Raw genomic sequence first — 274,831 nt, forward strand, 5'->3', positions numbered from 1 at the left:
ACATTAGCATGCTGTTAAACCGATGAGGTAACATTGCTCACCATCTTAGTTTAGTGTGTTATCATGCCGACAGTTGCTAGTTAGAGCTAAACACAGAGCATAGCTGAGGCTCATGGGAATGTCAGTTTCGCAGGTATTTGGTAATAAATCAAAGGACTGGACAAATTGAAGTTTTGGCACAATGATTGCACTAGATTGAAAGTTTAGGGATCACCCATGTCATCAGGATTCATCCTGCAGGGACCATGAAAACCTGTGCAAAAAGTTTAAGGCAATTTATACAATAAAACTACATTTAAACATGCAACCTTTCTTAAATCCAGGGCCACAAGCTGAGGTAATAATGCTGGACACATCTTGAAAAATGGCTGAATTCCATTTAGTTGCTTCAGTTCCTGGGTCCTGGCATTGTGCATGCTTGCTCACTGTCACACTGTCATGGCTTACTGAGACACCTGAATCGATCAATAATGTTATTAGTAACTCATGTGCTGTTCGCACTCTGACAGTTTATAATGTTCCAAATGAGCGATTAATGGATTTATGTGCACACAGTGAACCTGGGGCTTTAGGGGCCCCTGGAGGTGTGGCCAATCCAGAGTCGCAGGCCAGTGCTACTACACTACTACTAGTACACCAAGTTTGGGTGGTTTGATGAACAGCAATATGACATTATATGAGTGTATCATATATTTAATAGATGCAAATGCAGTTAGTGAAGTAACAAGAAACTATAGGTGTTAATGAAATGCAGGGTAGTAGAAAGGAGTTTTATTGATGAGCTACTCCACAAAAAAAAAAAAAAACAATCATGACAACAGGAAAAGCTCTTTTCAAATGCAGTGTGACAGGGTTTCAGCCCTGACTGATATGACCATCCCGTCTTGGTAATAGCAGAGTGTCTCCACCGGACCAGCCATCCATATCATAAATGGCTGGTTGTTAAACAGTAGATATTCTCTCCCCCACTTGCAGCAGGAACATCAAATTTATTCTGCTGCTTTGATCTCATTTTAGACGGAGTCCTGAAATAGCAGGAGGCTCAGAGTGGCGTCAGCAGAAAAGCGGCTAGCAGAGCCGGCCCATCCTGGGCGCTGCCTTTACTGAACAGCAACATCAACGCTAAACTGTGAACATCTGATCACACAGCCGGCATCAGAACCAACATCCGCTGGTGTTTTTTTCACACTGGACTGTTCCCAGCAACGGCCCAAGAGACTCACTGGCTATATGGAGAGGAAATGAAAAGAGCCAGGCTTGGACATGTTTGAAGAGGAGAACTTTATTTACAACACACAAGGCACTGGCTGCAAGCCAGCAGCAAAGCTTTTAGTCTATATGCGCCATTTATCAAGGGGGTAACTTGAGTTTGCTTTCTTCTTTCACTCTGCCTGTCTGCCACCGGGAAAGCAAGTGAACTTCAGCTCAGCCCATCAAAGAAAGCTTCCCTGAAGTTAATCTCTTATCTGCCAGCTGGCTATGACCAAGATGACCTTTCACCAACTTGATTGTTATTTCAGAGCAGTGGAGCCCACCTCTGATGGCTCTTTTATTAACATAGGTCCACATTTCTGCAGAATTCACTATTGTGCCGCAGTAAAGGTTAATTTAGGTTTATTAGTGGATGTTCTCATTACTGGGGCACTCCAGTGTGGATGAGGTATCAAAGCTCTCATTAGCTGCTCCACTATGCTCCATAAGCTGTGCTCACCCTGACCTGTCTTCTTTACTGTTCCACTGGCTGCTCCTCTCATTTCTGCTCATAGTGGACAACACACAGGTAAGTACTGCTCTATTTCTCTACCTCATATTTAAGTCATTTTCTAAATGTTCTGCATTGTCCCTGCTGTGTTTGAATCTCACTTCCTTCGCCTCCCTCCTGCTGACCCCTCTCCTCCATCCTACTAATCACCTCTACACACGGCCTACCTGCGTCACGCCGCCGCCTCATTTGTCTCCCTCTCTCTTGCTGCCTGCCTCTCTGCTTTCTCTCTGGGTGTCTCATTAAAGGCGCTCTATCTAATGAGATTACGCCGTAGGGATTAATAGTGTGGCTAATTGATAGACACACAGCCGGAGAGGATTAAATCCCTTTAAGTCCCCAGTGGGGTTTTTGGCGCTTCGGCTGACTAATTGAAATCACAGGAATGGACACAAATATACTTCCTGACCCCATACGCTGCTCTCCTACTCCTTCTCCCGAAATGCAATAAAAGGACAAATAGCGGGTGTTTTATTAGAAAATGAAGCCATATCCAAACAATAGGGTCAAAGATTAACTGTGTAATTGCAAAGGGAGTCTGTTCCGCTTCATTTCTCTTTCCAACACTTAAAAATACATCATTTCATTGTAAAAGATAAAGATGGCACAACCATTCAGTGTGCAAATACAAACCAGTAAGGTCATGAACAAATGAAGTGAAAAAGCAGAGGTTTTAAAGCCACCGAGTGCAGGCTTTTTATGTGATTATAGCATATTTGAAATGCATTCCCGGTGAAAACTGGTGCAGACTCGGTGTTGCTTTCAGCTCATTCATTGTCAGTATACCCTGGTTGATCCATGTGTGTGGGTGGGGGCCAGAGGCATGTTTTGCTATCTGCCACAGTATCTTCATTAATACCACCACTGGGGGGGTCGCAAACATCAGACATGTTCAAATCCAACACATAAAGTCTAGGCTAGTTGAGATGGAGCTGCAATAAATAATGATTTTAAAGATGACACAGGCCCATTATGTTTTAAAGCTTTGAGCGGCATTATACGTTAAATGGCTATTGAACCAAACCGGCCACGTCACACCTGAAGCTGCATACAGAGGATGATGATTGTAGGGAATATTCAGAAAAGATGGCACATTTTCAAAACATGTCTTGTTTATTTTCTGAAGCACACATCCAGTATCTAGATGAATGAATAAAAGAATTCCAGGACACTGAATAATAGAACAACTATCAGCAGGCATGGCTAATGAACCTTCCACTGTCCAGAGACCAGAGGCCAACAGGAGGGACACATCTGTCAGAGACAATGCAGAGTGAAAGGGGAAGGCTGTGTTTTCACATATAAAAGGAGTATAACAAAGCGTTTTTAGAAAACAACCTCAAAAGAAAATAAAAAGAGCGCAACGTGTATAAGCAGGCATCTTGAAAGAAAATGGAATTATGCTTCAACGGAGGACAAAATAACAAAAATATCCACATGTTAAAAATGAATGGGCCAAAAATCCCTTAAGCCCAGTGAAGAGCTAGAGAAAGAGCAGCAACTTTTATGTCATCAATACTTCAAAAATAGGTATCTTACAGTATTTTTATTTTCTCAGTGTCTTTATACAGAGTATATTCATATAGTTTCTGCTGACTATTTTCACATTCTCACCACATAGTAACAAGTGCTTGAAGTAAAACATTTTGAAAAAAAAAAATCATGCACCTTTTAATAGTTTTGTTGGCCTATAAAAAACGGGAATGTTCAAGGCGACAAAAAAAAGAAAAAAAAACTTCCTCAGATGCCTTTGTTCCAGGTCATTTAAAGTTCCACTTTCTTACACTGTCTGACTAATCAGATCATGCCTACATAAGCTTTACACTGTGGAGAAAGCAACACAAAACCGTACAGGGCAGGCAAGCGTCTTCAACATAAAGGCTCCTAAACTCATGAGTCCGCAGAGGAAAGGCAGGCATTCTCCAGTAAATTAGAAAACCCCCACATGTATAAAAATGGTCTCACACAACGTCAGCGTGTCGACAGGTGATTGTGAAAGTCAAACTGAGCAGGTCCTTGGAGAAGAGGGTTGTCTTCCCCGCAACAACTCTTATTGGCTTCTTTTGGGCCATAATTCATTGGGTTATGGTATCCGATAGCCTGCCCTGGTTGTGTCCTTCCCTCCTGGGATTGGCTGCTGGGGTTGTTCATCTGCACCACTGTGAAGGGGAGAGGAGAGTGACAGGCAGGGCTGGTTTGAGGAGCGCGGTGGGAGTAGGGGCGACGAGAGAAACGCGCCTCCACTGTACTGCACGAATGGCAACCGATCCTGAGATAGCAGGAGTCTGATACAAAAACACACCACAAAAGGCACTTTATAAAATGACAGTGCTTCTGTTCTAAGGAAATTCAAGTTGACAGAGTGAAAGAGAGAGTCAGAGAGTGTCTTCCCACAAACATTCTCTTCAGTGTGAGACTAAAGCAGGAGATGGTTTTTGTTTTAACAATCAATCAAAGCACAAATTCACTACTCGTGTCTCTCACGACCGCCTTGATTCATCCCCAGAGAGCTCCGGGTCCAGCACGGTGAGAGAACAACAGAAAGAAAAAAAAACATCACACTACAAACTCGCCACTAAAAAATATAAAGCCAGAATACAGTTGCGTTGCAGCAGAATTCATGTTTGCGGGCTCAGTCGCTGTGAGCAAACTAACGTGGCCCATGTAAGGTTCTGTTCCTCACACGTACACCAGAGAGCCTGCGTCATATTCTCGGCCCCTGCCCGTGGTTTCTAGGAGCGTCCGTCCGTCCGACCCCGCCTCCCCCGACCCCTGCCACAGCCCCACCCAGCCCCCTTCTCCGCTCTCAGTCATCGTCCCCTCCTCCGTAGAGGTCGGCCAGCTTCTTGAAGCGAGGGCCCCAGTCGTTGAGGTAGTCGTAGTCCTGGTCCCCTGAGCTGATGGAGTTGAGTGAGCTGACGGAGCCGGCGGTTGAACCGCTACCCTCGTAGTCGAACACCAGCAGGGAGTCGTAGGGAGGAGCTGTGGGGTCGTTGTCTGCTGCCCTCAGACCCTGGAGACACAAAGATGGACAGATAGAAAATGAGAGCTCACCTCTGCAGCCACAGTATTTGCTCTGTGTGGTTAAACAGTCTACTGCATCACATTGGTCTTTTCACAAAGCTGGATTCAAACCAATCACTGCTGTCCACCAGCAATATAATGGAGTTGATGGTTTTTCACAGACTGTAAAAGTTGCAATAAAGCGTGTCTCATCTGGCTCACCCACCCATTAGGGTTTAATGTTCCATCATGGTCTGAAAGCTGTTTCAGAGCCAGACATTGAGCTGTGTACACGGGGCAAATATTTCCAGCAGCATCCCTGCTGACTGGAATACAATTCTGGCAAAAAAAATAACAAGTGAATCATCACATTTTTTTTCTAGAAGTATTTATAATGACTTCTAAAGATCCTTTCCAAAACGGGAATCTTTCAGCCTTCAAAACTCATGCTGTGTAAACGCTTGTCTAAGCTGCCTCAACGAGGCAACATTAACAGACTGTGAACACTGACTGTCCAGCTCATAAAAACAAACAACACAAGACACTTTCCTCCATTCTTGAACTTACATCATTAATGAAGTCTCCTATGTCTCCAGGGTGGGGCAGACTGGGTCTGATGGGGTACTGCGACTCAGCAATCACAGGTCTCTCGTCCACCCTGCGCACCCCCGCCGGCTTGTTGATGATGTGGTCTAAGGACTCGGGCTGCTGCAGCTGGCTCAGGTCGTAGTCCTGGATGGACGCCATAGAGAACATGTTGAGAGACACTTCATCCTTGTCCTTTTATGTGACTTTTGTTTTCTACTCTTGGAAAATCTACATCTTTTCTCTGATTTAGTAACTCTATTGTCAAGTCAAGTGTCTTCTAAAAAAAGTTCAGCAGAGTCAATTGAAAACAAATGACTAACCCTTTAAAAATGGAGTGCTTTGGTAAGTACAATACATGCATTATGATGTGAATGGAGCTCAGTTTCCAGCTGGTACACAGACTTTGGCCTGGTCCCATCGTCCGCCCTCGCAGGCTTTGATGTGCCTTCCTGTTAAGTCCGCGAGGGCTCAGGACTGACCTGCAGAGAAATCTGTGCTACAGATCTGTGCTTTCTAACGGACGTTTGGGCCCCTTTGTACAGCTGCAGTGCTGTGATCTTTGCTTGGGGGAATTACCCACAATTCATAGTGTTCAACTGTTAGAAAGGTGGTTGTTGGGGGAAGTCTGAAATGATCAAATCTAGTGACAACGCTCGCAAGAACACGTTCACATTCGGAGAGCAGCTGTGGTTTGATCAAACATTACTGAGGATATGTATACTGTCAGTTATTGTTAAATTCCTAATATGAACAACAGACACTCAGATATGAGCCTCACTCTTTGCTTGTTCACCGCTCATGCAGGTCTCCTTCTGTCTCTCTTAGCCGGCTCATATTCATGTGCTAATTATTCTACGTGTGTTTGCTGTCCAATTCCTATTCATTTCAGATTTCTGTGAGGGTAAACTAAATGGCTCATAACCAATGAATGGTATGTGGTCCAGAATGTTCTATATTGTTGTTGTATGCTGTAAATGGAGCAGGGTGTTGAGTTCAACTGCTCTCCTGAAGCTGATGAATAGCTGTACCATACTCATCCTCACACAGGTGCTTCAGAGTGCAGATATGTCTGCATACACTGCAGCCGGCTAACGCTTGTGTTTGTTTATGCACTAGATGGTTGGTGTGTGTGGGTGTTGGAAAATAGCAAGTATCAAAAAAGGCATAATTAATCATACATTTCTGAATTAATCAAAGCTGTTGGAGCTTAACATTGTTGAAGGTTTTCATTTATTTAGAAAATAGTATTAGATAAGAGGAGGTGGTGTGCAGTGGGTGTATAACTTATATAACGAGTTCTGGGCAGAGAAAGGGCTCGTCATACAGACAGAGTTGCACAGTCGACTGTACGTGGAATTCAAGCCAAGCAGCTTTTTCAGCCCCGGCACTTGTTTGTGAGGCAGAGGGCAGACTGCACCCTGAAAACATTTCTCAAAGTCTCGCTCACTTTTAGAAAAGTACATTTCGTTCTCTGAAGACTCTATCTGCAGTCCAGCTGAACAAGCCGTTCTCACCGCTGTTCATAGTCATTTATGGTTAATTTTACCATTGTGGATTAATACATTCAAGGTAAAAGCTGGCCCTTCAACTGGCTTGTGGTCGGCTTTCGTCTGGAATTGTGGAGTCAGTTGATAGATACACATGATAATCGATTCAATCTTTTACTTGTCTTTCAAGCCAAACGCCGAACATTCACCGGTTCCAGCTTCTCAATGTGAAGACTTGATGCTTTTCCTTCTCATATATCGCTAAATATTTTGGGCTTTGGACTGATAGTTGAAGAAAACAAGCAATTTGCACACATCACCTTGATGTGTGGATGACTATAATGAGTTGTAATGAGTGAGTTTCATAGACAAATCTATTAATCAATTAATTGAGAAATTATTGCCAGATTAATAACTAATTAAAATGATCATTAGTTGCAGACTTAATTAACTGATTGATATTGAATATATTCTTTTTTAATTTCGTGGTCCCTAAATGACGCTAATCCCGTAGGAATATGTGTTAGTTTGACGTGCCTCTGTTGTTGCTACCTGTCTACTTGTCACTGTGCATGAGAAACTAGCTTTCTTTATGGGGATTGATAAAATTATCTAATCTAATCCATCAATAAACTCCTGACCTTCTGCAAAAGACAACAAATAAAAAAAAGGGAGGTCGAGTTAAGGCAAGTAAAATGCGTCAGAGCTGCCACTGCCGGCTCACAGCTTTTGTTAATCACGCATATATTCGTGATCTTGAAACGGTACCTGGTCCTCCTCTCCTCCTCCCTCCTCGTCGTACTTGAGGATGTTGTCTCTGACGTCGTCCTCGGGGTCGATCAGCAGGGGCTTCGCCTGCCGCTCCTTCTCTCTGCGCTTCATCCACACCACAAACAGCAGAACCATGCCTGTGAAAAGCACACAGCCAAGAGTGGATACTAGCACGGTTGCTGAACATCTGTCATAGAGAAAAGGTGTCTGCAACAGTTTGCTGAGCAGTCTTACAACTACATTTTGTCATTTTCGTGATGTATGATATATAACAAGGCAATGATTCAATGGGTTTGATCTATAGTGTACACTCATTCATATCATACCTCCAGCTGTTTATTCTACACGTAATGTCTTACTATTAGCATTACTGTACCTACACACACACTATATATATTTTTATACTATATTTCATACCTGCCCTGCCTCCTGTAATTGTTGTACAAAGTTGAGTATCCATTCCACACAGTTCATACTGTTAATACTGTTCACCCTGTATATATCTCTCATATTCAGATCTTACCGTTGCTGTTGATTTATATTTACCCTCATATTCATTACTCTGCACTTTACTGCTAATCCACTTCTGGTTAGTTGCTAAACTGCATTTCATTGTCTCAGTACTTGTTCTCTGTGCAATGACACTAAAGTTGAATCTAATCAAATCTACTTGTCCCACCGTGATGTACTCACTGAGCAGTATGATGATGCAGATGAGTATAGCAATGATGGCCCCGGTACCAAGGCCGGCGGCTGCCACGGCCCCTGTGGCGCTGCAGTCCCCGTTATCGTCACAGGGACAAACTTTGACTCGAATCACAGAGCGGTTGGACAGAGGAGGGTTCCCCGAATCGGACACGATGATGGGGATCTCGTACACGCCCGCCTCCAGGTAAGGAATCCTTAGCCTGAGCTGAGCATAGTCACCTGGACAGCGGGAGTGAGATGGCATTAATGAAGGGGAGAAACCCGTGGAAAAGGGGGGGGGGGGGGGGGGGGGGGGGGGCATTAAGAGATGGAGGAGAGTGAGTAGGAGGAAAAAAAGACATGAAGGAGAGGAAGAAAATAAGATTAGACAGTGTACTGCAGAGAAATTACATTTTGTTTACTGCAGGACATCATGTCATCATGTGCGTAGGTACGAGTGAATGGAAAGCTGCAACCAAACAAAAACTGCACAGCAATCTGTCTGACATGTATGTATGCGAGGGGGCATTAAAGATATATATATATATATATATATATGTATATATATATATACTGTATTTATAAACAAAACAACGGAACGTATAACCTTCAGCATCTATCACTCAGTCAAGCTTAGACAAGAGCCTCAGTGGGAGAAGAATCCAGGTATGTGATCAGATTTGTCCTCAAGACAACTGCTGTGATACATCCATCTGGGTGGATTAGGTGACAGATCGGTTGCTCGGGGGACAGAGAGATGAATGGATCTCATTTGTCACAAACGATGGATCGTACGTCAACACTGGATGGCACCCGCGTCTCTCACTGTGAGCTTTGTGAGACATTTTGTTAAACTTGGACTTCTCTCACAGCTTACAGAAAATCCCTGGTCCCCTGATTGATGGCGCCAGTTATGCTGCAGAGGGGTTTTGCATCCCATCTGTTAAGTTTATGGTTTAATTCAGCTGGGGATGCAGAATGGTTATACATCCTTTCCACATAACTCCTAAATGTTACATCAGGGTAGGTAAAATGCTTGCAACGTGAAAGCAAAGTGCAGAGCGTTTAGTTACCGCTGAGTCTGGAAATAGTCCAGTTGCGGCGAACGCTGGCAGGAAAAGAAGGCAGCTCGAAGACAAAGGGCCCTACGTTGGGGTCGGCGTCGGCGTCAGAGGCTGTGATGTTGATCCTGGAGTTGGGGCGCGCACGCTCGCACACCTGGGCCTCCCGGGGTATCAGCAACGGCGCGTTGTCGTTAACATCGATCAGGTAGATCTGGAGGGTTCCCGTCCCGCTGGCTTGAGGCGAGCCTGAGGGGAGGCGAGAGGAAAGAGAGGAGGCAAAGAGATCAAAGGATGAGATGGTGAGATAATAACGGCGCGACTGAGAGAGGAGGGAACAGCGGTGAGGCAGAGGAGTAAAGATTAAATGAGTGGAGATGGAGCGAAAAGCCGTAGAGCAGCGTTGAGAGACAGCGTGATGAGAAAGCTGCAGAAGAAGGCAAAACAACTCTTCCATTTCAATTACAATTTTTTTCCCCGAGCTGATTCATGTGTGGAAGTGAGAAAATGAGGCGTACAGGCAGACCAACAATTGGGAAGAAGGAGGTTTTGTTTACTAAAGGGCTGAAAGTGGAGGGGCAATACAGTGTGCATTCGCACTGGAGCACCCAAACAAAACAGCCAGAACAAATAAAAGGACACATGCATTTTTTAGTCCTCGTGTATGGAACTGGCTGCTTTCTGAAAAGGCTGAGGCGAGACTCACATTGGAGGGGACAACACTCACATAAAGATTGCTGCTATCTGCACTCTGCAAAGCCCACTGGGGAATGACTCAAAGGCTAACTCCACACTACATCCACCAACACAACCTCAGGCTAACTTATTCAGGCTTCCTCACGACTGTCAGACCAGAACAGAACCATCAGGTCGGGAGACACACTTTTTGATGTTTTATGCATTAACAGCAGAGCCTCTAATGTGCTTTGATTACAGCGCGCGCAGCCGCTGAACTGCAGTCAAACTGACGGAGAAATGTTGTTTATCTGCAACACTGTTTCTGCTGCTCGTAATGCTGTACAACACGGTGCAGGGAATAAGCACCTCATTGTTTTTTTAAGTGCGCTGCTTGCTCTCAAAAAAAGCGAAGCGAACCTGAAGTTGTTTTGCCCGTATGTCTCAAGTTGGCGCGACGTGAAACCGGTGAGAACATTTGCAATGTTGCTGAACTCTGTTGTTTGTCAGGTTAAATACTCAACTCTCAGACTGAAATTCAGAAAGAAGAACGTCTCTGAGTGATGGCGCCCTAAACGAACACGAGGACTATCTGCCAAAGTTTGAACAGCTCCAGTTATTTCACACATGGGACGGAAAATGGGACTAGAAAATGATCAAAAGACTCCAGTGTGCTTTAAAGAAACAGCACACTTTTTGAATTTTTTCTGCTTGTGTGCTGATGTGTTAGATTGAAGTAGGCTACACAGAAACATAATAGCTTTACCTCAACAACTTTAAGCATCAGTTCAATCATGTGGCTGAAATCAATACGATATAGTTTTTCCAATAACAATAACCTCTGTTGAGATTGTCATTCATCTAGACAACAACAATAACAATAACAATAATATATTAACAATATATGCCGCAGTATAGCAAATATATGCAAAAATGGCATATGAAACAATAAAATGTATGTCCAATGTCATGCATTACAGCTTACAGACCTCTTTACACATGTAAATCAAGAAGCCCAGCTACTCATTTTGGTGGTGCATGATCAAATTTTGTGTCTTGTAGAACAATAACAAAATATTTTTACTTGTACTCAAGTATTACTATATTGTACTAGTAATTTTAGTGGTATTACCACTTTTACTGGAGTACATGACCTGAATATTTCTTCCGCTGCAGTCTTCAGTGATACCACTTCGGATCATAACATTACAATCCCAAACTCCACATGAAGAAAGTATGTGCACTGCTCTGGTGAACAAACAGACTGCACTGATATATTGCGGCCTTGATATCCAGTTGACAACCCCCTGCACACAGACTGTCAGCACGCAACAAAATTCCTGATGCAGTGCAGCATAGATAGAGTTTACCCCAGTAGCTCATCAGTGTTGTATTTCAACTTTTTTTCCCCTATCAGCATCAACTATGTAAAGGTCTGTTGCCCCAGGCCCCAAGGCCCATCGACCGTCTTGTCGGTTATGATTGGCTGGGTGCTTTGTTGCTTCTTACGCTTCGCTTGAGTAGAATAAGTAAAGAGAATTTCAATCAAAGTGGAATATATCCCCTTGTTGACACTGGGCTCCAGAATCAATAGGCAGTCAACACTTTGAGCTTAAGTTGGTGTGCTTCGGGGCAACCAACCCCTCATTTCTCACTGGAGTAAAAACACCTGGGTCCCTCCTACTTACACAGAGAGCAAGCACCTCTATTTGTACTGCTTTAGTACTTTAGCTTTGTGCATTGTTATAGCACCTGAGGCTGATACTCAAGACCTTCTTTTTTCTATCAGAGACAAGGTCAGTGCATATACAGTATACTGTGTACAATCTGTTCCTATACTCTACTGTATACAGTACACTCTACACAGTACAGAGTATACGAACAGGTGGCCACGGTAAGGGTATGTTAAATACATTACATTAAATATATACAAATTTCATTCATGGAAATCCCTGTCAAAAACTATTTACTGTGCTTTTGTGTAGCTTTGGTCCATGAAATAGCTCTTAGACTATGTGAAACAGGACGTCTTCCTCAGTTTTAATGAGCTGCTTTGTTAGTGAGGTGATAGAGGGGAATAAAACAGCTTTCAAAGCTGTTTTCCAGCATATCCAAGCGACTGATAAGTCAAATGTTCTCTGCATTAACCCTTTCCTGAAAGTAGAGACCCAGTGAATAATATAATTTGATGATCAGCACCTGAGTAATGAGAAATATGCCAGAAAAATGCGCTACTTGATTATGCTGTTGTCCTTTACTTCAACTGCTACATTCATCCCATGCCTGTGCTACAGTACTTTCACTCTGATGATGATGAAATATAGGAAGAGCTTCCTTTTCAGTCAGATGATGATTGATTTATTGCCCTCAATATTAAAATATAGCTGATGCAGTTTTTCATCTGTGCTTGCAGCTATGTCGGCGGTCCTTTGAGCAAAAATGCTAACATCAGCATGCTGAAATGCTCACCATTACAGTGCTAACAGGCTGATGTTTAGCAGATCATCAAAGTCGTCTTTGTTTAGTGTGCTAGCATGCTTAAATTTGCCAAAGCAAAGTACCACTGAGGCTGATGGGACTGTTAGTTTTACAGGTATTTGTTTAAAAGACAAAGTACTGGACATAGTAGAATTGTGACCTGATGGTTTCACTCAACCACACCAATCTCAACCTCATGGTGGTGCTAGAGGAAAAGTCAGGTGATTATTAGGAATCATCCTCTGGGGACCACAAATGTCTGTACCAAATTTCTTGGCAGTCCATCCAACAACTGTTAAGATATTCCAGTCTGGACCAAAGTGGCAACACACCTAGAGCCACACTGCTGCCGTGGGTAAGAAGCACCTCTGTTATCCCTTATGTGCTTATTGGATGATCACGACACACACAGTCATCCTGACTTACCAGACTTACCATTGTCGAATGCTAGGAATGTGGCCTCGTACACATTGTTTTTGACGTACATGGACTCTCGGTCCAGCAGGGCCATGGTGGTGATCTGACCATTGGTCCTGTTGATCTTCAGCCAGTTAGCTGGGTCTGACAGCTTGGAGTACCTGTGCGCGCGCGCACACACACACACACAGAGAGAGAGAGAGATACTTCATTACATCCAAACATAAATATACAGCAACATATTCCACACATTACCAGCCAACTGCTACTTGAATTCCAGCAGCCCTGAATCTTTTATTTGTTGTTTCAAAGTGCCCATTATCAAGTTGAATGTTCATTAGCATAATAAGCAATACCAGCCAAGCACCTTTGAAATATTACAGTGACATGGAGAGCGGAACATATGTTCACCGAGCTTATCATAGCAGCAGCTCATTAGCATGAAGACCGATGAAAACCTGAACCCATATGCAGAGCAGCCAAGCAGCACTCTTAACAACCGCAGTGCTCTTTGTACCCACACAGCCGCCGCGGCAGCGCTCATCACCGGTCGTGACATCAACGGAGTGTAAAGTGACAGCTGCAATTAAAGTCTATAAATCCCATTAACAGCTATGACGAGTCTGAACAGCTGACCGAGCGGAGGAAGTGCTTCTCTCTCACAGGTCTAATGAGAAGGGGTTGATATTGGTGGGTGGTCAGCGTGACACCACGAGGTTCGTGACACAAGCGCACAGAGGGGACAGAGGGAGAGAGATCAGAGGCGAGTTTCTGAATGTAAGCATGGTCGGTAGAAAGCGTGATGAGGGGGAAAGGCGGCTCAATTAAAGCAGTGCGCTGGAGGCTGACACTGGTTAGCAAGAGAAAACTAGTTCCACATGCAGCCAAAGACACACACTGCTGGACCAGTGCACACTTTGCAAACAGACGGAGGGATATATAAACAGATAGGGACCCCCACCATCACATTTTTTACTCTTATATTCTTAAAAATAAATAGCAGAAAACAGATCTGATTTCTGGGGAAACAGCTTGTCGTGCGGTGTTCGTTAGGATCTGACGTTGCCCTGCAGGTTAGATTCTGGTGTTTGCATGTCGTGCCTGGCGCTCTCATCTCCTTCTCGTGCCAACAAGATGTCACTTCCTGCTGTCTTCATCTGCGGCTGGCAGAGCAAAGTGTCTTAATATACATGTGACATCTGCAGTAACCTTTAATCCTGATGCTGCGTTTGGGGCCCTCTTTAACAGCTCAAAAAACATACCCTACATTATTGTTTCATCAGCTTTAAAACAACCCCTTCCTAGTTTTATGTTTTCATGTGTCAGAAGTCCACTACAGAAAATTAACCACTGATTCTGTTTGATGTCTCAGAGAGTCCAGCTGTGAAACACAGTCGAATACAATATATTTTAGCTTTTCTTTGCAGGTGATTGGTGTTGGCAGTACAAGCAAATCACACCATAAATAAAAAAAACAGAATGCAGTCATTTACCAACCGCAGTTTTACAGTGTTCCTGAGTCCGTGTAGTGATCTCCTTTATACCATCATCCCTGCTTGTGACTGACCAAGCCTTTCCAGGATGCTCCTTTCATACCCCATCATGATACTATCACCTGTTACCAATCAACCTGTTTACCTGTGGAATGATCCAAACAGGAGTTTTTTGGAGCATTTGGAGCTTTTGTTGAATGCATGCTTGTTTTTTGTCCAGTAAAGTATATCTTCTTAGCAGGCAGTTTCTCACTTGTCTCAAGCTTTGTTGTCCTTAATTATCTCAATAAGATATTATTATTCTATATATATTATTTTATTTTTATTAATTACACCTTCTGAGCAACTTAGTGCTTAAAACTAGAATTTCCAGAGTGAATTTGCAAACTGCGTTGTCAAACTCAGAATTTCTTCATCTCTAGATGAATGTACTAGTTTTTCTGGCTGCACTTCTTTAAAGGTCAATGTGGGTTCTTTGAGAACAGATATTTTCAGTTGTTTTAAATATCTCGGCAAGTTAATCTTGGTAAATTTTCCTTTTCTGCTGGCAGATAATTTTGCATATTTTAAGCAACATTTTTTTTAAAGAGTTTTTGCAACACATCATTCATCCATCTCTTATAACATTTTTGCATTAGAAACTGGATGTATGAGGTTTGTAATAAGTGGTCATTTAGGTGTTGGGGAGGATCTCATGAAAGACCCTACTGAGCTGCATTGTGGGAATTGTAGTGCTTCTGCTATGTGGGCCGCGTAGACATTGTGTAAATGTCAGGATAGCTCAGCCTATGCTGCTTTGAGTTTGACCGCTCTTTATTCAGTCTGGCTCTTGAGTCTCACAGCTAAATGGAAGTGCAATACTAAATTGCTGGAGTACAACTTTAATCCCAAACTGAAGCCCTATCAGCAAGGCTGATATACTGATGCTAACAAGAAACACAACACAAATGCAGACAAATTAGCTCTTACTGCCACTTAGATCACATCTAACAGTTAAGTCAGATGCCAGAAAACTGACTCACATCATATTCTCTGAGAAAAAAAAGAAGAAGCAAGAAATCCAGAAACATAAAAAAACCAAAAGCTGGCTCCTCTCCCATCCACCGCTAACACACAGGCCTCACACGTTGTGCACGTTCGCGTGCGTTTGTGATTCTGCGGTTGTGCATTTCTGTGTCTTTTGTGTGTGCTTTAGCGAGGGTTCAAGCAAGGTCACCTAAAGGGAATACAGCAGCAGCACAGCAGCACAGCAGCAGCAGAGATGAGGCTGTCTGAGGATGAGCTGAGCGTCTGCTGGCAAGCTGCTTTGGAGAAGACGGCAGCTCTGAGGTCCCATCAATAACAGACCCACAGGCTGACAGAGAAGAAAGTGACAGGGTCAGTGGGAGCGAGAGAGAGGAAGGGATGAGAGAAAACAGAGTAAAAGAGGAGTTACTTCTCTCAAAGGGCAGAAGAGCTCAGTCCACTTAGTTTGCATGACATGTCTTTTCAGGAGAAGAAACCTGAGATGTGGATATTGCCCACTCTTCTGTACAGTACATATACGAGCGTATCTCCCACTGCCTCCCCCGCTATCAATTCAGTAACATTTCCACTGGGTCCCTCAGTGAGAAGAGGCCGTCTCACTGACATTAAGAAAAATCAATCTCTCTCGTTGGGGCTGGCTATGGAGTGGAACGGTGCCGCTGGACCTCAGTGGGCATGTGGGAGTTTCTATCACGCAGGGTCGATGCCTGGATGGCACGATGCCCGCTGTGTGTCATCCCAGTTAGGAAGGATGGAGGGAGAGATCAATGAGGAGGAAGAGAAGAAGGAGATAGGCATCTAAGGAGGGCAGACAGACAGTGTCCAACTCATTATAGGATGACCTCTTCACACCGGTCGCCCGGCAACGGGCAGGTAACTGGAGCCTGAGATGTGGGCGAGGGGGTTGCTTGAGAATGTCACAGAAGAGGGACAAACTGTGGAGAAAGCGCTCGCCACAGATTAAACACTGGTGACACTCGGATTCAGCGGGAGACAAAATATATCTGACCATCAGGTAGTCTTCAGCCATCGGAGGAGCTTCAGTCCCACCTCTGACTGCTGTAATATGAAACATGTCCATGAATCTGCATTTTCATGTAAAGAAATGACACAACAGATGGCGGTTTGGGACAGAAGGCAGTGGGAGCAGTGATTGCATAAACTAAAACTTGACAAAGCAAATAAAATAAAAAAAATTCCTACATTTTATTAAAGTTACACACATTTTCTAACAACTGACACTTCTTCTCAGTTCCCTATTAAGTTTCCTTGTTTTTGATTAGTTTCTAAGATCGTTCTGTTTGTTTGATGATGTTTAATGTAATTAGTTTCCTTGAATGCTGTTTGCAGCTGTAACAGAAGAAGTTATTATCGGCAGATGGAATAAAACTGACGTGGTAAAATGTACGTAAGATATAGATAAACAGAAAAGAGAAAGAAAAGATTGTAACCACCTTAAAGCTGCTAAAATCAATATTTTTAAATGAACAGTGATTACAAATGATTAGATGTGATGTTAGTGATGAACCCACAGAGAATTATCACAAGACTGCAGCTCCCCTCAGCTCTACAGGCCGTTTTACCTCCTGCGACCTAACTGTTCCGGTTCAGACACAAGACGCCCATCAATTACGTTTCCAGGCAGCTGTTTTCAGGCAAAAAGCTTTGACAGACTCACTGTAAGCTGCCAAATGGCAGACGGAAAAAGTTTGTGACTAACTGGTGAACATAGTCGAGCGAAACAGCCAGATATTTCCTTCAGGAGTTGGTGGAGACCAAAACAGAGCTAAAAGGAGAGTGAATGATGAGGCCTAAATTTATCAGACGGACACAAACAGGACTCCAAATCAATGCTAATGTTGCACCGTGTCTGCTACAAATAAGCAGCTGTTCCTACTGCAACACTTTTGCCGTATCACTGCCTGATTGCTCCACGCAAGTGTGCGCAACCCTTAATATCGTGGTGTCCTTTAAAGTACCTGACAATCTGGTGGATGAAGTGGTCAGGGTCCTGGGCAGCGAACACGGTGAGAGTGGTCCCTGCCGGCACACCCTCCTCAAAGCGGATGGTCTTGGGGTTGACGGGGAAGACCGGCGGCTCGTTCACGTCCTGAACTGAAATGGTGACTCCCGCTGTGGACTGGAGCGAGGACTGGATGCCGCTGGCCAGGTGGGCCTGGTTGGACACCACCACGGTCAGCATGAAGGCACGATTCATCTCAAAATCGACCGGCTGGAGAGGAACCGATGAGTCGGGGGAGAGGAGAGAGACAGAGAGATACAGAATAATGAGAGACAGGAGGAAAACGAGTGCAGCTGATTGCAAGATTGGTTCTAACTGCACTCTAATTTGAGAAATGACATATAATTCAGTCAAAACAATGTGAGACCAAAGTGCTCAGTCATCCACATCTGGCACTTCAGAGCAGGTGGAAGCACACAAGATGCAGCATTGAATAATGACGGAGAACAACTGCACGCTCTCATTTTGAAAGTGGGACATCGGGAGAACTGCACAGCTTCATTTTTACCTTGACCACTGTCAGCATGCCCTCATTGGTGATGGGGTTAGTGCGCACGGTGAAGTGTCCAGAGGGGTCTCCGCTGACGATGCGGTAGACGGCGTTCCAGTTGGGACTGTGGGGCTGATCCCTGTCCACCACTGTCAGGTTGGTCACCACCACATTCACCTTGTTCTCTGGCACCTCCCCTGAAAACTACAGAGCAGGAGGGATGGAGGAGGGAGAGCAGGGAGAGATGACAATTACGCCGATGTTGTTCCAGCTAATGCATGTTAATGAGTTGATTTATTGATTCTAAACATTTGCTTGCGCCGTCATCAATCTTGAAGCGTTTTCCATAACTGCTATTATGAAAACAAACTGCTTTTTAGGGTCATGCCAATAATGCTCATTACGCTGAAACATGAACTGAAAGCAGTAGAAAAAAAAAATGGGGGAGAAATTAGAAAGATAGGAGATGAAGAAAAAAGACAGGAGGAGACATATTTGTTTAAATGAGGATAATAGAGAGTCACATCTTCCATTATGTTAATGCCGTCCCTTATTCCACTCCATGCCTGCTCATATGAAACTCATTATTTGAACTAATGGATTTGTTCAATTAAGTGTTTACTCATTTAATTTAGATTCTGTGCATTCACCAAATCTAGGTCTTAATTAGACCTATTAGATAAGTACTGTAATTAAGGCAGCGGTAGGAATAATCTTTGGCTAATGATCTTCATTATATTGCAATCTGAAACAACTCCCCTCTGAACTAACTCTGGAGGAAACTTGGTGACAGCTGCAGAGCCTGAAGAAGAATTTACAGTGCAATGGGATACGTGCCTTTCTCTATAGAGATTTAGCTGGCTACAGAGGGATGGGCACTCAAAGGTAGGTACACACACACACACACACACACACACACACACACACACACACACACACACACACACACACACACACTTCCATGCTAAAAGCTCTCATTGTCAGACAATAATCCATGTTTCCTCTTGTGAAGCGTTAACTTGTTTATGGTGTGTGTCTGCCAGCTGCTGTTCACTTTAATGGCTTCATCATCATGGGATTGAAGCGGCGTCCGAACCGCTCGATTCCTCTTTTCCTATTCTTTCCCTCCCTCGCTTACTCCCTCCTTGCCCCCTCCTCTCCTAACCCCCGCAGTATGACCGGGCTGATAAGCACAGAACAAATTAAATATGCACTCGCGGCCTCTGGTGTGTGGGCTCCTCCATTTCATTTCCACCCCGAGCTGTAGCACAAACACCACCACAAACCTTCCAAGGTTGTTTGGTCCACGCTGTCAGACGGCCAAATGGAATATGCTCTCTCAGAGGCGTTCACAATGGTGCCGACTGTAGGGGAGGGTGCTTCTGAAATGGCCACTCTCTCGAAAATGCAATGTGGACCCAATGATAAGCCGCTAGAGACACAGACTCTGAGTTTCTGAAGGATTTGTATTCACACAGAAGGCGGGAAAAAGGAGCACACCAAATGTGTGTAGGTAATGATCAGATGGGACCTCACTTTGCCAGAGAATTTAAAATTCAGATGAGACAAATATAAAAAGAATCATTAAACTTTAATTTCAGTTGTTATGTCACAAGAAGTTTTGCCAGAATTACTGACTCTGGCTTTGTAGAGCTTTATAGGCAGACTTTATGTGCTTTGCCTTTTTAAACATTTAACAAGAACTTTGTTAGAGGAACATCTCAGGACCAGTGTGAGCTTGTTCAGCAACATCAGCTGAAGACACATTTTCTGAAGGCCTGCAAAGAGGAAGAACAGGCTCAAAACACAACACCCAGGAACATTTCTCTGTTGTACTGTGGTGACAAATGACTGTTAGGGGATAACGGTGGACGGCGTAACATACAGAGACAGAAATCACGAATTACTTTGCTGATTCAAATTGTTGAAGACTTGTAGTTTGTTTTCTGAGCTACGAAACCGCATCAGTGTTTGAATGTACTTTAGAAAATACAGCAGTACGTGAACGCATCACTGTTCATGCTGATTCTGACTGACTTCAGATCAGTACAATGCTCGCTCTGTCTTTAGTTCAAGCTAGTATGTTCAGTTCAATACAAAGCCAGTTCTATGCAAGCATTGTTTATAAGGTTGATGGCTCAGCAGCCTATTATTTGTGCTAATAATCACATTATGTGATTATTGTATTGTACGTTTTGTACATCACAGCAGAGCTAACAACCGTGCTGTCGGTCAGCTGCTGATTCAGTCTGTTCACGTTCAAGATTTGGTGCTTAAGATTTGGCCGCACACCAACTGAACACCTGTAGAAACAAAGCGTAACAGTAGCACAGGTAGAGGGGAGCGGCTCAGTAGGCGGAGCGGTCGTCCACTTATCAGAAGGTTCGTGGTTCCACGTCTACATGTCGAGGTATCCTTGGGCAAGATACTGGATGCCAAATTGCTCCTGAGTGTGTAAACGGTTAAAGCTCGTAAGGAGCTTCGTATGAAGGTGGGTGGTGGATGAATGCAGACTTGTGTAAAAAGCGCTTTGATTCGTCCATTCATGAAGTTAGCGACCTGACTCAATAATGTCAGTTACACAGCAATGTTTGCTAACACTAGCTGCTATATGTTACTGGTCTTACAAAACCAAGTGTGGCTGCAAAACTCCAAATGTGTTATTTCCTCTTTCAAAAGTTACACAGTCTAGTTTAAAACACATGGGAAGAGGTAGGGTCACAGTAGGTCAACAGCTCTTGACCCTGAGAAGAAAATTACTTTTATAGCTCCGCCATTCAAAGCACGAGCATCATCATTGACACGTTATTTCAGGGTCCTGTTTCATGAACCTCCGACATGCCGATAGATCACACATGCATGAAGGTCAGCAGTAAACAAAACCCAGCTGACAGAGGGTCACTTATGCCCGACTGCGTCTGATTATTGCTTTTCATGTTTTAAACTGTCCACAGAGTATAGCCTTGAAACTTGACTGAGCTGCAGTGCAAACAGGAGAGATTAGTAGAGCTACAGCGCTGAACAGACCTTAAATCATTTTAGTAAATAAATCTGCACCAAGGTGCACTGCCCAGCAAGGGATATCTGCTGCCTTCTTACTGAAAACTGACTTGGCATATGAAAATTTTCCTTTCTAGACGGCAGAACTACAACTCAACACGACTAAATGAGCTCTTCCTTTCCTTCATGGGGTGTTGAAAACAACACCAAATGGTAATGGCAGCATTTCATAGGAATAAATGACTCCTGCTAACATCAGACAGACATCAGTCCACTTAAGACGGCTGTTATGTACTCACTATGCTGTAATAACCACCATCGTGGGTAAGAGGCATCTACCCTCACTCATTTTTCATGTTATGCAGACATATCAAGCTTTTTCAGCGGCTCTGTTTCAACACCAAAGACAAGGAGCGGGAAGCGGAGGAGACTGGTGAATGGCACTCCAACTCTTTCAGGTATTTAGAAGCTAGAAACTGCAGCTCTACAGGTGAATCACAAATAGCACTCAGCACCCATTCAGATCTCTGAGCCTGTGTGTCTGAGAGTTCAGGCTTTCAGCCCCACGAGCCTCCCGAGCAACACTCCTGCTCCTCATCATAGTTCGGTGAATGATAAACCACTGAACTGCACTTTCGCAGGGGTGTGATGCACTTAATTAGATAGTTTGATTAGGTAGATTGTGGCAAGCACCATTGTCTCTTTGTTATCACTTAATGATGAACATAGCACTAATGTAGTGCGATGAGGCCCATGTGTTGATATGAATAAAACATTTGGCTTTATTTAAAAAAAAAAAGATGCTATATATCAGCTCGGTTTACACCCCCGCAAGCAATTTCACTTAATTAGCGTCCTTATGTTTTCTCTATGCCTCCCATAGAGAGCCATGAATTCTTCTTGCGTCTGTCATGCACAAATAATTACTGAACTGCTCCCAGTCTCGTTGCTTGTGTGGGAAGCAAAACAAAAAGTAGAGATTGACAAAGCAGTGGAAACGGCATCTGGTAGGCCTCAAGAACAATTCCTCTGCCGTGGCGTGGCTGTTTGTGAAGGACGCAGAAGAAAAACACATTTTTTATTCATTTTTACTCATTACCATCTTTGAGTCACACACCAAAATATGGGCAAGTGCTGCTTTACAAGCTCAGGCAAACGCATACCGTCACTTACACAGGGGGAGTAATGAGGGCCTGAAGAGATGACAAACATTTATCACTGTGTGTGTGAGCATGCAGATACTGCATGTGCACATCTCATTACTGTGCAGTGGTGGAATGTGACTACTTACATCTACTCAAGTACTGTACCAATGTATGCAACTTTAGACTTCTGCTCCACCACATCTCAGAGACACATGTTGCACTTTTATCTCCACTACATTTGTCTGACACCTTTAGTTACTAGTTACTTTTCAGATTACAGTTTTTCATTCCCATCCTGTGCAGTGAATACCATGGATCTCCAAACATGTTGATTTTGAATGTGAAGTGAAGGATGAAGTGTTCCTTTATGGGCTGAGATAATCCTGCGACTCCTTAAACTAAAGAAACAATCTAAAAACCCTCTTGGATTCGCTGGAAGCTGCATCGTCACAAATATAAAAACAGGCTGTTTTTCTGAGCTCATGAAACGTTTAGAGATACGTGGTTCAGTCAGGACGCTGACGCTACAAACATATGATGATCTCATAGAATATGATGCATCGCTGTAGATGAAACTGGCCGACAGTATATAAAGCAGTTAAACTAAGATCAACCTTAAACATCTGCAGCAGTAAAATGCAACACACACATTAATGCAGCAGGAATATTAATCCAGAAACATCAGATATAATAATAAAACACTGACAGGAACCACTTCACTGCACACTGAGCACTTTCACTTTCATATGATCATATATTTGCAATAATACTTAGATACTTCACTTTCGCAGTGGAGTACTATCAAAGTGTGGTATTAGTACTTTTACTGAAGTAAAGGATGTGAATACTTCTCCCACCACTGTCACTGTGTACTGTATTATGTCAAGGACAATGTACATGTGTTTTTGTGTGTCTGCTGAAGCGCAGCATGTCCGTTTTTCTGGCTAGCAGGAAGACTCTGGTCCAGAGATTTTCCCCAGCGAAGAGCGCTGACGGCTCCAGCGCCACAGACGGGGGACAGAGCAGTTCTGAGCGGAGCGGCAGCCTTGTTCGGCGAGCTCTAACCCTGACAGCTGGGGAGCTCTTATCAGAGCATGCGGCTGGAACTGTACTGGCATGCACGCTACTGACGGCCCCACCGAGGAAGACAGGGATCACAGTGTGTGACGCTGACACACTGCTTGCTCTGCCTCTGAGCTCGGCTGCAGACAGCATCTGTCTCTCTCTGGAATCTCAGAAATCCAAGCGCTCACATAAAGAGCAGCTACAATCCTGTAGGTCTGTCAAGCTGTGGTCGGCGTTTGCTTTTATTCAGCCATCAGGGTGAGAACAGAGCGTACAAGCTACATATGGGGAAAGACGCAGAAACCTAAAGGCATGCATGCATACATGCGCAACTCAGCATAAAAGTGTTTCTGCTTTCAGATGCTGTTTCCTCATCAATAACCTTTCATACAGTAACCCTCGCTCTCGAAAACAAACAGCCCAGCCACACACAGTGCCATAGTTAAGTGGGCCAGCTGTAGCGCGGTTTCCTGTCAGACCAATGTGGAGGCATCAGGGACCAGGTCCAGATGCCTGCAGACAAAACCTGGCCACCAGAGGCCCTGCTGGCAGTGAACACACAGAGAGGAAGGGAGGGAGGAGAACACCTCCCATCACCAAAACTGATCTTGATCTCATATTCAGTCAGTGTCTTTTTCTGTCTCTCCACATGCACAGTGGTCCTTCATCTGTCACCGTGCTGATTATATCTGGCCTTATCCTACAACAGTCCGCAGCTGTATATGCATTCCCTTCATTTGTCGTATGACAACATATCTCAGTTGTCTATATGACTGTGGTCTTTGACAAGGACTGGATAATGCATTTTCTAATAATAATAATCTGAGAGCCATCTTTGTGTGGAGATGGAACCTGTTCTACCTAAGAATAAAACACTGCACTCGTGTGCTATAAGTAGCATAATGGCTCTATGGGACGGTGGGGTATCATAGAAATTAAATGAGCAATCGTTAAAAGACCACTGTTTGGTGGCAAAATCTTTTCTATCACATTCTAACTCCTTCTCATAGAAATAAAAATCAATATCCTCCCCCAAATAAATAATATAGCAAATAATAACAGATTTCTAGCAAACGTAAATAATACATTCATAGCAAACAACAAAATGGAAATGGTGAAAATACAGCCACTTGGATTTATAATGACGAGCTATTTAATAAATGGTTGAGACAGCCACTAAATGACAGGAACAGACTGCTGAGTTGGATGGAAAAGTAAAGCCCTAGCACAGAGACAGGCCTGTTGTACTCTGCAAACATCCAAGCACAAGCACTTTTATTACCGGTGAACAAAAGCCGTCTTGTTGGTCTACATCATACATCCCCCTCCTCCCTTTTCTCCCTCCTTTTAGGAATTTTCATACAGTCCCTCACACCGATCAATACAACATCTACAGGAACGTAGCACTCACCGTTCTGACTGTCAGTTCCGGGGGATTGTCGTTGATGTCGGTAATGCTGATAAGGGCTGTGGCTGTGTTGGACAAGCCAAAGTTCAAGTTGCCCTCCATGTCAGTGGCCTGGACAATGATGGTATACTGAGACACTTTCTGAAAAAAGAAGCAGAAAAAGAGAAAACATGAGTACGGTGGTATAAAAATAAGTATAAACATCAGGTAAGGCTGCAATGAACCTGAACACAGGAATCAATCAACAATTCATGTTTCTGCCATGTGGCAATGACATAATGAGTCACATGAATGAAGAAACAAGAGAATGAATGAACCCCCCCACCCCCAACTACCAGCCAAGCATACATACATCTCCCCTTCTTCCACAGGAGACAGGACAACAGGAGTCTGTTAGAACACTTTATTTGCTCAATAACAGATTGTAAACCATGCACACACACACACACACACACACACACACACACACACACAGCCGTACACAAAGTTGCGGGGAGGGAGCAATGTGTTGGTAAAAGGCCCATCCATTATTGCCTAAAAGTCTTGGCTTTCTGCTGCGGGAACAGACCTGGATCATCACTCATTTTAATGGAGGTGCCGCCACTTTAAGATGCGCCACGGTGCTGCAGATAATACCAGAAGGTGGACGGGCCTTACTTAGTCTAGTTACAGTGAGGGGGAGTCACCCCAGAGTGCACTGCAGCACATGCTGCAAAATTACAGCGCCACGACGACAAACGGCACCAAAACATTCGGCTTTGTTCAGACACGACCGAGAAACAAAGAGGCAGAGAGACAGCGCAGCACTGTGACGCTGTCCACGGTGCTGAAAGTTCAGCCGTCCCCAGACTCACCGCTCTCTCCGTGCAGAAGCCTCTCTGCCGTCTGGTCTCTGTCTCTTCCTTTTAATCCATTTGGCTCAAACCTCCATTGTGAAAGAGCACAGCGAGAGAGCGAGACAGAAAGAACGTCAAGGACGGGGCCACTGTTCAGCGCACAGGGCTCGCCGATTTGTTCAGCGTGCACAGTGTGTATTGTCGATGGTCTAGTGTTCGTTTGTTGCTAGGCTAATTTTGCCGTATTCACCCCCGGGCCGCGCTTTCTAACAGCTTGACGGCCAGTGGCACTGATGTCAGGGACTGCCTGAAGGAACGAGAACAAACCGAGGCAGAGGTCTTGTAGGCGTAGATGGGGGAGGTATTGCTTGCTTCTTAGGTGGCTGCTTCTTTGCTTTTTCATTTCTCTGAGTTGTGGCTTCTTTTCCCTTTTTTTTTCTTCTGCTTTATTCTGTTCTCTTTGTTAACTCACATTCTGTGCTTCTTTTGATCTCTTGCTATCTTTCTCATCACATCTTGGTCGCTCAGTGTTCTCCGCCTGTCTGTTCTCTATCTTTCCATCTCTCCATCTGCCTTCCTGCCAGTCTCCGTGCATCTCTATATCTCCTCTCTCCCTCCCACTCTTTTTTTCATTTGTGAAGGATGCAGCTGATTGTTTGATCAGTCAAACCATTCAGGCCAGTTAAAACACCCAGCTGGAGTCATTTAGCATCTCTCCAAGTCATTATGAAGTGCGCAGACATGTTAATCTGCACCAAACCAAACCTATTAATGAAAACTCAATACTGGCTGCCCTTTATTAGACTCATAATGAAATATCAATACCATCTCCCCTCATAGAGCGCTTCAGTAAATAGAGCCTCCGCGGAATGTGTCTCTCAGCAGACTCATTTAGATCCGGTCACATACATCAATCTAGAAATAGCACCAGATGGCTGTAGGAAGCTAATGGGCTCGAGCTTTGATGGACACCTTTTTCTTTGGTCAGGTGAAGAGAAATGACTGGAGCTGAGCCAGCAGGTGGAGCTGTCACACAGTAGGAGGTGGGGCTGATGCGTCCCATCCTGCAGGGTTATATCACTCATCTGAGGGTAGTTGTGAGTTTATGGTCCTTCCAGTGCACACACATATACCAGCTAATGCCCTTACACCAGGGATACGCTTGCACATGTATACACACAGAGAGAGAGAGAGAGAGAGAGAGCCAAACACACTCTGCTGTCAAAAAGTGGCTGCCTGAACAAGCCAGTAAAGGGCTCTCTAATGAGTCCTATAGAAGTGCTGAACAGAAAATCTCTGTGTTAGATTAGAGTCCAGCACTGGCAGGAAATACAGCTTCTTGTCTCATGACCAACAGCAACAGCCCAGAGTCCCCCACAGGCCTTGAGCCTCACGGACTTAATCTGCAGAAGCTGAAAGCCATCAGAGGCCACAGAAACACCTGTACACAGAGCCTCGCCAACAATAAAACCCAATCCCTTTTTTCAGCGAGACCAAATTAGGTAGTTTACCATCCAGCAGAATGAAGAAAGAAATCGGGAAAAGGCTTCAGGCTATCAATGTTAGCTACTCGCCAAGTCGAGCCAAACAGCCGGCAGGACAGGTGGAAAAAAAACCTGGCTGCTCATGGTTTGTAAGCAAATGGACTTGTGCTCCAGTGAGACTTTGTTAGCAAGAACAAAGTAGGGGAAATAATGGTCTGAACGTGTAAGGCGATGTCGAACAAGAAAATGGAGAGGAGTGGTTTTCTGGCAAAACACGTACAGTGGTGAATTAATTATGTCGGAGCTGAGTGTGCATTTTCACTTGCTTCGCTGTACAGGACCACTCAAGGAGGGTAAAGAGGGAGAGGGCATGTGGGAGGCTTGCTCTTACTCGTGTAGTTTGTGCGTCGAGTTCCGGCCTGCCAGGCTCAGTCATTAGTTTGTCACTTACAATCTGTCTCAAACGGCCCAGTTCTCACGGCTGGAACTGTAGAGAGCAACCTCCTTCCTTCCTGTGACGCTCTCTACCTCACTGACCCTCGGTATCAGTGACCCTCGCCACAGTTTCAGGGCAATTCAGCCGAAATCCCTTTAATTAAATTTACTCAATTTGATTCGACGCTATTCCATTCCACTTCATTACATTTTCCTTCGGTTCAAATCAGTCCAATTTATTTCAGTTCAGTTACACATCCATGTTGCCAATGAAAAACTGGCAAATCTAGAGACAAATGAAGAACTTGCAGTTGGGAGGGATTCTGACAGTCAAATACAGTACACGTCGACGAGTTATTTTCTATTTTCACACATTTTCCCAGGAAGTACCAAAAATAAGCAGAGAAGCCTGTTTTGTCTCCACCTTCATCATCATCATTCCGCTCTGCATCCCTCGCAGGGATGCCTTTCAAGTTGGTCTGAGGACACAAACTGCTCAACGCTGATTTGATGAGAACACGAGCCGGGGATGGTTTATTGCGAGAGGCACACTGTTCTCTGAAAGCTTTTCTCTGAATCCCATTGTAGAGACAGTCACTGAGATACGTAGGTAAATCTGAGATATACACTCAGAGTCCACTTTATTTGATACGCCTCCACATTTACGCAAACGGCTCAGAGTCACATACTGGATAAATAAAGGCTGTGAGTCACATATGAATAAAGCTGCTAGAATACAGCATGAAACACGACTGGGCATGAAGTTTGGTCCATTGTCCAAGTGAGCATTACAATACCATAGACAGCACATGATCAGGCAAATGTGAGCAAGACGAACATGCTGTTGTCAGACTGGCTGGCTCTAGCATGTCACAAACAGATGAAGACTCTAATGCCAGATAGAAGCAAATGCTTCTTGTTCTGCAGCAGCAGATCGTGTCAGGGTTATCACCTTTCACCGAAGAGCAAAAAGAGGGCATGTGGTCACCAAAATCTGAATACAGAAGGGATGGTGGTGCGAGATGAAAAAATGTGTGCACCTGATTTCATGGAGATCCAGCCAATAGCAGTTGAGACATTTCACTAAAAACTCAAAATGTCAGCCTCATTGTCTGCCATCCAGCTATACTGCCAGCGTGAAGAGAGCTATACACCTTGTAAGACTTACAGGATGTGCCTTTCAGTGTGAGCTTAACATTTTCCAATATTTCCATGAGGAAATATGAACCTTAAATTAACCAGTATCGAACATCTTGCTAACACGTTGACATCATATTACATGCTGAAGCTGTGGACGGGTTTGGTGCAACCGCTTCTCTGGGGATAGTAGTTACTGTAGGATGGAAAGGCGGAGATTGATCATGCAAGGAAAACATTGTTATATTTTAGACACTGGTATCAGTGTAATAAGCACACTGCATGATTTTGCCTTGTATAAATGCACGTCCTGTGAAGACACAATGCAAAATCTCTGACAAAAGGTCATTTCCTCTCCCAAATCAACCTCCCACAGGATCCTGACGGGGTCTCACATCTGTGGACGTATTAGGTGAATTCCATCGTAAACAAATGAGATTAAGCCCTTCTAAGAATAGGTTGGTGTCAAAAAGTCATCGAGGGTTTGTCAATGCAGGAAACTGACAACAGATAAAAGAATGAACTTGCAAATATGTGCAAAATTTTTGCTTTGGAAGAAAAGAGAGAGCTGTTGAAAGTGAATACCTGACCAAAACAGAAAAGCATTATCTACAGAAGAGGAGGCGGAAAAACACGATTTGAAACTGGAGGGGCATAAATTCAAAAATTCCATCTCTTCTGGAGACAAAACAAGGTCCAATTCAATACTAGCTAGGTGCACATAATAAGGTGGATATTGAGTGGATATTTTCTGGATTGAATGTTGGCTACAAGTCGTCAACATCCACATACATGCATCAATATTCTTCATTTAGCAACCCACACACGATCCTCTGATGGCTTTGTTGTCTGGCTCCTGGATTTTGGTGCTCGGCAGCAAGTTAACATAACTCAGTGTTTCTCTTAGACAATGAAGCCCCAGACACATTTAGGATGCTTGCTCTCAGCCTGTATCCCCAGTCTCTGCAGATCCTAATGGAGCTTAAGGCTGTGGGCACTCGAGTCCTTCAGGCAGTCCAGACGATGTCCTAATCGGCGGCGAGACAGTCCAGCGTAGAGCTGGCATCGGCCTGGTGGACGGCCTGGCATTGGGCCACGCCACACCACGCCATGCCAAACCGTCCCAATCCAGGGCTCATGGGAGATTGAGACAGCCTGGGGTAATGAAAGACAACAGCTCTGTCTGCCAGCGGAACCGGAGCCATGGAGAGAGGGCACAAAGGGAGAACATCCATGCCAGCTGTGGCACACTGACATCTCCCACTCTGCTTCCTACCTGCTGCAGCAGAGTTGTGCTTCTTTAGAAACCAATTTCTTCCATAGCAGACTGACTGACTCTATTTCTAGTACAACATTTATAGAAATAAACGTACACAAAATGATGTAAACCCCAATTTAAATCATCACCTACTGCAATCTTAGTTCTGTTCCCGACCCCTTAAATACAGTGCATCACAAATCTAAAGCACCCACACCCCACATACAGGTAGCCCTGTTACATTCAAAATGTAGGACGCATGGAGTTGAACACACATGTATACAGCTCAGCCCAGCTTGTTAGCCTGTGGGCAGGACCACATGGATGCATGTGAGGTCACGGCACGAGAGGGGTCGCCAGCGGTGAGTGAGGGAGAATAATTGGTATTCAGCAGTGTCAGAGGTAAGTGATACGAGGCTAACCTCAATGTACCCCCTGGTCTCCTCAACACGGGAGAACCTGCCTCACCCCTTAATTAGCACATGAATATTCTAATTAGACACCAGCATGGTGGATGAGGATTAGCTAAAGTGTGAGAGAAAGAGATGGGAGAGGAGACAGCGAATATAAAGTATCTGCCTCAAAGGTGTTTATAGGGTATTCAGTGTCATACAGGGTGTATGCATATTCAAGCTTCTGTGTAGCAGTGTGTGTACACACTGTATGGATCCAGTTTGACATTTTGGATCTAATTCATCATATCTGCTGCTGCTCCTCAGTCTGTGTCAGCTTTACGGCGTCTAAACAACAAACACAACCGCACTGGGAGTGTGCACGCGAACACGTGCCCATGTGTCTGAGACTGTTTGTGTGTTCGTGTTGATGACCTTGACAGCAGGTGGGTGAACTCCCAGGTGTGTCCCAGTTTTAGTGGGAGGATCAGAGGCAGGTGGGACTGAGCCTGGCTTGATGTGTCCAGATTAATGAGCTTTGCCTCACACACATCAGCTGCTACCGCAGCCGCCTGGGCCAAGCTGGAAACAGGGACACAGAGCTGGCTCACATTCACTAGGCTCATTTATATTGTCCCGCGAATGTATCACGCCATCATGCCATGCCAGCTCCGTGCAGAATTTGGACAAGAATCGATCATTGATGTATCGTATTCTTCTGTTATCAAAACCTGATTTTGCTCTGGAGATTTTGACCATAATTATTCTCCATACACACTTGTCGTACCATTGGTGAATCCTGTTTTAATTTGCAGAGTGTTGCCTGGCCGGGCTCAGCGCTGAGAGGGACCAGCGGGACTTCTCAGAATATAAACATTATGAGACACACTCAACGCTGCTTTAATGTCGGCAGTAAAATCAGCCAACTAAGTTACGAGGATAAGATTACCCTCATAATGGTGGCATATGAATTTGAACGTTTTCTCTGATTTGTATTTTTTTTTTATCTTGCACCACAGAGACGGAAAGGACAGTTTATGTGGTGTTTGTTTGTGTGTGTGTGTGTGTGTGTGAGAGAGAGAGAGAGAGTAAGGCTGCAGGATGAACAGTCTGCCACGAAGCCACCAGTGCCCACAGTCACCTGATGCAGCTTGGGATAAGCAAAAATGGACCCCGCATGACCTCCCTCATTAATAGAATAAGATGGAGGATGGAGCAGGGATAATGTGTTTTGTGGTGGTGGTGGTGTGTGGGTTGGAAAGCAACCACAGCAAGCAGCAGATGCACGAGACAAAAGACGACAATGAAGCGAGGGCTTCCGCGACCTCGTCAGCACGGAGCCCTGCACTATGCACACAAACATTAGTTGTTTGGCCATCATTTATATTTATACACAATAAGAAAACAGGTAAATGACTCGAATGAATGAATGAATTTTGTGTCTGTTTTATTTGCCATTTTTCGAAAGGGCGAACGTGACTGAAAGTGATCCTGATTTTAGCTACATCCAGGGATCAAATTGTGATTTGGGATGCGGGAAGTCCTGGATTTTGCAGGTTGAGATGTTTATGTATTTGTTGTAACAAGATGATGGTAAATGGATGCAGAAAAATGGGACATTCATTTAAAGCTGCAGTCAGCAACAATTGAGCACAATGCATAACCTTCTGCTGCTCTCTCCGCTGCCTACTATCACTCCCCTAAGCCCCTCCCTCTAAACCGCCAAGTTTGAACAGCAGCAGAAGGAGCGGGTTGCCCTGTGAGACCTCATGCCTCGTAGGGTCTGCTTTCCACAGCGTGAGCCTCACCAAGTCCCAGGTCCCTCTAGCCGTGACCTGTTTTCTCAAAGACGCCACTCCAGTGCTTTGCGGCCCCAGGGTAGAGCGGCAAAGGCTTCAGAGGCAGCTGTGACGCTGTCTAACAGCGGGGTGAGAGGCTAGTGCACCAGACACACACATACACACACACGCACGCACGCACGCACGCACACACACACACACAGACCACTGTCCTTCCTTAAGAGTTAGACCCTACTGTTTGTCATCATGCCTCTTTGCCACTCGTCACTACGAGCGTCACAGCATTAAACATAATGAGCCTGAAGTTCGCTGTCGAGCTGAGACGTGTTCATGTTTTCTACTATAATCTGTTGTAGGGAAAGGAGGTATTTGAAATTTATCACAAGTTGCAGGATTTTCTGCAGGATTTTCCGCCACAGAATCAGGCGTTCACAATCACTTCCTCCAGTGCTGGCACAGTGCTGGCACAGTGCTAAAATGAAGTGTGGAGATACGTCTGGCTATGCGAGGCGATGCTTCGACCATCTGAAGGGACGTGCATCTGCATTTGTAGAACAGCCAACGGGAAGACCCTCTCTCTGAAATGACGTGTGATCTGCCAGAGTCTCTTGTCACAAGCTAGATTTTTAAAAGCCTGAAAAACAGAGCCAAGAGGAGGTGCAGAAGTCTTGTTTTCACTCAGATTGCTTGAATTACAATATGCTGAAATGCTATTATGGAATTTTTGCCTGATGACGCTAAAAATAAACTGGATACCATAGCTTTAAGGACCAGTGAAATACTATTGAAAGTTTTAATCGTTTTTGTTGCAAGCAATAGGATTTTCAGTTAATTATTTGACAAATAGAGAATTTGAGGATTTATTTCGGGAATTGCAATCACTTTATATTTAGATCTTTATGGGTAAAATGATGGACAGGCTAAATAAAACCAACGCTTGGTGCAGACTTGGAGAGCATCCATTGTATAGCTGCTAACTCGCATTTAATTCGTTTGACGTTTCTCTCACACTCGCTGCTGTGAAGCACTACACAGCTTTAGTTGTGTGTGTGTGTGTGTGCATGATATCGGGTTTTGTCCCTGCAGAAAGGCTGTGTGAAATAATGACTGACTGAATGGAATGGCTGTTTTGTTTTCAAGTTCCTTCCTGAGTGGGTGGGACATGGGGGAGCCAGTCAGTAACAGGCGACCAGAGTAATAGCTGGGTGGTTAAAGAAATAGTTTGACATTTTGGTAAATACGATTATTCGCTCTCTTGCTGAGAGTTAGATGAGAGAGTTTTCCCACCCTTTGTCTGGTCTGTCTGTTTCAGAATGAAGCATAAAAGTTAGCTTAGCTCAGCCGAGCTCTGCTCTGGCCTTCTTTCACCCCGGAGGTATCAGCAAAACCACTGATGGCTAAGATAATAAGAACATAAAATCCTCCAGCGACAGAGCTGTAGCTAAAGTTTTATCTTCTGGCTGGGTAGACATGATGACAAGATGCAGAGCGGTGAAATGATGAGAGTCGCAGGGATACAATGCACGCAGCTGACACTGACCTCTCTGTCCAGGCCGGCCGCCACTGTAACTATGTCTCCGGTCTCGCTGTTGATGGTGAACATGTTGGGGATGGGGCTGTGCGGCGTCTGCGAGAGGATGCGGTAGCGCACCATGCCGTTCGCTGTGGTGGAGTCGTCCGAGTCGGTGGCGGTCACCTGCATCACAGACGAGCCTGTGGAGAGAAAGTTTGTTAGGCAGGAAGACTCAGAGTGAGGCTGGCGTACATCGGCGCACACAGCACAAGAGGAGGTCAAGTTGGGAAAAAAGCAAGACCGAGAAACAAGCAGGCGACATTCATTAAAATATGAAGATGTGTTTTTCAAGGTCCTTCGCACACATACATTCTGAAAATACATAATGAAGGTTTCTTGTAAGCCCATTACTGTTAATGAATTTGTAGAAAATATCAAAGAGAAGGAAGAGGGCTCAGAAGACAACAAACCCATCTCTAAACAAGAAATAAGTCAATCAGACTTTGCAAATTGCTGTGACATTCTCTGTTCTTCGGCAACTTTTAGAGTGAGAGCTATTACAGAGCACAGTACAAAAACACAAACAAATCTGTTAAATAAGCCCATTTTTTTAAGCTGTGCTGTTTTGTCCTTTGTATATAGCAAGCTAGTGGGACGAAGTTTCCATCTCTGCTGAGTCCATTTAGTAATGAGCAGCACTGGGTCTTCTGCCATTTCCACCAGCCATTATTTCAGCCTTCAGCGGCACCGTGGCTGCCCTTAATGCTCCGATGCTCTCTCCCTATTTGTCTTAGAATCACGGATAAACACTGCCATTTAAGGCAGACAGCACAGAGGTGGTGAGGTGGAGGGAGCGTGTGCGTGTGTGTGTGTGTGAGTGAGTGAGTGTGTGGTTAAAGAGTGTATGCATGTCCGAGTCTACTTACAGGTGCATGCGTGCATCTGTATGCGTGTGCATGTGCGTGTCCTCACGGCACGTGTGAGGCTGAGGGGCCCTGTGTTCCTGCATCTTCCCCGAGCAGAATTATTGATTTGCACGAGTTTGTCAGCTGATGCTCACAAATGCGACCAGGCAATTAGGAGCACTTTGTGCTGGAAAGAGGAGAGATCACCTTGCCTCTCTTACAGGGTTCTGTGAAAATGTCACTTTCCATCAGGCGGCCATTTACAGGCTGTTGCTGCAGCAGAGAGGCAAAGACTGCGAGCTCGCGGGAGGGGGAAGAGATGGCTTAAGTAACATGTTTGGATGAGAAGAGAGTGTAAGCAGAGGAAATTCTAAAAGGAGGGAGACAAGGACACAGGAGCTCAAGTAGAAAAAGGAGGCGCAGAAAAGGCGAAAGTGGTAATTATAACGCCCACATTTCTTGTCAAAATTAATTGGAACCTTATAATTTTAATAAAATTTCTGATGGTTTTAAAAATATACAACTATTTTCATGTTAGTGGGCACAAAAGCATGATTCAACAACTAACCCTCTGGTTACCTCAGTGGGGGCGATGGTGGGTGGTGGGTGCCATGCTGGACAGGCACCAAACCACCAATGTTTAATTATCACCACAGAAGCAATCAAAATTAGTGCAGTAGATGTAAGAAAGTCAAGTTCTGCTTCACCAGCTTCCAAATCATCAATGTAAACCCCCCCGCCAAAGCAGGAGAGCTGCTGGACCCACCGGTCCCTTGTGGGTCTGAGCACTTACAGGTGTCTCCACTCCCATAATTGGCTCTAGATGGCATCATCACTCCTGTGACAACCTGTATGGACAGGATAATTGTAGCCTCGAATTCCATTTCAAACGACATTAACTTCCAAAGCAGGATTTGTCACTTTGTCCGGCGAGGAAAAGAAAACAGCGCCAGGAAAGACAGGAAGAAGAAAAACAATTACTGCCGTTTCACCGAGGACGGCGTCAATATATAATTAGCCACTCCAGTCCCGCAGGGAGGGAGAGGCCGGGATGTTGGATCACATGTCAGCGCTGCTCCGTTTCATTTCAATGAGGAGAATTCAGTGATATGATGATGGTGCGCTTTTCGATCCAAGGAGGGGTGGCCATGCCTGAAAGGGTTAATCTCTGAGCCTGTTTAATTCCTCTTTAATTTGAACACTAATTCCAAATCCTAATTGCTTTTCCGCCAAAATCGCTGGAGCTGAAAATTTAACTGGTGGCAGGCGCGCATGTTGTTGGCTACTCTGCCCACGTGATTCGAGATCACCGGCGAGGCCTATCTGCTGCCTAAACATTAGTAAGCCAGAGTCAACAGCTGCCTCCCAATTAGAAGGTAGATGGAGAAAAAACAGGAAGATGGACGGAGACAGATACAGCAACAACAGGGAAATAGGCACACACAAAAGCAAAGACGGGAAGCAGAGGAGGAAATTGCAAAAGCTAAAAAAGAAAGCGAAGGTAAAACTAGAGGAAAAAGTACAAGGGGAAGTCAGGAAGTGAGAGGGGATGGACAGTGTAAGAGGATAATAACTCTCATCAGTGGAGGGAAGATAGAGGTTGTAAGAGTGGCCGCGTTACAGCATAGAGCGAGAAGAAGCATAGGTTGAGAGTTAAGGGAGGTAAGAGAAAAGGTTGGGGGACGTGGAGGGGACATGTCGTGTTCATAATAGAGCCTCTAATGGAGACCGCTGCTCTCCGAGGACACAATCAAACCATTCAAAAACAGCTATAAGGTCAGAAAAAGGCAGCATTCATAACAGGATGCAAAGGCCAGATCGAGCTTGATCACTGTTCCTGCATGATATCCGTGCCTGTGGGTCTCCCCCCGTTACTCTTATTTGGTGGGGGGGTGGGTACTTGACACTACTTAATATAAAACATGTTTGTATAAAGGCTTTAGTAGAGCTTTGTCCTCAGGGTTTGCATGGCTTGGAGTGCTTGATATATGGGAACTGTAGGATCCGGGGTTTCTGTCACTCCATCCATTCTAGGTAATAAAGGTCAAGATATCTTTGCCTCTGCAGCACCGAATATGACTGTTCTTTATTGAGTCCCCTGCAAGTCTCCAAACTTAATAGAAGTACAATAAGGATTCATTGGATTACCTTTCAGGAAAAGTCAAAAGAAAACAATCTGAAACTGAGAGGGAGAGAAGTATTACTCTTGTGTCTGGGTGAAGCTGGAATTATCGCTCTCTGCAGATACACGCAAACATTGGTGTGACTCTCTGCAGAGAAGGGTGTTATGTGTAACCGCTGATTGCAGAGCCTTGCTGTCAGACCTGAGCATAAAGCAAGCTGATTAGTTGATCCAACTCCTGGGGCGGACACAAACATTACACTTTGTTTAGGCATAAATGAAGCAGCCATGCTAACATCTCCAAACAAACTCCATGCACGTCTGCCTATATTTAATCTCATGGGCAACATCGTATTCACGGCCTTCAGCCATCCCACCTGACAGGAAAAACATGACCGAAGACTAAAGCTGCACTATTTTGAAATTATACAGGAGAGTAAATGTTCCTGTCTTTCACGGAGTATTATCAAAAAAAAAAAACTTTCATAAGAAAATGTACAAAGATTAACATTACGTGTGGAAAAAAGCAGCTCACCCAGCTGTGTGTTCTTTCATAGAGGCTTTTGTGTCCATATCCTTTATCATTTCAACTGAGATTGAACGCTTCTGTTAGCCCTTAACAAAGGTCCGGCGATGTATGACGGCATACCGAGGGTGAAACTCACTGTATGAGAAAACTCACTGAATTACAGTCGCTCATGGAAGTATCAGGTTAAGGTGGCAAGACTTCACACCTACAGGCACAACGGATTCTCTGCTCCGCATTGCTCGTCTGCAGGAACAAAAAAAATTGCAAACCGACAGAGAAACAGTCCTTTATATTGAGGTGGCAGCGCTGACCCTCTGTGTCAATAAAAACTGCTCGTGTAGCCCTGATGTGTTTGAGTAACAGCACGGAGCACAGTGAGAGACACACGCTCCGCCAGCGGTGATTGAAACAGCGTTCTGCTCTTCCACCTCTGCTCGCCTCCATCGCTGCATCTCTCCCTTCCTGCGCCGATGCCTAATTACCCCCCCAAGGCAAGGGAGAAAGTCTCTCAAGTTTCTCTGCAACTGCTAGCAAACTCGTCAGGAAAGGAGAAAGAAAGGAGAGAGAGAGAGAGAGAGAGAGACCCCTGTCCCCCCCTTGGGAGGGCAAATTGACTGTGAGAGAAGGCACTCAGCTGCTGGTTTTGATCTTGCTCTCTCATTTCCGATGGCCTTTTTGAGGAAGACGGTCCATAAAAGGGAACAACTTGCTGTCAGAGTCGGCGAGAAGGGGGAGGGAAGGAGGACGACGGCACATCACAGGGCAGATGTTCTGAGTTCACTGCAGCCTCAGAACACAAGAGCTTTCTGAGGAAGTCACGCCATGTTGACTTTATCTGAGGCCACTTGTCTCCTGTCACAGTCGTGAAGACTTCATAGAAAATTGGATCGTTTTTGGTGATCTTGAAAAGGCAGCGGTGTTTCATGTATTTTACTTTTTTCCTTTTTTCATTATGTGTGTGCTGTATGTTAGCCTGAGCTCATAGCTGAAGAGCCAGAAGCCACAAGCGATTTTTTCTGATACTACATGAGGGGAACAACCAAAAGAACCTGTTTGCACACAGGTTTAGCAGGTTTCCCAGGATAATCCTCCCAGTTTCAGATTGAATTCCATTTATTCCTCATTAACAAGAGCCGAATGTGATCAGATCGCTCATTTTCGTCATGTACTGTTACGTTTGATTACCTGCACAAATTAAATTCTATTAGTCACAGGTTCAGTGGGTGCTGAGTGGGGGGCCCATTGGCAGAAAATGACAAATGAAGCCGTTTCAGACTGATCCTGGCTGACGGTTTGATCGGATCTCTCCCTACATAACATCTGGTGGCCATGATAAGGGTGGTTCCCTGTGGGTCTCCCTCTTTGATGGCTTTCATGCAGCGCTAGATGTAAAGATGTGTTGTAATGCCTCAGAGACCCTCTGATATCTGGTGATATGTGGGGCTGTAGACACAGAATGTGATACTACTGCAGCTTTACACATGCAACCCCACCCCGGGGTTGTACATATTAACGAATATTAAGTGAAATGTTTCTACATACTTGGATTTATTCATTGTTCACACTTGCGATGAACAGCATACATTCCTTCGGGCTCAGGTTCATTCAATTCATCGGTGAGGTAGAGAACTATGCAGTGAACTTTTCTACTTGTCATGCATCGCTGTTCATCTTTCTGCTGAGACAGTGCTGATAAATATTCCAAATATTCCTTCAATTAAGTTTCTATTGGGATGATGGAGCACGAGCACTGAATTGGTTGCAAAGCCATCAGTACATGAATATATTAGAAACATTTTACACACGCTGGATTAATTTGGACCGTTTCACACTTTTTCCTGACATAATGGTAGAATTTAATCGCGTAACCTTTTCTTCATGCTTAAAGAAATTCCATTTAGCACTCGCGGTATCGAACACGCTCCTTTTCTTGCCAAGGTTTTGGAGATCTCTGCAGCTCAGACGTCTCTCGCCAACAAGTGAAGAGAATGTCAGCATCAGGAGGTCAGTGAGAGAATATCTTTTTAATTGCTTGTTGGTTTTTGATTTTATGGCAGAAATTTTATGATAGCCACAGCTGCTGCACTGCTTATTACCCTGAAAGTTTGGACAAAATGTGATATAACTCAAAGCTTGTGAAAAATTGATTTTGAGGTTTTGTTTTGCTGTTTTTTGTTTTTTTTTTCACAATTGAGTCCTCTGGGTCCTGATGGGCTCATGCAGTGAGTGGCTATCATAAATGGAAAAGCCCAGCACAGTGTGAGCGTAACTATATTGTGTCCTGAATCATTATGTGATAATAGATCAGAATATTCTTTGATCTTTCATCACTGTTTAAGCCCGCTGTGGGCAGCGGGGAGAGAACGGAGGTATTCCAGCAGCATCGCAGGACACTGTGCCCTGAGCAGCGCCTGTCAGCTGCAGTGATAGGTTTCAACACACCACCTGCTGCCAGGATGGCAAAAGCATGTCACCTGGAGTGACCCCTCAGGGATTTCCACGGTCATCTTTCGATTCCACAGAATGATCCGCGCCGCATGCAAATTCTGTGAAGCTCAGCGCAAAGCACGAGCTTTCTGCACCTTATTGATCTGCTGGCTCTCTTGATAACCACTTAAAATTTCAGACTTATGTCTGATATGAAAGTTTAGTTTAAAGGATTTAGAGGAATACATTTCTATTATAAGAAGAAGCCAGGTGCAGTGCTGGGGTAGAATAATGAACAATAATATGTTGCTTGAGGTTCTGTGATTCAACAGAGCAAAGCTCCTGGTGTGTAAAGAAAGGTGCACACAAAGAGTTTTGTCAAAGTTGATATTAATAAATGAACATGACCTCAGATGCATATCTTGCAGTTGGCTGTGTATCCTGTTCTCTATCTGGGTATATATGTCTCCTGGGTATAAAAAACGACCGCAGCCAACCTGCGTTTGGCACTTAACTTGAGGTCTAAACCGGGTCCATTATTAGTGAGTAAAGATTTAACTGGCGGAGGATATATTAAAGGCTTAAATGGGCCAGAAAAGTATAAAACGTCTCCTTGAACCTACACTGAAGATGAATCACACTCATTCTTGTTTTCTTCGACTAAACAGGCAATTAGGCTAGCGAGGCTTTGCAGCCTATTTTCCTAATTAAAATTAATCAATTCAGAGACCAATGACTGAGCAGAGGAAGACAAAAAGCGTTGTGCTCCACACAAAATATGTTTTTTCGACATTAAACTCTCAACACCTGACATTTTGTGCTCCGCAAACAACTGTTACTTGTGATTGCTTAATGAAGAGCAGAGCAATTATACTGTACATAGTGTAGTATATTTCTTGTTAATTGGTATCAGAGATTTCATTCTGTTCAAAACAAAATTTAACTCAAAGACTTATGTCGTCGCATGCTCTCATTTTAAACTAAGCCGAGAGTATCAGCGTGAAAAAATGAAGAAAGTAGCTTTTGGAATGTCTGGCTGCCCTCGCTAATTAGGAGCTCTGTATATAGACCCATGCTCCACTGAGGAGTAACCAGTACTCTCTCTCACACACACACACATGCACACACACACACACACAAAGTCAATCCCATACTTGCTCATCCATACACACACATCCAGACACACAACATGCTTTCCTATATTGTTTACAAATCCCCCTGAGATTAAACTTTGCAGCAGAACAATATCTGAATGCTGTGAAGACAAACACGGGTCCTCAGGGTCTGATTGTTAGAACAAGAGTTCTTCCAGTCGAGACATGAAAGCTACTTGCACATTCTGCTCTCGTCTCTGGCTTCGCATTGACCACAACTCTGTTCCCTGATTCTGAGGGAAGGTCTACATTTCTCCATGCTCTGCAGAATCTGATAATGATGCATCCAGCCAAGATACTGTAACACAAATATCTCATGAACTCGCCCTCGACTGAACCCACCGATAACTGCAAGAGTCCCGGCAAATTCACACCTCAAACTACTGATTGGCCACACAAGTCCAAGTTTATTCAAGGACACCGTGAGTAAGACTCAAACATTAAGGTTTTCTGAAGGGCCCTCTGAAGACGGAAAAGCAAAGACTCAAATGGTTTAAAAAGTCAAAGAAATAAAAAGCTTTGCATTACAGTAACTAAAAATAATTGTTAATGCAACAGTCAATATTTTAAAGTAATCCAATAAATCTTCAGATGGATTACTGCATTAATCATCTTCTGCAGAGGACAGTGCAGTTGCTGCAAAATACGTGATGATTTTCCTTGCATTGTTTTATACTGTTACATTATACAATTTCACTTTTGCAATTAAATGATTAGGCTTGTATTTTATGACTTTCATAATGACCATCAGAACTGAACAAAAAGTGCAGTTTAACTCAAATCGTCCTTGATGTTACATAGCCCTGAATTTAACAGGTGCTAGGGTGAAACTCGTGAGAGAGGAAAGAAGAAAAAATGCATATTTCTGCAACATGTTTTTCTGTAATCTGCATTTTATCTGATGAATTAGCTGTGGACAAAAAATAAGTCTGGTTGAAGGAAACAATCTGATATTGATTCAACAATACTAACACTTATTTAGGAAGCTGCCACGGCCACAACATGGCTTTCTCTGCAAAGGCAGTTTGTTCAGATCAATACAGTCAATACAAATGATTTGTTCAGTCTGAATAAAGATGTTGACTTTGCAACTAAACTGCCAACCAATTAACTAGACTGCTGAAACAGAAAATAAATGATCTAGTGTTGTACTTGAAAGTGGTTTGCTGTTTAGGTGTAATTTATTGTAATGACAGTCATGAATTTAAAAGAACTGTTTGCTGTGACTGTGGCTGATTATGCACATGGAAAGGAGAGGACGCCTTTAGCATTAAAGGACCAAGCACACAAATCACTCAATGCAATGCTGGAGCTCCTTGCTGCAGTGCAATCCTCTAAAAATGAGTTTGAACAACATCCAGACTTTTCTGCACTCACACCTGTGTTACCACGCAGCTGTATCTACGATGAGCAGAAGCGACTCTTACCTGGTTTGGAGCCTTCAGCCACAGAGCCGTTGTACACCTGGTTCTGAAACTCCGGTCTGTTGTCATTCATGTCGATCACGTAGATGTACAGATCGATTGGATTCTCCACCTGGTTGCCATTCATGTCTACCGCGTGGGCTCGCAGCTGCGAACATACATAAATGCACAGAAAGAAAGGCGGGATCATTAGCAGTCAACGCTGAATGTGAGCTTCAATGAATATTCCAAATGTCGCTCAGCTGACGTTAGGCGGCTGGCGTGATTGATCTGAAACTCTGCAGAGTGTGTTTGGACTGGAACAAACTCAGCACACAGCACAACTTTGACTTTGTTAATTGGTAACTTCATTGAACTGGCAAATGCTCTGTTTTTGTCTGCCAACAGGGCATGAGTATCCTGTTGGTATCCTGGCATGGACCACAACAACACAGAAAGGGGGCAAAGTAGTGAAATGTTCCAGACACACAAACAACACCTATTTTGTTGTTAGCACAGCCAGAGGCCTAAAAAATATCAGAGAGGTGTTGCTGCTCAAGCTGCGGCTTCTCTTTGTTCGGGAGGGAGTGTTTGTCTTGCTTCGGTTTGACAAAGCCAGCCATTTGGATGGATGTCTGTGACTGATGAGCTGTTCCTTGGCAATTCGCGGCATGAGAAAAAAGGGCGCAAAGAGGAAGAGAATGGAGAAAAAAAGCGAGGCAGGGAAAAGAGGGATGAGATGGGAAGGAGAGGGGGAGACTGACTGAGCCTTGTGCAAGTAAATGAGAGATGAAAACACAAAGAGGCAGTGTGGGGGTGTGGGGGCTTGAACAGGGAGGACTGACAAAAGCAATCATCATCTACAGTGGGATGTCTTAATCTCTACCGCTGCTGTTACTCCCCACCAATCCCCTCTAATGATATCTAACATAACGCAAAGCTTTGTAATAGCCCTGGAACCAAACCGGCACTGCTCACTGTGACTTACATTACTCTCATTCAATTGCCTAGAAACTCATATCCTCTGCAGAAATGTTATTCAATCACAACTTGGCTTGGAAAGAGGAGAAGGGCTCTCATCCTGGCTAAAACTGACACGCTGGCAGCAAAATATTTTGTCTGCCACAACACAGTTGAGGAGGATCTGCCTGGCAGCCTATTTACAGGAAGTCATGATGCATTGTGGGGCATTGTGGGGGTGACATGAAAGATTGAATGGCGGCACCTGCCTTCACCGAAACACAACTAATCATGTCGGCTTTTGTGCCTGCCTGTCAAGGCTGTATCAAAACATATCAAAACACGCGCGCGCTTGAGCATTCACGCGAGCATCCGAACAGCAGTTCAGACACGTTTCCGCACATTAACATGGACACTGACACAAGTGCACAGATACACGCTGGGGAGATGCACACAGCCAATCAAAGGAGCCCTCTTTAGCCACTTAATGATCCTCAAGATGCTAGTTTTCCATTGGCTGAAGCACAGCAAACAAACACGGAGAGGAAACCCAACAAACAAACAAACCCAATCTGTTTTCTCAGCTGTGAACACTGTGCGCTGAGGGATGTGTGAGTGTGATATGTGTGACTGCTTCAGCGCATGGCTGTGAATGCGTGTGAGTGCGCGCGTGTGTGTGTATGACTGATAATGTTTGTGCTTTTCTGTTTGTGTGCGTAGGTTTCTGCATGTTGCAATATGTGTGTCTTTGTATTCACTTGCGTGTGTGTCTTTTTAGGTGTGTGTGTGTTCACGTGCTCGATGGAGGGATTGGAAATGTGATCTGAGGGCCTGGAGGAGTGTGTGCGCAGCACAGATGGCAATTGTATGTGTGTGAACACATCGGTGTTCTGCAGGGTGAGCTTTAGCATGACTGGACCGGCCACAGAGGAGGAATACAGTGTGCATGTGGCCCATTGCTCCCCTTATCCAATATACAACCATACTTGCGTGGCACTTCCAGTAGTACTTGACAATTTTGTACTGTATACGCCACTTTCTTCTTTCTCTCCTAAAATATTGTGGCTTATGCCAACTACCTACCTCTGTATAACTATATGTATGGACATTTACACTTTTTAAAAAAGTTGCTGTTGGAAATTTGGGGCTTAAAATTAAAACATGGTACTATAAATATCATATTTTTTTAGTCATGTGAGCAGCGTTGGCCCATGCTGAAATATCATGGATTTCCATGAAATTTGGTAAAAAATATTCAAGGTCACTAGGTGTCATAGTTACGTCGTATTTTCCCTTGTGTTTCTGTGTGTTTTTCTTTTCCCAGCTTCCCTTATCAGTCTCTCTGCATCTGTGGCCGTGGTGTTTGTATGGCGCTTCCTGTCTCACTCTCCTGCCCGATGGGTTGCGATCAAATATGCCTTTTTTTGCTTCGGGAGGTTCCTCACTGAGTGAAATGACCTGGAAGTATCTGAGCTGCAGCCATCGTAAGAGCTGGTCAAATTCTCTAAATGCTAAGCAAAGGTGCTTCAGTGCTTCCTTTCTTATCTCCTTTAGTGTATGATACACTGGATCCTTTAGGAAAGGAAAGGAGATAATGCTCTCCCACAATTCCTTGCGGAAGAAACATTTCAAGCGACCACGGCAGACCCACAGCAATGACATTCGTCGTTGCAAAATTATATACAACCCCAATTCCAAAAAAGCTGGGATGCTGTGAAAACGATCACTTTCTAATACAATTGACATATACTGAATTGAAAACTGTACAAAGACAATATATTTAATGTTTCTTCTCATCAACTTCATTGATTTTTATAAATATCTGCGTATTCTGAATTTGATGCAGCAACACGTTTTAAACAAGTTGGGACAGGAGCAACAAAAGACTGGGGAAGTTTTGGAAAAAACACCTGTTTGAAACATTCCACAGGTAAACAGGTTGATTGGAAACAGGTGACAGTGAAAGTTGTAAAACATGTTTAGGAAAAGACAGGATGTAAGGATCGCTGCTCACCCTGCACACCTGCCTCCATCAGCTCATCACCTGTCCAGTATATCCACCCCGGTTCCGGCTCCTCTCTCACTTGTTGTCAGATTGTTGTCACAGTTTCAGTGGCAGTCACACGTTTCATGCCTCTCCAGTTGAATGATCTGTTCCCTTCTGTGTCTCAGTCAGTAACTGTGTTGTCCCTTGTGCCTTGGTATCATTCCTCATGTGCCTGCTAAACTGCCTGTCTGTTTGCCCACTAACCCTCATGCAGCTCCAGCCTGCCCACGCCATCCACCCTCGCTCTTCTACGTTATTCACCCGCTTTGATCCATCTCATCCCTGCAAGTCGTACAATAATCCCTCTTAACCTCGCTCTATCCCTGTGTCCTGTTACACTAGAAGTTACATTCAAATGTCTTTCATGATTTTCTCACTTTCCCTCTAGCGCCACCAGGAGGTCACAGTTGCCGTTTATTAAGTGAAATATCTCAACATCTACTGGATGGACTGACCGAGCATTTTGAAGGATGCATCATCTCCACACAATCTATCCTCTGATTCACCTAGAGCCATCACCAGGCCACATTTGTCCAGCACTTTGCTTTGTCATCAAATACCTGCAAAACTAATGACATTCCCATCAGCCTCGGCTGTACTTTGTTTTTCTTGCTAATTAACAAATGTGAGCATGCTAACATGCTAAACTAAGGAGATGTATACGGCATACATATGTACTAAACATCAGCATGTTATCATTGTCACTTTGAGCATGTTAGCATACTGACGTTAGCATTTAGCTCAAAGCACCACTGTGCCTAAGTAAAATAATTGGCTAGACTCTTAGTCTTGTTCAATAGTCAATAAAAAATGCTTCCTATATTTTCAAATTTAGCAAATACTACATTTAATGGTGTTCATTAAGTCAAGTCAGTTTTATCTATACAGCTTTATCATTATGCAAACTCATTAATGTGAAAACAATGGAAACCTCAGGAAGAGCCACAGAGGAAGGATCCCTCTCTCAGGATTAAGTGTACAGAAAAGACAAACATAGCAAAATTATTATATGGAAAATCAGGATGACAAAATCCTAAATAGGTCATAAACATATATGATGCATATGGATGCTGGTGGATGCTGAGCAACTTGCAAGCACACCTGATCCACATGATTTCGTCTCCAAATGAACATAAATGTCTCGACAGCAGCTGCATAGAGCACACATTCGAGCGCTCACAGTCCACTAAAGTACGTGCATTCACAAACAAACAAATATGAAAACAAAACAAAAAAAAAAAATCACAGACGTTCAGCTATTTGCTCATTTCCTCCTTGTGCCCCGCTGACTCACTGCAGATCTGTCTGACAAAACCAAAGCTCAGGCTAACACCCACTCTCCTTACCTCACAGATCACTTCCCCCTGGTGCTAGTCTGTCAAAAACAGCAGCCTCGTCTCTCTTTTCACTCGAACCTAAAACTAACAAGCAAAGTTTGGCCTGCGAGAGCACAGCAGTGCTGGGAACTTCGTGTCAAGTTGAAAGAAAGTAAGCAATGGACTAAATTTCCCCTGGGTCAAACACTGGCTACATTCTCCTACAATAAATCATACAACACATCACAAGCAGCATGGGTCCTTGGGAGTGTAAATAGGAACCACAGTCAACTTGAAGTGCCCTCAACCTAACATGCTGTTTTCACTATAGGCATTGTCAAATAAGAACTGTTTACTGAGCGGCTGTCCTTTCCCAGGGACCAATAACCTGGCTGCTTTATTGATCCCAATTTGCTGGTTGAGTGTTAGAGCAGGTGTGGAGAGACATGAAACACGCCAGCAGCAGGGTCCAGAGCCTCAACGTAGCGCAGTAAGGCAACAAGAGGCTCATCTAAAACTAAATGGAACACACACACAGAAGTACGAGACAAACCAATCACGAAGACAAGCATCTAGAGCTTTGTCTTTGTTTATAGTCACCGCACGCACTCGCACTGCGAGCGCGCGCATTGGCATTTAGAATGTGTGCATACTGCTGAGAGTGTGCGCCGATAGAGACGCTGAAGGGATCCACTCTCCTTTATTCTTCCTCGGAGACAGCAGCACGCTTTTGAATTAGCTCTATCGGCGGCGTAGCCATCTATCATGCTGACAGGCACGTGGGCGTTGCGAGCCTGACACCAGCGCTCACCTCGAGCGGAGGTGTTAGTCCTCGCTGATATAAATTGAAACCTGTAATGTGCGTATATGAACCAATGGCCTAGCGTTAACACAAGTCCCTTGTGGTCTGCATATTGAATTCACGCATTCACGGAGCTGTTTAACCTGAGGTTCCAGAGGGGCCAATCATGAACTCAAACCTCCCCTGTGTGTGTGTGTGTGTGTGTGCGTGTGTGGAATCCTGTGGGCCGCATTCAGGCTAGCTGTACAGCTGTCAGCTTGCACCTTTGAACAACACAGCTGGAGAGTGCAACAATGTGTGAGGGAGGTGGGAAAGAAAGTGCAGGAGTTGAGTAGAGATTGGAAAGAGAAAGACCTGACTCGTGAACACACATCATATGTCAATCCGCATTCAATGCATGCACACACACACGCGCGAGTGCACGCACACACACCTTTGCAGGCACACAGACGCATACACACACACACTTGAAGCTGCACCTGCTCATTAGCTCTGATGGAAAGAACAAAGACAACAGTTTTCCTGCACTCCACCTCGCCTCTGTCTCCTTCCCTCTGTTCTATCTATCCGGCGCTACACTGTGCAGCTAAACCTCAATCTAGATGACAGCTGAAGTGGCTGTGTGTTTTGCAAAGGCATTCATCATTTCATTGCTGGCTTCGGCATCAATGGAGTGACTGGTGCGAAGGCTCTGTGCTGCAGCTAACAGCACGGGGATTTCTCTGAATGCAGCCCGGCTCATGACTGGTCGGCAGGCAACATTAGTGTTAGAACTAAAGGTGGGTGGGGGAGGGAAAAGGATAGGCACATTTCCACAGGGATAATTGGGAGATAATGAGACGGACGTAAATGGAGCTGGAGGGGAAACAGAAACAGACAAGAAAGACTCATTTCTGCCTTACGTGGAAGGAGGCTCGCTCCTCTCTGTCCAGGGGCTGGGTGACAAACATGTTGCCGCTAATGGGGTCTATGTTGTAGATCCCACTCGGGGGCTGATCGGCGCCTGCTCCTGTGATGCTGTAGCGGATGCCAACGTCCTTGTCCTGATCTGAGCGGATCTGTGGACAGAATCAGAGAAACAAGTTCAACAGAGAGGAAAATCTGGGTTTCAGTCCTGGCTTTGCAGGCTTGTCCTGCACTTGCTGCAGAATGCACAAAATGTTCTGAGCAGAGTGACATAAATTGTCATTTTGTCATAAAACCAAAAGTTTTTGAGAAGACAGAGCACGCCGTATGTCTGAAAGATAGATTACATTTCCACTGAGAGCTTGCTTTTGTGCACACTTTGAACCTACAGCCTGAGTGGGAAACAGATCCACTGTCAGAATATTTTGTCTGACCTGTGGAGTTCTTAGCTTTCTTTACCTTTATGGCAGCTTCTCAGCAGACCTTGAACAAGTCTAAAAAAGACTTTGTGACTTTCTTTATTTCTGACGGTTTAACGCCTGAATGGGGTGAAAATGATTCATGCCATTATTCTCAGCTGCTGACTTAATATCTCCATGTGCCTGTTCCACCTTTAACACTTTGGCTGTTATTTCACACACAATTCGAAATGTGACATTTAAGGGGTGATATATTTTACTTTGAGCAAGTTCCAGTATGAGTGCTTCTGCCGCCACAGCAATAAAAACATCAATACTTTTGCTCAGCACCTTGCTGACTTCAAAGACGAAAGAAGACGACGGGATTGTAACATTTCTTCCTGTGGCATTGATTATCAATGGGCAAGAATTCTACTGTCTCACCACAAAATGCATCAATGTTAATGTGACATTACATAAATTGATGGGTCTGAAGGTGTTACCATGACTAAGCTGGAAAACAAAGGCCGTCACCTCTGAAGCTTCAGAATAGTTATTATTCTTTCATTTATTAATCCCTGTAGCATTTCTATTTGTATTCCTAGTATTTAAAGGAACTGTTTTGGACAAGACGTTTCCCAAAATGTTAAATATTAAAGTTAAACGAGAGGATCGATACCACTCTCATGTCTGTATGTTAAAAACATGACGCTGCAGCCAGCAGCCAGTTAGCTTAGCTTGGCACAAAGACAGGAAACAGGGGAAAGCAGCTAGGACGGCTGTGTCTAAAGGTAACAAAATCCACCTACCAGCAGCTCAAAAGCTCAGCCAAGAAACAGTTCGGTACACAAGCCTGCATAAAACCACATTTTTACCCTTCTGTTTTGTTACAGATGAGATAAAACATGTTGCTTTGTGAGCTTTAGAGGTTTGTTACCTTTGGAAAGAGCCAGCTTAGCCACTCCCCCCTGTTTCCAGTCTTTGTGCTGTGCTATCCTGCTGCTGGTGGGAGCTTCACATTTACTGGTGCTCAGAGAGAGCGAATAATCTTATTTACCACAAAACTATTCCTCGAACTTTTGTTTTGTGTTTATGGGCAGTTTGGACCAAACCGGTACGGACAGGCTCAGTGACCTCGGGGCAAACTGAGGTCACAGAAGTTAAGTGATTATTCTAGTCGAAATCATATGAATGCTGTTAGAGTATTCTCATCACGCAGAGAAATGCAGGAGACTCAATCTTAAAAAACACACACATCTAGACACATTAATAGTGAAGTACAATTTGTGTCATGTAATTACTGCACACCAGCCTTAATGCATTCAGTCAGTAACAGCTAAGACGCCTGCTTACCCTACACCGAATAAAGATCTGAGGACGTAATCCAGACTGGGTCGATTTTGGGTCAAAGTCTTTCCTACATAAAGTCTGAACATGCACAAGACTGTAAAGTCTAAACATGAAATGAAGACTTTTCTGTCTCTTCTCTTGTGTATTCCCAACTTGTTTTACTTGTGACTCCTTAATAGTCGATGAATGCTCTTCACAGGCTGTTGTTGAACTGTGAGCAGTTCAGTTCACAAGTGGTTTTTCAGACTCAAACTGTTACATTTGTAGAGGTTTGTAGAGGTGTAATCAGATTACAATGGATGATGACGCCTTACACCCGATTGTATGGATTGAATTTATGGATTTTCATGGATCTCGGTCCAGTTTGATATATCTTTAAATGCCAAATATCTTCATACCATTTTTTCCTCTGACCTCACCCTCTGGCTCTGAACACTGCGTTGACTCTTTTTTATTGGGACCGAACTATCACTATGGTTACAAGTCGGAGGGAATAATCAGAGTCAAATGGAGAAAAAGGAAGGCTTGGCCCTTTTTTTCTCTCTATCTTCCTCTTCCCCTCCTATGCAATTTTCCTGGTCTGTGGGGTTGCACATCATGCATGAAAATGAAATTACTTCATCCGTTCAGTGGTGACGGCAGCGTCTGCATAAAACATCTCTCTGTTTGAACATGATACCCTCTCTCTTAATTTCCAACATAGTCCTCCCACACCCACAGCGTAGCACTCGGCTGCGAGCTTTCACAGACACAATTTTCATTTCCTGAGCTCACTTCACACAAGATCTATACGTGGACGCTGCAGGTTCAGTGTAACGTACAGCATTGTTTAACCCCTGTCAATCAGTGCACACAGGCTGCTCTCCTTATACGTGTAATCACTCTTGCGTGACAATGATACTGTAAGACAAATTACATTTATTATTCATGACGCCCACCATCTGCCAATCAAAGCAGGATGAAATCATGGCATAAATAATAACATAATTTGATCATTCACCCTCATCATCAGTGTCATCTGTTTGGATAACAGATAGATAATGTGGAGCAGGAAAGACACATTATGCATTTCGGTAAGGAGAACGTGCCTGAGAGATCCTCCGTCTTATCTGTGAAGGAGACAAACGCGTTGAGGCCTCACTGTTCAAAACAACAAGAGATGAACTGAGGCGCACCGCAGAGAGTCCCATCTGCTCGAGTTGCAGGAGCACGCAAAAAAAAGAAGAAGAAGCTTGTATCCATGTATGTGTGTGTAGTGGAGTGTTTGACAGGTAAGAGATTCTCTGTGTGCACACCAAAGCGTGGATCAAGAGGACCAGCTCAGTTCAATAATTCACAGGGCCGTCGTGTGGGAAACGCACATATGAAATTTTCACCTGCCACGGGCCTGTGCTTCTTCATCCAGACGTGTGCACGCTTGTCTGAGTGTGCGTGTCTCCCTTCCAACTTCAAAGCGGACCGTGTGTAGCTGCCACATTTGTGTAATAGCCCCTAGAGGAGACAAAGGAGCTCTTACACGTCACACGGCCTCTGTTTCCACGCCTGCTTAAAATTCCACTTTGGGGCCACCTGAGACCAGATGTCACATTTGCCGGTGTCTCTTAATGAAGAGTCTTTATATCAATAAATTGAATAAATGAAGAAGCATGGCTTCTCGGAGTCCTGGGAATCCCTTGAGTGACAACTGCTCAATTGAGCCATTTGAATGGAATGCTAATGATGAAAGCTGGGATTTCTATCCTCCTCTCCCTCTCCGTCTCTCTCTATCTATTGCTATCTTTCATTGTCTCTCTTACTTCAGCACCTCCTGGTAGATAGAACGGCTACTAATCACACTAGAAATAGCAGAGGGAGGCAGATGCGAGGGACTTAACTGGCTGTCTGTCTCCGTCAGATCAGACCAGACATCAGATAAGTGACCTATTTGTAGCTCTTTGAGAGTGATTTCCTTGATTAGTGACAACTGCTGGGATCCTGTGGGACAAGCTATCAGCGTGAGAAGAAAGATGGAGAGGGATGGAGGCAGAGAGACGCGGGGAGCGAAAGCAGCGGGGAGTTGGGGAAAATTAGATGAAGAATTAGCGTTCTGTTAAACTCCTCGGGGTGGCGCACGGCACACAAACAGATACAGTAGAAGGAAAGGAATACCAAGCAGTACTTTTCCATCTACTGAGCATAGCGGCTGGCTGCCTAATTAGCGCACTATGCAGCTCCAGTCTGTCCAAATCTCCTTGATCCAACTCTGTATGATCACCCTATCTGCATAAATAGTTTGATTCCTACATAAACAGCCACTAAATTGGTGTTTATTTGATGGTAGTCTGTGTTTCATCCATTCACTGCATGTCTGACTTACTGTAGTTCTAGCATTACTGCAAAAAGGAACAAAGCAGCATTCTGCTATGCAAAAGGACAAGCATATGTGGAGCTGTAGCGCTTTGCCTGGTGCTATTTTGCTTCCAGGAAACAACAATCATTCAACCAGGAAGTCATTAAAGGACAGTGTGCTGCAGGCACCCACGGGATCACGAAGGGTTACTGTGTGCTATGGGCTAATGTCACACAATAATGGGAATCTGTGGTTTACACACTTTGATAGCCTCTTTTATGTCTTGTCCACGCTTAATGGTTCAGGACTGTGTTGTAGTCCTTTGGCTTCACACACACACACACACACACACGCACACACACGCTCTCTCTCTCTTTATTTTATAGCCCTTTATGGGCTTAGTCACCTCACTTTGCCTTTAGGGCACATCAAACACCCCCCACAGGTTTCACAGGCTCAAGAGTCACACTAGGAAACTAGGGGATCATATAACACCACAGATCTATCCAACACAATAAGAACACTCTGTGAATTTACACTCACCTACTCTATTATCACGAGGACAGCACTGCATCTTGTTGCCACTGAAGTTGTGTAATTGTCACACAGGCGTTCAAAATGAGGGGTAGAGAAGTTGGTCTGCATTTACTAGAAGTTTCATTACTGCAAATAAGCAAAAGTCGGGTCAGCCAGCTCCTGTCCATCTACTTACATGCCAGATAACTAAAGGGTAAAACACAGGATAATTCTGCTATTTTTCAGCCTGGGTCTCACGTTTCCAGCTGTTTCCACTCCGACCATTAGTCATAATAACTCTACTCCTGCCATCTTCATTGTGGAGATTTGAGAAGTGCAGACTCTGCAATGCAACAAATATTGTGACAAGCAGCATGATCCCCCTAAGGCTTTCCAAATACAATTCAATTTCACATACATTGTTTCAAATTCACATTAATTCACTGAAGGTTTCTGAAAGTAAACTCAAAACTGTGCACTTCAGTACCTCCTGGTAAAATGCTATTTTAAAGCTTGCCATAGTCTGTCGTTTTGTGTTGTCCATGTTTCTTGAATATTTATAATGGAGGTGACGAGTGCAATGTTAGCATGTCCCATAGTCAAAATAGACACAAAAACATTTTCCTTTCATTTATATAGTGTATGTACAGAATATAGAAACCTGGATGATGCTTTAAATGTGCTGTACTAAACGTGTAGGGCTGATTTTTTTCTTCTTCTCCTCATATCTTAACTCTTTGCTCATGATGGTTTCCTTTCATCTATCCTAGATTACATTTTATTGTGATCTTTAATTGTTATTTAATTAAAATCTAATAATTGTGTTCTTCTGAATACAGAGGACAATGACGACAATAAGGAAATGTTTATATACTTTGTACTGTATATAAAATGCTGTTACATATAGAGAGAGTAAACAGCAGAGACATAATGTCAGCTATTTATATTACTGGGTGACACAGTAAATGTCACTGATAGCACCAGAGCTAAGTATGGAAAGCACCGACGACACCGCAGTTCTTATAGTTTGCTATGAGAGATGTAAGTACGTGAGTTTGAGGGATGGTTAACACGTAGAAAAAAAAAGGCAGCTCAGCCAAATTCAAGTTAAGCCATTTCCATGCTGAGGTGCATTGTGGGAGGAAGTGATGCCAAACACTCAGGTCACAGACAGACTATCACAGACACCTTCTGGCGTCACGCTTAAGCTGTCATAGCTGTCAACCAAAATTAAGACAGCGTCCCTGCCAAATATTTGCCTGCCTTTAATAGAAACTACTTACCGACTGGCTGCCTCATGTACCCACAAGCCTGCTCTGTTTTTAGACGCCGTCTCCCAGTCCTAACCGCCTGTTTACATAATCACACAAGCACATGTGTCATAACAACATGGCTATTACGCGAGGATGAAAGCATGATTCTGAATTTTTATTGTCCAAAATTGAAATAATGAGGCAAAGAGCTCGGAGTCAGGATTAGCTGAGGTCTAAGCACCTGATGGTCGATCAACATGTGGATTCAGAGCAAGCAGAAAACAATCAGAGGGTTTTGTGGTTTTAAACAGGGTTTTAGAGATAACCAAATCTAATTTGCTCACTGGTGCTCTTGCCCCCCCGAAATGACTCAAATTTCCCTCAAAGTAGTGTAAATTTCCAGCAATTTCAGCTGCAAGCTCATATGTCTAATTTCTATTTGCTTTACTGCTCCTTTTTACGCTGCTGCCTTTCACTTGGGGAATTGCTGGCAAGCTATTTAATGGTTTTAAAATATGCTTTCAGTTTTTTTTTTGTATGTTTCAGTAACAGATTCGAAGCAGGTCTGGCACCTTAGTGCGCGGTTTTAAGGAAAGAAAATGACACTGTCATGCTGGAATACACTATTGATTTTCCTATCTTGAACAGTCTGACTCCAGTGTCACCACTGGGGTGAAAATATTCAGATCTGACAATAAACCTTTGCACTCGTGGGGATGCTGGAATGGCTGCAAACACGAGTCACTGCAAATGGGTGAATTGCTATGTTAAGTAGCATTATCAAAAGCATCTGTGCATCTGCAGACTACACAGGCATCCTTGAAAATGGCTGTGTTAGATAATGTCTCATCTTCCCTGCTGTTATACAGTATCTGCTTTCTCTTTGTTGAACATGAGGGAAATGGCAAAACTACATGCTTTTTAACTTCCTCTTAAATTTCAGTTTTGCATTGCTTTGATCCCTCCTGCTGTGTGCTTGTCACTCTTCAAAGCTGATGTGCCCTGCTTTTGATGGGGAAGAGGAATTCAAATAGCCTGATATGCCATCCACACAAACATCCAACAAAATGACAGGGGAGGAAATAGGGAAGCAGAGGATGAAAGAACGAGAGAGATGGGCTGACAAAATGGAAACAAAATTTCCAATTATGGAAAATGTGGGACCTCAAGTTTTTGCCAGCCTTCAAACTTTCTTTCCTGCAGAATACAATAACAACCTTACGCGCAGAAGTGTGGCGATAAAGAGGGGTAACACCTGTCAATTTAGCGGCATCATGAGAAGGGAATGGTGCGGATGGTTTTAAAAATAGTCACATAGGAGGTCTGGGAGGGAGAAGCTGCAGAGAGCTCAGGTTTAATATTTCTCAAGTGAGAGCCACTGACAGCCACCGTCGCACACAGTTATCCCCGGTACTCATAAAGAACAGGCGCATCTGGGCCTCGGCACACAGGCATGCTAGTCCATTATGGATCCCAAACTGAATGGGAAATGAACCAAGCTCCATGCAGCTCTGAAATATGCATTTTTTATTTTATTTTTGCCTCATACACCCTCCTTTTCATTTGGCGCGCTCTCCCATTCTGTCTATATTTGTGCTGCCATTTCAGTTTGTCTATCTCCGTCTCCCCCTGTCTCTCATCCGCCCGCACTCCCTCCTCCCATTCCTCCCAGTGGGACAGAAGCAGTGAGAGTCCCATCAATACAAACGAGCAAGAGTTGCCACCTGAGGAAGGTTTTTCTGCTCTGGTACTGACACTGTTATTCAGCCGTTCTTCTGCACTTCCTCACACGGTCAATTGAATTGAATCCTTGAAGTTCCTGAGGTTATGTATCTGTGAAGTGGATTTGTATTTAAAGATAAAAGATTGGAGACTTTTTTCTTCACAATTAGGGAAACAAGGCTGAAACCTTGTGTTCCCCTTCCAGAGGACCTGTTTTAATGCGATGTATAAGAGGAAAAGACAATCTAGTTATAGGTGAGTGTGAAAAGATGGATAAAGCCTAGAAGAAAACATCTGAGAAAGCAGAGGCATTGCCAAGTAATATGTATTTTAATGAACAGTGGAAAGCACTCTGAATGCCGGCAGCATATCCAATACATAACCTTCAAATGAAAGAGTTTAGCTCTCTTTTAAGAACTGATATTAAATTTTTGGAGGAGATATTTTTTTTATTCTCAGCTCATACGGATCACAGACATCTGGAGGATGTTCCTCAAATTCTGACCGTCTCTCTCTTAAATTCGAATACCCTCCAACTCCGTCCTGCATGTCATTCATCGCTTCCTGGAAGAGAGAAAGAAGTCCCGGCACTTTAACATTTTGTATCTGCTCAAAAATAGATTAGATGCTTTCTCAAGCGTACACGCGTGCGCGCACACGCACGTCACTGCCTCCACCTCAGACCATTAGGCAGACGGAGGAATAATGTAGGATTGGGAAAAGGGGCAATTAGAGGGAGAACAAATATTAATGGAAGTTAAGAAGTGACTCACAAACCCAATTACAGCATTAGCCAGGCAATTTAGATGAGCTCTGCGAGAGGCGAGAATCCTGTTGAAATGTACCAGTGGTCTCTCTGCATTAACAATGGCATTAATTCCCCTGATTCACAGTGAGGGGAGAAGAATAGAGCCAATACAGCCATTCTGTCTCCCTTATAAAGAGAGCCACATTCTCTAATTCCGCGATGGGAACGGAGGAGACAGAGGCTGACGATCTTGTCTTACCTGCTCCAAACAGGCCGCGGACCCCTGGAGAGTCTTAACTTGTTTAATCGCACCGTTCTGCTGCAAGGCTGCAGTGATGCAACTGAACACAGCCGATCCCTGATCTGCACTGATCACCCTCGTGGATTAATTCAAAATTTAATCATCATAGCGTGAAATGCAGTTACACTGCCGCTGTTACTTTTTAAAGTGATAATTCCCTAAATCTCGATGGAGAGTAGCAGTGAAAAGATAGATAAATTTATGCTGTGTTTGGTCCGAAGTGCAATGATTGGGTTGAGGAAGAGTGACTTTAATGACCATTCCCCAACAATTAGCCTCCTGCATATAGTTTTCTGATGGTATGTCTTGCCGTTCTCCACATAAGGCTGCTTAGTATCTAGATAAATATCTATATTGATATTTAGGCAATCTGTGTCTATATTTAGGGTATCTATACTTGCACTGAATTCCTTGCGCTGGCTGTAAATTACCCACTGAAGCAGCAAATCCTCGTTTTCAGAGTTTCATTCACCAGAAGAAGCGCCAGTCATCTTTACACGAAAGAAGAGACGGAGGCACTTCCTGCCCATGCAGTCTCTCGCTGACGATGTTGGCTGAAGACATGACATGGACGATCCTAATTGGTGTCAGAGTGCAGCAGCCATTTTGAAACAAACACATCGCCTACGCAGCTCATGATTACTAGAGTTATAGCAGAACATTCTGCATCCTGCAGGCTAGGACTTTGAGCATTTTCACTGTGTTTCACTTGTGTAAATGAGAAACTGGGCATAGAAACAGATGACTCAAAACCGTGAAACAATCCGAACCGTGAGTTTTGTGATCCAGTGTATCCCTACAGGGATGACAAGTCAACCATACTACAGGTTCTTCCATGACATGAGAAATGTCCCACAAGCTAATTTACAGTGAAGACATGGTTGGCTGCTGTAAGGCTGACCAAAGGGAAAGACAGCAGCAATAAAGAGATAGATATAGATACAGTTATAGATGGGGGGGTGGACGTTTGGGAATGAGGAGCTTTCTGCTGCTCTTGCACTTTTTCCTCTCCACCTGTCGCCATTGTCAAATTGCATCCCTCAACCAAAGCTGCTGCCACATGCTCCCGTAGGGGACATGCGGTCCTGACAGCCTGGCCAATCAGCAGCAGCCTGGGGCCAGTTGAAAGCCCTTCTGGCATGCCTAGGGCTAGAGGGGTCCAACCAATCAGTTAGAGACCAGGCTTGAAAGGAGGGCCATGCTTGGCTCGGGGAGCCGCTAAGGCTGCCAATGAGAGTCCAGAGGGGAGTTCGAGTGGCTCAGAGGGAGGCTGCCAGAGGGGTCAGAGTGGACGAGGGCAGACTGACAGTTATTTAGTGAGAGGCAGAGCTCTGTGTCACTCACAACAGCATTCAGCCTTTGTACTACTGGGCCGGCTCTAATGGGACTGTCACCTTCTAATTGTCCGACCGGGGATGCTGAGAATGACAAACAGACACACACACGCACTCAAATGCACAGGCCATACACAGAGACACACACAAATACACAGAGACACCCACAAATACACAGAGACACACAGGTACCCTCACAGACACGAGCACAAACCAGCAAACAAAAGGCACCGTGCACGAATGTTTAGACATAAACACTCTTTTTACGCTAAGAGATTTGTGTTTCTGGGAAAATTCTAACAAGGTGCAGCATATAAGACTGCTCTCGCCTACACATCCATTAACAGCAAATGCCTGGGGCTAATTTCTATATTACACCTGGTACCTTAAATTATGAGCGTATAATATCTGAATATATTTTCTGAGCCAACCAAATTAAGATAAATCCAGCTTTGCAGCATTTGTGACTTTTATTGATTTTAAAAGCCTTTTGCAAATCTTTCCCATAATTGTAGGCACAAAAACAAATTGGATAATAAATAGATTTTAAATGTTGGAGAGTTTTGAGAATTAGCCAGGCAACCTCATAAATGCCTACATGCATTATAAAGGCACCTCTACCACTGAGATCCACTGAGATTATAATGCTACTGTCACTTAAATCTTTCATTAATATATTAATTTTTAAATCAGATTGATATTTTTTGGCCACTTGCAGGCAGTGCAACAAGAAAATGACCATTTATTTGGAGGTGAGTTTCTCGCCACCTGGTGAATACACACAACAAAGTTTGGATTCGCCTGCCACAAAAAACATGATTGGGCACAGTCAGCTGGCTGAGAGGACTACTCTATATTTTTTTTAATTGTCTTTCATGTTTTTAGGTTGTAGGAAGTCCTCTTTGCAAATAGATGTTATTTTGTGTAAATGGTTTGCAAAAACAAGTCATTTTTTGTACATGAAGAACTAAATATTGTACTGTGGCTCAACCAGACTGACAACTGAAAGGAAGAGAAAAAGATGCTTCTGAGCAACACAAAATAAGAAATCACCAGGTACTGGTCAAATAAATTGGAAGTTTAGCATCAGAATATGTGCAGATTTGAACTGGAACAGGTTCAAGATTCAGTGTGAAGTGCAGAATAATGCCTATAACAAGCAGGAATTAACATGTGTGTTGCTTTAGCAAAGCTATTCTTAAAATTTCAAAATAGAAGGTTAGCTGACATCGCTGACATCGACTAAATGGACGTTTTAATCATCACAGTGATTCTCCTGTGGGGGCCAAGACTACTTCAAATGTAAATAATACATATGGAGTCTGAATTATACTGTTTCTCATCTCTGGTTGTTAAAATACCTTTACTGAAGGAAAAAGGAAAAACATCAATATATCAGGTGTTTTGGATGGAAGTGTAGGGCCAATATTCACTCTCCTTTTAGCTCTGTTTGGTCTCGACCAACTCCTGAGAGATTTATCTGGCTTTTCAGCTGTTAAATGCTCCACTATGTTCACCAGCTAGTCAATAAACTGTCTGTCAGCTTTTCGGTGCTGGGGCAGGTACTGCACGCTGGGTTTTTAGAGCTTTTTTTACTGAAAAGAGCTGCTGGAAACAAAGTTGATAAAAAACCTTGCCCAAACTGGGCCGTAAAACTAAAATGATGAGCTAAAAATGCTAAAACGCTCTGGAGATCTGAGTTATGATCCTCTGTGGGTTTCTCAAACTGGCAATTTTTTTTTTCTAATTTTTTTCCTCTGTTAATGTAAATATTTTAGCAGCTCTGTTTGAAATTAAGGAAACAAAGCTATACATTTTAAATGTGTGATTAGACTGTGCACATTTGATTGTACTGTTCATATAAACTACAGTACAGTACAGTATGGGAGCAGTACAGTGACATGATGGACTTGCTGTGCAATACTGTGATTTTCATGTTCAAACACTGAGAAGAAAGCTCATCTGTAAAATTCATAAACACTACATTATATGTCATGACAGAGATTTCTAGACTTGCATCAAGTTGGAGTCAAAATCACAGCAGTGATGAACAAAAGGCATCATCTGCTAGAGCTGAAAGCTGCATCGAAGGAGATGGAGTCACGTTTAGTATCTGACAGTACTCCCCTGTAGGAGACAGTGCTCCACCACCACAACAGAGTAAAACATGTGGAAGAAGATTAAAGGGAACTTTACTCCTGGAGACCTTGCTGTTACTGCGGATGATTCAGCGACGCAAAACTTCTGGATTCTGAGGCGCACTCTGAGGATCGTGTCGGGAGAAAAGGGAGCGAGAGGTGTCCTGATTTAAACCAGGACAAGACATGTCAACAAACTCTGCCTGCTCCTTGAAGCTGAAAGCCAAACTCACTGCGAATTTCTATCAGAGACAGTCGCTGCACAGAGACATGGAAAATGAAGCAGAGCAACTGACGAACCATCAACCATTCAATCTATCGATTGAACTATTGCTGCTATGTTATAAGCAATTAGACACTGAACTATTATTATAGTCATTTTGATGGTTCTGGTTAATTAAGTGATGCTGTCAACAGCAAGTGAAAATGACTTTGTTCATACGGTCATGAAGACACAGAGCAGCCTGTGGCCTCGCCTTTACATATTAAATACTGTGTTTGTGGTTTGATGCTCATCTGGACAGATAATGTGATGCTGATGCAACTGAAGAAGCAGCTCTCTGAAACTGCAGTGAAGACTACTGAAACTGCAGCACCACAAGATCGAAGCACTGCACTGCTGAAAGAGCTTAAACCCAATTAAACCTCACACTTTGGAGTCACCCGCTTCATGTTTTGAGATTTTCACACTGTTAACATTTGACAGAACACTCAGACATCTTGTAATTTCTGATATCAATGCCAAAACATCCACATTTGAGATTTTCCCTCAGTGAGGTTAAAGTCCTGTGATAAGCCAGCAACCCATGTTAGCACTTTCCTTATAACAAGTGCTAACAGTCACATCATGCTGTCATGTTCAATGCGCTGCTTAAAGTTAGAGATGATGGCAGAGAAAATGGATTTAAAAGGCTGGGTTACCCAGCACCTGAAACTCAGAGTAGGCAGTGAATGACTTTCTACTCCCTGCCAATCAACTGACCGTTCATTAAGGCCCGCCCTCCTTAGTTACTGGCAGCGTTTCCATCCAAATTTATCGCAAATTTTAACCAGATTTCTAGAAAATCGGCAAAATGCAATGCCACACCTGTCGAGCTTCCCATTCTCACACTGCACATGTGGAGTCTACAGTGATGAACAAAAGCACGCTTCTCATTTCTAGCAGACGATCATGGATTTTGCCTAAAATGACGAGTCTTGCAGTCTAGCAGATGTAGCTAATGTAAGCTAATGCTAATGCTTAAACTCCATGAGTCAACTGAGAAGTCCATCTCCATGTGACACATTTTTAAACAAGAACCCTGTAAAAGGGTCTGAAATGAGACTTGATGGCTGCGTGATATAATGCAGATGCAGACTGATGCTAAGCTCTGATCCATGTAATATATACAATGGAGAAGCAGTGTTTGTGTATTTCAGTGTAGAGCCAGTTGGCTCCATAGTATGGTATTACAAATAAAAATCCAGGTGATTGATTTTGACAAGAGTGAGAAACATAATGTTATCTAATGCAAGTTTAGCTGGAGTTGCTGGAGTGTGAACAAAGAGCGGGACTGGTTTCATTATTGTAAATTCTGATATAGCTGCATCCTGGCTCACAGATCACAAACAGTGAATGTGTCGGCCCTGAGCAGGTATGTATCTAAACGTGCCCATTGCCTTTGGATGTAAAACTCGGTTACTACTGCAGGTTGTAAGCCGGACATGCTAACATTTGCAGCTTATGTTAAATGAAGACAAAGTTTAATCCATTCCTCACACATTTGCACTGTGTTCTAGGTCCAGATTCTTGAGATGCCATTTCTCTTACATCCTCATCCATACCACATGAACATGTAGAGACGTGTCCAGCTTGACCGGCCTGCCGGTGCCTTGTTACACTTATCAAGCTATGATTGGACGGTTGGTGTTCGGAGCAAAGGGTCAATTAGGTGGTACAAGACATGAGACAATTTTGAGGAAGTAGTTCATTATGCAGTTTTATATAAAAAAAAAAAAAGCAACGTGCTTGGGGTGCTGGATTGAGTGGAAGCTTATTTTGCTGTTGTTTGTCCTGCAGCATCTCTCGCTGCCTCTTTGAGAAGTGATGGAGTGAGAGTACAAGTGCTTTCCATCTAGAAACTGGGCTGTGGAATAAGTAATTGATGTGAAAACAATTTCTTTGCGTGAAGAATCCTGTTAAGTGTTAAATTTAGATAAATTTGTTCTTGAATAATGTTTTTTTTTCACCGACTACCTCATGCACCCATGTTGGTGGAAACACGCATCGCATACATGTACACACGCACATCCACACACACAAACGAGACACAATAGACACAATGTATTTCAATGCACATGAGCTGCAATAAAAGTGCAAACAAAGCAAGCGGATCCAAAAAGCATATTACGAGCTCATTACGAGTTGTAATGAAATACACTGTGCAATATGAGGTTGTAAATAAAGCACAGTGTTTTCATTTTGGGGACTGAGCAAACAGCAGTACAGACATTACAATGCCATTGAGCTAACTTGCTCCCACACAAACACACACACACAAACACACACATCACATTTATTTTAGCTGCTTGGCACAGTAAACCAAATTAGAAAACCAACAAAAAGCAACATATTCCTTCTGTTTCTAAAGTAAGTGCCAAGTTTTCTTGTGCCAAAGGGTGGAAAGTTAACTTGAGTGGTGGGCGAACTTAACCATTTGTTTTTGTTTGTGTGCTTCTGTTTGCTTTTGATAAAAATCCCTCTAAATGAGGAGCCTGCAGTCATTCTGAGTATGACACATTCAGCACTACACCATACAGTATTATATTACCCATGAGCACTTCCATAATGGGCTATTTCAAATATTGAGGTAAACCAAATCATACTGAGAAGCACTCTGATATGCTGCTTCACCTATTCACCTTAATACCTCCATTCTTCTACAAGAATGTAAATGTATGATAAAGACGATATCATAGATATCATTACAGATTCATTTAGAAAGGGGATGCATGCAGAGAGCAAAAGGAAAACACAGACATTTCTCTTTAGATTCGCCTGTGGACTCACATAATATCAAAACAACCGTCCACAACATGCTCAGTTATTTCCAGCTCCTATTGTACGTTTCCTTGTCCTAACCGTAGGTCAGAGAGGCAGCCAGCGTTTGAGGCCTGGTTAAATGAAGGAGGGTCTCTTCTCTCCCATGTTCAGACTGCTTTCCATCAGTTTTGCCTCATTGGCCTGAATGTAGGTGCTGCAGGAGACGGTTGAGATGAGAATGCCACAAATGGCCTGAAACTAATGTTGGCCTCCCTCACCGCACAGATTTACAGCACTCTCCAAAGACTTTCTATTTTTTCTTTTCTTTTTTTCCCCCAATCTCTACCCGTCCCCCCTTCTCCCATATCCATCTCCCACCCGCACTGCTTTTCAGTTTCTGAAAAGGAGTATTTCTTCCCATCTACCTCAGTAACCATTTAACTCAAGCTGTTTTTCAACTTCTCCATTTCCACTGCACTTATATCCGTCATGTCAAATAATTTGACAGCGAGGGCTCGGAAGCATATTCCATTTGAGCACAATGGTAAATCAATGGCATCAAAGCTGCACCATTTGCGGCTCTTCAAGACTGAATTGCACATGTCAAGGTGAAAATGGCCAGCGGAATGGTGCTCTTGTGCACTGCTGGTGTGTGTTGCCTGTGTGTGTGTGTGCATGTGTGTGTGTGAGAGAGCATTTCTCTTTGTTTCGAGAAAGCGAAAGTCGCTTTCAGAAGCTGAACCAGAACACTGCCTTCTGAGCTAGAGGGCTGTAATGATGGTGGTGGCAGCGTCAGAACTCACTGAGCTGTAATAGCACCATGAATAGAATCTAATGACAATGAAGGAAGAAGCTTTATGATCATATGAATATTCATCCACAATTTAATCTGCAGGACTTTGATTTATATAACCCTGATTCCAAAAAAGTTGGTACCAAGTAAAACATAAATAAAACAGAATGTGTCATTTGCTAATCATTTTAACTTATATTCAATTGAAAACAGTACAAAGACAATATATTTGAAGTTTTATCTTATCAGCTTTACTGATTTTTATAAATATCTTCTTATTCTGAATTTGATGCAGCAACACATTTCAAAGAAGTTGGGACAGGAGCAACTAAAGACTGGGAGAGTTGTGGAATGCTCCAATCACACCTGTTTGGATCATTCCACAGGTGAACAGGTTGATTGGTAACAGGTGATAGTATCATGATTGATAGGAGCATCCTGGAAAGTCTCAGTGGTTCACAAGCGAGGATGGAGCGAGGTTCACCACTTTGTGAACACATGATTGCATAAAGAAAATTACTACACGAGCTCAGGAGCACTTCATAAAACAATAGTTTGCAAATGACTGCATTCTGTTTTCTTTACGTTTTACACAGCGTCCAGATTCATTGTGGCCTGTCATAAGTTTTTCTCTACTCTCACTGAACGAAAAGAGGATACCACACACCTCTATGGGCATGTCATTTGCATCATTTGATGCTTGCTGTAATTACATTCCAAAGGTTAATTGGTCTTTGTGAACATCGTGAAGGCCAGAGTGTAGAAACACAGGTGACAAAAGCTCAAAGAGTTCCCAGAGCCCAGGAGAGCTGGGCTGTCCTGAAATCAAGTGCATATACTTTAAAGGTTGTTCCTGGCCACTTCTGAGACTGGCAAGATAAAGCACAAATTCCCCACAGTTCCTCTCCCCGGCTGCCTGTCAGAATGGAGAGTTGTGTTGCAGAGAGAGACCAAGGGACAAGTGAGCTCAGAGAGCAATGGACAGCATGAGTCACATCCCCCACGGTGCTCTGCTTTCAGCTGTGGCAGAGGGCTGAGACTCACCTATACGGTGTTCACATACAGTATATGCAAGCTGGAAGATGTTCCCTCTCACTCACTCACACACACACACTGCACATGCAATCACACTCAGGCTAACCCAGCCTCAACACTCGCATGGCTACGCGTACAAAGATAGCCCTTGAGGTTTAATCCAACCATCTAACACCAGACATGTGAAAAGGGGATAAAAGAGGGTCCAAGTCTCCAGCAGGGCAGCACAATTTGGTGCCTCCCCTGACACTCCACGGCCCTGCTGTGTGTGTTTTTGTGTGAGGGCGAGTGCTCCCATGCTTTGGTGGAAAATCTGCCCTCTTGCCGACACATTGGTGAAAGGCGATTTCCGTAATCCGGGAGTGTAAGCTTCGCTGTACAAATGGGCGTAAGGGACTTTGTGTGTGTGTGTGAGAAATGCCAGCAGAAAGCTGCATGTCTGTCTGGGTGTCTGATAAGAGGCATCGAGTGAGGAGAGTTTAGAGTAGCAGCACAGAGCTGAGAGCGTGATGCCTCCATGGGAAATTGCTTTTGATTTCCTTTATTTTTAATATTAACTGTTTTGCACTGGTTGTATTTAAGAACTGGTGACATGTTCACTTCAACTTTATACTGGTGGTGGGGACTGTAGACTTTCACATTCTGCAGTTGAGGTGCGGGACAAAGCTGAATGCTTTTGCATTCTGCTGTCAGGTGTATAAATGAAGCATTGGCACAAAAACCATGGTTACCGTTATCAACTGTTCTTGATAAAAGGAGAATGTGCACCCTTAATGCATACCTCAGACCAGTCGTTTTGCCAGAGGCAGTCCTGTATAACATGGTGTAAAAATGGAAATGAAAAAATGAGAAGAAATTCAATATACAATGGTATTCTTTTAGGTTGTACATCAATTTCAGTAAGAATTAATTATCTTTTTTTTTTTTTTGCAGTATATTCTATAGCCATCAAATGCGAAATATGAATGAGTATTGTGGGGTCAGTTGCATTATTCTTTTTGTTCAGTCTGCTTTGACAATTTCCCTTGCTTGATATTTTCTGCATGCCTGTAATTTTATAATTTATTGCAAAATTCAGAGGGAAAAATCTGTTTGAACGCTAGAAGCTAAATCACTGTTTAATGACGATGACTGTGTGCTGGAAACTGTGCTTCCGTGCATCAGCATGGCAGCTCTGGTGCTGTTTGGTTTAACAGCATGTCTGACGGAGCAGTCAAAGTCGAGGGCGTGTCAATCTATGTCTACTGAGTTGTACTTTACTGAAATTCCACAAAAAGCAAACAAATTAATTAAAGAGAATCATGTAAATTCACTGCTTTACACATCTGACGGAAAAGGTGATATATGCATAGTTAATATTTGTTTTAGTCACGAATCAACAGAATTATTTTATCTGTCCTCTGCTGGGTGAGCAGTAAAGACACACATCATGTAACTCTGTAGTCTCTTTATATTGCAATACTAAAAACCCAGACCGAGTCATTTAAGCGAGCAGGGGATTGGCAGTATTTTCATCCTTTGCCTGCTCAGTATTTAATCTGCAACTTTACATATGCACTTTTGTATGCAGCTTTATTACTGCAAGGCATTACATAATGAAAACCTGAAATTAAGCATCCGTCGTAACTAATTCATGAAAGTGATGTTAACCTGCTTCGTTTGTTGCAAAAATCCAACTTGATCAAATTGCCTGCTTTCCAAAGCATTCCTTGAACAAACATCAATGTCATTTCGGGGGTTTTTTGAACTCCACAAACACACACACAACGCTTTGAGTGTCGTGATCACCCATCAGTTTAGATGTGCTGTAATCTACAAACAGATGTAGTGTGATGTGAAAACTAGTCCACCAGCTATATTAACAGGATTGAGAAACGCCACTGAGAGAGAATACTCCTGAGCAATCCTCAGATCTATTCTTCTGGGACCAAGAAAGAAGTGCGTATCTGTGTGCTTTCCAAGCAAGATTTTTTTTTTGGTTGTTTTTTGTCTACCTGTCTGTGGTGCCCAGAGGCGCAGCAGACAAATCATCTGGCATCATGACTTAAATCGCAGACAAAAGCAGTGCTTTAAGCCTGCTGGGTGTGCTTGATAGAAAATACCAGAACGTTGAGTCTGTTGGCCTCATGGTGATTGTAAGAGATATTACTGTATATTCCCCACTCTTATCTATTGCCTGGCCTGAGTAAGTACTTAGGAAAAAATAGGGGTTGGCCACCTAGTTTTCCTTGGAATCTTAGCTTTTCTCTGCAAAACAAGTTATATAAAGGTTCTGCTGCGCACCAAAGACATTCTGCATCAGGAAAAGATGTGCGGTACTTGCTGAAATTATATAAACTGTCACTCACTCTGACAAGCATGTGAGGAAAGGGTCCTCTGGAGTTTTCAGGCACATTGATAGGCGGGATGACCCAGTCTCTCTTTTGTCGCCTCAGCCCATTGGCAGAGGAGCTCCTCTGATGTTTTCGAGAAAACTTGATAACTCTGGGCTGGGAGTCCCAGACTCTTGACAGCATTTCTTCAATGCCAACCTGAAAAGAAAAACACATCATACTGTATCATGCCACATCTCAGATTGAATAACTTGCGCACGTTATCATTTGAAGAATGCTATTCTGCCACGACAGGTTGGAAGATGAATCTATAAAGTGCCGTAAAATGACAAGTTTTCCCCTCTGCTAAAATTGAAACTAAAATACTGGGTGTCATGAGAACAATAAACCCATTTTGGGAGAGTGACAGAGAGGCAAACACAAGAAAATATAAATAAACATTTTTTTCTGAATGCTGCTACATCACATTTCATGAGGCCCTTGGCAAGACACACTTAGCCTGCCTGAGCCCTCGGCTTCTCAGAAAGCCAGACATCCCCCAGGCTACATGGCTAGGTTTTGTCCACTGAGATGCGGTGCTTTCTCTGCATCCCTACACAGATTTTTCAGGTAGACAACATTATTCCCACCCGTCCCTGTCCTCTCTGTCCCTGCTGAAGACAGAAGACAGTGTGACACTTTGCCCAGACGGAAGCCTATCATCAGATAAAACGGGCATTGATGAAATACCAGCGTAATAACAAGGGGAGCAGAGGGGACAAACGGGAGACCGCCCCGCAGTTTCGTCCACGCAGCAATCACTTAGAAGACGAGCCACTCAAAATGTCACACACAGTTGGTGCGATATTCTTTTCTAACAAATGTTAAAAACACAGTGTGTAGACCCTCTGGATTACTCAAGTATTCCTCAGCCCAGAATCTGGATGTCTGTGCTGCTTTTTATTTCTGAAAGTGACTTTGAGCTCCATACAGGACCACAGTATTATGGTCAGCTCATATGTAGGAATGTATGGGTGTGTGTACAAGCCCTCCAGCTATAGCTGCAGCAGGGAGATTGCATTCTTACTCATGTTGCCTGGTGAAATAAGGGTTAGAAGGATGTGTAAAAGACTGAGTGTTTTTTTCCCGATCCTCTATGGTGTCCTCCTGTGTAAGATGGTTGTATTGCTGTAATCCACCTAATCCTATTGTTGTCTCTGCGCCCCGCGTACACACACACACACACACTGCCTGGCAGCATGCCGCTGTCACCTGAAGCACAGTGGAAATCCTCCAGCTCATCCCACCTGGAACACACACAACGCAGCCATACAGGCCACGACGTACATGTGCACACGAGCAGCCACGGACACATTGCCACGGCAAACAAAGGCCGGCCGTCCGTCCTATCAATATACACCTGCTCTGCAGACTGTAAACCACACCTGTGCAAACACTGTGTATATTTTTCACCTTTTGTTTTGACTTCACACGTTCACAGCTCAGAGGATTGGACTGCAATTTCGGAGCAGACCTCTGGACAGCCAAGTGTGGAGCCGGGCGGGAGGCTGACATAGAGGGGCCGGGGCGACCGGATGGATGGTTAGAGGACAGCGAGAGGAACGAGGGGACCAGATGTGTTTCCCAGATAAGATGACTTTCGTTCCAGCGCCACTCATGCAAAACACTCACAGGTACCAACTGGCACGGGGAGGCAGGGTGCTGCCAGCTCGCTCCACGGGCGGCAGGTGGAATTAGTCTGCGAATGTGTGTGCGTGTGTTTCTGTGGCTGTGTGTATATTTGCAGATGCTCATTTGAATCAAACAAAAACAAGAGAAAGCAAACAAGTATGTAAAATAAACAAACACGGCACAGAGGATAAACAGCACTCGCTCCCTGGCAGAAGACAAATCATCAGGACTGTCTATACGTACAGTTACAACATATATGATACCACGGCACTGCTCCTCTTCATCTATGCTCAGTCAGTGTGCTGCTACCATGATAAAGTCCTTATCTCCCTTCCCGGCTATCGGCAGAAAAACACAATGAACGAATAGCTGCACGATACGGCAATCAGTCTGCTGACGAAGGCAGCCCATCAGGCCTGATGATAACGAGGTTGAAGCATCCAATTGGTCAGGCTCCAACGTTCCTTTGGAAATGTTGCCAAATGAGAAAAAAAAAAAAATGAAGACAAGAGACGGTCAGTCAGAGAGACAGACATGGACAGAGACAATGAAAGGGAGAGGTCCTTTATTGTAAGGCTGCTTGTGGATGATATCAGCGCTGTGGCTGCATGTGGCTGTCATTTTCAAACAGCATGGCAGATGACAGGCTGTTGGCATTGTGACAATACCAGAGTTACAAAGGAAAGAAAGAAAAACTGGAACAAGCTCTCAATAGGCCGCCAGAAAACTAGGTGCTTATTAGGGTTTGGCGACTATTTTCTTTCTGTCTTAGTGTGTGTGTATGAATACAGTATGTGCATGTATGGTGTGTTCAGTCATGCACATGTGGGGAATCATGTGTGCTGGCCTTGATGCAAGCATGTGTGCACACGTACAAATGTGTAAAAATGATGCATGAACATATGTGTGGGTGCGTTTGTCCCAGAGCGTGTGTGTGTGTGTGTCTGTGTATGTATGCACGAACACATGACAGGGAGTCAGTTTGTGTGTCCCTGAAACCCAGAGGCAGCCAGGGCCAGCTGGCAGCTCTCTGCTCCCAGGCAGCCTGCACATTGCCTGGGCATTCTTTAGGCCTGCAGCGCCCGAGCCCTGGAGCTGACATCTGGAGGTTATCAGTCTGACAAACAGGCAGAACAATACAATAAGAGTGTGCGCTCATTGCCCATTCTGTGTTCAGTGTGGCTCTGAGAACATTTGATTCAGGTCTTTTGATGTTATTTTTTATGTCTTTAGTGCTGCTGTTCCCTTTGCTGGCTCACTATGATAAAAAAAAAAAAAAAAAGAGAGATCAGAGTGCTAGTCTTCAGTAAGGAGACTGCTGTCCCTTGAGATCTTCTCTCAAAAACTAAAGAGAACAAAAATAACATTTAAATCTAGCTTTGTATAAAAAAAGCATTAAAATTCTCATAGCTGCTATTTGCCTGTTGAGGCTTGCAGCTTTCCAGGGTGGATTGTCAACATAATCAGGCTATAATCACAAAGTTAAAGGACACAGCAAATGCACAGCCATCCAACCCTGCTGGTGTTGCTTTTCAATGACCGGCAGACCCCCAGGGTCCTACGTTCCACCCAGCTGCCGGCCTTCACTGTAATCTACCTTGAACAGGTGAGGCTGTCTGGGGAGAGTACGGTAAAAATGCAAATCAAGTGAGCACTAAAACCCGCTCCGGCAACCAGTCGACTCCAGATCCAGTGGTGCATAACTGATGGGCTCTAAGCTGGTGGAGAAGGCAAACCAACGTGCCATGAAATCAGTACAACTTGGAGAGCACTCAGCGAGAGGCCCTACCTGTGTGAGGTGCGATAGCCTGAGTACATAAACACAGCGGAAAGGGCCCTCAGGCCAAAGATGCTCTACACTTCAATTGCTGTGGCAATGTGCACCGGAAAATTAAATACCAAAATGAGCTGGTCGATCGTGGAGCATATTCCAAGCATGTTAATTTATGCTACTAAAGCAGCACAGTGAGAAACTAAACCAGTTATCAAAAGCAAATCAATGCACTCTCACTGGTGCTATACAACAAAGCAAGCATAGCAAGAGAAGAAAAACCCAGTACGTTCTGTGTTGAAACCAAGTCATCTGAGAAGAGGCGAAGCAAGCATGCAATTAACTGCAGCATCTCTCTCTGCGCATTATCTGTGTCTACACAAAGCCAGTGAACAAAATGAGGTGGTATTTGAGCTGTCTGTCTTTTAATCACCATTGGGAAAAAGAGGATATCCTGAGCTGTTTGTATCCCCCTCTGCCGTTACCGTGTTGATTATGGAGTGAGAGGTTGCGGTTAGGTGATGGGATTATGATTTCCTCTTTTCTAAAATAACTATTGACTTACAGAAAAAAGAGATTACAACTACTCACCTCCGTGTGTGTTTACCAAACTGGAAAAGGGAAATGGCCCACAGAGTTCAAAAATACTGCACTGCACTGATAACACTGATATCTTTTAACTTCAATTCCCAGAAATCCTGTGGAGTCATTGCACTAAACTGCACACAGCACACTGCTGTTAAATGACTTACTGACTTCTCTCGTTTACAACGTTATACATCAAAGGAGAGCAAATACGGGACAGTTCAGCAATCTATCTCACTGCTGCTGCTGCTGCTGTTACATTTAGTGGGTACCTCTAACTGCAAAAGCGTCCAAACTCAAAGCTCATTTAGGGGAACTTTACAGCATCTCGATTAGAGAGGATGGGGCACTCCACAGCTGTTTGTCATTATGCACCTGAGAAACACCTGACACACATGTTCACATGTGCTCGTAAGGTGTTTATATCATGATGACCTGACTTTTATGAAATTTGGTACAGACAATCAGGTTGGCGACTTTTCATCTGACACCATCATCTGGTCTATTATTCAGTTCGTCCAATAATTACTGTGTGACAAACTAAATGCAAAACTAATGACGTTCGCATGCTATCATGTTAAATTAAGATGGCTAACATTACACCTGCTGAACTTAGCGTAGCCATTGTGGACTAGTTAGCATGCTAATGTTAGCATTAAACTTTAAGCATCTTGTTTGTCGGTTTCGGGTGTAATAATGTTCTAATTATTGACTGTCAGTGTTTTCCTCTTTTTTAAACATAAAAAGTAATAATAATAATAATAAAAAAAAGATGGGGAAGGCAGCAGGGAACAGGAAGCCCAGGGAGATTGAACAATGTGACCTCGCCCACAGAGTCTGAGCCTTGTCTTCAGGGCTGTTTGACACTACAGCAGGTCACAGATTCAGACCAGACTCTGCTGCTCTACATGGACTGATTTTCACCCTGCTCCATGCCAAATATAGGGATAGTGGCAGTTTAATGGATTCAATTTTGGAGTGTACAAAATGTGACCAAAAGATGAGCCGGACAGAATAAGTCTACAGTAAAACTATGATCGCTCATAAATGTCACCCCTCCCACTCAAGTCATAAATAGTAGATGTCAGTGAGGACAAACTGTTTAAAAGGGTGATTTTTCAGCCCTGTGGAGGTTGTCACTCAGTGTTTCACTCAAATCCTTATATCCTATGCTGTTTGTGTGGGTCCATGGGGAACGGCAGTATTGGATGGTGCAGAATGTGGTCTGACTCACAGGAAGTAGGCTGTCGGTGTGAGTCTGTCACCATTTGACTATTTCAAAGGCATTCTCCTCCCCTTCCGCTATCTGTGTTACAGTTTTCAAGGTCCCCCTCGCTTTGTGAGACAACAACCCCCGAGCTAGCATCCACACGCTGATTGAAATAAATAAATAAATTGTCTATGTTTATCTATGCATGACTATACAGTATGTAACAAGCAACAAGTCAAATAAATTAATAAAATGAGCCCTCAACCAAAGTGTTTCTGATATTTTTGGTTCCTTAAATAGGTATTCCTTCACCCATGTTCCTCCCTCACATTAACCTGGAGCACATTCTGTATTTTAATGACTACACTCCTCAGGGTTTTCCAGGAGATTGGAACTGAATTCTACCTGTAGCACCAGCACCTATTTATTTCATCTGAAGTGACAAAAACACATGTAAACACTGTGCTGGCAAAAAAAAAAAAGTGCATACTTGACTATACGTATTAAAGCTGGTTTTCAAATTTCCATGCGATTAGAGGAAACACATTTATTTCTTGTACAATTATTGAATCTTTCTCTAGCTCCACGATGTGGGGAACATAATTATACGCTGAAACTACATCACCTGGTCCTTGCAGACTCCGCTAGAGTGGAACATTAGCTCAATCAATGTCAATTATTTCCCAGTCTCCATTATTGCAGTGCCAGGAGTGGGCAGAATTTTAATCCCCACTCTGCAATTGCTTTAGCTACATGAGTCTTGGGCTTTTTGTCATGATTAGAAACATGACTGAACATTAAGCCCAGTGGCGTTCAACAAGTAGTGCAGGAAAAATGATAATGGGTTTGCCGTTCAACAAAGTGCAGCCTGGTAGTGGAAGTCAGTAACACTGGCTATACATTTGGCCCTGTGTAGTTTTCCGGTCTCTGCTAGTTAATAGAGCCTTGGTAGCAAATCGGGCCATGTCTCTACTTGTCACACACACAGAAGCACTGCATCTTAACTGCCGTGCATGCACCATTATAAACTCTTAGTGACAGCTGGAAACATAAAAAGCGTGGACATGGTGTGCAAGAGCGTGTACATGCAGGAACAGAGAGACACGGGGAAACGTGTTCTTACTGTAAATGTTAAAGGACGGTTCAGATCATTAGAAGTATGCTTCACTGCGTTTCATCCTGTTCATATTTTAGTTGTTTATGAAAGCGATCATCTGTCTTAACTGATTCATTCCTTTACCAGGACGGTGCTTTGCACTTCCTGCAACAAAAAAACAATTTAGGATTAGGGTTTAATAGCATTTTATGGAATCCAAATCCAGTTTCAAATCCTCTTATCAAACATACAAATTTAGCTGTCAACACTTGCACGTAACTACACTTGAAAATGACATAAATAAAGATCTGGAATCGCTGCTTGCTCGCTGATTAGGCAAGACGTCTTTTCGAGTGCAGACAAATTAATTTTCACAACCTGTTGCTACAATGTGAAAATGAGATGGAGAGAAACTGGAAGATAATAGAAGACACTGTTTGAAATGTGAATTTAATGCATGTGACACATTGAAATATCCACTCACTTCTACGCCTTATATTTCACTTCATCCGGATCCTTGGGATCCCATTGCATAATTATTTAGTTCATAAGATTTTAATACTGATATGATAAGCATAAACGTCTCCTCAAATTGATGTGACGTGATCAAGAGAGTGACACTCTCAGTGGTGCTGAGTGGTGTTACACAGTGATGTGTTCCATCCCTGAGCAGAGAGCACATGAACCAGACACCAACTGTTTTATTAAATCCCTGATGGAATTAATATCAGTTAGCTACAGCTTAATTTGCGATGTTTACGGGCTAAAAGTTAAAAATGGAGTTTAAATTGAGAAGCCTGCTACCTGAATGTTTCCTACATTGATCTTTGCTAATGAATTAAAAAGGAAGTGGCTGTCAGAGCCCAACAGTAAAACAACCAAACAACAGATGTAGCAGTACAAAAAGGTTAACCTCAACAGCTTCCACCTGTGCAGAGTGTCTTTGGACAGAGGACAAGTTAGGGTCAGACAGGAAAACAGCCTGCAAGTTTACAGCAACGGTCAAGCAGACAGAAGGAAGCATAGTGATAAACACCAGTTTATCAAATGTATAATTTGATAGTTGATTAAATTGGCTGTTTAATTATGAGCAGAGCTGCCAAAAACTTTTTCCCTTGGGTGGCCAAATCTGAAACTTAACGGTTGCACTGTTGTATTTAACGTTTTGTACTGGTAAGATGCAACATGGAACTAGGAGTTCCTCAAGTTTCCTTAATTGAGTGTTGCTCAGATTAGCAAAAATAGTTCAGCATTAGGGATCCTACATATTTAAAGAGCATTTTTACCTCATATGAAGTTAAAACAGCATAAGCAGTGCTTCATACTGGGCCCCACTTTAGGCAGCCCTGATCATGAGGAAACAAATCCAGCAGTCCCATCATATGTTTTTGTTCTCCTGAATTCGTCCACCCTCGTTACCTTTGTCAGAGCTGAAGGATGAGGATGTCCAGCCAGGGCTAGTTTAACGGTGGTCTCCCAGATGTGTAGGTCACGGAGCCCCCGGGCCGTCACCATGAACTGGACGGGCTCTGACAGGTTGGCCACCTCCTGCTCGGCATACACCGTCCCATCAGGCCTCACGCTGAAGTTGGGGTCATTGCTGACAAAGCCCACCTCTCTGCTGCGCTGGCAATCCTCAAACTTCACTGCGGAGACGGACAGAAAGGGGAAGAGGGGGTACAGAATGAGAGAGCAGCACAGTGGGATTTACTCCATGAGGTGTTCGCAAATCCTTGACACATCTGGCAGGCTTAAGATTAACCTGCATCCATCAAGACATATCTTGAAATATCTCATCCCTTCTGCTGTCACTTTTGATTCCCCGCTTTGACGTCTTTGGCAAAACAAACTGCTTATCTGTTCCCGAACCGGAATACACGGGAGGGAACCTAATTCTTTTCCATATCATTCTTTTCCCAAACTAGACAGATAGCAATGTCAAAACAGCATTTCCCCCGGCTTCTCCGGGGAAAGCTTGAAGAGAAGGTCTAAAGCACATTAGGCTGACTGGGCCAATTGCACTCCATGCTCTGCTGCCAAGCACATGGAGCACAGTCTTGAATGACATTTGGAGGGTTCTGCTCGACTGAGACAAAAGAAAGGGAGCTGTGAGGAATCTCATGTTTGCACACACACAAACTATATTTCTATTTCTGCTCCCAGAGCAGTACACTGCATGTGTGCGTGTGAGCAGCATGGGAGCATGGTCTGGTTAGGGGGTGTTTGCAGGCCTCCCCACTCCACACGTGAGTAAAGGCTTGAGACAGATCGCGGGGGACACAAGCAGTGGGGTGGTGTTGGGATGTTGAGTGCATCAGTGCAGTTTCTCCGGTGACAGCTGACATGAATATGCCATTAAAGCACACAAAACACAGGAGAAACCTACAGAGTCTCACACACGACTGTTTGGAAAATCCTTTCACTCCATTTCCAAATTTAATCAACACTTGATGCGTCAGTGTCCCAATGATTCACTCTGTGATGCAATGGCATGAATGCTGAGAATAACTGATTGTTGTTTTCAACATGTCTATTAGGTGAACACACACACACACACACACACACACGTGCGCACATGCATGCACACCATCACTTGTCTCCCTTTACTCTACAAGTTGAAAGTCTGATCTTATCTGACAAACCCAGGCTGCTGATAACAAGACAAATTGATTTCATAAATCACCCAGGGAACAGATCGCCTGTTATGAGCTATGGCAGCGTGATTTTTCAAAAAATCCAGCGTGAAGAATTCTGCACAGCAAGCTTTTTATCAAGCCATCTATTTAATTTATCGCCCGGCTTCCTGTCAAAAGCAGCTCCCAAACAACAGGCCAATAAAGCATGCGATCTCGTCGGCCACTGCAGCTTAACATCACACAAATGAGGCTGCTTGTTTTCAACCTCTGAGTAATTGCATGCGTAATGGGACGGATGGTAAACACAGCTCTGACAATGCGCGCCTCTGTCCGGGTTGGCAAACGCAATCCATATTTTCATTAAAAAAAATACGGCCCAGTGGAGAACGTCCTTATGTGAGTGATAAGTGATTGCCTTACTTTGGGGATCATTTATCAAGGCGGGGGGCCATTTAACATCAGGTTGTGACAATATGACACAGACCTGCTTGAATTGTCCACAGATGAATTGGGATGGCAGCCGTGTATTATGTAAATGACTTCAATTAGCTTGAACTGAGCTGGCTAATTGTTGTCACTTAGACAGGTCTCTCGTGGTGCAGCTGGAGAAGGGAGGTTTAAGGACACGTGCACTGCAAAGCGCTGCTCATGAATGTGTGTGAGTGAGTGTGTGTGTGTGTGTGTGTGTGTGTGTGTGTGTGTGCATACGCGTAGGAGCAAGTTCAGCTAGTGTGAGTATGTCTGTTTTTAGCTGGTGCATATATTCATTTCAATCTTAATTCTACAATAAAGCCAGTAAGGTCTCTGAGGGTCTGTCTCTTGCCTTGCTGTGGTGGTGCCAGTTGGCATGGGAACACACGTGCGGCCTGTGAGGCATTGCCATTGTGCAGCATTGTTAGACGAGTGTCTTTGATTCTTTGTATGGGCACCTCTCAGTTTACCATTCACCACCTACTGGTATGTACCCAGGAGGGCCAAGATCATGACCCTGATTCCTAACACATCTACTTAGTGTGAATATATTCAGAAATGCTTTGCTATTCATTAAAAATCCGGATCACAAAGCACATTTAAATCAGGTGGAGGGATCTGTTCTGTCACGCTGTTAAATGGAGATGAAAGCGGCAGAGAGAGACGATGCTGAAACTAGATGCTGATATGAAACTATGCGTGTCTGAGAGAGAGGGGGAGATGGTGGGATAAAAGGAGAAGGCGGGAGATGCAGATACTGTGGCAAGCAGAAAAAAATAGGTAGAGATACATTACAAAATACATGCAATAAAGCCTGATTGGAGCAATTTTCTCAGTGTTACAAACAAAATCCTGAGCTCATGTGCCAACGTAGCACTGCAGATTGCTCATTGCTGTCACATCGTAATGGAAACAGTGAATGAAGACTAACACTGTTGGTAACTAATTTGTGCGTATTTGTTGTTGTTGTTGTTCTCTAGTGCATGTAAGGTTCTGCCATCTTACACACGGCCAGTGAAGTCATCCCTTCGTATAAAAAGTTGAACTTGAAGCGAGTAATCAAAGACGAGGCTTCGGCGTGTTTACTGGCCTCGAAGGTCAGTAAACACAACATCCTTCTTCAATTAAACATTACAGACATCTCCAGCACCTGGTCAGCTTATCTGGACTGAATGTAGGAGACAGAGGAATGTGCTGAATGCAGGTCTGGCGTTGGCTTCGTGGGCGAGCTCCAGACATTCGCTGTATAGTCTATCTACATGCACGACACAATCTTTCAAAGTTTCAAATTTCACACACCATCACAAGGACATCAGACACTGCTGCCAGATATCTGCCTGTGGCTCCGTTCACCATCCATTCTTCCATCAATGCTGAAGGGTTGGTGTGTCAGTGAATGGCTGTCACAGGCCTTAAAACACATATTATTAATTTCAACAGCTCTAAGCTAACATCATAGCCACATCTGGGGTACAGATAGTAGCTTGCTATCTTCGATTTAGAAGATCAACAAAATGTCTCATAGGAGACGCAATGCCACAACTTATCAAGCCACTGGGTGGCCTGGTTTACCCAGCATGCATCTCTCTGTTATAGTGAAAACTGCCAGGAAAACTCACTGTTCAATTTTTGAAGACCTCTTGGCAGCCTGAATCTTGGATGAGTTTCTGAACATGTTCCACGCAAACAACACGGACTAAAAATGGACTTAATGCAATGGACTTGCTATATAATCTATATAACCTTTGTATAGTATTATATGACATGCACATGTACATAAATATATAACACATGTGGGTGGTTTGTGTGGGCGTGGCTCCGTGGGAAGGCGGCCAGAATCAGCAAACAGTGTAAACTGTGTAAAAGTAGAGACAATTTTGTGCGTTTCTGGAAAGAGCAACAGCCTTCTGACTTAAAGTTCAATTGTGTCAATTGCCACCTTCATCTATGGGTGTATAAATGTGTGTGTGTGTGTGTGTGTGTGTGTGTGTGTGCATGTGTGATGCAGGGTTTTGGGTTGCCTCTGTGAGTCCCCGTGTAAGCTTCTCTGAGTGTATGTGTGTTGTGTGTGTGTGTCAGAGTGTGTTGCGTGTATTTTAGCTGCCATCCACAGCGGTGTTTGGCAGGCTGCTGAGGCTGGTGTCATTCTGCTCGGCTGCTCTTCTCTGAACTCGGATGGCAGAGAACATGCTGTCCAACAGAGCGGCTAGCACGGCACGGACGTGGCTAAAACAGAGCGGGCAAGCAGCCGTGACCATCAACCGCAGAGTCCTCTGCTCATGCTTCTGCTCTGTGTCTCTTCCTGCTTGTAGATCCGCAACAATACCCTAGAGGAGGCCAAAACAGCTCTTGTATGGAAACATTACGCGTGCATCATGTAGATGGCAGGTAGTAACCGGCTCTGTGCATCCACATGGAGCATGCCTCCCTCATCCCTCTACACCCGCCTCCACCATGTTCACCTGTCGACCATCCACGTCTCTCCTCTCCTCCCTGGTGTTCTCTCCTTTTCCTGTCACCATCTTCTCCCTGTCTCCTCCACTTCCCCGCTCGCCAGTGTCACAGCTCCCCGCCCTCCTTACCTCTCACCGTCCTTATTTCCTCCCTGCTTAACCCTCCCCACCTGTCCTCCCCTATCCTCCTCTCCTCCTCCTCTCGTATTCCCTGCAGACTGAGCCGCTGTCTCCCCTATGCAAACCAGGACAGCCTGTCTGAGCCAACGGCCCAGCCAGACATAAAAATGGGCACCCTGGTGGGTCAGTTACTACCATTGTTAAAGAGATGAGAGAACGGCACAAAAGAGCTAAAAGAGGCAAAAAAAAGGAGAGGTCACAATCACGTTAGTCTGATATTATCATTTAAGCACTGGTTTTAGAAGTGATTATATGATTTTACAGATCATTTTTAAGACTTGGATGGATCTTTTTATAGACCTACTTTCACGCAACAACCTTTATTACTGATCTTAGCCTCCCTTTTATGATTTTTTGCTTTTACTCTCAGTGCTTCACCCTGTATTTATTGCTTCTACTGCTCATTTGATCTGTTTTTTTTAAAGAGTGGCAAAGTGCTTTGTTTTTGTGATTTGAAAGGTCTATAAATAAAGATTATCATATCAGCTACAACTGCTAAAAATAGATGTCTGACAGCAAACACCACTGATAAATGGCTTGGTGTGTGACATAAAACATCTCCCTTTATGCAGTTCACACAGGCAGAAAGGAAAGTTGAGTCTCAGTGTGGGGACTTGGTTAGACAGCCAGGTATATCACAAAAGGAGTTGGTAAATAGATCAGACTGAGCACACGGAGCTCCTTTTGTTAGGGTGCTGTTCATCCCAGTCGTGGCACAGCGCTAAGTAAACATTGCCTCTGGTACCCTGCTGCTTTCCTCAAGCCAACGGGAAAATCAACGCCACCCACATAACAGTATTTTTGCCAGACTGAGGCTGTGATAGACAGCAGCACGGAGCCCACTGATGAGTCCAATAGTGCCGCTAAAACATAAAACATGCTGTATGAAAGAGGCCGTAAAGAGTGCTGGAATATCCCTCCCCAAACAAGGGACTGTGACTTTGGTGTATTTTATGTGCATGTTGCAAGTAATTTGATAGGGCATCATTATTTGCCCATTTTAATCATAGTTTTAATTTTGGTAAGCTGAAGAATGACTAATTCATTAAAAACGACAAATCTGTTCCCCTCACCAGCGTTAAGAATTAAAACCGAAAAATGCACGTAATGCTGGGATGCTGAAGCATTTGTTTTTAAGCACTCTGATAAGAAGTGTCACTCACAATAAGTGGAATCAGTTTTTTAAATGATATACTGAATCAAATGCGTCTCTTTGAAACAAAATGCAGAAGCTTAATATGCTAACTAAGAGATTAGAGCCTTTAATTCCACATGAAAATCCACTGCTGATAGCAATGAACTTAAAAAAAAGTGAAAAAAATGCACCTTATCCCCAAAATGCAAGCTTTGAGAAAGTCTTGTTTTCAGCTTGAGTGCCAAACATTTTTAAAAATTCTCGTTGGGGAGCTACAAGGAGTTGACGAATTAAAACAAACCCTGAAGGTGCGTGTAATCCTGAAGTGTGAGTTTCAGCTTGAAAACAGACCGAACGTACAAGGTTTTCACCCGACAGTGACATTATAGCAGCCAAAAATCTACTCCAGAGACATTTTAGCTGTAATATTCTCTCTAACTGGAGATATGAGAAAAGTTGAAATCTTTCAGTGGGCGGTGAAATAACTGCAGTGGTAACAGGCGTGATTGGCAAGTAAAGAAGTAAAATCTATTTTCTGATGTCGTGATTTATCGCATCTAAAGTGCAGCATCTTATGTATCTGTAGTCAAACCTGAGGCGCCCCATGCAGCACATCCACAACCCTTGAAACTCTTTTTGAAATCCAGCCCACTGTGCCCCCACAGGAATGCTTATAACTAATTCAATTTACATGCTGCTGTTTTTAAAACACTGCAGGTACAATGTGACTTTCCTGAAAAGACTTTGCTTTTTTTTTTTTTTTTGCCGCAGTTGGAAATGAATTTCTCTGCCTCTGCAGTTCTCTGTTTTAACAAAAGCCCACACAGTTCCCTCTGACAGCTCGCGCTCACAAAAGGAAACCACTGCGACTCAAGTGTATGTGTGTGTGTGTGTGCGTGTGTGCTTGTGCGTGCGAGGGAGCCAGAGTGAGAGAGAAGAGGGACATTGGAGTGGGAGTGTGTGACACCAGCTCTTTGCATATGCGATTATTACAGCTGATGCATAAATGAACACGGGTGTCATAGACTCACTGCGTTCTCATAGGTGTGTGCGTGCGCGTGTGTGTGCGTGGGAGAGAAGGTGCTGTCAACCTGCATTTGTGTGCGTCAGTGCTCATGCTTCACTTTTTAAACACCATATGCTTGTTATCTGGTGCCGGCGCACTTACGGGGCTGAACAAAACCTTGTCACATTGTTAGCGCACTGTCACATCGACGGGGCCAACATCCGCCCACAGCCCTGTCGCCCCCACCCCGTCACCCCTTTGTTTTCCTTCTGTCACCTCCCTCTTTCTGCAGGTATGGATGTAGCAGCTGTAAAAGAAGGCCCTCCTGCGTCGGAGCCCGCGAGCCTGTCAGGATACAGAGAGAGTCTTTATGCTGCAGCTCTGTCTGTAATGTAACCACACGCATACAGGATGTTGTGTGGGCCACATGCTCTATGGAGCTTTTTCAAAGGTTGTCACAGTATTTCAATGGATTATGAAGATTTCCTCAAAGATATTTGTTTTTCTTTACACACCACCTTTGCACATCATCGCATTACACAGCAAGCTTTGCTCACCATTATAGCTCGGATCTCAGAGAGTTTAAGCGCTGCTGCAAACACCGTCCCGTGAGTTTTGTTCGGGGCATTTTTGGGTACAGCAATTGGGCTTTGCACATCCCTGGCCCTCGCTCTTATCTCTGCATTAGCCTCCTCTCTTGGGCACGGGCATGAGGAGGCTTGAGGAATGAGAAAGGGGAAAGAGGCGAGATAAAGAGGGAGAGCGGGAGCAAAGCAGAGCGGATGCAATTAAAAGACTGGGTCACAGATCGCAGTGCCAAGCGTCAGTGTGATTAATACACCACCGTTCAGCCCAGGAGCTTTTCTCCTCTCTGTGTCGATGTGTGTGTAGTGTGTGAGCGGGGTTTTGTTTGTGAATCGGTTATCTTCGAAGCTCACCACAGCTAGGTGGCACCAGTGTGTGTCAGTGCTTGCTATCCTCAGGTGCGCCGGGTTTTTAAGGTTGTGTCGGGAATTCTGGTGACCTGAACAAACAGGATTAAAGAAATGATCTGCCGTTGTCTGAGCTCTTTCAGTCAGACAAAACAAGCTACTGTCTAAGTTAAAGCACCAGCGTGTATTTAGGAGGATCTATTAGCAAATTTGGCAGCGTTGGAATATAATATTCATAATTATTTTTACATTAGCATATAATCACCTTAAAATAAGAATAGTTTTCGTTAGCTTGTAGAATGAGCTCTCCTACAGAGGGAGCGGGTCCTCCTCCATGAAGTTTGATGTGTTGCACTGCCATGTTGCTACAGTAGCCCAGAATGGACAAACCAAACAGTGACTCTAGAGTGCACCCTTTGCATTGTTGCAAGTTTTGCAGCTACTGCAGGTTCTCCTACATGCTTGAAAATGGAGGTGTGAGGCAAGGGGTTTTCAATTGGTTGTAATCTGCAACCTCACCACTAGAAGTCACTAAATCCTACACACTGTCCTTTAAAAGCCTTTCTTTTCATTCTCCCTATAATAAGAAGGAAACACGTGGCAGTAAGGCAGCACACTGCTAACTTTTAAAAGAAGAGTAGTTTATAACCAGACAATCTAAAAAAAAACTGCATACAAATTCTTGCTAAACTAAAAGACAAGTTCACTCTGTTGTGAGCTTCAATAAACACCCACTAATCTTGACGTTTTTGCATGCCTTTTGGCTCACTATCTCATGAGAAGCTACCCACTAATTTCAGACCATGCCAAAACAGTCAAATGTGGCTACCAATCAACGCATCCTTAAAAAAAAAACACTTGTATCAAGGCAGCAAACATCGCTTCGAAAAATTCCCCCGATTGAGCTGGTGGCCCTTCCCAGAGTCTTATGGTAATGAGAAATGTTCTTTCTTGAAACACAGCAAGCAGCACAAACATATCAACTGATTCTCTCTTTTATTTCTTTCATCTGGCTCCCACTCACCAGACCTTGCCTTCAAGGCCTCCCCTTCGATTTAGCGCGAGCAGAGAAGGAGCCACGCTTTATCACAGCAATATCTTTTTTAAGGAGGTGAAGCGAAGAAAGTGCCTCAAGGCTACACGCTGTCTCTTAACTCCCAGTACAATATAATAATTTCACATAGCCCAAAGCAAGGTGGTGGGACCTCAGCTGGGCCGAGTGACAAAAAGGGGAATGTGAGCAAACTAGGGGCAGAGATCAGGGGACAAAAGGGGCTTCTGGGAAATATCCATGACCCTCACTCAACCGTATAATGACTATAATGAAAACCCATTATTCTCAAACTTCAGGTTTTAGATAATGGCTCCACTTTTATCATGATAACTGAGGCATCATGAGGCAGCACTCAGTCTGCGTCCCGTGTTTATGACTGCAGCACATCTTAGCTGGTTATTTTTAGCTGCTCTTGATTACCCTGAAGACTGGCCTTAATAAATACTATAAGACTAAAAACAGGCTTCCTCCCCCTGGCTCTCCTCCCCATCCTCAGAAAAACCCGAGCCTCACTCACGAGGTAATCAGCTTTTAATTTTCTCCCCCCCTCTCTCTTTTTACATTCTCTCAGTTGATCTCTCTCCCTCGCAGCTCCCACTCACCTGTCCACCAGCAGCCCTGTCTGCCCTCTCTTTTTCTCTCCATCTTTTCCCTCCTTCTTGTGTTATTAGCATAAAAGTGTTTGCATCCTTCCCTGGTGATTGTTTAGCTGCTGTGTTCAGCATCTTGATTTGATTCCCTACAATTGCCCTAATTAGCATTACAAATATACACTTAGAGAGGAACAGAAATATCTGTTATGTCTGACAGAGTAATTTAAGGGAATGGAGGCCAGAGGACAAGGCAACACTAAATTTGTGTGATAAAAGGTGTATCACTGCCTCTCAATAATGAGGTGTCTTATCCCAGTTGGCTGAAACAACACTTTCACTACATTTATGTAAATCAATGGATGGCGTGTTTGCTTTAGCCGAGCAGAGCAGCACAGAGAGCAGCTGACAATGGGAACACATTGGATGCCCAATCGTGATAAAAGGTGTAATCACAACAAGAAACGTAGCTCTTATCTTCTCTCGCTCTCGCCCTCTCCAGCCCGGATCACGTCCTCTAAAGCCAATGATTAGACTTAAGACAGATCTCTCTCATTATCTGTTGCTCTCATCCATTTCTCCCTAATCCTGTCTCTACTCCAAAGCCCCCTGGGGCAAGCGATAGGCCAGGGCCAGCCATTAGTCTCCAGACCCCGAGACCAGGGACCAAACTCACCCGAGATCAAGGTCATCTCAGAGGTCAGCTGCACCGACTGCTATCACATACCAAAAACTGCCGCACTGCATCTTTTCTGACTCTTCGTTTGTGTATGTTCTTGCTGTTTGAGAGTGATCTCTGCCTTTCCACCAGCTGGTCACCGGCTACTCTCCTCAGACCCTGAGGTGGGAACATGTAGCCAAGGTGAGGTAGTAATTGAAGTGATTGCTCAGCCAGATTCCTGCCATCTGAGGCTGTCGAGGCCATTCTGCTGATCAATCAGCCAAGTACCCAGTGAAAGTAGTCGGTATCATCAAAAGTGGGAATAGGTTGAGAAGGCCAAGCACACAAAGACGCACCTGAAGAGCACAGCTATGGACTACAGGGACAAATTGTTGTGAGCCGGTATATATATATATATATATTTTGGTCACTGAGGGGTGGAGGAATTAGCTTACATAAAGTAGATTTGGTGACTGTGTTTGCAAACAGTTGCCAATTTACACATCCAACAGACTGGGAGCATCAGCGTTCTTCTGGAGTCATGTGGCACTTTAGCTGCTAAATGCTCCACTATGTTCACAAGCTAGTCACTAACTGCCTGGTGTTTGGTGCCGTGCAGGTGGTGTACAGTGGGTTTATGAGATTTCCATTTGCTGAAAACAGCTGCCTGCTGCTGCTGGAAACGCTGACGGGGGCAGTGAGAGAAAGCGAAAGAAAAGAAGACAGCTGCGGGCTCACAAATCCAAAACAATGAGCTGAAAGGTGATAGAGCGCTGTGTGAAGCTGAGGGGAGCTGCAGAGTTTTGTGCTAATTCTGCCAGGGTTTATCACTACGAGAGACCGCTTTTACATCATGCATAGTCATTTAACACATTGTTGATATAAAAATATGTTAAGTCAAAGTCACACACCGTCTATATTGCATTGCAAACTGCAAATTCTTATTTGTAAGCTAGCATTTCCCATTATCTCTGTGACACCATAGCGTAGCTATAATATTTCAGCTGTGTAACCACCCTTTCACAATCCCAGTTTGAGTTTGGATATTCGTGGGTACTTGAATTAAAAAAAAAAATAACTCCCTGAGCCTTTCAGAGTGCAGCCCTCCCTTAAAAGCAACAAATCTGAGTTTCTTTCAACAGCTATTTTTCTTTGAAGTCACCCTGGCCTGTTCCAGAAAATCAATTAAAAACATGACTAATACATTTGCACCTAACATTTTCCACTTCTCCTCTTTAGAGCGTTTGATGTCCCTCACTGCCTAACACTGTGTAAATGCTGAGATCACAGAGATAGTGACGGGGGGGATTTCAATGAGGACCCTTTCACACTTATTCGCAGCTTCGAGTGAAGCTCCAACCTGAAGTGAAATGAAATAATGAAGGCTATCAGTGAACTCCTGTTTTTGCACACCACTCGACGCAGAAATGCAGCGCGCCTCAAACCCCCATCAGCTCAATATTCTGCCCTGTGAATGTCTAGTTTTTTTTCTTTCAGGCCTGCAAAGACGTCTTCCTGGTGGATGATTTGTAAATAATCTAATGCAAGAGTCTTTTTCCCTCCAACTCTCTGGCCCGCTTTACATTTCCTTCACAAGACCCTGAGTGACAGTTATCAGAGAGATCTGCACCGGTCCTTAATACGAGCATACCGCTGTCCCTTAAGTGGGCGGTGCTAAGCCTCATTGTCCGCCATAGATGTAGGAAACACAATAGGAGAGGCTGAACCTCTCTGCTCAACTATCTACCGGGAGGGAATGGGAGGTCGGTCTCCGCGGGCCACGGCACCAAAACCATTATTCTTATCACTGCAGGACACTCACCGCAGGCCAGAAAAAACTCTTCTGAAAGGTGAAATGAGTGTGTCTCTCAGTGTGTGTGTGTGTTAACCTCCTCCCTGACTCTCTCACACCACACATTTCTGTATTTCTCATTAACTGATAATGCATCACTCATGACCTTGTGATAAAAATACATTAGCTGGAGACAAGTCATTAATCTCTGAAGAATCAGGCTGTTTAGGTTATCAGGTGAGAACGGGTATACGTGTTATCGCACAAGTAATGGGAATGGGCTTAATTGCCCTTCTTAAGCGAGCCATTATACATAGTGGAAGTGGTTTATGTGTTGTCTTTGGGGTAAAGTTGAGTCCATCGCGTTCGGCAAACAGGCAGTGTGGTTTAGGAGGGGCCAGTATGCAACAGGGCTGACTGCAGGAGGAGCAGCTCCATACTGGTGCTGGTTTTGAGAGATAAAGGTCACACTGTATGTATGTTACAGCGCTGTGGTGTAGAGATTTGCCGCAGTCTTATGAGGAGTAGGACTTGACAGTAAAGCTGGATTTATGTGACCCAAGTATAAATCCACACCCACGGTGTGTTTAGATTTATAGCTCAGTGTCAGATTTCACCCAGTGATGCAAACCCTAAACAAATGTATTGTACGTCATCATGCTGTGGTGTGCTTTAATTACAGTCTTGTATCTCCATATTTCATCTTTTTTTTTTTTCATATATCAACGCTATTGGCCATCCTTTACGTCGGCCTGTGGGTTTAACAAATATTAAAAAAAAAGCTTGTGACTAAGTCAGGTAACTCCATTGGATCCTCAAGCTGTCAGCGACACCTCACAGCTCCACCGCGCCTCCATTTGAATGAAGCTGAACGTTCATGCGGCGACATGGTTGTGTACGCCCTCCAGTCGTACCAGTCTACTGTAGTCATTGCCAACATCCTCTTCAACAGCCTGTTCAAAGCACTTAACCCTTTATAACACAAGATTCTGGCCAAACGTTTTCAAGGACAGGACAACTGAGGGTACACGAAGCTACAATAACCTTTGTAGCCTGCGAATTGATAACAACATAATGTGGCTTTTTTAATTAACAATGTTGATTTTGGATACATTACTAACTTTGAAGACACAGTGCTCAATTATTTTAAAAACACAGTGACTGTGACTGTTGGGGACACAGCTGTGGCGGTTGGTATTGTCTGTGCTGTTATTTTGAAGGTCCATTTCCTGTGTTCTGTTTTGTGGGCTGTAACTTTACGTTTTGTTTTCCTGAGGCTCCCTTCCCCCCGATGCGTCGAGGAGTGATTGGGCACACCTGAGTTCACTTCCTGAAATTAGGACGCCTATTTAACCTCTGCGGAGACGCTCCTCGACGCCAGAGTATACTTCCACGTACCGTGGTATCAGTTGGTCTCAGTCTCCTGTGGTATAGTACGTTTTGATAGCTGGCTGAACTTTTTTGATTAATTGTTTGTCTCTTCTCTTTTTGTTCCAGTGCCTCCCTTGCCCACACAGCCCAGCACTCTCTGGACCTCTCTGAGTTCGTGTTTTGTTTGGACCTCACGCTGCCAGCGATAGTTTCAGTTATTGCCTGTTGTTGCAAAATAAACTTTTGTTAACCTTCTCCGTTTCCGCTCCTGGGTCTCTCTCTGCACCCGCCGTCACAGAATACTCTGGCCAATCATGGACCCAGCGGATTCGGACCCCTTTCGAGCGGCGCTCGCCCATCAAGGACTACGTCTCGGCCAGCACGAGGACATGCTGCGGGGAGTAATGGAGGCAGTACAAGGTCTCAGCGTCCAAGTCCGTGACCTCACCGCTTACCTCAGCCGCACGGACACCCGTGGCTCTCCTTCCTCCCCAAGTCCCACACCAGCGCCACCCCCACCGGCAACCGCTGCAGCCCAATCTACCTCTCTGTCTGTCTCTCAGCGTGAGCCGTATGTGCCGGCCCCCGAACCCTTTTCAGGTGAAGTTGGTAATGCTGGGGGGTTTATCTTGCGCTGTTCACTAGTATTTGATCAACAACCCCTTAGTTATCCTTCTGATAGAGCTAAGATAGCTTATACAGTTAATTTGTTACGGGGCAGGGCAGCGCAGTGGGCTACAGCGTTATGGGAACAGCACTCCCCCATTCTCTCGTCTTTCGACAGTTTCTCGAGGGAACTTAGTCGTATTTTTGATCATTCACGACAGGGGCAGGAAACTGCTAAACGCCTATTCTCCTTGGCGCAGGGAGCGAGATCAGTGGCAGATTACTCTATTGACTTCCGTATCGCAGCTTCAGAGAGCGGGTGGGGGGAGTTAGAGCTACGAGGTGTTTTCTTACGGAGTCTTTCTAGTGAGTTAAAGGACGAATTAGCTTCCAGAGATGAACCCGATTCCTTAGAGTCATTAATCTCCCTCGCCATACGCATAGATAACCGCTTGAGAGAAAGACAGAGAGAGAAAGCCCAGACTCGCCTCTCTCATGTTCACGAGCCAGCTTCCCTCGCTCCCCCTTCAGCCAGTGGCGGATCCTCCGGCCACTCCGCTGCTCCCTCCACGTCCTCCTCTCACCCTTCGGAGCCCATGCAGTTGGGTCGGACCCGTCTCCACCCCAGCGAGCGGCAGCGACGTTTCAGCCAGCGGCTCTGTATCTACTGTGGCCAGGGAGGTCATTTTCTCGCTAACTGCCCTCAGACGCCAAAAGGGCAGGCTCACCCGTGACGGAGAGCGCACTGGTGAGTCAGACATCCCCTAATCCCAGCTCTCCCTCCCGTATTACCGTGCCCTCCTGTCTGCTTTGGGGTCGTGAGTCGCTTCCCATGAGGGTTCTGATTGACTCAGGGGCAGACGAGAGCTTCATCCACACCGAACTAGCCACCCAGCTTAAGCTCCCCCTTGAATCCCTCCCGGTGCCCAGAAATGTAACCGCCTTAGACGGCCGACGTATAGCTCAGGTCACTCAACGTACGGTCCCGGTCACGCTCATAATCTCTGGGAATCATAGAGAAGACATCCAATTCTTCGTCATTCCTTCCCCTCAGATTCCCCTGGTGTTGGGCCTCCCCTGGTTGCTTAAACATAACCCCCAGATAGACTGGACTACAGCTAGTATCTCCACCTGGAGCCCATTCTGTCATGCCCACTGTCTTCGTTCGGCCAACCCCTTTTCTTCCCGTGTTTCTCCACCACCTCCCACGCCCCCTGTCCTTACCTCCGTGCCTCCCGAGTACCATGACCTAGCCCCTGTGTTCAGTAAAGAGTTAGCCCTGTCCCTGCCTCCTCATCGCCCCTACGATTGCTCCATAGACCTCCTCCCTGGTGCTCCTCTCCCTTCTAGTCGGCTGTATAACCTGTCACGCCCCGAGAGGGAAGCCATGGAGACATACATCCAGGATTCTCTAGCCTCTGGACTCATCCGCCCCTCATCCTCTCCGTTAGGGGCTGGCTTCTTTTTTGTTAAGAAGAAGGACGCCTCCCTTCGCCCCTGCATCGACTTCCGTGGACTTAACGACATCACCGTTAAGAACAGGTACGCTCTCCCTCTCATCGACCCCTCCTTCGAACCACTCTGCTCCGCCACCATCTTCTCCAAGCTTGATCTGCGTAACGCTTATCACCTCGTCCGGATAAAGGAGGGTGATGAGTGGAAGACAGCTTTCAACACACCGTTAGGTCATTTCGAATATTTAGTCATGCCTTTTGGTCTCACCAACGCCCCCGCTGTCTTCCAGGCTCTCATTAACGATGTCCTCAGAGACATGTTAAACCGGTTTGTTTTCGTTTATTTAGATGACATATTGATTTTCTCTCGAGATCTAGAGGAACATAGACAGCATGTAAGACTAGTGCTTCAGAGACTTCTTGAGAATAAATTGTTTGTTAAAGCGGAGAAGTGCGAGTTTCACTCTGACTCAGTGGGTTTCCTCGGCTATATCATCGCCAAGGGTCAGCTAAGACCCGATCCTGCCAAGATCCAAGCTGTCACGGATTGGCCCGTTCCCACCACCCGGAAGGAGTTGCAGAGGTTTCTCGGCTTCGCTAACTTCTACCGCAGATTTATCCGTGACTACAGTAAGGTAGCTCTTCCCCTCACTAGACTTACTTCTGTGAAAATCCCCTTCCAGTGGTCTCCCGATTCCCAACAGGCTTTCGCCCAGCTTAAAGCACTGTTTACCTCTGCCCCGGTGCTCAAACACCCCGATCCCACTCGTCAGTTCGTGGTCGAGGTAGACGCTTCCGACTCCGGTGCTGGTGCCATCCTCTCCCAGAGAGACCCTCAGACTCACAAACTGCATCCCTGTGCTTTCTTTTCCCGCCGCTTATCCCAGGCCGAGCGGAATTACGACGTCGGGAATAGAGAGTTGCTGGCTGTGGTTTGGGCGCTTCAAGAATGGAGGCACTGGCTGGAGGGCGCTACGGTTCCCTTTTTGATCTGGACTGATCATAAAAACCTCGCCTACTTACGCACCGCGAAGAGGCTTAATCCCCGCCAAGCCAGATGGGCTCTGTTTTTGAGCCGGTTCAATTTCACCCTCTCCTATCGCCCCGGCTCCCGTAACACTAAGCCCGACGCCCTGTCCCGTCTCTATGCCCCTCCCCTGGACTCGGAACATCAGGATGTCATCCTCCCGCCGGCTTGCATCGTGGGTATGGCTACATGGGAGATCGAATCCCTCGTGCTCCAGGCGCAGAAGCAACAACCGGACCCTGGTTCCGGTCCCCCCGATCGCAAGTTTGTCCCGGATTCGGTCCGGTCGCAAGTTCTCCAGTGGGCTCACTCCTCTAGACTTACCTGTCACCCTGGTTTCCACCGCACCCTCCAGTTCCTCCGTCAGAGCTTCTGGTGGCCGAGGATGTACCGCGACACCCGTGCATTTATTGCCGCTTGCTCTGTCTGTGCCAGGGGAAAAGCTTCTCATCATCCCCCTGCGGGGTTACTGCACCCCTTGCCCGTCCCAAGCCGCCCATGGTCTCACATCGCCGTGGACTTTGTTACTGGTCTTCCTCCATCTGAAGGTAACACTGTCATCTTAACTATTATTGATCGCTTTTCCAAGTCTGTGCATTATGTTCCTCTGCCTAAACTGCCTTCCGCCCTCGAGACTGCTAGTCTACTCGTGACTCATGTGTTCAAGCTTCACGGAATTCCCCTCGACGTGGTCTCGGACCGGGGTCCACAGTTCGCTTCCCAGGTGTGGCAGGAGTTCTGTAAGGCGGTGGGGGCCACGGCAAGTCTGTCCTCTGGTTACCATCCCCAGAGTAACGGCCAGACAGAGCGAGCTAACCAACATCTGGAGTCCGCTCTTCGCTGCGTGGCTGCTCATCATCCCGTCTCTTGGAGTACACACCTGCCTTGGATAGAATATGCCCACAACTCCCTCTCCTGTTCGGCCACAGGTATGTCACCGTTTCAGTGCTGTTTGGGTTATCAACCTCCCTTGTTTCCCGAGCAGGAGACTGCGGTATCCGTCCCTTCTGTGAAGGAGCACCTCCGGAGGATTAAGGAGGTATGGCAGTCTGCCAGAGCTGCTCTCACCCGCTCCACGGAGAGGAACCGACGGCTGGCCGACGCTCGCCGCGTCTCCGCCCCCGAGTACCGACCGGGTCAGCAGGTGTGGTTGTCGTCACGGGATCTTCCGTTGGATGTCGAGTCACGTAAGCTCTCTCCCCGTTTTGTCGGTCCTTTCGAGGTGTTGAAGATCATTAATCCGTCTGCCGTCAGGCTCAAGCTACCAGACTCTATGAAGGTCCACCCCACCTTCCATGTTTCCCTGTTGAAGCCGGTGCATTCCAGCGAGCTCAGCCCGCCGGCCGCCGCCCCACCTCCCCCCCGCCTCATTGATGGTCATCCCGCCTACACGGTGTCACGGATCTTGGATGTCCGTCCACGCGGCCGTGGTTTCCAGTTCTTGGTGGATTGGGAGGGTTACGGTCCAGAGGAGCGTTCCTGGGTCTCCAGGGGACTCATTCTGGATGACTCTCTCCTTCGGGACTTTTATGCCGCTCACCCGGACAAGCCGGGTAGAACGCCTGGAGGCGTTCGTTGAGGGGGGGGTACTGTGGCGGTTGGTATTGTCTGTGCTGTTATTTTGAAGGTCCATTTCCTGTGTTCTGTTTTGTGGGCTGTAACTTTACGTTTTGTTTTCCTGAGGCTCCCTTCCCCCCGATGCGTCGAGGAGTGATTGGGCACACCTGAGTTCACTTCCTGAAATTAGGACGCCTATTTAACCTCTGCGGAGACGCTCCTCGACGCCAGAGTATACTTCCACGTACCGTGGTATCAGTTGGTCTCAGTCTCCTGTGGTATAGTACGTTTTGATAGCTGGCTGAACTTTTTTGATTAATTGTTTGTCTCTTCTCTTTTTGTTCCAGTGCCTCCCTTGCCCACACAGCCCAGCACTCTCTGGACCTCTCTGAGTTCGTGTTTTGTTTGGACCTCACGCTGCCAGCGATAGTTTCAGTTATTGCCTGTTGTTGCAAAATAAACTTTTGTTAACCTTCTCCGTTTCCGCTCCTGGGTCTCTCTCTGCACCCGCCGTCACAACAGCAACGATATTCCCCACAGCTAGTGACGTGATATTAGTTAACTGACTGTTGACACGGTAATGAGCTAGGAACTACTTAGCTAAGAGTGTCTTAACTGAACAGCAGAGTTCCTACCCCTGTGCAGTCGCCATGTTAAAATTCTTTCAGTCACTGTGATGGAGCGGTGAGCATGGTGAGGGTCCCTTAAATAGCATTAATGCTGTAGTCACTTTACCCACCATGTGCAATTTGTGTTAAGTCTGTGAAATTCTACAGAATTGTTGTCAGTATATTTTTTATGTCAATTTTCTTGTAGTTCTTTGCGGCAGTATATATTTTTTTAGACATATTTTTTCTCTTACATAGTCCTTTGTATAAAATGTACTTATATATAGTATTTTGTGTTTTCTCTATTTCTGTTGCTATTTTTCCAACTGCTATTATCTGCTGCCTGTAATACCCAAATTTCCCTGGCTGGGGATTAATAACATCTATCTTATCTTATCTTATCTTATCTTTATGATGTCTTCACTCTCAGCAGTCGCTGCCGGCATCAGAAACTTGTAGGAGAAAAGACCAGCCACTGTTGTTGGGGTCTCTACATGGCATTGCCATGGCTACTGCACCCCCACCATGTAGTTCCTGTACATTTTGAGAAGTACAGAACCCCTTAACGCAACCAGAACATTCAGCTATACAGTTTTCCCAGTTGCACACATCTGCACCTCTAAACATTTTATTGGTTTCTGGTCAGCCCGATTGACAACCACATTTCCTGTGTTAAAAGAATCCCTTGACATACCCCCACCTGAGTGTGTCGGCGTAATCTTCTGCATAAGCAATCGAGAGCTCGGCTCTACATGGATTACCACTCTTACGCTTACCTGTCAGCACTGCAGGAAAACCCGCAAGACAGCACCCATCTTCAGACTGCTCAATTTGAACAAAAGACACACTCAAGCTCCATCCAAAGCAGAACTGACTGACAGGAGAGGGCAGATTAAACAAAGAGAGAGGGCACTGCAATAGGTGAAACACCGCTGACAGCTAACTAACACTGTTTACTATGTCCTCAAAAACTCAGAGTCTTTTTTCTGTCGACTGACAAACTTCAGATCTCATCAACTTTGCTGCAGGTAATTAACCCACCTTTTTAATTTTTCCCTGCTAGATATATCACTTTGAAAATTCACAGTCTGAAATCAGTATGTTAATGATCTGTTTTGCCTTGGAGTAGCTGAAAGCACTTGTTCTAAAGTACATTGTGGTGTGAGCGCCTGTCTGCAACACACAAAAGACGAGAGAAGCAAATTGTTGTTTGTATTAAGTAAAATATGTTTAAACATCCTTGGTATCATTTTTAATGAATTAAATATGAGCTATAATTACACAGAACCACCATCACTCCCATTACAAACAATTAAAATGCACCATCCATTCTGTTGATTTGGCAACCAGAACCTGATGGCCGGTTGCCAGGTTGGCAAACCGCTTCTAGAATTGACTGTGGGGCCCTGGAGAGGTTGGCTAAATTTTGTTTTCACTCGAGCAAAAGCTTCAGAATCTAAGTCTGCACTGAGCACACAACACAAAAGCGCACCAACGACCTGGCTCCCAAGGAACGGTTATTAAATTACTAGTTTAACAGCATTGAAAACAAGGTGGAATCGCTCTTTTCTACGTCAGTTCACGGCCAGGTTTGAGGGTTCTGGCTTTCACTTCATTCAGCTAACATGATTATCCTGCTTCCTGAGACGGGCCCCAACTGAATGGAGAAAGCAGAAACACACTTCCTGTGTGTGCACAACGAAACGCAGCCTTCCGACGCAGATTCAATGCAACACTGTTGACTAAACAGATGTATGCGAGAGCCGCTGGATGTGTGCGCAACACACAAGTTGATCCGTAGCAAATGCGCCGAAGCTGGTACATGCACCAAAACGTCAGTGTTAAAACATACAGAGCGTTTCCCTCTGAGTTGTCAGTACTTAGCAGGAAGTGATGTATCCACTTTCTAATCGTCACCTGGCGCTCCGGCTTTTCCCTGTCACAAAGTGTTTCTGACAGTGTTTTCAAACATTCCACATGCTCACAAACATTCAGGCTGAAAACACATATTGTGCTAATACAAAAATACCAGTCAATAAATATGAGTGTGAAAAGTACATATAAACCTTCAAATCACCATGTAAACAAAGTCTGTCGTGGAGGAATGTGTTCAACAGAGTCAGCCGCACTGCAATCGCAGCTTCGGGCTTCTAAATATCAAATTAATTGTGAAGCTGTATTTCCATGCCAGATCCATGGCTGAGTTCAGCTTTCTTGCCAGCATCAGTTTGTCAGTGTAGGTGTTAAACTTTCCGAACGGTGAGCCTATCTAAACTAGCCAACAGCACGGCTCGTGTCGCGCGGCTGTAGCTCGCTAACCTGCAACGTATGCTTGGGCTTGAGCTGTCTGCTATGCATAAATCTCCATCCTGCCGCAGGCTCAGAGGTGACAGAGAGGCAGATGAGGACATCCAGTGCAGTATGAAGGATGGTGGCAGCCGTTCCCTCAGGCCACGGTGATGGCACTACATCGATCCAGCCACTCCGGTGCCTGAAGTGCAAAGCCTTTTGGCTTTGTCAGCACTGTTCAGCTCAGCATCGCTCCAACTCCCCTGATCACTGTCAGAAACCCAGGAGTAAAAGCCCAGAGAATAGGGGAGGGGGACGCTGATGTATCTGGAGGCAGACAGGTGGCGCAGGATAGGCTAAATTACTGCTAACTATTCACCGAAGTGCTTCTTTAGAATTTTCTAGCTGTTTACTGTCAGACAAATTAATGTTTACTGTCAGGCAGGAGGAAAGCAGAGAGACTTCTACCGCTAAACACAAGCACCTGTTTGTCCTCTTCAGCCTGCCAACTGGTCCTCCAGGAAACTTAATTCTACTAATCCACTCATATATTTGCACAGGTGGAGGTGTTCTGGCACCACAGACGGTATGCACTGTTGTCTTCAGGCGGCCAGTGTTTGTCTTCTAAGGTGATTCACTATGTACACTAGTTTATATCTCGTGTCATTAATCTCTCAAGTCACTTTGGATGCACCCAGAGACTTTCAGCGTTCTCTCGTGTCTTTGCTTACTGAATAGAATCAATACAAGCCAGACTCTGGACTTTTGAAATTCCTCTTTTATTTGTTACCCCTTAAAACGCTCTTTCCTCCAGATCTGAGTCATAATACAGGCAAGCATAAAATGTGCAGAATCTAAAAGCACAAACCTTGGCATTGAAGAGGTTTTGAAGTGTGCCGACAAAAAGAGTACATTCGATTAAAACCTCACATCCTGTGGTTAGTCTGCGGCATTTTGAATACGGCAGCCAAGGTTATGTGGCCCTGACCATGGCATTTCAGTGTAAAGGCATGCTCAACAATACTGGAAGAAATTTCAGAATCTTCAGAAACAGTTAAAGCAATAATTTCACATTTCTGGAAAAAAGGCTCATCCGCTTTCTTGCCGAGAGTTCCAAGAATGACACTGCTCGCCTGTCTGTGCAGTAAATATGTTGCTGCATTCAGCACCTGGTCAGATTATCTTAACACAAAGACTAGAAACAGGGGACACAGCTGGACTGGCTCTGTTCACAGGAAAAAGAGAAACTTTGCCTACCAGCACGTCTAAAGCTCAATAATTAACATGTTGGTCGAAGTCAAAACAACATTTGGCCATTTTCCAGGTTACATTATCTTCTAGTTATTAGTAACTGTAATTTATTGCATGGATTAAACGAACAAGATATAACTTAAGTTAATCAGTGAGTTTTAGAGTTAGGAGCATTTTGTTATCTTTAGACAGAGCCAGGCTACCGAGGTTACATGTTTTGGTCACATGTGTATGATGTAGTCCACATGGACAAAATGAGAAGATTTAGGGGCAGCACATGGAGTGGCCCAACATCTTTAACGGACCCCTGCTCACTTCCAATCAGTCATAACCCTCCATAAAACTTTTATCTGTAGAAATAATAAGAATAATAATTCAAATTATGCTAACGGGACTTGTACGTAAATCTGAAAGTATTTCTGCTGTGCACAGGAAAAAAAAAACATTCGCCCCATAACTATTTGTATATTCAGCAATAATGGTGCAGTGAAATCCATTAGGCACAATTGCTACGTTGGCATGGTTACTGTTTAGGTGGGATAAGCAAATTCCTGCACACACAGGGGAATTTGCAGGGTTGTCAGATGTGGAGAGGCGACAAATATCCATCTCTCCGGTTATGCATCAACACATCAAAGCTACCTCGTTTTCGGATGGTAGCCTACAACGGTACTGCTGAATGTAATCTGAAGACCATGTACCTACACCTGTTTCCTCCACAAACTACTCATTCGGTCCAGCTCAGGAGCTTTGAATTGCATATAATACTTCACCATGGCTTTCATTATCACATGTATTTTCAAATATTTTGCAATGAGACAAAAAAGAAGCCTTCTCATAATATTTGATATCTTACGAACTAGATTTGCACTAGTCGAGAAAGTGTTCATAAAAGTTAGTTCAAAGACATCCCACGATGAAATAATGGCACAACGTGGCATTTCCCTCCATTATACTGGAAGAAAAAATAAAAATTATGAATAAGTATTGGCAATGAAAAGCTTGCTGGGAAATGTCAAGCCAACTGTCATTAAAGACACAGTGACATTTTTACTCCATCTTTTAAAGCTGTGATTCCATCTCTGCAAACAGAGGGTCTAATCTCTGCTGCTCCCCAGCAGACAGAGGCCAGACAGATTAACTCAATTACTCTTCGACTTGAGTGAATGAGGGAAACAATACATTTCTCATTTAAGCTTAATCCTGTGTGGGAGCAGCGGAGGAGTAACGCTGCAGATGGAGGGGAGGCAGAGATGAGGAGAAAGCAGGAGCGTGTGGGGCTTGAAAATAAATTCCGAGGCAGCCGGCGTGTTAGCTCATCTTTTTTCATCCTTTCTCTTAACTACAGTGGTAGAGCGGCTGAGCGAGAGAGACAGCAGGCGGGGAGATGGAGAGGAGGAGAGAGGGCGGTAGACGGAGCGATAGACGTGATGGAGTGACAGACAGGCAGAGAGTCAGGCGGAGGGGAAGAGAAATGAGAGAGACAGAATGGGGTTCACAGCTCCGATATGTCAGAGTTAGTTTGCAAGATGAAGCAGCAAAAAAATCAACCAATTTCCACAGTGCTGACACACCCAAACTAATACCCTGCATGGGGCATTAAAGTCAGCCTTGTGTATGAAACACGGTGTGACACATGTGGCCTCCGTATTGTCTGCAGCATCTGTTGCAGGGGCACAGATGGCGAAGGCCGGCCTCGCCACTGCTCCGTCTCGTGGGACATGTGCTCTGCGATGACGTTTTACTGACAGTGTGGGCCTTCTGTCAATGCATGACAGCCTGTTTTCAAGTTCCTTTTTCTCTCCCATGAACGTGGATCCGGACGCGTGGGGGTTGGTTGGAGAAAAGCAGTCGCTGTGTGAAGGATGGGTATTTGTACTGCGTGCATGAAAAGGTCAGGGCGAGGAGCTTACTGCGGCAGCAACATCGGTGAAACCCAGGAGCGGCAGCAGCGGTGAAACCCCGGATCCTCAGCAAAGCTCCGTCAGACTGCAGGAGAAAGCTGTCAGTGCAGGCGCCTAAACCTTTCCCGCCCTTCCCTCTCCCTCGCACTCGCTCTCGCCTCGCTCTGACTCATTGTGTCAGCTCTTCAAACACTCTCCATTCTCTCCCGCCTTAAGCTAGACGCAGAGAGCAAAAGGAAGAATGAGTCCAGCTTCGGCTGCTGTAAACAAAAAGGAGCCCTCCCTGTGGTTTTTTCTCTCCCCTGTCTCTGCGCCACATCAAACTCCTCTCTCTTCTATGTACATGCATGAAGGAACTCTTCCTCTTCCCCCTCTTTTGCCTCATTTACTGGCCATAATTTGTAGATAAAAATAAACCGAAGGAGGGGGAGATAATGAAGATATGATGGGGACAAGGCAGAGACAGTGATCCAGGAATACGGAAATTGACTTGACCGGCTCCAGCGCTTTCTCCGCTCCCTCGGCCTGAACGGTGATACAGGCTAATTAAAAATTCATCGTCCCACTATGAAAAGAGCAGACCTCTGCATTTTGGCCGGACTGACAGACAGCCAGCGATGTCTGGACTGTCTGTGGCTTTGGTGTGTACCGTCACGTCTGGCTGTCTACAAAAACCGCTATTTCAGAGTCAAAGCACAATGTCCACACAACAAAACGAAGGATGGTACTATTCAAAGTAAAATGAAATACGGTGTACACAACACTAAGAGACTACAGCTCTGCATGGTTGAACTGAGACACAGGAATGCTAAAAGCTAATGCCAACATGCTCACAGCTACAGTGCTAAAATGCTGATGGGAATGTCACTCGTTTTGCAGGTATCTGATCTTCAACATATTGAAATTTTGATTTCATGATGGCGCTAGATGACATGAGATCATCAAAGTTGTTACAGAGGAAGACCAAATTTCATGGCAATCCATCTGACAGTTGCCTGTTGAGGCACTTCACTCAAAACTACAACCTTAATGGTGGCACTGCATAAAAAGGCAGAGGCTCACCAAAGTCATTAGGTTTCATCATGCAGAAACAATGAATATCTGTCCAAAATGTTGTGCTAATCCATGCGGTAGATGGTGAGATGCTTCCCTGGATAAGTGCAAACACTGACCTGCCGGTGGTGCTAGTTGAAAAGTCAGGGTCTCACCAAGGGCATTATGTTTCTGTACATAATTCCATGCCAATCCATCCAATAGTTGTAGAGATAGTAGTAATAGTCTAGACCAGCTGCATGAGCATGGCTAAAAACGGCAGTGGCAAGAGATTTACAGCATACAAAGAAAGAGACAGACAGACATTCTTCCCCTCTCTGTCAGCATGTGCAGAAGAATTTCACTTCCTGGCAGTACGATGTTCCTGCATACACAGTTAACACATAGAATTATAAACAGAATTAATGGCCACAAGGGAACAAGGCCAAAATGTATTCAGAATAAAGAAGATATTGTTATTCACTTTATTTTATCGCTGTTCACCATTTGTATAGTATACAAACCCCTGGGATCAAGGTTGCCTGCTAAGCAAGTTCTCAGGAGCCGGAACGGTTCAAAACAACGTGGCAAATTTAACTGGTCATTCAGTGGCATCACAAATCCAAATACCGTTTAAAGCTTTCTATACTATAGTCAGGACATGTCACTGATCACATGTCCTTAACGTGAGTCTTATTGAGTCTCACAACAAAAGCCGCTAACAGCTGTTGAAGCTCCGCATGAATGTTTTTCTGTGCTGTACCACACGCTGCTTCAGTGGGTTCATGAGAAAAATGCAATCATACAATACAATATTGGTAGAGAACGCAGGACTTCGCCTGCATGCAGAGCACCCTGTTGAGCATGTTATTTAGCAGGTAGAAACATAGTTGAAAAACATAAATTAAGTGAGCTATGCAGTTCTCTCAATGCACCTTTGAATGTCCTCAGCAATTTCTAGCTTTACAAACACTGAAACTGAATAACGAGGCTGATGCTCTTTACCTATGCCTCATCAAATGATGAAAAGGAAAAAAAAAGTCTCATTATGACTACACAAGGACATCTCTCTAAACCCACAGAAGAACGTGGTCAAATTTGTCAGCCCTTATCATTCACCGTCTCTGTGGTTAGACAGTCAGCTCTCTTTATGTTGTTCAGGAGACAGAGCGCGACAGGAATGAGCGGCTCCTAATGCGACTGGTGAGCACTTAAATAAAAGTTCCATTCAAACAAACCTTTCACGTACCCGATTTTAAGTCATACTGAGTCAGTATTCAACCTACAGTACAGTGTTTTGACTACCTGCCGTCCATCCATCCATCCATCCATCCATCCATCCATCCTTCCTTTTTTCCATGTTGTGCAGCATATCTAAGTCTGGGTTGTTGTGCATGAGCCTTGGTAAAACAAAGCAGACGTCCTTCTACCCCGTCACGACCTCGAGCTCCTCCCGGGGGATCCGGGAGGAGTTCCCAGACCAGATGAGATATATAATCCCTCCAGCAGTTCTGGGTGTACCCCAGGGCCTCCTCCCAGTTGGATGTGCCCAGAATACCTCTACAGAGAGGCATACGGAAGGTGTCCTCATTAGATGCCCAAAATGACCTCAACCGACTTCATTTAGTGCGCTGATGCTGGAAATCTGAGCTCCTCAACCGTCCCTAATGGTGAGCCCAGAGCCCCTGTGAGGGAGCTCATTTTGGTCACTGTTACCCATGGAAGGTAGAGGGAGGGTTGGAAGGTAATCTGACTCGTAATTGTGAGCTTTGTGAACAGGTGTAGTTCTGTAAAGTATAAAACAAAAAGGAAAGTCTGGGCCCATGTTGATTCAGCATCTCAGTATCACTCCAAGGAGAATTAAATGGACGGATTTGAGAGCTATTTAAAGTTCTTATTTGAGAGAAAATAATTTGTATACAACTAAAACCACAAGATAAACTTAATCATGACTTTTGGCTTTTCCAACAGCGACTCTGGATTTAGCACATTCAAATGAATGACAGGCTGATCTTTAATGCAGGGGGAATCAAAATACCAGAGAATATCACCATCTGTGGGTGTATGACAAGCTACTCATGCATATGAGCTGAAGGCTAAAAATTGATTTGGATCAAAACTAGTAAAATTACCTATACATAAACTGCATTTCATCGGCTTTTTTGAAAAAATGGCCTCTAGCGGTAGAGCTCAGTCGAGCCCCACGTCTCACATAAGCCTGCATAAAATAAACGTGAACATTCTCTCGCTACAGAAATATGAGAGGCAACGTCACTACTGCTGCTGCTGCTGCTCTGCTAAATTCAGTCTGCACACAGACACGCCCACACAAACTGCAGCATCAAAGATCATGCCTCCATGCTGATGATGTATATTCAAACGGAGTTATCGATTTACTTGGAAAATGTAAAAATATGTGCAGGAAGCTATGATATTGTGTGAGCTATAATGACCTTCACAAATGCAAAGATGCAAGCAATTTACATGAAATCATTCAAAATTGAGTTCATTGGCTGATAATTTATTAAGCATGAATGGAATCGGAGCAGTGAGGTGCCTTAAACTATGAGGATCTATATCCATGTCCGATATATCACTGCTCACCAAATAAAGCGCGTGAGTTGAGATTCAGTGTATAATAACGATAGGAAAGGCCTCCGCTGATCTGAATAACCCGGCCTTCTTATCATGAAGGTGGCAGTTTAATTGCAGCCCTGCAGCAGCCGGACATCTGCTGACCCTCCCAGGTTAAAGGTGCTCTGGGGAATTTTCTTCTAAACAAACAGAAGTTAGGTTTTCATTCATTGTTTCCCACCATAACGCACTGTGTGGATCCTTGAGGCCAGAGAAACATGCTGATTTCCTTCCCCGTGAGACATCTGCGAAGCAGGAATGCGTGTTCCGTGCGGACACAAACAGAATGCTCAACAGTGCAAAATCAGAACAACAACAACAAAAAAACTTCCATTATTCAGTCTAACATTGTGGTCTTGTTAGCCATCTCTGGTGAGAACCAGGATTTTTCTCTAACCAATCACTAGTAACTGGCCAACATGCCATTTTCAGTCAATGCTGACACAAGCTTCTAGTTAAGCAAGTTTGCAGAGAATGTCAGTAAAGACTAAAATAAATTCTTAAAAACTACAATACCTGACTATGTTTTGTGTCTGACTGTGGCAGGAGACTCAACAATGGCAGCACTGCTCACTTACAGGTTGTGTTCAAAAAAGTACTGCAGGCCTTTTCTGACTTAATGTCAAGCATCGAAGATTTGAATACTCTGTGTTTTAGGATTCAAATGAATGTGATCATTACAAATTACCTGAAATTCAAAAACTATAAGTCAGGAATTGGTGTAAATGAATGAGTGAATGAATGGACATCCACAGTTTGACCTCTCCAGCGCTCCTGTTGTAAAGCAGTTATCATGAGGTGGTACGTTTCAATATATTCATCCATCTATCCACCCTGTATCTGCGAGGGAAATGATATCAGGATGAAAAAAAAAAAGCTTCTTCTTCTTCAGATCACAAGAAACACTCAAATACAATTATCTAATATGGACAAATGTCTTTGTTCATCCCTTTCCTTCCCAACATCGTTTTATCTTTGGTATAACCTTTTGAAAACGCGATATCGTTGACCTCATACATGAGGATTAGTGAGAGAAATAAAGAAAAATACACCAGGAGAGAGAGACATAGAGAGAGAGAGAGTTGTATAGCGAGAAAGAGCGAGGCGGACAAATTGAGAGAGCGATCATGTATAATTTAAGGACAAGTAGTTCTCCCCTGAGACATCTATGCCAGTTAATAGGTCACAGTTATTAACGCAAGGAGCCGCTGCAGCGTGCGCGCTACGTCACAGCATTTTGGAGGCAACAATAAAGGGGAAAACGAAACAATAAAAGACGAGCAGGATTAAGTAAAAGAGATGTGAAGAGAAGATAAAAAGGACGAGGGGCGAAAGGAAATAAAAGGGGAAAGCGTGAAAATTAGCGAGGTCGCTGGGGAGCTTGTGATCAGATAAAAATAGACAGAAAGATAGAGGGACGAAGAGGCGAGCCATGCTCAGGGTGAAATGTGCACTTCAAGGCCTAAATAGTTCCTCGGAGTGGCTACTAATGCACCGAACTGCCACGGAATAAAATGGGTTGCATTATGTAAGCAGTAATACAAAATGAGTGTTCAACAATTCCTTAAATAATCTTAATTAGCACTCATATAATTTTATTTCCTAGAATCAGTTTTCGAGTGTGTTGCTACACAAAGTGGGTAAAACTTACAACCTGATGATTAGGATGATCGTTAGGATGATGGGTAAGCTCTGAGACACTATTCTTCATTCCTGTATATTACTTCAAATATGCTACCAGACCCATTGTGTGCACTTCAAGTGCAAAGGTTTGAAATTCTGCAGCACTTTAAGGTCATCACTGTGGAATACAGTCAGTGGAGTGCTTGGTGGGAAAAAAAAAGAAAAAGAAAACGAAAATCAGAAGTTGTCAACATTCCAAACCGGGCATCCTTGTGCTAACACACACTGTAATTCTTTGCTGCTTTCCACAGAAAGAGCAACAGCGTAAGAGGCTTTGCATGCTGGCTGCAGAAGCATCACTTGAGCAATGGACTTCATACAGTCAGATACACACACGTTTAAAATAGACAAGAGGGGCATGAAGAGTGCAATCATGCACAGGAACATACGTAAACGTTCACATGAAGTATCAGGAATGCTCACTGTTTACTGGGATGTGCATAGCATCTAAAGAGGCTCAAGGCTGTTTGCTGTCTTAGGCCAAACGTTCATTCTAGACTGAATAAATAAATATTACTGGTATTGCTGCAGTTGTTGCGCTAGCAGTTATTTGTGTGACAGTCTGCTAAGTTCCCTTTAAAGGAACAATGATGTCATCATGGTCAAGTTTGGCATTTGTTTCTCTCAGTTGATCCAAATTATGTGTCTGACAATTTTATACTTAACTGCTCTTATTAATTAGTTCACTAGCATAAAGACACCACACCCTGTCATGTGTTTTTGTTTTTGTGGTCAGTATGTTTTGACTGCTAGACCTGAACCCTTGTAACAGGTAATGTGATGAGACACTGCACTAAATGGAGTACGTGTGGTTAGCAAAAAACTTTAGCATTAAAGAAACAGCTGCATAAAAGCAGGAAGTGTTTTGAATTGGCAGCAACAACTTATAAGCAACATAAGTCCTATTATTCTTGAAAAGTGTATTAACTTCAGTGCTTATCCATGAGTGTTCATGCCCACACTAAATAAACTAAATGTGCTATGATTTCATCCCATTGCATGATATTGCTTGGAACTTAAAGTTGCTCATATGCTAATTGTGTTCAGCTCAGGTTAAGTGCTGTAGCTTTATAATGAATCTTCTTGTGGGTGACTCACAGTGTTTATAGTGAGAGGCAGCGAAAAAAGGAACATTTTTGCCAGGCTTGCTTGTAATCAACAATTCTTGAATGACAAAGTCTTGAATTTTGTCTTTGCATCTATTGTTTAAGACAGTTGTGAGCATGTTTTCATCAATGGAGGGTTTTATAAATGAACTTCTTTTGAAGAGTAACATATGTGCGTCCTTACACCCTTGTGTTTGTGTGTGCACGTGTATATCAGGAGAAGCTAAGGGGACAGTGTGGGTGCGCGCTTTTGGATTAAGCCAAAGCCCCTTAAAATGTCTGTGCATGTCCTTGACCCAAGAAACGTTCATGCGCATATGCACAATCATGCAATTTTTGTTGACGTGTTATCAGTCAGCCAAATATTTCGCTGCCTTCTGGGTCCCTACAGGCTGTCAGACCTCACGGCACACACTGGGCGTCCCGAAAACACCCCGTTATAACTTCTCAGTGATGGGATCATCAGCTGCCGCGGTCTCTGGCTAATCTCCTGCTCATCAAAGCAGGACAGGATGTTATAGGCTGCGTGAGAATACTTCAATAAACGTGGCAGCGGTGTGCAGTGTTGAGCTAATCACTTAACAGGTCCGCTGAGGGAGCGCGCTTGCTGGGAGCCTGCACTCCACATTGGTGAGTGAGAGGCAAGTGAGTGTGTCTATCTGTGTGCATGCAGGTGTGTGTGTGTGTGTGTGTGTGTGTGTGTGTGTGTGTGTGTGTGTGTGAGAGAGAGAGAGAGAGAGAGTGCACTGAGGATGACTGAAGGGTTTTGGCAGAACGAGGTCACTCTGTTCTACCAGGTGAATTTGTGTGGGGGTGGACAGGATAAGGAGATGTATTTGTGTATGTGTGTGTGTGAGTGCGTGCATAACTGTGTGTGCAAGTGCATGCATTTGTATACATGGCCTCATTGTAATGTCAGAAAATGCACTACCAAAACGTGTTTTCAGAATTGTAATTTTGCATTTTTTATAACAGAAAACATGGCTATGGGATGAACGTAAAGTAAAAATATCACGGATTGTTACTTTTTTGCAGTAATCTTCGCAATGCTGCACTAATTGCATATGCAAAAAGTATGTAGACAACATGGCATCAACATCAGCACAGAGAGCACACTTTCCAGCAAGAGATCCAATTTGATTACTCATTATTATCGTCTCCACTGTGAGCAGTGACAGTGTGTCTGCTGGATCCTGCTTGTTTTCTTCTTCCAGGAGAGGTGGAACTGGGAGAGCCTTTGGATTGTAGCTGACTCCAGATAAAATTCTGATTATTACTGAATGCTACACCAGCTCAGAACCACCAGTCCCCTCCATGGTACGACAGCGCTCATGTTTATCTCTTTGACCAGACTATTTAGGCATCTGCTTTTGAGCCCTGCAAGGCAAACACTTGCATGTGCATGCAATGAAATATAAATACACAGCTAATGCAGGCCTCTGTGGACCCAGGCAGTGATGTGATGTGAAGTGAGCACTGCGCTGCTTAATGAGTGTCTCAGGAGAAGGCAGGTACATGTCTTCTGTCCCTCCAGCCAACCCGGAGCAGTGCCCCTCTCTCTCAGCATCATTAACTCCTCCAGTAATGATGACAAAAACACACTTGTGTAATGAGGTTATGTTACATTTTTATGAGTTGATACTACTGCAATAAATGTGAAGCTACATTATGTGTCAACACCAGAAGTCATCATAATGAAGTTTATTACTTGAGAAAATTCCTGACGGGACTTCATCATTAAAACGAAGAATTTTGACAAACTATCAGCAGGATTTGTGCAAAGTGCTAATAACTACACGCTGGAGCAAAGCCAAACAGCAAACTGCACACAACGCGGAGGGTGATGATATGGTAGGCCTATTTAATCATATTGTTAATGAGGGACTAATAGAGGCCTCTTTCATAAATGGCCATACAGGCTGGATCTCAGGAGAGCACCTTTACTGTTTGATGAATACAGCTCAAGATGTCGAGAAGCCTTGTTTTTATTTGTTATCCTGTAGGGTGCGTTTTGTTTTCTGCTTCAGACAAACAGCCTTTCATTTATCACATCCCGGCTGAAAAGACACCTGTCGCATGGCTGGCACCAGCGAGAGACAGAAAAGGAGAGCCTGGGGGAAAACTAATGTTCAATGTGCTTCGTCCTAAATATTAACCAGGCGCCTTCTGCTCTAAACCTGCTGATGGTAGCCACTTGTCGACGGACGGAGGGAGGATGCGCCCCAATCCTCCATGGACAACACTGCCCTACTTGTGCCGAGGTGACCCCCATGTGTTCTACACGGCCCTAACATTCAACATTGTTATTTATGAGCTTGCAGAGGTGTCCTTTTGCAGGGAGACCGAGCGCCACCTGTTTTAGCAGTAGGTTAAAGAACGGCGCAGTGTGTTCTGCAAAGGTGAAACTGGAGGTGCCTGAGTGGAGCTAACCTACTCGGCAAAATGGGATACAAGTTTAAAACTAGGCTGCCAGCTTTTAAGTTAGCTGCTGGATGTTAGACTCCAACAGCAGATTTATTTGAATCATTTTGAGGTGCTATGGGGGGCACTTGAATACACCAAAGTATTGCTCAGTTAATTGTGATGGTGATAATTGACATAATAAAGCAAGATTATACATGATATGCACATCAAAATGCAACATTTCTGTTGCCACCATGCTTTGTCTATCTTCCAGTTAGCTGTGTGGCGCTGCGTGTGTTTGCTTTGAAGGGATACTTCTACATTTTGGGAAATGCACAGAGAGTTTGATGAGAAAATCAATATCACTCTCTCTTCACTCTGGTACCTTAGTGTAGCGTCAAGTCTGGAAATAGTGGGCCAGTGTGGCTCACACAAAGGGTGACAGAATCCACCAGCACCTCTAAAGCTCACTAATGAACATATGACATCTTGTGTGTCTAATTCGTACAAAAGATGAAGTAGAAAAATGACATTTCGCCCTTTATGAGGATTATGCTGGATTATTTCTTGGCCAGGCCATGTTGTCACCTTTGGACAGCGCCAGCATTTATGCTTAGATACGATAACGAGCTGCAGGCTCCGGCTTTATGTTTAATGCACAGATGTGAGAATGGTATCAATTTTCCCATTCAACTCTCGCCAAGAAAACATGGTATTTCCCCAAATGTAGAAAAATGCCTTGAAAGAGCAAGAAAATGGAGATGAAGCCCATAACAGAAAGTTAAACAATCCAGAAGGTTGATTACAAAACTGGACCCAGTGTCTGGAAATGTGCTGACAACACCAGAGGCTTCCAAGCGTGGTCTTGTTTGTTTGTAACTCGAATTATCTTCGCATTTAATGTGGTATGCAACAGAAGTTTCAGACATTAGTGTAAGGGTGTAAAAGAGTCCAGACAAATTTTTCAACATGCATTTCTTTTCCCCACGACTTTCTACGACTATTCTTCTCTCTTAAAGTGCTCACATATAAAACACTGTGCTTTAAAGTTCCTCTGCTGATTAAAACCCTAAAAACTCCTCTCTGTTCATCAATGTTACATCTCAAGTTTTTTTTTCCATGAAAAAACCCCTCATGCCTTGTATTAGCTTAGATGCAACTCTACACCTCTTCCTTCATGTGGTATCCAAGCAGTCCCCGTCTCTACCTCCACCCACCCTCCGCCGCTCGCCTGCAGCTTCGACTCCACTCATCAAACACACAAACCTCATCAGCAGCTCAGCGATCTGACAGTTCAGAGTTACGTTTGTCAACTTTCTTCGTCAACACCCCCAAGCCATAAAGAATGTCCTGTCAGCATTTGACATGAATCATCATATAAAATTATCAAGCCCACTGCAGATTTGCTGGACGCAGTCAACAGATAAAACATGCAGGAAAGTAAACTTACTGTCGGCCCGCACCTGCTGTGTCCACAGGATAAATGCATGGAATAGTGTTGGGCTTCAGCCCAAGTTTTGTGTCAAAGTTCATCTGCTTTTGTGTAAAGTTTACATAACAGTGCTCTGGAAAAAGGCTGCTGCTGGTACAGTTTGGCTCCCAGCTTTTCAGATCCTGTGGTAATAGATGAAGCCTCACCACAGTGAAACTTAGCTTGCAAAACACTTATATGTTGCACCTGGTTTCTCCTCTTATACCCCTCGATTTACCGTAAGCCCACTCCGCAACATGGGTTCCTTTGGTATGTCTCATATGAAACCCTGGCTGTCTGAATCCATGCCCCAGAAATGCTGGGGCATGGCGCTGACTGCTTCTATTGCTCATGTTATGTCTTGTAGCATATAAAAAAAACACTATGTGGACATGGTAACTAGGTTGAAAACTTGACTTTCATTGTAGGGGGTCTTATTTTATGCACCTCAGGCTTTATAAAACCAGGTGGGCCTCAGTGTGAAAGAACCTTTTTAGGGACACCTTGAGCTGTTCCTGCTGATTCTTTTCTTTCACTGAAGGAAGGTTTCCATTTAGGCTCGGAGTCAAGCAGAGAATTGAGAATGTAATCATAAATGAAGATAGCCATCTGGACTGCATTTGTGATTAAATGTAGGGGATGTAGGCTAGCAATTTTCTTATTAACTGCTGTTGTGCTGAATAAGGGCCCTTGGGGTTTATTATCTGTTCTTTAAAATTCATGACATTGAAAAGAACTATAACAAAGGCCTACATCAGTCAGCAGTCGCAGCAGCTCTCAGTAAGGCCAAGGATGCATCGGGGTGGAGATTATTACTGAGTTTATTTTCATGAAGGTTGAATAAGCTTTCAGGAAATATCCCACTTTCTTTCTCCCAATTTAATGGCACTGAAGTGCATTTTATTTAAAGGACAAGTGTGTCAGATTTCAGGGGATCTGTTGGCAGAGTGTGGCAGCAGTGGAATATAATATTCATAAGTATGTTTTCACAAGTGTATAATCACCAGAAAATAAGAACTGTGTGCTTTTGTTACCTTAAAAAACAAAAAGTGCAGCTCTTTATATTTTTTCTGTATTTTTGTCACCTCAAAGGCGTATTGAGACGTATTCAGTTGTTTGCAAATTGCAACCTCATTGCTAGATGCCCCTAAATCACACACACACACACACACACACACACACACACACACACACACACACACACACACACACACACACACACACACACACACACACACACGCACACGCATCCTTGCACAGGGACACACATGCAAACACAATTAAAGCAGACATGGTCAATGGACTCTGAATGAACCTTTGCACCACTTCAAAGCATCAAGGTTGAGCAGAGGACTCTCTTTCCTATAATGAAGAGGAGATAGTTAATCTGGCATTAACGCGTGTCTTCCCATGAGGAAACACCATGATTCAGGGAGGTGTGAAGGAGTCTTCACTGTGCATACATGCACACACACGCTCTCTCACTCTCTGCCCCTCTTTTCTCTCCAGGGCGATACAAACACACCACAAACAGCCCCTGAATGAAAGGGGCGTCAAACAGACATCGATTTCTAATAGGGAACTTTCTGGATCAGCATGGGGTTTGGCCTTAGTCACGTCTGTGCTTCGGTCAAGGACACCATGTGTGGGAGCATCAACTGGACCTGTCTCTCTCCACCAGGCACCAAATGAACCGGCGCAGCAGGACACAGGGATCAGAGAGCAGTGGGAGACTTCTTTCATCTCTTGGGGATTAGCACTCCCATAGGAGAGAAGTATACATGTGTGTATGTGTGCTGTGTAACACTCCAGGAGAAGTATCTACCTTTTAGCCACAGGCTACATACTTCCTGTTTATGCTGCATGCTACGAATCCCCCCCAAGGCCACAAATATATGAGGCACCACAGGCAAGAGCGAGATGAAGGAGAAGACATCCTCCTTGGGCGAGTTTTCTTAAAATAAACATGAAACTCTGTTTGTGCGCTCTTTCCTCATGTGCAACAGTGACGGTTATGGGCTGAGTTACTCCACTGTCGGTTGATTATATTTAAAATATTCAGCGTGCAAAAACACCGTTCAAAGCTCCCTGTTACGTTGGAAAGGTACCAATTTGTATGAAGGAGGGAACACAGGAGCGGCGACACAAAAATAGCGCTGACATGTGCTGGAGAGTGCCATCCGTGGTAATTCTAGTATGGGCATTAAACATGCATGGAGACAGTGAAGGCTTCACTGGACTGTATCCTCTCAGTTCTATTGACGAAGTGGCCCCACGGGGGAAAAGGTGAGGCAAAGAGCAAAGGCATCTGGGAAACCGGATCGCGTGACAGTGTGTGGGATCCTGGCTCGTCAGCCTCTTCACACTGAGAAACACCTTTAGTGTCGCTGCAGCACAGAGGAAAATGTGCTGCATAAAAACGTCCTATCTCCACCTTCCTCCCTTTTATTCTGTTCCTCACGTTTTATCTGGACTCTCTTTACACACATGCAGCAGGTCCAGTCATGTGTGTACACAGCCCATACTTCCTTCCTTCATTAATTTCTGCCACGCAGACCGACACTGATGGAAACTCTTCACACACTGTCAGGAGAGGCTGTGTGTCTCACCTTGTGCAGACTTGCTCCTTTATTGATGTTGCTACTAAGAATAAGAATGACTCCTGCTGCGCTCTGTGTCCTGGATACCAAGAACAATCATTCAGCTCTAACTCTTCAAAGCTGCCTGTCTGCACATATCGAGGTACTTAGTCTCGCCATGGAGGCAATTTAGCAAGATTTATATCCAATTACAACAGTCCAAATGTGAATATATCATATCATATTGCCCATTTACTGAGCAAGCATTGGACAGCTTGCATTTGGTCTTGTGTGAATGAGTGATCCTCTCAGTTTTGATGACAGTGTTCCTTTCTAATTGTGTTTTTTTTACTCTATATCACCTACTGACAACCAAACTCAGACTGCCTGCCTCTCCAATAACCCAGAGTCCTATTTCAGACAGTTAAACAACGCGGCCCACCCAACCATGTTCTTTTCAAAAAACAGACCTGGACCTGCCACAGCTGAATGCCCTGGCACTGCCGTCCACCTGCAGTGTGCCCGCCATGCCAGCCCAGGCCCGGACACCAGGCTCTGGGCAGCGAGCAGCGGGCAGCTCATAAATGAGTAATGGCAGTCACATTAACATTCGGTGGTAGGGCAGGCTAAGGGCAAGAAGGAGGGGGACCCGGGGAGTGCAGGCGCTCCCTCTGTCTTATAAAACAGCAGCTGATTAATGTTTGATTCTAGCTGGCCTCATTCTTCCGCTCGCACAGCGCAGAGCTAATCTGCAGAGTGGGTGAGAGCGAGAGTGATGGAGCTGTACGATTGGGGTGAAGACAAACAGTTTGTACAGGTGCTGTTCGCAAAGGTTGAGCCAGCAATATGCTGTCTTTCCTCTGGCCCTAAAATGAAAAATACCAGTGGTGCGGAACAGTTCAATCAATTCAAAATGAATTGGGGCATTGATACGATAGGGCATGAAAACGATGATGAAGGATGGGGAGAGGACGTCATTTCGGGTGAGTCACAAATATGGGCCGCTTACAAGAAAAATCCAGCTTCCAGAACTTTTTATGTCCTTTATTTTTCTTTGTTTAGTTTTAGCACATATATGGCTTAAAGTAAGAAAGTTTAATTAAAAAAAAAAAACAAACAAACAAAAACAAAATTACCAAAAGAACAACAAAATCTGCACCAACTTGCTGGTCTCTAGTTTGAGGGTGTAAAATCAACTGAGGGCAAGTTGTCAAGCAAGAGAGGAAATTATTACATCATATTATTTCTACTACCTTTTTTCTTGATTAGAATAAGTCAATTAAGAAAAGTTCTATTTGATAGCTTAAATACTGAGGAAACAAGACGAAGAGTCCAGCACTGTGCTAGGGAACTGCACTACTTTGAGCTAAATGCTAAGATCAACATGCTACCATGACCACAATGATAATGGTTCTGCATTGATGTTTAGCAGGTATAATGTTCACTACAGTGTGTCAGCATTCAAACCTTTGCTAATTAGCACTAAAAACTAAGAACAGCCAAGGCTGATGGGAACGTCATGTTAGTTTGTCATAGCAGGTATTTTGTCACAAAGCACTGAGAAATTTTGACGTGATAATAAGTCACTCGGATTCATGGTCTGGGGACCATCAGTGTCTGTCCGAAATTTCATCCGTCTAATATTTGTAGAGATATTTCTGTCTGGAACAAAGTGGACGGACAGCCATCCATGGAGGCCATCCACGCCTTTGCCGTGTTTGTATAGCATCGGAATGACGACATTAAATATTAAACATGACGCTGAACTCACTCTGCCCGCATACAAACCACAGCTGAACTGAAAAAGCACCAGAGATTGTCAAAAACATTGTGGAAAATGCTGTAAACGGCTCACAGACGTTGAAGCAGATGAGGCCGATTAGCTAAGTGGCTACATTAAATGGACAACTTGGAAGTGTTCGTCATAAAGAATTACACACTGTATGAAGGGCATACTGTACATACATCCCAACAGATGGTCACATCCGGTGTAATTCAAAAAATGGACAACAGGATCCCAAGTGACAGATCTTTATTCTTCTGCTCGTAAACTGTCAGTGCCATATGCTGGCCTGCGTGACTGCCTGAGTCACAGGTGGGTGGTGGATGTGCTGTTTTAGATGATGAGGGAGGAAATTGTAACGCGAAAGTGATTCTGACAGTTGCGTGACGAGGGAGCAGAGGAAATTAGAGTTTGTCATAGGTGAGAAAAATATACCTCTTCAGACTTCACAGAAAACAGTCTTCTTTTCCAGGGAGAATACCTTACAAAGTGTTTCACAGTTCAGTTCCTCTCTCTCCATGAAAATGAGTGGTAATACTTTGCATTGCATTATTGTAGTCCTGCAGCTATTTCAGTGTCTAACCCCCCAAGATAAAAAAAGGAACATCCTTTGTGTGGTGGCTCTACTATTATAACAGTAATGTGATAAATTGTACATTAACCAAACATTTAGTACTGACTCTCATAGGCAGACATTCAGAAACTAAACGTCCCCGTTTACTGGAGTGTAGGTACCTTTTTGATTTCTGTGTTAAAAAACCCCACAAAGTTCATAATTTTACCACCATTAAGTTGAAGTTTGCTCTTCGTTTTTTAAAACCACACAAAATAATCGTTCACATTAACACGTACATGTTAACAAAATAACCGGACTGAGCTGTAATGATATCATTAGTGAGTTCTTCAGCTTTTAGTGGTGTTTCTGCTTTCAAGTGCAGATGAGCAATAATTACACAACAGTGTTATGTCATTAATGGAAAAAAGGCCCACTGAGACTGGAGGTGCTCTACATCCCAAATTTGCCCCTAAACGGGAAAAATTGCAGCGATGAAGAAGCGAGTCGGAGAGAGTTTAAATGATATTAATGTGTCAAGTTGGTGTCGATTACAGTAAACGTGGTTACATAGAGGGACGTGCAGTTAGAATAAACGTCAAGGAAACAGGAACTCAGCAGGTTTTGTCAGCTAGGATGTTGACACGCACCGCATGAAGTCAGCTCCGGCAGTAATCTTATAGAAGTGACAGATTAGTGCTTACGACATGAAACGTCTGGAATGCACACACACACACACACACACACACACACACACACACACACACACACACACACACACACACACACACACACACAGAGTCATGTTTCCATCACTTTTGGGGACATTACATCGACTTCTATTCATTTCCTGGAGACTTACCTTAACCATAACCATAGCCACTACCTGCCCAACTCCAACCCTTACCCTACCCTTCACCTACATCTAACCTTTCCCTAACCTTCACCCAAGTCTTCACTCTGAAATGTGGTGATTTATATTATGGGGACCTGCGTTTTGCACCCATGAGGAAGACAAGTCCCCACAATGTGACTGTGTAAACAGATTTATATCTTCACAATATGAGTAACACACACACACACGCCCGTAAACACAAATGCTGCATGCACACTCATTTGTGCGCAGACAGAATTCAGTAAAACCTCACAGTAGCAAAGCAATCTGTGCATGTAAAGAACACTGAGCGGTACTAGTGATTGACAGGCAAATCGTTCCTGCTGAAATACCCGCCTGACAGAGAAAAGTACCAAATGCAAGAGTTAAAAGTCAGCCACAGAAATCGCCTCAGTATACTTGACATGAAAGCAAACTTGAGAAGCAGAGCATCTGAGGTAAAATGTGTGAAAAAACATCAGGCTTTTTTTTTTTTTTTCCAAAACGAAGAAACTTAATGCTCTTTGTGCAAACCCGGGTGCCAATCATGAGCACGTCTCTTTGAGGGCCCAGGCCTCATACGAAAGTCAGCTCCGTAGTGCATTATAATTCCACCCCAGATCTTGAAGAATGACACAGTTCCAAAGCTGCACTCGCTCCAGCGAGCAGCTCTGCCAAGGAGGGAAAACGGGGGTAATAAAAATTGCTCGCCTCTCTGTTCAAGAGACATTGTAATTTAACTGTTGGTTGTAGGCAGCGGCAATTGGCTTTAATAAAGGTCTCTACACTCTAATTTGTGTAGGGATTTGCCCAGACCAGCGTTGTCTCACAGTCCCTTAATGCTTCTGTGCAATCCAGCCTTGCCGAGAGAAGTGCAGGATGTGCCTGAAAGTACCAAGCAGAGGAGAGAGGAGAGACATATAAAGGGATGGAGGCAGAGCTGGAGAGAGAAAAGTCTCCCACAGTGGGAGGTCATGATGGAGGGAAGACATACTAAAGCACCCTTTGCCATTTCCTGTTCCTCATAATATCATATAATGTTGGTGTAATTAACCCCAGGAAATGTGGCTTCATTAGTCCCGGCCCGGGTGTTAAAATGAAGTGTGAACTAATTGGTCAAGCATACACCATGGCTGAAATTATAAAGGGCCGGTATGGAGACCTAAGCAGGGGCAAATGCAGAAATTGAAATGACTCCAAAAGCTTGATAACAGAGATGATTTTTTGATCATTTAATGCTTTATATAATGACCAAAGTTGGCAGCATGGGCTCTTCAACAGAAACAGGCATGATTAAAGGAGAGGTGACCACAGGTGATGTAAAGACATACTGCACAACAAAGTGACCTGACTGTGAAGAAAGGCCTGTTCTGTGTACAAGCGCCAACCTATGGGGCTGCAAAGTGAAGCCAACACTGCAGTGCCAAAAGCTGCAGTTCCTCAAATGGCCACTTGAGGCTGGCTCCAAAAGCGAGTCAATCCCCATAGATCCCCCCATATATAAAAAAACAAAAAACAAAAAAAAGAGCTCAACTTCACAGAAGAAATAAACATGTTTACAGCCTGGTACATAAAACGGTTTCAGCCTCTATAGCTAATTTCACAGTTCCACTGTACAGGGGTGATTTTTTACATAACGCACTCATTTAAATTTCATTGGGGCTTAATGTTGTGATTAATTAAAGGAATGGCTGCATTAAGTGACAGCTAGCCACCTGTTTTCAGCAACCAGGCTTCACTCAGCCCACCTCAGCTCCACCTGTTTAGCCATTTTTGGACTAGCCAGGAGTTCGGTGGAGTCGGGCACTGCCAACAGCCGCTGGAGTCACTGTCACTGAGCTTCACAATGTCCTATGGGTGACGTCACAGAAGCCACGTCCATGTTTTATACAGTCTATGACTGTGTATGATCTCTGTTTCCCTGCTTGTGTGCTCTGAACCTCAGCACAAAGCCTTGGACTCCATTGGTCCCAGCAAGTTTCCTGTCTGCTCTCATCTGCATCACAAAGAGGCTTTTTTTCTCTAGAAAAATACTGATCAGGCCTTATCTTTTTGAAACATGTAATCCACTGGGGAAAGCCAGACTTGTAGCCATTAGGCACTGTCCTCTGTGCCTTGCACTCTCTGCCGTCTCAGCCTTTGTAGCAAAAGGCCGGAGCAAAGCTCGTCTCCATTCAGCTGGGAGAGCTGGTCAAAGCCACGAGATCAAGCAGCTCACAGCACTTTTTCTTCCTTTCTTTTTTTTTTTTTTAGCTGAGACTTGAGTTGTCTCAATAGTTTTTGGAAGATGGTGTGCAAAAATTCTCCACAGAACAAGATCTTTCGCTTTCCCTGGTCTCCTGCAGGTTTGACAGCATTTTTGAGGAAAGTTTGAAAATTTGGAAATGGTAAGTCTTAAATTGGGTAGGAAATAGGAGCTCCTCACTGGAGACAGGCTGCCATTTTTATGCTTATTTGTTTCCTTCTTTGCTGCTTTCTCTCTTTGCTCATGTACTCTCGCACAAACCATCTGCCATACAGGTCCTGTGTGACTTTACTTCAAGAGCTCTTAGTGGCTGTCTTCATCAGCTCAAGATCTGCTGCAGAAAAACAGCTTTAATTGGTAGGAGGGGGAAGAGAAGCAGAAGGGGTCGCACGCTTCACCACATTTTAGATAGAAATGCTTGCGAATGATCAAAAATTGCATTCCACACCGCTTCTCCTTGGCAAAGGCATTTAAGGCTAAAATCTCCACATAGTTCTTTTTTAAACATTATCCCTTTTGTGATAAAAACACATAAAATGCATCAAGTAGACCCCTCTTCAAATGAACATGTCTTGAAATTATCGCCAACAAGGCACGTTGTGAAACTACATCCTTCACTTCACTTGAAGCAATAACTCTCAGGTTTCATCAAGGTGAATCAACTTGTCTGGTTAAAATTGCCAGTTGTAACATTTCACCCTGTCAATATCCCTGAGCCTTGAATTTGCCCTACTAAGCACTGTGCTCTGCAGCTCGAAAGATTGAAATAACACATGTCAGAACACTGCTGAGCTGCGTTCAGGATCTTGCGTTACATGGGAAAAGGAAACCCTACAGAGTGCGGCCAACGGTGCATTCCAATCCATTCCAGCAGGCAATTACGTTATTTCACCAAGGCCACAAGGAAAGCTTCACTACAATTAGGCTGACAGAAATGGCCTCTCTGACACATGAGAGGAAACCAGGGATGTTTCCCCTCCCCTTTTCTTCTCCCTGCGCTGTCAGGGTTCTTAGCCGCTTGTGTTGTTTCAGAAGGGCTTTGAGACATTAGCTTCTGTTGGTGCTCTAGCTTTCGAGACATTTCACAGCCCATTAGCTGCCCTTTCAGCCCCAACCACTACTCAAAACCGGTGAAAGAGGGGAAGGGGTGGGGCAGAAACATACAGAGTGAGAGAGACTGTACATATAGAACAATACAATGGGTGCTTCTGGTGCAAAGGCATCGACTTTACGGGGGAAATATCATCTATAGTTAGAGCAACGGCTCAACATTTTGCAAAACATGCTTATTCACTTGCTTGCAGAGATTTAGATGTAAAGACTGATACCACTTTCATGTCTATGATAGTATGAAGCTACAGTGGGAGGTGAGCTTAGCTTAGCATAAAGACTGGAAGCACGGGAAAACAAGTGTAAAAACGAGAGATAGCGTTTTACTGGAGGTTAGTGGACTATTTCTTAAGAGCAGTACCGATCTTCTCATCTAACCCTCGGCTCTCTCTCCCAAAATGTCAAACTATCGCATCTAGAGTAATACTGCTTTCTGAAACTGCATTAGATCAAAATAACCGTGGTGAGATGTGTTACACCCTTGTTAATTTGACCATAAAAAGACATTCATATGCCAGACCAGATGTTAAACTGTACTGTCCCTAATATAATCACTGCTGCCTTTAGATGAAGCACTTTTTGAGCGCACACAACCAGCAGAGCTGAAAGCCAGCGGTCAGAATATTGTCGCCTAATCAGCAGTACAGGCACCGTCTGGTTTATAGTTTGCAGATGTGCACAGCGGTTCGGCCAAGACAGAGTTAAGGTGGTTTCCAGTGCAGGTGATGGGGTTTAACAATTTGCACGGCTGGCAGAAAAACCATAATCAATCCGGAGACTATAGATAAGGGGCTAAAACCAGCCAAGCACAGCGTTTTCTCTTATCGCAATTACACCTTGCCCTCCTGCCTCAGGTACAGCCAATTAAGCTAGGAGAGGATGCGCCAGCAGCCACTTCACATTGAGGAGGCCTATCAGATGACTCCAAACACACCCAATCACTGCAGAGGGGGCAGAGAGGAGCTTGTTAAGAACAGGAAGACACAGGCAAGGAGCTCAAGTGTGTTTTGCACTGCAGGTAGATCCTGTATGTTTATGGCCTCCCAAAAACACACATGCACGTGTACAAAACCAGGAGCTGAATCGCTCTGGTGAGTGATAAGCAGTCCACTGGACGGACGGCCGCTTGCATAAAGGGAGCAAGGGCACGCAGACCTTGCCTTAACAGTGCCTCCTCTCACTCTGTCACCTGCTTTTTAATCCATTCCTTACTTCACTCTTCTTTTTCTGCTTCCCATTGTGGAACATCATTCACATTATGTGACTACTCAGCAGTACAGAAAAGGAAAGGAGGTGTGTAAGAGGAGAGAACTCATGCGTGTGTTTTAATGTGAGAGCGGGAGGGCGGGCAGAGATGAGGTCAGAATCAAGGATAACACTCACGGTGAATACAAATCTCAGCCTATTGTGACTTCGTATTCCCTTCTCTTTGTTCAAGCCTGTACTGTATTGAAAAAAAAAGAAGTGTTACACTGGTGCAAGCGCGCAATGAAAAATTGATCGCACAGGCTTCTCTGTGCTGCATATCGCCACCTCCTCCGCCAGCGAATGAGGGTTAACCAGGCACACAAAAATAAACCTCGAGTGCTTGATCTGTACCACAACTTTACTCTCCTCTTCCCTCTTGCCACTTTGAGGTTTCAAAGACCAGACACGCAGCATGTGGTGTTTTGTCTACACCGTGTGATGCCACCACACCAATTTAGCTCGACAATTTCGCCCCAAAGCATCATCCTTCATGGGGCGGAGAGCAAGTTCAGCAAGAGCCCTTTTTGTCTCAGCGCCGCAGCGAAACCCTGATGATGACATGTGCTGTGGGAACATCTGGAAGCAGAGGAGAGTGGAATAAAATAAGCCGATATAAACAAAACCAGCCCTGCCGATGGACTCTCGCTTTCAACCTGTTTGACGAAATGATTAAAGTGCTCCTCCAAACACAGGAAGCTATGAATAACCGCACAACAAGAGGGGAATCAAATTCAAAATAAAATGAAAAGAGAGGCTGCGTCAGTGGGGGAATCCATCTACTCCCAATTTAGACAACATGGTGATGCGTTCCACTGAAGCTGGAATAGGATACTCCGTATTGGCTCCTTACTGAACAGTATTGGAGTCAAAAGGGGGTAAATTGACTAAGTAGGTCGAGGCAAAATGCGTGCAGGGAAAATATGCTAAATTCAGATTCTGATTGGCCACATGGGTCTGCGAATGCTGCTTTCATAATTGCCTTTGCTTGATGTTTTTCTCCTCGTTCCAACATTTGCCATGACACGCAATGTGATGCAGAGGAAAATAGCTTCCTGGTGATGCAAATGATGTTTGTGGCGCGGTGCTCCCCCACTGAGACTAACGTCCGAGAATGGTTCCTTCCACATCAACACAAACAGCCAATCCGCCGGTGCTGGCAGAGTCCACACACAGATGGCTCTAAACCAAGGGAGCGTGCGGCTGCGGTACTTACCACGTTCGCTGGACAGGGTGGTATCTGTGACAGAGAGAGAGAGGGGGAGAAAAAAAGGGCAAGGGGAGAGGAGGGAGAAGATGATTAGAACATAATAGGCTTCAGCAAAAGTGGCATTGCAATACTAAAGTCACCGTTAAGCAAGAGAACAAAACAGATCAATTTCTGAGGATTAATGGAAAGTCACAGGCAATAGCCGGACAGTGACACATACACAACGTAGGGCTGGTATTGGAGAAAATTTGCTGTCATAACTGCGCACTCATTCACATTTGTCTCTGTCTATTATCCAGGCAGCACCATTTAACCAGAATACAGTTTGTTTTCTCTCTTATACGTCTTGTCATTGCCTCAAGCGGTGGGATTCATCATTATCTTCAAACGCTTGTTGTGATGTCTATATTGCTCTTGTGCTCATTCAATGAAACACAGGAGAATTGCAGGATATTGCATATGCACATCGCGCACACTTATGTATATCGTCGTGGGCGGTATGCATTCAGACCTTGGCACGACAGCCGGGTGACAAAAAGAGGAGAGGCAGCCGTAGAGGCTCTTGACGTCTCTCTCCTGCTTGCCTGTCCTTCTCGTGTCCTCCAGCAGAGTCTCTTAGTGAGATTTGATCAGAAGCAATCTCCATGGCTCGTTTTTGCATTTATTTCCTACATTTTTAATCTGGAAAGTCTCAGAGCTGACTTAAAAAATTCCACCTTTGATCAGATACACTTGGTTTCTAACCTCTCCGTTTCAGGACATCTTACTTTTAGCATGAATTCCAGCAAAATAATAAATAATGCTGTACATTAGTCACTCGAACTTTGCTTTCTCACAAAAGTTTGAAAGCCCTTAGCCACATCAGAGGTCAGGTGGATGGTAATGTCAGTCAGTCCAACACCTTTGCTAAGTCTAAAACAACTCAACAACTCTTGAACGAAAGTTTGCATGGACATTAAAGGTCCACAGAGGATGAACCCTTCGGACTCTCCTGACTGTCCCTCTAGCACCACAGACAGGTTGATATTTGTTGATCCCTTAACTTTCCATCTAACGCTGAGTCCAACACTTTTGGTTTATGATCAAACACCTGCAAAAATAGACCCATCAGCCGCAGATGTAATTTGTTTTTAGCAAATGTTTGCTAAACATTTGACAAACCTACTAAATATCAGTATGTTAGCACTGTCATGGCAAGGATTAGCATACTGATGCTAGCGTTCGGCGAAAAGCACTGCTTTGCCTACAGCAGCCTCACAGAGCTGCTATCATGGCTGTAGACTCTTGGTCCTGCTTTCCTTTAATTCAAAGCACAATGATGGTTGGATCAGACTACGGGTCAGCCAGAGCCTGGAGTAATATCTTCATGGTGTAAGAGCTTGTAAGCTTATTTGGATAGGAGTGTCTGCTAAATTATTGCTGTTTAAATATGAAACGCACACCCTTTTGAATATATGTCTCCACTGAATTGATTTTCAGTATGTATATTTATTTCCTCGATTTTATGCGTGGTTGTGGTGCGAAGTTGTACGCTCGATGACAGCTTCTGGCCTCTTTGGTTGATTCAAATACATAAATGAGTTGATGCTTTTATTCCCCACTGATGTCTTGCCATAAATGCATTCGAGTTCATCTTAAAATCTCTGCAACTTTTTGACTTGTTTACAAAAAGCAAACACTATCACGACCTAAATGAGAGTTTTGCTTATAGACAGCCCGACAGTCTCCATTCCTTCTCTCCATGTATAAAGGCACCCCACTCTATCCCAACAGAACTTCGCTACGCACATGTTCAATTATTCATCTCCCTCTGTCAAGAATTCAGCTTTGCTAGCACTTGCCAGTATCCCCCACAAATTGGCAGGCAGGCTCATATTTGGCATATGGTGCAGAGCAGTGCTGCTTTTCCGTCTCTCTTCAGTTGGCCTGCTAGCACTCCGGAGGAGCACTGCAACACACACTGGCATGCACACACACACACACACACACAAGCACGGTCACAAATGCACATACACACACACGAGTGATGCAACATGTCTGTCAGTTTTGTATGTGAGATCTCCCCACCCATTGGGTTGCTGGGCATTCGTCCACAAACTCTTTGCAACAGGTTTCAAGGTTTTCAACAATAGCACTGTACATGCTGCAACAGCAGAGTCAGCCACAGCCTGCTACTCACAATACTGGAATACTCAGAAGTACCTGGTGTGGTGTTAAGGAAACATTTGTTGCAAAGTGAACATCCAGTCTTTTGGAGTGAGTTCAGCATGTACTCCGTCAATGGCCCTGCACACCTGCACGGGTGTTTGCATGCACTCTGGCTCATCAGGCTGCTTCTCTGGTTGAAGCTGGGTGGAGCTGTGCTGGCACTTTGTTAGGGTTACCAAACTGTGAGAACAAAACAAATAAGGTGCAAAGCCTGGTCCACATGCACATGCTTATTATTGAAAATGGCTTTTTAAAAAAATGCATTCACACAACATCTCCGTCCACATGTAAACACAAAACCACAATCAAAGCGCTGTAAAGAGCTCGGCCAACCAACAGGCGGCGATATGACCCTAACCCGAAAGCCGTGTTGGCCAATCAAAAGCCTGAAAAAAATCTACAGGTGTATTACCGCTAGGCTACCTGCAACTTAAGGTCAGACCTGGTCTTGTGGTCTGTGGTTAGCACCAGCACTATTTCAGCCATGATCACCACTGCACAAGCTGGCCTCATGTGAACAAAGGAGATAATGACAGTGTGGAGGAAACAACCTTTTTTCCCATGACAACGTGGTGACTATTACAACATCCAAACTAGTTTTTAAAAAGGCATTACTATAACGTAGTTTAGAAAATAAAACCTTCATTAATATCTCTCTATGTTTGTTGACAAAAGAAGAGAAGTAATATTATAGGGTTCGGGTTAGGGTGTGGGCTAGAGCTTAAGTTTGACCAACCTTGTGCAGCAAAACTAAAAGGACGGTCAAGGACATGTCCCTCTAGCACAGAGTTCACACCCACACCATTCTGAGGAGAGTGGGTGAATCACCTCAGTGGCACTCACACAGGCAATTTTCTAACGGTGACATTATAACATCTCAGAGTAGGAAAAGCAGAATTAGAAGATTAATGGTGCCTTTTTTACTTTGAGATGTCTGCTGTGAAAAACATCATCTGACAGAGGTGCACCTGTATTCACTGTGTTAAGAAACTCAGTGGTGTACTCTAAGATGCATATTACGCCTGGTTGACTAGCTTCTGCTAGCTGCTACAGCATCTTCAGCAGTCATAATCACAGAGTCAGGGCACGTGGTTATTACTGTACACTGTAGAAACACAGCAAAAGGAAAGGAAAAGCAGCATTCAGCTGAAAATCAGGAGATCCACTGGTATTTAAAACATTCAAACTCCATAAAGGCCAGCTGTAATAGTTTGCAGCTCTCAGCTTTGCTTTCAAACCATCATCAGGAGCAGGAGGTAACAGTAAACAACAGATAATTAAGATATAGTGTGCTCGCAATTAGGATGATGGGGTCACAGGTCTAAACTGTTTGTGAGGCTGGGTGCGAAGATTAGAGTAGTCAGCTGTTCCTGCTCTTGTTCCTGACTGTAATTTACAAGTTGAAACACTTACTGAGTGGTGGACTACAAGTATGCAAGTGTTCCGCTGCGGCGGACCAACAGAATGTGAAGTCATCTTTCCTGTCGACTGCAAAGACTTGGAGTCACTTTCAAAAACTTGAAATGTGGTTTTTATCATCTTTGATTGTGAGCTAGTGCACTCCCTGGAGGCGTGAGGAAGAAAACCTGCCAACCCTCGCATGTAGTGGTTCCACCATCCGTTGATGTGAGAATACATCAGTTGGACAAACTGATTTGCTGCAGCTGGCTGATACACATAACACTTATGACTACCGTGTTGTACAATGCAGAATACTTGAGACATGCTATCACAGTTTCAATTTTCAAGTCCTTTTACAAATTAATAAAATAGGAAATGGAAAATAAGACCTGAAGATTAATGAATAAATACCATATAAGCCCACAAAACACTCTCATTCCATGTGCTTTTGATATTTAATGAATAAGACATCAGCGCTGAAACAGGTACTTGGCCCGTCACAGTGACGATCTTGTGCTCTCAAATGAAAACACTGAAACTACACACAAAGAAGCCGCAATCTCGTCTGGACTGCACTATTCGTTTTCTTTTAAATCTATCCGACACATTCGACCCGGTGCTTTATAAAGCTGACTGCTGCTGTGAAAAGCGTCAGTCAAAGGAAGTGATGATGCAGACTCCCACATAGGTCACAGTTAATCATTTTCTTCATCAATGACATACAGAAAACATTTTTGAGCGCTCACAAAACATTGAATTACATCCACCATTGTCTGTTTGAAAACCTTCCTCTGTGCACTTAGCCAGGGAAGCTTATGGCCATCCACAGTCTTTCCAATTAATGTGAAATGTTAATTAAAATACTGTAGAAGCTGCGGGTCAAAAAGGGCATGCACTAACACCTGCTTAAAGGCGGCTGAAGTGTTCACAGAAAATAATTCTCCAGTCTGAAAAAGGTGTGGGCTGAAGCTCCAGCTCATCGTGTCTGCCATTGACTGGAAATAAAGATGGACGACGCGTCTCCACTTCCTCCCACTGTACAAAAATGAAGGCAGAATATCCCGGATCCTCGCCCTGCCATCTTGCGCTGGACATGTCATTTGGAGACAGAGTGTGCGCAGTAGTGATCGGGCTGTGGAGCCACAGCGTCAAGGTCCCGCCCAAACACCCGCCCGACTCAATGACACGCAGAGCCCAGCTGCCAATCACGACAGCACACCCTCTTTATAGATTTTTGTTTGGCCCATGTCCCGTCTGCTAGCATTAAGGAGGCGGGGACATGTACTGCAGCCAGCCACCAGGGGGCGAGATAATTATTCTTAATCGCACAAATTCCTCTCAAGTCATATCATCGACTTTCTCTTTTTAAGCAACTTTTGAATGCAAAGAAATGTAACTTCAGACACTTTTTTGACTTCATCATTTATCATGAGCTTACATGTTGTGCTAGTTAGACGATTAATTAAAATTCAAAATTCAGTCTTACTTCACTTCTGTGTGACTTAAGCCTTTCCAGTTCTTTTTCGACTGTACGCAAAAGTTGTTTTAAATCCTAACACTCTAACATTCAAACACATTCACGCACACACACACACGCACACACACACACACACACACACACACACACAAACCTGCGATATGAGTGTGGATTGATGAGAGCGAGCATGCGTTCTTATGCCAAATCTTCTAGTTGCCCTTGTGATGACTAATAAGCAGAAAGCATTTTCAGCAAATAAATAATACATTTAAGAGTCTAATCAAATTGAACAAATGAGTATGTCTAGAAACTATTAATCAGAGAGCAAACGTGTATTTACAAATATAACACTGGCACAAACAATCAATTATTCATAAAGTGAACGCTGGGTAAGTGGGCTTCTTCCCGGGTGAGATGCTGCCATAATTGGAGTGGGACTACAGGAGTGCCGGCTGGTGTGTGTGTGTAAGTGTGTATTTGTGGATGCATGTGAGCCTATGTGTGCTCACACACACACACACACACACACACACACACACACACACACAAACACATGCACAAACACTTCTCCCCATGCGCCAAACTTCCCCCAAACACGACAAGAGCAGGCAGAGTCGGCTCATTACTGCCTAATGAGTTGTCTGATTAGTGCAGAATATAAAAGCCTTATTGTCAAGCGTTGTATGTTTATTTTGATTCATTATTGTACTAAAGTGACTGAATGGAAGCACAGTGACATGGAGCATTAACGTTTTGTGGTAATAGGTCCCTCATGGAGTGAGCAAATGTATATTCAACCCTCGACGCGACACCTGAACCACGGCAGCTGCCTGAGGGGGTTTCATATCAGACTTCACAGTACGCATGTTTAAATTGCGTTCTCGGCTTCCAACATGCAGTTCAACCTTCAGCTCCACACAGTGAAATGAGCACTGCCTAATCCACAGGACTGCAGATGCTAATGCAGAGCAATGATTGTTCCTCTGCTGCCAAGAGGCCACAAATATGAATCACTTCATGTGAGAAAAAGATTTACATTTGTGTATTCTATCACAAGGAAAAATACACCTTATGCAGAATTGGCCCTTACAGAGTGCTGTGTGATTATATACTCTACTATTACACTAGTGGATACTACTATTGATGACTGAACATGTATGAGTATTTCAGCTGATTGAGGTGGAGCTCTTGCTAGCTTCCTTCTGTCCTGCAGATAATATATCATTAATATATGTATTTGCTGTTCATGTGATCTGTTTGAGATATCTGTAATGTAACTAGTCGCAGTGAGTGTCAAATGACATTTAGCTGAAGCCCAAAGTTCTAAAAGCCGGGAGCAGTTTTTTCCACCGGTGCAAATGAAATTAATGGCACAACTCTGAATCTAAAATAGAAGTGTTGATTGTGAGAACAGAAAAAAAAATAATACTTTGAGAGGTGTGATCAAGTGTAGCGCACACTTGTTGAGAGTTCAGCCTGGCACAGACTAACAGGGTGTTTGTGGGGCGCCACCGTCTGTGTTTCAAACAGGGAAGTGCTTTTGGAGATGCTGCTAGAGTGATCATGTGTCCAGCCCAATATGTGACAGGCCAGCAAAATCTGAGGGTGTTCTGCTGCAGAACATGGGACGATTAATGACAGCAGTCTGCACACTGGGGGATGTGTGACTTTCTCCCCGACTATCCTGGTTGACTGGGAAAGTGCCTTTGCCAGGTTTGCCTGCACTCTCCTGCGCCTTTTTAGCACAATTACTCACGTTGATCAGTCAGTTAAACATGTTTCCAGTTCAAAAGAAATGCCTAATTAGTTAAGTTCAGTATGGTTGACGTGTTTTGAAGCAAACTTTGCTGTTAAAATGTGGTCTGTATCTACTTAGACTAATGTTGCATGAATAAACGTGAACTTATGCCACAGTGGAAAGCTTTTCCGTGTATCTTCTTTAATGCACGTCTCCAGACATGAAGACCATTACTGAGCCGAAGACCAAATGCACGGAAAAAAAAAGACAAATGCCAAAATGTTATGAATGGTAGAAAACTTGATTCCATGCATGTGAATAAGACTCATTATCTTTCTCATAACTCGGCTGTTCCTCTCTCTCTGCAGCCCTCCTGTCCGTGAGCAGGATGCTGTTGGTATTGTCAGAGGAGGTACTGTATTGCCTGGCCTGTTGTTCTTTGCACACTTTAAATCAGAGGTAATGGGGCACTTCAGGAGACTGTTGTTACACACACCCAACTGCCAATACGCTGTAATCACTAAAGGCCCCTTCCCTTTGGAGATAAGCATTGCTTACGTGCACTGCACTCAAAACTACAAGGCTGCACTGGATGTATTGAGGGTATCTCAGTGAACAGAACTTTGTGATTCAATGTGCTTTGACATCGCCGCCTTACTCACAGACAGGCAGCGGTTCTGCGTGATACTTCATCCCGTTCACGCTGGAAAAACATGGAGCACATGTTCACACAATTTACGTTTCAATGAGGAAAAACTCCAAACACATTGAGAGGGTAATTACGGTTTCCTCAATAGATGCTAACTTCTGTCTCGCTAATTTCCCCAGCTGGATACTAGGTTAAGACAAGAAGCTAAAGAGTCTCAAGCGAGGGTATCAATCCTGTCAATAGCCTTGTCAACAAGCAAAGACAATCTATCCAAATATGCAGCGGCTACTTAGCCGACTCCTGAGTCCAGGTTTCCAAAAACACTTAAAAAGCATTATTTCTTTTTCAGTTTCACTTTCAAGAGTGTCAATTGCATCAGCTCTGTTTGGAGAAACAAAAGACAGCAACTCAATAACTCAGTAAAATCAGCTGTGGGAATACCAACAGGATGAGCAAACGACCGCCTTTGTTCATCGGAAAGGCCAATTACCCCACACAAAACAGAGGATGGGGCAGAATCCAGTCTTTTGGCTATACTCTAACACTTAGAGGCAAGCGGTGAGGAAATGAAAGGTAGACCATTTTGGATCGGTGGCACCAATCCAAACACACACACACGCACACGCACACGCACACGCACACGCACACACACACTCATTTGTTATGACAATAATATAGCTGAGTGAAACTAAACACTGAACGTGACTCATTCTGATGAAAATGACCCGATCCCCCTTTCACAGAATGGTAAAATTCCCCAACAGTGCCACTTTAATGAACAGACAGCTCTGAAGACTTGACTTCTGCCCTATCATTTCTCTTCATGTCAGATCGCTATACAATAGCTGTCTCAGCCTGAACAGCCTCAAAGGCCGAATCAGTCCTGTTGCGCGGGCAGCTAACACTAATGTATTCTGTACGCTGTTAGAAAATGGATCCGGCTTGTTCCGAGCTATTTGTACTTTCTCTCGGCTAACATTAAAGCACTTTCCCTGGAGGCTAAACGCATTTAATGGGGTGACTCAACCTTACTGTTAATGCACTGTAGGTAGCAGCCGATTAATTTTTGTAGCCCAGTAGGTGGTTTCATTTCAGCATGTAAACATCTTATGTGTAAGGACGTTTGGCATTTGCGCACTGGCGTGTATTTATATGCTCGACACCCATCCACACTTGTCCAGTCAAAGCCAGCAATTTCAACCTCTGCCTGATGATTAAATCCACATGAATATGCATGCGCGACGCTCAGTCGTTAACACTGAGCGGTCATGAATCACAATGTGTAATGCTGTTTTCTCTGAATGCAGCCTTCCAACATGCAGAGGCAGACACAGAGGCAGAAAGGGGAGGTGCGGGGGGGGGGGGGGGGCCTGCTGTGATGAACTGGTGCTGACACAGCCAGATGTTTAGTTAAAATGCAGAGCCCCGGTGTGGGATGGAGGGAGGAGTTGACATGTGCTTCGGGGTCTTTAGGCAGCCAAGTGCTCCTCTGTAGCTGCCTCGAGTCTCTGTAGGCAGAGCGCGTGTGTGCTTTATCTCATACAGTTTGCATTCGGCTGAGTGTGCGTGTTTGTGTGTGTGTGTTTGTGTGTGTGTAATCGCCTGACAATTCACAGTAAGTGCAAGAACAATCAATTGCATGTGTGCGCATGCATGCCTCCGTGTCTGCGTGTGTGTGACGAGCAGTACATTGAGCATATGTCTGAACCAAGGTCTCCTGTCGCAGTTTCCTCTCTGTGGACTGTGTCAGAGCTGGAGGGCTATAGACTGCATAAGATCGCACACAGTCAAGCAGAGCTCTCTCTCTCTCACACACACACACACACACACACACACACACACACACACACGCACTGCTGACTCAATGCTTCCACTTGCATGCGGAGTCTGACGCTGCTGTTTGGTGGAGAGCATTATCCCGATGGCAGAGCTCCTGCAAACATAATGAAGTGAGAGGCGGCACTGAAGGAGAAATCGTCCGCGTCTTGCGGCTGCGATCACATTGCCAACCGACGGCATCAACAGCCTGTCATCGTCGTCATCACCACTGCTATCATCGTCTTCATTAACATCGCTGCTGTCATCATCTTCCTGCTGGCTCATTTGGGCACGCTGCAGTGAGCCATGATGGAGTCAGTGACAAAATGACAAGCGATGGACTGTAATGCACTAAAAGTGCTGTTATAAAATAACTTGTATTTGAAGCTGCAGAGCAGGCAGGTGGCAGGTTGATGGGCGACAGCACACACATTCTCACTTTCTCTCTCCCTCTCATTCTCTCTGGCTCCACTCTCTGTCCCCCTTGTCCTCCCCTATTGAAACTAATCTCATTTCCCACTAGCTTGAATTAAATAAATGTCTGTCATTAAGTCCAGTGAAGGATGGCGGAGGGCCTGGGGATATCAAGAATTGGGGTGGGCAGGGGAGGACAGAAGGTGCTTAGTTAGACCCAGTGGATCCACAGAGGCTGGGGGGTGGGGGGGTGGGGGGGGGGGGTGGGGGGGGATGGCAGAAGTGGACACTGATCAAAGGGCTTCACTCTGCTTTTTTTCACTTGTCTCTCCTCCACTTTTACCACACATTGGAGAAAATATGAGAAAACAGGCAGCTAAACTGTTAAGATGAGACAAGAGGAGAGACTGCACGTCTGCAGGGTCTTACCATTTGTTCTGTGTCAGCTTATCGCCCTCTCCTCCACCCCCACCCCAGCAACCCTGTTTAACCATTAAGGCAACAAAGAGCGCAAACCCACCTCAGCTCCCCCACATCCCCCGGCTTCTATTGACAACCAGCACTAACAGGTGCTGTGAAGTACTTCACATCCACCTGGGACTCATCCCCACAGTCATATCAGTCCAACGTGTGACTATACGAGGTGGCTAAAGGCTGCCATCAATCCCTTCGGCGTCTATTTGATGATCCCCACATGGGAATGCTTCCCTGCTAGTCTTCCTAACCTGCCGTGCTATTTTAACAATCTCCCTTGGGTTTGTTACAGTCTATTATGTGTCTGCTGGAGGAGCTGCGGCACATTAGGAGAAGCATGTTGACACGTAGTCACTGCTTCGTCAGAGACGCTGCAGTGTGTTCTGAAGCAGGTTGTTTGGCTCTGATTCCCAAAAAAAAGTGGGCCAAAAAAGGCCACAGAATCCTCCAATTGACCCTGCACTCTGATTTGCTGCCTGGAGACACAGGGATGACAGACTGGGAGACTTACTACAACTGGTAATCAAACTGCTCCATTCAGATGTCCACTGAAAGGACCGGTGAGAGCACACAAAGGTGGAGGCACACAAAAAAACTGTCATCAGGCCTTTTTCCTGAAGAGAAACTGGCAAAATGAAGTGAGGCTTTGAAATCCAGCATCGCACCAACCACACTCTTTCACAGTGACCTCCCTAAGCCTCTAAAATGTCAATGGTCTATAAATGTCACAGTTCTACAAATGCAGCATGGATGTCATTGATGTTGTATTTATGGAACTAAATATTTTGTTTTATGGTAATGAAAATACAACCCTGTTTCCAAAAAAAGCTGGGACGCTGTGTAAAGTGTAAATACAAACCCCATATTTAATTACAAATAGCACAAAGGCAACACAACAAATGTTGAGACTGAGACATTTCATTGTCTTTAAAAATTAACATCCTCATTTCGAATTTGATGCAGCAACATGTTGGGTGAGGGTCATGTTTACCGCTCTGCTGCATCACCTCATCTTTCAACAACACTCTGTAAGCGTTTAGGAACTGAGAAAACCAACTGAACATCTCACAATTAATTTGGTTCACAGGCAACAATTAACCCGAAGTGAAACGTGTTGCTGGCATCAAATTCCAAATGAGGATATCATTTTCAAAACAATGAAATTTCAACATTTGATATGTCTTTGTGCTATTATCGATTAGATATGGGGTTTCATTAGTCTGCAAATCATCACATTCTGTTTCCCCCAATGGTGTTTTATGATGCTAGGTCTGAAATTGTGAATTTGTGTATGTCTACAACAAACATGGATTACGAGACACCTTTACGTTCACAATTGATGGAGTCTGAATGAGTGCCAAAGTAAAAATAATGCCTCTGTGTCCCATCGCTGATTATTTTCAGAGTGAACCAACAGAAACGCAGCTTTATTAGGCTTTTGTACCTGTTTTTTCCAGTGGCTCAATAGTGAGGTTTGTGTCCACTCCACCGTCTTTGGTGGTAGTTGAAAGAAAATGGCAGCGAGCAAGCCGGAGAGAGTGGGTGACACTCTGAAAGAGGTGATGAGCTCCGTTCTGGGCACTGACACAGTGAGAAGGTCAAACGGAGCACTCAGATATGTACAGGCACTTAGTGGACAGAAAACACACTTTAAACCCCTCTTGTGAAGGACTAAAGAAGCACTTAGGGGCATTTGCTTTTCGGCACTTTCTGTGGACTGTCCAAATGTTTCAGACCTGTGTGTGTGCGTGAGTGTGTGTGTGTCTGTGTGTGTGTGAGTGTGAGTGAGTGTGTGCCAGATGCATTTGTACTCTGTATCAATAACTTGCTCTTAAAGCATTAACTGTATCTTAATGTGTGAGACAGTAGTCATGAGTCCCTGGGGAGCATCGGGGTGGGGGTGCAGCACCTACTGGAGCTACAGTAACTATCCTAGACACTAATCCTCTGAACAGTGACAGCATGAGGAGGGAAGTCATCAGAAATTCATTTTCTTCCGCTCAATGATATTCATATTGAAGACCAGATTTTTGTGCTGTTGGATGAGCTCAGCAAGTTCCCAGTCATGTATTTGTTTTGCTTCTTTTCCCAAGAAGATCTTCGGATCTGGTTACTTTCTACCCTTGGACTTCTCATCAGATTAGGTGACATTTTACATTTCATATGGGGAGTTACTATATTCTTTAATTATACTTGTAAGCAAACAGGATTATGTTCATTTTGAGTGCTTCTTTCTAAAATGCATTGTGTGTATCTTTGAGGGCCAACACATGTGTTGAATGGATTTCCCTGACCACGAAAACCTCTGCTAAGATCATTTTGAAGTTTAAAACCTGCATTGGTTCCATCCTTCTTAGCACTGTTTTCTGTTTTTCCCCTCTGTTTGCAAATGCACCGCTAAATTTATGCTACACATTCGCCGTCAGCGGTCAGCTGCAATTTGAATCACATCACCTGTGCGCTCGCATCTATGCATCCTTGTGCTGGTTAAGAAAATGTGACAAATAAAATGGGGACCCACTCATCAAAGTGTGCCTCCATAGCGCCTCAAGTGTTCAAAAACTCCACACTGCATCTTTAAGTGCTTGCTTCGTAACGTGACATGCTAATTCAGTGCTGATGTTTCTTCTCTCACAGTTTGATTACTCCAGGTCTAATGGAGGACATCACATCTGTAGCAACATTTTGCTCGTTCCTCCACACAGAAGCAGAGCATTTTGCCTGCACAATGTTGGTGATGTGGTCATTTTTCCTTGATTTTTGTGCATCTACCACAGGTAATTAGGTGAGAGTCTGCAAAGGGTGTTTTATTTTGAAAACTGCCCGGATGCTCTACGCTACTCCTGTGTCTGACTCTTTCACCGGCTTGATCTGTTCTGGGCGGTGAAAAATGCTGAGCCTGACAGACCTAAAATCACCACAAGTAACATGGAAGTATCTTCAAAGGTGGAGGCGCAGCAAGTGATGCCCCACTGACATCTGACTTCCTTTCTCATCTCATCTTTCTTTCTCAAACTCCTGTAATTTCCTGCCATTGTTTAATCCTCCTCCTTTTGCTCTCAGTGTCTCAGTTATGTTCCATATGCGGTGTGCTTGCATTTTTATGAGGTGACAATCGACTTAAAAAAACAAACACAATAAAACTACAACGCAATCACGCCATCTCCTAAAGCCCACATAGGGAGCAGATGCTCGCATTCGTGTGTCATGCACACAGTGATTTTCAATAAAACCCCCCTCTGTGGAGCAAATACAACTGTGCTGAATTATGTGTGGCAGGAAAGCAGTAAAATGCATCATCTTCACAGTTCAGTTTTATACAGTACCTATAAACTACAATCTGATCTTTTCCAATACAACTGCAGAAACTGGCCCAATATTTTGCCATTAGGAGAAATACAGTTATCGTCTGGAGTGACGCTTGCACACACTTTTGCACTACTTTTCATTTGATACACATCTTTATTTGATGCACACCATGCAGCACGGGTGCGCCATTGTTCTGCCCCTCAGAGGATTTGTTGGAAAAATCTAACTTTTGCTTTCTTTTCTGTGTTCAGGAGAGACAGCAGAGATAGAAAGCACCCAAGTGAATAAGAACAGGAGTTTGTCTGCTCTGTCTGTCTATTTGCCTCTGCTGTTCTACATTTCAGAAAACGCACGGTAGACTGCAGAATACTGCCGGGCTTCCTCAGCAGCTACAAGTGTCCGATCTTTTATTTATTCTTGAAAGTTTGAGCCAAGCAAACTTTAATAATCTGACTTTGTATGCCTGGGAATGAATTAGCGGTTGTGCAGGGTCGTGTATTTTCCTCAGATTGCTGGCTAGCCGTACACAGGCATTTATGCGTCAACACAGGACAAACTAAGGCAGACAAACAACAGCTCCAGCCCATCTAATAACAGTGGGGCTTATCAGCCGCCTCTGCCTCCTCTAATTTTCATCAGTTTTGACAAGCCCATTAAATGAATCTGGGACCAAAAATAAACATGTTTTTGTTGAGCTGAAGTGACAGGCAGTGATCACACCTCCCAATGTTGGAGAGAGAGATACGACGACTTTTAATTAAAAATGCGGCCCCCGTGCACAACAGCCCGGACGTGATAAACACGACTTTTGCCTCCAGCGCACCAACGCGTGCAAGGATACTAGGACAAAGTGTGATCCCAAACGCAGCACATTACTAGTGTTGATGATCATTAACACAGATGCTGGAATATTCTGGAAGATTCATGGTGCGAGTGTTGGTAGAAGGATTACAGAGCAATCCTTCCTCTAATCCTGATCTAATAGTAATGAGTTTTATTATCCTTCTCCTTGAGTATATTAGTTGTGCGGTTACAAGGACTGAATTCATGATAAGAGGACAGTCGACTTTTCTATTTTTTGCTTCCGCGCCGCTCAGTCGTTCTCATCCCACACTCATCATCACATATGAGAAGCAGAACTGTATCTTTTCGCCACAGTTCGTAACGTATCACATCTCCGGTCTCGCAGTGTGTTATCTTAAACAGGCCCTTTGGGGAGCACTCTTCAAATTCAATTAAAATAGAGACACACGAGAGCAGCCTCGGAAATCCTCAGAGGACCGCTCAGGACAATACGGCGTCAGCGAAGGCAGTGTCGGCACTCAGGGCCGTTGACGGCCAACACCTATTTTTCTCAGGACGGCATCTTTATCAGCGGGCGTTATCAGCCACTGGAAAAAAAAACACAAAGAGTCCACCTGCCTGTCGGCAGCACAAAAATCTGTTCCCATGACAACGCTAGTCTCCAAACTTCCAAGTCATTTCTGTCACAGAAGCTGACATAAGGTGAGCTATCATTACTTTTTTTCCCATCTCCATCTTGATTGTGCTGCTTTTAGTTCGACTTTTTTTTTGCCTCCCGTCGAGTTGTCTTGTACTATTACTGCCCCTTTCATTCTCCTCCAGCTTTGTGTCCTCCTCTCTCACATTTTCCTGCCTTTGATAGCTATTTATTTCCCAAAGCTGCACCCCTGGGTTAAGATGGGAAACATAAGTGAAGAAATGACTACAAGTTAAGTGTCTATTTTCCCAAAGACATGAAGCAGGTTCGTGATTTTTATGTCTGCATTATTGGGTGGGTAATGAAGACAATGGTTGTTATGCAAACATTTGTTCTGCACTACACTGGACTTGCTCTGGACTCTGCTTCCCTGAGATGTTTTAGAGAGGTTTATAAGATCATTTCTTTTCATCTGTTTGCCAGGGGGGCCTCCTACTCGTGGAAGATGCGTCGAAGAAACACAATACCTGGGTAAAAAGTGTGTGTGAAAAGATATGAGGAAGAGGAGTGGGGTGGGCATGAAGGGAGCTGAAGGTCCTTGGGCAAATATTCCTTTATTTTTTCTCTATCCTTATTTGCCCTGCTCTGAGTAAATGTCAGACTGTGCTGGGAGCTGGCAGGAACAGCTTATTATAAAAATCTGAATCTGATGCATCTTGCCCCCTCCGTGCCAAAATGCATCAAAGGCAAAAGGGAGAATAAGCTCCAGTCGGATATGTATGCAGTGCCGTGAGCGCCTGTTCCTGCAGTTGAGTCTTTGCCATGACAGGCTGTATGACCACGAGCAGGGCAGCAGCTATTGCCCACTACCAAATCTGCAATTACAGTCACTTGTGTCTTGTATGATGAAATGAATCATTACCACTGCAGCATGAAAGAACATAATCTGGCCCACTCCCAGCTATTCCCCCAAGGGGACTGAATTGTGATCGCTTCTGAAGATAGACTGTGCATTCAATAAACAATGCAGCTTTCGACTTTCAGGCCACCCTGCTGAAAAGCTTGAGGGATACAAGAGATCAATAGAGATAAATTAATTACTACGCTGGCAAATGGGAGTTCTGTGTAGCCAGAGTTACTATAGAAACACAAGACTGCATGGCAGCTCACATAAATGATATTGAAGCTGATATCTGCACTGCTACAAACAGGGTCCAAGGGAGGTCTTGGAATCGCCCGTGACATGCCATGATCATTTGCTGCACCACTGACATTAAGAAATACCCAGTGGTTTGATGCAGAGGAGCAGCTGGTTGTAGGAGCGAAACGAGTGAAGTGTTTCAGCCGCAATGTTCGAATATTGAAGGCAGTCGAGCAAGAAATAATGCCGACTTGCCAGGGAAGTTTGTGTTTCATTAATGTGAGAGCAACTCATTCAAATTCATGATATGAAAGCAATTAGGACAAGAAGTGAGCGAGATGAAAACAAGGGAAGAAAGGGTAGATATGATCTGAGATACGATACGAGCAGCTGTGGCACTTATCGCCACGTCCACTGCCCGTCAGCTTGTTCCACAGTGAGTCCACAGTGGGGCCAGGCTGCCAACGCACTTCCTCCTGATAGGCTCATCTATAAAGAGCAGCAGTGTGCCGGCTGCCCCTCCTGCCTGGGGGCTACATTTGCTACAACACTAATATCATAGAGGCAGCCAACGAATTCCTAAAGAATACAATCAAGGGAGAAACAACCCCTACCGCTCACAGTGCCCCGGCACTTGCCTCCACACTTACGCAAGCAATATTCCAAGTTGTTGTTTTGCTTCCATCAAATTTTCCATTAAAAGTGGCATTTCATCTAAATCAAGCCCTGGGGGTGCGAATCCAGACAGAAACCAAGGGAGCTGAAGGATGGGGGGAATTCTCGCGTACAGTTACGTGCACGAGCACCGGGCGTGCGCACGCAGGCCCGTGTGTACGCCTCCAGCACCTAACTGACTCCATAATCGCGGAGAGTGCCATTATTTGTAACCATCAGAGCAACATCAAAGCAATTACATGTGTCTCTGCATTCAGTGTGGTTATTAAAGCAAACAGCACGGCCATTTATCTGAGATGTGTAAACATCACAGCCTTCTCTCCCTCTTTGTCTCCTCTTGTGCTGCCAGCTTCACACCACCGAAATAAAAATTCATAACTATCCCAAAGCAAGGTGTGTGTGTGTGTGTGTGTGTGTGGGTGGGGGCTGTGGGATGTGATGTGTGGCGGCGCTGGGTAACTTCGGCGGGGCTCACAAGACATGCGAAATAGGCTCCATTCTGCACTCGCTGCATATGAATCATTGTTCACTTGTCACATTGCCACTGGAGCGAGAGACTGAGAGGGACACCAAAGAGGAGAGGAAATGAGTGTAGGCAAGGAGGTAGGGGAATAGAATGAGTAACAGCTCTTGACCAAACACTCCTCTTTTAGGAGGATTGAGTCTGGGAAAAATTCGTCCCCTCAGGCATCCAGTCGCAGAGTTTGCTGGGACTTATCGAGGTCCGGACTCCTTTAACAGTCGAGAACACACTGAACTCCCCCTGAGACCCCACCACATTTTCCAGCAGAAATGAAAAACTAAGACATAATATCAATACTGCACGGATAGCCGCACACTTCAAAAAAAAAAAAAAAAAAAGAAACGGCGGCTTGCCTTGAAGCACAGCGGCTACACTTAAGTGCCGGCTCCTGCTATTTCCTCACGTTTGCCGTCCCTGCAATATCTGAAATGCTGATGAAACAGTTAAGAGGAGTGCTAGATGCACTCTCGTCAGAAATAAAATATTACATCTTGACAAACGTGGCTTTGTGGCAATCGGCTTGACTCGCTCGTGTCTATCCGTTTTCTATGCCCGCTTATTCCTTCTCAGGGTCACGAGAATCTATCCCAGCATGCATTGGACAAGAGGCAGGAAAACAGTGTGTACAGGTCGCGAGACACATTTACACTCATATTCACACATACATCAAATGTGCGGTCTCAAATTCACCACATAGCACATGTTTGGACTGTGAAAGGAAACAAAGGCACCTGAACTCCACACAGACCAGACATATACTTATATATAAGTGAATCACTGTGTTATTTCATTCTCAGTCAATACTCGCGAAGCTTGGTTCACGTCACTGCACGGTCTGCAGTGCATAAGTCACCCATGTATCCTTGAAACTATATAGAGACTGTGTTAAGAACCACTGGGGCGTTCATTTACACGTCTGCCATGACCTTTACCTTCTACCTTAATGAGATTTCCATCGATTCACTTTCCCAGAGAAAATAAATCAATCGGAAACTCTATCAAAAATTGACACAACACCTCTGAATGCTTCGACGGTCATGTCTCTGACAAGTCAATTGCAGGTATAATGAAACATCTTATAAAACAGTCAGGTTATTATGCTTGCCGAGGAAAGTGTGCGTGCGTGCGCATGTGTGTGAGCCTCTGGATCGTGTCTCCGTGTGTGTTCTGCCCGAAGGGGACGGGCGCTCGAGAGGAGAGAGGAAGGCTGAACTCCTCACCTGCCGTGGACCAATTAGCCTAATCTTCACACGGTTCATTACAGTTTGGTGGGTTACAGGTGCAGGATGAGGAGGATCAATAGGAGTTCAAGTTCAAGTCAATTATGTTTATTTAAACATTCATCACAAGTAAGTCCTGCGATAACCTTGTGGAGAAAAAAGAAATGGGAGCAAAACAAACTGGATCTCACACATTTACACCAAGGTAAGGGAAAATCTAATGAGTCTAATCCTGTCAGGGACACAGAGCACCACCAGCACCGCAGAAAAAGTCTGAGGAAATGAGGGTTTAGAGCGAAAAGGCTCTCTAATGCCCCTTTATTAATTAAAGGATGTGTCAGCATATTCACAGATGACAGCAGCTATAAAACAAAACGCTCCCCGTCAGTTACTCCACCTCCCACCAGAGCAGATGTACACCAGCAGGATGCAGTGCTTGTATGCGCAGTATATGGAAGTGCATCCACAAGGAAGTCACGGTGCATCACAGTATCCAACTGTGTGTGTGTGTGTGTGTGTGTGTGTGTGTGTGTGTGTGTGTGTGTCTGATTAGACAAACAAAGGAATATTTTGGAAGGCAAATGAGCAGGAGCTCTGCAATTAGGTGTTTCAATTCCACTGATTGGGGATGACAGGGGCTACACACGGCGTCAAGCCTCACACAGCAAGCCTCACACACACGCGTGCGCACACACACACACACACACAGCAGAGAACACTTTGCTTCATTTACTGCAGTCCCAAATTGGATCTGATAAGCAATTAATGGTGTAATTGGCCATTGGAGAGGTTGTCTTCTCCCTGGAGTCTCGCTGGTTCCACTGGGCGGTGGAGTGGAGAGGGAAGGATGTGTTACTGATACTGCTCGGTCAATAGAAAAAGAAAAAAAAACTCTGCAACTTGTTAGCAAGAAGAAGAATGAAAGTCCAGCACTGGGCAACTGAACTGACGAAGAATTTAACTTGCAAATCAGATCTCTATCGTAGGTCTACTGGGCCCTTCACCCGTCCAGAGCAGTTTGCAGGTCTGGGGCAACAAGAATTGGCGTAGAAACAGTCAGTAACTCTCTCGGATACAAAAGTGTGAAAATCTATTCAAAAACAGGAAACAAGAGTAATATTTCCACATTGCCTATTTGAAAATGCATTATTTCTGTTGTCTGAGAAATCATTCTTGGGTTTCTTGGGAAATGAAATGAAAATGAAATAAAGGAAAAATATCTGTTTTGGGTTTTTTTTCCTGTTTGTGAGAAGTTATTCTATTTTATTGTTATTTTTTATTGTACTGCTTCTACAAGTTGTCCTATAGGTTCAGCTAGGAGGTACAGAAAATACATTAAAACCAGCGGCAGGTGAAGTGAATGACACCGATCATCATGTTACAGTGTTCCTGCTGAGAAACCTTGGGTCCACCCCGACACAGACCACCCACAAAAGCAATGTCGCACCCATGGCAACGGCACTACCCGATGTCTTCCCCCAGCAGGACAATGCTCCCTGCCACTCCAAAAACCATGACGGTACGCATTGTGTGTGCGTGCGTGTGTTTGTGTGTTTTCCTGTCTGTGCTTCAATACACCAAGCAGACACCAGGCACAGTGTTTGATGAGCCAGAGCGGATCTCTGCTGTTGCACGTTGTGGTCACTTCTGGTCACTTGCTAGATGATTTGAGCAGGCCGTGCACTGCACGTGAGCAAATTTATTATTTTAAATGTGTTGGATCGCTTATATTGGCTGTTTGGCGTTTAACCGAGTCTCGCAGATCTGCTTCAGCAAATATGCACATTTTTTATTTTCAAATATTTTTCTGTGTGCAGGTGAATAATACATTAGTGTTAAACAGATGTTCATCGGGACCACAAAGGATGATGAAAACGAAGAGAAGCTGCTTGGTGCTACTGTGTGCACTTACATTATTTATCTGTTTTCATTTATTTATTCATTAAACATACAAACTTTGGCTCTCTCTCAGAAGCAAGGAGCTGCTGTCTATTGATAAATGCTGTTGTTAGGTGCGCTAAAACTTTATTTTTCTTTCAGTTTTACCTGTGAACATTTATTTAGTAGCTAATTCTTTTTATTTAAATAAGTGTATTGCAGACAGAGTGTAGATCTACTTAGGCAAACAGAGGCAATACAGATAAGAACATTAAATAAATGTTATTTTAAGTTGAGCAATTTGGAGCAAGTTGTTATTAAACTGTTATGTTTTAGTAAAAAAAAAAAAAGGAACAACAACATGAAATGGGGATTATACTGTATGTCAGCTATCAGCCACCCGATCTCCAAATACCAGCATTGGCCAGTGAAAGACCAACATCGGTCCAACGTGGATGAAACCCTGATACCCTTTAACCACGTTCACACACCTGGAGTGCGCTCATGCTCAGCTTTGCTCCCCGCCATCTCGTTGCCAGAGATGTGTGAGCGCTTCCTCCACCACGCTTCTCATATCTCTCTGTCAAGCTTCGCGGTCCTGAACCTCACGTGATGTAACCACTGATACGATCGCATCCGCCATGTTGCCTTCTGTCTCTCACACTATCACACACACACACTCACACATGTACACAACACACACGTGTGCAACACGCCTGCATGCTTTACGTTTGTTGGTATAGGTGCTTGTGTTATGGCTGTTTGTGTTGTAGTTGAACAACAGATGTTTATTGATTGAAGGATTATTGATATCTGATCAGCATTGCTGAAGTAAAATAAACACTATTGTACATTTAAGAAGCAGTTGCCTGTGATTATTTGTGCATATGTGTTGTGGTAACAGCTGGTTGTGAGGGACAGTCTTCACTGTTCAACTGTTAAATAGTATTTTAGAAACTGGCTTTTTAAGTGAACATGGTTTGGTTATTGGTCCCTGATCTCAGACTGGATCCCCATTATTATTCTTATTCATCATTTGACTGATATTAACACAGGTGTTGATACCATTAACTATCCTAAATATCTGCTAATGACCAAACCTGCTCCTACCAGTTACCAGCCCATCGGAAGTAAAAACAAACCAGCAAACTGAGTGTATAATGTGATCCTACTTTGTGTCAGCACTACAAAAGGTATTTCCTAATTTTCTAATTTCCTAAGGCAGCGGGCCACAGGACCGTGTGGAGTAAATAGTGCATTTGGTGGGGACTATTTTCACCTGTAGATTAATACAGTGCACTTGTGAGCAGCTTGATGCGAGTCTAAAGAAACTACGTTTGCCATGTTTTTAGCAATGGAGGAACATAACAACCAGGTCAACTGTGAGGCGATGCAGCTCTGCAGGACTAAGGGACAAGCTTTGGCTTCACAGACTGCACTTGTCAAGACACTTATTATTGGTTTGGTTGTTTTCATGGGATTTGTTGCCAATAGGTTAAATATGAGCAGCCTCAAAATCCACAAAAAAAAGGCGAATGTAGAATTTGTTTCTCCAAAGTATTCTCAGCAGTATTAATAATAAAAAAAATTCAATCATTTCTGTGGAGCTCTGCTCTCCAAAGCTGTCAGATACATAAGTCTTTCAGAAATATGTCAACAATCAAATCAGCTCCCCTCTGCTTCCTGTGTCATGGCCGAAACATAAGAGCAGGTGATTGATGAGAGGCGAGCCCCAGCGTGCCCAGCAGCACTGGGCCATACATTCATCCTGAGGCATTCTTAATGGAATTGACCTTGTGATCAGCCCACGCACGCTTTGATTTTTTTTTTCTTATATTACTTCTGTCCGCACCGCCTCTTATCCCCCACAAAAACAAAACACACACACACAAAAAAAAATAGCGAAAAGCACAGATGCTGCCCCCTGCTGCAGCCGTGCTGTTTCTGCTGAGTCAGCAGAATTGTAAATGCACAGTTCATTATTTATCTATCCAGAGTCCCAGGCGCTGTTCCAACTGGGAGAAATGTTTCTTCTATACGGATAGTGGAGCCATCGGGTTCTCACCCGCTCTCTCTCTCAATGTAGCTATGTGTTCGGCCTCTCATCAGATCTCCTGATACATAACATCGTAAACTGCTCGGCCATGTGGACATGCACATGTAGCTGGTCTTGTCAAATTCAATCCGTGCTGAGTAAATAGTACAGTGATAGCATATGGGTTGTTATCGGTTGTGCTTTGCTCTGTGGGGGTGTTGTTCTGGATGTCAGGGTGTGTTGACTACATGAGCCTGAGTCTTATTGTTCTGTTAGTGTCGACAAGCATTTGTCCAACCAAACCAGCGGCTCAACAAATTGATCAGAGAGCTACTCATCCTGCTCAATCCAATAACCAGATACGTGGAGCGCTCTCGCTACCGAGCTGGATCCCGGTGGTGTTTTCTGACTGCACCGGCTGTAACGGGGGAGAATGTCTTTCACGTTTTCTGGAGGCGCTGTCCACAGAAACAGCAACATGATGCATACTTGAAGTGCAGAACAAATTCCCTTTAGCCCGCGGCACGTCAACCGTATCTCCCCGGAGAAAAGAGGAGAGGGAACGCCACTGTCTGGACTGGCAAAGAGAGAGAAAAACACGGGAAGAAGAAAACGAGAGAGAGAGACAGAGGGAGGCAGAGAGAGAGAGAGAGAGTTGCAGGGTAAAGGCAGAGCTCTGCTTTCCAGCACAGACATTTGACCGCTTTGCTTTGATGTCCTCTGTACAGGCTCTTTCTTTCTATAGAATTCCCTGCTGCATGTTTTCTGTAAGCTGAACCACCCACAGGTGTGCTGCCTGCATGTAAACCATACACAATAGGACATGTTCAAAGCTCAGCTGAATATGCCTTTCACATTTACAAAAATGTAACAAAATATGTCTCCCCGGGAAAGAGTCTGTGAGCTTGTCTTACACTGTGAGCAACAGCGGGGAGGATGCTGAGGTAAGGAGGGGCAGAATACATTTTATAATGCAATTCTTTTTTTTTTTTTAACGGATGAATACTCAGCTCTCTTGTGTCTTCCTATCCTTCGTATGTTTGGCTGTGGAGTGACCAGGCCCGGAAATGGGTCAGAAAGCACCCCGACAGCTTTCCGAAGTAAAATATGAGGGAATGTAGGTTTGTTTAGAGATATTCTCGACCTGTCAGGCAGCCCCCAGCTCTACCAATCTAACTTTCAGGTTCTGGTATTAGTCTCAGTGGTTGAGTTTAACTCCCTCTGAGGCGTAGCCCAACAAGTGCCCTTGCACGTTGAGTTCTGCCTGCCTTTAATACTGTTAGCAAAAAAGCTGGTCGACCCCGGTCTCGCTGGTTTCCTCCTGGTTCCCTTTTCCTCTTTGCAGTATGCAAAGTCAAACACAGAGCACATATATTACGGCTAACATCTCAAAGCTGTGGACTATGATAAAAGCTCATTTTTGGGAAAATGTTACATTCAACAATCAGAGTCACTTGACAAACACAGCTTTATTTTTCTCTTTGTAAACTTTCAAATAGCCTACAATCACTATCTTGTGAATATGTGTAAAACAGCAAGAAACGTAGCATGAAAAGAGCTTTATTGCCTATTATACTAATATGTATAACAACAACAACAGTGTTTGGGGTGGACAGTAACAAATGACTAATTTATTTTATTTTATCTTCTAAAATGCGATAGACCAAACACTGCTCCTCCTACGCCTGTCAGTCCGCACACAAACTTCATCAGTGCCTACAAAAATTCACCCTCCAACCTGAAGAAGCAAATGTCAGCGTCAACATTTGTTTGATTCCAGATAAACATTTTAAATGAAGTCGTCTGTGCTTGTTGTAGCTGCAATTTTTATTCTACGGTTGGTCAACTCAAATGACTTTTTATGGAAATTTATAATGAGAGTTAACGAGCGAAAACGCAGAGTTTCTGAAGTCCTTTCAGAAATCTATGTGTCAATCCTGTCAGATAAACACAGTGCTATTAGTATGCTTACTGGAACCCAGTATTAAACAGCCTCTGGGCTAAATTATTAACGACCATAGCATCGATAAGCTCCACGTTACTGGTTCTTTTATGAGTACTTCTTTTGGTATAATTTATCATCACGCTTCAGCGTCTGCCCTGCTCTCTGGGTCAGGGCTGAGCTCTTACACACACACACACACACACACTCACACACATACACACACACACACACACACACACACACACAGTCATGCACATACATAAGAGATTCTATAAGCTTTTTATTCTACAGGTTCTCAGTGGCTGTTTGAGTCTTACGGTTGTGCGTGGCAACAATACAACAATGTGTTAATATTAAAAAGAAAATGTACTTTTGAATAGTAATAACTCAAGTCAGAATGTGACTGAACAACTTTCACTATAGGAAAGTCTATTGGAGTAATATTCGAGCAGGAGCGTCTCTACTTTGAGGCAGTGGAGTTGTGTACTTTGTCCACCACTGGTCCTGTTTTATATTTGACATAAAGCAGCTGAACTGAGTACATCAGATTGTCTCCTTTGAGATTCTCTGTGCTCTAAATACGTTTGGCTGCAGACAATTAACGATTAAGAAGATAATATGAAGAAACACTATGAGCATTATAGGAGTCATTCAATTAAGCATTCAATCGACTAATACGAAGCCAGTTATTAATGAGATTGACTCTAAGTACTATATATCTAAAGAATGATACAGTGCGCAAAGTCTGTTTGCTCACTCTCATTTCTGATTTTCAGTATAGCATTCAGGGAAAACGGACAGGAAGGGTTTGATGAAGGTTGCCAGATTCAAAGCTGTCATGAGTACACAGCAAGCCCTTAATCCCTCTGAGCAACCAGGTCCCTTCCTTCCTCCGCTCTCTGATAATAGTTACATTTGAGGTAGGAATGCTGATGAGGTATCCCAGTGAGGAGGATCTGAGGATGAGCCACACAGACACCACCTGCTTCCACGGCACTGATGCCCAGCTTCTCTTCTTTTATCGTACATTTTCCCGTCTTTCTCTGTTCCCTTTTAAGTCCCATCATAGATTTGCGAAAGCCTTGCACTTTTCCTGCATTCCTTTCTGTTTGCTTCAGCCCATCTTTCTCAATATCTCTGTCTGCCTGTCTGCTTCCCTGTCCATCTGCCTCCTCCTTTATTTCTCTCCCTGCATCCCCTTCTCTCTCTCTCATTTTCCCTGTTTCCCAGCCCCTCCCTCCTACCAGACATCTGAGCCAACAATCAATGCCATTTCATTCTGGTGAGGGAACAAATGAAATTCCAGCTGAGAGCACGGCAGCAGGCGGCGAACAAAGGTTTTTCTGTGACACCGACTCCCCCTGCCTTCTCCTCGGCCTGCAGCAGAGACCCCAGCCTGCACCATCACCTCCTCACACATATATACACAGGCCCGCTGTGCATGGAGGCACACCGTGACCCTTTTGCCATTTACAGAATGTGGAGCTGTACATGCTAGTTAGCTGGAGAAGAACTGATGGGGTAGAGGGAGGAAAACAAGCCTTTTTTGTTTGCCGTAATCACTTCTTCTCTGCAACTGGTCGTATATTTGCATCACCATTTCTCCCAGCTGCCGTCTCGTCAATTTAACTGCTGGTGGTGAAGACATTTCCTTTATTAATTCCCTCCATTTCCTGTGATGTCCATTTGGCTACAATCAGCTATTAATATAAATATCTGTGATTCACTCTAAGGCTGTAAATGACTGTTGTCCTGTTTTGTAGATGTTTGGTGATAACCATTCACAGTCAGTGCTAACCAATAAATACAATGATGTGCCTGTGGCTGCTTTACAATAAAAGTCACACCGAGTTTCACCCGTTTTTAATGTGAAGCAGCAGCAGCAGGAAATGATGGGTTTGTATTTGCAGTAACTTCATGCAGCTGTGATGCAGTGAGGCTGTTATCAAAGAGATACAACTTTGCAGGATTACACGAATGCAACATTTTCCTGCGAATTCCTCATTCCTTGGTGGGCAATCTGAATGCAGCTCACCAAAGATGGACTCCGCCACTATCAATAAAACAAATGTATAGAGAGATAAATAGAAAGGTCATTCTTTGCCACCATCAGCAAACTCTGCAAACTCCATGAAGATCATGTGATTTGACTGAAAAGCTCCAGAAGTTGGTATCAGATGTTACTAGCAAATAGATTGTTTTCTTCTCTGCTGTTTATGAGGTCAAGTCTAAACTTTGAACCTCCACTTTACACTTAAATGAATGAAACTTCAGCAAAATAAATCCCAAGCTAAAACATGTGATGGTACTATCTTCCGGCACAGCCATACGGTCCATCAAGCCAAGGGGAAATTAAAAAAAAAGTAGGATGATGAGGCCACTGATGACCTTTTGAGTCCTGCAGCTTTTGATTGGCTGTTAGCTTGAATAGGCCTCCTCTAGCAATTCACGCAGCACCAGATCTTTTTATTACCTCTGTGACTTTAATGGTCTGCACCTGTGTGAAGCAATATCAAAATGCTTTGTGTATGAACTGTCCGCTGTGAATAAACATGCACTGCCTTGTGTTGGTTATCCTAAATCAAGCCAACTATTGGTTTGTAGAGAGGATTACTGTATTTTTTTAAACATTCGGAAGTCTGTCTTTGAAGAGAAGGAGGACTGAGACAAAACGACACCATGGGCCATGAAATTCAACAGCAATGAGCACCTAACTGTAGAGAGCAAAATATGTAATTTGCAAATTATAACTTTTACTGACACACTGGCAGCATTTAGGTTTAATGAAGTTTCTGATTTGCCAAAATCACAACCACCACTGCTCACAGAGACTGAAACTACTGTAACCCAAATGTGCATGTGTTGAATCCCTGGGAGAAAATGTGTGGTCACTCGAACTATATTTATAGAGAAATTAACATTTTAACAACATAGCAAAAATGTAATTTGTGCAGTGCAGGGATTTGGTATCGACTGCTCCTTGCTGCTTATGTCCACCTCTAGCTGTAGCTGTCAATGTTGTTTCTGCCAGTCGGTGTGATGGACTGGCCTGTTTCTCAGCCTCACAATGGAGGATCAGAATGGATAAAATAACATATTAATAGCTGCCTCCCTGACTCACAGCACAAAGATGTGTTTCATTAAAACCCAACTGAGATGTTCCAACCAGAAATAGCACTAAATCGAAGCAGGAGAGGAGAGAACATGCCTGGCAGAAATAGCAGTGTGCTTACAAAAATTATATGAGAAAATAGAGTCAATCTTCTGCAACAGGCTCAGATTTACTGTCAAATAATATGTTCTTTATTCAAACTTCCACAGCAGCTTGATTATTCCTGTTTATTTAAATCATACAACTTTACAGCAAGACTTCATACTTAATATACATGGAGACAGGTCCTTCGAGAACATGAGTGTTTTTAGATTTGGTGTCTGTACACAGGTGAGAAAACAGTGAATATGAAGGCATTGTTTGTCAGGGCCAAATGAGTTCAACAAACATTATTACAGCCATAACATTCATTGGCCATGGTTATGGAAATCTTGTTGTCATGGTTAGAAGAAGCCACCAGTGAAAGGCGGGGTGCAATCCATGGCCTCTGATGTCAAAGTCAAACACTACTTTGTACCCCTCAGAATCCACCACAACCTCCTCCCCGTAAGGTGTGAGAGATGACAGTTGTTACTAACGTGACCACAAGAGGTCACTTGTCAGGTAAATGTAAATGTGTTGTTTTAAGCAATTTTTCAAGGCCCAAACAGAACTGTTCAGTTTTTTAAATGCCAATTTGCATCATCAACCAATCACAAGCTATTTTGGCGAAGCCCTTAGGAACAAAGTTGGTCTGTAAAGCCATTTTGACACAGTAGCTGCACGGGATTTTGCTAATCAAGTGATGTACGCCAGCCAAAAATCAATTTCCCCATATCCAATCATTGGAAAAGAAACGGTTATAAAACAGTTAACAGTTTTTGGAGCATCACAAGCAAAATGAATAACATTTGAAAAGCCTAGGAATGCCGAATGATTAAATCATTTTATCCCATTCATGTGTGCGGGAAGCCAATAGGAAGTCAGCCGGCGCTGCCAGCGGAAGTGTCGGTCACATGCTCCCAGCAGGCTCCACTGACGAAGGACGCCAAAATGAAGAAAGCTATCATAGGTGTTAGGTGTTTCTCTGGCCACTGTCATTTAACCGCGGATCCACGGTACTCCATGAGCCTCCATGAGACCCATGCGCTGTCCCCACCCCCCTCGCCTCATCCCAGCTTCCACTACTGCACCTCGCTATCTGCCTGCTGCATGGGGCTCCCTCAGGCATAGCCCTGCCTGGATGTCTGGCCAGCTGTGGCCATCCCCCTAAGCAAAAGGGAAATAGCAGTAGTGGGGGGGGGGGGTGCGGGCGGTAAGAGAGAGTGACTGACCAGCTGTGAATAGCTATTTGCCTCTCTTGTAACACTGCACAATCTATCAAGAGTGCACCCATAAAATAAGAGGAAAGAAGTAAGAGGTGGAACACACCCGAACACACACACTCACTCACATAAAACCTACAAAACGCAGGAGAGTGCAGTGTAACACGACAAGTGGACAATTCCAAGATGCCCGATATGACTGAGTAAGCACAGTGAGCACAACGGTACTCCATGACTCCATGGAATTATTAATGAATGCACTGACATTTCTTTTAATCACCATGCCCTGTTAGATGCTGTCCAGCACTGTGGGAGGTGTGAGTGAGTGAGAGAGAGAGAGAGAGAGGCTGGAAAAAAAAACAAAAAAGTGGTAACAGATAATGAAAAACATAATGCATCAGCATACGGCGCGATGTGCAAAGGATGGCAGAAATAAGTCGGTGATCCCCGAGGGAAAATCCAGCCCCACGCTAGAGCAGCCCAGGAGGTCCAGCTAACATTAACACACATTACACGCTAGGCCAGACTTACAGCAGGACACCTATCACATGCTGTTAGCATTGCCGCTCATTTCACTCTGTTGATTTGAATTTATTATCAGCTGGACTGCAAGACTTAGGCCAAGCTTGATGTAAACATACAGCTGGTTATTTTTTCTGCGCGTGCTCTGCTCATCCATATGTGGGGAAAAGGAACATTTATTCACTGAAGTTACTAATAAACCCTGGTGTGATTCATGCATGCGGGTGTGCAACTGCTGCATATGAATTAAGCTCACATAAAAGACAAGAAAATGTTAATCGCCATAGGCAGTGCTTCTCCAGGTTAGGCACATTTTCATTTTCTTACTGGCTCCTTTTTACCTTCATATGACAGCAGCTTCCTGGAGATCTCATTAATAAAAGCTTTTAATGGAATATGCTTCAAATATTTGCATAACATATTACAATGGCTGTGGATTAATCTGCTCCTTCATTTAAATTAGTTGCATTCAGAGATTCAATTAAATCACAGTCACTTTGCAAGTTGCACTAAGTGCAATCAACAAGGGAAAATGGAAAATTACATTTCCTTTAACAAATTTGCATATTACATTGGCACTAGTAAGATGTTCAGCTCCTTGGCAAAGAATGTGCTTCCTTGGTTCCAACTGCTAAAGACAGCTGAGAAAACTGCTCCTCACTCCTTTGTGTTTCTAGTCGTTGTGTTTTTCTTGTGAACACATTACAAACACACACACTCTGTAGTGATTTCTTGGCGGACAGAATAAAGATGGAGTGATTCTGTTTGTAAATCACAATATGCTTCCTAATTATGACATGTATTAACAAATGTTGCCCGCCATGTCTCACGCATTCACGGTGTGATTGTGAGATAAAGCTGAGCCCTTTAGCACAGCCACACACACACACACACACACACACACACACACACACACACACACACGCATGCGCAAGGCGGGCACACAAGTAAACAAGCGTGCACTTAGAAGCGCATTTGTGACTCACATGTAAGTGATAGGGCAACGTGTCATGCCTTCAAACATCCTGGCACGTTTTCCATAAGCTTTTTAATACGCAGTAATGGCGACAGGCGGGCAAAGAGGTTGTTGTGTCTCTCTGTCACAACCAATTAACACCCTCGTACCTTGAGTGCACAGAATTAAGGCCCCGCGTCCCCAATCACCACGGCCACACCTGTGCCTCTGATTTGCCTTTAAGCCACACAGTCAGTGCAAATACTCAACTTTCCTTCACCCCTCCTCTCCTCTCACCTCACGCTGTCAGCTGGAGTCCACTCTCCACTAACATCACCATCCACAAAGCCTGCTACTCACTATAATTCATAGACAGCCGAGCTGACATTAAGGCAGATGGATTTACTCTCAATCCGCTTAAGACATCAGACGCTGAGTGACTTTGTTCCATTTTTTAAAGAAGCATTTTAATACTGCTGCTTTCATGTCTGAGTGCCTCCCCACTGTTACAGATATTGAGTTGGTAGACTGCTGCATGACAGGCAGGCAGACACTGTCGAATGAGAGCGATGAAGTGCTTCCACACTCTGCCTACCTACTTTAGTCTGATAGTCCTAATATTAGGGTGACATGCAGTGATGGATCTCTATAGGTGTCCGAGGTTCTATGTATTTTATATGAGTAGGAGAAGAAGTCCAAGTTCAGATGTCTCAAAGAGTGTTCAAGGCCCAGAGAGGTCAGAGTATCCCAAAAAAAGGAGCGGGTGAAAGTGCAAGAAATGAATGTAAATTTATCAGAGCTCTGTTCTTCTTTCCAACTCCATTAATCATCTCGGAGGGGACTCGACATCTAGGTTGGGAACCACAGTTCGACCAACTGCTGCATCCAGGTACAGTCACCTAATCAATGGCGGATGATTTTCAAAATTCACTATCTGAATGGGGTTTGTATTCACCCGAAGGAAGCATACTGTATGTTAACTATGCTCGGAAGTTAATGGAAAAAAAACTCACCTCGCACGGTTTCACAAAAGCTTCCTCTTCACCCCTCAAACCTTATCTGTCCAGACAAAGGGACTTTCTCTTCTCTTCCAGAACCTGAATTCCTTCCAAACTCATTCCAACGCAGAGGCTAGCAAATCCAAACTTGTCTCTTTCTGACAGGTTTCAAAGCAAGTAGGGGGAGAGGAGGAGAGGAGATAGTGGGAGGCCAGGGATGAGGCGGTTTGTCTGATGTGAACGTGTTTTCTGTGTTATCACTCTGAGTGGCTGAGTTCCTATGTCGGCCCGATAACACACTGCCTCTCTCTCCTGCTTTTCTCACTGTCTGCCAGAATAGCTACTGTAAGTTATTTTGTGTCAACACAGCTCAGCTCCGGGGTGAACAAAAGTCAGACGCTGTCCATGGTGTACGGTGAAAGGTCGTGACTCCTGCTCTCCTCTGTGTCATCTTCTCCACAGCGGCCGTCGGGTGCAGATCTATGTCGGCAACACCTCAAGGTCATGACCGCTGTGGGAAGCCTGTATACTGCAAGCGTACAGTTTCTATGCGAAAAAGAAATAACCTATTTCATTTCAGTTTTAGTTGTGTAGTAGCTAGATTCATTGATAGAAACGAACTCCCTCCACCCCCACGAGGGAAAGAGCAGGGTGTTTCACACAAGGACAGCTCTATTACTTACAATACATGTAACATGGGCTTGAATCGCATAAAAAGTGATGCATTACCCTGGCCTGCCACATTCATTACTCTGCCTGACAGCTGCAAATCACATGCATGACTTACCCAAACCTGACCTTTACAGGTAATCATAATTTCATAAAATATACAACGCGAAAAAAGGAAAGAAAAACGTAAAAAATACAGGAAATGGTTAACTGCGTCTTTAGCCTTGTAGCTCCTCCTTGCAGCGAAAGCACAAGACAGAATGCAGGGAATAATGCGAGGATTAGGCTCATAATCAATCAAATAGATTAGAACTGGTGACAACAGTGCAGGCAGCTGTACCACATACGGTCCGCAGTCAGTCCGCAGGAAGTGTTGAGTGTTTTGGCCGTGATTGGCTGCAGAAGGGGGTCTGCAGGAGAGGAACAGCACTGCAGTCACTCCTACATCGTAAATCATACCCCCCGTTCCTTTAGATTGGTTTAAATCGAGCTTCTCTTTTGGGCCTTGACTGGGTCCCTGGGCTTATTAGAGCCTCACGCTGAGAGAATAACCAAGCTTGCTATTCATCAGGAAGGCCTTAAAAAAGAAAGCCTGGCCAGACCCATTCATTTGGATCACCCATCTAGGTGCATCCCCTTACACAATAGAAGAGCATCTTAAAAACGGTTCACATTTGCAGACCTGCACACTGGCCGGATACTGGAAAATCACTTTTTCATTTCTCGCAAGAAACTTGGGCAGAAGTGAAAGTCTCATACTGTCACGTGAAAAATCAAAGGTGTCATCTTGTTTGCACCTTCAGGTCCGTGTTTCACACACTGTGAAGCAGTGCATGACAGCTTCATCTCCGCTCCATATGTTAAGACTTGGTTGGGTATTTTTGCTCTACAAATAAAACAAGTGTAATCAATGAAGACACCAGCACAAACTGAAAACTGCAGCAAACAATTGCCAAACTAATAACATTTTCTTAAGTGCGAACAGCAAACAGACCCCAGCAAGAAAATGGTGTCGAGCAATTACTGCAAAACTACACTTTTATAATTTTAATATTTTCCGTCTAAGTGCGTGAAACAACAAAAGACTGAGACAGAACACAGACGCTGGGAGGAAAACAACTGTAACTATCTGCGCTGTCAATAGCATGGAGACTAAACCTCCGCAAGGCCAACAAAAGCTTAAAAGAAAAAGATTGTATTCAAACCCAATCCTGTTTGAATAGCCACTCTTTCATCTGATCAATACGGTGCTTCGAACAAATCCAATGGCTGCATGAAGGCCCAGTCCCAGTGGGAGGGCTCTTCAACTCTGGGCATTTCTCTGGAAATGTTATCGGTGAGGCACCACCCTGTCCTCTCTTCTCCAAGTGTCGCTAACAGCTCAAAGATTACTCTCTAAAATCACCAGGAACGCGTCCATCACGTCACAGCCATTTCACATCCGATTACCCCACCAAATCGCTGCTTATTTCGCAATTTAGCATAATTTCTGCCGCGATATTAGCCGATACGTTAAGCCATATAGTTTGACAGGGTGTGATGGTAACATGGAAAATTGTTGGCTTTTTATCAGCGGTGAAATCCAGTAGCATTAAATATCTGATCACTCATCATGTTGATTATTTAGATGAGGCAGCCTTGTGAGCCATGCATAAACACTGGCAGCTTTACATCACTGACAGTGGCTTCAGCCTGACTCTGCCCAGTCAGCAAAGCCCAGAGGACTACGGCACGGTGCTCTGCACAAAGTCGCAGCAACACTCAGAGAGGACAGGAGAACAAAGGAGGTGATGTCGGTTAGAAGGGTTTTTACGCCTTTTTGCAGATGCTGACTTGGTTATAAGAAGATGTATCAACTACTTTCCTCCTTGGTGAACTGTATTTTGCAAACATAAGGCTCAGTATCTATTGTCCTATTCAGATTATAACTACAGAGGAGTGTTTGTCACACAGCACAGCACATCGTACAGAACTGCCCACATTAAAGCCTTCTAATTAAATCCAATAATGACTGATCTTGACATGATTTTAACAACTACACACAAGCTTGTTAAGAAGCTAAATAAACATGTTGCTTAAAGCGCGAGCGCTCATTGATGCTGCTCACATTGATTTTTCCTGTCTATTTATTTCTCCCCCATGCAAAGTCTCCTCAAGCCTAACCTGCGCCGGCTGATAAACACAGGCCGTCGATGCGGGCTGAGGTGTTGGGATTAGGCAGGGACATCCTTCAAAAGGTCTCACAGGGGAAGGGTCAACGGGAGCACCGGGGACACGCGAGCTCGTCCTGAATCTGAGAGGAGGTGACGGGTGAGGACTGGCAGGTGATAAGCCAACCCGTGGAGCGGTGCCCACGCCGCTGCGTTGTCAGAGATAATGAGTTCAAAGGTAGGCCAAAGGTCAAACAAAAGACATGCATGTGCGTGGATGTAGCATTAATCACAGTCATGCACACAACATGGTACGCAGGCTGACTGCAGAACAGCAATATATACTGTACTGAACACACGAGCGAAACAGAAGCTATTTAAGTGCATAAAAACACACACAAAACGAGCGAAATCAACCAGAGAGCAGGACCGTGCACACTTTTCCCGACATCATCTTCCAGCAGGCGAATGCTACTTAAAATGAGTTCAGCCGATCAGCTGGTCAGTTTTCAGCACTAACCTGAAGCACGTCCAAACAAAATGGAAATGTGCTGCAACTGCTACAGAATTAGCCTGAAATTTTTAAATGAGCAATTTCATGAGACATTTCCTAACCAGTACACTGAAAATGCAATGTGTTAATGTAGCTAACATGCAGCTCATAAGTAGCTTCACACAGCAACACTGGTACATGCATTTCAACACGCATGACCGAGTAACTGAACGCAACCTTTTTAAACCACTTAGGAAAATTACAGGCAGGTAATATCAGCGATGTATTAAACTGTGATTGATCGTGCAGCAATTACAGGAGCTGATGTAATCGGCCGCTGTTATTCAAGGCCACTCGATAGGGTGGCCTTGAATAACACTGGTGATGCTATACTTGTACTCATCATGTATTAATCCTCCTCCAGCTCTTCTTTACATTGTTCCTCACAGCTGCAGTGTTGTTTCTGCCGTCACCAAGATCGCAAAAATAAGCTGGTCACGCCCGTGTGTGTGACTTTACACCAATGACTGTACTTGCACCTAGTTTCTGTTTCCACTTTGTAGGGACGTAACTGTGAATTAATTTAATTTACCAATCAACCCTGTGACTGTTGGTGTGGCCTGTTTCTGAAAGAGGGGCAAGCAGAGCATTGTATTTCCAAAAGAGCTTTACAGACATCAGTGCAGGGGGTTTAATGCAGCATGCCAATCTGCTGGTGTTTTCCAATTAAAGTGTGTGGACGTGCTATAAGCAGTGGAGCTGCCTGGTTGACAGGCCAGTAATTATAGGCGCTCCATTTGAGCTATCAAATGGTAATGGCAGACCAGTCACACTCACAGCTCCGATGATACATACATACATTCATCACCACTGGACTGTCTGGACGCTCCAACTGCACAGCACTCACACACACACACACAACTCTGCAACCACCACAACGCAGCTGAACTACAGCATGATGTGCAGATGGGAATGGTCAGTGGCAAAAAGCTGTTTCAAGATGTCTGAGACTCTCGCTGAGCTGCTGTGACTGAACAGCACGATGATGCCGTAACACGTGATTTTCAGCTAATTACAGATGTCTGCTTCTCTGTGATCCTCTAAACTTGTTTTAGACAGATATGTTGGACTTCATCTAGAATGTTTGAAATTAACCACGAGGACAGTTAACAGGCAAGAAAAAGAAATGCAGGAAACCAGATGTTTCCACATCTATCACCGCGCAGTGAAATGAACAGGGAGTATGATCAGCATCTTATAGAGCGCTGGGTGCATTGAATTCAAAATCACATGCAGCACTTTGCTGAATGAATCATAAATTCATTCAGGTTATAATTGTACAGCACGGATGCTGAAATGAATTTCTGCTGGAGCGCAAAACCCTTCAAAGGGTGAAAAAGCAATTTCCAATGTTTAAGTGATAGCTTTTATTATTATTTTAGTATTTAGTGTTTTAGCTTTTATGGGGTTATTCAGACAATAGTTTGTATGTTGGACTGGGTGAGTAACTGGAACAGAACAGAAACATGCATCTCCCACTAACCGCTCAAGCTACGAGGTGTGAATGGCCCAAATGTGATGAACATGCAGTTTGATGGAAAAAGGCGGAAGAGGTCCTTGTAATATTTTGTCAGCAAAATGACTTCGGCGCAGGGTGATGAATTCAGCCTGAGACGGACGTCGCCTCAGAACTTGAGCTGCACAGGCAATATTCCCGCACCACAATGCACTGCCTAACCCTAAAAATCAAAAGTGGGGGAGGTTGGGGCGGAGGGTGGGGAGGCTTGGGTTTGAAAAATGAAAAATCTGCGCGAGTCGGAGATGCTTGTCCCAGCGGAATCAGAGGCACTTTGAAGCATCAAGCATAAGAGGTGATTCTCCCAGCCGGGCAATTTGAGAACAATCAGTGTGAATTGTTGTGGTGCTCCTTCTCACAAGACAGAGGCAATGGTACTATTGTTCATGTCAGCAGCACTAAACATGGCACTACAGAGCTTTCCTAGGAGGGAGGAGAGGAAGTGAACGCATAAAGGCCTGATATGGATAAAAGCTGATGGAGAAAAGGCGGAGCAGTGTCGGGAGCAAGCTTGGATAACTCAAAAAAGAAAACCCTTTTGCCTCCATATCAAGCTTCTCGCATTTAAACTGACCACGGTGCTTTCGGTCGATTGCCTCAATGATCTGCTCTGTTGCTCGTGTTCTCAGCCCCTCTCAGCACTTACATTTCCACAGGCCACCCCTCAAGTAATCCATCACGATCAATCAAGTCACAAATAGCTATCTGACTTCACACCAAAGCCAATAAGCTGTTGGACGCATCCAGCCACTGTACTGTATGTGTGATATACAGAGGCTCCACTTTTAGCGGCAGCTCTTCAGACTGAGAGATTTATGTTCTCATCGTCAAAAAATTCTATAATACCAAATGTACTGTTTTATTACAGCCAACGGGCTCATTTCCCGCATCAAGCAGACCCTGAACTCATCACATAATGGGAAAGGGAGGCCAGGGCCATGGGGAGCAGAAAGAGAGGAAGCTTCCACTATCTCCCAGTACCTCATTTAGTACACTGACCAGGGCATTAGAAGCTGTCAGACTGAGTTTAACTCGGGCAGGTATCCATCCACGCAGCACAGGATACTTCATTTCATCCATGAGTGCATAGGCAACAGCAGAAAAAACCCGACTGGCAGAGAGGGGAGAGAGGTTCTGAGCTGGCCGGATGGAGCTCTGGGTGTTTGTGTGTGTGTGTGTGTGTGTGTGTGTGTGTGTGTGTGTGTAGGTGTACTAAGAGAGCCAAAAGAGAGCCTTCAGGTTAAGGTTGGAGGTTGGCATCGGGTCTTTGATTTGAATTCAGCTGTGGACCAGAAAACTAAATGACCATGTAAAGCCTCAGGCAGGCCTGCAGACATGATTGCATGCATGCATACCGTATGTAGAAAATCACAGTCTAACTCCTCCTGGCTCTGATCCCTGATTAGGTCTCAGAATCCCTCTCCTTCTGAATACTCTGAACAGCACACAGGCCTCCGTAGGATCATATGAGAAGTCATTCAGCTACTCGAAGAAAAACATTTTAAAACCTGCCTCCTGTAAGGCCTCAATTATAAATGTCAGGCGACTGCTTGGACACTCCAGATGAAAGACGACATAAAAAGATGCATCACTTGCATTAAATGTTGAAAATTATGCAGTACCTAAAGTCCAATCTGGACTCTGAAATGTCCCGTTGAAACAATCAGGATACAATAAATATTTTATTTTTTTAAATAAGACATACAGAATCCGATGTAAAACCTGACTATAAGTTCAGCCGGTGAGCGTGAATAAACATTTCTCTAAAATCTATATGATGAATGACCTCCTTCAACTATCAGAAATTGGAACAGTGTGATTATTCTAGTCACGAATTAGAACAGAAAATCACAGATAGGCGTCTGGCTGTGATTGTAAGGCAATTAAATGTGCTAACAACATTACACGGGGCACTTCACTGGTTTACCTTGACAGTGCCTGAAATAACTTTGCTGGAATAGCAGCCACTCATTCGAAGTGTTACCTGTATCATTCACTCGTGCTTTTGTGCCAACATGTCCCAGACCTATATTTCACTTCCTGAGAACATACAGGGTTTTACACATTAGAGTCTACAAAACCTTCAGATGGTGGCTGTCACTCCACACACTGAACTTCTCTCCAGCAAACCTTAAATTATAACAGTCATACCCGTCATCAAAGTACATGCACACATAAGCTAAGCCGCTGCAGGACGAGATTCCTAGCAGCTACTCCCACTTCCACTTTACAGTTTCACATCTTATATGAGCAGCCAGGAAAGAACAGACACGTACGTTGGCTGGTTGTCAGTTCCCCCGGTGCTGCAAGCGCCATGAAAGCCTTCTGCCATTTGGATCTACTGATCACTCTGGCTGCACAGTGTACACGGTGAGTTGGTAGCCTTAATTTCTGTCAGCTAAGCTCTGGAAAACTGCTCCTTTTTTGAGTCTGCTTCTGATATGAAGCTGCAGGTCCAACTGCGAACTGCTGCAGTTACTGTAAGAACATAGTGAGGAACCTGCAGCATGCTGCTTGTGGGATCTTCCAGGACAGTCTACAGGTAAATACTGGATGTCATTATTTGCTCTGTAGCATGTGGTGGCAGGTAAATTACTGATTTGCTGTTTCATTCTCTTGTCGACTTCAGCACAAGTGAAGTGTTTTGCCTGCATGAAAATAAAGATTTTTGCTACATACAATAGTTTTCCTGTCTGTCATTTAAATAGCACTGTGCTACTGCTATAAGTGTTGGGCAGAGATTTAAAGATGAGCTTTTTATTTTCCCTGTTTTGCAGACCTACTTGAAGTGGTTTGAGTCTGTAGAGTGTGTGCACGTGTGTGTGTGTGTGTGTGTGTGTGTGCGTGTGTGTGTGTGTGTTAGGGCTGGGCAGTATGGTAATACAGTATGCCGTGGTGTGCTAAAAAAATAGTCTAATGTTGCAAAGTGTATGACACACTTTTATGCTCATTTACTGCCGTTTTTGTTAATTATTGTTGTTTTGCTTTTATCAGATAAACTTACTGGATGCTACAGGCTGTGCTTTTCATTGAATTTATTTGTACTGAATAGCAAACATTGACATTTGACATGTTGTTAATTCTGTCTGGTTGGCAGACGACTGAGAATTAATGTCACGTCCTTGGATTATTCTTTATTTACCTTGTGCTAGCTGCCGCACTCAAGTTTTAGATTTGTTGTTAATAGATGTTGTTAACGCTGATTACATTTGTCATTCCGTTTCTGATGTTGTTCAGAGAATGAAACTGCAACACGTGTCACATTTTTGTCGTTGTGTGAAAATAGACCGCTCCCCGTAGTTACTGTTGCTATGTTTGTCAAGCGCTTCATTCTTGCACATCATACATGCAATTTACAGTCACAACAGTGGCAGATTTACCACTCATGTTTCTTTTTCACTAGCTAATTAAGCAAATGTTAGCTCCATAAGTTGGTTGAAAATGTCGTCTCCAGCAAGAGACAGGGATTTAAGGACAGGGACTCGGGACTCGACAGGCCTGCTGTACATTGTCGCAGTTGCTAACCTGTGATTGGACAACTGCTGTTTGAGGGAGGGGTTTGAGAAATGATCCAAGTAGCAGAGCTCTTAAATGTGTTTAATGGATACAGAATTTGCTTTTTGAGTGACAGTTATTGTTACTATTTATTTTGAGTTGTGGCTGCTTAACAGTTGCATCATATTTGCTTCTCTTTGTAACACTTGTAAGATGGCAAAACCAAGCAATTAAAAAAAAATCCATCTCTGGTCTCACCTCATTGTGGGAAGCATTATGAGCCATTTATATCAAATGGTCATAAAATACTTTATATTATACATGCTATTGTGGTGCCTTGGTTGATGTTTCTCTTGATATGTCGTGTCTCGTCCCTGTGAGTGTAAAATACAGCGGGGTGGTTGCTGAATCTTTGTGTGGTGATGGTGCTCCTTATAAAGGTTACCAGTCTGTGTAAGCCACTGAGAGACCTCTGTGCACATTGTGACTGGAAGGTGTGAAACACTTTAATGGCTCTCTAAAAAGGTCTTGAGAAATTGGCCTCTGCTTAAACACGTCGCAGCTGACTTTTACCGAGTTTCAATCTAAACGGCTTCATCCAACCCCTTTCTCCAATCTAGGTTTGTTACGTAACGACAGCTCCTGTGCGTCCTATGCATTTGATGAATATTCACTGACACGCAGGTAGGTGTCGGTAAAACCAAAGCTGCCCACCACAGCATTCCACCTGAACATTGCCACTTCTGATGCAGCCTATAGTCCTGCCAACACTGTGTGGCATCTCATTAATCATCAATAGCTTCAGGTCAATGTCTCCTAGCGACTGATCTCTCTCATGGATCTCCCTGTTTGCCCACCTCTTTCCCCTGAACTTAATTTTGAGGGCTCACCCATTGATGCCACAGCATCGTTTGGGATTTAGGTCAGGACACTAAATGTCTTCTTCCTGAGCCTTTTTAGTAGCTTTGCTGGAACACTTAGGATCATTGTCTTGTTGGAATACATTCAGTCCTGCTTAACGTCTGAGAGCAATGGGCAATCATTTTGTTCAAGAGTCCTCGTACATCTCTGCATCCGTTCAGGTCCACTGAGAGAAAAAGAGACGCTAAGACAGCGTCTCTCCCACAACTGCTCTTGATTGTTGCTATAGGGACGTTTTGCAGATGGGCAGTGTGGGATTTCAGTCAAATATGTCATTTTTTTTAGCATAACCACACAGTTTAATTGAGGACTCAGCTCCCCCAAGAGCAGGTCTCAACAAATTGTCAAGTTTGTCCTGCCGCTGCAGCACTGTGATGCTACCATTGTTGTTGTTTCTTTTTAGGGTGCAAGTCCCACATGGACAGAACTGGTTCACCTGTTAGCTTGAATGAACTAGAAACATGAAACATGGACACACAAGCCCAGCTCAGCATGCCCTACAATAAAGCCTCATGAACCATAAAAGTCTGCCATGATGGACTTTCTGCCAGTTTGATTTTTTTTTGCAATAACAGTAATATGAGTAGAACTTGGTGGATTTTGACTGTATCAACAAGGCAAAACGGGGATACAGCATTACAGCTGAGATACACATTTCTCGTACGAATTAGCAAGATCGGTTGAAAATCATGGCTGTGGAGCTTAGCACAAAAATGGCCATAACTCCTTATCGATTTGTGCAGTCATCAAAAATCTGGTAACATATCTTTAGGCCGTGATTGGGAACATGCCTGCCCAACCATTTTGAGCCCAACCCACAGGGGGCGCCACAAATACCAAACATTCCACCAATTAAGGTCTGCATTCTCTGAGGGCAAGTATCAACCAAAATCTGATGTGCCACACTGATATGTGCAAGTCACAAATTTTCTCATAACTCAAAATGCCCTTTAGCAATCCTGATTAAACTCACTGGAGACATCCGGCTCATTCAAATACGATGAAGGGCGGACAAATAACTGAACTTCAAGTATGCAGTTATTGAAATGTGTGGGCCTAGTGACGATGAAACTAAATTAAACTAACACCATTAAACTCTGCTCACCAGTGACGCTTGAAACTGGCTCATTGCTGCTTGTGGCTTTAATTTTGGCCCATAGAGCCACTTCCTTCTGTTTTTCTGATCAGGAGTCAGCAGAGGGAGTTTTATTTTGAAAACTGACTGGATGCTCAATGCCTTCAGTCAGTTTTCAGTGTTCTTGTGTCTGACTCGATCTGCTCTGTGCAGCTTGACACGGCTTCCGTCAAAAACAGACCGGGCACATATTCTAAGCAGAGAAGAGCGGAGAGCCAGTGTTGAGACACTTGTGAAATATGCAGCGTGTCTGGTGGAATCACTTGCGTTGTCTAGAATGGCGGCGATCAGCTCCAGCAGCTGAACGTGACACAGCTGTGGTCGTTGAAATGAAGCAGTAACGCAGGTTTTTTTGGCCTGTTCTGTTCTTCTACCGTAAAAGTTCTCCCCGGCTGCTCTTGCACGAATGCCATTTCTATTCAGTGTTCTGTTTATTATTGATGGATGCACAATGACATCAGATGCTGCAGTGTGGGCCGAAGGGTCTCTCAGTCTTATTCTTTTTTTATTCTTTTGCTACTTTTAATGTTTTGCTTTTGGCTCTTTGTGATAGTCTATTTCCATTTATACATTATTTGTGTGAGTGGACTGTTAGAGCCCAAAACTTTTCAATATGACTTTATAACCTTTTCCGAAGATATGCATTCTAATTTGAGGTCATATTAAGGCACATTAGATCATGTTTTTCTTTGAACTGAATAAGAAACACCAAACTCGACAGGTTTGGCATCATAACATGATCTGAGAGCTTCTCTGCCATTCTGGCTTTCCTGATTACACTTAGTCTTTCTTTTCTGGATTCTACATTCATCATCTGATTAGACGTCACAAACTTTGCACCTGCTTGTATTGACACATTACCATTGACACAATATTGGCAAAGCTGACACCTGAACAATGCACAACTGGTTGGTGTCATCTGGTCTCTATATTTAGTTGAATAAACTCATATGTGAGAATAAATGATTTGCAAGCCATTTCAGTTACATCATAAAATACCATAAATAACAACATAAAGGAAATAACACTAAAATAAAACTTCTAAAGATGAAGAAAAAGACAGAATTACATTGGCTTTCTTGAATCAAGTTGATTTGAAAAGTAAAAAGATCTCAGCACAGTCGCAGAACTTTCCACTTTTTTAAAGGAACATTAGATGACCTAGACAGCCTTCAGTTTGCTTACAGAGGGAATCGGTCCACAGAGGATGCTGTCTCCATCACCCTGCACACAGCCCTGACCCACCTGCAGCAGCCCAACACCTACGTCAGGATGCTATTTGTAGACTTTAGCTCAGCTTTTAACACCGTCATCCCAGACAAGCTGGCGCTGAAGCTACACACGGTGGGTCTGCCTGCGTCTCTGTGCCACTGGATCAGAGACTTTCTCACCAACAGGCCTCAGGTGGTGAGAATAGGGAACATCACATCATCCCCTCTGGTCCTCAGCACGGGCACGCCACAGGGTTGTGTGCTCAGCCCAGCCCTCTTCACCCTGTTTACTCACGACTGTGCTGCCATCCACCCCACCAACACAGTCGTGAAGTTTGCGGACGACACTACAGTAGTGGGTCTCATCTCAGATAACAACGAGACCCACTACAGAGAGGAGATACACCAGCTCACCCAGTGGTGTTCAGCCAACAACCTGGTGCTGAACACAGGAAAAACCAAGGAGGTCATTGTGGACTTCAGGAGGTCCAGGAAGACGGATCACGCCCCCCTCCTCATGGACGGAGAAGTGGTGGAGCGTGTGGACAACATCAGGTTCCTGGGCCTCCACATCGCATCTGACCTCTCCTGGTCCATGAACACCTCCCGCCTGGTGAAGAAGGCACAACAAAGGCTCTTCTTCCTCAGGAAGCTGAAACGGGCTGGACTCTCCTCTCGGTTGCTCGTTAACTTCTACAGGGCCACAATTGAAAGCATCCTCTGCCTCAGTGTGACAGTGTGGTATGGCAGCTGCACGGCACAGGAGAGGAAACAACTGGCACGGGTGGTTAAAACTGCACAGGGCATCGTGGGCTGCCCCCTCCCTGACCTAGACTCTATATATGAAGGTCGGGTCAGAAAGAGGGCGAGATCCATCGCCACGGACCCCAGCCACCCGGGCCACAGACTGTTTGTACCGCTTCCATCAGGAAAGCGGTACAGGAACATCCGCACCACCACTAACAGACTGAGGGACAGCTTCTTCCCCAGAGCTGTTAGAGCTGTCACCCCCAGCAGCCCCTCACTGCAGTGAGAGACTGTGTGAACTGTGAACACTGCACACCGCACTTTACACCTACACCTACACCTCTACCTCCACCTGCACCTTCTGTGTACTTGACTTTTATGTACACACATATACTATAATTATATACATTTTAGTATATCAGCACATTTCAGTTTCATTGGCATATTTTATTCTGTCGGAACATTTCACTGTGTATATTTTATATTTTATTCTGCTTGTATATTTTATTCTGTTTGCACATTTCACTTCCATATTTTATTGTTTATTGTTTAGTATATTTTATTGCCTAAGTATATTTTCATTCTGTTATATTTTTAATTGCTTCACGAATATTTTTTTTATTGCATGTTGGTTTATTTTATTTTATTGTAGTTATCTTAATTTTATTCACTCTTTCTAGCCTTATCTTTCTTACCATCTAACATGGGGGTTGCAATGAAAATTTCATTGACATGTGCAATGACAATAAAGACTCTTGAATCTTGAATCTTGAATCTTGAATCTAGATTTCAAGATCCACTGTTTGATACAATGGCATTATCTACAACCGTATAATTGCTCGTTTGAAATGTCAAATTTTCTGCAGGTATATAACCAGTGGCGCTAATCCGCCAAGCACAGAGAGGGAAAAAATGTCACTCACAACAGCGGCGCATGACATTTTGATCTGCTGATGTCTCTGACCAGCGTGGTGTGTCCTCCTCCACCCCATCCTGGTCCGCCACAGACATCAGCATGACAGCCACTTAAACTATAACCTATTCTACCTCTGCCAGGGAGGCTACAGGCAGGTCACACCCAGGTGATAGGTCTTCGTTGTTCATCTGATTCTCTCCTCATTTTTCTGCCTGTGTACACTTCACATTTACTGACCTTCCCGGTCCGTCCCTTCTGGCCTCACAGTCTGCCTTACAAATGCAGTGAGGGGGAACCACCGTGTCTCAATAAGGTCAGCAAATGCCGCAACACAAAACCTCCAACCAAAGCTGGAGAAACACTTGTTTGCGTGCGCATAATGGCTGCCTCACGTATCCTGCCTACGCTTGGAGCTTCGCTTCGCATCCTCAAAAATTAATGCTATGCATGTTGTGATGCACATGAACGGTAGAGGCAGAGTAGGGCAGTATGGCAATGTGACAGGGTCAGGGGTCAGTAGGTTTGTCAGTAGTGGCAACAATGGCGAGTGTTTATTTTTAACATTGTGCCAATCTGGAAGTTTTATACGGTCTAAGTTTTCTGCTATTTTGGTATGAGTACAAGTCCAGGCTGAAATACTTCAAAAACTATGGCACTATGTTAGCACCGTAAGGATGTTAGAACGCTGACGTTAACATTTAGCTCAAAGCACCTCGCTGTCACGAAGTGCAACATCTCCTGCCCTCAAGAATCAGTGTTCTTGTTCCTTCTAATTTTTAAAGAAGCTATTACAGATACTTGGGTGATGGCTCTATTTTTTTTTAAATAGAAATATTCATTATAGTCAGCCTCTTCCATTTCTATCCCAACACAAGAGTAGAAACTAGTTTCACTCTCTCTTTCGCATGCGCTCCTGCACAACTGGTCTGAGAGGAACATGCGACCATTAATGACAAAGACAAATAAATAAATGACTGAATGTAGGTGGAGAGCACGGAGCAGAACAGGAAGTAGGCACAATCAGGGGAACTGAGGGGGAAACAACCAGGTCAGACGTGTGAGTGCTAGTCCGCTTCTCAGCAGCCAGCCAGCCAACGGGCAGGCCAACGTGATCTGCATCTCAATCGGGAGCAACACAGCACTCGTCCTCTGGCACATTGGCAGCTCACAACCTCCTTCAGACCGAGCTGCCAGGAGAAACAATGAGCCTCTAAAGCTTCAAGGTCAGATATAAGATCTAAACGGGGAATAATAAACATGTTTCAATTGACAGCCTTGCGCCTGACGTGGACAGCCATTCAATTACAGATTGACAGGGCGCTGATTCAATGCTAGATCTGAGTGGCTGATTGAGTTTGAATTGTTGCTGCTTGTGGGATTATGAAACATGACAGGCTTTTTATAAGGTGTAATTAACGCTCAGATTTTAATGGGGACATGACAGATATTAAATTGGTTTCAGATCTCGGTGTCGAACTGACGGTTAGGGATGCTGTTTGGTGTGTGTTGGTGTGTGTGTCTGCATGCCATTAATGTTAAGGCTGCATTATGTTATGACACAAAGTATTTAGAAATGCATCAACTTTCATAATATTGAAGTTATTTACAAAAGAGCTGAAATGTTTATGAAAGGTCTTTGGATTTTATCTATTTTCCTCAATTTTTACATAGGAACTTGTTCAGTCAATCACTCAGGGTTTCTCCCCAGTGTAGCTCTACACGTACAGCACACACACAGGTGGCTGATTTGTGAGATGACCACTTCAGAACGTTCGAGAGCAATCAACAAGTGTGTTCTGTGCAAAACCTGCAAACGTCCCTCCTCAGCCTTCATGACGTCTGTGAGTATCTACCTTTTATACTCATGTTCATCTGAACAGCTTGTAACAGGACCCAAACCTCTGGCTCAAAACAACCGGACTGAGAAAAAAACATTCTGATGAGCAATGACTGCAAAACATAATACTGTACACGTCAAGATTAAAATAAATCAAAATCAAAACAATACCCACGTCTTGTAGCTATAATCCAGAGCAATAAACATGACTATGGCAGTGAGTGGAAATGCCATATTGGACCACTGCATCACTCGATCTGTCCATCATTTGTTTTCTCTCTCACTTCCAACATGAACCCCTGCTGTTCCTCTCCACTGTAATTCCAAGGCAACACCTGAAACAGCACTTATGTGCAATCTTCCGAGACACATACCCTTCTTGTCCCATCTCTGTGAGCACCAGCTGTAGCTATCTCTCTGTCTTTCTGGGCCATAAATACTGGCAAATGGAGTGTACAATAGCCAGTAAAAACCAGCAATTAGTAAACCCATCTCCCTGAGGGACCGGCTGTCAGAGGTACTCATGCCCATCAACCACATCTTTCTTAGCACTTTGATTTTGCAGATAGAAGCGAGTGGGAATACTGATGCGAAATATGTGTTACTGTGCCTGCGGCTGTCACATGTATCTCATAAGGCCAGGTTTAAGAAGACCCTGTCAAACTCTCGGAAGTAGTGCCATTTGGGACCACAACATTTTTCTGCTGTCCGTCTTCTAACAAGACATGAGGTGACACTATTTCTTGGCAGTTTGACAGATGGCATTGTCTCAGTTCATTTTGGGTTAAACTGGACTTGAGACACCTCTGGGACCAAATAACACCAGCAGACACATAGCACATGGACAGATAGTAACTTTCTAAACTAGCACTACTAAGGCTAAAACAGCCCACAATCAAAAACATGCTGTATTTTACTGTTTAATGCAGTGCAAACACTGCAAAAATAATGTTTGAAAAATGTCTAAAACCTCAAAGATGAATAGAAATGGATATCCAAAAGGGTCGCCTGTTAAACACATACTGTTTTACACAGCTACCCTCAGTTTGGTGCGATAGTTAGACAGAAGACAGAACAGAAGCCTTTAAACCCTGTCTCTCAGATGGAAGTGTATTCACAGGAATGGTCTTGACAATTTATTTGCTCCAATGCATCTGTGTATTACATAATCATGTCAGGGAAATTATAGGTAATTTTCCATTTTGTTCCTCATGAATTGTTAAGGCAGTCCACATTGCAAAAAAATAGCTTTGCATTTAAAGTCACTTCAGTCAAGTAGCATGCAGATCAAGCTGATAACTGGCTGAATCTGTTGGGTCTGTTGACTCGGGAAGGAAACCACATTCAAAGGGCCATCACATCTTTCTGTTTTTTATATGATTGTATGTTTATACAATGATATGTTTTTTTTCTATCCCTGGCCTCGGCAGTCTACATGTCTACATCCTGCCCCTGATGCTGCACCATCAGGGTGTGTGTGTGTGTGTGTGTGTGTGTGCGCGTGTGCGTGAATGGTTAAAAACTTATTCAGAAGTAAGTTGAACAACTATACAGACTTTCTGAAATCTAAAATGTCAGCTCTGATCTGATGCCATATTAGATCACACTGTCAGGAAAAGAGACACATCTGCATCCTCGTGATGGACACTCAGATGAGAGAGATCAACCTTAAAACCAACCCGCTGGAATGTGAGGAGGAGGAGGTCTCACTGGCCCCTAACCCTCTGCCTCCACCACTGTAAAGAGTTGCATCCATTTTCTCTCTGGAGGGTTCATGGCTGTGGGGCTGTGGCTTGTCAAAAACAATTACATCCCTTGGTCTCTGGGAGGGCCTCCTCTTAATTTGAACTGATAAGCATCTACTTGCATATTAGCAGTGAGGCCCAGCGGTCATCCTGCTCCCCACAGATAATGGACTGGGCTGGCAAACAGCATTTGTCAGGGACAGCCACTTACCTGGGTCGTGCACGACATGCTGAGCAATGCTAATAATAGCCACTCAGCCAGACTAGCAGTTAGCAGGCCACGAACCCCAACCCTGCGGCTGGCCAATCAATAGTCATTTACTCTCACTCTCCTTTCAAGTCAACAGAGAAAAAAGATGTATTACTGAACCCCCTTTCTGTTGCTTTAAGGCTGGATGGTGAAAAAATACTTTTTGGTCCCCTCTGCTTGATCAAGTTGCACAACTGTTGTGGCCCAGCAGCTTCTCTCAAGCATGAATGTTGATCTGAAACTTGCATGATTGCTAATCACTCCATGGCATGCAGTGGAAATCCAATATACGTTTACAGGAGCATTATGAGAGTAAAATTGTATTCAAGAGCTTGAGGGAAATGAGATAATAAAACATTGCGTTTCTCTTCATCTGGCGGTGGTTTATTTATACGCCATGGGCGGCCAAAGGCTTGCAATATCCTGGCAAAGTAACTAACGTCCATCTCTAATACAGCCGATGTGTTTTCACCTCCCCGCCCCGTGCCAGACTATGAGGCACTACATTATTACATGGAAAAAGTGAGTAATTTTGATGGATGGACAGATAGATAGACAGATGTGTGAGGACAGAGGGAGGCTGCGAGCGAGCACAGAAGAAATTATGGCGGAAGCACACTGTCTAACTAATGGTGGGATGGAGATCCAGCCGAGGGACGATTATGAGTGCAGTGAACGTCAAGGCAAGGAGGGCGTGTGAGACAGGCAGAGATAGAGGGAGAAACTGGAGAAACAAACACAGAAATCTGCAGGAAAAGACAGCGTGATTAATTCCTGTTCATCATCTCCATTCATGCAGCACACGAGCAATAATGGCGTTCATTTGGCTGGCAAGTCTGCCTGAGTGGGACGTTGTTTCCTTATGGCCGCAGGTTGGCATTAGCCCAGCACACTTATATCATTAAGTCACTCATTAGTGGCGGAATAAACGACATAATTCGATTTACACAGCCAGTATCGCGCCCCCAGCGAACAGGTGAGTTGCACAAATACAATTACATGGCAACAATGACTTCAGGGTGGCAGAAATTATCAGGGGAACCCATCAGCTCTCTTCGTGCATAAATGCACATCGACATTTACAGGAAGATCCAGAGCAGTCCGACTCAATACATGCTTGTGTTTAAATTCTCTCTCTTATTTGTATGATTTTTTGGGACGTAGACGCAGCTGTTGACACTCATCTGTATTATTCTCTGCAGGCCAAAGACTGTTACATTCACATCTACTGTCGGGCTGACCAAAGTTAAATTGCCGCAATATGTATAATGTAAATGACAAATCAAAGCATCTGCAGAGGTGACAATAGCCAACTGGTTGTTGTGCTGACAGAATAAAAAAGCTGAGAGCAGCACAGGCTGGCTGAATGTGTCTGTGCATCTGTGTGGCTCCCTGACAGCCCTGTTTCCATATTAAATATGCTAAATTTCACTGCTGGGGCTCAGAAAAAGCCATTTGCAAGAGACTGTTAGATCAAAGCAAACAGTGTTGATGTCATACGCAGTTAGAGCCATGAAGACAGACAGAGACAGCAAAAAAACAAAAACAGAGAGACAAAGACCTGACGGAGAGAGGGACACTGTGGCTGGATTTTGTGTTTGCATACTGCTTAAATAGAATCTGTTTTGTCATTCTGTTTGTCTTCAAATAAATGCATGCGTATCTAAATATGTCATGAGAATGAATAATGTGCACACACTGCCGCCTTTGTGCAGCAGAATATTGCTCTAGCAAAGTATAATACTTGGGTTCGAATACATATTCAAGCTAAGTGATTCAGGAATCCAGTGTAATACGAGGGGGGATTTGGATACATTCCAAACAGCCTTTACTCATTTGCATCTCAATGGTCACTTCCATTACTATGGTAAATATGCTGTAACACATGATAAGCACATTTAAGAGGGAACACGCACCAAATTAGGATCGAGAATAGTTCTGCAAAGTGCAACACAAAGAAAGTTGCTCTCTCTCGCACAAGCAAGCAGCTACACGGACCAAGTAAAGCTTGCAGAAGCCTTTTGTATCTGTATTTCATCCTGGTCCTGAGGGGCGTTCGCCTCCCCTCTGTGTAAGCAAAACTGACATCCTTTATAAAAGATTTATGAGCCAAAGATGCAAACGATAGAGCGTGAACTCCCTTGGGTGCAGCCTCTTCCATCTGTGAAGGATCACCTGTTCTTAGGTGGGCTAAAGCGCTTGTTCCCTGCCAGTGTACTAACAGGCGTCCGGGCCGTAGGGAGCAGACAGGGGGCCGCAATAGGACATTGTGCAAGAGTACAGCCTCCTGGCAGTGGCTGCGGCCTGGCTGAGTGATGCAGCTACAGCAGCAGATGTTATGGAGTTCGCAGGCAGCTGACAGAACTTTCTACTGACTGTGGCGTTGCTTCGGCACATGGACAGAGGCGACTGGGAAAGAGCTGATACAAATCTGCTTTTGATGTGAGCGAACTAGAAGAGAATCATTCGTCTTCATCCGGATTTTTAACAACACATTGACCTGAGGATCAGTACTGCTATAAGGGAATTGCCAAAACATGAGCTAAAATGAGATCCTCCACTAAAGGCAAGGCCACATCACATGTCGCGTGAATGCAGCGTGTCTTAAACGTCTCTAATTTTAGCAAGTAGGAGCATGTTAAAAGTCGAAACACACCGCAGCAAAACACGGCGTAAAGGAGCACAGACGGCTGGAAGAGGAACAGCCCCTCCTGTGCTGCTGCCAGCTCAATGTAAGACGCGAGAAGGCCGGGGAGATGCGAGCCGAGCCGAGAGGCTGAAACAATTTGCAACTTCAACAGGATCTACAGTGGCGGTTGAGTGTGCTGAGGAAAGCTCTTACATCAAATCCCAAGGATCCTCACGGCTCTCATCTTTTTATAAGCCCACAACTGGCCTGGGTGAGCTCAACACTACAGGTTAGACCAACGGCCCGGCAGGGGCACATGTTCCATGTTCACCGTCATCTGTTCCATTTTGCCCGTCAGCGTATTAATCTGAGTCTGTGTACAGACATTGTTTCCCCACCTGCACCGATTCTGCTTCGTCCTCTGCCTCACTCCACTTGTTATTCAGATAAATGAATGGCTAAGCACTGTTGCCTTGACTGAGTCGTGCTCCTGGAGAGGCGCATTCAGCCAAGTCTCCCACAGGAGAGGGGGGCCACTAAAATAATGCCGGGCTTTGTGCGGGGGAATCCCGCTTCAACCCCCTCCCTGCCTATTGGCCACGTCTCTCTCGTGGCCTCCCGGGGGACCTCTCCTCACCTTCTTCCATCAGTTTGAAAGATAAACGCGCCCTGGTATAAAGTGGGGTCGCACTTGTTGCTTTTATCAAATTTTCTATTCATCCCCTGTATAAACTTGCTCGTCCTCACCCTGACCACCCCCACGAGGTCTGCTGCAAGCTTAAACAATGAGAGCGGCTGTCTCCCGGAGCAACTCGCTAATACGGAGGACATGTATTTAGTTTCTTCAGACACATTTAATTGCCGACCTCGTTTGCACACCACGCCCCCGGTGCTGTTCTGGCCCTGGCTTATCTCCTCTGCTCTCACCAAGGCAAACAAGAAATACTAAAAGCACAAAACACTGATCTGGAATACAAGATGCCTCATCAGGGTTAGGGTTAGAGTTTTAGGCCGTGTCCACAGTGTCACAGGTGAATCGGAAAACACGGAATACATGTGAGAACTGCTTGCATCCAAATGTCTCTCAGTGACTCTGCAGAGTCTCAGCAGGCCACACCTCCCGTCACCTCCTGCTCTCTGTGCTCTCGCATTGTGTTTCAGTCTGTGTTGTGCGACTCTGGCATTCAAAATGAGTAGTGGTGCTGCTACACAGCGTCCGACCGCAGCTGTGAAGGCATGACATCATGTTGGAAAAGTCTTATTTTCTTGTTCCACACTACAATGGCACATTTTCACATTCATCCACTCTGTAAAGTGTTAAGATGGTGTTCTGGGGTGTGAAAAACACCATCTTTATATGGACGACAGAGGAAAAGATGTGTTTTAAAAAAGTAGCCACCTTACTGTGACCCTGGCCTTCAATCACACCCCAGGAGGAGACATTTTTACCTTGAGGAGACATTTGGAGTCTCAGACAAAAAGGCAGCTTAGGCCTGATAAAAGAGAAAATTGGCCAAACGGTCATTATCATGCCAGACAGCTGAAAGAAATTCCCACTGTGGCCTGAATGAAACTAGTGTCATTACCAGGCTTTGCTTTGCAAAGCCATCAGATCAGGAGGAAGGTGGGAGGCGGGAGCCGTTATCCATTTGCTAATTGTCCCGGCTAGTCATTACTCATCCACCTTTGACCTTATAGGTTTCTAGAAGAATTTACTGTCAGACCGTGACAGAGAAAAATTGGTCTGAACTGAAAAGTAATGGAGTCTATACACCTATTCAAATCCTGTGTTTCGCCATGTTCCTCCCATCCACCTTTATTCCCATCCTTCTCTCCTCTGGCCTGCCCTCTTTTTGCCACTGACCCTCATTTCCACCACTGCTACACACCAAGTTCACTTTACTCGTCACAAAGAACCACCACTCTGAACCTGTGGGGCAGGAGGGAGCGCTCCTAACTGAACATCTAACCCAAAAGATTAATGATGTCGCCAGAGACTACAGATCTTTAACAGAAACAGCGTTACCAGCTGGAGGTGTGGGGTTGGAAAGACATGGGTGATTCCCCGGCACAGAGGGGCTAATAATAGATGCTATCAAACTGCATTATGGGAAATGTAGGATCAGTTGACTAAACGTCAGGACATCTCGGCCTCGGCTGTCTGTTTCTTTTGAGTCTAATTTTATTAAAGTATAACACTAACTTGTGCTGATTCACTGGCCTCACCTTCATCTGCTCCTTCTGCCTTGAAGGCTCCCTTTTCTCTCTTCCCCTAACCTTCCTCTGCCTCACATTATACAGCAGTTGGCAGCGTCTGACTAAAGCAGGGAAAGACACAAGGCTGGTAGCTGAGAGAAATAGCAGCCCTGGTGAGTAATGCATAAGCTAATGAAACATCATCTTGCAGCTCATCCTCATTCCCTCAACTCCACTAGTCTCACTCTCTCTTCTCGCTTTCCTTTCCCCGGGGGGGGGGCTCCTGACTCAACAGACCAGTCCACCGAAGCCCCAGGCTGAATCTTTGGGGCTGTCCCCTCCCGCCGGTGCTGCACTTCTTCAAAAATACCAAATGAAGGCGTCACTACCCATCACAGGGGCCCTTGAGTGAAAAGCTTTCTCACGCCCTCACACATATTTGTATAAATGCCACACACACATGCACACACTGCTGCTGCACACCTCATCAGAGGTGCAGAGCCCTTTAAAGGGCAGCTGACAGCCCTGTCACATCTTTTCCTCAAAGAATGGAACTTGCACGTGTCTGTGTGTGTGCAGGTATAAGAACACATTCATGTAGGTGAAATGCTTTATCACACTGCTGGTTAAACTATGTCTCCATTAAGCTTCCTGCTTTATCGTGCAACAACGGGATAAATATTACATTAGCCACTTTTAAATATTTGTGTCCTTTGCTATTTGCATTTCCATTGCTTTTGGGTTGCCCCAGCGTTCCCATTTATTCCTGTTCTGATCCCATTTAATGACTCTTCTGATTTAATGAGTCAAATCTCAACTTTATGAATCTCATCTAACTTTAAAGAATAAATTGTGCCCCTGAGCCGTCACATCACCTATGAGAGAATGTGATAGTGAGTGTTACATTGTGGGCAGAGGAGACGTGCAGTGGGGGAACAGGTGCTACAGGGTAATTACAAACACAGCAAGCTTTTAATTATGCTCTCTAGTACTGTTAATGAATGTGAACCTCATGCAAATAGCGATGTGTTCCTACTGTGTCATCACACATGTGCAATCACGCGTGCTCACACACACACAGACACACACACACACACTATGTGTTAAGAAGGGGGTTTGGCAGCAGATATTGGAGCTCCAGTGCAGTGCCTCCTCATGACTTGGACTAAAGCTGGTTCTCCTCTCAATCCTCAATCCCCGCTCTTGTTGCTCCACGAGCTCCACTCAAAACACCAAACAGTGTCAGCTGGAAACTTGCTGGGCTCAGCCTGAGCTCTTCCACCTGGTGTTATCAAAGGAGGCGCTGCGGTGCAACATAACAGGACGTCAACAGGTTTTAAGGTGTTGCAGTTCGCTGGAACAGCCTCTACAAAATCAGCCTGCGTGTAGTTTGCAGCCACCAGCTTTCTCTCCTCAAAGCCGGCCGAACAGCTCTCACTTTCAGGGCTTGGTCATCCTCCTTCTTTTGCGGCCGTCCAGTTCCTCCCGCTCCTCAAAGCGGGCTCGAATCCGCGTACCCTCCCATCCTTTCAGCTCACCTCGTAGCATGATCCCGCCTGACACGGATGAAGCTCTGCTAATTGATTCACTGTGAAATCCCCTCATGTGATTTGTCTGTAGTCTTTCCCATCTCTGTCTTTCTGTGCGTGTGTACGCTTGTTTACCATGTGTGCTACTGTCTTTTGGCATATGCTCCATTTTTCATTTGAACGGTAGATAAATTATTGCTTAAGCTTAAGCTCCTCAGTCTGGGAGAAAAACAGCGGCAGTGGAGAGACTGTGTAGACTTTGCAGTGGCTGTGCGTCCTCCTGTCTGCACGCTGGTTTGTCTCTCTCGCTCGGCGAAGCTGCCTCGCTGTGTTACATTCTGTCCCTCCGTATCTTCATCCCTGTTCTTCTATCTCTCTGCTCCACTTTCTCTCCCTGTCCTCATGTCATCTCTGTCGCCCAGATCTGTGATGTTAAAAAAAAGGCTAGCCAAGCCAAGCGGCAGACTTTAAGGCTTTTATAAGGCATACAAATAGGCTGCAAATCGGATTAGGGCGGAGGGGAGGGAGTTTTTTTCTATTGAAAATCCATTTTGTGATAGGGTGGACATTGTATGTACAATGACAGGCAGGACATACACTTGTCTCAAACAGTGTGAGGGTGACGAGCAAAAAGAATGCCACCAATATGCATAAAACAGAAAGCTTTCATACTGAATGCCACAGTAGATGATGCTGCATTTGATGTTTGCACAGAGGAATCTCCCAAATTCTTTGTGGTCTGCTGTCACTATCTACAAGAAAGAGCCACAGAGAGAGAGAGAGAGTCTATGAATGTGCTACTGACTATGAGATCATTCATGCCCCACAACACACCCCAATATTTACTGAAGTGATGTAATTAAGTTCTATATAGTATCTATGCTTCATGCATCATGCTTCTTTCTATTTCAACTGAACTTCATCTCCGAGTGAACTGATGTGCTCTTTACACCACTACATTTATTTGACAGCTGGAGTTACTCTGTGGCTGCACCGCAGCAAAGCAAACCTTACTGACTGACTGTCGAAGTTATACCATTGGTTGGTCGAGTGTTGGGGTTATCCCATTGGTCGCTGCTCTTTTAAAATTCCCGGTTGCTGAAACCTAGCAGCTGTCTTAATTATATCTCAGTTATGCACAGTGTTAAGCCTTAATATAATTCAAATGAGTGAGAAATGTAAAATAACAGAATTTACATGGAGAAATTAGCTACAGAGAGCAAAACGGTTTTTGTACCAGGCTGTAAACGTGTTCATTCCTGCCGTTAAGTCGGGCATTTTAATATGGCGGTCTATGGGGATTGACTCGCTTTTTGAAGCCAGCCTCGAGAAACTGAAGTTCTTGGCACTTTCACGCTGGCCCATGTAGGTCACCACTTGGTCCGAAAGAGACTGCGATCAGTCTGATTACAGGATGAGGATGGCGTTAGTCTACCTCTTGATACGTTCCGACTTCTCTAACTGTTGCATTAAGCCCATTCAGTCTTAATAAAGACGTAAATCTTTATAAATGAGTCACGAAAATATAGTTTCATTCTCAAAAAAGGCTAAATGATTTCCTCAAACAGGTGGGCTTTGTAGATTAAAGCAAATATAACAGGTAAATGGTGCATTTGTTGGGGACGATGTGGTGCATTAGTGAGCATTTACAGCAGCGGGTGTAAATGACGATGCGATGGACAGGAAATTAAATATGCCCCACATTTTTGGTAACGATGGAACACGTCATCCAGTGCTACAGTGTGGCTTATTGATGTTTTTATAGATTTTGAACAACAATGGGGCTGTACGTCACCATGAAATAAGATATATCGATATATAGGCTCTGGGTATGCAGACAATATTTACTCCTGAGGAGGAAGGTTTGGTCTGTTGATATACAACACCGGTTGTCTTTAGGACCTGATCCTATGTAGAAAATCTGATCCTATGTAGAAAATCTTTCAGAAGACATATTCAGTAATCAGAGGCTAAATTTATTTGCACAGCTAGTGCCGTGTTAGTGTGCACATCTTTTGGTTGTACACTGCATGTGACACAGTGGCCTGCTGAGACACACGCTGTCCATAAAGACAGACACTGGAGGGTATCAACAGACCCCTGTGGTCTATATTTCTAGTGTCGCCTATTGTTTCTGGCCATCCTTTGGCCATGAATGTCTGTCTGTGCTAACCGAGCAAAGAAAAGGCAGAGAGTCTGTCTTCAAAGCATGCACTGTTACTAGACGCAATGCAGCAATTATCACTATGGTATTTCTGCAAACAAAGGAGAATACAGACGGCTGCATTCAAAGCGTCACAAAAAATATAATTATTCATGGTATTTCAGAATGTCTTGTACAGCATTAAATGTCAATAGATCATGTGCACAGAGAACAAGCACATTACAGAGAAAAGTGCAAAACAGGAAGCCTGCGACTTGTCAAAAGTTTCCAAATTCAGACAGTTGATATTTTGCTGGGTGAGATGCTCCAGTGCTCCACTGAAGCTGAGCAGGCTCCAGTTGATAATCATCTGTTTTGTGGCGGGAAGCAAGGGGAGATGGAGCAGATGGCACTAGTTTTATTTTGCCGCGGATGCTTTCTCTGAATAAGGAACGCTCTGCTGAATGCCAAGCTCTGTGGGAGAGGAGAAGCAAATTGAAGCCCTCCCGCACCGCGCTCCTCATAAGGGGAAGGTCTATTGTTGTGTGTGCTCCAATTCCAGAGTGACGGGCAAGTCCTGCTCATTCATTAATGCGCCGCACTCGGGGACGGACAAGCCACGCAGGAATTTCATGACCTCACTCGCTCACCCTTTCTCCCCCCACCCCGCTACCTCCCGAACTCGCTCTGTCACCGACATGCCCGCCTTGATGAGAAGTGATTCTGTTGTTCGGGCAAATAACCAGGAAAAACAGCATAACTCCGATTCAATTAAGGAGTAATGATTAGTGTTTCAGTTACTGATGGCTTTCACCCTGAAAGGGATTGGCAGTTCACTCCCAGCGCCGCCATGATTGGATGCGTCCTGAGCAGCCAGAGGATGTTAACGGACCTCATGCGGACAATGATGACTACAGTTTAATCATGTAAAATCCAAACCCTTTCTCACAGAAAGGAAGCTGCTTCGGACGGTCTAAATGTCACATTTGGTGGCATTTCAGTGAGCAACGATAATGAGAAACCAGAGGGAATTCATAACATAAAGCAATACGAGCACCCATTGAATGTAATTATGAAATATTTTGGCAGAAGTATAATTCAAGTTCAACACAGTCGACCTTAACGGGCCGCCTGCGAGTCATCTGAATGAAGCAACTTACTGTTAATGGAATGAGCTTACGCAGGAAGGAGGCCAGTGGGGTGAAAAGGTCAAAGTGCGTCGGTAAACAATAGAAAACAGAGCAGAGCGAGTGCGAGGAGGGAAGAACGAGAGATGAAGAGAGAGAGAGGATAAACCCGGAGAGAGGAGCGAACACTCAGGAGCTTCTGATCATCCGCACTGTTTGCGAACACTAATGATGCTCCCTCTCCCACCGTTCCTTCACGTTGCTCTCAGCATATGACACAAGACTTCTGTATACAGCCTTGTGCAAGTACAACAAGTGTGAGGTTGATCATTTTCACTACTTTTTCTACTGCTGGCCAATTTAATCTGCAGCAATGCATCATATTCTATAAGATCATCATATGGTAGCAACGCTGTGTGACAACCACGTATCTCTAAGCTTCTCTGCCCTGCTTTCAGCTTTGTGACGACAGATTTTCCAGCTACTCCAACAGAGTTTTTAAATCATCTGTTTAGTTTAAGGAACACCAAGCAATCCACATGAAGGAACACATCATCCTTCACGGTTTTCACTAGACAGGAAGAGTATGACAAATTGTAATCTAAAAAAGTAACTAGCAACTGAAGCTGATAGAGAAATGCAGCGGAGTGAAAGGTACAGTATGTGTCTCTGAGATGTAGTAAAGTAAAAGAATAAGGCTGCGTAAAATACTTAAGTAACATACAAGTGCCTCAAATTTGTAATTAAGTACAGTGCTTGAGTAAATGCACAGTACTAGCAGTACTAACAAGCAGATAGACTTGTATGAGCCTACACTGTAGATCTGCAGTGTCTGCAGCTCATTAAAAAAACCTGAATAAATGAAGGTGAACTAGTTCATTTTTGGGACTTCGAACTTGGTTCAAAACTGTGAACGTGAAGCAGTTCTTGTTAATCTGTGTGAAGTGAACTTTGAGCTAGCTCTTGTGGAGTGTGAACTGGAACAACACTGTCTGTGTGTACCCGCTCCTCAGTGCTGCGCTCGCTCCGAATGCTCCGTCGGCCCAACGCGTCACAGCAATCTGTTGAATGAGCCGACCATTTTACTCAGACACCCCTCGGAGATCTCGCCGTTATCATTTGTTATCGGCGGAGCCCTCTGTGTAAATGAAAGCAGACTGTGGTGCCGTTTGGATCCCATTTCACACATGTAGCAATCAAACAGAGGTAGCTCTGCAGTTCCATCTTGTCCTTGCACGGAAAGAGCTTTATGACTCAATATCATCCGATTTAGGAAGCTGCAACAACAGTATAGAGAATGTTATTAGGTTAACGCTGTCCTACATCACACAATATGTGATTTATATAGAACTGTGCTGATTTTCATAAATGTAGTGAGGCCATCTGAGGAGCAGGCTGCCGCTCCCTGCCCATGTGCCATCTTTCTGTGCTGGACATGGACACTGGCACCAGCCGGCATAAATGATTGAGTTGGATGTCAGAAGTAGAGCTCTTGCCAAGGGGCCACAGCATCCATGCTAATGGGCTGATGGAGCCTAATCTAAATAAGTGTGAATAAAAGGGCTTTTACTGTGAGTGCTCACATCTAAAGCAGAGAAACGTGCTGGAAATTGCTTCATCTTAATCAAACAGTAGGCGAGACAGAAATTCAATTCATTCAACTTTCACCATTTAGCTTTTACCTTATGTCAGTTATCGCTGGCAAAAGTATGCTGGTGTGTGCGAGACGTTTCATGTGCATCTTGTGTGCGCGCCGTTTGTTTGTTTTGCAAGTCCTTAGTCTCCCGAAGCCCATCTGAGATCAATCACTAGGCCGAGCATGATGGAGAGGCCTGTCAGAGCTTACTGTTATGGCCTTGATTCAGTAAAACAAATAAAACAAGCAGAGGCATTACAGAAAGGTTCAACACGAGCCAGACAAGAGACCACACCAATGAGCATGCAGAGAGAGGGGTGAATAAGGAGGAGGGGGACAAATGTCAAACAGCAAAAGGCAGGAAGAATAATGATGACGCAGAAGAGATAGAGGGAGGCAAATGTACACAGAAAAAAGACGAGAACAGAGGCGGACATACAGAACGCAGCGGGCGGTGCTATTGTCTGGCTACGTTAGCCCAGCTCAGCTCTTCACCCCGTTCCCACGCGACAGCATGTCATCGCTGCAGCCCTCCTCGGTGTGGACCCTGCTGTGGACGGCGCAGTGCGTGGTCATGTGATGAAAGGGAGGACATATTTAATGCAACTTCCCTGACACATCCTTTACATTATATTATGCCAGAGCATATCAGCATAGCACCGGCCTGATACCTCTTCTCTGATGATTACGTTGCTCATGTAACCTGAGCACTGCAGCAGTCAGCTCGGCTTGGTTGGACTTGATTCAGCAGCATTTGCTGTACAAGACTACATATGACAATGCAGCACAGCGCCCCCCCCCCCCCCCCCCCGCCCCAAACACAACACAACCCGAGGAAGCCATTACACACCCGTCAGTACTTAACTTTCGCTCAGCACTTCAAAGAGACGTTCGGAAGCAGACAGCTCGGAGGTGAGACCCCTGCCAGACCCGCGCTCAGCACCGTCAGACACTGCACCAAGCTCATGCATCAAACTACTTCCTGCGGTTCTGCTCCGCTTCATGCTGCACATGTGGAGGAGATGATGGCATGCACCCTGTTGGCCTGACTGGTCAGAGAGAGGTAGAGGTCAGAGGTCTGCTTTTGCACCAGAAGAGTGGAGCCCGGCAATCAGAGGAAACTTCCTCCTTTTCTTCAACACAGTGCACAGCCAGAGGGAAGTTCAAGAAGCTTTGGTCAAACTGCTTCAGCGGTGTACAAAAAAAAAAAAAATGATCTGCCCGCTTTCTCATAATGATGACACAGGGTTCTAGTTGTTACAGCATTTATTTCATTATAACAAGAAACTTTTCTCATTATAAAGTCATACAATCATGTTGCAACGAGTAACTTTTGTAAAAGGATAAATTGGCACGTCATAGTAACAAGTATTTTTCTTATTGTTCTTCAGCAAGAACAAGCTCCAGTCAAAGCCTAATGAAAGAACTTTGTAGCCTGTGGGCATCAGAGGAACTGACAATGACTGATTTAAATAATTCAGATAAGTTAGTTGGTATGAAGCACAGACAGATTCTGCCAGTGTAGAGCACAGTAGATGAATGGACAAAGATCAGCTTTGGACTGAGAATACATTTATCAGTGGTAGCAGTGATATAGAATAATGATTTTTTTTAATCTGACACCTTTTAAAAGCTTTCAGCTGTTTATGTAAAAAGCCTTGAATTTGTGGCTTAAACAGTTTTTTCCTCTGCTAAAACAGTAACCACAGTGCCTTGATAAACATAATGAAATCACTGAATTCCAGTTACTACAATGTCTTCATGTTTGGAACATTAGGCAAATTAGACTGGATCATGTGACTGTTTCTTATAACACCACAGCAACTTATGATTTTTAATTAAAGCGTCTTGTGAGAACGAGATGTTGGCATGTAATTTTAATGAGAGGCGCTTCTCTATATTGAAATAAATATGCCAGGTTGTCATAATAAAACATAATAACGTGAAAGTATCTTGTTGCTGTATAGTGACAGAAAGATCTCATTATAATAGAAGGAGGAGCAGATCTTTCTGTCACGGTGGCTGCCGTACAGCTGCAGCTATGCAAGTTGTGCTTCTGTGTGGGAGGGCATCTTCAACTGCCTGATCCCTCTGAAACTTGGTTTCTGGGTTCACATCCAAAAGAAAGCAAGTGGCGCTTGACTTTTGTCTTTCTCCTCGTAGCATTTTGCATATCTTTTTAAAGGCAAAATTGACTCCTGATCTTGCATTTAAATTCAGACTTTTGGATGAAGATCTTGACAGGTGAAAGTCTATTTGAAAAGCCCTTGCTTCAATTATAGCTAGCGAGCGGGTATTTGCACCTCCATTAACTTCATGTGCTATACAGTGCAGTGTGTGAATAAATACATACTTAAATCAAATGCAGTTAACTATAAAGACTCGCTGAGCCACGGGAATCTTTTTTTTCTCCCAGTTTTTAAAATGCATGCATGTGCCATCTATGTAAGCGCTTAAGCAGATCTATGGCACTCTTACAGTAGAACTGACAAGAGCTAATCTGCTGTCTGTGCCTGACTGGCAGGATTTACAGAGAAAGGCTGGATAACACAACACAATTCATGTGCATTTATTAGCCCCGAGGGGTCCATTCATTAACTGATTCAGTCCTCATACGGCTGTTATCAGGTACATGCGGCACCCCTGCCAGTAACATTAGCAGGACTGCGCTGTAATCTAACTGCCCTCCTGCTGGATCACTGCAGTGTTCGTCTTGCTGATGTCTCTGACCGCACACCAACGCCTCGCCATATAAGGCGTACAGGTCAGTTAAGAAGGCAGGAGTGCAGTTGTCAGCTCATTTACCGTGATTTACATTTCATCTGTGTACTATCTGCATCGGTCACACTGCGCTCCAGTTATACGTGCGCCGTTAGCTATTTATTTAGGTGCCATGTTTGATGTGTGCCGCTCTGCTAATGATCCAAGGCAGCGTTATATAAATGCATAATGATGTTTACCATGAGATTGGTAAGATTTTCTCATTTAAACTTCATAATAAAACCAAGGTTGTTCGCTCAAGAGGTTTAGATATTTATTCATGCTGCTAGGGTGGAACAGTATCTGTTAATGGAAACTGCTACAGAACTACAGAATACATCAACATACAGCAGCACACACAAGTCTGACAGACACACCGGCGGTGGGCGCATGTCGTTGCCCCGCCATTAATAGCTCCATGTGAATGAATGGAGGTTTGGCTCATCTGCAGTGCGTCGGAGTCTCACGGGCTGGCAGGGCTCCAGTCCTCTGCTCGCTTATTCATCTCTTTCTGCCACGGCCAACGTAGTCTGACACACACACACACACAAACGCCCACACATGCACTGGCACGTCCTCAGCCACCAGAACAATACCACTTGATTCACACAATGTCATTAATCTAAAACAAACCGAAATCCAGAGGCACCATATGATGGCCACAAAACAAATTATGCTAATTGACACTTCTTATCCATCTCTTCAGGAAGATAAGCACAGTGCAATGTACAATCAAAGTCCATTAGGATTACAATACTACAAAATTCCACTGGGCTGGTTCCCAAAGGTGGACAGAGAATAGACTAAACTCAGCATCCTAAAGAAAATATTCATCCATGAGATTAAATTATACATAGAAATGTGCCACAGGTTCGAAAAAATGCTATGTAGATTTGCCAGTTAGGTGGTTCAGGGTGCAGAGGAAGTAAATAAATAATCCTGTTTAATAATTCATTGAAATTCATGTTGCTTTGCCTCCAGCCTTGAGAGTATTTAGAATGCAACCTGCGAGGGCCCTGCTTCTGACTCGTGGTGGTGTGTGGTAAGATTATTGAAAATGGGGGGAAGCTCAAGCATTCATGCGCGCACACACACACACACACACACACACACACACACAGAGAAACACATATATATGTATATCATGTATCGTATCGTATATGGACATACGAATGCTGTCAACATCTTATGCCGTTTGCTCCATTTCTCCCTGGAATGTCAGATACAATCTCCAGAGTGTGAAGAGAAGTTCACACAGAGCTTCAGGCTGGTGAACAAACTGAAGTTGAGAAAGATGGCAAGGCAGGCACAAAGAGGACTGCAAATTGGATCTAAAACTCTTCCAAGGGAGAGAAAGGGAGTAAATAAAAACAGTGGAGAGGAGAGGAGAGGAGAGGAGAGGAGAGGAGAGGAGAGGAGAGGAGAAGGGAAGAGGGGAGGAGAGGAGAGGAGAGGAGAGGAGAGGAGAGGAGAGGAGAGGAGAGGAGAGGAGACGAGAGACTCAAGGCTAGTGATCCATGTGTGACCCATTCCTGATGATGTCTTTGCCTGATAGAATTACACCAGCAAATAAAATGATCTTGTCTCCCTCTCTGTCAGTCTGTGTGTGTGTGTGTCTGTGTGTGTGCGCATGTGTGTGTGTGCGTGCAGATTGTCAATGGTCACTGTTCAATTCACTAACATCTTTTCAGTCTCTAATGCAAGAACTGGTCTGCATATCTGTGCTGATCCTGATTCTTTTTGGATGTCGTTCATACAATTAAAACGCTGTGACAAGTGGATGTGGCTTCTGCATATTAAATATGCAAATGACTGCAGGGGGGTTGATGATTAAGAGAATATTGTGAAAACGGCATCTTCAAGTACTTGCAGGGTGTAGCTTACATTCTGGCACTGCTACCAGTCTCTGTTAATGCCAATTAACAAGACAAAGTTGGTGATTCTGCTGCATTTTCCCCTCTGTTGGCAGCTGAGCAATGAACGCTAAGCTTTGATTAAATTAGAATGAAAAATACATGCTGTGAATTAGGACTGAAGTGCAAGTATAGAGATATTCATTAGGATTTCACAGGTAAAATAAGTGTGGTGTGTTTCTGGCATGCGTGCGCCTGCGTGGCCGTGTGTTCACATGTGCTGAAGACTACAACATGTGCTGGAACCAAGCTGCTGCCTTCTCCAAACTGCGTTCTCGACACCACCACCGATATAAATACTGCAGCCTGGCATTAAAGCGCAGTTATTACAATAACGAAATTGGCTCGACTTTTCAGCTTGCAGCAGTAAAAATGTCAGGATAAGTGTGAATGACACGCGCCACACAACCTGTTAACTACACATGACCCGCGTTCAGCCAGCGTTTCAACACAAGCGGCTTCATCCGACACGCAAAACTGAACGGGACGAGCACTGAGAGCAGAAAACGGTTTTCATCGCATTGCAACAAAATGTCCATGAAGCAATGCTCACATAGCAAAAACCACCAGAACAAGTGGACAGAATCAACACTGAAATGGCTGCATCTACATTTTAATGACCTAAATAACAGGAGGCCAAATGCCATTAGCAATTATCTTATTTTGACAAAGTAGTCATACAATATAATGAAAATTTAAAAATGGCAACCAAAAAACTTTATTCTATTTGAAATGAATACAACATATAAATATCCTATTGAAGCTATGGCAAGAAATGAAAGGTAGCATATCTGAAATGGTTTGAACTAAGCAAGGCATTCGACTTAAGGGTGGATGCTGGGACAAGCAAGCATCCCTCAGCTGTGATTTGTCCATTCAGTCCCCCTGTGGGGACTTTTTTACACTGTCTAATGACGCACAGGGAGATTTCACTTGTATCACATGAACTTTTATTCCGATGATGCCAATAATACATTGTTGCCCTGTCTTCAACATCTCAGCAATGACTCAACACCACAGATAGTACTAGATTGCCTTGGAAATGAACTCTGTTCACAGCAAACAACCCAATGTCAAGTACATGTTTAATGCATTTCTAACTGTACTACAGTTTCAGTCAGTTCTTTACTGTTTAGTATAATGTGTGATACAGCTTGCTATGTTGATCACACATATGACTGCGCTGATGTTCAGGCCTTCTTCCAACTCCTCCTCACATTTCATCTAATATGCTGCAGGGCATGAAGGTGGAAGAGGGTCTTGTATTGTTGCCAACATCCACCCTAGCTCTACAATAATGAGCTCTACAGGCCCTGAACCTGACCCAAGCATGCAAAGCTATCAGTTAAAAATAACAGGCAGGACATTCGCTGTGGTCAAAGCATCGTTCGGTATTTCAATAGTTTAATATAATCTTGGAAAAGCATAACAAAAATGCAAATCAAGCTGTGAATCACCACATGAAATCAGGAAATCCACTTCATATCTACGGCTAGTGGATGTTTATTCATGACAGGTGAGTTATGCGCCTATATCCCTGCAGCAGAGCTTACACAACCAGGACGTTTAACTCTCGGCTTCATAATGATACTTTCAGAGGGCTGTTCAAAGCTTTCCATGTCCTCTGGTTAGAATGAACTGTTAGAATAGAAAAGACTACCGCATGTTCAGCCAGTAACCGGTGGGCTGCAAATCAAAAGGCTACATGTTTAAGCACAGACATGAGCTATTGTATGCAAATTCTTCTGTGCGTTTAACAAAGACAGGCACAGGCAACAAATGAGCACCAAACTACAGAACTGGTTATGAAGATCCTTCATTTATCTGCAGCGTCTCTGACGTGTCATCATTTGGATTAGCCTAGATGCTAAATTGGTCCGCGCAGCTATAAATTTGACGCTGCATTTAAGTAGGTGCCTGGCTGTAACAGCCATCATTCACTTTGCCACAGCCCTGTGGTGGCTGTAATCATGATGACACAGTAATAGGGCTGCATCCGTTTTTCTTTTACCCGGGCTAAAGTGCTGTTTATGGCAATAAGAAGGCTTCTATTCCCAGAGGCCACAGTTAGTCAGACTGCCTCTTATTGTCTTACTGCTGGGTTGTGGTGCAGAGCACAAACACTGTCACCAACACACACACCCCCCCTCATGCCTCCGTTCTCTGTTGCTTCTCAGAGCTATTATTTTTATCTGAAAACCTATACGAGGCTACAGAGAGAAAAGAGACAAGAGAAAGAGATGGAGAGGGGAGGAGAGGCACACGGTGAGACAGAGTGGAGCAGGAGGGGAAAACTGTGATTCTTCTGAAGCTGTGATCGATGCTACCAGCGTGTGTCTGCATTGCACGTTGCCAGCAAAAAGGAGGGCTTTATTGATTTGCTCCTACATTTCAATCAAAAAAAGCGGGTTCTCAACCCCAGATTTTCCTCTGTACTTCTATGAATTACCAGCCTGTCACTAAATAAAGACAAGAATGCCAAACGTCAAGCTTAAGCATATTTGAAAAAACTCCATCTTGTTATGCAGAGACAACAAAAGACACGTTTGTGTGTGCAACTGGGACATCTTTGGCATGGTAATGATGTTTCATGTGGATTTCTGACTGTTGCTAGCCGATGGCTATAATCTTCTCATGGGTATTTGCAGTGCGCCTCTATCCACATCGCACAGAAATATGTCAAGAAGTGAGCAAGCAGTAGGAAAGGCACAATCAGATTTAGAAATTAATCTCTTTTTTTTTTCCTGGCTGTTGCACCACATGCACGTTCTCCAGTCAGAGATCACAAACGTACACACGTCTGCAGGTGGATTATAATGCAGAAGAAACCCATCTGGAGGTCAAAGCTAACAGTATAATGGCACATTTAACATTTGAGCAGATACCTACAGGGGCCTCTGCTACAATGAATTAACCTCTGCAGTAAGTGTTGCAGTAAGTGTTAAAGTGTGTTGCAGTGTGTGTGCGTATGTGACCTGCTCTTGTGACAGCAGCTCTAAATATAAATCAGACAAGTAAGTCGTGCTTTGTTTGGCGTCTTGGTTTTTGAGGAAATGCATTCATAAGGTAGTCAGTGAGAGTATGATGAGCTCCCTCGGGTTTTGAGAGAGAGAAACAGACAGACAGGCAGACAGACAGGCAGAAAGACAGACAGACACACAGCTGAGATAATGTGTCCATGGAAAGAAAGCTAAGTAAGCAACAAAAACATAAAAAGATGCAATTCCTCACTGACATCAGAGCTGGCGATGAGAGGGAACAGGAAACAGATTAAGTTGTATTACAATTCTACGGCAGAATATCTTCTGTTTATTCTGGTCAGCAAAGCATATTTGCTGATTTGTCGGCCTCCCACAGACAAATCTGCATCACAACAGGACGGAGCATGGGTTCGTATTGTGGTTCGCAAATCAGCCATCTGAATCCAAGCAAGAATGAGCTCTTTCAAACACACAGTCTATAGAAAGTGTGACTGCCGCAGCAACAATGGTGTTTGTTTGACAAAGCAAGCCAGTCATCTCTCAAGAGGTAACAGCTACCACAAATTTAACAGAAATACACCTGGAAGCTTGTCTATAAACATGACAAGATTAAAAGCAACGGTTTTCTCTAAATCCTAATTGGAAAGTTTCATGGGAGAAAATGGATCCAAACTCAAACAGAGACACCTAAATGGGCAGAGTACAATCTATGAAAAATGTAAAAACAAAAAAAAAAAGCAGAGAATGGTGAGTTTCAAATTAAATGAGATGAGATGAGCTGAATATGAATTAGCTCCCAGCAGTGGGCATCCACAAGTCACTGTGCATGAGAAAATAAGGCTGCAGACAGCCTGCTTTTTAGATCAAAATAGACAGCAAATTGATACAATCAAATCCAAAAAGCGTCACCACCATAGGAGATGCAATTTCGCCCCTTTTTTCCATGATGGAGTCAGGATTTGTGTTTCCATTTTCTTTTATGGTGCCATCGTTTCCCAAACTGTTTCTTTTATGCGCCTCAGAGCCTGGTGAAAAATGGCAGAGACACCGTATATCGTTCAACACCAAGGCTAATCTGCGGCACACACACACGGTTTATGTGTTGCTGACTACGTCATTCTAGCTGCACTCATTCGTTTGCTATTTAAAACGGTGAATAGCAGCAGCACTGAAACAAGGCCCACATGAACTCTGGTAGCACTTGGCATATACAGTTTTACGAAGAGGTACAATAACAATGTGAATCCTTAAGATAGATTCTAATGTAAGGCGTCATGCTCCTGTGCATATCCTAATGCCGTTTAATGTGCTAAACCCAAGCAGCTGAGTAGCGTGACGTTTCTTTTTCACACAGCCAGCTTGTGAGCACGGAGCTGAGTTGCAATTAAGAGTGCAAATAATCTCATTTTATACAGAAATTGTGCGAAATGTCAAAGCCTTCTGTTGCTTCCATTCAGTATATTAAGACCAAAATGTGCAATTTAATAAACGTCACATTTTTCATATCTGAACTGTGGAAAATGTAATTTTCCAGTTAAATACAGCTGATATTTGTTTAACTGCGAGGCATTTCATCTCAGCTGCTAAGGTGAAATCAATGCAGACAACCTTGCTTTCTGTTTGACTGACAAGTTCACATCTTTACCACTATGAGCAGGTCTCTCTCTCTCTCTCTCTCTCTCTCTCTCTCTCTCTCTCTCTCTCTCTCTCTGTAGCGTATGTCTCTCTCTCTCTCTCTCTCTCTCTCTCTCTCTCTGTAGCGTATGTCTCTCTCTCTCTCTCTCTCTCTCTCTCTGTAGCGTATGTCTCTCTCTCTCTCTCTGTAGCGTATGTCTCTCTCTCTCTCTCTCTCTCTCTCTGTAGCGTATGTCTCTCTCTCTCTCTCTCTCTCTGTGTGTAGCGTATGTCTCTCTCTCTCTCTGTGTGTAGCGTATGTCTCTCTCTCTCTCTTTCTCTCTCTCTCCTTCTCATCCTTCTCCTTTGCTTACTAATGAGCCATGAGATTGACAGCTGGATTACTGGGCTGGTTTGTAATCCTTTAATTTCTCCATTTAAGATAATCACCCTCTGGATTGCCTAGGCTGCCTACAAACACATGCACACACAACACACACACAAATACACACAATGCACAAAATATACAGCGTTTATATATAAATAAATAACTGTGTGTTTATGCATATACAAAAATGAACAAGAGAACAGGGTAAAAAACAAGAGCACGCAGCCATCCTGATCAAATATAGATTCCAGGCTGAGTAAATCCAAAGGACAAAGTAGAGCACAAGCCGCTCTCTGGCGAGGGACCTTTTTGATATTAGAGTTTGCAGAACAAAGGCATCTTGACAGTGTAGTCTTTTAATTAAAACGATAGAATAGCAAAAGCCCTGTGGCTTCAGAAATGGCTGTATAGTACAATACAGAGTGGGCCTCTGGAGATGCATTTAGGAGCAGCTTAGAAGGATCTATGTGTTGAGTCAAGCTCAACGTAAATCATTTTGATTGGGCGGTGGTTTTCATCTCCTCCACCTCCTCCTCTGCAGACTGAGGATATGAGTGGAGAACATGTGAGGTCAAGTGGCAACACACAAGGTCAAACTGCCTGGCCGTAATTCATCAATAAAGTGGGGAACTATGTGTCACTTTGGGGCCCTGAGTCAGGAATGAGGAGCAGGTCCGGGAGCAAAACAAGGAAGCACAGCTGATCGAGAGAGCAGACCCTCACGGATAGCTCGTCAGTCAGTTAACGCAGAAAGTAAAATGTGCACATGATGGATGCAAAAACTGTGCTGAGTATCACTTGGTTTCAAGTCCTGTTCAAGTGATCCCGCTAAAACACACACGTCATGTGACTGCTTTGAAAGGATGATGTTGAAGAAGGCCCTCAATGTTTAATCTTCAGTGTGGGGCAGTTTACAACACGTTACAGTAATGTGATTACTTTGTTCAGTAATGAGTAGTGTAAAGGATTACAGCTTGAAATTCTCTAATCACAGTAACTAATCCCAAGAAGGATGCAATTCTTTGAAGTTTGGGAGTCAGCTTGTTTGCTGTCTTAGCTGGAGACTGACGGAGGGTCGAGATCAGCTTGGCCTCTGTGTGTTTAGTGGGCAAACCGCCCTGGTGCATGTTAGCCTGGCTCAGGAGATGAAGGTTTGGGGAGGCAGTTAGAGAAATATGACTCCCACTTACAAGAAGCAGCTTCAGGTGATTCCAAAGTTGTTTTATTTCCATGTTGTCTGAGACCACACTGAGGAATCACCTCGTTTGGAACCCGCAGCTTTAATGTGAGGGCAGGATTTCTGAAAGCGGTGTGCATTTGCCCAGGCTAAGCTAGCTGCTGGATGGTCATTTTATCCCTCCGATCTGTAGGCTGCCTGCTTGTTAAACCACAAAATCTCTTGTATCTGTTTCTACTCCCGTACTCCATGTGCGGGTGCGGAGGACTTGCTGTTTAGAGGAACCTTTGACGGAGCTGAGCTGATGTGACACATTACTTCTGCTGCTAAGTAGTTGGTAAAGTAATGTAGCTACTTTTGTAATCAGAAATTTGTAATGAGTGATTGATTCAAGTAACTTTCCAAAAACTGTTCTTAATCCTGTCCTCAGTCTCCAACTCACCCCCTCCTCCTACCTTCTTGGTTTGCAGGAGGATGATTGGCTGATCTGAGGACGTGAATGAGCAGATAGGGATCGACGGGAGAAACTAGCTGGTAAAAGTCACATAGGTAGTCTGTGGTCTACACAGTATGTGATTTTTTGCTTTTTATTTCTCAGTGTTTTTTATTTCTTAGAGACTTAAAGCCAATCACAGCTTTGAAAAGCCACAACTTCAGACTCATGATAACAGAAATAAAAAATTGGTTCGAACCACGTTATTTTCTGACAGGTGAGTTTTTCATTGAGCTCTTACTCTCTTCTTTTTAGTCTCTTTCACAGGGCTGCTGTAGTCCTATTTTTATCTGAATTAACTGTAATAATTATTATCTATCCAATAATCCACCTAAATGACACTGACATGTGCAGCGTCATGACAATACAAAACAGGCAGGATAACATGCAAGTGAATAAATTGAGCTGAAGAAACACTACTTCAATACTGAGGACCTGATTTGTATTCAGATGCATGTAAATCCTGCAAGCTCAGAGGAGGTGGGAAAACCTTTGTAATGACCTGGCAGATTCTGGGTTACACTTCCAGCTAAAAGGTGAAACAGAGGTCTCCTAGTGGGAAAATTGTTCACTTCTGAACTGCAACAAAAAAAAAAAGCCAATAAAGTCTTAATCAAGGGCACGATCATTACAGTGCACTGAGATGCAAAGTGCTAATACACATTGATCATGGAGGAGGGTGGTCAATTAAATAAAGGTTTTCGATAACAAATGCAAATACCAGTCAGAGAATACAGGGTCATCAATGGTAGACACAGTGTTCGTCACTTCAAAAGGCTGCTTTTTGCTACTTTCTTTGACAGCTGATGAAAAGAGAGGCACCCATCAGGAGGCTCAGAATGTAATTTGGAGACAATTTCTAAGGAATAAGAAAAAAAAACATCACTTTAAACTTTGTCCATGAATATTTTTTCAACATTTGCCCTTGTCTCAGCTCCAGAAATACAGTAGTAAGTCTCTAGTTCCTCATCCAACACAGTCTCTTTCTTATCCGTTAATCCCTTGCCAAGGACTCTCTTTTTTGGCTAACACCATCAAAAGTGCCTAGTTTCTTCTTTCTTCCTTATAATAACTCCATGATTTAACCCACAGCCGCCAGCTCTTGCAGATGCAATCTGAGGTCTGATAATATCGCGGTTGGCTCTGTTTGAAGGTCAGAATTCAGGGCACAATTAGCTCACCTCTTTTTTTTCAGTCGGAAGTGTAGATCTACTGCATAATCTCACCCAGCAGAGTGCAAACAGAGACCGTGCACGGCGATTTTGAAAATGCAGCAGAGAGTCTCAGCGCATCCTCTGACAGCTTCTCACCGTCTAATGCAAGGAGGTTGACATGAATCATGCTCGTCTCTCACTGGGCACCAGATGGGAAAGCAATGAAGCTATCTGTGTTGTAATGAAGCTCCATGAGAGCACATGCCATGACCCAAAGACCAAGCATCAGACTAACACTAATACCATAGCATAGTGAGAGGGGCTCAGCGGAGATCATGCACTAGAACTAATAAAATTCACATGGAAGGCCTGACAAGAGGCAATAATATTTCTGCTGACAGCCGTTTTCCCATCTATCAAAACCCCTTTTTCTACTTAGTTCCTCCACTGAGGAAATGACTACAAAACAGGATGAAAAGCATTGTGCTGTGGCATGTACTATATCTTGGGTGGCTTGCTTGATGGAATTGGCTCAGCACGTATGTCATGTTGTAGGGAGTATGAGGGATACAGGAGCGTAGCTTGGTTTGGTAAGAAGGCGGGCGAGATAAAGAGAAATGATGTGGCTCATCTTCTGCACCTGTATTCTATCAGCTCGCCACAGACTGCAGGTCCTGGCTGCAGAGATGAAAGACTCTCTGGAGGACAAGAGAGACGTTCGTGAGTCAGATGGAAAATGGCATCCCGCTTATCGAATGCCTGGAAACGTAATCCCCCCCTCCTCAGTTCTTGGGTCTGGACGTACTTATGAAAGCCCTGTCACTTTGGATAGTAGGTTAGGAGTCAGAAGTTCTCCACAGCACGGCGAACACCGAGCTGGCTGTTTCAAAGCAGATATGGCTCCTTGCCAGATTTCCCTGCCGTAGTCTAATTGGGGTCACGTTACAAGTCATTTTGGATGTGTAACTTTTAGAGATGGAATTAAACAATAGGAAATCCATGCCGAAAGCACATAGCTGATGGAGGCGTGATCCTCCCTAAATTAATCTTTTAGATTAAAGTACGGTGTGTGCAGTTTTTTTCCCTGCATGGACTGCAGCAGTTATAAAATAACTGCAATGGAAAGACCCCATTTTAAATTAAAAGCCCCGAGATGAAAGAAGCAGGGAAAAGACTCCCAATTGTAGATTAGTTTTTCATAGAGCAAGTTCATCTCCCATAATTCAGGAGACATCACAGGCAACTGAAAAGGAAAACAAGTCCATTCTCTTTGAAAGGGCAGCGTGGCAAAGTGGCAAAGCAGGGGCTTTATGAGAGGACACCGTGGGCTTGCTCCAAGAATACACACCTTTTGTGATGCTCTCTGCCACAAAACATTACGGTGTCGTCATTATTTTTTATCTCATTTGCCTACAACAAAGTGGCCCTCTGCTGCATTTCTTAAACCTGTCTCCAAAACAAGGTTTCTGCAATCCGGTAAATCCATCAAAGTAATTTTCTTTGTCATAAAATCTTGGCGGCACAAAGCAAAATATGCAGCCGACAGGCGGTAAGTCACACAGAGCAGTGTTGTTCGCTGTCTCTCAGGGCTGGCGAGGGGCAAAAGGTGAAACTCATCACTGCTGCCTTTTCAAATATGCATTGACAGTGACTTAAAGAGACACTATCCTGACTGAACTGCATTTCAAATCAATTTCTTTTGTGCTGAGGCCACATCCCCTTGTCCGTGTTCCTAGGTGTCTGTTCCGGCTCTTGCAGCGAGGTGATGGTTTACACAGCGATGTGCAATCACTGGAATATTTCTTTTCATGGCTTATCTGCCCGCAGCGGGAATCTGCACGGACCACGACTCAAGGCCAGGCTGTCTGCCTGCCTGTGTGCCACAGCCTCCCTCCTCCAATCCCGACCCAGCTCTCAGACAAACATCTCCATGGGAGCATGGGATGATTTATTCAGCTCAACTTAGCGGCAGCACAGAGATTTGCGAGTTAGTTAAACAAAGGTCTTCTACGGTCAACCACAAAGCCATAACAGCCTTTTTAACCTATAAAGGCAGTGAAGAATGGCCAAAGGGGGCACTGAATGATGCATTACGATTTAAAAATGACCTTTCAAATCTTGACTGGACGCTTTACATTACCTGCAGAGAACACCATAGAGAAGAAGCAAAGTTAGCAACATTTCAGCAACATGTTGTGTTTTTCTGGCTCTCATTTCAGTCACTGCTGTTGTGTTTTTGATTTTTATAATGCATTCTTAAATCAAGGGAGTGTCATTGGTTTCCATTTATCTCCATTTTTTCCAATAAAAAAGCATGCATCTCCAAGTTTATGTCTGCCGCGCTCCTGTCAGTCTCTCTCCTTCCTCTCTGCATGTGTGTCTGCGTGATTGTCTGAATGGAGACAGGTGCGCTGAAGTCAGACCAGAGTGCCACCAGCTGCATCCCATCCTCTAATAAAGCCTCCTACGAAGACTCAGCTCTGTCACATCCACCTGTCCAGATCGTGGCCTCTGCACCAGTCGGTCTATGCTTCAAGCCACTTTTACCTCATTAACATGTTGTAGCCTGTCATTAGCCTCATACTATTCCTCCTGTCTCTGCAGTTCCGTCAGCCCTGCACACCTGCCTCGGACCCTAGGTCAGCCCAGCAACTCATAAATATCATCCTGGTCTCTGTGTGTCTGCGCTTGGGTTCACCAGTTAGCCCCTTAACAAAAGCGGAGGTTGGGACCTTTACTGGGTCATAATATAAATGTGCAAGGTTACAAAAGATTGGAGTTTTACTTCTTAAGGACTCTAAAAGCCTTAAAATGAAACACATTATGGAACATAAAGTCCTGGTTGGACCGCTGATGTGCGTTTTTGACCGAAAGGGTCACAGGCCAAAAAGGTAGTGAGCCCGTGAGGAAGCATTACATGATCCTTTGAGGGTGGAGAAAATTCCTCTCCCTCGTTAGGCTCTAAGATAAATTATAAATGCTGTAAATGCTGTATCTTATTCTGTTATCAGTGCTTTCATGCAGTAATGCAGATGAAATTGCAGGTCGGGATGCCCCAATAGCCCAGGGGGTGAAGGCATCTACCATGAACTGCAACATCGCTGCTCCACGTCCAGCTGGAGACATATGTCCCATGTCATTCCCCATCTATCTCAACCCTCGTTGTCTGTCCTCCCTCTGTTGTCGACTCTACAATTACCCCATAAAATTAAGTTAAATAAAGTTTACACTTTATTTCCAGGTAAAGAGGACTCCACCCAGACAAAAATAATAAAGGCAGAAAGAGGTAGCCAAGCTTAACCAAGTGTAAAGTCTATACAATGTTGAGTCAACACTGAAATGAATACAAAACAAGTGAGAAAAATGGCTTTCCAGCACAATCAGCTGCTGTAGATTGCCTTCATTTTGAGACATGTGTCTATAATGTGATGTTTGCTGCTGCTGTTTGTGCATGAAAAAGATCTGATTGATCGAAACGCTGCACGGAAACAGTAAACAAAGAAACATTGTGGCAGAAGAGACACAGGGTGCAAGTTCTACTTTCTGACATGACGCTTCAATGAAGGGAACACTTTCAAACATTGAAAGCACTATTGTGTGCACTGGAAAACGGCAGCCGCACAATGTGACAACCAGGTGCTCGCAGCTATAGCGGCAAGGAAAATAGTTCTAACACATTCAATTAGCCGAGATTGGTGTTAATGAATTTGACATCAGAATTATCAGCTATTCACTTCAAAACTACCCACACTCCATTAAAACAATAAAGTGGAGGAAAAACAACTCCCCCTTTTTACCTCAGCATGAAAAGAGCTGCAGTTCACACATTGTTCAGTGACTGGAAACAGAGGCCTGGTTCACACTGCACCTGCTGGACCACAGCTCTTTAGTCCTTCCCCCATCGCTCACTGTCCATCTCTCCAGGGAGACAACAGCCACGGCCCACAGCGGTCCAGCAACCCCCTAGCCAGCTCCGTAGCATCCCAGTCCCTCCCTCATCTCATCCCGGCACATTCATTTTCTTGGAAAGTGACAGTTTCAGGTTATACAGTACATATTGTGGCGTTTGTATTAAAGGCTTCCTCCCACTTTCTATCCCGCTGTACAGAAAACAGACCTTCAGTAAGGCTAGCCGCTGCACATTCATCATTGCATGAGGGTGCACGTTGCTGAAGCCCATATCCGTTTGAGTGGCCAGTTGGGAGGACAGCATGGCTCTCAGATTGATTTTCCCAAAGAACAAACACAGAGACAGACCAAATGAAAGCGAGAGACTTGAAGCACAGGTAATATGGGATCAAAGCAGGAGCTGATGCAGAACATAAACTATATCAAATTGATGCAGTTGAGCTTTGCCGTAGCTTCTTTTCGAGTTAACGTGTTAGCAGATAATATGTACGCCGCGATGCCCCCCCAGGACACATGCGCGTATAACACAAGCAAGACACAGAGGAGGAACCAGCACACGTTATCTGTCACACATCATATCACCCTCTGTTAGCACTGTTTGGGTCAGTGAGGATGCCTCAGCCCATTTCCAAACAGGCAGAAACCTTGAGCCCCTTCAGGCAAACTCGCTCCCCACTGACCAGCTGCACTGTCCTTGTCAGCCTCCTAAATAACAAAATAACCTCCAGAATAATTCAATTGTTTTGCTCACAGGCAGAAAATGCTCAAACAGCTGTTACAATGAGAATGCCATTTCCTCCTGGCAAACAGTATTTCACGTTACAATAGACAAATATTTGGCTATAAAAGCAATACTATAAAAGTGTCAGGGGAGAGCTAAGCTTATTGTGCACTGTTGTTGAGATGTGTGAGTATCAGTGTGGAGTAGGAAAACAGAAACAGGAGGAAGCGTGTAACAGCCTAAATCTTGGGCCCATTTTACCAAGTCCCTCGACTTATATAGCAGAAATCCACAGTGTAGATATGAAAATCTGCAAAACGCCGAAGCACTCATGTTGGGGGTAATTTCATCATGTTGCAGTTGTAGTTTAGAGGTTTAGATATATTATATATATTATAGACGTATTTGGGGACCCGTGGATGTGAATGAGAGGGATTTTTTTTCCATTATGGCAAAGATTCACCAGCAAATGGAAAAGACACGCTGAAGAAACTACAGCATAATTTCAAATGGGAGGAGATGAACCTCACAGCAGATTCAGTACACTGCCTGCTCCAAAAAGAAATGGAGCGAATAAAAACAGAATTGAATTCCTCTGGAAAAACAGAAAGAGTGAAAGGGCTGGAAAATGTATTACAATGAACAGTGGGAATAAATAAAAGTTCGGGGCTTCCAGCTGCAAACATGCAGAGTAGGCAACAGGCCATTTAAATGAGTCCGCCTGCTGCTTAGTCAGTCAAAAAAGAAGAAATGTATTGGGTTTTTTACTGAAATCAGTGTCATTTAGGTGCTTCATTCATCAATGAAACTCCATATCAAATGACAAGTCTTGAGCAGAAAGCATTACACGCCTTGTGTCACGACAGGTGTAGTCACATCGCAAGACTTTTTCAGCCAAAGCTGCATCACAAGTGTATCTGTCTGCTTGAATATATGCACGTCTGTGCTTATGCTGCACAGCCACAACCAGAGTGAGTTCTGACCTTCTTTAGGAGAGTCACACACAATAATTTATGTCCACACATTGACACACACTCAATCACACTATGAGATTGGGGACAAATCTGGGCAGAGAAGAGAAAATATCATCAGTCAATAAATGGGATCCAGCAGCGGCAGACTTACCTTTGAGAATGCTCTGACCGTGCAGCAGATCTCTTGAGACAATCACCGTGTAGAAGTTCTGGGAGAAGCCTGGTCTGCATGGGGGTTTGAGAGGCTGGCTTGCCTTGCTCCCCTGAGGAATAAAACAAGACGAACTATTAAGCATTGGCAAATTGACTCGCGGCCACGGGGTCACGAGCTGATCCCACCGCCTTTTCACACTGATATTGAGCCTCACAGCCTCTCTGACTACACCACGCTGCACATGCAGCCGTCACAGTGTGGAAGTCCACATCTGGGGCTTAAGACAGCAGCCTTTATTCACTGCAGTGAAACATCAGGTCTCATGAGAGACACGGAAATACCGAAGACTGAATAAATTCTGTTAATGAAGGCAATGATGATGATCATCATCGTTATCACCATTACAGATGTTACCATCATGATCATTATATGTTGAATCACGTAAAAATTATGAGAGGTTAATGGCATGACCATTATACCGATGATGACTACAGCTAGCAGGAAATGTGTAACCCAAACATACATGCTGCTCGCTGACTGGAGTGTGAGAGCAGGAGTGCACAGAGAGTGAGAGTGTGTGTGAAAGGGACCACAGATAGAAGCCAAGTGCATTAAATTATAGTGATATATACAAGCACAGTTGCAGGCACACAGTACACACACGCAGCGTTTCATTCTGCACAGAAAGCACTTGCAGCGATACACCTCATTCATCACATCATTTTATGTTTAAGAAAATATACTGCAGTTTGTTCCATTATATTGGCAATGTTTCCCAGACTGGGTGTCAACAAAGCCTAACAAACGACATCTGCAATGATTTGGGAAATAAAGCTGCTTTTAAGAGAATTATTGCACAAGTTTGACAATAAAGTAAGATAAGCTTATCATAAATGCTGATTTGCTCCTTAACTCATCCTTCTTAAATAAGCGCTAAACCAAATAACCAAGTCGCCAACTGAGCCATAAAACCCAGCAACGTAGAAAAGGAGAAACGACAGTGCGTAAATGTGCGTAAACGAAGTTGATCGCAGGCAACAGAACGAGAAGCCCCTCCAGAAAGCTCTGTCCCCTGCAATAATGCACTGCAGTTGATTCAGGGGAGAGGGTGGAGGGGCTAACGAACAGAGTTGTCTGTGACTTTTCACACCACACCTACACAAAAATATTCTTGACCTTAAACGTCGCCCTATTAAGCTCGATTACACGCATCATGTTGCCTTTAGCGCAACGCTGCGGGGGGAAAGTGAGCCTCTCGCAGCCACTTTCGAGGGCGCATGCAGCGCGCTGCGAAGCCCAAGTAAGCACTACAGCAGTGCAGCACTTCCACTGTACAGTCAGCCGACAAGACATGAAGAAATTAACTCATCTTACCGAGGATGCGCCCACAAGTAAGGTGCACGCCAGGATGACGCAGCCAACGTTCATCTTTGCAAAACCGCGTGTAAGAAAAACAACGGGGGGGAAAAGCGATGAGTCTTCTTCGCCAAATACACCTCAGTAATTCCCGGAGCCCTGTTTCTTCTTCTCGGGTGCTGAGTGAGAGACCGTCTCTACTTGTCTGGCGCAAAAGTGCCGCTGAGACCGAGATGCTGCGCTCCGTCCAGAGGAAGCCGGTGCCCATTGGATAACGGCGTCACTACAACCCCTCCTACCGCACGGCGGACGAGGCACAGCAGCGTGCATCTGCGCTCCAAATGTCTCCCCGCGATGATGCCCGGACACTTCTGGGATCTATTGGCAGAAAAATGCATTTTCCAGGCTATTTAGATTCATATTTGAACTTCAGATGGAGCAAAGGCGGGTCTGGCGGTGTGAGTGACAACCAACCATCCGAGTCTTTTCATGTGTCCATCAGCTAACTGGAGTCTATTTCACACCCCAGTTACCCCCTCTGCCCCTGATCCACGGTATAAGTAAACGGCAAGAGCCGCCGAGTTATTAGCTTTTTATTAAGGCTGCTATGATAGACCACTGCGGGATAAGACTATGATGGTGAATCTAAGGTTCAAATAAAAGAAACTCCAGTGAATCAGCAGCTGGTGTGAAGATCTAGAGGAAATATGTCCATTTGGCCAAATCATTTGATCATAATATTTTCTTCATAAAATCAAAATTCTCCATGGAAAAAAAATGTTTCATGAGAGATTTTTTCTTTTCTTTTCTTTTTTTGCCACTATCTTTAATGTCTATCACTGTGCTAGAAAGGAGAATATATGACCAGGATTAAATATAAAACATTTTGATAGATTTTTTCACTTATTTTTACAATTTAAAATAGCCTTAAAGAAAAACTCCGGAAGGCTAATAACTTACTACTCTGAAATGAAGCCTGGTTAAAGTGTGAACTGTGTCTTTAACTGGTCTCACAATTTAAAAACAGTTGACATTTCCGAAGCCTCAGATCAGTGCCTCAATTTCCATATCTGAGAGGTCATGACAATTTAATCCCATCAAAAGGAATAGGACAGCACTGCAGTGTCAATCAACACAGCTCACTGTCTGCGCCTGTCACTGCCATTCACTTTGCTGCTTTATTTTCACTCACGCTCTCAACGCTGAAAATGGTTTACAGTTTCTTTCCTTTAAACGGTATCTTCAAAATAAACTGCTGGAGGCTGATAATTAAGGAGTACTCCTAGTCTGGTTGACTGCGGCTCAGTGGGTGTTTCTGTCCAGAGGGCAGGATTTTGTAAGGTCAGAGATATCAGAAATACACTCCACTCATCTGTCTTCAGAGCATTGTGCTTCTGTTTTTATTATACCCTGGAAAACTTGGCAGAGGAACCGAATGACAAGGATTTAAAACAGACGCCTTGTACAATAAACAATGACTCTAATAACTAATGTCACATCCCGGTATCAGTCATTTTCACCAGCCCTCGACGGGAAGGAGGGTTAAGAAGGGAAAGAACTCTGAGTTCCAGTGAGAAAATGTCTGAGTGTGCTGAATAAGGCGCATTCCTCAAGAGAAAGAAAGATTCTTGCCAGCAGTGTTAGCATACTTCCCAGCATTCAGCAGGCCATGCACATGCTGTTTTAACTTTAAACCTAATTAGCAACAACAGAGTACAGTGCAGAAAGTGACCATCGCCGGATGTCCCTGACCACCACCACCACCACCACCACTCTGTCTGCCTGTGCAGCACAAACACAATGATATTCATGAAATTACTGTTTTGCTGAATTAGTACCCTGAAGAACGCCCCGCTGATTCTCTGCTCAGTAAATTCCACGTGGCTTGGAGGTACCCTGCCAGTTTCGGAACGCAAGTGAATTATTCCTCTCAAGTATCGAGCATTTGCCTAATAAAAATACCATCTGGGCACTTGAAGTGAATTGGTTTAAGGCTGTGCTGAATTATTAAACAAATCTCACAAAATGGGTCCCAGTTCTCTTTTTATAGGGGCAAAGTCGTTACTGTAGGAACACCTTACCATACACTATACAGGCTGACAAATTCTACTTTCCATTTGTTATTTCATGAAATGTTTTTTTTTTCTATTCCAGTGCAGTAATTTGTGAAGAGTTATGTGTTTCTCTCAAGCGTTTCCTAATTTCTTGGTTTCCCTCTCTCCCTGCCTGTCTTCTTTCGGGCTCGGTTGGGCACCGTAAGACAAATTTATTAAGTGATAATACTTTCATTCATACATTTGCTTTGAGAACTGCATATTTACAACAGAACCAATTTTTTTTTCAGCTGCATTTATCACGGAGTTACAAAATTTGTAAAGGCTCATTGGGAATTTAATGATCCTGCTTGAATAAATTAGAGCCAACCAGTACACGATCACTTAGGTCTGATATCAGTATCATAATTAGGGAAGAAATTTAACTTACTAAATATTTATTTTCAATTTACACTTGTTGTTTAGCTTTAACCTTTTCATTCCCAGCGGACAAGGCGGCACTCCACCCACTGAGGCTTGCTCATCTCACTATCTGTCAACATCTGGCACGATCCTTCATGGTCCCATGAAATGAGTTATCACACTTGGTTCCATGTAACACCTGCACATCAATCATGGTTGTGACTCACTGTATTCAGTGGTGGAAGAGGAAAACGTCACTTTGTAGGTGAAAAATAAAGCTGTTTTATGATGTGATAATAGTTTAGCTTTGATTATTTGTTGTCATGGATACAGTAATGACCTTATGGTTTGGGACTGATTATGACTATGACTAAAGAAGCTGACTGTTGGTCTCCTGTGTTTGTGTTGTTGACCCGTCCATCCACACCGACCTCCTACCTCTGCTGACTTTACCGCTCTCTAATAACTTGACTTCCACCTTTGTCTTGGTCATAATCACGCATTAGAGTGCTTTGTCACTTGAACATTTACATATGCTGTTTCGGGACACTTCTCTTGGGAGGTTCGATTTTCACCAATTTGATTTATTGGTTATGAGGCAGTTCTGAGTCCATAATTTCTGTCAGTTTCAGCAAAAACCTGGCCCAGCTCACTGGTTGGTTGGGTGACAGTTTGAGCTCTCATATTTCACAACTAGTCCTAGATTCATGTATCATTGAAATTCTATATGTTCATAATCCATCAAACATCCTGAAGGCAGTTATCCACATGAAATGATTCTTCATTTCCAAGCAGCGCTGGTTATGAAAATGAGAGAGAGAGAAATGAGAGATATTGAAAGGCAGATTAATGGAAGCACTCCAACAGTTTTTTTTTGGCTGAGGACTGGAACTTAAAATTGTTTTTCTGTTAATTCTGATTCCTATTTGTAATTCCTCACTGCACCATTGTCATGCAGCAGATCTCAGTTTTCTAAGCTTCTTTGTGTTGAGCACTTTTATGTCACTGCCCTGTGCCTCTGGGTTAACAGAGTCACACTCACTGAGAAGGAAGGAAGAGTGTGCTGTTTAGCACTTTGTACCAGTTTTTTATGAATCTCTGCACGTGTCACACTTGTCATTCTTTGTCTTTATCAGTTAACCACTGCCAGTGTGAAACCCTGTAGTCTAATAATAAAGGCGACATTTTTTAAAGCTCATTGGATAGGTTTACTGTGTTTGTAGATAATTTGTCATAAGCCTGCCGACTCATTCTTAATTACTGTTATAGGCCTGTCATGCAGATGAATGTGGCTGATCAAATGAGAACCTAAAGAATTTATATCACACTTGAACAGTTAATTATACTTCACACACTGTGTCATACCCATGACCGTACAGTGAGACCCAACTTGTACGTGTGAATGTTGCTTTGAACAGATATATTCAGGCCATCAGCAGGGTGCAGCGATGCCACTGATGATGCAAACACGGCGACGCTGTCAGCTTTGCAGTGAAGCTTTCCTCGCCGCTGTCCAAGGAGAAAACCCAGACGTTTCCAGAGTTATGCGAAAGCACAGCAACATCGTCAAAACTCTCCACATTCATTTAGTCTCTCAGAGAGAGAATGCCATTTCAAAAATGAGGTGCGTTACAAAGAATTTTCGAGATATTTGAGGGCTTTTTTTCATACAGGTGATTCAAAGGAAAATATGGCAGCCGCTGGCAGTCCATCTAATGATGCGTTTCAAATGATTTTAGTGATGCATAAAGCAGAATTTCATTGAGCAGCTTTTCTTTGTCTACACTTCCAATATCAGTGGAAAATACTATATTAGTGCAACAGCTACAGTGCATTAAGTACTGCAAGGCCAACTTCAGTACTACTTACCGCATATTGTTTGGTCTTTTGCAAAAAACATATGGCGAGTAGCATGCTGTAGCAATAATTCATGAGTGTTTTTGTCCCTCGGTTGATGTGGTTTTCAGTATATGAATGTCAAATTGATGCACGCCGAGAAACTGAAGGAGGCGAAGGAAGGCAATCTCCATTAAACTACAACAGAAACTGCACAAAATCCACAATGCCGACCCGCTCAGACTTTCAGGAACCTCTGTTTTGTTTTCACCTCCTTCTCCCGAATGAATGAAATATTGATATGTGCACAACATAAATGCCTGAAGACCACAGGAAGCAAATGATCTATCAGTAAAAGACCAAAGTAAACATTTACTCAACACCTTGAGAGGGCCAAAGGACGTAAAATGAACTTTTTCAATTTCGCCCATGATCTGATTTTTTAATTTAATTAACATTATATGATATTTCTGAGCTCTGTCCCAGTGAGCTTCACACATATTTCAGATCCCTCTGCCACCACAGGGACTGGACAGTAGAAACAAGAAGAAATGGGTCTGTTTTTATCAGAGACTATACAACAGTAATGACACAAGGCTTCGGACTGCTCTCCATATTTAACACAGAGGGATGAGCCCCTGCAGATGCCTGTATCCCTAACCTTTTGACTGCCATTTCAATATACCATGATTGCCTGATAGGTGCACAGAGAGTGGCTTGACGGTGATGGATGACGGTGGATGTCATTTGATTTTCATTTGAACCGGAACATCAGAATCTACTCCGCCTAATTAACCTCTCTGTCTGTTTCCACTTGGCAGACTTCCACAGCCCGTGTGGAGAGGAAAAAGCTCTGAAGCAACTTGCCCACAAGATATTTCACACATAATTTATATTCTACCCAGGCATTTGTCACGTTAATAGATTTGTTAAGAAATTTTCTTAGAGACAAAGTGTAGCGCATGGTACCAACTCTGTCTTCTAGAAATACATTCATATACTAGCAATTTGTTTTTTCGATTGCAATTTTGTCAAGAAACACAATTGCTGCTTGTATTATTTTGCCTGTTATTTGTTTTTTTGTTTTCTAGTATAGAAAACATTTGGTTGAAGCCCCAAAGGGATGTGGTAGGGAGGCGATCAGGATGGACGTTGGATGCACAGAGAGCAGGACATCAGAGCATCAGTTTAATAAAGCAGATATGTGATGTTTCATCGGTCAGGTTACTGCTGACTTTCTACTTTTTAACCAAGAGCCTAATACTTTCTTATCAATAGCAAAGTACAGTCAGTGCCAAAATTAGCTAGGTAAAAGTTGAATCATGCTTAAGTTGTTAGGGATGAATATCTTATTTCAAGAGTGCGTCCTCGTCTTCTTGTCTTCCTGCTACAGCTTCCGGAAACGTATGCAGATGGCAGTTACAGCATCAGGTTTCAAATGACACCTCACATGACCAATCACGATCTTGCACATGAAGCCTCGCAAACAGAGAAGCCAATAGCAGTCTGAGTTGAACAGACGGTCCTCCTTCTCTTCTTCCGTGCAGAGATCGAGCCAATAGCAACAGATGACTGATGCTTCAAATAGCGAATGAAATTCTGGACATGCCGATATGCCAGTTAAGTGGGTTATTCACAGCTCCAGACACCTCAAATCAAGGTTTTCAGTGCTAATGTGGATTTTACACACAACTTGAACCATGCCTGTACTCCAAATTGATAAGAAGAACTATTAATTTACTTGGGTATGCCTGGATAGGCGTTTTAGGCTATTTTGTGCTGGTTTGGGGTTAAAATGATTACTGTAGCATCTGAGAGTCTAAGCAGCTGCTTATGGTCTGCTTATGGTCATTAAAGAACACACATTTCACGGCCCAAGTTAGAACAGTTTTAGTTATTTGGAGATTTCTGTGTTTGTGTTTTTCTCGGGGCTCTTCTCGCTGGTTTGAAGTGGGCGGGTCTTAGTTGCAAAAACATGACGTGACATCGTTCCATAGGCCTACCAGGGTTTCGCAGCATTTGAAACGAAACGTGATGAGAGCTGGTGAATTGTGTCGTTACTGGCAGTGAAACCTGATCAAAGCACGCCCACACAGGCCTGATGAAGACAATTAGCAGAGCTTTTACCTTTTCTCCAAACACAAAATTCAACTGCCGCTTGTTTAGTCATCAATGTTTAATGTTTATAAGATTCAAAGCCACATTTTCAGGGGTTTTGATTAACGCTGACAACATTAATTAACAATGTTTCCTCAGTATATATAAAAAGTAAGCACTACAGGCAGCACTACATTTCTTTCAAAACGTATTTGCTGTTGCTAATTAATAGTACATCTGGAAGACAGTGTTGATGGGGTTGGAAGTCTTTGAAGCAGGCTGAGATTTGAAGGCATTTTTAGTTTTCAGTAGATGAGTCCTCTTGGTGAAACTGCATTTACATTTTAAAAGAGCACTCTTCTGATTTCGTATTGCACTCCACTAACATTGTTTGACTCATGATGTACAGTTTTAAAGCAAAGCTGCAGAACCAAAGATATCGTCTCTTTTATTTCACACATTTCTCTTCCTTGTCAGAACCTGGTGTCTACAGTACCCCCAATACAACTCGACCGGCAGAGATTTTGGATGCGTTCTGCGAGTAGCGGCTAATGTAGCCGCTAGCCTCAGGTAGAGATGAGGAGCGGGTTACAGAGGTTTGGTAAGCTCACTTCTTTTTAACTCCACACCCCCAGATTTTTCTCGTTTTCAAACTTGCAGTCTTCAGCTCCAGCCGACGCTGGTTCACGGAGCGTCACAACACAGATGCAGTAGTGCTCCCTAACACCTGTAAACAGACTTTGATGTGCAAAATCTGTATCATTCCCTTTTCAGTGAGAAGCTGTAGGTGAGAATATATATATGGATGCAAATGTATGTTGTTTTGTGTGTATGTGTGTGGGCGTGCGTGTGTGTGTGTGTGCACTGATATTTAAATGTTTACAAAATATTCTTAGAAAGCCGACATACTCTCTAGAGGCACTATAATTACTTTTATTGCACACTGTGTAGTTGCATTAGGCACATTCATACTTGCTTAAGCAAAGAAATGCAAGCACAGCTCATACATGACTGCATTGTGTAGCATTGCATGGTGGTGGTGGTGGGGAGGCTTAATTAATAAAAGAAGCAATCTTGGGGGAAGTTCTATTCAATAACCGCAGCCCCACAAGTTCTAAATATCTCAACAACAAAAAAATGCAATAACACATAAAACTGTTGTGTGAATAATTCAGAAGCAGAATGCATAAATAGTGGATTAGGCTTGATTTAATTATGTCTGTGTGAAAGCAGAGCCTGGCATTAAACAAACAAACACAGGCAACCGGAATGAAGCAGTTCAGCACCCAAGTGGCAAGGCCTTGCACAGGAGCCAAAAGCAGGCTTCTGTAGAGATCAAACACAACTAGCAGCATTTAACTGGGGCCAGACAGAGAGACAGGTACAATAGACTCAGCCCCTCTTTTCATTGTTGCGTAGAGAATTGGATGTGATTCTCTCACAGGAGTGTATCCAACACCATTTTCATGGGAAGATCAATGTATTGTTTACTTCATAACACCATCCTCTGTATTCTCATTTGCACGCATCAGGTGATATTTATTTCACTTTGATAGAAAACCAGTTTACTATGCAATGGCACTCTTATGATGGAGCACTGTTTCCCTGAAAACTTCTATAATGTCAAATATATGCCTGTTACGGAGTTGGACGTATGGAATGCTTTCTGCATACATTTCCAACATTCGTTATCTGGTGCATAGTGCAGTCAGCACATTGCCTTTTATTGATTTGCTGTAAACAAATATTAGAAATGGCATACGAATGGCTGCATTTCCATAGAAATAAGTCTGCATGGGGGAATATGGTCACAACATTAACATCTTCATGGACACTCGTGATTCTCAAGCAAAAATTGATCACATCATTCACAGCTACTATTTCCCTGATAAAGACTGCAGTTCATTTGCGAGTGGCAGAGGCCTGAATGAGAGCAGATGTAGCCAACCTGAGAGGGATGTGGGGAGAAGTGTGAACTGATTGCAGAGTTATTCTCTGGGCAATGGAAACCAATATGAGGAGCCAACAGTAAGCTCCGTCTACATGGGCTGAATGGCTGATTGAGGTCAGGTGGAAGAATGGGACTTGGCAACAAGGAAGGGAACACCCCTTTCATCCACAGCCATCCACTTTCATTACAACATACCTTTTGAATCCAGCAGCACATAATCACACCTGAAACCTGATCAGAGGGGGGAAATTTGCTGCTATTCACAAGCGGCATTATTCAAAACTCCCAGCCATGTCCACATTATGTGCACAATGCATTCAAAGATGTAAAAGTTTGACAATTTGATTTATGCTAATGTAACTGCATTGAATTTTCCAGTTTCCATAGTGCAACTGTTGCCATCTTTTCAGAAACCATGTTCTATTTGCAAATGTTGAAATTAATGGATTCCTTCTGTCAGGAGCCGTCAGCCACACAGTCTCCTGCAGCATCTCCCATTGGCAACACCGTTAAAGCTGTGTATGGGTGTCATACATCTTACCCTATTTGAATTTGCACTGCCCTCTGTGTCTCCTTCCAGGTAGAGATATGAAATATTGACTGTTCTCATCTAGGCCTGCAGCCCCCACCCACCATTAAACCACCACCCCCAGCTACTCCGCTATCAAAGTGCTGGCACAGCAAAGTCGAGAGAGGAAGGAGTGAAGGAGCAAGAGGCAGATATATGGGGCGAGTTTAGCAGACAGGGAGCCACGCATGAGAAAAAATATGTAAATCAGTAAGCAGTCGCAAATTATGCATAAACAAAAAGTCATGCGGGGTGCTATTAAATCAATAAGACCTATAATAAGGGAGAGTATAGGAAAATGTGGATTGAAATAGAAAGCAGATGCCAAAAAAGGAAGAAAAATTATAAATCTGTGAAAGGGGAAAAAAACTCTCTTCAGCAATTTGAATGTGAATCTGAAGAGTTCTGGCACTGAGGGTGTGAAAAGACAGCTGATTGTGCAGTAAATGGTAATTATACACCCCAGTCTGCGGTCGACTGCTGAGTGACAAATAGTCTTCTTGCTGTACACTTGCCTATCTTACCATCTTTCAAGCACAGGGGGGAAGCACCAGTGGTGGGGCTGTGGCTGTATGACGAATCAAAAAAAAAAAAAAAAAAAAAAAAAAATACACATTCGGTCTGTCATTAAGACGTTCTCAGTGCAGTAAATTCAGCAGCAGACACAAAGGCAGTTGTTAGCAGCAGAGCCAATTATCTGTGCCCAGGCTTTGTTTCCCATTCAAAATTAAAGGGGACAAAGGTAGTGCTCCTGTGGCATGCCCGATTATGATGACAGGATATTATGCATAAAAAGCTGCTTGGTGCACAAATAGATGAACTTGAAGAGAGTGGGAAAAGAAAAGTTGGCATAGATCAGACACTTCCTCCTGGGAAAGACACATTAGAAGTAAGAAAAGGACAGAGTTAGCAAGACTTGTCTGAATGGCGGCTTCAACTCTGTGGCAGACTTTTTGTGTTGAATACAGTCTTTACTTATTTTCCCATCATGATGAAATCATGGTAAAACTATGAATTGTCTGTCAAATGTATCGTATCTTAGATGAAATCCCAAACATAACCAATCTTATGAGCAGAACTCAGACAAACACTGCATTTTTCAAGAAACTGTCCATTGTTCCGACGACCCAAAACCCCAATGGTCGGAAAATTGTCTGAAAATTGTGCTTTATGACTCTTAGACGTGGGCAAAATGAGTCTATTGATTTGCATCAGAGAATATGCAGACAAAGAAACATTTTACCATGAAAAACAACTATTTGCATGACGATAGCGTTTGTAAATCTTCAGCACTAGCATGTGGTGAGCACTGTTTGCCTCTGTATTATTACAGATGTATTATTCATTCAGCAGATTGAACACATCATCACTAATGGAATCTGAATTACATTTATTCAAACACAGTTATTATTTTTACTCTTATATGATTTCAAGCTGTATCTTAAATATTTTTAATTACCATAATGAGCCAATGACCTGTCAGCAGTTCATCTGCTGAGAAAAGAGAGAAAAATGACTGGAGAGTGTAGGATAATTACAATCGCATTTGTATGTGTGTGTATGCCTGTGCTTATACTCAAATGAGCTATTATCGCATGACCCCCTCGGCCTGTTTGCAACACCTGTTTACAGAAAAAGATCTGTTGAAGAGAAGCTTGAATGACACGATGTAGCCTAATGTTAGGGATATATAAAAAATGGAGGTTATTTGACCAAGTGAAAACACCTATGTGGGTGTACCATTAGTGTGCAGGACCTTGTCTACAACAAAAAGGCAGTAAATCCATACAAGTGAAATAAGCCACCAAAAATATGAATGTCAAAAGAATAGAAAACTGCTTGTTTGGTGTTTACCAAAGCTTTTGAGGAGGTTTAACAAAGATACACTTGACAAACTCATTGGTAAGTACTCATCCTTGAAGCTGTTTCTCTTTTAAGTTGAATGAGATACTTCAAATAAATAATTAATCTCACCTGTGTGGCCTGTTCAAGTATAGTTTTTCAGTTGGGCAACAGCATTCCTGCCTTTATTCTGGTTCTTCAGTCACGAACTGTCTTGCTTTGTCAGATGCTGGACAACGGTCCGTTTTAGCAGTCACAGATAGTCTTTTTCAGAGTGCATTTTTGGGCTTAACATGGCATTCTGTCACACTGCATGTCATCTTAGCCTCTTACAGCACAGATGACTCTGCACCGGCCATTTCTGCGGTAAAGAAGGAAGAGAATTTATTTGCTCCTTGGCATCAAATCGTCTAACAATGCCAACAGGAAACTCATGTGGATGAACAGGCCTTAGTGGACAGTTCGTGGGCTGACGAACTCCAGCAAAGACACAGCCAGACTCAAACTAGCTAACCTAGCATTATCAAGGCTAAAAATAGCCCATAGTGCAGCACTCTGTTAAAAACCCTTACTGTTCCTGTAAACGCCTATAAAATTAGACTAAAATGCCTATCCCATCCATATCCAAAGTGCATGCATGGTTTTGGTCTATTTTGAAACATAACACTCAAAAGTTTTATTTATTATTATTACTATTTTACCATATAATTTGCACTGAATTCCTTGATTTGGTTGTAAATAACCCAGTGAAGCATCATATCCTTGTTTTTGGAATTTGCCTTTATTTCGTGCCAGTCATCTACACAACTGGTTGCAACTGGCTCAGTCTTTACTCGAAAAAAGAGAATGAGGCACATCTGCTCAACACGGACTCTTGTTGGCTATTGTCAGCTGTCGACATGACATGGAAGATCCTAAATGGTCAAGTGAAGTGTCAATCGAAAGGCCAATGTCAACGTAACCAGACCTTTTTGTCGGTTATCTTGGTGGATTACTATGAGACTCAGTTGTTTGTTGTGTCCAAAATCACTTTCCATTTACTGTATAGTCTATAGTCGTTAATGTGTGTGAAATACATGCACTATATATTTCTGCATCAAAAATGAAAACATTGTGTCCATGGCATGTGTGCATGTGCATTACTTTGCTAACAATGCTACATTGCACTGCCCTGCATTTGATGGATGTGAAAATTACAGCAGACACTACACCTGTCAGTGATCACACAAACCGATGAGGATTCACAAGTGTTCAAAATCACGATTTACTGCTCAGTATCGAGAAGATTCTTGTCTGTTATACACGGAGCGCTGATTTTGGACACAGACCCAGACTGATTCTGTAACACGAAGGCTGGTAATGGGCCTTTTTCGCAGCAGACGTGTTGACTTGTCAGACCAGGATAGGCACAGGTGTGAGTGCTAACACTAATGATGGCCGTAAGTGTATTCAAATGAACCAGCAATCACAATACCTGAAACCAGCTCACTACACTGCATTCACGGCTGCATTCACACAATGTCGACAGGAGAGCAAAAAAAAACATATTGGGTATATATATATATATATATTGGGTTGACACATTATTCCAAAGTGGTGAGCCCTCATGCTACCGTGTAGTCACCCCAGATAAATATCTTATACTATCCTTTGTTTTGGTACGTATTGTTAGCGGTTTGTTGCCAAATGAAACCACATACAAACAACGTAAAGTTCCTTTTCTGTGAGTGGAATGCATTGTTCTGGTGTTAAAATTGGATTTTAATTAGATGTAACTGATGGTGCATTTGTATGCATTCTGCCGACAGTTTGCCGACGTGCTTGTGGTTCCGGAGATATCGGCGGTGTCAGAAATTCCTAATATCTTCAACTTGTAATGACAAGTCAGAGGCTGTCGTGAACAGCTTTTCCCACTCAACTGCTCACGGTTACGGATCAAATGATATGACATGAACACAGCATGAGTGGAATGCAGCCTTTAGTAATGCTATTAAATACGTCTGTGACTTACTGCTACATGTCCAAATGTCTGCCATGAAAAAAGCTCTATACGAGAACATCTGCCTTTGGTAATATGCCGTTTCTAATCTTAGTATGTGTGATGACTAACGCTTTTTTTGAACAGAATTTCTGCCCAATATGATTTGTTTGTTTTGTTTTTGTTTTTGCTTTGTGTGATATATTCATCCTGAGCTTCCGTGTTAACCATATCTTTGCTCATTTGTTAAATGTGTCTGCTTGTTAGTGCGAGGTTGCAGGTGCAGCAGTAAGCAGGGCTGTCCTGATTCCGGTGGACTGGTTCATGTGCTGGCACAACAGCGTGGAGACAATGAGGAACTGGGAGTGCTTGCCTGCTCTGTGCAGCCAGAACTGGCCATCTTCATATCCAGGCTGGTTTGACCCACTGTCAGGTGTTTATAGAGACATCACTTCATTAGCTGTGGATGAGGCCGGACACACATAAGGGCCCACCATCTGCTCCCTGAGCCTCGCCAAGGTTAAATATTCTCTTGGCGAGATGGAGAGGAAGGCGGCAGCGAAATGTGTAAGCAACAATGGACGGAGAAGGTTTAGTTAGAGAGGAGTAATGGAGGGAAAAAAAGATAATATTTCATATGCCCTTTAATGGACTGAGGGTTACTGAATAATAAAGACAGCTCTGCTAAAGAAGGAAAAGCATTACTGTTGCAACCGCTCGCTGGAAGAGAAGTTAGGAAACACTTACGTGAAGAGTGATTTTTCATACAAAAGTGACACATCGCATAAGAGGAAGTCACTGTGTGTTTTGTATACATGAATTTGTATGTGTGCAGCCTAGCTGTTGCTAAGACAACTGTTACTGCTGTACTTTGTTTTATATTTCATTATTTTCAAAGGTTATTACTCAGCCAAGTATCTGGAATGCATTAAAAAGATGGCATTCATTTATCTGTAAAAGCATTCGTGTTGTTTAATGCAGCAGGATGTCATGACATCTAGCTGGATCTGAAAAGCCGTTCGGCCTCATTTCACACCGACATTATGGAATAAACAAAGCATTTAGGGCCAACAGGTACGACCCCGCTGGAAGTCAGCGATTGCTGTGGAGACTCTCTGCACGTTAAATGCTCACCCTGACACCGGGGTCACCTCAGAGATGAGGGGATTGGCTAATTCGGCTAATTACCCGGCAGATACTGATGAGCTCTTCCATTAGCAGGGTCACCCTCCCTTCCCTGGAGCCCCGAAGTAAAAATGCAATTAGAAATAGCTCTGAAATCAAATTCTGTATGTCGTCGCTCTGACATTTGTGCACTGATGCACTGAAACAATGGCACTGAAATGGTGCGGGAGGGGGTTGAGCTGTTATTTTTTATTTCTGGAATATGGACACCTTGTGAAATGGGACTTTCAAAACAGATATGTTTGAAAAGTGCTCTGGGGGAGAAAGAGATGTCTCTCCTCCTCTGAGGAGCCAACTGCGGCACCTCATCCATCTTGTTCATTGCCATGTGAATGTCCCTGCTAACAGCGCACCTTTGTGCAGACTGAGCCGTCACGATACTTTCATCCTGCTCTAAATGGACAGGATCACATATTCAAGGCCATTACGCTTTAGGGGTGAGGAAGATCAAACATCAAATTACTGTGAGGCTCGGATTTTTCTCTCTTGAGATAGAACAATTTTCTGAGTCTTCTACTGTGATGCGTTATAATGTCTGGATTTCATCTGTCATCTCAGCCCTCATTAGGAAGACTTCAGTGGCAACAGTCTAATTGTGCTCTGGTAAACGTGTGTATGCACGGTATGTATGTGTGTGTGCGTGTGTGTGTGAAGGAGACAGACTGTCTCTCTGTTTGCATGTATGTGTGTATATTTGTATTCATACGTACTCGTGTGTTTGCGAGTATGAGGCACAGCATCCAGAGGTAATCTGCCGATCTCCTGACCCACCTCAATTTACATGAAAACCAATTACAGCTGAGGCTGCGGGAAGTTTCTCGTTCCAGAGCGAAAAACAAAAGAGATGCAGAGGAACGTATCACAATGAAACGGCAGAATTGAACCGATGAGTGCTGAGATGCGGCACAGTGGATTATCTGAGGGGCCTGTGTGCTTTGATAAGTCTAACAGTTTCCTCTGAGACAAGTCACTGGCTTCTGCATATGAAGACCCTATCCTGCTGGGAGAGACCACGGTCTGAAACTGGAACTCCTGAAACTCAGTCTGTAACTATCTTTATTTCATTCATAAGAGTTTTGCTGCAAATGAGCAGCGGTTACACAAGTTTGACGGGTGAGAAGAGTTCAAAGCAGACAGTAAAGAAGCAAACAATGTTCTAAAAAGAGGACTGCCTTCTACCTCAGGATGCAAGAAATGGCATTCAGTCTGGCTCAGTCCATAACTGATATATTCTTCATAAAAGCTTCTCAACAAGAGGAACTAGGGAGACATTTCCACACAGCTCTCAAACATGTAAAAGCATCTTTTATCCTTACGCCTTGAGAGATTTCCTTTCACAGCCTGTTATTCCATAACTCAATCCTCACATTCAGCATAAACATACGTACGTACATTAAAACAGAGCCGGGCAGTCAGGAGAAAAGACTTTGTTTAAATAGCTTGTCGTAAAAAGGAAACCTCGCTGCATGGCACGATGTTCCCCTCCCTCTGAGTGGGCTGAGGTTTAAAGCGGTGAGGTTCAGGTAAGAGGGCACGGAGGAGGAAATGAGTGGAGACAGGCAGTGCTCTCTGCGGTGAGCCTGTGACACTGCCTGGCCGCCTGTCAGGCCCAGTTTGCCGCCTGTCGGGCAGCAGCCTGGGATGGGACGGACAGGCGGTGGGCTAAAACATGGAGACAAGGGCTGGTGAGGGAGAGGAGGATGTATGAGAGGCAGATGAACTGGTGTACACAGATCTGTGTCAGGTCTGGAAGAAGCTGTTGCCGGGACTTCAAAGGACACGCGACATGTACACAAAACATAGCAGCTGGTGTTGGGACTGTTTGCGACAGGTGAGTGGAGGAATATTCATAATGAGGCTTCCAATGCTTTATTGGATTTATCTCAAAGTGTTTTGTTATGAACGGCCAATAAAAACTCTGACCTCCAGCAGGTGATTATTACACTACATCACAACCAGCAATACAATCAATTACATGTATATTCTTAACAAATGTTCATCCTTTAAAAAACACGATCCTCCGAAAGCTAAGTTTGGTCGAATTTCCAATGACTTGTACTGTAATTCATAGTTAAAGCAGATGTAAAAGATGCTCAAGCCTGTTCTGCAAATATTTATGTTTATATTTATTATCCTTTATGTTCATCACTTATTGATCTGAGTCCAAGGATCTTCAATTTACTTGTGCTGTCTGATCTGCAGGATATTCAATTTCATTCAAAGAAAAATGTGAAATTCTTACATTTGAATTACTGGAACACACATTCGTGTCATTTTTTTTCTTGTAAATGACAAATATTAGTCAAATGATTATAACAACTGGGTGGTTGTCAAAGTTGTTGTTCAGCTGATAAAACTGTTGCTGTCATGAGACACAGTTTGATTGCAAAGGTTTTGTATTTTGTTTTTATCGATGTTTTTCACCTTTTTTTGGAATCAGGGTTGTGTACGGTGATGAAAATAATTTGTAGAGGGACAAACAACATCCTCATCTACGCATGCTCAACAAGCGTAGTCAGATACCGCAGACAAAAGAAAGGTTTTCTTCTTGAATCTGGGCGATGTGAGTTTGGTTTACCTATTACTGTAAGTGCAAAATGAATTTCTTCACGTGCGTTCACCTGTTTCTCAAGGGTCAAAAATGAGTTTCACAGCAGAGAAAACCTTCTAAATAATATTATTTTCAGCATGAAATTTAATGGCTTTTCCTGTACTGACTGGCACATTAGAAAAAGTGTCCCGCTGCTCTTTTTCACATTTTTCTAAACGCTCCACACCATCAGCAGTGTTGTGCATGAACATGCTAAAAGAGCGCGTTCATTGATCGTGCTCATGGTTTTGGTGAACTGGACATCAGTTTGCAGCTAATGAACATGAACATGAAGGTTGCCAACTCCCACCAGAGTTAACGAAGCTCATGCTCTGTGTTCTACAGCGCCCACCATGCCAGCACGCTAGTGCAACTGGTAATTGAGACGCAGCTATTAATATCGAAAGGAGATTTATGAACCAACCAGGACAGATTCCAGCAGAAACAGTCTCACGTTTTTATGCAAATCGTGTCCGTCATCTGAAAAAACAAGTCCTAACAATTCTGAAACGACACGTGGAGTCGAAGCGTCCAACCAGTGAATGATGATAGTTCATTTTAATCTGTGTGAACTGAACTTTGAGCTTGCTCTTGTGAAGTGTCAACTTGCAAAACACTGCCCGTCAGGGTACAAAAAAAAAAAAAAACGTGTGCAACAGATGTGGGCAGGGCATGGAGAAGGACAACTCAAGTGACTGTTTTCCAGCATTTATCTTCTGCTGCAGGAGACAATACAACCATTAATTGCCTTCTGGTCTTTTTCCCTGCACATCTGCTCCCTCAGCAATGTAAAATGACACTGCGAAGAGTTCATTCTTTTTCTTAAAATACATACAGATACACGAGTTTGACATTATAGTATGTACTGGCTATTCAAATTGTCAGGAAAACATCTAAACTACATTATCACAACAAATGTCAACAACATGAGGAATGATTTCCACAAAGGGAGTAACACCTTGTGGACAAAGCAAAACAGGTGCGTGGGGTTGAGTGACTGAACAGAAACAGTGAAAATTCCAACATTTAACCAAGGAAAACACACACCTGGAGAAAAAAAAACACATCCATTAACTGCTTTCTGGTCTTTCACAGCACATCTGCTCCTAAACATGCAAATGTTTCAATCTCTGCATTGCCATGTTGGTCACATGACATAGAGCAGCCTGCTTTAACACAAATCGCACCTAAAGGTTAAATGAGAACATTGACAAAACTTACATTATCAGTCAGGCGGAACAGTATCAGCAATGCACGAGGTGCAGCAAAGGTTGCAACTTCCAAAGAAAACAAGAAAATAGCAGCATTTTTCCACACAAGTTGCCCTCGGCTGCATTGCATTTTGCATTTTTAAAGCGCTATCATTTCTCCTGCTCCTCCTCCTTATCATATGCATGATGTGCAGAAAAGGAAATGTGTTTAGGTAGACCCAACCAAAGCTGTGTGTTAGAGTAAACTGCAGCAGTCCGGTCCTGCTTTTGGTTCAGGGTCGATAGATTCACTCGCCGTCATGAAAACCATCCCATCCGCTCACCGGGGGGAAGAGATGGTGTGAAAATCAGACATGTTGCATTCTGTTTGAGGATAGCATTAATCCTCAAGTCGTCCTCAAGTCGGTCTTCTCGGCATACAGAAGATAAATATTGAACAGCCGAGCAGCACGGAGCGTGGAAGAGGGCGCACGTACACGCGTGCAGTACACACACGCAGAAACACGTCGAGAAAAGGACAAACTTGCTACACTTCAGCGGGCACACGCACACACACACTCCTAACACACTTGTGCTGTGGATGAAAGCTGATATGAGGCCCTGTTTGCAGCAAGGTGAGGTAGGGGACATCCTGTCGGAGTTCTTTAACACCACAGACCTGACAACACCACGGGCCGAGAAGATAGACAGCTTCTCCCCATACACACTTCAGCTCCTTACACACACACACACGCAGTTACATTTCCATCACTTCGGGGGATGTTACAAAGATGCTAACCATAACCATATCCACTACTAACTGGTCTTTAACCTAAAATTTAATTATTTACATTACGAAGACTTGCTTTTTGTCCCCATAAGGAGGCAATGTGACTGTGATTTATATCCCCGCGATGTGAGTAATACACACACACACACGCACAATACACACAGAATCCCTGACCTCTGTGGTGTGAAATGGAGGGCCGGGGAGAGAGGTGGGGGTGCAAAGCAAAGCGAGAGAGCTGTCAGAAGGATGCATCCAACACACACTTGACAGGATGGAAGTTCAGATGCTCGCCCTCATCACGCAGGCAGAGCACAAGGGGTGTACGTCTCAATTCAAGCGATTCAGCAAGCGCAGCGCAAATCAAGGCACATTCTCCATATGTCTGCTGTCTGAACTCCTGAACTCACACTGCTGCTAAACCTGCAAACGCCAACATCACATTTGCTTTTATCAGGTTTGAATGTGGGGGACATAAACACAGTTTTGAAAGCACACATGAAGTCAGCTCCTAATAAATACTTGGCTGTGGGGTTCGTTTGTGCATAAATGGTGAAGACATGCTCTACCGCAGCGATACACTGTTTAGCTGTGATTAATGGTGTCCAATCAGGTTGTAGCGCGGTAGCACCTCACCACCCAAGGGTGTCTATGGAAATCATTTTCATATCGTGAAATTGATACCCACTCTCTTCTCTGCCTGCCTTTCTCTGTACATCTGCCCTAATCAAGTATACAAGATGAATATGGGCTAGTCATGTGATTAGGTCCTGATCGTGTTTACGCTGTCTCCTTCTGCATTGCAAAACATTGCTAATCGGCAATGAGTTATGGCAATAATAACCAAGCTTCCTTATAATAAGGTAATCAATTCAATCTCGTGTCAATTGGCCCGGATAAATGCTCCGTCTTTGTTCCCTGTAGGAGGGCCATAATTGAAGGTTTCTGCAACGATTGACTTATGTTGAGTAAACATCTGTTCTTCAATATTCTTTGTGGAGTGCGTCCATTAATTATAATTGTACTCAATTAACAAAGTACACATTCAGAGGAATATATCGGGATTCAGTTTGTTCTCTGATGAATGCGGTGCCACTTTCCCCTCAACATCAATCGCAATTACTTTGTATTTCCGAATGCACTGCTTCCCACCAGCACTTCTTAATATTCTTCTTATTTTAAGTCAAGCACAAACTCTCTGAAGCAAGTGAACTCTGATCCTCCAGCAACGGATGAAAGTTTATTACCAAAACAATCACACAACCACCTTTGCACAACACATGCCCTTTGTTAAGCCCAAAGGAAACTTCGGCTGTTGGATTTCCATTGAACACCCACACGCTTGGCCTTTTCTCTCCATGGTAATGCTGCAACACTGACCCTTCAGAGACCCTCTGCGGTTCTCCGGGTAAGGGTTGCAGAGAACGTGTAAAAGATAGAGAAGAGAGAGAGATCAGAGCTTCTCTCTTTCCTTCACAGTAATGCATCTCTTTCTGAGGGGAAGGAATCAGAGGATGGGGTCAAGCAAGGATATTGAACTAGGCTTCAGACAAGTCTGAATTTCAGGATATCTATGCTGACATGAAACCACCAAATTAAATTCAGTGCAATTGAATCTCCCTTTCCCCTGCTCTAAAACTCCCTCTCCTTCAAAGCAGGCAGGAGGAAAAATCAATAGTGTATGTATTGATATTAATGTTCAGCATTATGCGTCTAAATGAAATCATAGCAGCAGAGAGGAGCATAAGGCCTTTATTAACAACATGTGCTGAAATCAAATTACCATCTCATTCTGTCTCTCAGGTGGCCTTCCGTCAGGTAAACCGAACTGCTGCCGCCTTGTGTTGTTTACCACTCTCACAACCAGCTTTTTCTGGAAGGAAGAGCCTGCTGCATTTAACTTGTTGGAGTGGGAGCTAGCAGATGGAAAAGCAAAATCCTCCTCATTATTTCAATCATCCACGTCCTTCTGGCTCCCTGTTTAAAATAACAATCCCACAATGCAACGCTGCAGGCACTGCGCATGAGGTCAGCTGAATGGAGCAAACGGCTAAGCACTTGGTGTTTTTATGCTTTCTTCATAACCCATCCTGGTTGTGCTTAGGTAGTTACATGCAAAGTGGTACTGACAGTGTGGCCACAATACAGAAACGATAGATTAACTCACACAATGCTCATTGTGTCCCTATTTCACATTGTCCTCATGCATTTTCAAGCATAATGTGCACATCACAGTCAGTTGCTTATTGAATTGCTGTACCCCAGCAAGATGCACATTCCTGTTTGTATGTTTTAGTTCAACAAATACAACAAAATGAACCTTTTTACAGCACTTAGGCAGCAAATGGCTTGCAGATTAGTGCTGCAGCTCCAAGGGAAACGCCACTGGTGCACAGGCTGCCAGTTATGCAAAACAGGAGCTCAGAAGGTGTGTGTAGTTAAAGGGGAATGAAAGGGAGGGAAATTTAATTCAATGGTAATTTAGACAAAACAAAAAAAAGTGATGGGAAACTTGGAAGCAAGAACATGTCACTTAACATGTGCTGGAACAGCGCAGGTCAGAGTCACGCACGCTTGCTTAATTAAAAAATATATAACCTAGACAACCTCCGACTTCCCTGTATACGTTTAAAGTCGGGCTGTCAAGCCATCATGTTTACAAAGCTCCTGTGGATAACTATATTTTCAGTAATTATGGGGTCAAGAGGGATCACAGAGCATTATTAATCTGCATTCATTATTAGATGTATTATTATTTCTAGAATCAATAAATAAAAACAATGCATTATTCTGACAACCCATATCTCTAATTTAATTGAATTATCTTGCATCTACTTTCTCTTCTTGGTGTGTATTCTGAAAATGATTTTTTCCTCAAGCCAAATCAAAGCTCGGTTCCTTCAGAGATCTATGGATCAGGTTCCAGGTGTTTCTCAGTGTAACTCACATGTCTGCTTGAACGCAAAGAGAAATCTTAATGGGACACTAAGAAACAGTCGCACAACAACCTGACAGCTTCTCTCAATAGTTTCAGCATTTAGAAAAGAATAGAAAAGCAAAAGCTTTGTCAAACACCTTGATAGACAATTCAAAATAACTGAAAATTAATCGACAGTAATTTAGATTAAGCATTTAAATAATTTAACAAGGAAAAATGTCAAACAATCTCAAGTTCCTGCTTGCAATGTGATGATCTGCTGCTTCTCTCTATGTACAGCATTATCCCTGAAAAGAGAATGTCTTGGGATTTTTTTTCACTGGACATCTGAAAATGTGAACATGGACAGATGACAAACTGTGACTATTCACTGTTTTCTGACATTTTATAGAAATCATCAATTACTTAACTGAAAAAAGAGTCTTTAAACTAAAATGGTTCTTCATTACAATTAACAAACCCTTGAAGTACTTTGATTAAAAATGTTAAGATGGATCCATGTGATTGATGTGGTGGTGGATGTAGAGGCCTCTTCATCCGCCCTCAGATGGCTGACAGATTACAATGCGGGCATGTTCCATTAAGCCTTCTTCAGACCAGCATTTAGTGCTTATGAAGCAGGGTTTTCAATATTCATATCAAATCTGAATGAAAGCTTGAACTTATCAGGCCCGGATGCATTTAAATATTGAGCAGCCTTCCATCATTTCTTTCCTGTGGCCAGCTCTTGAGATGAAAGGTAAGGGAGTGGAAAGGCCAGGCCTGGTCAAGCGATTCAAAAGTGCTGATATCTGCATCCCTTTGAAAATCAAATGCATTGCTTTTGTCATCGGGGGGTCCGTCTTTGATATTTCTTCCTTTTTGTCACCATGATGCCCAGCCTTCTGCGGTGTTATGGGTAAAATGGCTCCAATATTAATGTTAACTGACTATATTTTAACATCCATTTGATCCTGCATCCAATTGCAAGACAGATAAAGACTCCTGCTGTGTTAAAAGAAAAAATAGAATGAAGATAGCAAATCTACATGATAGAAAAAATAAGACTAAACAAAGTGAGACTGACAGTCAGTGTAGTGGTCACGGCTGTGGTGATTTACACTGCACCTCAATGCTTTCCAGAACAAGCATGTCAACAACAACGAAAAATAAACAGTGAGAGAACATTTTACCAAAGCTTCTATTAAAGATCCATTACAAATGGCAGCCACAGTGAAACCAGTTATACAACAAGTAACAACGCTGACAAAATGAGGCTAATGCTTCCAGTAATATAAGTGCTATAGACAAACCATGCTCACTCACTCGCTGTGTGAAGCATCTGTATCCATTATGTTTCTCCCCTCTGCCTGTTCATCTAGTGGCTACAGTGTGAAACAGAAGTATATCTGGGTGCCGGCCAATCATACACTTGCTCTAGAGTACTGCTAAGAGATCGTAGCCAAGATCAGTCCTGAATTATCAAACCACTTTTTTTCAAACTGATTGTGTGTATAAAATGAAACAAGCATGATGGCGTTTATGTGGCCATGGCACCTGTTTAGATGCACATTTGCAAAGGCAGGTAAGGGACGAGGTAAAGGGGGCAGTATGATGTGGGTGGGCTCGTTTCTCTTCCAAATTGCTGTACTCTGAATCCAAATGCCACTATCTCCGTTAACAAAAGCCATTTCATAGCCTGTGATTGTAAAATGGGAAGTTGTTCGTTTATTTAGATTTCCAAGAGCATGTGGCTGAGGATATCCACACATTCCTCCAAAACCTGTCCCATACAGGGGAGCAGCACAGACAATCATTAACACTGACAGCAATAAGGGTTTCTTTTTAACTTTATTTACGATTTCAAAAAGGCGTTAATGTCTATGTCTCTATCAGAGCGAGGCCTTAACATGCTGGACTTTTCCTCATTCAACCATGTTATCAAAATTAACTGGGTCAAAAGATGTCTCGAGTATCAAGCATGTGAGAGATTATCCCAAACTTTCTGATTGAAAAAGTGGGTGCTCTCTATTAATATGCCCTCATGCTGTCAGTAAACTGCTTATCAAACTCTCCAGCTCTTATGTGTTGGTCCCTTAAGCACATGTGCTCTCCTCAAAAGTGTTTTTTATGGAATGCTGTCAATATCTCTTACAGAAACAGATCAATATTTTCTGAATCGGCGTGGACGCAAGACAAAGAAAAGAATAGGCAGGAAAAAAAAGTAAGCCGTAATTTTTTTTTTTACCTATTCACCTACAATACTGTTGCAGACAAGGATCCAGCTCGTCAGAAGGACTCAGGCCTTCCAAGGAGGCTGCTCCATAATCAGAGGGCATGCCAGCAATCCTAACACGCCATCTGGGATCTGGGTGCAATGATTTCCTTAATGACGACCTCAGCATGAGGATGAAGAGGCTAACAGGGACAAGAAGCAACGGGCCTCCCTGCCAGGACACTGGTCCAGATGAGGTCTCACCAAGTACCAGTCCAGACCCATCAACTCCCATGAATAATGCTGGAGAGCTGCCTGTGGCCATTCTCATGGCAGGAGTGAGCAGTGAATTGTGTGAAGAAAAGCGCCTTTGTGTGTGTGTGTGTGTGTGTGTGTGTGTGTGTGTGTGTGTGTGTGTGTGCATGCATGCAAGTGCGTGCACTGTAATAGCAGGTGTGAGTGTGGTCTGCATATGTGTATGTGGAATGAGGAGTGGTTAATTGGTGCCTCAGGTGACACTGGACACTGAGGCATATTGTCAAAGCTGCGAATCCTCACTGGAACTGACAAGGCAGCAGTTATTCTGAGCCATCAGACTGGACATGTCATGACTGACCATGCCACTGGGACTGCTCAGACACTGAGAAAACACGTCTGCGTGCATCTCGGGGGCCCAGCGTGGGCCGGCTCTCACTGGGCCCGTTTCCTCCCTGGTGGTGTATAACGATGCCCGCCATCAAAACAGCTTTTCCTTCCGAGCTGAAGAGTTGGCAGATCACTCCCCTTGGCGCTCCATGATCTACACAAGCTTTGTCAAACCTCCTGCACTTCACACACACTGTCACAACTTAAGAGCTTTGCACCTGTCAGACACTTTAGTGAAGTTAATAATCAGATTTAGAGTGAGTTCAAGTGGAGTGTCTTTGAATGGTTTCCCAAATCATCCATTAAAACTTAAGAGGAAAAGGCGGACTGAGTTTTTTATTCAATGGAAGATGAACGCATTTGCATCGGTGGGACTTCAAGACCTTCAAACTGATAAGGCTGCTTCTAAGAATCATTAAGAATTGTGAGCATGTCTGGGCAGTGAAAATATTAAAGAAAATTTCTGTTATTCTCATAGCTAATACATTAGAAGGTCAAGACATGTCCTTGAAGTGCATGTATATGTCATATTATCAAGCTGTAATAGTTGTGCACATGTCTATGTAATATATATTATGCAATGTCATGATATTGTCACAAGTCTGTTGGCAAGAAGCAAAAATTAACTCATAAGTGCAGCCACTTTTGACATTAGGTCTAGACTGGATATTTACAGGATGAGGTTTTTATGTTATGTAGCAGGAGCTTCAATCACTCATGACAGAGGAAAAAAGATGCAGCACAACCACAAAGAGACAATAAATCCAAAACCAAAAGAGGCAAATGACCATAGAGACACACAGGACTGCAGGACACGCAGATGCAAGAGGACACGCAGAACTACACTTGGTGTCTTAAAGTCAAAGTGTTCATGTTGTTTAGGTTGTTTGCCAGTTTCACTGATTGTGTTATCATTTTAGTAAAATTCCAATCAAACATGCATTTATATTTACAGTGTGCCTGGTTGTTTAACCAGGTGAGATGGATTGTTATGTGACAAAACTGTGGTATTATAAGTACCACTGAAAGTGTCTTCGATATGTTTCACTGTAAATGAGTTTCTGGCTTTCTTTCTTTCTTTGTCTTTATAAACTTAAAATGTCAAATAATCATTTATGGCTGATGAATTGTATAATTCATTTTGTTTATAGTTTTGAACCAGTTTCCATCTTTTTTCTTGTTCTTTCATTTTATTCTGGAAGCACTTATGCACTTAAGCACTGATGAGGGTTGACAGGCAGTCAGGTACATGTGATTGTTAGTAATTCATGGTACAGGCACCAGAAATAGCCACAGCCGTGCATAATGACAGATGCTGCGGTGCTGTTGGAGAACTTCGTCGATGCGACACAGTCACACTCAGTGAAATTGCACTCCATCTTTGCCGTAAGTAGGAGCGGAAATGAGGCTTGTGCACGTGCTACTTCCACCATGACTGAGATTTACAAAGCAGAAGCAGACAAACACACGGCTTTACTGCTGACTAAAAGAAAGCATGTGCTTATTACTGTCTTTGTGCGTGTACTGTACACAGCTTTACGTGTGCATCTTTCATGCATATGGGCCCCGGTCTTTAAATTAGAGTCTTAACACAAACCTGCCTCTGGTTCTTGAATCTGTGCGCCAGTCTGCCCTCCCATTCAAAATTTTGTAAAACTGTCCCTGAGAGTAGCTTGTCACGTTACAGCAATCTTTAATTCAACAAAATCCTCAAGTAAAGAGAACATAATAATCTGTATTCCTACCAGAAGAAAATAAAAAGGTTTCCAGGGACTGCTGTGCGTGCTGCCAACATTACCACCACTCTGACTCCATTTCCAGAAGTATAAAGTAACTCTACATTCTCTCCCAAAGGTATTGAAACCCTGCATAAAAATGTTCTGTTACAATGCTGGCTGCGGATCTGAGCTTTCTCTTTCCCCGGTGCAGCATGCAGTTGCCACAATAACTGTGGTCTAAGAGCAAAAGCTGGAACAGCTGCGAGCCCTGGTGTACGCCGTGCTTATTCGCCGCTTGTTTTTCCTGGCAGGGATACACTCAGTGCACACCGCACTCTCGCCAAATGAGGAAAGAATCGATACGCCGTTGGCTCTGCGAACAGGATTTAGCTGCAATTAGATTCACTTTACAGGTGTCATACTTGAGATTATTTTGTTTTGACAGAGTTGGGAAGGGAGAAGGTAATAAGCAGACGTGTTAAATGAACGCCGGACAACACCGAGCGCGGCGTCAGGACTGTCACCCACAGTCACTGGATTGGGGATTTTGGGGGAAATTTGAGAGATTGATCTCCTCCTCTGGAGAAAAGTTCAAAGAGGTGACAAGTTTTCTTTACTTTCAAGCTTAACTACAGTGTTTGAGGGAAATGGTGGTATCTGAGTGCCTCTCCTATAAAGCAAACTATTTGCACTGACAGCTGATAATTTTACTGTATGCCTACTCGTACCCCCTCATACTCGTACTCACATCTGACTCACTCTCCATCGCACCACCACACAGTTTCTATTACCTTTCCTCTCTCCAGGCACTCGGGCCTTCACTTGCTATCACCTGTGCAGGAACGACTGAATACAATCTTTTTTTCTTTTTTTTTTTTTTTGCCTTGGGTGAACACTCCAATTCCCTGTATGGATGGAGACCATTACAGATCAGACAGCGCACAGGGGAATGTGTCACGCTGGATCGTCAGCCCGGAGAGTCACAGGTGGACACGTGACAAGTCATTAAGTCTCAGCTTTGTCCCCGTGTAGGAGGGAGTGCCCTGGGTCAAATGGAGACAGTGACTGCAGAAGTGTAGCGGAGACAGACAGCGATCATAACAGGCCTAATGGGCAGGACTAATGGTGCAATGGGCTCCAATTACAGGCCTTTCTGACAGCTGCTCACCACCACTCCGGCTTCACCTGCACTGGGAGCGCCAAGCAACCGATGGCTGGCCAGTTGAGGACATTGTTAGCTCGCATAGAGTTATCTCCCCGGACTCCCTGCAGGAAACAATGGTCCACTGCACACAATTTAAGGGCCTCACTGTGCATGGAGGAATTTGGCTTTATGAGCGAGGGGGCTGTATTTTTTATCTGCAGCTGGCAATCTGAGAGAGAATTTAAGGTAATATTGGGTCACAAGACTTTTTCTCTTCAACTGTTTTCAAATTTAGTTCGTTGTGAGGGAGGATTGTATCGTTTCCTGTCCTTTCTGATAGTGAATTTGGAGGCACGTCATCATTTACTTTATCACTAATGTCAAAATGTCTGGGGAAAGCTGAGTTTGGAGGCATCAGTTGACAGCGGAGATATATCACGGGATATTATTTTCCCACAGTTCTAATCAAAATATTAATTGTGCTGCTGTGCTGGGCTTCACAGCTTCAATCCATCAGCGAGGAGTACATTAAATAAAGAGTAGGTCCTTCCACGGAAACCCCGCCCGCTAATGTTCCACAGCATTATGAACACACATTTGTCTTCGGGGAGGGCAGCTTGTGCTGCTAGTGAATTACTCTCCAGCGCTCAAGGAATATTCATTCACTTACTGCCGGAGCAACCTGTCTGCTTCCTGCCCTTCTAAATGGCTGTGGATCATTATCAGTGAATAGAGAGAGTTTTTTTCCCTCTCTGTGTGTTGGCAAGAGCTTTGTTTACAGTATGTGTTTGACTAAACACCCTAGCTCAGCATTTGTGTTGATGGACTTAAGCTTGTTACGATGGCAGAAGCATTCTGGGCCATCAGTGAGGCACGTCGCTCTTCAGCACATTAATCATTTATTTTGGTGAGAGGCAGAATTATTAACAGGAAAATTCTTGTTTATGACAACTTGGGGGTTATTTTTATGGTGTTGGCCATCATTTCTGTTGGTTCTGATAATATTGTACTCACCAAAACATCTGCTGCGGTCTGGGTACGCATCGTCATGGCTACAGCCAAGTGAGACGAGGCAAAAAACATGAGACTAAGCCAGATGAGGTTAGCCAGAATATCTAAACCACTTCATGTGCTGAGTGCATCGGAAATGTTGCTGATGATCCTTGCACCTGCTGACTATGTTTTTGCAATGTTCCAGATCTCAGCAAAGAAATGTGTGAGAACATTGGGCCGCAGGCAGAAAGCACTTATCCACTTGTCGTATAAGTGACTTTAAAAAAACACATTCTCTCGGATGTAGAATTTTCTCTTTGTACGAACAAAATTAATTCTCAATCTTGTGCCTTTCTACATGTGATGTCCCGGGACATTGTTTTTCTCTGTCTTGTCTTTTCTGTTGGCTTGCAGGTGAACCAGGGGGACAGCCATGGCCTTCCAGCCATGGTTTAAAAGTCCCTCCTGGAGCCCCTCTTGGAGTTGCGTTACCAGAATCAACTAAAATGACAAACAAAACAAACTTAATGTAAAATTTTTTGTTCACAATATAAGTGTAATCTGTATCATTACATGCATTGTTTACACCCAGCTCTTTACCTGTTGCAGTCTTCTTGCCTTCCTTTGTTGGTGCACTGCTGTGTGTCTTTGCTGTGACCACCACCTGTAGCTCAGTGGAGTAGTGTGAAACCATTGGCAGGCATGTGTATTGTGCCACCGGATACGTGTACACGAGAACTAACAAAACGGGGACCCATTCATAAATCACCCATAAAAACACATCACCAAATAACACTACAAGTAGTCACAAACTCCACAGGGTACCTGAAAAAGACAATTTTGTTGCATCAAACTTCATGTCAAACCATTCTATCTTCATTTCTGTCAAAGTAGCACTTGATGAAACCCGATGAAACGGTGTTGACAGCCTCAGTAAAACCACTGCTGACATTACTACCATTTATACACCTGTATGTATAAACAGGACTCCTAGGTCCAAAGTGAGAAGTTCTTTTTACTCTTGGGTAACATTTTTGTGAATGAAACTTGCCTGCAAATGAGCCTTACATGGCTATCTGTTGTGTACGCTAATGATTAAATGTCTTGAATGCAAAACTGCACATGAAAAGGTGGCATTCATCAGGTTGAACCCAGCAAGTGACAAGTTCATGGGGTTGAGAGGGTTTGGTGAATCCAACAAGCCTCATAAAGAAAGAGACATTTAGAAGTGTCATGAGGCCCACTGCAACTATCCCTGATAGGAGTGAGGGCCAAAACTATGAAAATGAGGCCCAAGTTGTAATGAAGCAAAATCATCCTTTAAAGTTAACACAAAAATTTGACCACTTTAAGTACTTAACTAGTGGGTACCTGATATTAATATACCATGGTATATCTACCCCAAGGTCTGCAGTGTCTCACATTTAGTACTTTTTAAAATCCAGCCCTCGCAATGTTAAATGTGTGTTAACCCAACACCTCCAGCTCAGCATTCCTCACCACAAACTGGACCTCTGCATGCCAATTATTCAACAGATAATATCTGTGGTGACTATCTGACAGGAAGGTTCATTACCACACTGAACCTAAACCAGCATTAGCCTCTCCCCAGTAAGGTTATATACATACTCAATATTGCATTTCAATAGGCTGACCTCAGCAGTTGCGGTTTAACATGCCAACTCTCAGAGCTGCACAGTAGACTTCACAGCTCTATTATAAAAGTCAGTGGGTCACACTCCGAACAGACATTATCCTCATATTAAACAGTGGTCTGCTCTGACATACCATCGCACTCAGTCCATTTGTTATTCAATAGGCAATCTCACAACCACACAGGGAGTCTGGAGAAACAGGCCACACTTTCTTCAATTGCCTTTTTTTTTTCCTCTTTAAATTGCATTAATAATCCTGTGCAGCCAGGCTGGTGTGGAATTCAAGTGGACGGGGCGGCATGCAGCGCACAAATAAAGCTGGAGAAACCAGCAAGATCTTGTTTAAAGGAGTATACAACCGAAAAATCCCACCCCTCCCTTAAGGCCTCCCTCCAAAGCCGCTCCCCCAATAACACATGAATAAGAATACCTGACTTCTGCTGGAGGACGAGTCCGCGGGGAGAGGAGTAGTGATGAGAGGACCGGTTCTTTAAATGAAAACATAAATGCCACAACCACATAAACACAAGCAAAGCAGCCGTCATGAACGTACCCGCTGTGTAACGAGCACAGCGCAACGTTGTCATCGCTCACTGTCTCCTTCACATGTGAGCAAATCACAAATCATAATGACTGCAAACAACTAACTGTCCAGCTAGCACGTTAGCACGGGGAGCTGTTGGCTGCACTTTCTCTGCCGTTGCTGTGCGACAAGCTCGCCACAGCGTTAGCAATAGACCTGCCGAGCCTTGAGGAAGACTCAGAGTGCACAGAGGTAGGCAGGTATGTTGAAAGACAGGCTGGTAGGCCATCCGATCATTTCACTCGAGCCAAATGACACGATTGGATGGGCCTTTTACACGCCTACATCACAGATACCTGCTTTTTATTTTTTATTTTTTTGTCAGCGCATTCGGTCTAATGACTGCTGTCGGGATGTATTGACTCAATAGAATTTCAACAAATAAAACAAAAAAGGCTTTGCCTACTCTAGCTTTAAGTCCACATTTTGCTATGGCAGCACAGATACAGACTTTTGTGTAGTGCAAGTGTTACAGCGTAGTTGAGAGTGATATGAAAGTTAGAAGCTGTGTTGTTCAGTCACTGAAAACAGACATGATATCTCATTGTGTGTTATTTTTGCCTCCGAAAAAATGTTGTTTGAGCCTCTTTGCTGGCTATGTTTTTGTTTTGGCTCTTTTTCTGTCCATGATGTCAGTCATCAGGTCCAAAACAACACTGGACTAATTCCCTGAAGAGGCCTCGGAAAAGAAGCTGAGAAAGAACTGAGAAAGAAACCTATGCAACCCCCCATGTTGCATAGGTTTTGTCTGAATGAGAGGGAAATAGAGTAGTAAGTTTCTTCCTCCCTCCTCCAAGCAGTATCTGTTTTATAAGGAGTCTCCAGAACTCAATTTCCATGTCATTTAAGGCATGGCTCAGAGAAGTGTGGTAGTCAGAGGTGTACAATTTGCCCTTATCTACTCTCCACACACACACACACACACACACGTTTATCCGCTCACATCTTTACAACACACTGTGCTATCATTTACTGCCAAATCAGCTCATAATGTTGACACACTGTATTTCACATTAAGAGCAGCAAAAGATTTTTTAAGGTCGGTTGTTTAACCATAGAATTTGATTGAATGCGCGCATCTGTGGAAACCAACAATCAGACAGTAGAAAATGGAATTTCAGAGCAGGTAATGACAGCAAAGTGTACATGGAGGTACTGTCCACCGAACAGAGCATTTACTGCGTATGTTGTTTCCTTCACTCTCCACACACTGATACAAGTATAGAAGCTATGAGACGGAGTGAGCTTTATCTCCTGTCTGCGCAGCTAAAGTGCTTTTTACGTATGGAGCATATTTGTTTTTGTCATTCAACTCGTCTTTGCGCTGTTTCCACTAAATATTTGACAACTTGCTTACAACACCAGAGCCAATCCTCAGCAGCTTACACTGTGCGTCTGCCCTCATTGCATACACTGATGAATCACTGCACCACATGCAGAATGTTGTCTTCCCTACCTCGCATTTATAAGAAGCTTATAAACACGTAGTCTGTGCTGGTTATAGCACAATACAACACACGACAATGTGGCTGGAAGCAGACATGAGGGCATTTTAAAGGAATAGTTCGACATTTTGTGAAATTCTCTTGGATTGGATGAGATAACCTACCATTCTCATGTTTGTAGTAAATAATGTAGCTGTTGCCAACAGCCTGTAATCTTAGCATGAAGACTGCAAACTAGAATTATTACATCCATCCAAAATAATTAAACCTCATCTCCCCCCATATTTTTTCTCGATTGACACCAAACTTGCTACACTGCATCTTCAGACCGACTGTTGAGCATGAGTCTGTCACTGACGGTGCAATCAATTTGGTTTTAAATCTGCCTGTACATGCAGCGCTGGTGATTGCCGAGGTCATAGTGTGAAGCCACCTCTGGGTTGTCAGATAGTTCAACAAGATCATGATCCACCTTTGCTGTCTCAGGTTATGAGTTCAAATCCTGGATGATGTAGAAAAGACATATTTATACCCACTCATCTATTGTGCTGTTTGACTGAATGATTCCTAAGGATTTTGAGTTAAAGATTTTATAGCTTTTTTATTTTTTGTCCTCCTCATCCTCCGCTTGCTCCTCATCCTGCTCAAAATGCCCAAACTGAGTGTCTGCGTGTCGCATCACAGAAGACTGCTTGGACATTGGACATTAATGGACACTCCTCACGAGCAACAACAAACCCTGTTAAACTCTAGAAACATGCTCAATTCCCAAGTAACCATTTTGTCTCCTATCCTTGCCACTCTGGCCTCTCCCCTGTCACCTCCACAACCGCCAGCTCCAGCCGTCGCCACCCTGACTCCACCTCCAGTCAGAGAATCTCACGCAACCATTCTCTGGAGAGTTTGGTAAATGTTGGGGTTTGTGTGTATATGTTACTGCAGGGCGTGGCTGGCAGATCTGGTCTTTCGTCCTCCTCTCCTGAGTACACCTGCTCTCACTCATTTAGTCCAGACTCACCTGCTACCACCAGCCTTCATTGAATTGTCCGTCCATCCTTGCGGTGCCTTCCCTCAGTTTGCTCCAGTCGACGCCGTGTCAGTCTGTCCTTCCTTGTATGTGGATCTACAAGACACATTCTGAAGATTCATTAAAACGATTGCTTTTTTTTACTCTACTCCTGCTCCGTGTTCTGAGTTTCAGAGTAATAGTTCGTGTACATGTCTTATTGCCTCTTTCATGCTCCTACAATTGCTAATCAAATATAATAATCTCAATTCGACTTATGACAGGATGGCAGTAACACGTCGATGTGTAAAACTTTAAATCAGCAGGTTTCACCATCCCAGAAATAACTTACACCAACCAATCAGAATACACCACAAACCCAGAGTCATGAATATGACACGTAATATAGCAGCCACAACAAAATGATCAAACATGTACCAGAACAACCTGAACAAGTAAGATCTTTTAAATAATTTAACAGACATAGTTCAGTTAAACTGAAGTTCATTCCCAATGACTGAATATCTATAATAAATTGTTAAAATAACATTTCAGTTCAAATCTGAACTGTGTTTTGTCTCAGCTGTTGGTGCAGTTGCTACTCCCGTCTTTAGTTCATCAAGTCATTACCTCTAATTGTTTTTGACTTGGATTTCTATTTAAAAATCATCCTGCAGTTTTTAAATTTGTAAGGAAAAAGTGTACAGATATTGTTTTTTTAGCTAAACATCACAGCAAGTGGTCCACGTGAAAGATGTTGTCAAGCAGGACATTTAAAACTGACCTCATTACTGATGCGTCAGGAAGTGACGATGTCACTGCTTGGACACATCTGACAATCAATAGCTGGCATTGTTTTGAAAAAGTGACAGTTAAGACCTTTAGTAACTACAAAATCCACAGCACCACGCCACACAACAAAATCAATCAAACAAAATCACACCAACCAATTAGTCACACATTTGTATTCATTCCAATAATAAACAGCCACGTTGTTGTCAAATCTTTGATAACTGCATAAATCGTGGTTGAAATTGCTTCATGTATGGACAGCTGTTATCGCAACCCTGGTGGTTGCATAAGTCTTTGTGTGAAGCCACCTTTAATTTTCCCATCTCTCTGGGTCTCTCTGCGAACAGTTTCATAACTTATGGATCTACTTATGAATCATAAGTAGACATTGAGTTAAGAATGTTTTGTTAGACTGCCATCTCCAAAGTCAAGATTAACTAAGCTTAACATGTCGGCATGAGTTTTGAACACACTAATGCAGTTTTTACCTGGCCTGTTATCGATTTGTACATGTTTTTAAATGCACATTAACAAATGAACAGTTAATAAATGTTTTATAAAATACTGTAAAAATGTGTTGATCTGTGTAATAATAAATCATTACACATGATTACATCTATTTTATACTGTATTATTGAATTACAGTTACAGATGCTTCATGGGAGAATAGCTGTTGACTAATGCATTAATAAATAATAAAATGTCCTCATATGTGCATACAACTACATTATAATGTGTTAGACTATATTCAGATAATATATTAATTGTTTACACTGCTTAATGCAAATTACAGGGGTTAAAGTTTTGAAAGTTTTGCCATTAAAGTGTTTTCCTTTGCTCTGGAAGTGTAAATGTGCACATTTATTCCTTGGTAGAGTTAGACAGTCCTAATGTGTTGTACTGTTGGCTTTAATAGAACAATGACATAGCAGTAAGTGTCACCACCATTAAAGAGACTGCTGTTTACAGCCTGCTGGCTACAAAGAGCTAGCATCTGTAGGTGTAAAAGCATAATGAAAGACTAACATGTGTGGTTTGCTTGTCTGTGGGTTCTTTAATAACAACATAGCCTAACTTGACAGAGTTGTTTCCTTTTGTAACTGTAGTTAATTTTTTTTTTAATTGGATGCCCATTAGTTGCAACCAGGGCAGCTGCTACTGTTCCTGTGGTCCACACAGAAAAATACAACATCAACATATAACACAAATGAACCCTTTAGAGGACTAACCCAAATCCATACTGACAAAACACATTAAAAACAGATAGAATGAAGGAAGGAAGGAAAACTGGGCTCACAGTTCACTGCAATATATACAAAGAAGACATGACTGGCTGTAACGAAGCAATTTGATTGTTCATGAAAGGATTACTTCCCTCCTACAGAGAATGGGAACAGCTAGGAACTCTTGAATGTTATTCTCCACTATTGACCAGCTACTCAACACCGCCCCCACCCGCCCACAGTTCTCTGCATCAAACTACGAAGATCTTGCATCCTTATTGATAACAAAATAACTTCAATTAGAGCCAGCATTGCTGCTGATGTGAACACAGATGACCTCAACAAACCCTGTAAAAAGATGTACTGATGGGAAATTCACCTGCCTTACATTAACTGAGCTCTCCAAGACTGTCACTCAGTCCATCTCCTCTACCTTGACCCTGTACCCACACATTTTCTAAACAGTGTTTGACAGTGTTTCAAGTCATGTCCTGAAGATTATAAATACACCTCTGCATGCAGACATCAAGATGCCTTTACAGAATAAAATTTAACCTTGACAGTAATGCACTCACCAACTACAGGCTGATATCCAACCTTCCATTCACCAGTAAGACGCTGGAAAAGATAGCTTCAGTGCAAATGAACCCCTTTCTTAAAGTAAATAATATCCTGGAGGAATGCTCTTATAAAAGAATCAGTGACTGCAGACTAAATTCTGATAAAAGTAAAGTCTCAGTTCTTGTCCTCTTAGACCTAGGGGCAAGGCTTGATATGGATGACCGTGATATCTTAATCAATAATCTTGAGCAGTCTTTCTGATTGTGTGTTAAACTGGTTTAAAACATACATCAAAGGGAGAAAGTTTCACATCAGTCTTGGGGGTCATGTGTCTGAGAAACATGACATCTGTTACATAAGAAAGTTGCCTTGATATGTTGCCACTTGGTGACATCACTAGACAGCACAATGTATGTTTTCATTGTTATGCAGATGACATACAACTGTATGTTGCAGTCATAGACTCCGTTACCAATTGTCTTTTGACAACAAAAAAATGGATGTGCAATCAATTCTTGAATTTAAATGAGGGCAAAACTGAAATCTTATTACTTGACCATAAAACAAAAAGAGACATGCTGTTTAACATTCAGGGGAAATTAACTCCCTGGATTAAATCTGAGGTTACACGTACAGATGTTATCCTAGATTCAGATCTAAGCTTCAAGCCCCACATCAACAAGGTGACAATACTTCATTTTTCCATCACCATTTATTAATCCAAAAAATGTTGAAAAACTGATTTAAGCCGACTCGATTACTGTAATGCATTATTTACTCGAATCAAGACAAAAAACAAACACTGAGAGACTTCAGCTCATTCAACACTCTGCAACTCTTCAAAAGCCCTTAAAGGACTACAACCAAGCTCTTTGCTTTCAAGATCACTGCGATCATCTGCTGCTGGTCTACTGGAGGTTTCCAGCAAAAGCTGAGAGAAAATCTGGGATGCATCTGGGATGGCAGTCAATGACGGCCTGGAGGTCTTGAGCAAACTACCTGTAGATATCAGGGAAGAAGCTCACTGAATACTTTCATAAGAAAGCTAAAAATGTGCCTCTTCACTTTAGCCTTTAACAAGCCTGAAACTTTTGTGTTTTGCCTCACACTTACGCACTGCTGCATTTCTTTTACAATGCTGCATTTTACTTGATTTTACACATCCTATGTGATCTATTTTAAACTTTATTTTATACTCAATTATTCAGTGGCTTTATTTTTCATCTTATCATGTGCATTGTCTCTATTTTCATCCATATTCTATCTTATTACTATTTATTACCCACGTATTGTCAAGTGGGTTTATTCTCCATCTTATTTTACATTAATTTTCTACCCCTCTTTTTATGGCCATTGTTAGTCTTTTCTATGTAATGCACTTGGTGTATATAAATTATGCTTCTATTTTATTCCTTATTTTTATCTTATTTTGTATTAGTATCAAATGGGTTTTATTCTCCATCCATTTCACATTAATTTCTTACCCCTGTTTTTATGTTGAGTCTTTTTTATATGAAATACTTGGTGCATGAGATTGCGTTGTTGTTAAGCCCTTTGAGCTGCAATTGTATGAAAGATGCTATACAAATGAAGCTCATTATTATCATGCTTATTCTTATTCATTATTATAGCTCCAATGTATCATTTAGTGTGGACTTTGCACCCTAGTTTAAGAGAGAACTGATGTATAGCTGCCATAGTTCTTTGCATTGAAGCATTTTCGAAATTTTAGTGTTTAGTGTTCTTGCTTCCATCGATCCAAAGTAGTCCATACAGGCTGATCAGTCAAGGTCAAAGCTCTTATTGTTAGTATCTCCACTTATAGTTGAATGCTTAACTCAAATTTTTAGTCTGACTGTGGTAACAGAAAGCATTTACAGTCGAGGTTATCCAATCCAGACTGCTTATCATTTTTTACTGCAGTTAGTGTTAGTTTTTACCTCCTTAATTTTACGAGTTTGAATTAAAACCTACAAATCTACAAATTTTAACCTTTATTTTTGATGTTAAATTAGTTATACAGATAATTCACTATCTGAGTTATTCATATTATGTCTCATGCTCAGAGAAAAAGCAAATCACATTTGTGCCCTTATATCTGCTTAGTCTTTCAGATGCTTCACGTGTCTTGAGGATCTTGTAATGGTTTGTTCTTGAACTCCAGCTGGTGCCTCAGGTGATGGATTCTCAGGTGTCTGTTCAGGTTATTCGGCTGCATCAGACCTATGCACTGCTATCGCTGGTCCTACGATCAGAACAGCAACATCTTCTGCCTGAATGGTGGATGACCTTGGTTGGATTTCACTCAGACGATTGATTTCTGTGTCGTGTGTTTGTTTTGCCTTTTTACCTCACCCGGCCACTTGTTTGAAGTTTGGGCAGCTTCTGTGTCTGTCTGTCATTATGGGGCTTCTACTTTGCTTTTTGCCGTTCCTTGAACCTCTTCACCTTCTCCCCCTACTTTCAGCAGGTTCTCCTGGATGGGTAGTTTTGATCTCAGGCGACATTGCTTTAAGAAGTAGTGCTTTTGACATGCCGGATTCAACCAGTGCTGTGTGGTACACAAGCAGGCTTTTCAATCCCAAGATGTCCTCCATGGATCTTCTTGAGCATTTCTTGTTGCACACTCTTCTGGAGGACAATTTGATTTAGCTTGTTGATGATGTCTTCCACCATTGACAGATCTGCTCTGACGTTCCATCTCTCTGCAATGTCAGGTGAGCAGGTTTGCTTCACATTGGGCCATTCATATACGACGCTTCAGTCTACTAAAGAGTTTGTCTCGGTTTTTATGACCTCCATCTCCTTCACATCTGCCATGACAGTGTTTTGTGATCATGTCCACATTAGCGTTGATTGTGTACATCAGCTTACCTGAGGTGTACATCATTAGTATTTAGATTCTCAGAGGACAGTCATTGAATGGCTTTTGGAACAATACAATCAGTGGATTATGGTCAGTTTCCCCCTTTGATTGCCTATCATTAACTGTTGGAAACATGTGTCATTGAGGGTGATGCATTGCCATCGGTTGCCATTTATCCTAAGTCTGTAGCAGAACAGCTCTGAGCCCACTCTGTGATGCATCCGATGATACTGTGCTTGGTCTCACTGGTCATAAAACATTAGAGGTGCTTCTTCTGTGAAAAGCTTCTTCAGGTCACTCCATGACTTCTCATGCTCATGATTCCACTCCCATTCAACCTTTTTTCCAGTTAGCTGTCTCACGGTGCCATACTTTCATAGAGATGGCTATGAACTTCATCATGTAGTTTATCATTCCATTAAACCTCTGTGCATGCTTCTTGTATGGTGGCCTTGGCATGTTTTCAATTGCTGACACCTTTCTGGGATCTGGTCTGAAGCCCTCACTGCTCTGGATGTCTCCCAAAAATGTCAGTTCTTTCTCTCCAAGCTTTTTTCCAAGCGTTTCTCTTTAATCGTTTTAGGTTAATGTCTTCACTCTATTCGGGTTCTCACAGATCATGTGGACTGTCTTGTGATCGACCTCCAGGGCCGAAGCAATGCCTAATGGCAATCAAAGTAATCTGTTTCTGCCAAATGGACTGCTGAATGTACACAATTTAGAACATGCCAAATTGCCGAAATCATGATGACGCGTCTAGAAAGAGGTAAGAGGTAAACTGCAAGCCACTCTCAGTCGTGGTGTGAGAGATGACACAGGACAGGCCAGCAAGAGGGAGTCCTAATGTGGAAATGTAATCTTAGGGGACTGTTCAGATGTGAATCCCCAACAGAGGTGGACATATATGGGTGAGAGTGGAGGAATGCATTCATCAGTAAGACAGTGTACAGAACATGGCCTTATTCGTAAGTAAGGTAAGATATGGATGGAGTAAGACAAACCATTATGCTCTATATTGTATTGTCTTTATGATAACGGCAGAGTTTTTCTGATCTGACCCTGAAAATCTCTCAGATGGCCGGCATCTGATCTGACACTGCTTGTTATTAAAGTTCTCTTCAACTCAAGCTTGTATCAGCAGAGTCCTTGCTACACCATCATCACACCGCTGCTAGGCAGGACCTGGCTGATAAACATCACCTGTAACATTATTTTTTCTGTTGTAGGAAGTTAGACATGTTCTATTCGCTCTGTTCAGATTTCGTAGATCCATGCAGACTCTCATTCCATCCTTCTATCCACGATGATGAGGGAACTCACTCACTCACTGGGCTCATCAACCTTTTTGATCACATTCACACTTTCGCACTCTGCTTTCATCAGCATTTGAACAACAAATAGCACTTTTCAGCAGCACTTGACTGTGTGTTTTCCAGGGAGACAGCTGAGACCCTGGAATAGGTCATTGTATTCTTTCATGGGTTCATCAGTCTCACAGAAGCTGATGTGCCGAGCATGGCGTGCACATCCTTTGGTAGCACTGTAAATGTATGCTCTCTGTCCTTGTGTGTCACTTTCACTGTGCACTTTCTTTTTACAGGCATTGCTGCTCCTGAGTATCCTATTACTGTCACTTTTGTTGCATGTAGTTTAGGTTCTGGGTCTAATTTTCTTGAACTCCAATATCCATTTTCATTGCAACGTGTATAGCATTCGGCCTCAGTGCCGTTATCCAGTCCTTTTTTCTGTTTCATAGAATTCCTCAGTGTCACCCTCATCCGCTGTATGGGCTTTGCTTTGTTGGGTTTGATTTTACATGACTAGGCACAATGGTTGTTTTTGTTGCAGTTGTTGCCTGTTTTGCCACATGCTGGGTATTTGTTGGGGAGGATGTCGCATGCCACATCGAACCACATCTTTCCTCGTCTGTCTCTGTTCACTGGTTTGGTTCCCTTCTTCACCTCAGAGTGACTGCTCTGCGTCCATCCTTTCTCACCGCAATCCATACATTCAGCTTTCGCCCAACAGCTCTCACGGCTGTTGTACACAATGTTCTTGCTCTTTCCAGGTCCAAATTGTGCTCCCTCAACAGCCTCTCTTTAGACTATCATCTGGAATCCTACACACAAGTCTGTCCTTTATCAAGGAGTCTGTCAGTACTCCAAATTGGCACGTCTTGCTTCTGTTCCTCAGGTTGGTCACATATTGATCAATTGTCTCTCCAGTTTTCTGTCCGTGTGAAAAATCTATGCCTCTCAAAAATCACATTTCTTTTAGCTATACAGTAAGCCTCAAACTTCTCAGTTATGTTATCCAGCTACATCATGTCCTCATCAGCATCAAACACTGCCTAAATCTTCTTTAAATTGCAGCAACATTACTAGACATTACTGTCTACTGTTGGGCGGTGGACGTAATCTTTCCATTTTCCCTTTGGTAGGCCCTCTCTCTCTACATTAGCTTACTGATGCTGACTCATAGATTTATACTGGGTTAATTCGCTGGGTGGCTTACATTTCTAGTATGATCCAACAACATGGCTTGTCTTCTTGACTAACTTTGTGTTTTCTATTCAAGTCCGTCTTCTGACACCATATTTTGTTTATGCTAATAATGTTTAATAATGACAGCACAGCTTAACGTACTCCATCTGACAAGCATATAAATAAGAATTGGCAAATCAGTATTTGCTCTTGTCATTGCAAACGGCAAGCTACCATTTATACCCTCATCTAACCTTTGTTATTTTTTGTCCAGTTCCACCTAAAAATCATCCCGACTCAGCTCATCACTAAGATCCTTAGTAACCATTCTGTGTGCTGAAGCAGCAGCAGTGTGATGTAGAACATCTCAGCATGATCATTGGAAATAATCAGAGCATCAATCTATCTTTTTTTTTCTTTTTTTTTTTGCATTTCCGCTTTTTAGTAGTGACAGCTGAACAGAGGCAGGAAAGGCAGCAGAGAGAAGCAGCAAAGGGCCCAGGCTCAAAACCAGGCGGCAAGGACTTCGCATTACTACGTGGTATGCAGTCTACCAGGTGAGCTACAGGGGGACCCCATTCATTTATCTGTCCATTTTCCAGCATCACCTGTTCTCACTCACATCCACTGCAGGACTTTTGCATGTACTGGGTGAAAGGCAACGAAAAGCAATACCAGCACTGGGTTGTGTTGATTTTGACATAGTTGCCTTTGGACTTCACGCCACACACATCCAAAGGAAAATGATGCAAAGAACATTTCCAAAACTGTCCAAAACACACTGTCAGAAATGAGTCTTTTTTTTTGAAGTTTCAGTGTTTAGATCATTTTTATCATTCACGTGTGCAGATAGCCAGAGAAGGACAATAAGAGGAAGCAGCCAAAACTTTTGAAGTGAGCAGCTTTAGCTGAAATAATGAGCTGCCATGTTTGAATAACTTTGAAAAACAGCCATGAGAGACACGCCACATGCCAGTTTTTGTAATTACCAGTTTCTGACTTGTAATTGCAATTGTTCAGGTCAACATCCAAGTTGGAATTTCAACTGGAATTGTTCCCAAAAGCTCTTAACGGGGCACTCCACCAATTTTGGTGCTTAATCAGTTTATTTAGATGATAAACAGTGGCATCAAATGTACCTGCATTATTTTCATAAACTGCACTGCATTCAACAATTAAGTTGTGAAACTGTGGAAAAATGGGTCTATAATTCTCTCTATTCTCTACAATTTGAATGTAAATATAACCACATTTGTGATGTGGTTATAATTTAAAAAACAAACTGTGTCATTACACAGAACTGATCATGATATCAAAATAATGATGCTTCAATAGCCTTTCAGTCCAGGTGAGAAGAGTGCTGACTGCTACACATTACCCAAAAAAAAAGGAAAAAGAGATGCATACTGCAGACGTGCTGGGCTGCGGTGATGGATACTGGTAATTACTTTTAGTGATCTCATTTAACCCTACACACGCACACACGTTTAATTGCCTGGAACAGAAAAACACAAATCGAGTTAATCTGGTGTAAGGGGATCTCATGTGGAGAGAGTCCTGAAGAGTGATTGGAGCAGGGCGGCGCTTCATCTCTGCAGACGGGGCGTGGCTGTGGACTCCTACGGATTCTCTATGGAGGGAAGATTAATACACATCTGATCTCTATCCAGCAGAGGGTATCATCTCAGTTAGGAAGCCAGAGTTTGTGCACCATCTGTGTCTGTGTGTGTGTGGGAGAGATAAATTTAAATAATAAATAATGGAAAATAATGGACAGAGGTCATACCTGTCAAAATATAGATTTGAAAATAAGGGAAATTTTCTGGTGTCCCACTGTGGGCTGTCCCATCACCCTTATGACTGTCCACATAGCCCTTATATTTATTTATTTATTGCATCAGTTGACGGTAGGGACATAGAATTTCAAAGATTCAGATGCTGTTCATAGCTGAATAATGTGTCTTTATCCTATCATTTGACTCACTTGTAATTCTTTTTTAAAAAAAACACTTTTAGTGACAGATTGTTTATTTTGTCAGTATGTGCATGACAGATTAAGCCCACCACTCAACTGTGATCAGTGTTACTGATTTACACATGCATATTCACAGCAGGTTGTGTGTGTTAGTCCATATTGCATCTCTCCGCTGAATAGATCATCTCTGTTATCTACAAATGTGTCTTTGTTGTTTTGGTCATGTATGTCAAACATCTAATCAATTATTAATCAATGAACACATGCAATCCCCCAAAAAAAGAAATAGAGCAATTTGCACTTGGGGCAGTATATCAATAGCCCATATGACAAACATGATACTGGCGTCTGTTGATAGCTGAGATTCATCAATACTTGATGAACCGACAAACATTTGTGCCCAGTCTGATCGTATCTCTGCGATGAGTGATGGCATCTCTCTCTTTTTCATCAGACAATCTAACAGCACAGGAAATTAAGAGAAACAAGAACCAGATGGAGATTCCTATCACGTCTGCCTCTTGTTTCCAGTGTATGAAGGTTAACAAGGACCCATCTGCTTTTCAGGTGGAAGTCTTGAAGTATGTTTGCCGAATAGCTTTGGCATACCTTGTTAATAGAGGCGACGCATAGAATGCTTACTTTCAGTATCCTTTTGATAAACGCACAAAATTATGGAGGAGAAGTTAAATCAGAGAGGCTCAGGCAGAGAAACCGTTCCTGTGTTTTACAAAGATAGGGACACATTTGAAGGTTTCTGACAGCCAATTTAGAGCTAGTGAGAGAGAATCTTTTTAAAAAACCTCACAACCCTGCCACAGACTGGACAGGGAAATTTCTGTTCTTTGATAAGCTTCAGCCCTTTCCTCTGCAGTCCCTACTCTTATTTGTTTATTTCATCACATTCTCTGTTGTTCAGTTTTTTTCCTTTTCATGTTATTTTTACATTTTGCTCTAGTAGCAACCACAACTTTCCCCTCAAGATGTTCTATAGAGCTAATATGATGATTAATATATCCTTTATGAATTCACATGAAGTGGAATATCTAATCCGTTAAGCTTGTTGGCACCATTTAATTGGGGGTATTCTGCTATTATCAAATCTAACAACCACTGCAAATCTATCTATGTTTGAATAAACAAACTTTCATCTCCTCAAAAGAAGACAAAGAAATCATTTCAGGCGCATCGAATGTGCTTTTTAAATTGGGAAAATGGCATAACCTCCACTCAACTGCGTTTACTCCTTTAGGTCTGTTACAACTAAGGAAAGGTTCATCAGAAATATAGAAATGAGAGAACCTGACATTTTCCAAATGTTTCTGCATCCATAAGCATCATTGGAAAGGTCTGTAATAATGCATATTTAATTGTATTCCTCAAATCATGAAGGTCACTGCTGGTGAACTCTTCCCGTTGATCAATATGTCTGCATGACCTGGCAAGCTAATATGATCATACTCCCACTGCTGAATTTCTCTCCGATTGCTGATGATTCTCTTTCACCATCAAACGTCTGCAGGAAAAGACGCCTTTTTCATCTAACTGTGATGCACTGCAGATGAAATTTTGATGGAAGCTATCAGATTAATGGTGCTTTTTTCCCTACATTTGTGAGATCTGTGCATTTGTAGCTAGAGGTTGTGTACTTTTCAGTGATGTGGACACTTCGCTAAACAGAAATAGATTTGCAAAGTTCTTCCTCTGCAGGCCTTACTTGCATAGTGTGACTGCCATCACTCACGGAGCGGCTCATTTTCTTTACTGCAAGCTAAAAATGACCTGACTGCTCTGTTATGAGAGATGGTAGCCATTCCTCCTTTCAACGCAATGATGTATGATTCCTGAGCAGTGGGCATGTGTTACCTATAGACTATAGGAGAGATCAATACTGCAGGTAGCAGAGCTTGCATCCAAAGTATAAATCTCCAAGACATCTGAAGAATGGAGCAGCAGCACTTTGACGGAGAGCTAAGTCCCGCCTCACCGCTTGTGACGCTCAAGCCTCCCCTCCACCTCAACCCCATCTCCCAATCACACACAGACACCACCATGATCACCGCTCCCACCACACCACCCTGCTTTGACATGGAGTGAGAAATAAGATCCAGTGCACTCCCAAGGTCACCGTCAGTCTCTCAGGCTCCTGTGATGATACGATACACCTCACACTGTCTCGGGGAGTTAAATGAATCTTCAAGCGCAAGACGTACAAGGGAGGGGTCCAGCAATGTTCCAGACTTGACAATAAACAACATATCAGATGGTGAAAGAAGTCGAATATATTGATAGCTCTGTCCGCCGAAGTTCTCTGGAGCTGCCAGCGGGGACTTGTCAATTTTCAGATTCCCAACAGCACTGCACATGCTTTTAAAGCCAAAGTAAACTTTGGAGTTTTTAATGTCAAGAGTGTTCAGCGAGGCCTCGAGGATGAGCGTCACCCAACCTCAAACTAAATTATGAACCAGCAAAGAGGGGAAAGCATCTGCTCGCGGAAAGTGTTTAAAAGAACACCAGTGCAGACTGGTGTCCATAAATATTTGATGCCTCACTCCTTGAGTGCAAAGTGCAGCACATTATTTAATGTCCCTAATGGTGTTAACTCCTCCTCTGCTGATGTGAATATGAGCCGCTTGTCTAGCTAAATCTCACAAATCTCTCTCTCTATTGAGCCGTACAGTCAAAGCATTGTCTCTTTGTTAGTTTTCTCCAGAAATTACAGCGCTTTCAAAAGGCACATTTCTCAGCTTTAGCTGGAGATGTCTTAATACCTGAGCACACTTTTTCTTCTTTTAATTAAAACATTTGGTGCGGCGGCAGGTTGGAATGGCTCCTGAAAAGCAGAGGCATACGTCATAGGGAGGATTATGAGAAGCTAACACGGGAGAGGGAAAGGTGCTTAACTGTGGAATTACAGCTGAAATGAGTTTTTAATCATGCAGTTAATGTTGGGGAAATGTGAAGCCCAGAGACAGATCAAATTGCCTTCATGAGGGATAAGAAACCATCAGGGAGCCAAGTGAACAGATTATTTTTTTCAGATTGCATCTTGGTAGAGACAATAGAATTAAGTGTGTCTTCATAGATACTCTCACCTCCAGTATTTCCTCTAAACTCATATAATTGCTATATGAGGCATTTAAAATGTGCACAACAAGTGTGTTGATAAAGTTTGCAAGTTAGCGGCCTCAAACTGGAGACCTGCTTAAGTTGCAAATTCCACCTTTTGTAGAATATGAAAGCCAAAGGTCACAGGGACTCATTAGCCACGGCTAATCCTATTTTAGTCTTTAATGCTTGCATGGCTTCATTGCAACAAAAACTGACTCCCCCTTATTTTTTAGCCCTCACTAGAAGAGCAGGAGAGCTGAATGTGCTCCTGTTAATGAGATACTGGTTATCTCTATAGCACACTGCCTCCCTCCCTCTCCCAGCACTGCATTATTGTGCATCAGAGAGGAACTCTCAGTGTCATTAGCGTTGAAAGAGGGTAATGGAACAGAGCCTACCAAGTTTCACGAGGGGTTGCCATGACCCAGCAGGAGTAATAAGCCTGGATGGAGAGGTCTGATTATGTGGGATCTTGTATGTAAAAAACGGTGGCTGCAAATAAAATGGAGACATGTCGTGCCCGCCACTTCCTCACAGGTTGTTCTGAGGCTTGCCCTGTTTTATCTGTCTACTAAAAGAATGGATCACAGTGAGTGATTATTAAAATTATCCCTCTTGTCATTGGCTTTGGAAAAGTTCTCAACCTGAGAAATTTTAAGGCTCATTTGCACCATAATGTGAGCGAATGATTCAGGGTCCATCTTTCTCCGGAGCACGCCTCGCTTATGCATAAATGGATGATGAATACTGCCACGATTAGAGATTCATCTCTCATCGCTGCAGCCATAGACACCAAAGTTCCCGAGAGCAACAAGTCAAATGGCTTGTGTAATCTTCAGCATGGAGGGCTTGTTTCCTTTTAATTCAGGCGGAGAAAGCCAGAGAGAGGGGCCCGGCGATTGTAATTCCCCAAAGCATTTCATTATTTCAGCCTCTGTGATAACATCTTTAATTCCATTTTAAATAGGTTTATATGTCCATCATAAAATACTCCCTTGTGGGTTTAATTATTGCTGTAAGATAAGAGATGCTATGGGAAGAGAGCATGGACAAAAAAAGGGAGAAAGTCATTTCTAAAGATGGAGACGCAAATTATGTAGCTCGGTGTCTGATGGTGTCCTTGTTATTGCTTATCGCTTGTGACATCACTTCCTGTAGCTTTCATTCGCTCGGCTTTATCTTGTCATCTATTCAGCGCAGACAATGGGACCGCAGCATCTGCTATGAGCCTGACACAAAGAGGCTTATTATGGCAAGATTAAGTGCAATCTGAAATTTTCCTGTTTCAAGGGGCTTTTGACACAGTCACAACACAGTCGATGTTACCAGCACACCATTTTAGCTGCTGCTGTTGTACGTTATACACTGTGAACATATAAGCGTGGCTATTCGCAGTGATTACAGAGAGCAGCTCTCTTCAGTCCTGTATATACATACACTCAGTCGCTCTTACCCATGTACTCTCACTTTGCTTTTTGCCTGGTTTGCATGCTCTCTCACCTCAGGAAAACTCACATGCATACACGCACAAATCCACACGTGACCAACAGCGGATCCTCTGAAGCCTCTTTCTGTCTCTGAGGCGCTGTCACCTTCAGACCAGACGCTCGCTGGCTAAAAATTGCTATGTCAACCATAAAATTACCTTCAATTCAAATTCACTTCAGCTACTTGGAAATTCTATTCCGCTTAGCACAAACGTATTTCAGTGATAAATACGCTGAATTCTATATTTTTTCTTCTTTTATCCTCGTCTCTTAAAAAGAAAAAAACACCTGATGGTTTGAAGCCCGGGGAATGTGTTGCATGGTGAAATGGGTAATCTCTTAATCTGTCTCCTTATCCAACCATGATGTTTTTCTGAACTATTCTCTCCTGACTCGCCGTAACCTCCATCACTCCCACATACTATAAGCCCCGTTTACCACTTCATCTGCAGCAGGAAATGATCACCTCTGCGAGCCTGCCTGAAGAGACACAACCGAGAATTACTTCTTAAACTTCGCCGCCAAACTAAGCTCCTGTTAGTGAGTGAGCGCCGTTCCTCTGTGAAACAATACCTGCAGTGACTTGTTCCTCCTCTCTGATGATCTTTATTGACACCTCCTGAAGTTTAAACCACACAGATGTGCAGAGAGGAAGAAATTCTATCATTAGTAGAAAGCCACCACATATGAACCATATATGATTTTTTTTGCCAAGGGTTACAATTAGCAGTGACTTCTGTCTGAGGTTTGAATTCCCCAGACTGCATTGATCAGGTGTCAGCTGAAGTCAACAATACAGATGGGAGCTTTATTACTCCACTTAATGAATGATGTTTTATTAATGGCCATGCAATAAGATTGCCTTTATCTCAATGAAAGCCATCAATCTTTGCCCCCCCCCCCCCCCAGTTTGCAGTGCTGTGAACACTCACTAAGCTGCAAATAGATCTTGCTCTCTAAACTATGGAAGACCGACAGAGCCCTGTAGGCTGCATGAGCACAAAGCAGTGCATTCACTGATGTATCATTCTAAAAAATAAATGAGTTAGTAGCAAAAGATTTTACAAATGGAAACATTTATCTGTCAATAGGTCAGTTTGCATATGTATTCATACATAAAAAGCCGATTAAATAATTCAATTTATGGACTACTGCCATTTACATGGCACTTGAGAGGATTCATGGTAAAACCTACATCACATGTTCTCAAATGTATGATTGAATGTGCACAAAACCGAGTGTCAAGTTTCTGTTTTATGTTGAGAAATGAAGAAAATGAATCTGCCAGAATTATACCACCTTACAAGAACATTACTCATTCATTCGTAGCACTTGCAAACTGCACTTTCATGACATTTGACATGCATTTCATTAATAAAACATTATTCTATATCGCACTTCAGACTTTGCCGCCCCCCATATGCACTGCTGAAACTGCACTTCAGTATTTCAAAGTGTATTTCTGTGCATTGGGGAAAAGAGTTTTACACCTGATGAGCGTCAGCACAAGGCTTTCATTCCAGTGTTATATTTTCATGAGCAGACATTAAGATGCCGAACGATTTTGAAAGTGTTTAGTTTCCCCATATTAATTTTATAGCAACAGTTTGATCAGAATAAGTACTTCTATAACACAATTGTGCCTGTTGAGCAATACACTGGAGGGTTTACAGGGGCTGGGTCAATACACACAATTTAGCTTGATCAAAACCTATGTGACCATAAAGTCAGCATGTTTGCACCAGCTCAGACAAAGTCAGCTGTGAGATTTAGTTTCAGGAAACCACAAATACATTAACTGGTTGCTCCAACATGACCTTTAAGTTGCACATAAAAATTCAGGCTTCACTGATGTGTTTTCACTGATGTAGACGTTAAGAAAATATGCTCGTAAATCCTCCAGGTATCGGAGGCCGGTCTCGGATTGGCTGAAAGAGTGGATGAAAGTGGTCGGTTGACAGCTCTGCTGAGGTTTGTTTTCCGCATCGAGCCTCACTGAGGTTCAGTGGCGTTCAGCAGAGTGGAGGCCAGTGGACTCTGGGGTAAAAACCATCTGAAGTGATGACAGCCCCTCCCCCTCTCCAGCTTCATCTAACAGAGGCTTGACACAGGTCGGAGAGATTGATCTCTCTTTCACGTGAGCCTGACACCCTCCAAGCTCTAGTGAGGCTTGTTTAACAAACCCCATGCTCTCTGCCAATAAAACGTACCTTCTCCCCCCCGAAGGTATCTCACAGGGCACCGCTCAGCGTATATATATTAGCCATAACTTTTTTTAAAAGCGGGATTTATAGACCCCACAGTGGGATATATGTCAAACCATGGTGAATTAATTATTCCAAAACAATTTGATATATCTGATTATTAATTCTTGGACACGAGCTCGCTCAGAGCAGAGACTGCTTGTAAAGGTTGGATTTATCATGTTGACATTTTGCTACAGCCAATGTGCTCACTCTCTCTCTCTCTCTCTCTCTCTCTCTCTCTCTCTCTCTCTCTCATACAGTTCAGTTGTTCAAAGCTCTGCCCTACAGTTTCTTTTCTGTTGCACAAAGTGGCAGAACACAAATATGCCCTTTTCATCTGTCTTCTGCCTCTTTCTCAATGAGAAAGCTACGGATGTTTTAGTAAAAGATTACAGCGAGCACACAAACATATTGCTCGCACACACCGGCTGTTGACAAGCGTTCTCTCTACTGGTGGGCCATGCATGGCGGAGCACGCAAATGAAAGGTCAGGCCCATCACCATCCATCTCCCCCTCAAACGGCAGAGACACCAGACTAATTCAGCTGTACGAACAAACAACAAAGACGCGAGGAAAGGAAGAACTCCAGTAGATGCATCAATCTGAAAGCATTAGAGAAGGTTAAGCCCCTCAGTTTGTTCAGCAAGCACGGACAGTATATGCACTCCTGGCTAAAATGCATACAAATGCATTCAAAGGAAAATTTTATCATTCAGTTTGAGGAACATTAACTGTGTGCATCACCATTCGCTGCTGTGAGCCTTGTAGTTGTAACCTTATGGGAGTGCAGACTGACCTGCTGAGTCATCAGAAGTGAAGCGCTGATCTCACCAAACCTTTGACATTGATTAAAAGCCAGGCCTGAGCTTTAGGCCAAGCTTATGAGCCTCACAGGTATCAAACCACAGTTTGAAGAAAAACAGAGGAAGCTCAGTGAAGCACAAGACCCACGGATGCATTACTGTACAGGCCCCCTGGGTCCCTATAGGTCCCTGGGCCTTGCACTTCACAGCCAGAGCTTCTGTTTGAAGTAACTGTTAACATTTCCTGTTTGAATGTCACAGACAGTAGAGATGTCCTGATCATGTTTTTTTAATTTATTTATTTATGTATCGGTTCAATTTGCTGTCAATATCAAGTCTTTTAATACTGAATATCTGCTAATCAAATGTACTAGATTTGTGTTTACTTTCATATTAGAGCATCAAGAGGCTACAGCAAAACAAAGCAAAGCAAAAACAAACAAAGCTCTGCTTTAAGAAATCGTTACCTGAATTTCAGGCTTTATTTGATGATTTGCTAAAATATTTTGTATAGAGTTTATAGTATTTTATACAATATCTGTGCAGAGGAATGTCAGTGTGGCTCTGCTATGGCAGGAAGCTTTGGATGGGAGTTAGACACCATCTCTTCAGTGTGAACAAAATACTGACATTCAGGTGCCGTTTTTGAACCAACATCAGAACCTGAGAGTATGGCTCAATGAAAAAGGTAACGACAATGAGACACCAAGTGATGCAAAACAACTCCAATAACATGCAGAACAACTTCAAAGGGACACAAAACAACTACAAAGAGATTCAAAACAACTACAAAGAGACACAAAACAACTACAAAGAGACACAAAACAACTATAAAGAGATTCAAAACAACTGCAAAGAGTTTTAAAACAACTACAAAGACACGCAGAGCAACTACAAAGAGACACAAAACTACAAAGAGACACAAAACAACGACAAATAGATTCAAAACAACCACAAAGAGATGCAAAACAACTACAAAGAGATGCAAAGTAACTACAAAGTGACAAAAAAGCAACTACAAAGAGATTCAAAACAACTGCAAAGAGATGTGAAACAACCACAAAGAGACACAAAACAACCACAAAGAGATGCAAAGCAACTACAAAGAGACACAAAACAACCACAAAGAGATGTGAAACAACTACAAAGAGACACAAAACAGCTACAAAGAGAAACGAAACAATGACAAATAGATTCAAAACAACCACAAAGAAACAAAAAACAACTACAAAGAGATTCAAAACAACCACAAAGAGACACAAAAACAACTACAAAGACATTCAAAACAACCACAAAGAGACACAAAAACAACTACAAAGAGATGCAAAGTAACTATAAAGAGATGCAAAGTGACTACACCTGACACAGACATGCCCCTTTCAGTCTGGGTGCTCCTGTGTAAGAGGGGTGGGGGCCTTTTACATGCCTGTGCCTAGGGGCCCATTTTCTCATAATCCGTCCATGGCCAGGCCAGAGTGTTACCTACACAGACACATTCCATCATGACAAGTGACCTTGAAAATGAATTTCAGCCTTTCCTGGTACATCGTTAAAGCAAGCCAAAACACACACAATAGCCATTTCCCCAAGCTCTGAGTTTCATTACACTTTGGTTTCCTCAGTTCTATTTTGGCAGGCTCTGTATGTGCCCTTGATGCGATGAGAAATGTGAATTTCTACACAGGACATACAGCATATAGCACTGTGCTGCCCTCTCAGACACACTGCCTCATAGTCATAATTTACATCCTACTTGAAACATTCCTCTCCGTCCTCTCTGCAGCTTGTTTTTCACATACTCCCTTGCACATGAGCAGACTAAAAGCACTGTCATTACTCCATCACGCTCTTAAAGCGGTGTATCTGACCCATTAGAGTGGGCTGGTGGGAGTAGGGCTGTGAAATAATGATCACTAAGAATTCTATAAAAAGAAAACTAGTGCAAGCATTTGTTAGTCACAGTGGAGGAGCGATTAAGGCAGACTGATTGAAAGTGTCCCGTGTGAGCGGACGTGCCAGACTCAGAGAAAGTTTCGTGTTCGACGTAATGGGCCAAATATCTGCTCGGCTTGGTTCCTCTCTCTCCTCCACTCCACAACGCTCTGCTCAATTAATCCAGAGCCTCTAAATGACCCTCGAAGGTGACTCGCTAGATAAGTGCAATTACACTGGAAACAAGGGTGCTGCCAATTAGTCCTCAAGTCTCCCCTCCATCTTTGCAGCGGAGGCTGAGCACGTCCCACCGGGTCGGCCTGTTTGTGACTTCATTAGCAGGCTTCTAAAAGGGGAAAATGAACGTCTGGCCTAGATCACACTTCTGTGCGCAGGGATCAACACTGCATAGGATGTGTTTGTCCTTAGATGTTCAGGAATGACAGAAGAGGCACGGGGACGTGGCAGGAGGCAAAACCTTTCCGAAACATTTCCCAGCGCCCTGACATCTCAAACTGTCCACACAGATCTAGTGATATTCCTGCGTGGTGGCAGCAGTTTACATGCTTTTTGTTATTTTGGGCAGAGAGACCCAGGGGAAACCAAACTCATGTCTGAGTTCATCATGCCAAGGAGTGATGATGATGATGATGGTGATGGTGATGATGCATCCAGAGGCAGCAGAGAGGAGGTCTCACTCCTCATCCTTCCTTTCTCTCTATAATGACTCTTTGCTCATCTCTAATTGCTCCCCCATTGTTCCTTCCTGAGCAAATTGTTAATGAGAATTTCCTGCTATGTAGACGTCAGGGGCACAGTCACTTGTTGTGTGCCAGCACAGAGTCTGTGAGTAATGGGTGTGACTAATGCTGCTTGGCAGCTTCCACTCTTGTCCCTCCCTGCCATCTGTCCCCTGCCACCCCTCTGGGTGCACTGGGGTGCTCTCAGCAGGTCTCAGTAATCAAACACACACTCACACGCATACACACACTCACAACAGCAATTCCAGTCATTTGACAACATCCAAATATTTTCAAAATTATGTTTTCCAAATCTGCGAGTTTCGTACACACTGTGCCTCTGCATCATACTGAGTCACCTCTCTCAAGTTACAGTTAACAGCTAATTATTTTCTTTTAAACACAGTGTGGGGTGAGCATGTGCATGTTTCAGGACTATATAAAATAAAAAATCATATTCCTTTAGAATAACAGTAACCCTATTGATCATGAAGTATTCTTCTTTCTGTCGTGCAGAATTCTCCTCTACAGACATTACTGACACAATTGAAGAAAATTTTTCTTGGCGTCCCTGTTTTGCTGCTTTTCATTTGAGAAAAAAACACCCCTTCCATGTCGTAATGCAATGGCAAATGAGATGTGTGAGTGAGTGTGGAGGATAAATGTATCCAGGATGTCAGTGCTGGCTTAAGATAGGAAGAAGCAGCATGAATCTCATTACAACGGCCCCTGGACCTGCCCCTGCAGCCAAGTGCATCACTCTGAGTGACTTTAAATTGGTGTCCAATGAAGTAGGAATTGATCCTTGGCCCTGTTCTGGTTCTCTGAGGCAGTTTGGACTGTAATCTTCAGAAGCTGCAGCTCTTAGGGACTGGTGGCATTTGCATAGTTTCCATACAGCAGAAGTCATTTCACAATTCATCTGTTGACCTATACTGTTTTGACTGTTTACATAGAAAACTACAGAAAAATCTGAAACCACACATTTTCAATGTTTTGCGCACAAGGAGCATCTCTACTGCAGATGCGAAGTTGCTGGCTGTCTGGAATCATGATGCGATAATGACCAGCACAAGCGGTAACTTCCAACGACAATCTCTGGCCACACTTTTTATGCCAAAATACCAAAAAACAACGCTAGCTGTGCCTTTAAAAACTCCTCTGCTAACCTCCACAAGCACATTGAAGTAAGTTGCACATAATGTAGGTGAAAATGTATTTAGAAATGTAGTTAGTTTGCTAACACTAGCTGTTTTTTTTATCATGTGGAATGTTAATATTTGATGAAAGTCTTTATAATGACGACAATAACTGATCTTGTTAGCTAGTGCTCTGTCAGGCTTTATATTGGTGTGTTTTAGAAAGCAGGTACAGTAACGTCATGCCAGCTTCTATATTAATGTTACTTTGATAAGCTTCTTAAGTTTTATCCGCAGGTATTGTTTTTTTTATTTATTTTGCACTTGCCCATACACTCTAAAATATGTTAAAGTGGAAAGTGACTTGCACTTGTGATGAATGAATTTTAATTTTCATTTCAATTCTGAGTATAGATTTTCAGTACTCCACCCGCCTCTGAATTTAACATACTCATACGATCTCCAAGGTTGATGTTTTGGCACTGCACTCACTAAAGCAGCAGAGGTTTTGCTGGGACAGAGGTATCGCTGGGACTTTAGGTTGCACTGCTGCAGGTAAGGTGGGAGAGTTTTTCACTCACTGAATAGCCAGAGGTATAGTGACTCTCATTCCGCCTGCCACTCATTAAATGAAAGCAGCTTTGGCAGGGAGATTGTCACCCTCCAAATCTAAAATTGCCATTTATTACCTTTCAGCTGGTCTATGCATGTTTTACTGTAGATAGAACACGTCTCCCTTTATGCTGCGCATAAATAAGTCTTCCCAAGCATAATAACATAAAAGACTAAGACTTGTCCATTGAAAATGATTGCTGGTGCAGGTATAATGGTAAACTGTAAAATATTCTTAAATGTACTGTAGTTGTAAATGTTTGGTTGCTACTAATGTAATGGATCTTCAGTGTAATTTTGCAGAGTGAGGTGTAGTAAATCATTTAAACCAGTCATCGAACACCCAGAAAGGACAACAGCGACTGAGGCCAGTAAATTTAAACAAACAAGGTGGACTGTATTGGCTTCAGTAGGGTATCGATATCAGAGACTGTTGAACCGTACTGAATGCAGTCACCAAACTGTGACATCATCCCATGATGCATTGCTGCCAGCCAGCTGAAAAAACTCACAACAGCGTCTAAAATACAAACGAAGAAGCAACATGCCAACAGGGGATTATTTACATTACTTCACACAGTATTGAACCTGTAATCTTAAAAACAGTTTCCTTCATTCTCAGTGAACTTCTCACACAGTGAAATACAGTCCACAGAAGGCTTTTATGCTCCACCTTATGAGCAATACACAGACTCTGCCATGCATAAGGAAATGGATTTGTTATGGATATTTTCAGGGTCACTCTGTTGGTCCATAATCTCATTTGGAGTGAATGAAATAAACATATCCGTGGGAATTGGACACAGTTAATTCTGAAGGGTGCAAATTGATTTTCTGTAGAGCTGGGTATGGAGAGCAGTTGTGCAGCATAAAGACACTCCAGTGATGAAAACCGCTATCTGGGTTCTTTCTCTATCAGGCAGCTTACAGTAGAGAATTGTAGGAATTTCAGCTCTTGAAAGTAATGAATGAACACTCTCCGTCTGCATCGACTTTCTTATGAGTAATGACAAAAGTTTGAAATTCATCATTACATTTTGAAGCAATGACACAGCGTTTATTTTACTGCTGGTCTAGGCTCCAGCCTTGAATTAATGCAATGAAAACGGCAGTAAAGAATATCCCGGTTTTTCTGGAAAGGACATTTGTTTTTAACAGCTACTTTGAAGAAATTCCTGTAAATGTGCAGCAGCTGAAGGGGATAAATCAATGAGACCCAGTCAAATATTCTGTTGCTGAAAAGGCTCCACACTAAAAGCAAATCCAGCTGAATGACGGACTGTGTGATTTGTAGCATTAAAATCTGCTTTGTGAGAGGTTTTCAAAGGGATGCCTCTCATGATCAGTCTCAGCAACCTGCTATTAACCCCCCCACCACCACCACCCACACCCAAGCCCTCCATATCTACAGAGCAGCAACCATTCTGCTAATTTCACTTCCCTCGACAACATGAGTATGCATTCCCTCACCATCAGCACAACATTTCAAACTTATCAGCCATTATTAGAACCATTGAAGGGAGGCTGCTATGGCAACTAGTCCTGTGAAAATCTACTTCTCGCATCACAAGGGCAGTGGCTTTCATGCTACCTTACCTTCTGCATCACAAGCAGTTTCTTTGTTAAGAAGTAAATGTGTGCAGAGATATGTGAAATAATGTCAAGATTGTTGGAATCTATCTCTCTATCTATTTTTTTAGTCCTTCATAAAACCACTTATGAAGAGCTTTATGTACACATTAAGTTTTCATCGTCTGCCGCTTGTGAAGGTGAAAAAACACAAACAGGGAGTTTATGACTTTATAATCTCTGCATACAGAATCCTGCATAGAAGAGCTTAGGCTGGTTCCTAAGTTGCTGGAATCAATAGTAATTCAGCAGAAGCCAGAGGGAAGAGAGTTAATTATCTTGAGGTTCTCAGGTATAATTGAACAGATGTGTTTTGAAATTGGTCACCTCACCATTGCAATGCCACCGGTAATGTCCTCCCACGCAGGGACAGTCTGCAATGCAGAAACCAACAGAGACGGAATTGCTGTACGGTCTTCATGAAACACGATTCAGTTGCAGCACACAACAGTCCACCCCAGAGACTGCTGAACAGGCAATTAACCTTTGACCTCTCTGCAACACAAGCCATACACTGCCTTAGACTAGCTAGCTTAAAACTTTTAACCTTACAGGACCTTGATTTGCAGCAGTTTGAGCCTGTTTTGAAATGCGTTAGCTCAGCTCTGTCATACATCATTCATACCCTGAGCGTGCTTTGGTGGATCCCCTGTGGTCTCAGCACCACCACAGTTCTCATCTGTGTGGGGCCCTCCAGCCACAGGCTGTGGCTGGTGATAAGAAGATGGCAGGGCCGGCCCTGACGAGTGGCATCTTCCCTCCATCACTTCTCTCATTTCATTTCCCTGCTTTAAAGAGGAGACATCAGGATGCGGTGGCCTCAGGCTGCCATTGCCACTCTGCTTCCATGATTCACTCTCTTCTCAGGCCTCTGTCTCTCTCTGTCTCTCTCTCTCCCTCCCTCCCTGCCTCCCTCCTTTTCTCTGTTGGTCAATATTAAACATATTGTCTCTCTCCAGCACAAAAGATGATGGTGGCTCAGAAATCTGAAGGATTATATGAACAAATAAAACCTGTTCCCCACTCAAATACTCACAACACCTATGAGTCATGGGCCACTAATGAAAACTCAATCAATAAGGCGGCCCACAGGTCACACAATACCAAGGAGGCAATCCATGCACCATACCTCTCTATTCTCATTGTGAAATAATTTCTTTCATAATTGTTTTGGATTCTTCTTGTAACGACATGGTATTGTGTATGTATCTTCAATGTGCTGCGTGTTTTATCTTAATTGTTTTAACTTCAGTACATAAAAGAAATGGAAAAGGTATAGAAGCAGAAAAACTATATAACTAAAACTAGTTGCCTGAAAACAGTCCAATCCAAACTCCAGTCATATTATCCTGAAAAGGGAGAACATTAATTTACTAATTTACAGATGAGCCCCAAAATAGTGACATGGGACATTTTTTCAGAAGTACTTTTGCATTACCTTGCAACATGCACCCACTCACATTATGGTCACTGCCACTGTAGCCACTGTCAGTGCTTCACCTCACACAAATCACCTTTTCATTTATCCTCCAGAAAATCTATGACCACGTAGCTAAAGACACAATTTCCCTCAGGAAAAACAGATCTGAAAGAGAGTAAAAATTGGATTTGCATTCACCAGGTGGCAAAAACTCCAAATGAATGCTAATATTGCTCTGTATTTGCTGAGGTGTAAAAAATCATCATGCTGACATGTTTCCATCAACTTTACGAAGGGATGATAAACGACGGTAGTGCTTCCTTATGCTGCCTCCAAGTGGCCAAAAACACAATGCAGGTTTAAAGAAAGGATAGGATGGGTGGATATTTCCATAGTTCACGAAACATTTAACTATTTACGTGTAATAATTAGAACGTAATTACCCCCCATCAGGACAAAGATCAAAATTCACGCTGTCACCCTGTGCTCCGTGCCACCTCCACACATTAGTGGAGGCAGCCAGCTGCCTAACCATATGCCTTTGCCTTTCCTCCCAAATGGAAACGAAGCAGAATTACTCTCCAGTTGAGTGTGCCGCTGTGTGTGCTTAGAGGGCTTTTGTAGTCTGAAAGTGAAGCTCCACCATCTTCTCCACTCACAATCTGTTTCACCATCACCTGTATAACGTGCACATTCCTCGTTATGCGTTTTGTATGTCATCTATTAAAAGCAGTTCTTCAAATTGTCTACTTTTGGAGTTTTCTGCCATTTCAGCCTGAGCAAAGCATGATAGCACTTTGTGTGCTATTTCTGAATGCTTAATTTCTCCTTCTGAGGTGCACTCATTCCAGACTATGCAGCACTGTATCCAACTTCCAACATGTAACATAATTCATGTGTTTGTAGCCTCCTGTGGAGTTTGTTTAGATCTTTGGTTTTCAAAGTGGGGGCATCTGTCCCCCTTCCTTCCAAAACCCTCTCCACTGCTGCTGCTTTCACCTTCCGCAGGATCAAGTGACACTGACAAAAGCTTTCAGGGAAGGGCTGGGGGTGTGTGGGCTGAGAGGCCTGAGTTAGGGCTGCACGGGCTGACACTGCGGTATTTTTTCCACAATATAAATTGTAACTGAAAAAATACAGCAGTCTTCACCAGACGACTTGAATGGCTCTATTTGAAAAGAATTAATCATTTTAGAACTTTTTTTAATGACGGGGGGCGCAAGTAAGAGTAACGTCTGACTAATAATAATTCTAGATAAATAAATAAAGATAAATTAATAGTGGACTACAAAAATCACTAGTTGAGCATCATCATAGACTAATTGTTCATCTGTGGTTTTAGCACGGTGCAGTAATAAAACAGCAGATATGCAGCTGGGGCGGTATGCAGAGTTGTTGTTTGACAAGTCATAGTTGTCATGCGTGACTAACGCTGTGCAGATCGGGGCACTAAAGCAGCAGACATTCAGCAAGAGCACGAGGCAGAAAAAAACATGGCTGTACATCCCAGTGCTTGACAGCAATCAACAGTGTGGAGAAACGTCACCAGAGCAGAAATACAGCCAGCTCCTCTCCTGCGGAACCATCTTCCAGTCGCTGTCCAGGAGGCAGACACCCTCTCCACATTTAAGAGCAGGCTTAAAACTTTCCTTTTTCATTAAGCTTACAGTTAGGCCTGGCTCAGGCTTGCCTTGGACCAGCCCCTAGTTATGCTGCCATAGGATTAGTCTGCCGGGAGACAGACTAATCCTATGGCTTCCAATGACACACAGAGCTCCTCTGTTCTTCTCTCCATCTCCATCTATATGTATTCCTGTCCTACCAAGGCATGTTACTGACTTGCCGTCTTCCCCAGAGTCTTTGTGCTTTCTCATCTCGCAGGTCCGCATGGAGAGCGACTGAACCTGAATTATGGATTACAGCTGGTTTCTTTCTGCTAAAAGGAAGTTTTTCCTCGCCACTGTCGCCAAGTGGTTGCTCATGAGGGAATTGTTGGGTCTCTGTAGCTAAAGAGTTTGGTCTGTACCTGGTCTAAAGTGTCCTGAGACAACTTCAGTTGTGATTTGGCACGGTATAAATAAAATTGAATTTCATAGAACTGAATTTTGTATCATGCAGCAAAAAAGTTGGAGTAAGTGTTTGAGTTAATTTGCCTGCCATGTGACTATTGCACTACTACAACTATTGCATATGTTGATGCTGAAACAACATATCTGCGGCCGTATAGCACAGATAGAAAGCATGAGTTGGTGCACAGCCAGTGTACATTCAGGTGTTTGATGTTTCATTCAAGGAGACTTTCAGTTGGAAGAAAACGCGTGCTTTGAGATGTGACGTTAATCGATATTAATAATATACTATACAAAGATTAGTTCAGTTGGTTTGCTCCTTCAAATCCTGCTTCACTTTGATCATCTTTGATCTCTGTTAGACCCCTTGCACACCTTTGTTTAAATGTGTTTTGGGTAATCACATTGCAGTTTGATATTGTTTGACCATGTGAAAGAACAGGTGTAAATACACCCAACACACATTGAGGATGGATTGTGATCTGGTCAGCCAAACCACCTCCAGAGAGGGTCAGGTGTAAATGCAGTTACACAAAGTCTTCATCCACAGAGGAACCAGTCACTATCCTTGCCCACCAATCTTGACTACAGTCCTGCATCCAGATCGTCCTCTGGACAATGGTGGCACTGACCACAGCTGAAATAAAAGCAGCTGCATAAAACAGCACTATCCTCTGCTTTCGTCTTCGGTATCCCAGTCTCCGAAGACAGCTTCTTCCCCGCTTGGAAAAATAATCCAAAGTCCATACAATAGCACAGCTTGACTGATGGCAGTCATCTTTTTATTTGTTTTTGTGTTTTTATTGTTTTTATTTTTTCTGGACCTGTGTGAGAGGAGAGTGGAAGAAGGAAGAGGACAATGGACAAAGCAATCCGATCTCAATCTGATCTCAATGTTGTCACTGGAGACACATACTAGTGTAAATGTAAGCAGCTTAAATCATACATAGAACATCTGAGACATTTTAATGCAAGGTGTACAGGGGGTGTAAAATATTCTAAAACTTTGTAATATCCATTAGTAATTTGGCCCAATTAATTCCCAGTGACCTCACCAACTTGTGCAGTGGAGCACGGTGACACATTCTGCCAAGCGCGCTAATTTCATTATTTGTATGTCATTTTTCAGCCACAAGGGACCTTTAACAGTGGGGCGCTCCTCATTGATTTTCTACTATTTCCCCTTTACCCCTGTCCAGTCTAACAATATAGGGTAAGAAAATCTGAGCTTAAAAAAGACAATTGACGTCAGTGTTGTGTTTGTATTGATGTGCGAGTGAATGTGTGAATGTATGTGTGAAGCCAAGTGTGAGGCCTCTCATGTATCAATTGCTTCCGCCTGGTAATTCCCGAAAATAAAATCATACAGAATCTACACAATGCATCCTGTATCCAGACAAAACATACGACCGCAAGCAGCAGAATAAAAGACCTCTTCTCTCTGTGAACTAACTCTATTCTTGCTTCTTCCTCTGTCTCTCCCGCGCTTGGTTCCTAATAAGGATGATCAGAGCTGAATGGCCTAACAGCCTGACCCTCATTATAACCAAAAGTAATAAGGATAAGACACCAGTGAACCAGGCCTCATTAGGCCTATAGCTGGAATACTCGTCGGAGGTCATCGCCCTGGACGTCTTGCACTGCACACGACTCTTCTGCTTCCACATTGTCTCACAGCTACCCAGAAACCTTTGTTCTCCAGCCAACAGCATCCAAATTAAATGGAGGGAATTACTGAGACCTCTGTGGTTTGTGCTATCCTCTGCTCCTCACTGTTATGAATATGCTATTTTTCTTCCACCCTACCTGAGGAGGTATGGGCAGCTGGACCACGCACCTTCTTAAAAATGGGCCATGCATCGCTGATGTTTTGCAACGGTTTTCCGCCATGCGTCGCTCACTGATCTGAGCCGTACCGTCCATGAGCAATGACAAGCAGCAGTGCCTGTCTATTAGAGGGGCAATTGTTCTGCTTCACTGTAACACACTCAATAAGCAATTGTATTTTCAGCCTTGTCCAGTCACTATCAATCTCTTTCAATCTTGAACATGTGTACATACTTCTATTGATCCCATTTAAATAAAGACTGAATGCTTTGCTTCTGTTTTGCAGGTCAGACACAAGGAGAGCACCACTAGAAGAACTCTTTATTTATGCACCCACAGCAGTCAACAACACGACAAGCAGCTACAGAGTTGATAGAAGTTTTGCTGCTTTTTCTGATTTTTGGAAAACAATCATTTTCCTCGAGCACCCACTACTCAAGCAAATAGCTGCCATTCAGAGATTGCCTTTTGTGACAAAAGCCAATTCATTTAATTGGTGTACCAAATCCTACAACAAAATGACCTTGAACATTGAAAAAGCAACAAAATCTCCTATGAATATAATCACAGGGCTCTCTGCAGACACATTTGTGTGACTAAGAGCGGAGAGGTATTTTCATCAACAAGCCTTTACAGGATGTGTGGGCCAGTATTATCTGAGCGCAGTAGCTCTTTACTTGAGTATCATGATGTTGAGTGTTACCGCAAGACTATATCTTTGACATAATAACACAGCAGTATGATCGCAGGTCAGAGATGACCCAAGGGCCTGTAGTTTTAAACCACATTAACCATATTATGATGGGATGAGCATCACCGGCACCTACAACACCATCATGTACCCTCATAGATCAGTATGATTACACATAATATAGGTCTGCAATTATTTTTATCATCAATTTATCTGCCAATCATTTTTTAGGTCATTAATTACACATTTGGCCTTGAAAACATCAGGAAACAATGAAAAATGTCAATCACAATTTCCTACAGGCCCAAGTGATTGCATGATATATCTTGTTTGGAATTTTTTGTTTGAAAATCGACTTAAATGACTAATATTTAGCAATATTACCAATATTTTCACTTGAAAGGGATGTTCTACTTCCTCTGAATAATTTTCTTTGACAAGAATTTCACACTATTAGATTTGTACCAAAAGCATTATTCCTATTGGAGCATTAAGATGTTGATTTAGATTAAAGAATGGGATCAGTCTAGAGAGAGCAGCCGTCTGCTTACAACAAATCAATCATCAGGTTCATGGCCCATGTGAATTAATAAATTAATAAAACTGTAACCTTCTAATATTTTACAATTTTTAGCTAAAGCTTGCAGGACCAAAATGCCTTGAATGCAGTGAGTGACAGTGTACAGGTTTCTTTAGCTGCTGCTCACTGTCACAGAGACATTCAGCCCTAATATACCTGTATATGCTTGAGCAGGCATGTTGGCAAGATGTGCGCTATGCTGGGTGAGCTAAATAATCGACCAAGTGGCTCTCAGCACACTCCCAGAGGACCAAAGCCAATCCTGATGTGACAGAAGTCAATGCGGGTCCTCAGTGTTGACACGCACTGTCCAATCAACAGCATTCTTCCAATACTCTTTCCAAAGACACAGACATGCACAGACATGCACAGACATGCCTCGCTATGGTTGTGGGGACTCTCTCATTGATTTCCGAGTCCCTTACCATGCCTAACATGCCTAACTTTAACCTGTGCCCTAACCTTAACATAAACCACATCCTAACCTTAACCCTGAGGCGAGCATTAGCCTCAGGGTTAAGGTTAGATAGATTAGATTATAATAATCAAGTGGTTATTTTCCGTAGGTAAATTCACAGGCAGGACTGTAAAATTTAACATGTACAGTATGGCATGTATAGCCATGATGGTCAGCTATAAGGATAAATATTATGTATCATATTGTGTGTTTTACACTAGATAGAAGTATGGAAGACATTAGTCTAATGTCTATTTGAAATAAAGCTCAATATCAGATTTCAGGTGATACACTCTCCAAACATCTTTAAGATTTAGGTTCTTATGGCCTTAAGCGAGTGTTTATATATTTTTTTCATTCATCTCATCTGTTATCCAAGATGCTATTCATGTCTGTACCAATACTGATCAAAACCGGACAATTCAGCCACTAAATCATGAATGTGAAAAACGGAGAATCAAAAGGTGTTAGGTGCATATTTAGTTACAAAAGCAAGCTGTCTTCCATGCATGTACTCTTTATATAAGCCTTGTCTAAGGTTTTCTTCAGGATGTCTCCAATAATTTCAGATTTGTATGCAATATCATCACGACTAGTTCTGCTCACTGAAGCAGAAAAACTATGAATCACTTTATACAATTTGCTCTCAATTCAATGTAAATGTTTCATCCATGAGGCCAACAAATTTGTGAGGGGCCTCTGCAGCAATTTCCTGGTCACCATGAGTGGCCCCCCACTGCAGGGAAACTAAGGACCCCCTGGGACAAAATTCAGCAAGTAGAAGAACTATAAGCACATTCAAGCCACATTAGACCCTTCAAAAAAAATAGAGATTAAGCATTTGAAACGCAACTTTTGCAAGAGATAAGACAGCACAGATCATTGTGCTGCTCTTTCATCTACCTGTGGTGTTTAATTGGTGCTTGAAAAGAAGCACACAGATGTAAAAAGGATTGAAAAGACCAAACAGTTTTTTTTTTAATGGAGAGAAACTCTAAAATCAATGTGAGGTCCTCAGCTGGCCATATGTGTACAGTATCTACACTATTATGTATTCAAAGACACCTGTCTCATGTTTACTGCTGCAAAATGCTTGGATATGGAGAAACGTTGCATCTACGAACATTTCACAGATCTTATGCTGCCAGCATGGTCGCAGATGGCCCCCCTCTCTCTTCGATAGCTCCCCTTCCATCTGCAAAGCTGCTGTCCCACAAAATCACTCTTGTACCTGCCATTGTTTTCTTGATTGCTTCCTGTACCTCTGAGTTTGGCCTTGAGGGTAACATCGATTAGTAAAAGATCACACTCTATTATGATTCTGCTTTTTTTTAATTTTTTTTTTACTGAGCCACGCTCTACTCCGAAAACTATTCCTGAACCACTGGAGCCAATTAATGTCCAAACAGATGTGCAACGCGGACAGCTAAGCTTTGCCGCAGGGTCAAGCAGCCTGAATATAATCACCTCAACAGAATTACATTCCCTCCATCATGGCCCCATACTTGCTGCCCCGCTCCCAGGCCATGAGAGGCTTTTGCATAATCACATGTTGGCATTGCAGAGTAACTCCACATGACCTGAAAGGAGCAGTGTATTGGCTACTGGTAACATTGTGCCGGACTGATGGCTGCGCAGACTAAGCTGCCGAAAATGGAAAGCCTGCAGCGTTTTAATGAGGAGTGCCTCAGTTCCATTTGATTCTTAATGTGTCATACGATCACTTCTTTGATGTGCATTTCCGTGGCTTTCCTCTCTTCATTTTATTCTGATTTGTGTTTGCGGAGAATGGAGAAGGAGATACAAACACAGAGAAATGAAATACCTGAGGCAAAAGTGGGACTTTACACTTGAAAGTGGAAAGCATTACTTATGCATTAGGTATGTCTTTGAAGAACCCAAAACATGCATATTTCCCTATTCCTTCCTCCCAAATAATACAGATAAAATCAATTATTCATTTGTAAATGTTTATTTCACTTCAAAAACAAGTATGACATGGGCCTTGATGTTGGAAAAACTGTTCCTGCAGTAACCCACACTCACAGTGCCCTCATTGGGATGTTGTACTCCTGTTTTGAAGTTATAGAGAACTGTCCTACTGCATGATTTAAATAAACAGTGATTACCAACAAACACATACAATCAGTGCACGGTTTTGTCAATGTTATTGACCAACATTTTATTTTGGGCAAAATGACCCCTAAAAACAGGCAAACAAGGGACATGAGATGTTCTTTAAAAGGAGTTCAAGAGTTCAAATGCAGGTAAGACCTTGTGGGTGGGATGACTCAAGGTTTTTATGTTAATTCATGCATCACTTAAATGGGAAAATCCTGATGAAAATACAAACAACATATTGGGAAAACTTAATTAATTATGGTAAAAGAATGACTTCAGTATTAAATGCTGTACTTTGAGCCAATTAAACTCAATATCTCTTAATTGTTCATTTTAAAAGCCAGAACACAGCAATCACCAGGTGAACTTGCTGTGGAGGCATTGTGCTCATTTGTTTAACAACATCATCATACAATGAAAGCTTCTGATGAGGTCCCGATGGTCCACACAGACAAATGAAAATATCTGTGGTAAGAAAATGGGGTTGAAAGCCCTGATGGTGTCTGCAGTTACATTTTCATTACTTTGGATGCTCTTGGCACTGTACAGCTACCTGATTAGTCAGTTTAATTTGTAATTTTCAACACTGAGGGAAGGGAGGAGAGGGGAATTCTGCAGCTGAAGCCCATAATTAAGCTTGATCTGTGCCCCTAACACACCAGATTTATCAGACAAAGCAGAACATCAAGGTTGTTCAAGGTACTTATTATATACATGGAATGTGACGAACATAATCACCACACCGCTGCTGGTTGTTTGTCCGGGGTTTTTATACTGTGTGGCCATGTGGTCTTGATTGTATGATTGAGCTCAATCAGAGGAGAGGCTGGCCTGACCTGTTGGCCCCGCCCTGGAGTGATGTCACACACTAGACAAACATGGCAGAGGCAGACAAGAGACACAAGGAAGGGAAAAACCCAGGAGTACAAAGGGGGAGAGAAGGAGGAGGGACTGCAGATCTCCAGAGCATGGCTCATTTACAAGTGACCACATTCTGTTTTTATTGATGTTTTACACAGCGTCCCAACCTTTTTGGAATCAGGGCTGTATAACCAACTTTGATGTAAAGCTCTTTTGTGCTTAACTGATTATATTAATCCAGTTTCACACTGGCGTCAGTATTAAGGGAAGAGGAATCTAGTCTGGTATTCCACACATTCAGCCCAGTTTGGTCTTATTCATTATTTATTAGCATTCAAATCAGAGGCAGGGTGGAAGGGGGAACAGCACCTAAATACCAGCGATGGAAGTTAGCAGATAAAGTGACACCGGTGGCCATAACAAGGCTATTTCAGTCGGCAAGACAGTTCATTTTCTCCGTAAATGTTTCATTCCACAATTCATCTCTGACACATAAATTGTATTTGAGCCGGATCTTCCAAGGGCTAAAGTGAAGTCCCTCCTCTGCAATGTTAAATGACCTCTGGAACAATTTGATTATGATGTCTTGCTGACAGACAGATTTATCACGGCAGTGGAGCCATGTAATGGATATGAGCACAGCTCTGGTGACAGGAGAGAAGATGGTGGGAGTGAGGGATGAGAGATAGAGGAGTAGAAGCATCAGAGAATGGACTCTAAAGCCTGGCTAAGTAATCCATTTACATGTGTGTCATATGATAAATAAATGACAAATGACTCCTCTTTCCGTATCCCTAGTAAACGTGAATTATGGTTTTAAAGTACTAGCGGCATGTTAACTTCTCTGAGAGCAAATGGATCCTGGAGGAGCAGTTTTACCACAAAACTGTAAACACTGATTACCTTTATGACCCCGTTTGAAGCCTGAGTGCTAGACATCAGTCCTGCTGAGTTTCTTTACTGATATCACCAATTATATTCCAGCTCGGCAGGTCTAATGAAGCGGGATGTGTTTTCTCGTGGTCCAGCCTGTGAGTTTGACACATTGTTAACAGCGTTGACATCTCTGCAGACGCTGCACAGGGGGACTTAAAGGCTGGATGAGCCACAATTCAACTCTGCAGGCCAACAACAAAACAAGCATTTTCAAAATGTCACCACTGAGGCTTAACTCCCATATTCACCACGTCTTTCTGTCTTCACCGATTGTCTGTCAGCACTTGGCTGAACTCCATAACACTACGCACAATGGAAATACAAGGAAGACTGACTCCTGTGACATTTGTTTGGAGACCTGTGTGATGTCTGGAGTCTTTCCGCGATGGATGGAGGGCCTGTGTTAACTGTGCCACTGATGGAGACCTCTGCCAGGCAACAAGTGCTGACATTATTCTTCTGCCTGCACTTTTCTATCAATCACATTTTTTCCAAGTGTTTCCACAGAGACTGGGGAGGACAAAGGTGAGCTGAGGAGGGGAAGCGTGTAAGGACAGCTTATCTGTCAGAAAGTGCATCAGGACAGGAGAAATAATTTGACTGGCCCTGTCAGACCTTTCCCTTTGCCTTTCTCTGACATAGGCTGCACTCAAACTGACAGCAGATTTGTTTCCTTGAAGGGAAGCCACTGTCAGACCACTGGCATACAAAACAGAAATGGGTAATGATATCAGGACAAAACTGCTGTGAATGTCCTAATGAGCAGAAGAAAATACTTATTTATTTATTGATTTCCTTATGCATGAATTAAGAGCAACATGTTGAAGATATTAAAAGCACGGGAAATGTAATTTGTTGTTTCCATATCTGTGTATAGGTAGGTACACAGCTGCAAACAGGATTGCTTATTCTGATGTTCAGATGGTAGGAAATCTAAGTATTTCATTTAGATGCAAATAAAATCATAGAAAAACACGGAAATAATGCAATCTACCTTCAGGACACAAACAACAACAAATCCATAGATCGCTGAGCCAATATGCAAACATGGGGCACAGTGTAACACAAGAATCTCACAGTTGTGAACTCTATATTTAAGACAGATGAGCTCTTACTGACCCCAAGTGAAGCTACTACACAGCATCTTAATGAAGTTCAACCCAACAAGAAACCAAATGAAAAGTTTGTGCTGAACACTGACAGCGTATCAAGAAGGAACAGAGAACAAGCCGTTACAAGTTGTCCGCCTTATACAGCCGTCACAGTAAAATAGTATGTAACATATGACTACGTGACAATCAGCCACGCATTGCCCAGGTGAAAGGTGTCCCCTCACTGGACCCTTTTGTCAATGGGACGAAATACTGTCTGACTGTTTAATACCGAGTGTTTATAAACAGGAAATAAAGATGGCATAATTTAAAAACAGCTTCAATATTTTTCTATTAACAATGGAAGAAATGGGCTTTGTGAAAAGGGCTGCTCATCTGATAAACCCACTGAAGTTCCCCTCAGCTCTGGAACCTGCTATATGTTAGGCTACATGACCAGCACCACAAGGCACACAACAACTAGCTGTGGCTAGTTAGCAATTAGCAGCCAGCCAGTTGAAGCTAGTTAGCAACTAGCAAGTGAACACAGTTGGACATTTAGCCACTAAAGATACAGATATTTCATTGAGTTGTTAAAGCAAAAACTTAAAGTAGAGTGAATATGGGACTTAGACTCACCAGGCGACCAAAACCGCAGTGCTAATCTTGCTTCTTGTCTGTTGGAGTTAACAGGCAGCTGTTTGCTAACACGTCCGCCATAACAACTTAAGGTGTTATGTGGTGTTTACTGTTTGTTGCACTGCCCCCACGTGGCTAAAAACGTTAAAGCAGGTTCAAGTAAAACACAACATGGGAGTGATCCACCAAAAGTTATATCATTTCCAAGACCACGAACAGAATTAACTCCTATTCAGTATTTTGAATTTCCTGTAGCTGCCTTTAATTAGGACTAATAATCAACAGAAAAAAACATCAAAACAACCAAAGGTTCGAACTTATACTCTTATTTTCCATGTTCATTTAAAGTTCACACTGCAACTCGTGAAATATAAAAGAGTTTTTTGAAGTTATTCACAGCAAAATAATATCCAGTAAATTATTCGTGAATCATGGCTCAACATAAACAGGATCGTCTGCCCTGGTTTCACATGACAAGTGCCACTGCCATATAAAGAAAGATAAAGTTGATGTTTAAATGGACAACATTCAATCAATGTTATTTCATGGCTCTGGTGGGATCAGTGATAATCAGTATACTTGAAGTAATCAGCTCCATATTCATCTGTTAATACTATCTACAGCATGAATATGGAGGTTTAATCACCCTGCTCTCTAAGCAGATGCCTCCAGTTTATGTAATGCATGTTATTACAGTTTAATGTTAATGAAATATTAAATTTGAAGTTTAAAATGTTCTTACATGGGTTTCTGTTGTTGCCTTAATAAATCATCATCATTAATCTTCTATTGAGGAAGGCTGCATTTGAGTTAACATCTCCAGAGACGATGGTAATGACTTAAACTGAGAGAAATGTTGCTGTCATCAATACATGAGCCCATGAGGAGTAATCACACCCACATTCACACGCACACATACACATACACGCATAACTGATGGATTTTTTTTCTTCAAACAACTTTCACACCGTCAGTCTTTTTATGTATATTGACCATGTATTTTAGCAGTTTATTCACTCGCTCAACCACTGCTGCTGCTGCCATCACTCAAACATAAAATAGCTTCCAATGAACACACCTCGGCAAAATTAATGAGTGGCATGATGCAAGTGTTTTGCCTCTTTTGCACAGGGCTTTCAGACATTTCCTGCACTGACAGTTTTGTGGGCTTTTGGGTACGTTTGATTAAACGGCTTAACCATCGAAGTGAAACGTGCAGCTGATTTACTGCAGTCCTCGTTAATAATTGTATGTCTGTTAAATGGCTCTTAGATTTAACAGCATGGCATTTTTCTCCAGGATGCGAGCCTTCAGCTGCATCAGCCATCAGGAAGCGCGTCATCAGAGACCACAGGCCCACAGAACGCTGACTGCTTTCTTTTACAAGGACGTCTACAACTAATTGATGAACACAGATCGCTTAATCGCTTCACAAACTAAATTACGGTACACTCTGAAGTCTACAATCCACCGATCAAAATGTTGCTTGAAGATCCCACAACTTCACATTACACAAGATAAGTTAAAACAGCCATTTAAAGTAATATTCCTCTTGATGTTTCTCTTGTTGTTTCTTGGTCGTATTCCCTCAGTGTTTTTCCTTCTAAGAGCCAACAGAGAGACTGCTGACAAGGCAGCTGGCCTAGATTTGGCTTCCCCATGCAGCACTACGATCAATAGATTGCGATTCATGAGGACCAGAGTACAGCAGTGTGAAACTGCACCCTCTTCACCCTCCCACAATTGCCCGTCTAGGGAAAATCAGTCAGTTAAGTTCAAAAGAAAATGCACAACAGATTGATTAAGCAGGCAGGAGTGGGCCTTTCAGCGCTACCGCAGGTCACACCACCGTACTGCAAACACTGGAGTCAATGTGGCAGAGTGGGGGCCACCACACTCAATCTTCTCAGAGGCCGGCTGTTGGAGGAAATGTGCAACCAACAGCGTGCTCCCAACAGAATATGTGTTGTGTTCACAAAAGCCAATTGAGCTGCTGTTGAATAAAGAGCTGCGAGCAAATTCCAGCATGTTCACTGTAGCTCAGACAGAGGAGCTTCAGATGTTGTGATCGTTGACCAGGTCGTATTTTCTCTTCAGACAAAATGGATTTAATGTAGTCAGGTTCACGCCCTGCTTTCTGTGATGCTGCCATACAGTCCCCCCAGTGCGTTTCCCTCACAAACCAAAGGCAGAATGGCAGGGAATGTGTAATATTGACTAAAGGTTTGAAAAATTGTCTGCATCGTGACTCAGCTCATCTGTCGATTCAATTGGTTACGGGTTATGATATGAGGATCCCAGGCTCACACACTAATATACTATCCCCTTCAGCCATACATGTTTTCATCCACAGCTGAGTTCCATAAACATAAACAGTGAGCTGGGCGATTATACGAGCGCACCATAATGTAGGAGGGCTTCTTTACAGTATGTCTATGTGTAATATGAGTCCAAAACATAATCAGTCTCCAGCATCAGAAAACAAAACACAGTCTGTTAACTAAAAATAGTCACAGGCTCATGCAACCACTGCTCGATATTGCAGTTTTATCCTTAGCGATTGCACCGCTGCTTCCTCACTCAAAACAAAATGCTGCATCTGAGGTGATGCAAAAGCAGACAATTAGAAAAGAGCTGGCATCTTCAAGTGATGTTCGCTTCTGCCCAGGCGGTGGAGCAAGATGCTGCCAGCCTGCTCACCATATTGCTGAGCAAAGGAAGATCCTGCAGTGGCACCAGACATCAGACATAACCTGCCCAGGCATTGATTATGTTTTGTCCAACTTAGTTTTGGCTGTGCCTCTCTGAGTGTGTGCTTCATCCACTGCTTAGGCAGGAGGCAAATTGGGAGTAGTGGCTTTATCTAATTAAGAGACTGTATCATTAACAGGCAGCTCCTTTGGCAGTAACCCCGTGATTTATGTGGCTAAGGCGAACAGAGACTCATGCCAAGGATGTCTATCTGACAGTAACAGAGCAGCTGCAAAGCAAGATGATAAAAGGAGAAGAAAGTGTACGAACAGTTCATTATGTATGTGTTGTGTGTGCGAGCGGTTTCCATCAAATCTGTAACATGACTTTTAATAGAACTACTAAATATAGCTATGTAGATATATTGCTTGTGTAAATTCCAATAAATATGAAGCATTTTATATTAACCCCTTGTGCGCTGTTTGAGCAGTTCATGGGCCTGGAATGAAGTCTGATAAACTCACCAGAAAAAAAATGAAAAAAACAGATAAATAATATAACGCGCCTCATTTAAATGATGAATAACATGTCAATGAAAACTCTGTTTTAATGCCACGGCTTCGGTAAGGGTTCTAACACTATAGACGGCAGGCAGTCAGTGTGCTGACAATACTTACTTTCTCAGATAATATCGACAAGAGAACTTTCTTTCGGATATAATCGAAGAGGTCCTCTTATAATGTGATCTGTCATAGTGCAACAATGACAAAACATGCATTCGTATATATAAGACAAGTTTTGTCAAATGAATATTAACATAAGCTGCTGGCTATTGGGGAAAAGTGAGATCTGTTCTGTGATATAATCTTAAAACAAGCAATTTCATACATCATTTTATCTTTAAAAGAATTAAAAGAAATAAACAAACAAAACATAATGCAAACATATGGAAACATTTGTCCTCCAATGAGCAGTGCTAAAAAATATGACCCCTGGCTAAATCTCTGAGTGGCTTGAGGGTCGCCTCATGAGTCAGGTGACGTTCACTTTATTTATTTCGTCCAATATCACACGTAAAACATCTGCCTCAAGGGGCTTTACAACCCTTACAGCATGCAGCAAACCTCTGTCCTTAGACCCTTCGTTTGGATAAGAAAAAAAATGAAATGAAGACTTTAAATAAAAAATGTGTCTGAATGCTAATAAGATTCCCAAACCCTGCACACGGGACAATACTTCACAGCTCCACTGCAATAAACATTTTATCCTCACTCCTGACGACTGTGAAGTTAATGTGCACTGAAAGCTCTACATTTTAGCTGAATTCAGAAAATGCTGCTATATGTTGCTACAGTCTGTTTAATGTCTTCTTATCCACCATTAATAAGCACAACCACAGGGAAGGCAAATAACCTATGTGAAAAATATGAGTATAAAAGTATAAAACTTTGCATTTCCAACCTGCAGGTGCTTCAGGCTGCTCTGGCAAACCGCACACACAAGCGCTGATGCAGGTAGCTCAGAGGGATTCACTCTCTTATCTCTGCTTAGAAGAAATGGTGCAAGGGCGGGTGATGCCTCCTGGGTTGTTTTGGCTGGCAAGAATCCACAGAATAATTCACTAGCCTCTAACCTCATTTCAGTATGTCATGCATTTCATTAAAAGCATGATGTATGTCACAAAAATCAGAAAATTGAAAATATAATGAGTTGCACATACTGAGACACTGAATGTTAAATGTAACAATGGCTCCACCTCTATCATGTGCCTTATCTTCATGAAACTCAAAACCCCACCTGAGAAAGCACGGTGTCCTCCTCCTCCTCCTCCTTGCAGGAACTGGTCCAAAGGGAGCTCACTCAGGGAGTCGCAGTGGAGAGCCTCTTGCGAAGCAAGGCTGGGAGGTTTGAGATGAAAGGTCAGCAGATTGCAGGAGGTTGCAGCATGAAAAGAAGAGCTCAAGACAGTTCAGACCCACTCTAACACCCACAATAAACTTCTACCACTGTCCACCACAGAGCAGTGCACCGGGACATCTTATATCCACTTACTTTTAGTGTCTGAAGACACAAGTGAGCTGTAGTCAAGCATGACATCTTCACCTGATGTCATGGCCTCATTGCAGTAGCTTATCTTGAATACTACACTGTCACATGTAACCAGGTAAGTATTCAGGGACTGTCAGATATTCAACCATCATTAAAGTGATGTGAGTCACACATGCTCTCAGATCTTCTCAGCGTGCCAGTTATCTTTGCCTCTTCCTGTTACCAGGCTCATCTTTTTTGATTCTGTGTGATTATATTTTGATTATATTTTGAATTTAGGTATATTTAGTCACTGTCAAGTAAAAGTAAATTTTTTGTCATTTTACATCTTTTGGTAAAATATATTCAAATAAAGTACATGTTTCTGTTTACTTTAGGACGATACCTTGATACTTCATTAAATGCACTGCGTAATATTAACAGAGAAAAACTCTTTTAGCTGTACTTTTAAAACCCACAGTGCACTGACACAGGGGTTTTTCACCTGTTAGGCCTGATTAGACCTCTTCTCAGACCTGCCTGGGTGGACGTGTAGCTGCAGCCTGTGCTTGGTACAGCTTTTATCACAGACATGTCACAGTAGGAAAGGGGAAGATTACAATGGCTGAATTCCATTTAGCTGCTTTAGTTTCCGGGTCCTGATATTGTTCATGCTGGCTCACTGCCACATTGTGGCTTGTTTCACTGGGACTCTTGCGCATGATGGAGCCATCGTTAATGTTATTAGTAACACCTGTGATTTCCCTATGATGACAAGTTGTTCTTATTGGTAAACTATGTATGAGTATGTTACCCTCACTTTAATGTCACTACATGGCTCCACCCAACTTCAACCCGAGGAGAGGTTTAATCATTCAGAATAAAAAGAGCAAAGCTGCAAACAACCAGCTTTGGATTCTTCTGACCATGACAACAAAGGTCCCCTAATGTTAACTGAGTAACTATTTCAACTCAAACCATTTCCCAAACCCCAATCATGTTGTTATCTCAGACATGTGTCATATCTAGGAATAATATTGAGCCGATCAATCACTCTCCTGTGAATCTGTTGTTGCTAAAATATTCTCTAGTCCCCAGCGAAATGTCTTGTGTCATCATTGCCAATGTGTCATTTTGATCATGCCTGTTCTGTTTGCTGTGGTGCTTTCACTTCGATTAAATCTAAGAGCAAACTGCAGGTGATGCAAAAGGATATTATCTGATATTCTTCAAATGCAACCCTTTGAACTCATGTGGTATTGAATTTAG

General features: G+C 43.5%; 1 pseudogene; it reads right to left on the reverse strand.

Moving 5' to 3' along the window:
• Positions 1-4,568: 4,568 nt before the first annotated feature.
• On the reverse strand, positions 4,569-200,018 carry LOC121617849 (annotated as a pseudogene).
• Positions 200,019-274,831: the final 74,813 nt, after the last annotated feature.

The sequence above is a fragment of the Chelmon rostratus genome, chromosome 2 (genome assembly GCF_017976325.1).
Source record: "Chelmon rostratus isolate fCheRos1 chromosome 2, fCheRos1.pri, whole genome shotgun sequence".
Classification (NCBI taxonomy): Eukaryota; Metazoa; Chordata; class Actinopteri; order Chaetodontiformes; family Chaetodontidae; genus Chelmon; species Chelmon rostratus.